Source organism: Scyliorhinus torazame, chromosome 5 (genome assembly GCF_047496885.1).
Source record: "Scyliorhinus torazame isolate Kashiwa2021f chromosome 5, sScyTor2.1, whole genome shotgun sequence".
Classification (NCBI taxonomy): domain Eukaryota; kingdom Metazoa; phylum Chordata; class Chondrichthyes; order Carcharhiniformes; family Scyliorhinidae; genus Scyliorhinus; species Scyliorhinus torazame.
The window spans coordinates 117799108-118053646 of NC_092711.1; the positions used below are offsets into that span (position 1 = coordinate 117799108).

At 47.5% G+C, this 254539-nt stretch overlaps 7 protein-coding genes, 3 long non-coding RNA genes, 2 other non-coding genes and 1 pseudogene across 27 annotated transcripts; 8 read left to right on the forward strand and 5 right to left on the reverse strand.

The window, feature by feature from the left end:
* Positions 1–2019: 2019 nt before the first annotated feature.
* Positions 2020–218212, reverse strand: LOC140421682 (leucine-rich repeat and immunoglobulin-like domain-containing nogo receptor-interacting protein 1). Of its 6 annotated transcripts, XM_072506481.1 has the most exons (7): positions 217966–218212; positions 217367–217424; positions 186611–186794; positions 184653–184873; positions 175109–181923; positions 172217–172451; positions 166408–168791 (listed from the first exon to the last, which is right to left on the reverse strand). In XM_072506481.1, exons 4-5 carry the CDS (start codon positions 184664–184666, stop codon positions 179988–179990), a joined length of 1950 nt encoding a protein of 649 aa, XP_072362582.1. In that variant the 5' UTR covers positions 184667–184873; positions 186611–186794; positions 217367–217424; positions 217966–218212; the 3' UTR covers positions 166408–168791; positions 172217–172451; positions 175109–179987. The 6 variants fall into 6 exon arrangements, 1 of the variants encoding a protein (XP_072362582.1); XR_011946994.1 differs by lacking the exons at positions 166408–168791; positions 172217–172451; positions 175109–181923; positions 184653–184873; positions 186611–186794 and adding an exon at positions 2020–5531; XR_011946995.1 differs by lacking the exons at positions 166408–168791; positions 172217–172451; positions 175109–181923; ... (2 more) ...; positions 217367–217424; positions 217966–218212 and adding exons at positions 2020–5531; positions 13159–13249.
* LOC140421716 (uncharacterized) lies at positions 24591–54458 on the reverse strand. The gene is made up of 4 exons (XM_072506578.1): positions 54085–54458; positions 52858–53739; positions 34574–35665; positions 24591–25222 (listed from the first exon to the last, which is right to left on the reverse strand). Exons 2-4 carry the CDS (start codon positions 53610–53612, stop codon positions 25120–25122), a joined length of 1950 nt encoding a protein of 649 aa, XP_072362679.1. The 5' UTR covers positions 53613–53739; positions 54085–54458; the 3' UTR covers positions 24591–25119.
* On the reverse strand, positions 56336–60259 carry LOC140421683 (syncytin-2-like). Its single transcript, XM_072506483.1, has 2 exons — positions 59980–60259; positions 56336–58508 (listed from the first exon to the last, which is right to left on the reverse strand). Exon 2 carries the CDS (start codon positions 58295–58297, stop codon positions 56741–56743), a length of 1557 nt encoding a protein of 518 aa, XP_072362584.1. The 5' UTR covers positions 58298–58508; positions 59980–60259; the 3' UTR covers positions 56336–56740.
* Positions 60276–92986, forward strand: LOC140421732 (uncharacterized). Its single transcript, XR_011947047.1, has 2 exons — positions 60276–60463; positions 90083–92986. It is a non-coding gene; the product is annotated as an uncharacterized lncRNA (long non-coding RNA).
* trnak-cuu (transfer RNA lysine (anticodon CUU)) lies at positions 81635–81707 on the forward strand. Its single transcript has one exon. It is a non-coding gene; the product is annotated as a tRNA-Lys (tRNA).
* Positions 95881–107643, reverse strand: LOC140421709 (uncharacterized). 6 transcript variants are annotated; one of them, XM_072506559.1, is made up of 4 exons: positions 103808–103884; positions 103098–103300; positions 101984–102154; positions 95881–100703 (listed from the first exon to the last, which is right to left on the reverse strand). In XM_072506559.1, exon 4 carries the CDS (start codon positions 100219–100221, stop codon positions 99295–99297), a length of 927 nt encoding a protein of 308 aa, XP_072362660.1. In that variant the 5' UTR covers positions 100222–100703; positions 101984–102154; positions 103098–103300; positions 103808–103884; the 3' UTR covers positions 95881–99294. The 6 variants fall into 6 exon arrangements, with proteins under 6 accessions (XP_072362660.1, XP_072362659.1, XP_072362661.1 ...); XM_072506558.1 differs by lacking the exon at positions 103098–103300 and having other exon boundaries at positions 103808–103916; XM_072506560.1 differs by lacking the exon at positions 103098–103300 and having other exon boundaries at positions 101984–102150; positions 103808–103878.
* On the forward strand, positions 103652–112172 carry LOC140421721 (uncharacterized). Its single transcript, XR_011947036.1, has 2 exons — positions 103652–103729; positions 105045–112172. It is a non-coding gene; the product is annotated as an uncharacterized lncRNA (long non-coding RNA).
* On the forward strand, positions 123479–134281 carry LOC140421684 (uncharacterized). The gene is made up of 2 exons (XM_072506484.1): positions 123479–123793; positions 132659–134281. Exon 2 carries the CDS (start codon positions 132775–132777, stop codon positions 134146–134148), a length of 1374 nt encoding a protein of 457 aa, XP_072362585.1. The 5' UTR covers positions 123479–123793; positions 132659–132774; the 3' UTR covers positions 134149–134281.
* Positions 155406–158651, forward strand: LOC140421700 (uncharacterized). Of its 2 annotated transcripts, none has more exons than XM_072506531.1 (2): positions 155406–155458; positions 157272–158651. In XM_072506531.1, exon 2 carries the CDS (start codon positions 157469–157471, stop codon positions 158492–158494), a length of 1026 nt encoding a protein of 341 aa, XP_072362632.1. In that variant the 5' UTR covers positions 155406–155458; positions 157272–157468; the 3' UTR covers positions 158495–158651. The 2 variants fall into 2 exon arrangements, with proteins under 2 accessions (XP_072362632.1, XP_072362630.1); XM_072506529.1 differs by having other exon boundaries at positions 155426–155840.
* LOC140421693 (uncharacterized) lies at positions 162838–202836 on the forward strand. 4 transcript variants are annotated; one of them, XM_072506506.1, is made up of 2 exons: positions 162838–162922; positions 201411–202836. In XM_072506506.1, the coding sequence occupies exon 2, from the start codon at positions 201526–201528 to the stop codon at positions 202699–202701; it is 1176 nt and encodes a 391-aa protein (XP_072362607.1). In that variant the 5' UTR covers positions 162838–162922; positions 201411–201525; the 3' UTR covers positions 202702–202836. The 4 variants fall into 4 exon arrangements, with proteins under 4 accessions (XP_072362607.1, XP_072362606.1, XP_072362608.1 ...); XM_072506505.1 differs by lacking the exon at positions 162838–162922 and adding an exon at positions 162933–163216; XM_072506507.1 differs by lacking the exon at positions 162838–162922 and adding an exon at positions 186967–187089.
* Positions 218213–218440: 228 nt separating the features above from the next.
* LOC140419586 (uncharacterized) lies at positions 218441–224495 on the forward strand. Of its 2 annotated transcripts, none has more exons than XR_011945882.1 (2): positions 218441–218466; positions 218772–224495. It is a non-coding gene; the product is annotated as an uncharacterized lncRNA (long non-coding RNA). The 2 variants fall into 2 exon arrangements; XR_011945881.1 differs by lacking the exon at positions 218441–218466 and adding an exon at positions 218477–218602.
* A 7303-nt stretch (positions 224496–231798) lies between these two features.
* LOC140417889 (uncharacterized) lies at positions 231799–243359 on the reverse strand (annotated as a pseudogene).
* trnav-cac (transfer RNA valine (anticodon CAC)) lies at positions 239962–240034 on the forward strand. Its single transcript has one exon. It is a non-coding gene; the product is annotated as a tRNA-Val (tRNA).
* Positions 243360–254539: the final 11180 nt, after the last annotated feature.

Here is a 254539-nt window from a genome sequence, read left to right on the forward strand (position 1 = left end):
CTCGGCCCACCTCCTGTGCACCGCCTCGTGCGCCTCCATTTTTACCGCCAGGCCCAGGATCTCGTCCTCGTTGGTATTCACTTATCATTCACCTCACGAAGCTCTACCGCCTGGGTCTTCTGGGTCTCCCTCAGCCCCTCGATCGCCAACAGCATTGGCGCCAGCACCTCCTTTTTCAACTCCTCCACACATCGCTTGAGGAACTCCTGCTGGTCTGGCCCCCACGCTGCTCGCTCTCCACCCTCCGCCATCTTGCTTTTTTCCCCTCGTTTTGGTCTCTGCTCCAGGGCCTCTTTTCTCGTCGTTCCACCACTGTTCTCTGCCATATATTGTAAGGGGGGACCTTACTGCACCTTCCCACATGGGATTGATTTTAAAAAAAGCTCCGTTAGGGCTCTTCTGGAGAGCCCGAAAGTCCGTTGTCGCGGGAGCTGCCGAAACGTGCGGCTTAGCTCCGCATCGCCGCAACCAGAAGTCCACAATGGTATTACAAAGTCTACTTTACTTACTTAGCAACGCGGGACCCAGGATCGAAGCTACTAAGTAGTAAGTAGATCAAATCTTCTATGAAGATATGGGTTATACCAGGGGATAAATTGAAACACTAGTTTGACCCGAATAACACCCACCTAAGTCTGCATAGGAGTCGGAGTGAGAATCCCTGTTCACCATTTAGAATGCCTTATTGACCCTTTTAGGTCCAGGGGGAATTCTAATAGTGGTGAGTTTTTTTACTTCATAACCCAGAACTCAAGTTCTGCAATCTCTCGCCATTTAAATAATATTGTTTTATTTCATACTTCCTGACAAAGCAGACAATTCACATTTTCCCAAGTTATGCTCCATCTGTCAGGTTTTTTGCCCACTCACTTAACCTATTTGTATCCTTTGCAGAGTCCTTAATTCCACTTCACAAATTACTGTCCGACCTATCTTTGAGTCATCAGAAAATTTAGCCGCCAGACATTCAATTCCATCATCCAACACATTCATATAGATTGTAAATGGTTCCGAGCACTGATCCTGGTGACATTCCACTTGTCACATCTTACCCACCCAGAAATGACCCATTTATACCTACTGGCTGCTTCCTGTTCGCTAACCAATTCTCTATCCATGCTGATATGTTAATCCCACACCATGAGTTCATATTTTGTGTATTAACCTTTGATGTGGCATCTTGGGAAATCCCTTCTGGAAATCCAGATAAAGCACATCTACAGGTACCCCTTTATTGACATCCCGTGTTACTTCCTCAAGCATCTTGATAAATTAGTCAATCACGATTGATTCCCTGAACCCCATTTTCAAACACTGTATCAAAAGAAAAATCAAATCTCCTCTACCCCTCTGGCTCCATTGCCAATTACCTTAGAGGGACTCACTTTCTGTTAAAGAGCCTGTCAACCTCTCCCACCCACTTTCCTTAAAGTGAACATATTTAATCAGGAAAAGTCCAACAAATTCAAATATTTTCCTGTTAAAAGTTTATTGACGAAACAGGACATGGTTAAAAAAAAACTAACAGAAAATTACTTGAGAATCAAAGACAACCAGAGTAACAGGATGTTCACAATGTTCTGGGTCCCAAATGATTTCCCTTCGGCTCCTCTGTACCCTGTTGCCATGACCCCCCCCCCCCCCCCCGCTTTGGCCACAGGGGCACTGAACCCTGGAGGTCACATCATCATCAGCCCTGTCACCCCCCCCCCCCCCCCCCCCCCCCCGAAACCTGATTAGTTGGATGTCCAATTCCCACTCAGTCCTCCAGCACCTTCCTGTCTCTATTAGCGATGCCCATGGCAGTTCCCCAACTGGGGTGCAGGCCCCGTTATTCTCAGCTAAATTCAGCCCTCAGCTCCATCACCTGGCTGTCAGTGATGAGCAATAGAGACAGAAAGGTGCCCGAGGCTCAAATAGGAAGACAAAACTTGTGGATTAGGATCTCCATAAAGGTCAGCAACTTCTTATAAAAAGTCAAATTCCCAGTCAACAAATTAAAGGATCACACGACGAGACTTCAAGTTTTATGACTTTTAATACAACAAACAAACTAGAAGCTACTTTAACTCGGAAATCTACACATTAAACTATAAAACAGAACTTTGCCCTTTTGCACAATCTAAAATCACACTCCACGATTATAGTTACTCTGTCCTGGAAGTCAAAACTTAATTGTCTCAGAACCTGTCCAAAATGATGATTCATTCCCGAGGATTTACTTCCGTTCTTCGACCAAGACACCGAGGAAAAAAAGGGAGAATAGAATAGAATGTGAACTGGCAAAATACATAAAAATAGACCTGTTAAATCTTCGGTAACTACGTAAAAAGGAAACTTTTGGCTCAGACAAATGTTTGTCCATTACAGATAGAGTCAGGAGAATTTAGAATGAGGAATAGAGATCTCTACAGCCACCTCGTTCAACACTCTGGGATGTAGATCATCAGCTTTTGGGGATTTATTCACTTTCAATCCCATTAATTTCTTCAGTGCTACTTTTTCACCAATACTAATCTCTGCCAATCCCTTGGTTCTCTGGTGTTTTGGGGACAATTTCTGTATCTTCCTCTGTGAAGACAGACACACATTGTTTAGTTTCTCTGCCATTTCCTCATTCCCCATTCTAAACTCTCCTGTCTCTGCCTGGAATGGACCCACATTGGTTGTTGCTAATCTTTTCCTTTTCACATTCCTGTAAAAGCTTTTCCAATCGGTTTTTATGTTTCTCCCCAGTTTGCTCTCATCAGTTTCTTGGTTCTCCTTTGCTGAATTCCAATCGATCTAATGGAATCTTTTAACTTTTCTTGTTAGCTGAGGTTGCATCACTTTTCCTGTTGGATTTTTGTTCCTTAAAAGGAATCTATATTTGTTGTATATATGCAAAATAAAAGTCACAAAAATCCCAGAGGACCATAGGCTGCTCCCCTTTGACAGAGAGAGAGCTGACTGGTGGTGATTTAACCCGAGGGTCAGCACACCTCAGGCGAGGGGCCTGGTTGAGAAGGCGGGGCCTTCATGAATAAACTCAGCCAGTATGGGAGTTGAATCCTCACTGTTGGCCTTGCTCTGCATCACAAACCAGTCATCCTGCCAACTGAGCTAAACGAACCTCTGATAAATATGTAATAATTCCTTAAACATGAGGTATTCCCTGTACCAATCAGTTTCCCAGTCCACCTCAGACAACTTGCCCCTCACACCGTGATACTTTCCTTGTGAGGGACATCCAGATAACTTAAAAGGAACCATGTAACCACCAGGGCCCATCTCCATGGCAACGTGGCATGCTTTGGGGGGTTTGAAACAGAAATGGAAACTAAATATCTTCAAACCTCCAGACATCCTTTCACTATATGATCCTTTGTGCAATTTGAAGCCAGGTATTAGCAACAAGGCTCAAAGATCAACAGCCCATTGCAGGCAAAGTGGTGAGACCGGCCAGTCCAGCAGAAAGAAACCCTCTGTAGAGATCTACTATGCAGATTTAGTGAGGAGCTTGCAACACTAAAACTCAGTAGAAATTTGAGTTAAAACCTCTCGGATGCAAACAAGAATCTTTTGCCTCTATTTGATGACAATTAGGAGTCACTTAAATCTTATTCTCTGATAAGTTTGGCTAGCAAAAGGACTTATAAAGAGAAGCAACTTGGACAGAATTTAACTTTCAAAATAATACAGAAATGGTTTCTTGCTTACGGCAAACCAGTTTGCATTTACTTCAAGAGTTAGAGTGGAAAGGTGAAAGTATGAAAAATAGAGACAACGAATAGTTTAGATCAAAGCATTGATGATTCATGAATAAAGATGGCCGCACGGACCATCACGGTTATAGGAAATCATATCAGTCTTTAGCCATCTATCTACACCTCTATGTCGTTCTAATTGGTTTGCATTAAAATCAAATGTATTTGATTTGACGGTTAGCTGTCAATCCTCAATGTGCAACATTCATTCTAAATGTTTCATGTCTGAATATTTGTGTATGTTATGGAATGCGATTCTGTGGTTATTATCAAGTCCAGTTCAAACTGGACTTCTGCTGACTTCGTTATTATCCACATTGCGGACAATAGCGTCTTAATGTTGCTATGGTGCCTGCCCTGTCCATGGAGTGATAACTGGTACAGCTTGTGTTTTAATGCCACACTGTCTTGAACATGTATTTGTTTGAACAATGGCTTTCTCCTCTCAGCTCAGTAAAAGTGCTGTTTTAATCGACAATGAAATTATGCATAAGTCAGGCTGTTTTGTGTCTCTGTTGAAGCTAGTTGAAGCTGTGTGTTTTGAGATGACCTGAGATTATGAGTGCTGAAATCCTTAATTTAAAATGGGTATTAAAACTGGGGCTTAATATTTATACTAAATAGCCTTCTTTTACCTATCAGGTATGTTAGAAAATAGTTGGTTTCTATCACCCTCCGACCACCCCCACTGACCACCTGTCAGAATGAACAAAATGCAGTCCTGGATGTAGAGCAGAAACAATAACAGCCGAATCTAACCTCTGGAATCGATTGTGAAATTGTTGGTGTCACTGCAGGTGTGATTAAACATGCAATTACATCTCACATTGAGAGGTGGACGGCCTCTCCCCAGTGTGAACTCGCTGGTGTTTCTGCATGGTGGATAAATGTGCAAATCCTTTCCCACACTGAGAGCAGTTGAATGGCCTCTCACCAGTGTGAACTCGCTGGTGTGTCCGCAGGGTGGATAACTGAGTAAATCCTTTCCCACACTGAGAGCAGGTGAATGGCCTCTCCCCAGTGTGAACTCTCTGGTGTGTCTCCAGGGTGGATAACTGAGTAAATCCTTTCCCACACTGAGAGCAGGTGAATGGCCTCTCCCCAGTGTGAACTCGCTGGTGCTTCTGCAGGGTGGATAAATGTGCAAATCCTTTCCCACACTGAGAGCAGGTGGACGGTCTCTCCCCAGTGTGAACTCGCTGGTGTGTCCGCAAGTGAGATAACTGAGTAAATCCCTTCCCACACTTTGAACAAGTGAACGGCCTCTCCCCAGTGTGATTGCGTCGATGAACCTCCAGCTCAGATGGGAATCTGTATCCCTTCCCACAGTCCCCACATTTCCAGGTTTCTCCATGTTTTGGGTCTCCTCACGTCTCTCCAGGCTGACCAATCAGTGGAAGCCTCGTCCACAACACAGGTACGGTTCCTCCCCGCTCTGAATATTGTGATGTTTTTCAGGCTGTGTAACTGGTTAAAGCTCTTTCCACAATCAGTTCACTGGAACACTCTCACTCGGGTGTGTGTTGTGTGGGTCTCGGTGCTTTTCCAGTCACACTGATGTTTCCACAGTCAGTTCACTGGAACACTCTCACTCGGGTGTGTGTTGTGTGGGTCTCGGTGCTTTTCCAGTCACACTGATGGTTGAAATATTTAGCTGACAGTTCAGGGAAACATTTTTCCTAGATTCAAAGGCCGATGATATCCAGGTTCCAAGGAAGGGAGTAACTGTCAGATCGAGACGTGACATTTGAGATTTCTGTCTGTAATTCCTCCTCGTCTAATATCCTGTAAAAACAATTTACAAAATTCATCACTGTCAGTACAGGATTGAAACGCATAACAGACAATTCTAGTTTCCATGTCACATTTTTTCCTCTCTCTTATTCCCCGAAAGCTGTAAATCTCCATCCCACACACTCCCTCTATTCTCACTCTGCTGTATTTCATATTGACCCTCCCTATTCTCCTGAAGGTGTTGATTCAGGCTGATTGACAAATCCAAGCTCACAGCTTCCTGTCCAGGAGATCACAACAGTTATGAGCTGCAGTTGGCCATTCGGCCCATCGAACCTGAACCATTCAATGGGATCATTGGCCGATCTACCTCAGCACCGTTTTCCGACACTATCCCCCATATCCTTCGACGTCTACAATATCCAGAAACCTATCAATCTGTGTCTTGAAAATACTTGGATGACTGAAGCTCCAGAATCCTTGGGGGTAGAGAATTCCAAATCTTCACCACATCGTCGAGTAAAGGGGCTGGTTTAGCACACTGGGCTAAATCACTGGCTTTTAAAGCAGACCAAGGCAGGCCAGCAGCACGGTTTGATTCCCGTGCCAGCCTCCCCGAACAGGCGCCGGAATGTGGCGACTAGGGGCTTTTCACAGTAACGTCATTGAAGCCTACTCGTGACAATAAGCGATTTTCATTTTCATTTTTCATCTCAGCTTTCTGTCCATTTACCTGCCAGTTCCCGATAACGCTCGACATCCTCATCAATCAGAAATCTGTCTGGGGGTGGGGAGGTGTCAGGCATGCGATACAGGTGCGGGAGTAGCTGCTTTTCCGCAGGTTCTGGTGCCACTAAATTATAATCTGTCGCTTATCCTGATTGACCGGCACCCATCTGCCTAATCCTTGAATTCATTATTTGTTATCGTGTCCCTGGAAGACTTCAGGGTTCGGATTGGTAGGATTGTGCTGGAAAAAGTGAAGAAATCATTAATAAAACAGCGCAGGTGGATTCAGCGGGAATGGAGCTGCCTTTTCAACATGGCGGCCTGACCCTCAGGAGGTCTCTCGACCCCGCGCTCTCCGGGGCTCTGGGAGGCGGCGAAAATTATAACTGTCGACATTATCCGTGTTACTGACCAGGGGCGGAGTGTGCTGACTCAATATCTGTGAGCTCATGAGGACCACCTGCAAAACGCCATGGAGAGGTTCGATGATCCGGAGGAGAGAATCCTGAACATTCAGCAAGATGCCTCCTTGACGGAGGCAAGAATTCAATCCTTTGAAAACCAGCCGAGTGGCTGGCGGAGGTCCTGGAGGACCGAGGGTCGGAGAAAGAACATCTGAGTCGTCGGCCTGTCAGATGGTCATCATAGAATTTAGAGTGCGGAAGGAGGCCAATCGGCCCATCGAGTCTGCGCCTTAGAAACAACACCCCAGTCAGGCCCATACCTCCCCCCCCCCCCCCCCCCCCCCCCCCATCCCCGTAACCCAGTAACCCCACCTAACCTTTTATTTGGACACTGAGGGCAATTTATCGTGGCCAATCCACCTAACCTGCACATCTTTGGACTGCGGGAGGAAACCGGAGCATTCGGAGGAAACCCACACTGACACGGGGAGAATGTGCAGACTCCGCATAGACAGTGATCCAAGCTGAGAATCGAACCTGGGACCCTGGAGCTGTGAAGCAACAGTGCTAACCACTGTGCTACCGTGCTGCCCATAAATGATGTTTTTTTCTGTCCATTTAGTGTGGAGGGTAAGGCTCCCGTTAGGTTCTTCGAGGACCGACTGCCACGTTTTCTCAAGCTGGATGTGAAGCCTGGGCGTTTCAAATTAGAAAGGGAGCATCGGTCTTTGAGGCCGAGGGATAGTTTTCATCCCAGGCCTGTAATCATTCACTTCCACAACTTGAGAGAATGTCCTGGAGAGGGAACGGCGAGGTGGCACCTGGCCCCAGGAAGGAGTGAGGATTTACTTCTTCCAGGACTTTTCGGCAGCAACACAAACGAAGCGTCGAGGCTTCGATGAAGTTCAAAGATAGCTCAAGCCTGTGGGGAGTGAATTCCGTCAGGCTTTATCCTGCAACCCGAAAAATGGGATCCAACAACTCCGTCAAGTCGTTCAATAATCCAACTATTGCCTTGACCTTCATTAAATCCATGAAGAGCCAGGATCTGGAGGGATGGTTTGCAGCTCGGACTAACTCAGGTTCTAATCCGGACTCTTTCCCCATCATGGTGTTGTCTGAATTTCAGAATCACAGAAATACACATAGGGACAGGAGTAGGCCATTCAGCCCCTCGAGTCTGTCCTGCCATTTAGTGAGATCATGGCTGGTCTGTGACCTAACTCCATATCCCTGAATATCTTTGCTTAACAAAACTCTACCTCAGATTTAAACTTAACAACTGATCCAGCTTCACCTGCTGTTTGTGGGAGAGAGTTCCAAACCTCTCCCACCCTGTGTGTGAAGAAGTTCTTCCCAACATCTCTCCTGAACGGTCGAGCCCTGATTTTTAGACAATGATCCTAGTTTTAGAATCTCCAACCAATGTAAATAGTTTATCTTCATCGCCCCTGTCTTTCCCTGTTAATATCTTAAATACTTCAATCAGATCACACCTTAATCTTCTAAATTCTAGCAAAAACAGGCCTAATTTGTGTAATCTCTCCTCAAAATTTAACCCCTGCATTCCATGTGTCTTGGCATATCATCTTAGTAAACCTGTGTTGCACTCTCTCCAAGGCCAAAATATCCTTCCTAAGGTGTGGTGCCCAAGTGGGGTCTTGTATAGCTGCAGCAGGACCTCTGTGTCTTTGTATTCCAATCCTCCAGATGGGCGGCATGGTTGAACAGTGGTTAGCACTGCTGCCTCACAACTCCAGGGTCCCAGGTTCAATTCCGGCCTCGGGTGACTCTCTTGTGTCTTTCTCCCCGTGTCTGCATGGGTTTCCTCCGGGTGCTCCGGTTTCCTCCCACTGTCCAAAGATGGGCAGGTTAGCTGGATTGGCCATGCTAAATTACCCTAGTATCCAAAAGGTTAGGTGGGGATAGGATGGAGGTGTGGGCTTAGACAGGGTGCTCTTTCCAAGGGCCGGTGCAGACTCGATGGTCCGAATGGCCTCCTTAGAACATAGAACAATACAGCGCAGTACAGGCCCTTCGGCCCACGATGTTGCACCGAACTTCTGCTCTGTATATTCTCTGATTCTATGTAAATGCCAGCATTCCATTCGCCTTTTTGATTATTTTCTGCACTTGTTCCTGGCAGTTTAGGGATCTATGCACCTGAACCCTCCAGACTCTTTGCCATCCACTGTACTTAACCTATTTCCATTCAGAAAGTCCTCTGTTCTATTCTTTTTTGGTTCAAAACAGATAACCTCACACTCGATTACATGGAATTCCATTTGCCACAAGTTTGCCCATTCACCGAGTCTGTCAATATCTCCTTGCAATTTGATGCCATCATCTAGGCTGTCCATGCCATCTAACTTTGTATCATCAGCAACAGTGAAGAGGCCCTTCCGCCCATTGAGTCTGCACCGACACTCGCAAAACACCTGACCGACCTGATTCCATTTGCCAGCACTTGGCCCATAGCCTTGAATGTTATGACCTGCCAAGTGTTAACCCAGGTACTTTATAACCCACCTCTACCACCCTCCCAGGCAGTGCGTTCCAAATGTCACCATCCTCTGGGTAAAAAGGTTTTTCCTCAAGACCCTTTAAACCACCTGCCCCTCACCATGAGCTTGCATCCCCTCGTGACACCTTCAACTGAGGGGAACAGCTGCTCCCTATCCATCCTGTCCAAGCTCCTAATAATCTTGTACACCCCAATAATCTTGTACACCTCAATCAGCCCCCCCCCCCCCTCCCCTCCCCCAGTCTTCTCGGCTCCAATGGAAAAAACCCAAGCCTATAGGATAACTCAGAAAATTGAAAAGAAAATACAGGATAATCCAGGAAACTACAAGCTGATGAACTTTACATCAGTGGTAGGGAAATTATTGGAGAGGATTCTTCAAGACAGGATTTGCGCCCATTTCAAAGCAAGTGGACGTATTAGCGAGAGGCAGCATGGTTTGTGAAGGGGAGGTCGTGTCTCACGAACTTGATCGGGTTTTTCGAGGAAGTGACAGAGATGATTGATGAAGGTAGTAAGCCCCTTGGCAGTACAGAAGGTGAAGTCACACAGGATTTGAGAAGAGCTGATAAGATAGGTATAGCATTGGCTCGGTCATAGAAGACAGAGGGTAGCAGCAGAAGGGGGCTTTTCTGAATGGATGGCTATGACTAGTGGTGTTCAGTAGGGATCAGTGCTGGGACCTGTGCTTTTTGTAGTATATATAAATGATTTGGAGGAAAACGTAATTGGTTTGATTAGTAAGTTTGCAGATGACACAAAGTTGGTGGAATTGCGGATAGCAATGTGGACTGTCAGAGGATTCTGAAGGATATAGATCAGTTGGAGACTTGGGCAGAGAGATGGCAGATGGAGCCAAATGTAAGGTAATGCATTTTGGAAGATCTAATACAGGGGGGAAATATACACTAAATGGCAGAACCCTTAAGAGTATTGACAGGCAGAGGGATCTAGGTGTACAGGTCCACAGGTCACTGAAAGTGGCATCGCAGGTGGAGAAGGTAGTCAAGAAGACATACGGCATGCTTGCCTTCATTGGCCGGGGAATTGAGTTTCAAAATTGACTAGTCATGTTGCAGATTTATAGAACTTTTATTAGGCCACACTTGGAATATAGTGTTCAATTATGGTCGCCACACAACCAGAAAGATGTGGAGGCTTTGGAGAGGATACAGAAAAGATTTACCAGGATGTTGCCTGGTATGGAGCGCATTAGCTACAAGGATAGGTCGGAGAAACTTGGTTTGTTCTTACTGGAATGACGGAGATTGAGGCGCGACCTGAAAGAAGTCTACAAAATTATGAGGAGCATGGACAGAGAAGGTAGCCAGAAACATTTTTCCAGGGTGGAAGAGTCAATTCCTGGGAGACACAGGTTTAAGGTGTGAGGGGCAAAGTTCAGAGGAGATGCATGAGGGAAGTTGTTTTTACACAGAGGGTAGTGGATGCCTGGAACTCACTTGCCAGAGGTGCTGGTGGAAGCAGGTACGATAGTGACATTTAAGGGACGTCTTGACAAATACATGAATAGGTTAGGAATAGAGGGATATGGACCCCGGAAGAGTAGAAGGTTTTAGGTTAGATGGGCAGCATGGTCGGTGCATCCTTGGGAAGGCCGAATAGCCTGTTCCTGTGCTGAACGTTTCTGTGCTCTTTGTTTGTTCTATCCAACCTCTCTTCATAACTTAAATGTTCCATCCCATGCAACCTCCTCTGCACTGTCTCCAATCACATCCTTCCTATAACGTGGTGAGCAGAAATGCTCACAGTAATGTCCCATATGCCTTTTTCACCACCCTATTAACCTGCCCTTCCACGTTCAGAGATCTCTGGACAAACACGCCAAGGTCCCTTTGGTGCTCAGAACTTCCCAGTGTCACACTGTTTATTGAATACTTCCTGGTCACATTACCCCTTCCAAAGTGTGTCACCTCACTGTTTAGGTTTCAAATAGGGGCAGCACGGTAGCATAGTGGTTAGCACAATTGCTTCACAGTGCGAGAGTCTCAGGTTCGATTCCCAGCTTGGGTCACTGTCTGTGCGGAGTCTGCACGTTCTCCCAGTGTGTGCGTGGGTTTCCTTCGGGTGTTCCGGTTTTCTCCCACAATCCAAAGATGTGCAGGTTAGGTGGATAGGCCATGCTAAATTGCCCTCAGTGTCCAAAATTGCCCTTAGTGTTGGGTGGGGTTACTGGGTTATGGGGATAGGGTAGAGATGTGGGCCTGGGTAGGGTGCTCTTTCCAAGAGCCGGTGCAGACCTGATGGGCCGAATGGCCTCCTTCTGTACTCCTTCTAAATCCATTTTGCCACTTTTCTGCCCATTTGACCATCCCGTCTCTATCTTCCTGTTACCCAAGACACTCAACCTCACTGTTAACCACCCGGCCAATCTTTGAGTCATTCGCAAGTCCCCCATGTGGGATCTTGTCAACTGCTTTATTGAAATCCATGTAAACTACATCAACTGCACTGCCCGACACACCTGGTCACATGCTCAAAAAATTCAATCAAATATGTTAGGCATGGCCTCCCTCCGACAGTGTCATGCTGACTATTCCTGATCAAACCTCTCCAAGTGGAGATAAGAGTGCATCAGAATTTTCTCCAACAGCTTCCCTGCCACTGACATGAGACTCACTAGTCTGCAGTTCCCTGGCTTATCTCTACAACCTTTCTTTTTTTTTTAAATTAAGACTACCCAATTATTATTTTTTTCCAATTAAGGGGCAATTTAGCATGGCCAACCCACCTAACCTGCACATCTTTGGGTTGTGGGGGTGAAACCCACACAGACATGGGGCGAATGTGCAAACTCTGCACAGACAGTGACCCAGAGCCGGGATTCGAACCTGGGTCTTCAGCGCCACAGTCCCAGTGCTATTGACTGCACCACATTACACTCTTTCTTAAACAATAGGACCACATTAGTTGTTCTCAAGTCCCCTGGCAACATCCCCGTGGCCAGAGAGGGATTAAAACTTTGGGTCAGAGCCCCAGCAATCTCCTCCCTCGCCTCCCACAGCATCCTGGGACACAATTCATCCAGAGCTAGTAATCTAATAATCTTATGGGCAGCACAGTAGCATTGTGGATAGCACAATTGCTTCACAGCTCCAGGGTCCCAGGTTCGATTCCGGCTTGGGTCACTGTCTGTGCGGAGTTTGCACATCCTCCTCGTGTGTGCGTGGGTTTCCTCCGGGTTCCTCCCACAGTGCAGGTTAGGTGGATTGGCCATGATAAATTGCCCTTAGTGTCCAAAATTACCCTTAGTGTTGGGTGGGGTTACTGGGTTATGGGGATAGGGTGGACATGTTGACCTTGGGTAGGGTGCTCTTTCCCAGAGCCAGTGCAGATTTGATGGGCCGAATGGCCTCCTTCTGCACTGTAAATTCTATGATAATCTATGATTCCGAGCTTGGATCACTGTCTGTGTAGAGTCTGCACGCTCTCCGCGTGTCTGTGTGGGTTTCCTCTGGGTGCTTCCTCCCACAAGTCCCGAAAGATGTGCTTGTTAGGTGAATTGGACATTCTGAATTCTCCCTCTGTGTACTCGAACAGGCGCCGCAGTCTGTCGACAAGTCGATTTTTATAGTAACTTCACTGCAGCGTTTATGTAAGCCTACTTATGACACTAATAAGACAGATTATTATAATGTAAGCCTACTTATGACAATAATAAAGATTATTATGAATGGGCCGAAGGGCCCCTTTCCGTGCTGTAAAACTCTATGTCTCTGAAGATAGAGGTGGTAGAGGGAGGGAGGGAATGAATTTATAGAGAAACTGCCAAAGCCCCAATATTCACCAGCTCCAAGGACACACCTTAGCTCCCTTTCCAATCTGAAAGCAGCCTGAGCTGGATTTACATTCCCCTTAATTGATCATTGCTGGGTGATAATCCTGTACTTCCTCACCTCACACCACTGTGACAGCACCTTCACTACACAGACTGCAGCAACTGACCAAACATCACCTTCCCAGTTATTCCTGAAGGCACCGCCTTCCCAACCTGGCCCCTTACCTGAGGTGTGGTGATCCTCAGGTCACTTCACCGCCTGTCAGCTCTCTCCCGGGACCAGGCCCTGGTTCACAGCCGCCATCTTGGGGAAACAGAGCGCATGCGCTAGCGTCTTGGTGATGCTACAGCTAGTGGGCGGGGCCTGAAAGTTTCTGTTCCCAGCGGGGTCCTAGTGCCCGGTAGACGTACCGTTCCAACAGGTTTTTAAAACGTTTCATCCACGCCCAGTTGAAGCTGATGTTTGTGGCCTGGAGGTGTCTGTGGGTCACGTTTACATTCAGTGTGAGAGGCTGCAGCCTCTATATAGCTACCTGAAGGGGGTTGATTATAATTCGTGGTCCTTTCCACTCCATGATCAGGATGTTTGTGATATTTTCTTACCCTCAGCGTGATATTTCTTTCTTTAAAATACATTTCAGCAGCAGGCTGACTGGTGATTTTTAACGGATAGAAGGTTATTTATTATCACACTATTTCCCTGGATGTTTGAACATCTCAGTCTCTCGTCTCTTTCACATTCACTGACACATAACAGAAATTAGGTACAGATCAAGTTGAAGCTGTAATGATGAAAATGGAATGTAGACTACAATCTTTATATTGCTGCAGGTCTGTTGTCTTCTTGTTGAGCTGGTCCTTTGGTTGGAGTGAAGGGTTTTTAGAAACATAATTCTCATGAGTCTCTGAAGCTTCTTGTAGTTGGTTCTCAGGTGGACTTGGAAGCTGGAAGAAGTACATTACTGTGGCTGCACTGAGAGACATTCAGCTCTGCTGGTTCAGCAGGTTCCTGGTGCTTCAGATGCTTCTCACACACACATTTGCTTTGTTCAGAGTTTATTATACTGCATCCCTGACAATTAACTGCAGGGTTAAAACTCTAAGACCCAGAACACCCCGATAGAATAGCAGTTTACGATGCTCACTCATGCTTATCTCTGTCCCAATTCGAGCTCATTCTCCAGTGTTCAAGGGTTTTCCTCTGGGTGCTCCAGTTTCCTCCCACATATCCCGAAACGTGCTATTAGGTAATATGGACATTCTGAATTCTCCCTCTGTGTACCCAAACAGGCACCAGAATGTGGCAACTAGGGGCTTTTCACAGTAACTGGCACTGTTTTAATAAATAAAAAAACATTTTATTCTTTTTTACATTTTCTCCCAAACTTACACCCACCAACAATAAACAATAATCAGTAACAAATATGTCAATCCCTATATCAATAACAACAATCCCATCCTCCCACCAAACCCCAAACCACCAAAGCCCGCATGTTCACACAAACAAATGACAAAAAGGAATTAGGGATCACCCATTGTCGCCATTATCCCACACAGCCCCCCTCCCCCCAATCCTCCCACCCACCCCAACTACTGTTCAATGTTATCCAGTTCTTGAAAGTGCATAATGAATAATGCCCATGAATTGTAGAACCCCTCCATCCTTCCTCTCAGTTCAAACTTAACCTTCTCAAGAGTCAAGAATTCCAACAGATCCCCCCACCACGCCAGGGCACAGGGTGGAGAGGTTGCTCTCCAACCCATCAGGATCCATCTTCGGGCGATCAGCGGGGCGAAGGCTACGATATCTGCCTCCGCACCCGTTTCCAACCATGGCCGGTCCGACACCCCAAATATGGCCCCCCGGAGACTCGGGTCCAGTTTCACGTGCACCACTTTAGAAATTATCCCAAAAACCTCCTTCCAGTAATCCTCCAGCTTTGGACAGGACCAAAACATATGAACATGATTAGCGCCCCCCCCCCCCCCCCCCCCCAACCCAACGTTCACACACATCTTCTACTCCTTCAAAGAATCGGCTCATCCTCACCCTCGTGAGGTGTGCTCTGTATATCACCTTCAGCTATATCAGTCCCAACCTCGCGCACGAGATGGAGGCATTCACTCTCCGGGGCACCTCACACCAGAACCCCTCCTCCATATCGTCTCTGTAGCACCGTCAATATGACACGAGGCAGGTTGAGGTAATGTCAATTGAAGGCTTTATTAAGCAGAACTTTATCCCCAGCAGCGTGGTTACAGAATGGAACTGCTGAGGGAAATGGAGGGAAAAGCTGGGTTCTTATACCGGCATTTCTGGGTGGAGTCCAGTAGGTGGCAGATCCAATCAGGACCTGGCATCCCTCTACCAATAGCCTGTCGACACGTGGTGTACCGTATTACCCCTAATACATAACACCGTAGTCTCCCAACTCTTCCTCCCACTTTGCTTTGATCCTTTCCAGTGGTGTCAAAGTGCAGAAGGTTGCACTTTCATTCCCAATAACTCTAAAGAAGTTAAAGATTTGGCATTACATATCCAAAAAGAAATCAAAAAACTTGATCCACCCCAATTTATCTCTCTCTGGGATAAAATTTGTGGGTGGCTTGGACACACTGGAATGTCCACAATAAGAATAATCCTATTCTCCTGTGGAGCTGTATTCATCATTTACATAACATACCAATGTGCTAAGTGCATTAAAAAAAACTATTCGCTAAACGCAGGGGACCAACTATTAGAATGATTCAAACTAACCCAACAGTACCCCCAATCGATGAATTTGAGCTGAAATACCATTATTGAAATGTTACTGATCAATCAACTGTTTGACTATTATTAACATATTGTATAATTTATTAATACTGAATCAGTAGTATCAAATTTGATTAATTTATTAATTATAATAATTATTTTGAAATGCCTGGTTGTTGGGCCCCGGGGGTTGGCAGGGTTGTATGCTATATTGGGAACTTGCCGGACGGGGAACTGGCACCGTGGCTGATAATCGTCTGGGTAATCAGGGAAATCCACCTCCAGTGCCCCCTCTTTTCCCGGGACTAACTCTTGATTCATCTGTGGGAATTAATTAGCACGGATTTTAGAACGAGTGCGAGTCGCCGGACCTCCTTGCGACGGCGCAGGTGGTGGTAGGGGTGTTGGGAGCGGTGGATAAAGGGCTTGAATGTAAGGTGGAGGCGGTCATAGTGGCGGTGTAACGGTCAGTCGTCCCCTATATTGCCAATTTTCAGGGTCATCCTCATCGTCTCCCTCGGTCAAGGCAAGGCCGGCCATTTGACCGTACGGTCCTGATTTAGAAATTGGGGGTTTTACAGACTTAGGTCTTTTTCTCTGGTGGGCACATTCCTTTCTCAAAACGTCCGCAGTCTTAACAATTCCCCCTTCTGTTAATTCAATACCCAATTTTAAAGCGTTAGCCTGCCAACTAGCCAATAAAGATGTATTTTTAAATTTCTGGCAGTACTCCCGCCATAACTCAATCATTTTCTTTGCCGTGGAGCTACGGTTATGTTGCCAAATAATCTGCTGTGCCTCCATAACCGTAGGCAAACCTTTTGATCCTTCCAGGGGCCATTTCCCCTTTCCCAAAATCTTATGCAATTCCCCCGACAACTGCCGCAGCTGCTTAGAATGTTCCGGATACTGTTCGCAAAGAGTCTGAAGCGCACATCCACTATCAGAGGTGCTATCCAGAGTATTACCCATTGTCTCCTATCCTCGGATGATCCTTGTGGTTACCTACTTAATTTTGATAGTGATCCTAAATCGCTTATTCAATCAAGAATTTAAACGGGGTTATCCTGCCCCGTTACCCAATCAGGAGGCTTAGGCAATTGATCGAAAGTAGCTTTTAGAAGGTCAAAGTCTGGAAATGAAACATGAAAAGAGAGAGAGAGCTAATCTTCAGCTAAACTCAAACTCAAAGTCAAAAACACTATATCACTACAAAAACAGACTGACTAAACAGACTGACAGACTCAGAGAATCAAAGTCAGAACAAGACAGACAGACTAACAGACAATTAAGGACAAGACGTGAGGGGGAGGGGGAGATGTGAGGGGGAGGGGGAGACGTGAGGGGGAGGGGGAGAAAAAAAAAGGAAAGAAAAAAAGGGGGGAGAAAAAAAAGACAATTAAGGACAGACAATTAAGGACAGACCAAACAGACAAACAGACTCAGAGAATTAAAGACAGAACTAACAGACTTAAGAAATTGTTTGAGTGTTCCGACAGGGCACGCAACGGTGAAACCCTGTTTATTGTGGAGTTTAAGGCGTCATCCGCACCTGATGGGAAGTACTATAATTTGGACGGAGTTATCCGTTCTCCGCTGTAGCCAATAGTCAACCCGGAGTGTCGAACAAGTCAAGACACTGTTTGAGACAATCACTTGTTTTAAGGGCAACCTTTTATCGTGAAGGTATCAAGCAACCAGAAGGATCATCATTCCCGACGTATCTCTTTTGGGCCGAGGGTCTCCTACCCTCGCGCACGGGTTTCCAACCCCAGAATTCGAAGAGGACTCTAACCTCTTGCGGGACTCCAACCCAGGGATTCGAAGAGGACTCTAACCTCTTATGGGACTCCTACCCAGGGATTCGAAGAGGCCTCTAACCTCTTACGGGACTCCAACCCAGGGATTCGAAGAGGACTCTAACCTCTTACGGGACTCCAACCTTTCCCGGGCCTCTAATCCGGACTGTAACGGGTTTGCCGGACTGACCTGATCTTGTAAGAGTCTCTCCAGAAACAGACGTTAGGACCAGATCGTGCTCGGTACAGCGGAGGTAAAACCAAAGTGGTAACAAGGGTACTCACATTTGGGGGCCCGATCACTACTTCGCCTCCGGACACGATCAGTCAGTTACACTGTCTGCTCCTGGCAAGGCTCCGTGAGAACCATCCTCTGCTACCAAATGTGAATTTTCGTTTCCCTTCAGTCCAGATGAAATGATCAATCGAACAACAAGTTACTTCAGCAAACGTACGTTTATTCACGGCTGGGACTTCACCACTGTATTTCAAAGAGTGTCTACAGTAGCAAGTCAAAATTAATACAGCAGACAGTTATTTATATATAATTAAATGACAATGTTTCCTTCCTAAGGACAGCCCCCTGAGAGGAGGCCACAGAATGCTGTAATTCTCAGGCCTCCTCGAAGGGGGCTGTCCTTAGGAAGGAAACATGGTCATTTAATTATATATAAATAACTGTCTGCTGTATTAATTTTGGCTTGCGACTGTAGACACTCTTTGAAATACAGTGGTGAAGTCCCGGCCGTGAATAAACGTACATTTGTTGAAGTAACTTGGTGTTCGATTGATCATTTCATTCCCCATCAAGCTCTATTCTAGCTTCAGACTAAAAACTCTGTTTGACATTCTATAGCTGGAGCCATATTCTCACCGTCTCCTCTTCCAAAATAGCTCCGCAAACCGCCGACACTACCCCCTTCTCCAGTCCCCCTGTCGTCAGCACCTCCTCCAGCAATGTGGAGGCCGGCTCCACCGGGAAACTCTAGCTCCTTTCTGGCAAACTCTCGAACCTGCATGTATCTAAACATTTCCCATACTTCGCTTCCAGCTCCTTCAATCCTGCAAACCGACCCCGAAGAAACAAATCTTTTAGTGTCTTAATCCCCTTCTCCTCCCATTTCCGAAAATTTCCATCCCACTTCCCTGGCTCAAATCTCAGGTTCCCCTGAATCTGCATCTCCCTTGACCCTGCCCCTAACCCGAAGTGTTGGCGAAACTGCCTCCAAATTCCCAATGAAGCTATTATTACCGGACTCCCTGAGTATTTCCCCAGGGCCATCGGGAGCGGCGCTGTTGCTATTGCTTTCAATCCCGTCCCCCTGCACAAATTCTCTCCATTCTGACCCACTGGGAATCAACCCCTCTGACCCAGCTCCGCACCATCTCCACATTCGCTGCCCAGTATTAGTCCATCAGGTTTGGAAGACCCAAACCCACTGCTTGCCTTCCCCTCTGTAGCAGCACCGTTCTCACTGTGGACACCTTCCCTCCACATATGAACGGAGTAATCCTTCCCTCAATCTCTCTGAAAAAAGCCTTTGGTAGGAAAATCGGCAGGCATTGGAAAATAAACAGAAATCGCGGCATCAAGTTCATTTTAACCGCCTGTACCCGACCCGCCAGTGACAGAGGGAGACCATCCCACCTTGCCAGATCAGCTCTCCCCACCAAACTAGAAATGTTGTACCTGCGGAAGCCCCCCCCCCCCCCCCCACTCCCGGGCAACCTGCACCCCCAGGTTTCAAAAGTGAGTCCCTGCTCTATGGAATGGCAGCCCCTCCACCCCTGCCCCCACCCCCGGCCGAGACACCACAAAATACTCACTCTTGTCTAGATTTAGTTTGTACCCCGAGAAAGACCCAAACACCCGAAGCAGCTCCACTATTCTCCCTATCGACACACTGCAGAGACCTCCCCCTTATCATTTGTTTCCAGGTAGTTCTGGATGGACTTGTTAACCCACCCACAGATCGCTTCGTCCGCTAGCAGCCCCACATCCAGTCTCCACAGCGGGCGTTGCCCTCTCTCCACACTAACCCGTAGATCCACCCAGTACGGGGCATGATCCGACACTGCAATTGCCGAATACTCAATATCCTTCGGTATTAGCGCCCTGCTCAGAACAAAAAAGTCGATTCGAGAGTATACCTTGTGGCCATGTGAAAAAAAGGAAAACTCCTTCGTCCTCGGCCGTCCAAACCTCCATGGGTCTACTCCCCCCATTTGTTCCATAAAACCCTTCAATTCCTTTGCCGCAGCCGGCCTCCTCCCTGTCCTGGATTTTGACCGGTCCAATTCCGGATCAATGACTGATCCCATGATCAGGTTATGTGACTCTAAATCTGGGATCTTACCTAACACCCGCCTCATAAATTCCACGTTGTCCCATTCGGAGCATATATGTTCACAAGTACCACTCGCACCCCCTCCAGCTTCCCACTCACCATTATGTACCTACCCCCCTTGTCTGACACGATTCTTCCTGCCTTGAATGCCACTCGTTTGCTGATCAAGATCGCTACCCCCCTGGTCTTTGAGTCCAGTCCTCAGAGGAACACTTGGCTAACCCACCCCTTCCTCAATCTCGTCTGGTCTGTAACTTTAAGTGTGTTCCTTGTAGCATTGCCACGTCCGCCTTCAGTTCCCTCAAATGCGCAAACACGCGAGCCCTCTTGACCGGCCCATTCAGTCCTCTCACGTTCCATGTGATCAGCCTGGACGGGGGACTTCCAACCTCCTTCCCCCCCCCCTCCAGCATCCCCCCCCCCTCCCCCCGCACACCCCCTAGCCATCACCCTTTTTAGGCTAGCCTCGAGCTCGCGCCCTCTACTTCCTCAAGTTCAAGTCCCCACTCGGGCTGTCGCGTTCCCGACCTCCCATTTATCCCCTAGTAACAGTTCCTCCCCGTTAGTAAAGCACCTCCCCTCTAGCAACAACACTAGAAACCCAATGCTCCAAGTCAAGCTCCTGCTTAACACCTGCTCACCCCCCACTGCACTTCTAAGAGTCAGCTGACCCATGCTGACTCGATAGCTCCTGCCCCTGGCACCAAGCAATCGGTCTCCCTATTGTACTCTCCTCTCTCTCTCTCCTCCCCTCACATGAATAAACATTTTAAAAGCATCACATCCCCCAGTAAACAAACAACAGAAAAAACAGTGAAGAAACGGTCACTGTAGAAAAATTGTCACCCAAAAAGCAGAACTAAATTCAAAGCCCATCCCCCCTCTAACAAGGTCCCGACAAGACAGATAACCTTTAACCATCCACACAGCCCATTATTTCACATAGAGATACTTAAATTTATACAATCCAGCACCACAAATCGCTGCCACAGTTCTTCTCCAAGGCTTAAGTGTCTTTTAATTCGCCTCCAGCTTAATTTCTTTCATAAAGGTTCATATTTCGTCTGGCGTTTCAAAGTAGAAGTCCCGTTCCTTATGTGTGACCCACAGACTGGCAGGGTACAGCATCCCTAACTTCACCCCCTTCTTAAAGAGGGTCGTTTTTGCCCGATTGAACTCAGCTCGCCTCTTGGCCAAATCCGCTCCCAGGTTCTGATAGATGCGCAACTCACAGTTCTCCCACTTGCTGCTCCGTTCTTTCTTGGCCCATCGCAAAACGTGTTCCTTCTCCATGAAACGGTGAAAACGTACCACCATGGCCCTCAGCGGCTCGTTCGCTCTGGGCTTCCTCGCGAGGGCTCTGTGCGCTCTGTCCTATTCCAGGGGCCGAGGGAACGACCCAGCCCCCATCAACTTCTCCAACATGTCCGTCACATAGGCCCTCACATCTGATCCCTCACTGCCTTCAGTAAGGCCAACAATTCTGAGATTGAGCCTCCTGGACCTATTCTCCAGGTCCTCCAGCTTCTCCTGCATTCTTTTCTGGCAGTCGTTCATCATCCCCACCTTGCTTTCCAGCACGGTTATACACGCCTCGTGCTTGGACAACTTGTGTTCCACCTCCTGGATCGCTCTCCCGTGGGTTTCCTGATTCTGAACCACTTGATCAATCGAAGCCTTAATCGGGTTCAGCGTGTCCTTCTTCAGCTTGGCGAAGCAATCCTCGAAAAACTTCACCAGCTGCTCCGTCGATCACTGTGCCGTCTCCCCGCGGCCCTTGCTCTCCGCCATGCTGTCCCGTGTCACCAGCTCTTCTTGCGTCTCCCTTATAGGACTTTGTCGTCTCACGCGGCCACTTCTGGTCAATTCTCCATACACCGGAGGAGGATTTCTCCTTACTGTCTCACTCTTCACTGATTCATCTCATAAAATCAAAAGAAAAACAGGGGGAAAAGGTCCAAAAGTCCGTTACAGGCGGGAGCTATCAAATGTGCGACCTCCTCCTCCATGGCTGCCACTGGAAGTGTAATGCATTTGTTTGGCAGGTACTAAATTTGTTTGTTGCTTCGTCAGCAGCTTGTCTGATATCTGTCTCTAGTGATGTTTTTTCAGTCTCAATACTGGGTAAGAACTCGTGTTGATCGAAGCAGTTCGCCTCTGCACTTTTAAGGGTCAGCTGGTGTCAGCGGCAGGTCGCCCCCTGTAACTCTAACCTTATCCGGCTTGGTTATTTGCTAAAAAGGTTTTAACATCAAAAATGTGAAAATTATGGTATAAACATTCCACCTTGTGTGTTTCTTTATCTGGAAAGCAGTTGTTTCATTTTTAACTGGCGACAACAAGGTTTCATGCCTAACATTTATCCCCCAATTTAAACTAAGATCCTGTTAACTGTTCAGTAAAATAATGCACTTCTAAGGAAGTGTGAAATACTGTTCCCTTTTATATAACTTAAGAATTTAAATTGATCAAATGGCTTTTTAACTTGAAAAACAGGATGAGTTGTCCCTAGGTGTGTTCTTTAATGCCTGTGAAGCTATCTGTATTTCAAACAAGCTGCTGCTATTATCCCTTTGTGGGACTTATCCCTTACTTTTTAAAATCTCAAGTTTTTCTAGACTTCCATGGTTCAAATGACACAGTTTCCCATTTTAATTTACAGGGTACTTTTTAAAGGATGTGCCACAACCCGCCTCTCCCACCCTCCCAGGCAGTGCATTCCAGACCGTCACCACCCTCTGGGCAAAAAAGCTTTTCCTCAAATCCACCCTAAACCTCCTGCCCCTCGCCTTGAACTTGTGACCTCTCGTAACTGACCCTTCAACTGAGGGGAACAGCTATTCCCTATCCACTCTGTCCATGCCCCTCATAATCTTGTGCACTTGATCAAGTTGCCTCTCAATCGTCTCTGCTCCAGTGAAAACGACCCAAGCCTATCCAACCTCTCTTCCTAACTTAAATGTTCCATCGCAGGCAACATCCTGGTGAATCACCTCTGCACCTCCAGTGCAATCACATTCTTCCTATAATGTGGCGACCAGAATTGCTCACAGTACTCCAGCTGTGGCCTCACCAAAGTTCTATACAACTCCAACATGACCTCTCTGCTTTTGTAATCTACGCCTCGACTGATAAAAGCAAGTGTCCCATATGCCATTATCACCAACCTGTTAACCTGCCCTTCGGCCTTCAGTGATCTCTAAAGAAACACGTCAAAGTCTCTTTGTTTCTCGGAACTTCCCAGTGTCAGGCCATTCACGGAATACTTCCTTGTCATATTACTCCTTCCAATGTGTATTCCACACTTTACCAGGTTAAATTCCATCTGCCAATTTTTACCATCCCATCTATATCTTCCTATAACCCAACACACTCAACCTCACTGTTAACCACCCGGCTAATCTTTGTGTCATCCAAACGTACTGATCCTAAACCCCCCACCACATAGTCACCTACGTCATTTATATCCATGACAAACCCATCACAGATTCCTGTGGTGCGCCACTGGACACCGGCCTCCAGTCACCAGGAAACCGTGTACAAGGAAGGCCCAAAATGTCCTGGGTGGATAATATCAGAATGTGGACTGACCTCTCGATGGGACAGGCAGTGAGAGTAGTGGAGAAATCAGTGGAGAAAGATTGATCAGATTGCCAACACTCGGAATGAGGATGTAAGACAAGACGCCTCTAGTGGTTGGAAAAACAACATTTACTATCCAGGTTAAAATTAATTTACTACTTCTGCTTTTTCAGATCGTTTTAGTGGAAACGTGCACTCCCAGGCTGAAAGAACATCAGCTACTGGAAGCAAAGTTGTAAGACCGGCCAGTCCAGCAGAAATAGACCCTTGTCCACTTCACCAACTGTCAGAGTGAACCTAGTTCAGTCCTGGATGTGATTGATGTGATGGGCGGCACGGCAGCACAGTGGTTAGCACGTTGCTTCACAGCGCCAGGGACCCGGATTCGATTACCAGCTTGGGTCACTGTCTGGAGAGTTTCCACGTTCTCCCCGTGTCTACGTGGGTTTCTTCCGGTTTCCTCCCACAAGTCCCGAAAGACATGCTTGTTAGGTGAATTGGACATCCTGAATTCTTCCTGTGTGTACCCAAACAGGTGCCGGGGTGTGGCGACTAGGGGCTTTTCACAGTAATTTCATTGAAGTGTGAACGTAAGCCTACTTGTGACACTAGTAAAGATTATTATTAACAACAGCAAAAGAAGCAGAATCCAGCACCTGTGATCACTTGTGAACTCGCTGGTGTCTCAGCAGGTGGGAGGAATCAATGAATCCCCTCTCACACTCGGAGCAGCTGAACGGCTTCTGCCCAGAGTGAACTCGCTGGTGCTTCAGAGAATTCGAAGATTGAGTGAATCTCTTCTCACACATGGAGCAGGCGAACGGCCTCTCCCCAGTGTGAACTCTCTGGTGTGCCAGCAGGTGGGATGAATCACGGAATCGCTTCCCACACTCCGAGCAGGTGAAAGGCTTCAGTCCAGAGTGAACTCGCTGGTGTTTCTGCAGATTCGAAGACTGAGTGAATCTCTTCCCACACACACAGCAGCTGAACGGTCTCTCTCCGCTGTGAATCTGCCGGTGTGTGAGCAGGACAGAGAAATCACTGAATCCCTTCTCACATTCTGAGCAGATGAACGGTTTCTCCCCAGTGTGAACTCGCCGGTGTGTCAGCAAGGTGGAGGAATCTTTAAATCCCTTCCCACAGTCACAGCAAATGAATGGTCTCTCCCCAGTGTGAACTCGCTGGTGTCTCAGCAGAGTGGATGAATTAGTGAATCCCTTCCCACATTGAGAACAGATGAACAGCCTCTCTCTGCTGGTGCGTCAGCAGGGTGGCTGACTGAGCAAATCCATTCCCACACTTGGAGCAGATGAACGGCCTCTCTCCTGTGTGACTGTTTCGATGTGTTTCCAGCTCAGACAGGGTTCTGAATCTCTTCCCACAGTGCCCACATTTCCACGGTTTCTCCATGGTGCCGGTGTCCTTGTGTCTCTCCAGGTTGGACAATCAGTTGAAGCCTCGTCCACACACAGAGCACGTGTACGGTTTCTCCCCTTTGTGAATGGTGTTATATTTTTCAGCCTGTGTAACTGGTTAAAGCTCTTTCCACAGTCAGTTCACTGGAACACTCTCACTCGGGTGTGTGTTGTGTGGGTCTCGGTGTTTTTCCACTCGCACTGATGTTTCCACAGTCAGTTCACTGGAACACTCTCACACGGGTGTGTGTTGTGTGGGTCTCGGTGCTTTTCCAGTCACACTGATGTTAAAATGGCCGATGGTTCTCACTTCCAAATGAATCGAGTGTCAGATCTTGCTGTGACGTTTGTTCCGATATTTCTGGCTCCAAATCATCCCCTTCTAATATTCTGTAAAAGGAGTTTACAAATGACATCACTGTAAATACAGAAACAGTGTTCAGGTAGGTGGTTTGAAGTGTGTCTACTTCAATGCCAGGAGTATATGAAATAAGGTAGGGGAACTGGCAGCATGGGTTGGTACCTGGGACTTCGATGTTGTGGCCATTTCGGAGACATGGATAGAGCAGGGATAGGAATAGTTGTTGCAGGTTCCGGGGTTTAGGTGCTTTAGTAAGCTCAGAGAAGGAGGCAAAAGAGGGGGAGGTGTGGCGTGCTAGTCAAAAACAGTATTACGGTGGCGGAGAGGATGCTAGATGGGGACTCTTCTTCCGAGGTAGTATGGGCTGCGGCTAGAAACAGGAAAGGAGAGGTCACCCTGTAGGGAGTTTTCTATAGGCCTCCAAATAGTTCTCGGGATGTAGAGGAAAGGATGGCGAAGATGATCCTGGATAAGAGCGAAAGTAACGGTAGTTATTATGGGAGACTTTGACTTTCCAAATATTGACTGGAAAATATATAGTTCGAGTACATTAGATGGGTCGTTTTTTGTACAATGTGTGCAGGAGGGTTTCCTGACACAATACGTTGACAGGCCAACAAGAGGAGAGGCCACATTGGATTTGGTTTTGGGTAATGAACCAGGCCAGGTGTTAGATTTGGAGGTAGGTGAGCACTTTGGGGACAGTGACCACAATTCGGTGACGTTTACGTTAGTGATGGAAAGGGATAAGTATACCCCGCAGGGCAAGAGTTATAGCTGGGGGAAGCGGAATTATGATGCCATTAGACATGACTTGGGGGGGGGAATAGGTTGGAGAAGTAGGCTGCAACTGTTGGGCACACTGGATATGTGGAGCTGGTTTAAGGAACAGCTACTGCGTGTTCTTGATAAGTACGTACCAGTCAGGCAGGGAGGAAGGCGTCGACCGAGGGAACCGTGGTTTACCAAAGAAGTGGAATCTCTTGTTAAGAGGAAGAAGGAGGCCTATGTGAAGATGAGGAGTGAAGTTTCAGTTGGGGCGCTTGATAGTTACAAGGTAGCGAGGAAGGATCGAAAGAGAGAGCTAAGACGAGCAAGGAGGGGACATGAGAAGTATTTGGCAGGTAGGATCAAGGAAAACCCAAAAGCTTTCTATAGGTATGTCAGGAATAAAAGAATGACTAGGGTAAGAGTAGGGCCAGTCAAGGACAGGGATGGGAAGTTGTGTGTGGAGTCTGAAAAGATAGGTGAGATACTAAACGAATATTTTTCGTCAGTATTCACTCAGGAAAAAGATAATGTTGTGGAGGAGAATGCTGAGACCCAGGCTATTAGAATAGATGGCATTGAGGTACGTAGGGAAGAGGTGTTGGCAATTCTGGGCAGGCTGAAGATATATAAGTCCCCGGGGCCTGATGGGATTTATCCTAGGATTCTCTGGGAAGCCAGGGAAGAGATTGCTGGGCCTTTGGCTTTGATTTTTATGTCATCATTGGCTACAGGAATAGTGCCAGAGGACTGGAGGATAGCAAATGTGGTCCCTTTGTTCAAGAAGCGGAGTAGAGACAACCCCGGCAACTATAGACCGGTGAGCCTCACGTCTGTAGTGGGTAAAGTCTTGGAGGGGATTGTAAGTGACAAGATTTATAATCATCTAGATAGGAATATGATTAGGGATAGTCAGCATGGCTTTGTGAAGGGTAGGTCATGCCTCACAAACCTTATCGAGTTCTTTGAGAAGGTGACTGAACAGGTAGACGAGGGTAGAGCAGTTGATGTGGTGTATATGAATTTCAGCAAAGCGTTTGATAAGGTTCCCCACGGTAGGCTATTGCAGAAAATACGGAGGCTGGGGATTGAGGGTGATTTAGAGATGTGGATCAGAAATTGGATAGCTGAAAGAAGACAGAGGGTGGTGGTTGATGGGAAATGTTCAGAATGGAGTTCAGTTACAAGTGGCGTACCACAAGGATCTGTTCTGGGGCCGTTGCTGTTTGTCATTTTTATCAATGACCTAGAGGAGGGCGCAGAAGGGTGGATGAGTAAATTTGCAGACGACACTAAAGTTGGTGGTGTTGTCGACAGTGCGGAAGGATGTAGCAGGTTACAGAGGGACATAGATAAGCTGCAGAGCTGGGCTGAGAGGTGGCAAATGGAGTTTAATGTAGAGAAGTGTGAGGTGATTCACTTTGGAAGGAATAACAGGAATGCGGAATATTTGGCTAATGGTGAAGTTCTTGGACGTGTGAATGAGCAGAGGGATCTAGGTGTCCATGTACATAGATCCCTGAAAGTTGCCACCCAGGTTGATAGGGTTGTGAAGAAGGCCTATGGAGTGTTGGCCTTTATTGGTAGAGGGATTGAGTTCCGGAGTCATGAGGTCATGTTGCAGCTGTACAAAACTCTAGTACGGCCGCATTTGGAGTATTGTGTACAGTTCTGGTCACCGCATTATAGGAAGGACGTGGAAGCTTTAGAGCGGGTGCAGAGGAGATTTACCAGGATGTTGCCTGGTATGGAGGGAAAATCGTATGAGGAAAGGCTGATGGACTTGAGGTTGTTTTCGTTAGATAGAAGAAGGTTAAGAGGAGACTTAATAGAGGCATACAAAATGATCAGGGGGTTAGATAGGGTGGACAGTGAGAGCCTTCTCCCGCGGATGGAAATGGCTAGCATGAGGGGACATAGCCTTAAACTGAGGGGTAATAGATATAGGACAGAGGTCAGAGGTAGGTTCTTTACGCAAAGAGTGGTGAGGCCGTGGAATGCCCTACCTGCAACAGTAGTGAACTCGCCAACATTGAGGGCATTTAAAAGTTTATTGGATAAACATATGGATGATAATGGCATAGTGTAGGTTAGATGGCTTTTGTTTTTTGACTTCCCATGTCGGTGCAACATTGTGGGCCGAAGGGCCTGTACTGCGCTGTATCGTTCTATGTTCTAAATTCAGAACAGACAATTCTAGGTTTACTGGAACATTCTTTATCTCTCATTCCCCAAAAGCTCTGTCTCCCACACTCTCTCTCCATTCTCACTTATCTATACCTCCCAATTCTCCTCAATGTGCTAATTCATGTTGATCAATACACATCGCTTCCTGACCTCGACACAGAGACCATAACACAGAAAATAGGAGCAGCCCATTCGGCCCATCAAGCCTGCTCTTCCATTCAATAAGGTCATGGTTCATCTGATTGTTCCGTTAACTCCACTATCCTGCGTGTCACCCATAATCCTCAACTCCCTTTCCGATCAAAACTCTTAACTGAGCCTTGAATATATTTTGTGATGCAGACTCCACTGCTCTCTGGGGAAGAGAATTGCAAAGACTAACCACCCTCTGAGGGAAGACATTTCTCATCATCAATGGGGGACCATTTAATCTGACAATCTGCCCACTCCCTCTTGAATCCCCCATGAGGGGAAACATCCTCTCTTCATCTGTCAATACCTCCGAATCTTATATTTTTAATAAGATCACCTCTCATTCTTCTAAACTCCAATGAATACAGGCCCAGCCATCCCTCTAACAGAACACCTTCATCACAGGAATCAGCCCGGTGACCCAGTATAATGTGAGGTGTGAACTTCTCCACTGAGACAATAGGAATAGAAAAGCAGCTTATTATTTAAATTGAGAGAGATTGCAGCAATGTGAGGTACAGAAAGATCTGGGTATCCTGACACAAGAATCACAAAGTTACTTTGCAGATATAGGAAGTGATCAGGAAGGCAAATTGAATGTTTTTGTTGATTGCAATGTGGCGGCACAGTGGCTAGCACTGCTCCCTCATAGCGCCAGGAACCCGATTCGATTCCAGCCTGGGGTGACTGTCTGTGTGGAGTTTGCACTTTCTCACTGTGTCTGCACTTTCTCACTGTGTCTGCATGGGTTTCCTCCAGGTGCTCGGGTTTTAATAATAAATTTTATAATAATAATGATCTTTATTAGTGTCACATGTAGGCTTATATTAACGCTGCAATGAAGTTACTGTGAAAAGCCCCTAGTCGCCACACTCCAGCACCTGTTCGGGTCACGGAGGGAGAATTCAGAGTGTCCAATTCACAGAAAAAGCACGTCTTTCGGGACTTGTGGGAGGAAACCAGAGCACCCGGAGCAAACCCACACCGACACGGGAAGAACGTGCAGACTCTCCACAGACAGTGACCCAAACCGGGAATCGAACACGGGTCCCTGGTGCTGTGAAGCAACAGTGCTAACCACTGTGTCACCGTGTCGCGCCACAGGTTTCCTCCCACAGTCCAAAGATGTGCAGGTTAGGTGGATTGGCCAAGCTAAATTGGCCGATAGCAGTTTAGGGGGAGGGGGCAGTGGGCATAGGTATGCTGCTGTTTCAGAGGATCGGTGCAGACTCGATGGGCCGAATGGCCTCCTTCTCCACTGCAGATATTCTATGACTTTGAAGGGAATTTAAAATTGGGCTGCTTCTTGCAACTGCTGATGAAACCAGATCTACTGTAATGTATATAGATTTGGCCTCCAGATTGAAGAAAAGATAGAAATGCATTAGAAAAGTGGGACAGGCTGGGCCTGAAGCCACCAGAGTTTGAAGTTCGAGAGGTGAACTGACAAAACATATCAGGTCCTGAGAGGACTTGACAGGGTGGATGTTGAAGGATGTTTCCCCTGAGGCAGTGACCAGAACTAAAGGACATGGTTTAAAAATAAGGGGCCTCCCATTTGGAATGAAGATGAGGAGAATGTTTTTGTCTCAGAAGGTCGTGGATTTCTGGAACTCTCTTCCCAGAAACAGTGATATTGAATATATTTAAGGCAGAGTCGGATAGATTCTTGATGAGCAAGGGGGTGAAATGTTATTGGGGTAGGTGGGAATGTGGTGTTGTGGTCATAATCCGATCAGCCATGGTCTTACTGAATGGTGCAGCAAGCTCGAGGGGCCGAATGGCGGATTCCTTTTCCCTGAACAAGCCCAACCCGCTCCCTCACCAAAATGGCCGCCCAAACTGCCCCGCCCCCTGAACAGGCCCCGCCTTCCTTTTCCAGGATGGCGGCGTCTGGTTGCCTGGGTAACCAGGGCCTGTCACCGGGGAGGAAGCACCGCCTCCCTGGCTCCCACTCGCAAGATGGCGGCCAGTGAGCCCGCTCCCCCCAGGCCTGTCACTGCGGGCGGCCAGGCGGGGTAAACACGGGGCCAGCGGCCTCTTCTTCGAGGCCTCAGCCCTGCTCCTAAGCGGTGGTTTCCATTCCTACCTCGTGCCCACAATCTCCTCCCACTTCCTGAACCGTCCAATCCTCTTCACTCTCACTATGACTGACACTGAGCATGCTCAGAGCACACCCACACTGCACCTGCGCACTGGCCTCCTACACTCATTGATATGGGACTTTCCGCGGCGCGGGAAGTCTGAACATAGAACAGAGTGCAGAAGGAGGCAATTCCGCCCATCCAGTTTGCACCGATCCACTTAAGCCCTCACTTCCACCCTACCTTGTGCTAAATTGCCCTTAGTGACCAGAAAAGGTTAGGTGGAATTACTGGGTTACGGGGATATGGAGGAGGTGTGGGCTTAAGTGGTTATATGATTCTATGTGAAGACAATATTTCCACTTGGGTAAAAATCAAAAATTAGGGCCATATATAAAATTAGCAAGTAATAAATCCAAGAGGGAAAGAAGGAAAAATGTCTTTACTCAAGAGCGCTGTTAGAATGTGCAATTCAATACCACAGGAAATGGTTTAGATGAAATAATTTAAATGTTTTCAAAAGGAAATTAGATGATTACATGAGAGATAAGAGAATAGAAAGGCAGGCTGATGGACTTGAAAGAATTTCAAGAACTATAAACACCAGTCCAGATTAGTGAAACCAAATGGTCCATTTCGCGACTCAATATTCTGTTTAGCTCAGTTCGCTGGATAGCTGGTTCATGATGCAGAGCAAGGCCAACAGCACAGTTCAATTCCTGTACTGGCTGAGGTTATTCATGAAGGCCTGCTCAACCTCCTGGAAAACATGGTTGTTCGGTGAATTGGACATTCTGAATTCTCCCTCTGTGTACCCAAACAGGCGCCAGACGTGGCGACTCGGGGATTTTCACAGTAACCTCATTACAGTGTTAATGTAAGCCTACTTGTGACAATAATAAAGATTATTATTACCTTGCTCTTTGCCTGAGGTGTGGTGATCCTCAGGTTAAATCTTCACCAGTCAGCTCTCCCCTCAAAGGGGAGCCATGATGTGGAGATGCTGGCGTTGGACTGGGGTGAGCTGAGTAAGAAGTCTGACAACACCAGGTTAAAGGCCAACAGGTTTGTTTCGAAGCACTAGCTTTCAGAGCAGTGCTCCTTCCGAAAGCTGGTGATCCGAAACAAACCTGTTGGACTTTAACCTGGTGTTGTAAGACTTCTTACTGAGCTCAAAGGGGAGAGCAGCCCATGGTCATGTGGGGCAATGACAATTTTCCTTTTTACTTAATTCAATGCAATCTCCTCCCAGCTCCCGATCAGCATGTTCCACATCCACTACTTGTACTGAACATGCTCAAGAGTACAACCTGGTGCCAAGGAATCACACTGGGCTCCTGTGGTCATTGATGGGGCACATTCTGTCCACGTGGAAAATTATGGATTGTAACATTGTCATTGAAAACTTGATTAGTGAACAGGAATTTTGTCAACACACTGAGATTGGATTGAATGTTTCTGTGATCTAATCCTAATCTCAGGATACTAGTATGCAGGTACCACAGGTAATCAGGAAGGCAAATGGACTACATATAGCTAAAGGTTTAGAGTATAAAAGTAGGAAGTGTTGCTGCAACTCTAGAAGGCATTGGTGAGACCACACTTGGGGTACTGTGTGCAGTTTTGGTCCCCTTATCTGAGGAGGAATGTAGTTGCATTAGAGGAAATTCAGAGGAGGTTCACTAGATTCCTGAGATGAGGAGTTTGTCTTATGAACAGAGATTGAGCAGTTTAGGCCTATACTCTGTCCAGTTTAGAAGAATGAGAGGAGATCTAATTGAGATATATAAGATGATAAAAGATATCGACAAAGTAGACTCTTGTGGGGCAATCTAGAACTAGAGGTCATAGTTTGAGGGTAAGGGGTAGCAGATTAAAAACAGAGATGAGGAGATATTATTTCTCTCAAAGGGCCGTGAATCTGTGGAATTCACTACCCAGGAGAGCAGTGGATCCGGGACTTTGAGTAAATTTAAAGAGGAGATGGACAGATTTTTTAAATTTGTAATGGGTCGAAGGGTGTGGAGAATGGGCAGGAGAGTGGAGTTGAGTCCGAGAGGAGATCAGCCATGATCATATTGAATGGCGTAGTCGGCTCGAGGGGCTGAATTGCCTACTCCTGCTCTTAGTTCTTATGTGGTGATGCAAGATGGATTAATTCTGTGTTCTGTACAGGATGTTGCCTAGTATTAGCTGTGAGGAGAGATTTAATAAACTGGGATTGTTCTCCTTCGAGAGACGGAGGCTGAGGGGCGACCTGATAGAAGTTTATAAAATTATTAGGAGTATAGATAGGTTGAACAGTTGGAGGCTTTTTCCCAGGGTGGAAATGACAATTACAAGGGGGCACAAGTTCAAGGTGAGGGGGGAAAGGTTCAGTGGAGATGTGTGGGGTAAGTCATTTTAAACAGAGGGTGGTGGTTGTCATAATATACACCAGTATATCAAGGTGCAGACACACACTGATGGACACACAGTGGGACCAATCAGCACACACAACACTGCAGTCAATCACCAGTGAGAGCACACGCACTATAAAGACAGGGGGCATCAGAGTTCCCGCTCATTCGAGTAGCAGCTAGCTAGGAGGACAGAGCTCACAGCCTGCAACACAGACATTCACCATGTGCTGAGTGCATCGACTGGTTAGGACAAGGCAAAGGTCTTTAGTTAAAGCTAGTATCGTATTAACCCACAATCTGAGTATGTTTAAACAGTTAATGATTCAATAAAATAGTGTTGCACTATTTCAAGTGTCGGTGACCTGTATGTGATCCAGAACACCCAACACATCAGTGGTGGCCTGGAATGCTCTGCCAAGTGAGGTGGTTGAGGCAGATACGTTAGCGACCTTTCAGACTTATCTGGATAGGTACATGAACAGACGGGATACAGAAGGATACAGGCGGTTGGTCTAGATAGGACACGTGATTGTCGCAGGATTGGAGGGCCGAAGGGCCTGTTCCTGTGCTGTATTGTTCTTTGTAACAAAACTATTGTATTAAATAAAAGCAAAATACTGCGGATGCTGGAAATCAGAAATAAAAACAGAAAATGCTGGAGAGAGAAAAGATTGACGTTTCAAGTCTGTATGGACCTGGTAAGGATGACAGACTTAGAATCATAGAATCCCTACAGTGCAGGAAGCTATTCAGCTCATCGAGTCTGCAAGGACCCTCTGAAAGAGCAAACTACTGAGGTCCACTCACCCACCCTATCCCCGCAACTCCACGTGCCGATCGTGGCCAATCCACCTAACCAGCACATGGTTTGATTGTTGGAGGGAACCAGTGCACCAGGAGGAAACCCACGCAGACAAGAGGAGAACGTGCAAACTACGCACAGACATTTATCCAAGACCGGAATTGAACCAGGTCCTGGCACTATGAGGCAGCAGTGCTAACCACTGTGCCACCGTGCACCTCCCTCAAAGTCATCAGTGAACCAAAGACCCAAGTTATGGGCTGTTATTGAGATTAGGGAGGGGGATCAGAGTGCAGGTGTAAAGATTATGGGTGGAGATTTGGAGAATGTGAGTAGCTTCAAGTATCTGGAGTCAGTGATGGCAGAAGATGGAAGTTTGGAAATGAAGAATCAGATGAGTTCTGGTTGGAAGAAGTGCGATGGAATGTTATGTGATAGAAAATGATAATTGAAACTGAAAAGGGAGAATCAAAAAGACAACTGTGAGACTGGCCTTGTTATATAGTGCAGGAACTTGGACAATATCAACAAGAGAGGAACAACAACTGGATAAGAATGAGATTCAGATGCTGAGATGGATGTGTAACTGGACAAGAAAGCACAAGGTCAGGAACCAGTAAATCGGCCGGGGGGGGGTGTAGATTGTGGAAACATTGAAGACTGTAGCCGAGAAGGGATTGAAATGGTCTGGATATCTACTGTGGAGAGAGAGGGAGGAAATGTTGTGAGGCAAATGATGGACATGGGGCTGTCAGGAGGAAAAAGAGAAATGTCGAAGATCAGATGGAAAGATACGGTGTACTCAGACAGAAATACAGGGTGATTAGGAGAGGAATGTGTGACTGACATGAGGGGTGAAGAGAGGAAGAAGAACAAAAACAGATCCCAGTGAATATGGTTCAGTCCTGGATCTGGTGAACAGCAAAATCAAATCACGGTAGTTACTTGTGAACCCGCTGGTGTCTCAGCAGATTGGATAACTCAATGAATCCTTTCCCACAGTCAGAGCAGATGAATGGCCTCTCTCCAGTGTGAATCCGCTGGTGCCTCAGCAGGTTGGCTGACTGAGTGAATCCCTTCCCACACTCAGGGCAGGTGAACGGCCTCTCTCCAGTGTGCAAGCGCTTGTGTTTTAGAAGGGTGGATAAATCAGTGAATCCCTTCCCACACACGGAGCAGGTGAACGGTCTCTCTCCAGTGTGAACTCGTTGATGTACAGTCAGGTTTGTTGTTCGTCTGAACCCAGTCCCGCATTGAGAGCACCTGAACGGTCTCTCATCAGTGTGAACACGTTGATGGGAGATCAATTGTCCAGAACTTTTATAGCACTTCCTGCAGTCTGCGCATTTAAAAGGGCTCTCGTCAGTGTGCACTCGCTGGTGTATTCGCAAGTCGGATGATCGAATGAATCCCTTCCCACACTCTGAACAGGTGAAAGGTCTCTCCCCAGTGTGAGTGAGTCTGTGTAAATGCAGGCTGCCGGACTGAGTGAATCCCTTCCCGCACTCGGAGCAGGTGAACGGTCTCTCTCCACTGTGAACCTGCCGGTGAGCCAAGAGGTTGGATAATTGAATGAATCCCTTCCCACACTCTGAACAGGTGAATGGTCTCTCTCCAGTGTGAACCCGCCAGTGTGTCAGCAAGTGGGATGACCGAGAGAATCCCTTCCCACATTCAGAGCAGATGAATGGCTTTTCCCCAGTGTGAACTCGCTGGTGTGTCAGCAGGTGGGATGACTGAGTGAATCCCTTCCCACACTCGGAGCAGGCGAACAACCTCTCCCCAGTGTGAACTCGCCGATGATTCAGCAAGGTGGCTGACCGAGTGAATCCCTTCCCACACTCCGAGCAGGTGAACGGTCTTTCCCCTGTGTGAACCCGCTGGTGATTCTGTAGCGCGGATGAATGAGTGAATCCTTTCCCACAGTCCCCACATTTCCACAACTTCTCCCTGTTGTGACTGCGTTTGTGTCTTGAGAGGCTTGATGACTGGTTGAAGCCTCGCCCACACACAGAACACGTGTACGGTTTCTCTTCACTGTGAACGGTGCTTTTTTCTTCCATGTTTAAAATCTGATCATATTCAGGTTATGATAAAATAGGCGACTTCGTCTGATCCTGATGTGATGTTTGGTTTCCGTTTTCTGACTGCAAACTCTCCCCTTGTAACAGCCTGTGAAATTGATTTAAAACATAAAAAAGGGAGTGAGCGAGAACCCACAAAAACACAAAGGCATATTGTGAAATTGAGCTGAATGAATCTGGTCATTTGTGGGGCCGGCACTGGGAAAAGGTGACCATGAAAACTGCTGGACTGTCATAAAACCCAACTGGTTCAGTAATGTCCTTCAGAGAAGGGAACCTGCCACCCGGTCAGGGACTGTACGAGAGTTTGGACACTAGGGGTGAAGAGAGATAGAGAGTGACATATAGATAGAGATTCATACATGAAGATACACATAATAGAGAGTGATCCTGATACCAATTCCACTCTCTAAACCACGGACTCCATCCCTCTCTCCAGTAACTATCTGAAGCTGAACCAACTTCACAACATGGTTGCCACCTTTGAGCCCAAACTGAGCTTCCGACCATGTATCTCTGGGCGTGACCATCCCGCTCTCTGAAATCTCCTCCAGTCACACAACTCTGCGAGAAATCTGTGCTCATCTCATTGCAGCACCATGAGCGTTCCACATTTCAATCACACTAGCACTGCTGGCTGTTGTTTCAGTTCCCTCGGCCTCAGGAATTTCCTCCTTAAATCTCTCCATTTCGTAACCTCATTGAAAATCATGAAAATCTTCTTTGACCAAGCTTTCGGTTACCTGCTCTAATATCCCGTCATGTGGCTCAGTGTCAAATGATGCTTTCTGCCATTTCTGTGAAATGTCTTTGAAAATGTTAAACGTATATAAATACAAATCATTGACACTGAATTGGGCATTTTTGGCATTGCTGCATCATGGCTGGGTGTAAATCCTGTAACTCCTTATCTAACAACATTGTTCGAGTCCTTTCACAACACGGACTGCAGTGGTTGAAGAAAGCAAAACCTCATTGAATTTTGGCGGGAGCGGTGCGCAGGGGCCTTCTGGGAGGTGAGTAGTTACTTTAAAAACCCTTACCTTTGCAGGAGCTGCCCTTTGAATTTCGGTGGGAGCGGTGCGCAGGGGCCTTCTGGGAAGTGAGTAGTTACTTTAAAAACCCTTACCTTTGCAGGAGCAGCCCTTTGGATTTCGGCGGCAGCGGTGCGCAGGGGCCTTCTGGGAGGTGAGTAGTTACTTTAAAAACCCTTACCTTTGCAGGAGCAGCCCTTTGAATTTCGGCGGGAGCGGTTTGCAGGGGCCTTCTGGGAGGTGAGTAGTTACTTTAAAAACCCTTACCTTTACAGGAGCAGCCCTTTGAATTTCGGCGGGAGCGGTGCGCAGGGGCCTTCTGGGAGGTGAGTAGTTACTTTAAAAACCCTTACCTTTGCAGGAGCAGCTCTTTGAATTTCGGCGGGAGCGGTGCGCAGGGGCCTTCTGGGAGGTGAGTAGTTACTTTAAAAACCCTTACCTTTGCAGGAGCAGCCCTTTGAATTTCGGCGGCAGCGGTGCGCAGGGGCCTTCTGGGAGGTGAGTAGTTACTTTAAAAACCCTTACCTTTGCAGGAGCAACCCTTTGAATTTCGGCGGGAGCGGTGCGCAGGGGCCTTCTTGGAGGTGAGTAGTTACTTTAAAAACCCTTACCTGGTCCCGTGTCTGTTCTTCTTCTCTGTTTTATTTTTTTTATATCATGCGGAAACCGGAAGTTCGACTCGCGGACTTCTGGGAAGGCCCCCCCCCCCCCCCAACCAATAAATTCTGGTGGAGAGGAAACCCGAGACACTACACGTGTAGTGTCTCCCACCCGCCCTCCTCCTCTAACCTAATAATAAAACCCATTGGTGTGAGGTAAGTACCATATTTTATTATTAACACTAAGAAGGTAAGTAAGTGATTTTTACTCATTTTTACTTTTATACCTTTTTCAATTGTGTGTGTCGGGGGGAAACTGAAGTGACATCACAGAAAAGCTGTGGCCTGAGTGGCTGGTTGGGATTCTACACTAAATTAAAAAAAATTGAGCATTGGTAACTAATTAAACATAATTACTTAATTATAATTTAGAGGGATATCTAAGCCAGAGATCGGAGAGTACTATATTTAGCTTTCGCATTTCTAGTAGAAATCTAGTGCTAGGAAACAGATAGTTAATAGTAACTTTGAAATTTAAAAAAAAATATTTAAAATTTTTTTTTTTAATTTTAATTAATTGACGCAATGTCAGTTAGAGGGGTGCTGTGCTCTGACTGTGAGATGTGGCAGGTCCGGGAAGCTTCCAGCGTCCCGGATGGCTTCATCTGCAGAAAGTGCACCCAACTGCAGCTCCTCACAGACCGCATGGTTCGGTTGGAGCAGCAATTGGATGCACTTAGGAGCATGCAGGTGGCGGAAAGCGTCATAGATCGCAGTTATGTAAATGTGGTCACACCCAAGGTGCAGGCAGAGAAATGGGTGACCACCAGAAAGGTCAGGCAGTCAGTGCAGGAATCCCCTGTGGTTGTCCCCCTCTCGAACAGATATACCCCTTTGGATACTGTTGGGGGGATAGCCTATCAGGGGAAAACAGCAGCAGCCAGAGCAGTGGCACCACGGCTGGCTCTGATGTTCAGAAGGGAGGGTCAAAGCGCAGAAGAGTAATAGTAATAGGGGACTCTATAGTCAGGGGCACAGATAGGCGCTTCTGTGGACGTGAAAGAGACTCCAGGATGGTATGTTGCCTCCCTGGTGCCAGGGTCCAGGATGTCTCCGAACGGGTAGAGGGCATCCTGAAGGGGGAGGGCAAACAGGCAGAGGTCGTTGTACATATTGGTACTAACGACATAGGCAGGAAGGGGCATGAGGTCCTGCAGCAGGAGTTCAGGGAGCTAGGCAGAAAGTTAAAAGACAGGGCCTCGAGGGTTGTAATCTCGGGATTACTCCCTGTGCCACGTGCCAGCGAGGCTAGAAATAGGAAGACAGAGCAGCTAAACACGTGGCTAAACAGCTGGTGCAGGAGGGAGGGTTTCCATTATCTGGACCACTGGGAGCTCTTCCGGGGCAGGTGTGACCTGTATAAGAAGGACGGGTTGCATCTAAACCGGAGAGGCATAAATATCCTGGCCGCGAGGTTTGCTAGTGTCACACGGGAGGGTTTAAACTAGTATGGCAGGGGGGTGGGCACGGGAGCAATAGGTCAGAAGGTGAGAGCATTGAGGGAGAACTAGGGAATAGGGACAGTGTGGCTCTGAGACAGAGCAGACAGGGAGAAGTTGCTGAACACAGCGGGTCTGGTGGCCTGAAGTGCATATGTTTTAATGCAAGAAGTATTACGGGTAAGGCAGATGAACTTAGAGCTTGGATTAGTACTTGGAACTATGATGTTGTTGCCATTACAGAGACCTGGTTGAGGGAAGGGCAGGATTGGCAGCTAAACGTTCCAGGATTTAGATGTTTCAGGCAGGATAGAGGGGGATGTAAAAGGGGAGGCGGAGTTGCGCTACTTGTTCGGGAGAATATCACAGCTGTACTGCGAGAGGACACCTCAGAGGGCAGTGAGGCTATATGGTTAGAGATCAGGAATAAGAAGGGTGCAGTCACAATGTTGGGGGTATACTACAGGCCTCCCAACAGCCAGCGGGAGATAGAGGAGCAGATAGGTAGACAGATTTTGGAAAAGAGTAAAAACAACAGGGTTGTGGTGATGGGAGACTTCAACTTCCCCAATATTGACTGGGACTCACTTAGTGCCAGGGGCTTAGACGGGGCGGAGTTTGTAAGGAGCATCCAGGAGAACTTCTTAAAACAATATGTAGACAGTCCAACTAGGGAAGGGGCGGTACTGGACCTGGTATTGGGGAATGAGCCCGGCCAGGTGGTAGATGTTTCAGTAGGGGAGCATTTCGGTAACAGTGACCACAATTCAGTAAGTTTTAAAGTACTGGTGGACAAGGATAAGAGTGGTCCTAGGATGAATGTGCTAAATTGGGGGAAGGCTAATTATAACAATATTAGGCGGGAACTGAAGAACATAGATTGGGGGCGGATGTTTGAGGGCAAATCAACATCTGACATGTGGGAGGCTTTCAAGTGGCAGTTGAAAGGAATACAGGACCGGCATGTTCCTGTGAGGAAGAAGGATAAATACGGCAATTTTCGGGAACCTTGGATGACGAGTGATATTGTAGGCCTCGTCAAAAAGAAAAAGGAGGCATTTGTCAGGGCTAAAAGGCTGGGAACAGACGAAGCCTGCATGGAATATAAGGAAAGTAGGAAGGAACTTAAGCAAGGAGTCAGGAGGGCTAGAAGGGGTCACGAAACGTCATTGGCAAATAGGGTTAAGGAAAATCCCAAGGTTTTTTACATGTACATAAAAAGCAAGAGGGTAGCCAGGGAAAGGGTTGGCCCACTGAAGGATAGGCAAGGGAATCTATGTGTGGAGCCAGAGGAAATGGGCGAGGTACTAAATGAATACTTTGCAGCAGTATTCACCAAAGAGAAGGAATTGGTAGATGTTGAGTCTGGAGAAGGGGGTGTAGATAGCCTGGGTCACATTGTGATCCAAAAAGACGAGGTGCTGGGTGTCTTAAAAAATATTAAGGTAGATAAGTCCCCAGGGCCTGATGGGATCTACCCCAGAATACTGAAGGAGGCTGGAGAGGAAATTGCTGAGGCCTTGACAGAAATCTTTGGATCCTCGCTGTTTTCAGGGGATGTCCCGGAGGACTGGAGAATAGCCAATGTTGTTCCTCTGTTTATGAAGGGTAGCAAGGATAATCCCGGGAACTACAGGCCGGTGAGCCTTACTTCAGTGGTAGGGAAATTACTGGAGAGAATTCTTCGAGACAGGATCTACTCCCATTCTGAAGCAAATGGACGTATTAGTGAGAGGCAGCACGGTTTTGTGAAGGGGAGGTCGTGTCTCACTAACTTGATAGAGTTTTCGAGGAGGTCACTAAGATGATTGATGCAGGTAGGGCAGTGGATGTTGTCTATATGGACTTCAGTAAGGCCTTTGACAAGGTCCCTCATGGTAGACTAGTACAAAAGGTGAAGTCACACGGGTTCAGGGGTGAGCTGGCAAGGTGGATACAGAACTGGCTAGGCCATAGAAGGCAGGGAGTAGCAATGGAAGGATGCTTTTCTCATTGGAGGGCTGTGACCAGTGGTGTTCCGCAGGGATCAGTGCTGGGACCTTTGCTCTTTGTAGTATATATAAATGATTTGGAGGAAAATGTAACTGGTCTGATTAGTAAGTTTGCAGACGACACAAAGGTTGGTGGAATTGCGGATAGCGATGAGGACTGTCGGAGGATACAGCAGGATTTAGATTGTTTGGAGACTTGGGCAGAGAGATGGCAGATGGAGTTTAATCCGGACAAATGTGAGGTAATGCATTTTGGAAGGTCTAATGCAGGTAGGGAATATACAGTGAATGGTAGAACCCTCAAGAGTATTGAAAGTCAAAGAGATCTAGGAGTACAGGTCCACAGGTCATTGAAAGGGGCAACACAGGTGGAGAAGGTAGTCAAGAAGGCATACGGAATGCTTGCCTTCATTGGTCGGGGCATTGAGTATAAGAATTGGCAAGTCATGTTGCAGCTGTATAGAACCTTAGTTAGGCCACACTTGGAGTATAGTGTTCAATTCTGGTCGCCACACGACCAGAAGGATGTGGAGGCTTTAGAGAGGGTGCAGAAGAGATTTACCAGAATGTTGCCTGGTATGGAGGGCATTAGCTATGAGGAGCGGTTGAATAAACTTGGTTTGTTCTCACTGGAACGAAGGAGGTTGAGGGGAGACCTGATAGAGGTATACAAAATTATGAGGGGCATAGACAGAGTGGATATTCAGAGGCTTTTCCCCAGGGTAGAGGGGTCAATTACTAGGGGGCATAGGTTTAAGGTAAGAGGGGAAAGGTTCAGAGTAGATGTACGAGGCAAGTTTTTTACGCAGAGGGTAGTGGGTGCCTGGAACTCGCTACCGGAGGAGGTGGTGGAAGCAGGGACGATAGTGACATTTTAGGGGCATCTTGACAAATACATGAATAGGATGGGAATAGAAGGATACGGACCCAGGAAGTGTAGAAGATTGTAGTTTAGTCGGGCAGCATGGTCGGCATGGGCTTGGAGGGCCGAAGGGCCTGTTCCTGTGCTGTACATTTCTTTGTTCTTTGTTCATCTTCTCCACAGATAACTGGGGATTGGCCTAAATGTCAGTTTAGCAACCCAATCTCCCTTGGAACCTACCTCCCTTGACAATTTCAAATCTGAAATCGTTGCTCCAAACTGGGGTATTAAGTCCTCAGGGTTAAACCCAGAAGCTTCTCCTCCATCTCCACTCCAGCCAAACTGAAACAGCAAAACAAAGGGAATTGGACAATACCCTGGAAAGAAAACACGCTGCAGGGATATGAAGAAAGAGCAGGGGAGTGGGAGGGGCTGATTAGTTCTTGCAAAGAGCATGGGCATGATGGGCTGAATGGCCTTCACCTGTACCGTAATAATTCAATGACTCTGTGGGAAAAGGAGCTCTGCTGGAGGCCAGAGACCAACATTAACAAGCAATATCGACCCACACTGCAGTAAAATACCAAACATGGTTAAAGCAAACCCACTGTTAGAGACAGAAGAAGTTAAACAATGGCAGACTGGTGTTCAGGGAGGGAAGATGTGAAACATCAGCGGGCGAACATGGATTCAGATCCACAATTAAGGAGCCAAACCTTCCGTAGAGCCCTGGAACCAGAGCACAGACAACTAAGCACAACACTGAAAACTCTAAATTATAAATAATAATATAATAATTTAATATAATAATCGCTTATTGTCACAAGTAGGCTTCAATGAAGTTACTGTGAAAAGCCCCTAGTCGCCACATTCCGGCGCCTGTTCGGGGAGGCTGGTACGGGAATTGAACCCGCGCTGCTGGCATTGTTCTGCATTGTAAGCCAGCTATTTCGCCCACTGTGCTAAACTAGATGAATGCGCAATAATACTCACCTCTGGAACAATTCACTGTTTTCAAATTTAAAACCTCCTGCTGGAGCCTGCAGCTGGAAAGATATCAGAAGCACTGGAATCAGAGAAAATCGCAGTCTTCAAAGCTCCTAACTGTAAAAACAGATTACAAGATTCATGTGTCATTTGTGGTTAGAAATTAAGAGATAAACATTTTTTCTTGACTTCAAATTGTGTGTAAATCCTCACCTTCTAACTCCCTGCAAAATAATTTCCCAAAATACATCAGTCAATCCAGTATATAAATTCATAACATTCCCTTCTCCTGTTCCTGGCATTGGATTATGTAAAATGCGACCTGCTTAGGAAGCAGGTCGGGCAAGATTTGAATCCTCGCATGAAGGGATTTGTTTTAGAATAATAAATCTTTATTGTCACAAGTAGGCTTACATTAACAGTGCAATGAAGCCCCCAGTCAAAGAACAAAGAAAAGTACAGCACAGGAACAGGCCCTTCGGCCCTTCAAGCCTGTGCCGACAATGCTGCCCGTCTCAACTAAAATCTTGTACACTTCCGGGGTCCATATTCCTCTATTCCCATCATATTCATGTATTTGTCAAGATGCCCCTTAAACGCCACTATTGTCCCAGCTTCCACCACCTCCTCCGGCAGCCAGTTCTAGGCACCAACTACCCTCTGTGTAAAAAAAATTACCTCGTACCTCTCCTCTAAACCTTGCCCCTCGCACCTTAAACCTATGCCCTCTAGTAATTAACCCCTCTACCCTGGGGAAAAAGTCTCTGACTATCCACTCTGTCTGTGCCCCACATAATTTTGTAGACCTCAATCAGATCGCCACACTCCGGTGCCTGTTTGGGGACACGGAGGGAGAATTCAGAATGTCCGATTCACCTAACAAGCAGGTCTTTCAGGACTTGTGGGAGGAAACTGAAGCACCCGGAGGAAACCCACACAGACACGGTGAGAACGTGCAGACTCCACACAGACTTTGACCCAAGCCGGGAATCGAACCTGGGACCCTGGCGCTGTGAAGCCACAGTGATAACCATTGTGCTACCATGCTGCCTACAGTGAGGAAAAGTTTGGCAGGTTACACAAATACTCATTGCCATTTAGATAAATGAGACGTTATCTTACTGAAGTATATATAAGATTCTGAGGGAGGTTGACAGGGTAAGTCCTGAAAGGATGTTTCCTCTCGATAGGGAATCTAGAACTGCAGGTACAGTTTAGACATCAAAGTCTAAGATAGAGATGAGGAGAAATTGCTTCTTTCAGAGGACCAGTAGCCGGTGGTATTCTCTCCCCCAGTGAGCAGAGTATATTCAATGTTGTGTCATACACCATTTACCCACAAGGGAGTCAAGGGTTAGGAAGGATGGGTGCCAGGGGAAAATGGAGCTAAGACAATGATCTGGTGAACCATGAGTTTACTGAATGGCAGAGCAGCCTTGATTATCCGAATGGCCTCTTTCTGCTCCTAATTCTTACGTTCTAATTCTTGTTATTCGGATTGCCACACACACGCCTTCCAGAACCTCCCTCCTCTAAAGATGGCGCCCTTTAACCTGTACCTTTCCCAAATGAGACAAACATTTTCTCTCCTGGTAACTGGAACCCTGAAGCTCTGCCAGTCCAAAGATGTGCAGTTTAAGTGGATTGGCCACGCTAAATGTCCCCTTAGCGTCCAAATGATTAAGTGGGGTTATGGGTATAGGGTGGGGGCGTGGGCAAGTTGTTCTTTCCACGGGTGGGTGCAGACTCGATGGGCCGAATGGCTCCTTCTGCATTGTCGGGATTCTGATTCCATTGTTAGCAAGATGGCCGCGCATGCGCTCTGCTCCCCGCTAAACCAAGATGGCGGCCCCGGAACTGGGCCTGATCCCGGATAAAAGCCCCACAGATGCAAGCGCGCGACCTGCAGAATCTTATTCCGGCCCTGGGACCTGCACCCGGTATTTATGAAACCTCCGCTCCCTCCCCAGCCCCGCAGCCCGGCTCCATTCCTCCCTCTGCCCCACCTACTCACACAGTCAAAATAAACCCTCCCGCATTCGCACGGCTCGCAGAAAAGTGACGCTGCGCATGTCCCAAGTACAGCAATGCGCCTGCGCACTGGCTCCTGTTGAGTGACTGGGGCACATTCAGAGCCGCGAGGAATGTTGGGTAATAGCCGCACCATTGATAGCTCAAACATTTAATACAAATAACTTTGTTACCAATTGAAAGAAATTAATTTAAAAATCTCACAAATTGTGAATTGGTGATCTGCTATGTTCCATATGGTGTTAAGTTTCCCTTTAGTGTCGAAAAGGTTACGTGGTATTACGGGGATAGGATGGAGGTGTGAGCTTTAGTCGGGTGATCTTTCCAGCGGCCGGTGCAGACTCCCTAGTGATGAATGGTCTCCATCTGAACTGTAAATTCTACGATTTAAATTGTATGATTTCTGAAAGTTCTCCTCTGGGTCCAAGCAGAGGTTTTAAGACTTCTTTGCGTTTCCCTCTCTCTCTCCTCCACTGATGGTGCTGACTCTGGCTGGGTTCAATCGCAGTCATTGATTCCTCTCTCTATGACACTGAATATTCATTGTGTTGTGGAATGATACAGTACAGATGGAAACTATTTGGCCGATCATGTCTGTTCTCAATCTTTGAAAGGTCATCAGAACAGGAGTAGGCCATTCAGCCCCTCAAGCCTGTCCCACCATTTAATGAGATTGTGGTTGATCTGTGGCCTAATTCTATATGTCTTTTGTCCATACCCCTGAATACCTTTGCTTAACAAAAATCCATCTATCTCAGATTTAAAATTAACAACTGTTCTGGCTTCAACTGCTGTTTGTGGGAGAGAGTTCCACACAGACAGTGACCCAAGCCCGGGAAATGAACCGGGGACCCTGGAGCTGTGAAGCAACAGTACTACCCACTGTGCTACCATGAACCTTTCAGTGAAGAGATGTTTGCAAACACCGCTCCTGAACTGTCTAGCCCGAATTTCTAGACTATGCCCCCTAGTTTACGAATTGCCGAGCAGTAAAGTTAGTTTATTTTTATCTACTGTCTTTCCATGTTAATATCTTAAATACTTTGCATCAGTATTCACCAAAGAGAAGGAATTGGTGGATGTTGAGTCTGGAGAAGGGTGTGTAGATAGCCTGGGTCACATTGAGATCCAAAAAGACGAGGTGTTGGGCGTCTTGAAAAATATTAAGGCAGATAAGTCCCCAGGGCCTGATGGGATCTACCCCAGAACTTTGAAGGAGGCTGGAGAGGAAATTGCTGAGGCCTTGACAAAAATCTTTGGATCATCACTGTCTTCAGGTGATGATCCGGAGGACTGGAGAATAGCCAATGTTGTTCCTCTGTTTAAGAAGGGTAGCAAGGATAATCCAGGGAACTACAGGCCGTGAGCCTTACGTCAGTGGTAGGGAAATTACCGGAGAGAATTCGTCGTGACAGGATCTACTCCCATTTGGAAGCAAATGGACGTATTAGTGAGAGGCAGCATGGTTTTGTGAAGGGGAAGTCGTGTCTCACTAACGTGATAGAGTTTTTTGAAGAGGTCACAAAGATGATTGATGCAGGTAGGGTAGTGGATGTTGTCTATATGGACTTCAGTAAGGCCTTTGACAAGGTCCCTCATGATAGACTGGTAGTAAAGGTGAAGTCACACGGGACCAGGGGTGAGCTGGCAAGGTGGATACAGAACTGGCTAGGCCATAGAAGGCAGAGAGTAACAATGGAAGGGTGCTTTTCTAATTGAAGGGCTGTGACTAGTGGTGTTCTTCAGGGATCAGTGCTGGGACCTTTGCTGTTCGTGGTATATATAAATGATTTGGAGGAAAATGTAACTGGTCTGATTAGTAAGTTTGCAGACGACACAAAGGTTGGTGGAATTGCCGATAGCGATGAGGACTGTCAGAGAATACAGCAGGATTTAGATTGTTTGGAGACTTGGGCGGAGACATGGTAGATGGAGTTTAATCCAGACAAATGTGAGGTAATGCAATTGGAAAGTCTAATGAAGGTAAGGAATATACAGTGAATGGTAGAACCCTGAAGAGTATTGAAAGTCAGAGAGATATAGGTGTACAGGTCCACAGGTCACTGAAAGGGGCAACACAGGAGGAGAAGGTAGTCAAGAAGGCATACGGCATGCTTGCCTTCATTGGCTGGGGCATTGAGTATAAAAGTTGGCAAATCATGTTGCAGCTGTATAGAACCTTAGTTAGGCCACACTTGGAGCATAATGTTCAATTCTGGTTGCCGCACTACCAGAAGGATGTGGAGGCTTTAAGTGGGTGCAGAAGAGATTTACCAGGATGTTGCCTGGTATGGAGGGCATCGGCTATGAGGAGCGGTTGAATAAACTCGGTTTGTTCTTACTGGAACGATGGAGGTTGAGGGGCGACCTGATAGAGGTCTACAAAATTATGAGGGGCATAGACAGAGTGGATAGTCAGAGGTTTTTCCCCAGAGTAGAGGGGTCAATTACTAGGGGGCAGAGGTTTAAAGTGCAAGGGGCAAGGTTTAGAGGAGAGGTACGAGGCAAATTCTTTGCACAGAGGGTAGGGGGTGCCTGGAACTCGCTGCCGGAGGAGGTGGTGGAAGCAGGGATGACAGTAACATTCAAGGGGCATTTTGACAAATACATGAATAGGATGGGAATAGAGGGATATGGATCCAGGAAGTGTAGAAGATTTTAGCTTAGCCAGGCATCATAGTCGGCATGGGCTTGGAGGGCCGAAGGGCCTGTTCCTGTGCTGTACTTTTCTTTGTTCTTTAATACTTCGATTAGATCACCCCTTAACTTTCTCAATTCATGAAAAATATGCCTAATTTGTGTAATATCTCCTGTAGCTTAAACCCTGTAGTCCAGGTATCATTATTGTAAACCTATGTTGCACTACCTTCAACGCTAATATATCCTTCCTAAGGTGTGGTGCCCAAAAATGCTCACAGTATTCCAAGTGGGGTCTAAACAGGGTTTTGTATAGTTGCATCATAAGTTCAGTGTCTTTGTACTCCAATCCTCTCGATATAAAGGCTGGCATTCCATTAGCCTTTTTGATCATTTTCTACACTTGTTCCTGGCATTTTAAGGATCTGTGCTCCTTAACCCCAAGTCGATTTGAATATCCGCTGTATGTAACCTCTTTCCATTTAGAAAGTACTCTGCTCTATCCTTTTTTCGTCCAAAATGGATAACCTGAAACTTGTTTACAATAAATTCAATCTGCCACACTTTTGTACATTCACCAAGTCTGTCAATATCTTCTTGCAATTTTATGCATTCATCTGGACTGTCTACAATGTCACCTAACTTTGTATCATCAGCAAATTTGGATATATGTCTTTCTATGCCATCATTGAAGTCATTAATGAATAGTGTGAATAATTGTGGCCCCAACACAGATCCCTGTGGTACACCACTAGTCACATCCTACCAATTAGAATACTTACCAATGATCCCCATTCTCATTTGCCTGCCAGTCAAACAATTTCCTAACCATGTCAATAATTTGCCCTCAACCTCATGGGCTTCCACTTTAGTTGACTAGTCCCTTATCTGAGACTTTGTCAAATGTGTTCTGGAAGTTCATATAACTAACACCTATAGACATCCTACTGTCCAATACCTTTGTCACACCTTCAAACAATTCAATAAGATTTTTCAAAATTAATTTACGGGATGTGGCTGTCGCTGGTTAGGCCAGCATTTATTGCCCATCCCTCATTGCCTTTCAGAAGGTGGTGGTTAGCTGCCTTCTTGAGCTGCTGCAGTACCTGAGGTGTAGGTACACCCACAGTGCTGTTAGAGAGGAGTTCCAGGATTTCAGCCCAGCGACTGTGAAGGAACGGCTTTATATTTCCATGTCGGGGTGGCAAGTGACTTGGAGGGGAACCTCCAGGTGGTGGGATTCCCAGGTATCTGCTGCTCTTGTCCTTCTGGATGGTAGTGGTTGTGGGTTTTTAAGGATCTGTGCTCCTTAACCCCAAGTCGATTTGAATATCCACTGTATGTAACCTCTTTCCATTTAGAAAGTACTCTGCTCTATCCTTTTTTCGTCCAAAATGGATAACCTGAAACTTGTTTACAATAAATTCAATCTGCCACACTTTTGTACATTCACCAAGTCTGTCAATATCTTCTTGCAATTTTATGCATTCATCTGGACTGTATGTATGTATGGAAGGTGTTGCGGAAGGAACCTTGGCAAGTTATTGCAGTGCATCTTGTAGATGGTACACACAGCTGCCACTGTTCATCGGCGGTGGAGGGATTGAATGCTGGTGGAAGGGGAAGCAATCAAGTGGGTTATTTTGTCCTGGATGCTGTTGAGGTTTTTTAGTGTTGTTGGAGCTTCACTCATCCAGGCAAGTGGAGAATATTTCATTGCACTCCTGACTTGTGCCTTGTAGATGGTGGGCAGGCTTTGAGGGGTGGGGGGGGGGGGGGGGGGTGGCAGGAGGTGAGTTACTTCGTAGGATTCCTAGACTTTGACCTGCTCTGGTAGCCACAGTATTAATATGGCTAGTCCAGTTCAGTTTTTGATCAATAGTAACCCCCATGTTGTTGATTTTGATGGTAATGCCATTGAATATCAAGGGGTGTTGGATAGATCCTCTCTTGTAGGAGATGGTCATTGCCTGGCACTTGTGTGATGTGAATGTCACTTGCCACTTGTCAGCCCAAGCCTCGATATTGCCCAGGTCTTGCTGCATGTGAACATGGACTGCTTCATTATCTGAGAAATCACAAATGGTGCTGAACATTGTGCAGTCATCTGCGGGCATCCCACATCTGACCTAATGATGGAAGGGAGGTAATTGATGAAGCAGCTGAAGATGGTTGTGCCGGGGACACCACCCTGAGGAACTCCTGTAGTGAAGCCCTCAAGCAGAGATGATTGACCTCCAACCACCATAACCATCTTGCGTTGTACCGGGTATGACTCCAACCAGCGGCGAGTATTCCCCCGATTTCAATTCATTCCAGTTCTGCTCAGGCTCCTTGCTGTCAAGGGCAGTCACTCTCACTTCATCTCTGGCATTCAGCTCTTCTGTCGTGTTTGACTCAAGGCTGTAATGAGGTCAGGAGCCTACTTTTCTTGATGGAACCCAAACTGAGTGTTTGTGTGCAGGCATGACTTTCCCTTCATGAATCCATGCTGGCTCTCGCTGATTGACCAAAGTTTTTCGAGCTGTTCAGCTACCCATTCCTGACTATAGACTCCAGCAATTTCCCTACCAGATGCTCGGCTAACCCGTCTGTAATTCCCTGGTTTCCCCTTCACCCTTCTTAAAAGTGGAGTGACATGTGCAATTTTCCAATCCAGAGGGACTATTCGTGAATCGAGGGAACACTGGAAGATTATAGTTCGGGCATCTTCAATGTGTTCCTCTACCTCCTTTAACACCCTCGGATGGAACCCGTCAGGTCCTGGGGATTTGTCACTCTTTCGTGCCATTAATTGCCTAGTTACCGATGCTATACTTATGTTGATGATGTCCCTGCCCTCTAGCGACTAGTCATTTTTATGGGACTTCTGGAAAAGTATCCTCCTTTTCAACTGTAAACACAGACAAACTAATTGTTCAACATGTCTGCCATTTCCCCATTATCACTGACAATATCTCCATTTTTAGCTTTTAGTGGGACATTACTCCTGTCCACCCGCTTTTCCTTCATATAACTATAAAAACTTTTATTTTTGATTTTGATGTGCCTTACAAGTTCCCTTTCATAATCCCATTTAGCTCATAGCCGCTGATTTGTGACCCTTTGCTGGTCATTGTATCTCTGCCATTTGTCCGGATCTATGCATGTTTTGCATTTTTGTAAGCGCTCACTTTTAGTTTTTTGTTGTCTCAAACTTCTTCAGTTGTCCATGGCTGTTTTTTTGTGTGAAATGGAGCCTTTTCCTCTGAGGGGTATACACTTGCTCTGTATCTCATTCAATGTTTCTTTAAATTTCTCCACAGATCTTCAGTTGTTTGACCCGTTAACAGATGTTCCCAGTTTACCGTGGACGATCTCTGTCTCATTCCATTAAAATCAGCCGTACCCAAGTCTAAAATTCTAGTATCTGAATCGTGTTTTTCACTTTGAAACCCGACATTGTATTCAGTCATGTTGTGATCACTCTTTGATAATTGTTGCTGCACAGTTAATCTACTAATTAAATTTGAGTCATGACTCAGAACTAAATCTAATATTGCCTGTCTCCTTGTTATATCTGGAACATATTGCTGCAGGAAACTATCCCAGACATATTCCAGAGATTTACTACCTTCCTGACAGCTCCTTGTCTGCCTCTCCCAATCTATGTGTAAGTTAAAATCCCCCATTAATATTATTCTGCCTTTGTTACACACATGCCTAATTTCTGCATTTATACAATCTAACACCTCAGAACTGGCACCAGGGTGTCGATGCATAACACCCATTACAGATTTAGATCTTTTTCTGTTCCTCAGTTCCACCGATATGCTCTCCCCTGGATTCTTTCCCTCCATTTATCCTCCCTCACCATAGAGGTGACAATCAGTAAGGCTACTCCACCCTCTTGGCCAACTTTCCTGTCCCTCCTGTAAACTTTATAACCAGGTATATTTAGTTCCCAGTCCCGACCATCCTGCAGCCATGTCTCTGTAATAGCTACTGCATCATAATCTTTAATTTAAATTTGCACTTGCAGCTTATCATAGAATTTACAGTGCAGAAGGAGGCCATTCAGCCCATCGAGTCTGCACCTTCTCTTTGAAAGAGCAGCCTACCCAAGACCACACCTCCACCCTATCCCCATAACCCAGTAACCCCACCCAACACTAAGAGCAATTTTAGACATTAAGGGCAATTTAGCATGGCCAATCCACCTAACCTGCACATCTTTGGATTCATCTAATTTATTCCTTGCACTCTGTGCATTAGTTTGTAGAACTATTACTTGGGCTATACCCTCAACCTGCCCCTCAGCACTGATGCTTTACTCACTTGTTTATTATTTTCCTCTTTTGGTTTAACCAGTATACTCACCATAGTTATTTTTTTAAAATTTAGAGTACACAATTATTTTTCCAATTAAGGGGCAATTTAGCATGGCCAATTCACGTACCCTGCACACCTTTTTGGATTGTGGGAGAGACTCACGCAGATACAGGGAGAATGTGCAAACTCCACATGGACAGTGACCCGCAGCCGGGATCAAACCCGGGTCCCCGGTGCCATAAGGCAGCAATACTAACCACTGCGCCACCGTGCCGCCCTTATACTTCTTGTCATTTTGCCATTGGCTGCAGTTCCTGAACTTAGGTTGCAGACTATTTCTTTACTCTCTATCCTGCTACTTGTTTTTGGAACTGTATTGACTTCCTGCTCCCCAGAGTCTACCAAATAAGTTCAGGCCAGACTGGAGGGTCGTGGTGTTGTGATCTCACTTAAAGAGTGTGTATCAGTCGCAGCATCTGGGTTACAATGAACATTCATCTTCTGAAAGCCCTTGTGTGGCCAGTGACAGTGAAAGCTGCACCATCAAGAAGAGCGACGAGGCTCCAATAAAAGTGTTTGAAATGAAAGGACTCAAACGGATATTTTGTGTGTCCCGGACGGCAAAGTGGACGAATGAGTGGGTGATGGAGAAAGCTGGTGTTCAGAGGAACCTGTTTGAGGCAGTGATATCGAGGAAGCTCACGGATTTTGGAAATGTGTTGTGAATAGGGAGTGTTTGGAAAAAGAGGTAGTGCCAGGCAAAACACCTGGGAACCATGTACAAGGAAGGTCCAAGATGACCTGGGTGGATAGTATCAGAATGTGGACTGGCCTCTCGATGGGACAGGCAGTGAGAGCAGTGGAGAAATCAGTGGAGAAAGATTTTCGAGAGAGTGGCCAATCTGCGGAACGAGGATGGATGAAAGACAAGACAAGACACCTGTGGTGGTTGGAAAAAGACTATTTACTAAACCGGATAACATTAATGTACTACATCTGCCTTTCCAGATCATTGCAGTGGAAATGTGCTCTTACTCAAAGAGTATCAGTCCACTGGAGTGACAATTGGAAGACCGACCAGTCCAGAGGGATACCCTCCGACCTCCCACTTCACCCACTGTCAGAATTAACGTGGTTCAGTCCTGGATGTGATTAACAGCAGCAAAATCAGCAGAATCCAACCCCTCTAATTACTTGTGAACTCGCTGGTGTCTCTGCAGATGGGATGCATTTCTGAATCCTATCCCACACACGGGGCAGATAAATGGCTTCTCGTCAGTGTGAACTCGCTGGTGTGTCAGCAAGTTGGATGAATTGGTAAATCCCTTTCCACACACGGAGCAGCTGAATGGTCTTTCCCCAGTGTGAACTCGCTGGTGTGTCAGCAGGTTGGATAAAATAGTAAATCCCTTCCCACAGACAGAGCAGGTGAATGGTCTCTCCCCAGTGTGAATTCTCTGGTGTATCAGCAGGTTGGACGAATTAGTGAATCCCTTCCCACACAGTAAGCAGGTGAATGGTCTCACCCCAGTGTGAACTTGCTGATGTGCCATCAGGCAGGATGAATCTCTGAATCCTTTCCCACATTCGGAGCAGGTGGATGGTCTCTCCCCAGTGTGACCTCGCTGGTGTCTCAGCTGGTTGGATGAATTAGTAAATCCCTTCCCACACACTGAGCAGGTAAATGGCTTCTCCCCAGTGTGGACTCGCTGATGTGTTAGCAGGCTGGATGAATCTCTGAATCCTTTGCCACACATGGAGCAGGTGAATGGACTCTCTCCAGAGTGAACTCGATGATGTCTCAACAAGTCAGAGGAATTAGTAAATCCGTTCCCACACTGAGAGCAGGTGAACGGTCTCTCCCCGGTGTGAGTACGTCGATGAGTTTCCAGCTCAGATGGGAAAGTGAATCCCTTCCCACAATCTCCACATTTCCATGGTTTCCTCATGGTGCTGGTGTCTGTGTCTCGGTGCTTTTCTAGTCACACTGATGGTAAAATGGCTTAGTGACTCTGTCAGATCTTGATGTGAAGTTTGGTTTGAGATTTCTTACTGAAAATCCTCTGCTTTAATATTCTATTAAAGGAGATAAGAAATGTCATCGAGTCAATACAGCTCACAAATTCAGAACAGACATTTCTAGTTGCTGTGAAACATGCTTTTCTATCTCATTCCCCAAAAGCTGTAACGTTCCACCCCCTGCTCTGAATATATTTAATGATGCAGCCTCCACTGTTGTCTGGGGAAGAGAATTGCAAAGACTAACCACCCTAAGAGGGAAGACATTTCTCCTCATTCACCTTAGGAAGCTAGCCATTCGAAAGAAACCTATTGAATTTTAACCCGGTGTTGTAAAACATCTTACTCTGCCCACCCCAGTCCAACTCCACATCATGGAAAGAGGGCGCCCGTAAATCGCACCTTTCAATTACTCAAACATTTTCTCTCCTGGTCACCGGGACCCTGAAGCCTCGTCCAATCGGCTGCACCGCAAAAATTGCCGCGCATGCGCTCCGCTCCCCGTTGAGCGGAGATGGCGGCGCTGGAACTGGGCCTTTTCCCGGATAGAAGCTCCGCAGCTGCAAACTCGGGACATGCAGGATCTGATTCCGGCCGTGGGGCCTATGCCGGGTGTTTATGAAGCCTCCGTTCCCTCTCTCCTCCGACCCACAGCTCCAGTACTCACTCCGCCCCACCGACTCTAACCCACCACAAAAGCCCTCCCGCGCTGGTAGGGCTCCGAAGAAAGTGATAATGCGCATGCTCCAGATACAGTCCCGACTGCACATGCACCGGAGACACCACTGCGCCTGCTCACTGGCCTCCTGTGGAGTGAACAGGGCACATTCACAACCGCAGGGAATGGTGGGTAATAGTCCTACCATTCAAATCACAAACACTCAACAAAATAACTTTGTTACGATTTGAGGTTAATTAATTAAAAATCTCAAATTGTGAATTGATGATCTGCTATGTTCCATTTCTCAGTGTTCTCTTGTGTGACCACGCTGAGGCGTTCAAGCTTCTATGCGGTTTCCTCTCTTACCTCCTCTCGTGGTACTTACTCTGGCTGGGTTCAATCGCGCCGTCACTGGTCCCTCTCTCTTTCTCGCTCTATTCCTGATACTGAATATTCAGTGTTTCACAGAATGATACTGCACAAATGGAAGTCGTTTGGCCCATTATACCTGTACTGGCTCTTTGGAAGATCTCTCCATTGAATCCCACAGCCCTGCTGGCAGAGTCAGAACAATGTACATTGATTTTTACATAGAATTTACAGTGCAGAAGGAGGCCATTCGGCCCATCAAGTCTGCACCGGCTCTTGGAAAGAACACCCTACCCAAGGTCCACACCTCCACCCTATCCCCATGACCCAGTAACCCCACCCAACACTAAGGGCAATTTTGGATACTAAGGACAATTTAACATGGCCAATCCACCTAACTTGCACATCTTTGGGCTGTGGGAGGAAACCGGAGCACCAGGAGGAAACCCACGCACATACGGGGAGGATGTGCAGACTCTGCACAGACAGTGACCCAAGCCGGAATCGAACCTGGGACCCTGGAGCTGTGAAGCAATTGTGCTATCCACAATACTACCGTGCTGCCCATCTGTATATCTGCTGTTGTAATTCGGGATCTTAAAAGAAAAGGTTTTCCAATTGGATAGTTCATAGTCACATTCACCCCTGTGGAAAAAAATGATTTGCCCATTTGTTTTTTAGAATACCCAATTCATTTTTTCAATTAACGGACAATTTAGCGTGGCCAATCAACCTACCCTGCACATCTTTAGGTTGTGGGGGCGAAACCCATGCAAATACGGGGAGAATGTGCAAACTCCACACGGCCAGTGACCCAGAGCCAGGATCGAACCTGGGACCTTGGTGCCATGAGGCAGCAGTGCTAACCACTGCACCGCCGTGCTGTCCATTTGTCCATTTATTAAGCAGATGTTAAGTGCCCACTGGTTAGTTTGTACATAGAGTACCTGATAGCATGTAATTGAATAATTCTACAGACCCCACAAACCACAGTGATATTGTTAAGAAAGCGAAAATCCCCGGCGTGATAGAGTAGGTGAATTATGGGGTTAAAAAATAAAGCCATGGATATCCTGCAACTTCACAATTATTATTTGGCTGGGTTGTTGCCGTATGAAAGAGCCCCACCACTAGACCTGTTAAAGCCACATTACTGTTGGAATACACTGGGGTTTGTGAATGGGTCTGAGTTTTATGAACAATATCCGGATCAGTCTGGTGCTGTGCAATTGATTTACAATGACAGCTGTATTATCCTTATCAAATACCCATCACAACATTTAGCCTATAAATCTAAGGACATCATCATTATTATTGCCCTTGAAACTGTTGACAGAATCAACCACAATTCTGAAAGCTCCATTAGTTGTAACATTCTCATTGAAAACATACTTATCTAGCAAAAAACACGTAGCTTCTCCACAGTAGAAAGGAAACCACTCACCCACCAATCCAAACTCTGAATGATTTTGGATGTTGCTGGTAATTGTCCAGAACAAATTGCTTTTTGTCAGGTGAAGGTACATCAGCAGCAGGAGTTGTGAAGAGGGTGACGGTCATAACCAGGCAGACTTGAGAATTCGCTATTGTCACTCCAGATGAAATGATCAATCGAACACCAAGTCACTTCAACGTATACTTTATTTCACGGCCGGGGCCAGGATGCTATATCAGTAACAGCTACAGCACTCAGTCAGTCTTCAAACATTATACAGCAGGTTATATACAGCATCAGGGACAGCCCCTTTGGTTCCCAAAATTGGGAGGCCTCACTTGTGACATTCTGTTGCTCTCAGCTAAGTTATAATTATCTTTAGATGAGGAACCCATTCTCAACTGCATCCTGTTATTGCAAACTCTCTAGTGCAAAAACAGAAGTGATTCCCCTCGAAAGTCACGTACACAGTTACAAAGCTTTGACACTCCAGTTTACACAAAGCTCTATTTGACATTCCATTTCCCATAAAGCTCTATTCCTCTTGAGCCAAACTCTCATTCCCCCCTTTTATCATTTCATGATAACTTCTTCTAATCCATAGCCACTTGTCTCATTCTCTCCCATTCTATCTGCACTTCTATCATTTTCCTACGTATCTCTGCACCTTCTTTCACATCCATGAGCTCTTCAAGGCTCACTTCATGTTGCTGTACTAACTGTTGGGAAATTACTGCTGCACCGACACTTTTACACAAGCATTTCATTAGGAAGCTAAGCATGATTATTCCAAGTATTACAACTACCAGGATTATTAATCCATGCACTAGGTAAGACCCCCATGATCCGTCAAACAACCAATCTAACCACCCATCTCTTGATGTTTCATGCAGTTTCTTAACCTCTGTGCGGATATGATCCACGAGGTGGGTGATGTTCTCCGAACGATCGGGGATGTAGTTGCAACATTCCGAACCGATCACGGCACATGTCCCACCTTTGTTTGCAAAGAGGTAATCGAGGACGATTCGGTTTTGTAGGGCTACGGTTCTTATTGCCACCATTTCATTGTTTATCTCAGTCAATGCTTCAGTGGTGTCGTTTGCGACCTCTTCCAGGATTTTTGCTACCTTTCTTATTTCCTTTAATGCAAGAGCTACCCCGATAGGGGGAAGCAGGATCCCAAAGTATCGCTGCGTTTCAGTTATTGCTCTCTTTTCTCGCTTCATCATTTGGTAATGGTCGCCTAAATTGGCGAGGTGGTGTATAAAGGGGACTACATACCCCAGATAACAGGATCCCGTCCAATTCTCTGGCAGCCAGGGATATGCCTTGTGGCCACAAATAAAGTACGTCCCATTGTATGAAGTGAGTTTGTCCACGTCAAACCCTTCAGCCATCAGGGAGTACTTGAAGGTACCTGTCCCGTTAGCGTATGGGACGTCCAGTGTACACCCATAAAACTGAGGAGACGTATTTACGGGATAGACCTTGGATATGTTGGCCACTACAAATTTGTGCTTGCATCGACTAGCACCTTTGAATATCCCTTTAACCACATTCCTTACTAAACATATTATTCCCAGTGGTCTTCCCGTGTTAGTGGTATTAGTGAGGGTAAGAAACGGAGGCTGGTGGGATTGGTCATAACTTGGTTGGTACCACATCTCAAAGGTGTTCACTGGATAGCCCCCCTCTTTCCAAGGTCTTGGGGATATGGGGAGAAACGATAAACTGGAAGCTGCCCCACCCTCTGGGTTTCTTACCAGAGATGCAATTCTTATAGTCCTCGGGCATTGACGAGTACCATTCTGGTAAATATGCCATTCTACTGTTTCTGACAGGTTCAGAGGAACAGGTCTGAGGGGGATCTCTCCCTTAGCATGGGTCGGGATATGTGTACATACCCAGCAACCAGAAACATTCATATCCTTTGCGTACACATATGACATATACAAATAAGTGTTCACATGCAATTCCCGTTTAGCCCAGGATGGTTGCTTCTGAAAGTCACATTGTAACGGCATTGTTCTGTTTTTGTGCCTGCATTCATAATCCATTTGTAGGCATGTTGGTCGCAGGATAGGCGATGCCGGTGTGTCGTATCCAAGGGCCGGTTTTGACCCTGGCGCAGGAACTGAGCCGAACATCGATCAACGGGCATCATGGTCCATGATCTCCTTTGCGCGCCCCGACTGGCACAATGCAGGGTGTCCCCTTGGCAAAGATGGTGAGGGCTCCTCCGCTGGGGCTCACAGACCTTTCGTCTAGTTTCCCCTTCCAGGATTATGAGGCCAACCAAGGTCAGAGCGGCGAGAACGATATTCATGACTGTAGTTCAACTTTATCGTTCCCCTAGAACTTAAGACAAAGAGTTATAATTCCTACGATATTTTTACACTCTTACAATGATGAATGTGAATCCAAGCATTCCGGCCTTCCACTTTCACAGCCGTGGGGGTGGTCAGGAGAACCTGAAACGGTCCCTCCCATCGTGGCTCCAGCCCTTTCCGAACCCAGTTCCGGATCATAATGTACTCGCCGCGGTTAATAGTGACAGTACTGGACAAGGGGGGTACATCCCCACTGGGCCGCTCGGACCCGCGAGTGGACACCTTTTAAAACCTTTGTCAGAGCTCTAACGTAATTGGCTATTTCCGTGGTCATGTGGTGAAAGTTGACATCTTTTGGCTTGTCTTGATCCCAGGAAGTGTGAAAAGGCCTTCCGTACAATATCTCAGCAGGGCTTAATCGAGTTTTTCCTGCTGGTGTAGCGCGAATTTGAAAAAGGGCAATGGGCAATAGCTTGAGCCAGGTAGTGCCTGTCTCAGCCTGTAATTTGGCTAGTTTGGTTTTCAATGTCTGGTTGTCACGCTCCACCATTCCTGCTGCTTGTGGCCTATATGCACAGTGCAACTGTTGTTTTATGCCCAGCTGAGCACAAAATTCTTTGTTAATCTGTCCCACAAAATGGGGGCCATTGTCTGAACTTAGCCGATACGGATCCCAAACCTGGGAACAATTTCCCACATCAAGACCTTCACCACCGTGGCGGCTTTGCTGTCCACGGTGGGGTAGGCTTCTATCCATTTACTAAATACATCAACGATAACTAACACATGCTTATAACATTGACATCTTTCCAACTCAATGTAGTCCATCTGGAGGGTCTCAAAGGGACCTTCTGGTAACGGGGTTCTTCCCATTTCACAGGGTATTGCTTTTCCAGGGTTATACTGCTGGCATACCAGGCAACGGCTGCTAATATTTTGCGCTATATCTTGCAGTCTCGGATGCCACCATGTTTTGAGCAGCACGTCACCTGTTGCACGTGCACCACAATGAGTTGCAAAGTGAACACACTCGGCGATCCAGGCTGCTAATATGTCGGGCATACAAGTTTGCCCTGCTGGGGTGACCCACAATTTGTTTACAGGATCATAACAACATCCTAATTCTTCCCACAATCGTTTTACACAGCCAGGAGCGTCCTCCTGTAATTGAATGACGTCAGTGATGGTCGGCATTGGCTTTTCAGAGGGAGACTGACTTTTCAACGTTTTTAGTCTGACTCATCATTTTGGGCACCACCACGTCTTTTAGTCGAGAGGCCTCTTTGGCTTGGTGGTCCGCCTGCCGGTTGCCCACGTCCACCAAAGTTTTACCAGTTGTGTGGGCTGCGCATTTTATCACTGCTATTTGTTTAGGGAGCATTAAGGCCTGTGACAATTGGGTGACTAACTGCTTATGAGATATCTGAGTGCCCGCGGAGGTAAGGAATCCCCTGTTCTTCCATAATTGTCCAAAATCGTGCGTAACTCCAAAGGCATACCTGGAGTCTGTGTAAATATTTATGGTTTTTTCTTCCCCAATACACATGCTCGAATAAGTGCAAAGAGGTCAGCCTGCTGAGCAGAAAAGGGCGTTTCAAATGCTGCTGCTTCGAGAGTTTCTCCCTGTTAACTATTGCGTAACTGGACAGCCTATCCCCCCTTTCACCGACGGATGCACTTCCATCGGTGAATAAGGTCATGTCCGCCTCGGGGATAGGAGCGTCGGTGAGATCATCACGTACGGACGCGTCCTCACGCAAGAGTGTGAGGCAGTCATGAGTCGGGTGGGGACTGTCAAGGGGCGGATCAGAAAGAAATCTGGCCGGGTTAATAGTTGTGCAGTGACGGAACTGGAGTTTCGGGTTATTGAGAAGATAAATTTCATATTTATTCTGCCGGGCCATGGTTAAATGCTGAGTTTGGAGCTGGCCGAGCAGGGCCATGACAGAGTGGGAGCTACAGATCACGATGTCCTGCTGCAGGGTAAGGTTGGCCGCTGATTGGAGACTGTTATAAATAGAGGCCAGAATTTGAGTACAAGCGGGGTACCCGAGTGCCACCCGGTCAAGTTTAGACGAATAATAGGCAACAGGGCGATGGCGGTCCCCGTGTTTCTGGGTAAGGACAGCGGTTGCACAGCCGGATAAAACAGGACAATAAAGCTGAAAGGGCCTGTCGTACAGGGGGCGGCCCGGTGCTGGTGCCCGCATTAAGGCGTCTTTAAGCCGCCCAAAGGCTCCCCGAGCCTCCGGGCTGAACTGAAAGATTCCTGGATTATTGGTGAAAGGGGTAGTAAGCGAGTGTCGAGGGCGATGTTAGGGATCCACTGTCGACAATAATTTACCATGCTGAGCCATCGTCGGACGTCCTTGGCCGTGGAGGGGTCTGGAAAGTGGCGGATGGGGTGCACACGGCTGGGCGATAAGGCTCGCGCATCGGCAGACAAAAGGATGCCTAAGAACTTGACCGTGGGCTGGGCAACTAATTCTTTGGCGGGAGAGACCACATATCCTAGGGTCGAGATAATTCAGCAACTGGGCTGTATCCTCTTTGCAACTTCTTTCCGATGGGCTCGCCACTAGTAGATCATCGACATATTGTACCAGCGTTGAGCCGCCTTTCAACTCCAATGGCTGGAGCTGCTGCTGGAGGCAACGGGAAAAGAGAGTGGGCGAGTGTATAAAGCCCTGTGGTAGCCGGGTCCAAGTAAACTGCTGATTTTGATATGTAAAAGCAAAAAGATATTGGCTTGCAGGGTGCAAGGGGAGCGCAAAGAAGGCGTGTTGGAGGTCTACCAGGGAAAAGGTAGTAGCGTCGGCCGGGACTTGGGCTAAAATATGTGCAGGGTTCGGGACCAACGCATGGAGGGGTTGTACAATGGCATTGATGGACCGGAGGTCCTGAACAAGGCCGTACTGGCCAGGTTTGCCTGGTTTAGGGACCGCTAAGATCGGGGTATTGCAAGGTGAATGACAGGGGACTAAGATGTGCTGCTGAATCAGGTTCTGAATTAGCGCTTCAAGGGAGGGTAGGGCCTATGGTTTGAGGGGATACTGACGGATGGAGGGCAACTTAACATCAGGTCGTAGCATGACCCGTATAGGCTCAATATCGACAGACCCAACCTGGTATTGATCCTCGGCCCATATTCGCGAGTTTATAGTGTCGAGTGGTCGGGAATGGTGATGGCGGAGTGTCGAGCTCATTTTGCGAATGTCTGTGTAAAACTGGAGCTGGAGCCACCCCGGTATGACCTGCACACCGGTAGTCTCTGGGTCAGCAGACTCAAGAGCTAAACGGACCATCGGTCCTAAGTCCTTTGCATGATATGGGAAATTAACCCTTTGTGTCACGTGCGGGGCAATGTAACCGGCTTGTTGCCAAACGTGTTCTGGTATTTCAGCTGCTTCTGCCTCGCCCTCTGACCCTGTGACAAAGGCCTTTAATCGTATTTCAAAGGTCGCACCTTCAAGTGGCTCGTAGAAGTCTTCCAGCCATCTATCATGCCCTGTCCGATCGTACGCCAGAGTGACATGCATGAGTCGCTCTTCGTCTAGGTGCAGTGCCCACCACTGGGGACTCGACGCAGTGTAGCATTGATGTTGGGTCGTGGGTGGGCGGACAATTATACCATCATCACCACATTCAATTTGTAGTCCAAATGTGCAAAGGAGGTCTCGCGCCATCAGGTTACATTCTAGTCCGGTAGTAACTACAAACTGATGTTGTACTTCTTCTCCTTTGAGGACGACTGACACGGGCTGCGAGATTGGGTACTGGCACACCTGGCCCTGGAATCCCGACAGTCTCTGGGTTTTCTCGGAAAGTGGAAGCTGGAGAGAAGATTGAACCGAGGACATTGTTGCCCCGGTGTCTACCAAAAAGGGGTGCATCTGTCCGTAAACCGTGAGGGAGAGTAGGGGCTCCTTCTCGGAAGCTGGTTCGCGGCAGACCAGTATTCGGGGTCAGTACAGGAAGGGGTTATTTTGTGTAAAGTTGGTCCTCCCTCGGCCTCTTCCCCTTTGTCTTCCTCTATATCCCCCCTTTGGGTTCTGATAGCAGTCACGAGCCCAATGCCCCTGACGGCCAGAGCTGTAACAAGCGGTATTTGCGGGGGCGGGTGCCGCCTGTCCGGGAGGGAAATTTGGCGAGTAAGGCATTGGTGCCGAATATGGTTGTGGCGGTGGGTAGTGCTGGGGCTGTTGTCTGTACGGGGAGGAGGGAGTTCCATAAGGAGGGGGCAGTGGTCCTCCTTGTTATGGTCTGTTGCTGGCCGCCCAGGGTGGAGGTACATAAAACTGAGACTCCATGGCGTACACAACGGGGTCTGAGGGTGGGGTTGGAGTCTTTTGGGCGTATTCAGTCTTCACTTTAACTGACGGCTTGGATTGGTCACAGGCAGACCCGTTGTGCCAATAGTATTTTACTGCGCGGGCCATTTGGCTCGGGGTATTATCGGACCAGTCCATATTGTTGGTTTTGACTGCGTCTGAAACTTGTGGGCAGGCAACTTAGTAACATAGCACAGTATTGGGGAGAGTTACCTCCTGCCTGGTAGTTGCCGTCCCCTCCTTGGTTTTTATAGACTTCTTCAAAGCGCTCCAGGAACGCTTCAGCTCCCTCATTTATCCGTGGCCTTGTGTCCATTACTTTAGAAATGTCTATTAGCTTCTGTAAGGTGGTAGACAGAGCATTGTAGATAGCGGTTTGCTGGTCACCATCTTGGGCACGCACAGCCTGTAAGGCATCTCTAGTGGGTGGCGCGGCTCCTGTCTGCTGTCCCAGATGGTTGAGAAAGCGAGTACGCTCGTCTGGGCGCAGAACCTGGCGTACCAGGGCCCATAGATCCCTGGTCTCGGCGCTATAAACTTGCACAGTAGTTCGGAGGAAATCGACAAAGGCTGCCGGAGACTGTTTGCGGTCGGGAACCCGAGTAAGGATTGCCATTATCTCATGAGGCTTCCAAGGCTGATATATACCAATCTGTGCCGGAATATTCAAGGGGGGGGGGGGGGTTCGCGGGATTAGAGGCAGGGTTTGGCACTTGCCGAACAGGGTATTGGGCTGGTGGGTAATCGTCATCATAATCGGGGAAATCAACCGCCGGCGCCCCTTCATTCCACGGGTCTTTGGTTTGGGGGAATTGAGCTCTAGTATGGGATCTTGTACGAGTGGCTGGTCCTCTTTGATCGACAGGGGGAGGCGGTGGTGGAAAAGGCGCATCGGGTAGGATGGGAATAGGCACCGTTGGCGGGGGTGGTACTGGTGCTGCGGGAACTGGTGCCGAGATCGGCATTGTTCCGGGGGCCACGGGCGGGGACTGTGGAACGGGGACCGGTATTACGGCAACAGGAACAATCGGGACAGGAACCGGTCCCATTGCCACAGGGGCATAGTAAGGTTGAGGCGGGGGTGCAGTCGGCTGCCTCCTTCCCACTGGCCAATTTTCTAAATCGCTCTCGTCGTCTCCCTCGGTTAAGGCAAGGCCGGCCATTTGTCCGCAGGGACTGGGTTGTGGTGGTTTAGACCTAGGAGATCGGGCCCGTTTCTTGTGGGCGCACTCCTTCTTTAAGACAGTACGAAGTCTTACAACACCAGGTTAAAGTCCAACAGGTTTGTTTCGATGTCACTAGCTTTCGGAGCGCTGCTCCTTCCTCAGGTGAATGAAGAGGTCTGTTCCAGAAACACATAGAGACAAATTCAAAGATGCCAAACAATGCTAGGAATGCGACCATTAGCAGGTGATTAAATCTTTACAGATCCAGAGATGGGGTAACCCCAGGTTAAAGAGGTGTGAATTGTATCAAGCCAGGACAGTTGGTAGGATTTCGCAGGCCAGATGGTGGGGGATGAATGTAATGCAACATGAATCCCAGGTCCCGGTTGAGGCCGCACTCACGTGTGTGGAACTTGGCTATAAGTTTCTGCTCGGCGATTCTGCGTTGTCGCAGATCCTGAAGGCCGCCTTGGAGAATGCTTACCTGGAGATCAGAGGTTGAATGCCCTTGACTGCTGAAGTGTCCCCCGACTGGAAGGGAACATTCCTGCCTGGTGATTGTTGCGCGATGTCCGTTCATTCATTGTCGCAGCGTCTGCATGGTCTCGCCAATGTACCACGCTTCGGGACACCCTTTCCTGCAGCGTATGAGGTAGACAACGTTGGCCTAGTCGCACGAGTATGTACCGTGTACCTGGTGGGTGGTGTTCTCTCGTGTAATAGTGGTATCCAAGTCGATGATCTGGCACGTCTTGCAGAGATTGCCATGGCAGGGTTGTGTGGTGTCGTGGTCACTGTTCTGAAGACTGGGTAGTTTGCTGCAAACAATGTTTCGTTTGAGGTTGCGCAGTTGTTTGAAGGCAAGTAGTGGGGGTGTGGGAATGACCTTGGCAAGATGTTCATCGTCATCAATGACGTGTTGAAGGCTGTGAAGAAGATGACGTAGTTTCTCCGCTCCGGGGAAGTACTGGACGACGAAGGGTATTCTGTCGGTTGTGTCCCATGTTTGTCTTCTGAGAAGGTCAGTCCAGTTTTTCGTTGTGGCGCGTTGGAACTGTCGATCGATGAGTCGAGTGCCATATCCCGTTCGTACGAGGGCGTCTTTCAACGTCTGTAGATGTCTGTTATGCTCCTCCTCGTCTGAGCAGATCCTGTGTATACGGAGCGCTTGTCCATAGGGGATGGCTTCTTTAATGTGTTTAGGGTGGAAGCTGGAGAAGTGGAGCATCATGACGTTATCCGTGGGTTTGCGGTAAAGCGAAGTGCTGAGGTGACCGTCCTTGATGGAGACGAGTGTGTCCAAGAATGCAACTGATTTTGGAGAGTAGTCCATGGTGAGTCTGATGGTTGGATGGAACTTATTGATGTCATTGTGTAGTCGTTTCCGTGATTCTTCGCCGTGGGTCCAAAGGAAAAAAATGTCATCGATGTATCTGTGTGTAACGTCGGTTGAAGGTCCTGTGCGGTGAGTAGGTCCTGTTCAAACTTGTGCATGAAGATGTTGGCGTATTGGGGTGCAAATTTGGTCCCCATGGCTGTTCCGTGCGTCTGAATGAAGAACTTGTTGTTGAAGGTGAAGACGTTGTGATCCAGAATGAAGCGGATGAGTTGCAGAATTGCGTCTGGAGATTGGCAGCTGTCGGTGTTGAGTACTGAGGCTGTTGCAGCAATGCCGTCATCATGGGGGATGCTGGTGTAGAGTGCCGAGACATCCATTGTGACGAGGAATGTTCCTGGTTCAACTGGTCCATGGGTGCTGAGTTTCTGTAGGAAGTCCGTCGTGTCGCGACAGAAGCTGGGTGTACCTTGTACGATGGGTTTCAAGATGCCCTCGATGTAGCCAGAGAGGTTCTCACACAGGGTCCCATTGCCTGAAACGATAGGGCGGCCTGGTGTGTTGGCCTTATGTATTTTCGGGAGGCAGTAGAGATCTCCAATGCGGGGAGTACGTGGGATGAGAGCACGTAGGGTGCTCTGAAGATCTGGATCCAAGGTCTTGATCAGTCTGTTAAGTTGGCGGATGTGTTCCTTGGTCAGATCTGCGGGTGACTGTCTGTCGTGTTCTTGGTTGTTCAGTTGTCGGTATACTTCTTTGCAGTAGTCCGTTCTGTTCAGTACGACAGTGGCCCCCCCTTTTTTCTGCTGGTTTGATGACGATGCTGTGGTTGGTCTTGAGAGCGCGGATGGCATTGCGTTGTGCTTGGGTGACGTTCGGGGTTGTCTTGTGAATGCGACTGATGAATCTGGCATTGACGCAACTCCTGACGGCTTGAGCATACATGTCGAGTCTCAGGCCAGTTTCTGGAACAGACCTCTTCATTCACCTGAGGAAGGAGCAGCGCTCCGAAAGCTAGTGACATCGAAACAAACCTGTTGGACTTTAACCTGGTGTTGTAAGACTTCGTACTGTGCTCACCCCAGTCCAACGCCGGCATCTCCACATCATGGCTTCTTTAAGACCTCAGCGGTCTTAACAATCCCGTCAACTCTATTCCCAATTTTAGAGCATTCGCTTGCCAGCAGACGCGTCTTTTAATTTTTGGCAGTACTCTCGCCATAGGACAATCATTTTTTTTGCCGTAGAACTACGGTTATGCTGCCAAATAAGATGTTGTGCCTCGAGAACAGTGGGCAAATCCTTTGGTCCTCCTAGGGGCCATTGTCCTTTTCCTAAGATCTTATGTAATTCTCCGGAGAGCTGTCGTAATTGTTTGGAATGTTCCGGATACTGCTCGCAAAGAACCTGAAATGCGCTTCCACTATCAGAGGTACTATCCAGAGTATTACCCATCGTCTCCTATCCTCGGATGATCCTTGTGGTTACCAACTTAATTTTGATAGTGATCCTACATCGCTTATTCAATCAAGAATTTAAACGGGGTTATCCTGCCCCGTTACCCAATCAGGAGGCTTAGTCAAATTGTTCTAGTGTTCCGACCGGACACGCAATGGTCAAACCCTGTTTATTGTGGAGTTTAAGGCATCATCCGCATCTGGTGAGAAGTACTATAATTTGGACGGAGTTCTCCGTTCTCAAGACACGGGTTGACAATCACTTGTTTTAATGCCAACCTTTTATCGCGAAGGTATCAAGCAACCAGAAGGATCATCATTCCCGACGTATCTCTTTTGGGCCGAGGGTCTCCTACCCTCGCACACGGGTTTCCAACCCCAGAATTCGAAGAGGACTCTAACCTCTTACGGGACTACAACCCAGGGATTCGAAGAGGACTCTAACCTCTTATGGGACTCCTACCCAGGGATTCGAAGAGGCCTCTAACCTCTTACGGGACTCCAACCCAGGGATTCGAAGAGGACTCTAACCTCTTATGGGACTCCTACCCAGGGATTCGAAGAGGCCTCTAACCTCTTACGGGACTCCAACCCTTCCTGTAACAGGTTCGCCGGACTGACCTGGATCTCGTAAGAGTCTCTTCAGAAACAGACAGCAGGACCTGGTTGCACTTGGTACAGCGGAGGGGGAAACCAAAGTGGTAACAAGGGTACTCACATTTGGGGGCCCAATCCCTCCTCGGCGTCCGGGCACGATCAGTCAGTTACGCCGTCTGTCTCCGGCGAGGCTCCTTGAGATCCCACCGCTGCCATCAAATGAGAGTTCGCTATTGTCAGTCCGGATGAAATGATCAATCGAACACCAAGTCACTTCAACGTATACTTTATTTCACGGCCGGGGCCAAGATGCTATATCAGTAACAGCTACAGCACTCAGTCAGTCTTCAAACATTATACAGCAGGTTATATACAGCATCAGGGACAGCCCCTTTGGTTCCCAAAATTGGGAGGCCTCACTTGTGACATTCTGTTGCTCTCAGCTAAGTTATAATTATCTTTAGAATGAGGAACCCATTCCCAACTGCATCCTGTTATTGCAAACTCTCTAGTGCAAAAGCAGACGCGATTCATCTCGAAAGTCATGTACACAGTTACAAAGCTTTGACACTCCAGTTTACACAAAGCTCTTATTTGACATTCCATTTCCCATCAAGCTCTATTCCTCTTGAGCCAAACTCTCAGCTGGTTTGCGTGATGGACAGGGCTACATTCACAACCTTTTGTAGTTTCCTGCAGTCTTGGGCAGAGCAGGCTCCAGACCAAGCTGCGATACAACCAGAAAGAATGCTTTCTATGGTGCATCTGTAGAAGTTGGTGAGGGTTGTAGCCGACATACCAAATTTCCTCAGTCTTCTGAGAAAGTAGAGTCGATGGTGGGCTTTCTTAACTATAGAGTCGGCATGGGGGGGGGACCAAGACAGGCTGTTGGTGATCTGTACACCTAAAAACTTGAAGCTCTCGACCCTTTCTACTTCGTTCCTGAATATTAGTGGTTGCCTGTCACCCGCCACACTATTTAATGTAGTTTCCCAGTGCACCTGAGACAACTTGCCCCTCAGACCCTGATAGTTTTCTTCTGGAGAAGCACCAAGATAAATTAAACAAAGGAACCATCTAACCACCACAGCCCATCTTCATGGCAATGTGGCATGATTTTGGGGTTGCCAAACAAAAATGTTAATGAAACATCTTCTAACCTCCAAACACCCTTTCACTATTTGATCCATGTGAAACCAAATATTTGCAAGAAGGCTCAGAGAGAATCAGACCATTGGAGACGAAGCCATGAGACCGGCCAGTCCAGCAGAAAGAAACTCTCTGACCATCCCGATTGACCAACAGAATGAACAAAATGCAGTCCTGGATGTAATTGAGAACAGAAACAATAACAGCAGAATCCACTCCCTGCAATCTGTTGTGAACTTGTTGGTGCCTCAGGAAGTGCGATGAATTACAAAATTCCTTCGCACATTGAGAGCAGGTGAACGGCCTCTCCCCAGTATGAACTCCCTGGTGTGACTGCAGACGGCATAACCGAGTGAATCACGCAAATAGAGGTAAACATCTTTGAGTTATGTGGGTGACACCCTCGCAGACACTTGGAGAACAGGGGCGACATTCTCTGACCCCCCGCCGGGTCGGAGAATCGCCGGGGGCTGGCGTGAATCCCGCCCCCGCCGGTTGCCGAAGTCTCCGGCACTGGAGATTCGGCGGGGGCGGGTATCGCGCCGCGCCGGTTGGCGGGCCCCCCCGCTTGATTCTCCGGCCTGGATGGGCCGAAGTCCTGCTGCTAAAATGCCTGTCCCGCCGGCGTAGATTAAACCACCTACCTTACCGGCGGGACAAGGCGGCGCGGGCGGTCTCTGGGGTCCTGGGGGTGGGGCGCGGGGCGATCTGGCCCCGGGGGGTGCCCCCACGGTGGCCTGGCCCGCAATCGGGGCCCACCGATCCGTGGGCGGGCCTGTGCCGTGGGGGCACTCTTTCTCTTCCGCCTCCGCCACAGTCTCCACCATGGCGGAGGCGGAAGAGAATCCCTCCACTGCGCATGCGCGGGAATGCCGTCAGCGGCCGCTGACGCTCCTGCACATGCGCCGCCCGGAGATGTCATTTCCGCGCCAGCTGGCGGGGTACCAAAGGCCTTTTCTGCCAGCTGGCGGGGCGGAAATTTGTCCGGCGCCGACCTAGCCGCTCAATGTTGGGGCTCGGCCCCCAAAGATGCGGAGCATTCCGCACCTTTGGGGCGGCGCGATGCCCGTCTGATTTGCGCCGTTTTGGGCGCCAGTCGGCGGACATCGCACTGTTTCCGGAGAGTTTCGCCCCTGGTCTCCACATGGACAGTGACCTGGGGCCAGGATTGAACACTGGTCCTCAGCTCTGTGAGACCACAGTGCGAACCACTGCATTACCTAACAGTTTAGATGAGGGAACAAAATGCAATATCTCCAAATTTGCAGATGACACAAGTTGCTTGGGAGGGTGAGCTGTGAGCAGGTTGCAGAGATCCTTCAGTGTGATTTGGGCAAGTTGACTGAGTGGGCAAACGAATGGCAGATACAGTATAATTTGGAGAAATGCAAGGTTATCCAGTTTGGTAGCAAAACAAGAAGGCAGACTATTATCTGAATTGTCATAAATTAGGAGAGGGAAATGTGCAACAAGACCTGGGTATCCTTGTACACCAGTCGCTGAAGGTAAGTATGCAGCGACAGCCAGCAGTAAAGAAGGCAAATGGTATGTTTGCCTTCATTGTGAGCAGATTCGAGTACAGGAGCAGGAATATCTTGCTGTCATTATACAGGGCCTTGGCGAGGCCATACCTGGAATATTGTGTGCAGTTTTGGTCTCCTTATCTGTAGGAGGATGTTCTTGCTCTAGAGGGAGCTCAGCGAAGGTTTACCAGACTGATTCCTGGGATGGTGGGACTGACGTATGAGAGATTGAATCAGTTAGGATTGTATTCGCTGGGGTTCAGAAGAATGGGGGATCTCTTAGAAACCTATAATATTCTAACAGGACTTGACCGGGTAGATGCAGGAAAGATTTTCCCAATGGTGGGAGTGTACAGAACCAGAGGTCGCAGTCTCAGGATACGGGGAGACCATTTAGGACAGAGATGAGGAGTAATTTCTTCAACAGAGAGGGGTGAGCCTGTGGGATTTGTTACCAGAGGAAATAGTTGAGGCCAATACATTGTATGTTGTCAGGAAACAGTTAGATATAACACTTAGGGCGAAGGGAATCAAAGTATATGAAGGGGAAATCGGGATTAAGCTATTGAGTTGGATGATAAGCCATGATCATAATGAATGGCAGAGCAGGCGCGAAGGGCCAAATGGTCTCTTCCTGCTCCTATTTTCTATGTTTCTATGTAATCCCTTCTCACACTAAGAGCAGGTGAATGCTCCCCAGTGTGAACTCGCTGGTGTGTCTGCAGGATAAGCTGGCACCCCTGATGGTGCAGATGTTCGAGGAGGAGATAGGGAAGGGGGTGTTACCACAAACTTTGGGGCAGGCATCGGTGTCTCTGTTGCTTAAAAAAGATAAGGATCCGACGGAGTGTGGGTTGTTTCGGCCCATATCACTTTTAAACGTGAATGCAAAGGTATTAGCGAAGGTACTGGCAGGTAGGCAGGAGGAGTGCCCCCTGAAGGTGATAGGTGAAGATCAGACTGGGTTTGTGTGAGGGAGGCAGCTCTTTTCGAACGTTAGGAGGCTATTGAACGTGGTTATGGCACCGGCGGACGGGAAGGAAACCGGTGGCTGTGGAACTGGACGCCGAGAAAGCATTTGACCAAGTAGAATGGGGACACTTGATAGCAGTTCTGGAGCGGTTTGGGATTGGTCCACGATTTGTGGACTGGGTAAAGCTACTGTATAAGGAGCCGGGGCCAGTGTCCGCACAAAAAACATCAGCTCGAGAGACTTTTCTCTCCACCGTGGGACTAGGCAGGGATGTCCTATGTTCCCCCTGCTGTTTGCACTCGCGATTGAGCCTTTGGCCATCGCATTAAGAGGTTTGGGAGTATGGAAAGGGATAGTGCGGGGGGGGGGGGGGGGGGGGTGAATAGCGCATTCCAGGGATCATTCTTGTAAACCTCCTCTGAACCTTTTCCAAGGCCAACACATCCTTCTTAGATACGGGGCCCTAAACTGCTCTCAATACTCCAAATGGGGTCTGATCAGAGCCTTATATAGCCTCAGAAGCCTGATCTTGTATTCTAGCCCACTCGACCTGAATACATTGCATTTGCCTTCCTAACTGCCGACTGAACCTGCACATTAACCTTTTAAAAAAAAAAAAAAAAAAAAAAATTTAGAGTACCCAATTCATTTTTTCCAATTAAGGGACAGTTTAGCGTGGCCAATCCACCTAGCCTGCACATTTTTGGGTTGTGGGGGCGAAACCCACGCAAACATGGGGAGAATGTGCAAACTCCACACGCACAGTGACCCAGAGCCGGGATCGAACCTGGGACCTCGACGCCGTGAGGCTGCAGTGCATCTGCACATTAACCTGAAGAGAATCTTGAACAAGGACTCCCAAGTCCCTTTGTGCTTGTGATTTCCTCAGCATTTCCCCATTTAGAAAATAGTCTATGTCTCCATTTCTCCTTCCAAAGTGCATAACCTCACACCTTTCCACATTGTATTCCATCTGCCACTTCTTTGCCCACTCTCCTAGCCTTGCTCAGCATTGTTTCTTTTTCTAATCACTTTAAATTAATGCCCTCTGTTTATAATCTTGCCCTAAATATGACTTGCTAGATCAAATGTCTATTGCAGATCCTTAGTTGTAATGTGGTCAAGTGCCTTTCCATTTGAGAACTGTTCAATAAAGTTATTAGAATTATTTGTAGCTAGGGCAGCACGTGGAGCAGTGGTTAGCACTGGGACTACAGCGCTGAGGACCCAGGTTTGAATCCCAGCCCTGGGTCACTGTCCGCGTGGAGTTTGCACATTCTCTATGTGTCTGCATGGGTTTCACCCCCACAACCCAAAGATGTGCAGGTTAGGTGGATTGGCCAGGCTAAATTGCCCCTTAATTGGAAAAAAAAATAATAATAATTGGGTATTCTAAAATGTTTTCTTTTTTCTTTTTAAAAGGGCAATTTGTAGTTCCCCACCAATCAGTTTTTTCCATTATCCTGAAGTGACCTTATTTTTAACGGGAGTTAACTGAAGTGTGTTCCTAACCCCTCATTATCTAAATTTCCATTCACCACTTTTCTGTCCACCTGACCCAGTCCACGGCTTTCTCCCTCATTGTCTGAAACACATCAGCAACTTTTGTATAATCCTGGTGCATACATTTAAGTCTAAATCATTGATATATACCGGAAAACTGTGGAGCCCCACTGGAAACAGACGTCCAGGCATCATTCAGTCCTAGATGTGACTAACAGCAGCAACAACAGCTGAATCCAAACCCTGCTGTTGCCTGTGAACTTGCTGATGTCTGTGCAGGTTGTTTGACTGAGTAAATCTCCTCCCACACACGGAGCTGTTAAACAGCCTCTCCCCAGTACCACTGCCACATGTGGGCCACATGGTAGCACAGTGGTTAGTACTGTTGCTTCAAACCTCCAGAGTCTCAGAATTCCCGGCTTGGCTCACTGTCTGTGCGGAGTTTGCATGTTCTCCCCATGTCCTCGTGGGTTTGCTCCGGGTGCTCCAGTTGCCTCCCACAAGTCCAAAAATGTGTAGATTAGGTGGATCGGCCATGCTAAATTGCCCTTCGTGTCCAAAAAGGTGAGGTGGGGTTATGGGTTAGGTTGGAGGTATGGGCTGAAGTACAAAGAACAAAGAAATGTACAGCACAGGAACAGGCCCTTCGGCCCTCCAAGCCCGTGCCGACCATACTGCCCGACTAAACTACAATCTTCTACACTTCCTGGGTCCATATCCCTCTATTCCCATCCTATTCATGTATTTGTCAAGATGCCCTTAAATGTCACTATCGTCCCTGCTTCCACCACCTCCTCCGGTAGCGAGTTCCAGGCACCCACTACCCTCTGCGTAAAAAACTTGCCTCGTACATCTATTCTAAACCTTGCCCCTCTCACCTTAAACCTATGCCCCCTAGTAATTGACCCCTCTACCCTGGGGAAAAGCCTCTGACTATCCACTCTGTCTATGCCCCTCATAATTTTGTAGACCTCTATCAGGTCTCCCCTCAACCTCCTTCGTTCCAGTGAGAACAAACCGAGTTTATTCAACCGCTCCTCATAGCTAATGCCCTCCATACCAGGCAACATTCTGGTAAATCTCTTCTGCACCCTCTCTAAAGCCTCCACATCCTTCTGGTAGTGTGGCGACCAGAATTGAACACTATACTCCAAATGTGGCCGAACTAAGGTTCTATACAGCTGCAACATGACTTGCCAATTCTTCTACTCAATGCCCCGGCCAATGAAGGCAAGCATGCCTTATGCCTTCTTGACTACCTTCTCCACCTGTGTTGCCCCTTTCAATTACCTGTGGACCTGTACTCCTAGATCTCTTTGACTTTCAATACTCTTGAGGGTTCTACCATTCACTGTATATTCCCTACCTGCATTAGACCTTCCAAAATGCATTACCTCACATTTGTCCGGATTAAACTCCATCTGCCATCTCTCCGCCCAAGTCTCCAAACAATCTAAATCCTGCTGTATCCTCAGACAGTCCTCATCGCTATCCGCAATTCCACCAACCTTTGCGTCGTCTGCAAACTTACTAATCAGACCAGTTACATTTTCCTCCAAATCATTTATATATACTACAAAGAGCAAAGGTCCCAGCACTGATCTCTGTAGAACACCACTGGTCACAGCCCTCCAATTAGAAAAGCATCCTTCCATTGCTCCTCTCTGCCTTCTATGACCTAGCCAGTTCTGTATCCACCTTGCCAGCTCACCCCTGATCCCGTGTGACTTCACCTTTTGTACTAGTCTACCATGAGGGACCTTGTCAAAGGCCTTACTGAAGTCCATATAGACAACATCCACTGCCCTACCTGCATCAATCATCTTAGTGACCTCCTCGAAAAACTCTATCAAGTTAGTGAGAAACGACCTCCCCTTCACAAAACCATGCTGCCTCTCACTAATACGTCCATTTGCTTCCAAATGGGAGTAGATCCTGTCTCGAAGAATTCTCTCCAGTAATTGCTCTTTGCAAGGGCCAGTGCACTCGATGGGCCGAATGCCCTCCTTCTGCACTGTAAATTCTATGATTCTGTTTCCGTGTGAACTCGCTGGTGTTCCCGCAGATTCGGTTTACTTTTAAATCTCTTTTCAGTCAGAACATTTAAAAGTTTTCTGATCAATGAGAACAAGTTGGTTTTAAGTCAGGTGGGATGACTCAGTAAATTTCTTGTCACACACGGGGCAAGAGTATGGTTTCTGCCCAGTGTGAACTTGCTGGTGTTGCAAAAGCTGGGATGAACATGTGAATCCCTTCCCACACACGGAGCAGGTGAATGACCTCTCCCCAGTGTGAGTGCGTTGGTGTCTCAGTAAATTCATTTTACTTTTAAAGTTCTTCTCACAGTCAGCACATTTAAACGGTCTCTGGTCAGAGTGAACCTGATGGTGAGCCTGGAGGTTTGACGAAGCATTAAATCTCTTCCCACATTCCATACAGGTGAATGGCCTCTCCCCAGTGTGAGTGCGTTGATGTAACAGTAAATAATTTCTGCTTTTAAAGCTCTTCTCACAGTCAGCACATTTAAACGGTCTCTGATCAGTATGAACAAGTTGGTGTGTCAGGAGGTTTGATGACCGAGTGAATCCCTTCCCACACACGGAGCAGGTAAATGGCCTCTCGCCAGTGTGAATACGTTGATGAATTTCCAATTCAGACGGGGAATTGAATCCCATCCCACATTCCCCACATTTCCACGGTTTCTCCATGGTTATTGACAGGTTATCAGGAGCAGGTGGGATGCAGATTTGACGTCACTGTCAGATCAGCCGTGATGTTATTAAATGGTGGAACAGGCTCACGGGGCTGAATGTCCTATTGCTGCTTATTGATTCCTTCGGTGCGAATGTCCTTATGTCTCTCCAACTTGGATCATCAGTTGAAGCCTGAGTACGGTGTCTCCCTGATGTAAATGCTGCAATTTCATTTCACGCTGTGTGATTGGTTAAAGCTCAGTTCCAGCTACCTGTGGAAAATTACTTAGATGTTTGTGTCTCGGTGCTTTTCCAATGACAGTGATTATTGAATTTTTTTCCGAAAGACAAAACAGACAAACATTTCTCCTTCCACGTTGAAAGGCCGGTCCTGATGAATCAAGTGACTCTGTCAGATCTCGACATGACGTTTGCATCTGCAAATATTCTGTAAAAGGAGATTACATTGAAATACTGTGAATATATAAGACACAAACAGGCCATTCTGTCACAGGTTCTGCTGCAATCAATACTCGGCACACATCTCCGACTGTCCCACCTATCAAATCTCAGCCTTTCAGCCGATTTTCAATTCCATTTTCTCTCATGTGCTTGTCCCGTTTCCTTTTGAAAACATGAAATGAAATGAAATGAAAATCGCTTATTGTCACAAGTAGGCTTCAAATGAAGTTACTGTGAAAAGCCCCTAATCGCCACATTGCGGCGCCTGTTCGGGGAGGCTGTTATGGGAATCAAACCGTGCTGCTGGCCTGCCTTGGTCTGCTTTCAAAGCCAGCAATTTAGCGCTGTGTTAAACAGCCCCTATCTCAGCACTTTCCTCAGCTAATTTCCATGGTAATGAGTTGCACATTCTGAACATGTGATAAATAATTTTGTCCGTATTGTCCCCTTGGATTTATTCGTAACTATCTTGTATTTATGACTTGTTTACTGATGGTCACTCTCTCACATCGCCCCTCTCCAAACTGATAATTTAAAAGATTTATAGCAGATCACTGCTTAGTTTGTTGTTGTCGATAGAAAAAAGGCCCCACTCAAATTAATCTTTCCTGAGAGCTGTAATATCTCATGTTACAAAAGTCATCATTGTCAATGCAGGATAGAAATCGCAAAGAGACTAACCGTTCTGTTGGGTTCAGTTTGTTCTGTGCAAATTCTACAATTCTAACCCCCTGTAAAAGGAGTTTACAAAAGCCATCATTGTCAGTCCAGGATAGAAATTCTGAACAGACAATTCTAGTTTCTCTGGAACATTTTCCCTCTCTTGTTCCCCCAAAGCTGTAAATCCCTGTCCCGCACACTCTCCCTCCTCCCTGGGCTGAAATCCAAACCCATCTGCACCATTTCTTTCCTCCACTCCCAGTTTTCTCCCTCCCTCTCCTCTGCCTGGGTTCAGTTCTCCAGCTCCTGTCTGCAGACTGACAATAAAATCAATGGGTCTTATTGGGGGTTTGGGGCCTCCAGCGGGTGTTTGTGAATCCTCCCCGCCCACCTGCCAGGGTTTCCTTCCTTGCCAGAGATCAGAGTCCTCATTGATTTGAGTGCAAAGTGTAAGCTCTTATTTATTATCCCCCCTCCCCCATCCTCTGATGTGAACCATCCTCCAGTGTCTGAAGCAGGATGGTGCCTGTTAACCTGGGCCTGTTCCCGGGAGGGAGAAGCCCCGCAGCTGCAAACCAGGGAGCTGACAATGATTGTGAAGGGTTTGCTCCAGCTCACAATACCCGGGGACTGACTGACAGCAGGTTCGGACCAATAGGAAGAGGGGATGGGCTTGGATGACCAAACAAGAGCGGCTGATCCTCCAGCCAATCAGAGTGAATGGGAGGCGGTGCAAAGCCGGGGCTCTCGTTCCCTCCGCATGCGCCCGGCCCCACACTTCGTCCACTCGGGCCTGTCTCAGGGAAAAACCCGAGCAGCTTTCGCCGGTTCAACTGCTGTATCCTAGCTTCGTATTCGGGGCTTCGGGCTACACGGAGTGTTTATGAAGCCGACTGATCCATCCACCGGCTCCATCCCTCCCTCATGCCTCACCCGACCAAATTTGACCGGCTGAGGATTTCCACCCTACCGGCTGAATCCTGAGTTGTCATCGATACTGCGCAATCTGAAACATCACACCATTCAGAGCGGGGAGAGACCCTACTCATGCTTCTGTGGAGACAAGGGCACCACGATATCACAGTGGGTAGCATTGTCGATTCACAGCTCCAGGGACCTGGGTTCGATTCCCGGCTGGGTCACTGTCTGTGCCGAGTCTGCACGTTCTCCCTGTGTCTGCGTGGGTTCCATCCAGGTGTTCCTGTTTCTTCCCACAAGTCCCCAAAAACGTGCTCGTTTGGTGATTTGGACATTCTGAATTCTCCCTCTGAGTACCCAAACAGGCGCCGGAGTGAGGCGACTAAGGGATTTTCTCAGTAACCATTGCAGTGTTAATGTAAGCCTATCTGTGACACTAATAAAGTTTATTATTTATTATTCAACTTATCGTCAAACGTGGAGAGGGACAAGGACACCAGCAGCATGTTGCAACCGTGGAAATAGGAGCTGGTTTAGCACAGGACTAAATCACTGGCTTTTAAAGCAGACCATGGCAGGCCAGCAGCACGGGTTCAATTCCCGTACCAGCCTCCCCGAACAGGCGCTGGAATGTGGCGACTAGGACCTTTTCACAGAAACTTCATTTGAAGCCTACTTGTGACAATAAGCGATTTTCATTTCATTTTTCATGTGGGGACAGTGGGAAAGGATTCATGTCCCCATGTGAGCTGGGGACTCATCACCGCAGTCACACCAGCGACCGACCATTCACCTGTTCTAAGTGTGGGAAGGGATTCACTCAGTTATCCGAGTGAAGATTTACCAGGATGAGGGAGCCGAGCTGGTGCGGAAGCGAGCGGCCTTTAATAAGGTTCCGGCTGCTCGGTGTAAGAAAGGAGTTTGATTCAGGGTGGTATACCCGGCAAAGCTGCGGGTAACAAATGAGTCCAAAGAATTCCATTTCACGACACTGGAGGAGGCGAATGCCTTGATTATAAAGCATTTACTGGGTCCAGTTATCTGTATTGGACAAGATCTACGTTCTCTGTGGGGTGGGATGGGTGTTGTGATATCCTGTATATAATTTTGGACATTTTCTGATAGAATCTGTTTTTCTATGTGGAAATGAAGAGAGATTTTCTTTACAAAGCACAACATAGATCTATGGGGAGGGGTTGGGGGGTGGGGGGGGGAGAGACGGCCCCCGTTGGAAATTGAGTCTAGTCAGGGACTGCATTCTGAAGTATGTTTTATTCTCGAAGTGGGCAATATTGTTGTTTTTATTTTCTTGGTTTTAGATTTGTGTGTCTAGGTGGGGTGTTGGCGAAAAATGGGGGGGGTGGGGGGGGGGTCAGTTTGCTGATTATGACTACAAAACAGTTTTTGTTATACTCTGAAGATGTGTGTGTGGCGGTCATCTTGGGTGGACCCCTGGCCTGTACTTTTTGAAGATTTTCTGGATAGTCCCACGCAGTGGAAATGTCTGATTCCGTGATGGGGGCTGGTGCAGAGACCCTTGATTCAGCTGGTCACCTGGAACGCAAGGGGATTGAGTGGACCAGTGAAGGTCAAGGGTTTTCGCTCACCTAAAGAATCGAAATGCTGGTGTGGTGTTCTTACAGGAGACTCACTTGCGGGTTAGAGATCAGACCAGACTGCGGAGGGGTGAGCCAAGTGTTTCACTCGGGCTTTGACGAAGGGCTCGAGCTGCTTCAATTCTAATCAATAAAGATTCCTCTTTCGGTCACAATGGGATCATTGCGGACACTAATGAGAGTTACATGGTGGTCAGTGGGTCATTGGGTGCTAGTGAATGGCTAAGCCCCAAACTGGGCCGATCTGGCATTTGTAAAAAAAATGGTTGGGATCCATCCCAGACCTGGATACACGTCAATCAATGCTTGGCGGTGACTTCACTTGTGTACTGGAACTGGAAATGGACTGGTCCAAGCCCATTCAACCGCTATAAATATACAATAACGGAGTGGAATCTGGACGGACCATCTGGCATGACCCAGGCACCGGAAACGATAACAGCAAACCCGGAAAAAAGATAAATCAATTTGTTCCCATCAGTAGATTGTAAAAGAATTATGGGACACAGATTTAAGATTGTGAGCAAGATCTACAGGGAGGATATGAGGAAGAAATTTTACAGAGTGAGTGGTAATGATATGGAATTCAATGCTTACACACAAAGGTCGATGATCTCCAGGTCCTGATAACACGAATGGTGCTGTCAGAATTTGATGTGAGGATTGGTTGTGAATTTCCTGTCTGCGAAACCCTAGCTAAGTCCCTGTGAAAGAAGATTACAAAGGCATCACTGTCAGTCCAGAAATAAAATTCGGGAAAGATAAATATTTCTCCCGGTTTGTATTTGCTGAGTGTAAATCCTCCCCTACTAATCCCCTGTAAAAGGAGTTTCCAAATTTAATCACTATCAGTCCAGGATAGAAATGCACAACATTCTCTCCTCCTGCTCCCTGGTCCAGGACGATCGCTCATGCCCCCCCGCCCCCTCTCCGCTGCACACTGTCCCTCTTGTCATCAGCAGTCCCCTGATTTGAGGGTGATGTTGACTCAGGGTTGTGAGTTTCTACCCTGGGTCTTCATGTGACTGAACAGAGCCGCAGAGCTTTCGACACATGGGGCAGGATGTCCAATGAGACATTGAAATCCCGAGAACAGGATTGGCTTCCTTTTATTTCCATCTCTGTCACCGCTTTGCATCATCAATAAGACATTGGGACTCAAAGACTAATCCAGTTTGATGGACAAGTTGCCTCCATTCTGAACAATGAGGAACAAGCTCCTCCCACTCACTGAAACATCGCCCCCTACAAAGACACAAAAGCGCATGTGCCCTGATGCTCATCCAATAAAGATGGCGGTCATTAACCCGAGCCGAACATGAGGAGCCACAGCTCCGCTCGGTACAAACTGGGTCCCGGAAATTCTTTTCCTTTTTAAAAAAAAAAAACTTTTTATTGGCATTTCTCATATTTATAAACAATCGTGAACTCTCTTCCGAAGTTTGCGGCTTACAACAGCTTTACACGACGTTTCAGCCCACCCCCACGATCTCTCGCTCCCTCCATATTGTTAATCGCCTCGCACCGATTTCAGATCTGAAGACACAGCCCTTCTGCAACGCCATTGCCCACACTGCGCATGCTTCAATCACATTGAGACCCACCCCTCATTCACTCCGATTGGTTGGAGGACTAGCCTCTCTCAGTCGGAACTTCCAATCCTGCCCCTTCACCTCCTATTGGTCCAGAGCTGCCGTCAATCACCCGGGCATTGTGACGGTTACAGATGGTGAGAGCGGCCACAGGCTCAGACTGTGCGCTGATTGTCCAATAATAACAGTGAGAGTCTCAGTGGGACAATCAGACAATAACAGTGGAGATGGGGCCCAGAGGATAAACAGCAAAGGATTCACTCACTTTGAGAGTAACAAACACAGTGTCTGTTCCAATAATAGGTCAGGCTGCAGTGTGTGAGTGAACACATCATTGGGTCCAATGTAGAATCATAGAATCTCCTCAGTGCAGAAGGAGGCCATTCGGCCCATCGAGTCCGTAGCAACCCTCTGAAAGAGCACCCTACCTTGGCGAATTCCCCACCCTATCCCCGTAACACCTCCCAGGGACAATTTAGCACAGCCAATCCACCTCATCTGCACATTCTTGGACTGTGGGAGGAAACCAGAGCACCCGGAAAAGAAGTCCACGCAGACGCAGGAAAACTCCACAGAGACAGTGACCCAAGGTTGGAATTAATCATAGAATCTACAGTGCAGAAGGAGACCATTCGGCCCATCGAGTCTGCACCTGTGTTACCTGATCTAGCCAACTCACTGAAATGTTGTTAATTCTGAATTGCCCAGCAAGCCACTCAGTTTAAGGGCAATTAGGAATGGGCAACCCAGCTGGTTTGCCCGTGACACTCACATCCCATAAAGAATAGAGAAAATCAAAGGGCTGTTTCCAGTGCTGGTTTCCAAGGAATCAGTACTGGGCCCTTCATTCCTGGTTTACATCATTGATTTAAATGTAGGAACATGAGGAAGAAGTTTACCCGTGACACAAAAATTATTAAACACTAGTGATAGTGAGGAAGAAAGCTGGAGGGATTACAAGGCAAAGGATTACATGATAAATGGCGCGACAGGACTAGTTAGGCCAGAGCTAGATTCCTGTGCACAGGAAGATTGCACCAGAGAGAGCACAGAGGAGATTTAAGAACATTGACCAGAAATTGAAAATGTTTGCTCAGAGGAAAGTTTGGATAAACTGGGGCTGTTTTCTTTGGAACAGAAAAGACTGAGGGGAGACCAAAATGAAATTGTGAAAAGCAGCCTGGCTAGCTCAGTCGGCAGAGCATGGGAGTCTTAATCCCAGGGCCGTGGATTCAAGACCCACGTTGGGCGCTTCAGCTTCTTTAATCTGAGAACATTGAGCTGAACTGTTTTATGGGTGGCACGGTACCACAGTGGTTAGCACTGTTGCTTCACAGCTCCAGGGTCCCGGGGTTCGATTCCCACTTGGGACACTGTCTGCGCAGAGTCTACAGGTTCTCCCAGTGTCTGTATGGGTTTCCTCCCACAAGTCCCAAAAGACATGCTTGTTAGGTGAATTGGACATTCTGAATTCTCCCCCTGTGCACCTGAATAGGTGCCAAAGTGTGGTTACGGGGATTTTCACAGTAACTTCATTGCAGTGTTAATGTAAGCCTACTTGTGACAATAGTAAAGATTATTCTAAATGTATAAAATTCTGGAGTTTCATGGTGGCACAGTGGCTGTGTGCCTGCGTACTGGGGACCTGGGTTCGATCCTGGCCCTGGGTCACAGTCTGTAAGGAGTTTGCACATTCTCCCGTTTTCTGTGGGGGTTTCCCCCACAGCCCAAATATGTGCAGGTTAGGTGACTTGGCAAAATTAAATTGCCCCTTAATTGGAAAAAAATATAAATTTATATATTTTTTTAATTTTGAGGGATCTAAATAGATTGGATGGGAAGGTCCTATTCCCTTTGATTGATGGATACATATAAAAGGGGGCAGAGATTTAGAGAAGGACTAGGAGGTTGAGAGGGTGGTGAGGATCTGTGACATGCTGCCTGAAATGATGGCAGAAACCATCAAAACATTTAAAAGTATTCAGATAGACATTTGAATTGATGTAACTTAAGAAGCTACAGACCACAATCTGGAAATTGAGTTTAGGCTGAATACCTACTTTGTAGCCACGATGAGCTGAATGAAATGCACCAGGAACAACAAACTTAACAAAATCCCGGATAGTAACTCTCACTACGAACAAGGTCAGCAGTTTGCCCCAGTTTACCTGCCAAGTATGCTGATGCGGTAATTTTAAAATGTACCTGCGTACATAAGAGTACAACAGCAAATTATTTAACTTCCCCAATGTGATTGGTGTAATTTAATCCGGAATTGTCATTTAAATTTGCCCAGTCACTCTGATATCTGAAATCTTTGCCTTCAGACAAACCATTTTACCTCCCAATGATATTCAGGTCCAGATGATTCGAGTTACTCAGTCAGAGGATGATGTGATGTTTGGTTTGAGGTTCCCGTTAGTAAATCCTCTTCTTTCTAAAGGAGTTTCCAAAGGAATTTCACTTAGTCCAGGAGAGAAATTCACAAGATTCTCTCTTCCGGCTTCCGGGTCAACGACGGCCGCGCATGCGCTCTGCTGCACCTGAGAAAGATGGCGGCCGCGCAGGCGTTTTGCTGCATATCGCCCCCTAAACAGATGACAACCATTAACAGGGGCCGATCAGAGAGAAAATCACCGATGCGGCCGCCCCATTCAGTACAAACACCGAACTATATCAAAAGTGCCGGAACCAATTTATCACCCTCTGGAACGTAATGAAATAATGGCGGATAAGACTACCCGGAATGCCCGGCGCGGATGAAAACGCCCTATCTCCATCACAGGAGCCATAACGCGCAGGCGTCAGAATGTCCCGCCCCCTGTCTGTGCGGAGCATGCGCGGTGCTGCTCCTGGCTGAGCGCAGCCGCAGTGAGTGAGTGCGGCTCCCAGATGCTGAATGAGAGCCGCCGCGAGTGGGGACAATGGTGAGAACCCAAACCCCCGAATAAGACCCATTGATTTTATTGTCAGTCTGCAGACAGGAGCTGGAGAACTGAACCCAGGCAGAGGAGAGGGAGGGAGAAAACTGGCAGTGGAGGAATAAGATGGTGAGAAGGGTTTGGATTGCAGCCCAGGGAGGAGGGAGAGTGTGTGGGACGGGGATTGACAGCTTTGGGGGAACAAGAGAGGGAAAAATGTTCCAGAGAAACGAGAATTCGCTGTTCAAAATTTCTACCCTGGACTGACAGTGATGACTTTTGTAAACTCCTTTTACAGGATATTGGAAGTGGAGGATTGGCCGACAGAAAATTCAAACCAAACATCACATCGAAATCTGACAGTCACTCAATTCATTAAGAGCTCAATATCTTCAGTCTTTGAATTTGGAAGAAGTGTTTGTTCTGTTTCAGCAGTGTGACTGCAAAAGCACCAAGACCCACCCCCAATGAGAGTGTCATAGTCAATATTTTCCCGCTTCTGTGGTAGAAAAATTCAACACACTCGTTAAGACAGAATAACAAGCTTTATTTTCGAAAACAACTGCATGCAGTACTGGCTGAAACTTGAAGTCAGAGGGCAGTCAACAAAACTGCTCAGTCTGTCACAAGTTCCGCGCTTTCGCAGAGAATTAAGTCAATATTTATACATTATCTTTATCAAGATTATGTGACAACAGTATGGTCCGGAGTTTGATCAGAAATACAAACGGAAGCAAAGACCGGACCATAGAACATAGAACAATACAGCGCAATACAGGCCCTTCGGCCCACGATGTTGCACCGAAACAAAAGCCATCTAACCTACACTATGCCATTATCATCCATATGTTTATCCAATAAACTTTTAAATGCCCTCAATGTTGGCGAGTTCACTACTGTAGCAGGTAGGGCATTCCACGGCCTCACTACTCTTGACCATGTGTCCATGTTTGGTCATATCACTCATACCATTATTTAGTCCTCGGAGGGAACATTGAAAGGTCAGAATAGACTTGTTTCTTCCTGAACTTATCTTTGTTTTAAATTCCTACGGCCCTGGGTTATGACGAGTTAGTTTTATCAGGTGTTGCTGAGGTCCGGTGTTTTGGAATGGCTCGACCTTCGCTGATCTTTTCAGACTTCAAATTATTAAGAGTTGGCCTACGGCCATACAGCTCTGAAAATAGTTAGGGCAGCATTCTTTACCTGGGCCTGCGGAGCTGGAATGAGTAGTTTCAGTCTTTCTTGTATAGTATCAAACCTTTTGACCAGTCTTCCCATTGACCAGTTTTCCCATCATGCCATTACTTAATTCGTACCATATCAGAAGAGTTTTCCAGTCCACTGACTGTGGAGAGAGTTTTAACCAGTTACACAGCCTCAAAAAAAGTATCACATCATTCACTGCAGGGAGAAATTAAACGCTTGTTTGTGTGAGAACAAAGCTTCAACCGGGAGAGACATAAAGACCCCTCACCATGGAGAAACTGTGGAAATGTGCGGACTGTAGGAAGGGATTCAGTTACCCATCACAACTGGAGGTTCATCGTCGCAGTCACACTGGGGAGAGGCCGTTCACCTGCTCCATTTGTGGGAACGGAATCACCCATTCACACAATCTTCTGACACACCAGCGAGTTCACACTGAGGAGAGGCCATTCACCTGCCCTGTTTGTGGGAAGGGATTCACTCGGTCATCCCACATTGTGACTTATCAGCTTGTTCACACTGATAAAAGACCATTTACATGTCCTGACTATGAGAAGAGTTTTAAATGTAAAAAGGATCTGCTGACACATCAACGTATTCACACTGGGGAGAGACCATTCTCCTGCTCCCTGTGTGGGAAAGGATTCATTCAGTCTTCCCACCTGCAGACACATCAACTTTTGTTCATTCTGATAACAAATCTTTTACCGGTCCTGCCTGAGAAGAGCTTTAAAAACAAAAAGGATTTACTAACACACCAAGGTGCTCACACTGAGGAGAGGCCATTCACCTGCTCTGTGTGTGGGAAAGGATTCATTAATTCATCCAACCTTCTGATACACTGGCAACTTCATACAGGGGATAGACCGTTCACCTGTTCTGACTGTGGGAAGGGATTCACACATTCATCCAACCTTCTGACACATCAGCAGGTTCACAGTGAGGAGAGGCTGTTCACTTGCTCAGTGTGTGGGAAGGGTTTTTACTCGTTCATCCAACCTATTGAATCACCAGCGAGTTCACACTTGAGAGAGGCCGTTCACCTGCTCTGTGTGTGGGAAGGGATTCAGTCAGTCATCCAACCTGCTGACACACCATCGCATTCACAGTGGGGAGAGGCCGTTCACCTGTAATGTCTGTGGAAAGGGATTTACTCAGTCATCCTACTTGCTAACACACCAGCGAGTTCACAAGCAACCACAAGGTTTAGATTATACCCTTATTGATGGTGTTAATCATGTCCAGGACTGAATAATGTTCACTCTGACAGTCTTAATCAGTTGACGTTTAATATTCTGAATAAATGTGAAATAAATAAGCTTGGTTTGAAACGTTGCAGGTTTTTGTCTTTTTCACCTGTGTTTAATATCACCTGTCTGGAGCTCAGAAAGGACAATCTGGGGGAGGATCATACGGCAGGAACAGAATTTCAGCCTGGACACAGTCCTTCAGGGTCACACTGAGAGGGACAAACAACACTTTGGTCTTTCTCAGCTCTCTTCACTGACAGCAAAGTCCCGGTGTGGGTTAATCCTGAGGTGTGAGAGAAATGTGTCCCAGCTCTTCTCTTCCATGGTTCAGAGCTCCTCGACACCGAACAGAAGCTCCTTTACAACTGTGTTTAGGGTCAGGAAGAACAATGGTGAATGTTGGAAACGTGCTGTCAAATCAGAGATTGGAGTAAAACTGTGATGTTCCTGATGGAATGTAAAGCAGCTGGTTTAAGTTTCCAGACTGAAAATGTGGTTATGTGACAGTCACAATGAATTAATTGAATAGAAACCTACTTAAAATAGATTGTTGAAGTCTGCATTAAAATAACAGCTGGAGGAGCTCACAGGACCCTGGTAACTGCCGGGACAATTAGACAACAGTTTGATTCCCAGATAAAGAAGGATTGCTGAGCTAAAGAATTCCACAGATTCTCTAGCCTCTGAGAGAAGAAATGTCTCCTCATCTCTGTTCTAAATTTGAGACCCCTTACTCTGAGATTATGCCCTCTGGTCCTAGACTCTCCCACTAGAGGAAACAAGATGATTTTTCAGGCTGTGTAACTGGTTAAAGCTCTTTCCACAGTCAGTTCACTGGAACACACTCACTCAGGTGTGTGTCTCGGGCTTTTCCAGTCACACTGATGTTTGAAATCCCTTCCCACAGTCAGAACAGACAAGCACATTGACAGTTTGTGATATTTAGACCCTAGTAAATTGAGTGACTATCAGATCTTGATGTTATATTTGGTTTGAGTTGCCCAGCTTCCAATCCTCCCGTTCTAATGCCTGAAAAATAAGTTTACAAAAATGATCACTGTAAGAATAGGATAGAAATTCAAAACAGATCATTCTAGTTTCTATCGAACCTTCTTTCCGCTCCTGCTGGTCCAGTCAAACTAAAAGACCAAAATCAGCTAGACGTCCCAACAAAAGTGTCGGGAATCTTCCTAGCTGAACCATAATATTGTTCCCAGTATTTCTGAAACACTCTGTACGCTGAGGTATCCACTGGTTGTGGAAGGTGTCAAGCATTCCGGTGGATACCACATGCTCCCTCTGCAGGGCCACTGGGAATAGACAAGACCACGGAATAGAAGTCGGCAGCCAGAGTAACCACCCACCCACCCATTAACACTGCCAGTTACTGTGAAAACCCCTAGTCGCCACTTTCTGGCGCCTGTTTGGGTACACAGAGGGAGAATTCAGAATATCCAATTCACCTAACCGCACGTTTTTCAGGACTTGTGGGAGGAAACCGGAGCACCCGGAGGAAAACCCACGGGGAGAACGTGCAAACTACACACAGACAGTGACCCAATCTGGGAATTGAACCTGGGACCCGGAGCTGTGAAGCAACAGTGCTACACTGTGTTGCCGTGCCGACCATCCCACCCAGCTACAATGCACTGTTTTAACCAGACCCAAGAGTAGATTCAAGATGTCACGTTCAGCACAAGGATACTAGATATTATAGACTGTCAGATCCACAAACTCTGTCAAGGTGGCTGCAACTTAACAGGTTATTATGGACATTAAACTGTGGGCAATATTCAATTCTGCGACAAATATTTAGTTAAACACTGTCCTGAATGAGGAAACTTTGTAGCCACCTGTGAAGTTTAAATGTCTTGTTGTGTCAGGATCAACCAGCATTTGAGGAATATGAAATCTCTGGACTGTTGGTCTCCAATTGCCGTATTGAACACAGGAGAATGAGCTCGAATTGGAACAGAGATAAGCGTGAGTTAGCATCGTAAACTGCTATTGTATCAGGGTGTTCTGGGTCTGAGTTTTAACTCTGCAGTTAATTGTCAGAGATGCAGTATAATAAATCCTGAACAAAGCAAATGTGTGTGAGAGAAGCATCTGAAGCACCAGGAACCAGCTGAAATAGCAGAGCTGAATGTCTCCCAGTGAAGCCACAGTACTGAACTTATTCCAGCTTCCACGTCCAACTGAAGTGAAAATTGCTTATTGTCACAAGTAGGCTTCAAATGAAGTTACTGTGAAGTTACCTAGATCGCCACATTCCGGCGCCTGTTTGGGGAGGCTGGTACGGGAATTGAACCATGCTGCTAGCCTGCCTTGGTCTGCTTTCAAAGCCAGTGATTTAGCCCTGTGCTAAACAGCCCCTGTTTAACCAACCCCCTGGCTATTCATCTACAAGAAACTTCAGACTCATGAGAATTATTTGTTTCTAAAAACGCTTCACTCCAACTAAAGGATCAGCTCAACAAGTAGACAACAGGCCTGCAGCAATATAAAGATTGCAGTCTACATTCCATTTTCATCATTACAGCTTCAACTTGATCGGTAACTAATTTCTGTGTGTGTGTGTCAGTGAGTGTGAAAGAGAAGGGAGACTGAGATGTTCAAACATCCAGGGAAATAGTGTGATAATAAATAACTTTTCCTTTAAAAATCACCAGTAAGCCTGCTGCTGAAATGTATTTTGAATGAAGAAAGATCACCCAGAGGGTAAGAAAATATCACACAAACGTCCTGATAATGGAGTGGAAAGGACCACGAATTGTAATCAAATGCTGTATAACCCCTTCAGGTAGCTATATAGAGGCTGCAGCCTCTCACACTGAATGTCTACATGCTCCACGGGACCCCCAGACCACAAACATCAGCTTCAGCCCAGGCATGGGTGAAACATTTTAAAAACCTGTGGCCTGCATTTGTTTTAACCGTCACTAGGACCCGGCTGGGATCAGAAACCTTCAGGCCCCGCCCATTAGCTGTTGCGTCACCAAGACGCCAGCGCATGCGCTCTGTTTCCCCAAGATGGCTGCTGTGAAACAGGGCCTGGTCCCGGGAGAGAGCTGACCGGCGGTGATGTGACCTGAGGATCACCACACCTCAGGCAAGGGGCCAGGTTGGGAAGGCGGTGCCTTCAGGAATAACTGGGAAGGTGATGTTTGGTCAGTTGCTGCAGTCTGTGTAGTGAAGGTGCTGTCACAGTGGTGTGAGGTGAGGAAGTACAGGATTATCACCCAGCAATGATCAATTAAGGGGAATGTAAATCCAGCTCAGGCTGCTTTCAGATTGGAAAGGGAGCTAAGGTGTGTCCTTAGCGCTGGTGAATATTGGGGCTTTGGCACTTTCTCTGTAAAGTCATTCCCTCCCTCCCTCTCCCACCTCTATCTTTAGAGACATAGAGTTTTTCATCACGGAAAGAGGCCTTCTCGGCCCATTCATAATTTTGGACAATAATAATTCTTTATTATTGTCCACAAGTAGGCTTACATTATCATAATCTTTATTATTAGTGTCACAAGTAGGCTTACATTAACATTGCAATGAAGTTACTGTGAAAATCCCCCAGTCACCTGTGTTTGGGTACACAGAGGAAGAATTCAGAATGTTCAATTCACCTAACAAGCTCATCTTTCTGGACTTGTGGGAGGAAACCGGAGCACCTGGAGGAAACCCACGCAGACACTGGGAGAACGTGCAGACTCCGAAGCCGGGTATCAAACCCAGGTCCCTGATGCTGTGACGCGACAGTGCTAACCACTATGCTACCATGCCACCCATAAAATTATCAGATTACTAGGTCTGAATGAATTGTGTCCCAGGATGATGTGGGAGGCGAGGGAGAGATTGCAGGGGCTCTGACCCAAAGTTCTAACCACAAATTGGGTCTGTTTTTGCTGGAATTTAGAAGGTTAAGGTGTGATCTGATTGCAGTATTTAAGATATTAACAGGGAAAGACAAGGTAGATAAAGATAAACTGCAGCCGATATTTGTTGTGATCTCCTGGACAGGAAGCTGTGAGCTTGGATCTGTCAATCAGCCTGAATCAGCACCTTCAGGAGAATAGGGAGGGTGAATATTAGATACAGCAGAGTGAGAATGGAGGGAGATTGTGTGGGATGGAGATTTACAGCTTTCAGGGAATAAGAGAGGAAAAAATGTGACATAGAAACTAGAATTGTCTGTTCTGAGTTTCTATCCTGTACTGACAGTGATGACTTTTGTAAATTGTTTTTACAGGATATTAGACGAGGAGGAATTACAGACAGAAATCTCAAACGTTACGTCTCGATCTGACAGTCACTCGATTCCCTGGAACCTGAATATCATCGGTCTTTGAATCTACAAGGGGAAATGTTTGCCCGAACTCTCAACTAAAGATTTCAAACATCAGTGTGACTGAAAAAGCACCGAGACCCACACAACACACATCCGAGTGAGAGAGTTCCAGTGAACTGACTGTGGAAAGAACTTTAACCAGACACACAGCCTGAAAAAACACCATACCATTCACAGTGTGTAAAGACCGTACCGGTGTTGTGTGTGTAGACGAGGCTTCAACTGATCATCCGGCCCAGAGAGACACGAGGAGACCCAAAACATGGAGAAACCATGGAAATGTGGGGACTGTGGGAAGGGATTCCAAGCCCCATCTCAGCTGGAGATTCATCGACGCAGTCACACTGGGGAGAGGCCGTTCACCTGCTCTCGCTGTATGAAGGGATTCACTCAGTTATCCAGCCTGCAGACACACCAGCGAGTTCACACTGGAGAAAGGCCGTTCACCTGCTCTCAGTGTGCGAAGGGATTCAGTGATTCATCCGCACTGTGGAAGCATCAGCGAGTTCACACTGGGGAGAGGGCGTTCACCTGCTCCCAGTGTGGGAAGGGATTCACTCAGTTATCCAACCTGCAGACACACCAGCGGGTTCACACTGGGGAGAGACCATTCACCTGCTCTCAGTGTGGGAAGGGATTCAGTAATTTGTTCACCCTGCGGACACACGAGCGAATTCACACTGGGGAGAGGCCGTTCACCTGCTCTCAGTGTGGGAAAGGATTCACTCACATTTCCCACCTGCGGAGCCACCAGCGGGTTCACACTGGGGAGAGGCCATTCACCTGCTCTCAGTGTGGGAAAGGATTTACTCAATTATCCACCCTGCAGACACACCAGCGAGTTCACTCTGGGGAGAGGCCGTTCACCTGCGCTCAGTGTGGGAAGGGATTCACTCAGTTATCTCACCTGCAGACACACCAGCGAGTTCACACCGGGGAGAGGCCATTCACCTGCTCTCAGTGTGGGAAAGGATTTACTCAGTTATCCACCCTGCGGAGACACCAGCGAGTTCACACTGGGGGGAGGCCGTCCACCTCTCAATGTGAGACGGGATTGCATGTTTCACCACACCTGCTGTGACACCAACAATTTCACAATCGATTACAGGGGTTGGATTCTGCTGTTATTGTTTCTGATCTCCACCCAGGACTGCATTTTGGTCATTCTGACAGGTGGTCAGTGGGGATGGTTGGAGGGTTCCATTCTGCTGTGCTGGCCGGTCTCACTACTTTGGCTCCAGCGGGCTGATGCTCTTTGAGCCTTGTTGCTAATACCTGGCTTCAAATTGCACAAGGATCACAGAGCGAAAGGGTGTTTGGAAGTTGAAGATATTTAGTTTCCATTTCTGTTTGGGAACCCCCCCCCCCCCCCCCCCCCAAAGCCATGTTGCCATGGAGATGGGCCCTGGTGGTTACATGGGTCTTCTGTTTAATTTATTTGGGTGTCCCTCACGGAAGAAAACTATCAGGGTGTGAGCGGCAAGTTGTCTGAGGTGGACTGGGAAACTGATTGGTACAGGGAATACCTAATATTTAAGGAGTTATTACATATTTGTCAGGGGGTCGGTTAGCTCAGTTGGCTGGACGACTGTTTGTGATGCAGAGCAAGGCCAACAGTGAGGATTCAACTCCCGTACAGGCTGAGTTTATTCATGAAGGCCCCGCCTTCTCAACCAGGCCCTTCACCTGAGGTGTGCTGACCTTCGGGTTAAATCACCCCCAGTCAGCTCTCTCTCTGTCAAAGGTGAGAGCAGCCTACGGTCCTCTGGTATTTTTGCAACTTTTATTTCACATATATACAACAAATATCGATTCCTTTAAGGAACAAAAATCCAACAGGAAAGGTGATGCAACCTCAGCTAACAAGAAAAGCTAAATATTCCATGAGATCCATTAGAATTCAGCAAAGGAGGACCAAGAAACTGATGGGAGCAAACTGGCGAGAAACATAAGAAACGACTGGAAAAGCTTCTACAGGAATGTGAAAAGGAAAAGATTAGCAAAGACCAATGTGGGTCCAGTCCAGACAGAGACAGGAGAATTTATAATGGGGAGTCAGGAAATGGCAGAGAAACTGAACAATGTGTGTCTGTCTTCACAGGAAGATACAGAAATTGTCCCCAAAACACCAGAGAACCAAGGGACTGACAAGGATTAGTATTGGTGGAAAAAGTAGCATTGGGGAAGTTAATGGGGCTGAAAGTGAATAAATCCCCAAAAGCTGATGATCTACATCCCAGAGTGTTGAACAAGGTGGCTGTAGAGATCTCTATTCCTCATTCTAAACTCTCCTGTGAACTCGCCAACATTGAGGGCATTTAAAAGTTTATTGGATAAACATATGGATGATAATGGCATAGTGTAGGTTAGATGGCTTTTGTTTCGGTGCAACATCGTGGGCCGAAGGGCCTGTACTGCGCTGTATTGTTCTATGTCTATGACTCTATCTGGAACAGACAAACCTTTGTCTGAGCCAAACGTTTCCTTTTTACGTAGCCACAGAAGCTTTAACAGTCCATTTTTATGTATTTTGCTAGTTCACATTTGTTTCTCAGTGTCTTGGTCGAAGAACTGAAGTAAATCCTCGGGAATGAATCATCACTTTGGACAGGTTCTGAGACAATTCAGTTTTGACTTCCAGGACAGAGTAACTATAATCGTGGAGTGTGATTTTAGGTTGTGTAAAAGGGCACAGTTCTAGTTTATAGTTTAATGTGTAGGTTTCCGAATTAAAGTCACTTCTAGTTTGTTTTTTTGTTGTATTAAAAGTCATTAAACTTGAAGTCCCGTCGTGTGATCCTTTAATTTGTTGACTGGGAATTTGATTTTTTTTATAAGAAGTTGCTGACCTTTACAGAGATCCTAATCCACAAGTTTTGATTTCCTATTTGAGCCTCGGGCACCTTTCTGTCTCTATTGCTCGTGTCAATGACAGCCAGGTGATGGAGCTGAGGGCTGAATTTAGCTGAGAATAATGGGGCCTGTGCCCCAGTTGGGGAACTGCCATGGGCATCGCTAATAGAGACAGGAAGGTGCTGGAGGACTGACTGGGAACTGCACCTCCAACCAATCAGGATTCAGGGGTGAGGGTGACCAGGGCTGATGATGATGTGACCTCCAGGGTTCAGTGCCCCTGTGTCCAAAGCGGGGGGGTCACGGGAACAGGGTACCGAGGAGCCGAAGGGAAACCATTTGGGACCAGAACATTGTGAACATCCTGTTACTCTGGTTGTCTTTGATCCTCAAGTAATTTTCTGGGGTTTTTTAGCCATGTTTCTGTTTCATCAATAAACTTTTAACAGGAAAATATTTGAATTTGTTGGACTTTTCCTGATTAAATTTATTCACTTTCGGGAAAGTGGGTCAGAGGGGTTGACAAGCTCTTTAACAGAAAGTGATCCCTCTAAGGTAATTGGCAAAGGGGGCAGAGGAGATTTGATTTTTCTTTTGACAGTGTTTGAAAATGGGTTCAGGGAATCAATCGTGACTGACTAATTTATCAAGGTTCTCTGAGGAAGTAACAAGGGATGTCAATAAAGGGGAACCTGTAGATGTACTTTATCTAGATTTCCAGAAGGTATTTCCCAAGGTGCCACATCAAAGGTTATTGCACAAAATAAGAGCTCGTGGTTTGGGGACAACATATCAGCATGGATAGAGGATTGGTTAGCTAACAGGAAGCAGCCAGTCGGTATAAATGGGTCATTTCTGGGTGGGTAAGATGTGACAAGTGGAATGTCACCAGGATCAGTGCTGGGCCCGCAACCATTTACAATCTATGAATGTGATGGATGACGGGATTGAATGTATGGCGGCTACATTTGCTGGTGGCTCAAGGACAGGCAGGAAAGTAATTTGTGAAGTGGATACAAGGACTCTGCAAAGGACTCGGGCAGCACGGTAGCATTGTGGATAGCACAATTGCTTCACAGCTCTAGGGTCCCAGGTTCGGTTCCCAGCTTGGGTCACTGTCTGCGGAATCTGCACATTCTTCCCGTGTGTGTGTGTGGGTTTCCTCCGGGTGCTCCAGTTTCCTCCCACAGTCCAAAGATGTGCAGGTTAGGTGGATTGACCATGCTAAATTGCCCCTCGTGTCAAAAATTGCCCTTAGTGTTGGGTGGGGTTACTGGGTTATGGGGATAGGGTGGAGGTGTGGACCTTGGGTAGGGTGCTCTTTCCAAGAGCAGACTCGATGGGCTGAATGGCCTCCTTTTGCACTGTAAATTCTATGTAACAAAGGACTGCAAACAGGTTAAGTGAGTGGGCAAAACCTTGACAGATGGAGCAAACTTGGGAAAATGTAAATTGTCCACTTTGTCAGGAAGTATTAAATAAAACAATATTATTTAAATGGAGAGAGATTGCAGAACTCTGAGGAATAGCAGGATCTGGTGCCCTGGAATTGCAAGTTAGTCTGCAGGTACAGCAAGTTATCAGGAAGATCAATGGAATATTATTGTTTATTGCAAAGGTACTGGAATATAAAAGTCGGGATGTTTTGCTGCAGTGTTCCAGGGCCTTAGTGAGACCATGGGTGGTATTCTCTGATCCTGAGGCTATGTGCTGACACCGTCGTAAACACCGTCGCGTTTCACAATGGCGTCAACAGGAGCAGTGATACCGAGCCCCTCAGGCCAGCACAGCACTGGAGCGACCCACGCCACTCCAGCTGCCAATGCCGGCGTCAAATGGTAGCCGCGGGTCTGCGCGCATGGGCAGTGCAACTGGCGCGAATGCGTCCATGCGCAGTGCGACCAGCACGAATGCGCACATTCACACTGCTTCCTTCTCCGCATCGGCCCTGACGCAATATGGCATAGGGCTACAGGGGCTGGCATGGAGCAAAAGAGGCCCCCAGCCCAAGAGGCCGGCTCGCCGATCGGTAGGCCCCAGAGGAGGCCCTCCCCCGGTTGGAATCCCCTTTCCCCCACACCAGGCCCCCCCCGGATGGATGCACACTGAGGTCCCGCTGGATAAGACCACACATGTTGCCGGTGGGAAATGCAGGAGGCGCCGGGTAGAGCGGCCCACGACTGGCGCCGCGCTGCCGCCGATTCTCCGTTCTTTGGAGAATCAGCAGACCGGCGACGCGCGATTTGCGCCCGGCCCGACAATTCTCCAGCCCGGCATGGGCTGAGAGAATCCCCCCACCGAGTTTGGGTCTTCAGAAATGAGATATGTGCATTAGAAGCAATAGAGAGAAGGTTGACTCCACAGAATCCTGGAATGAGAGGGTTATTCTCTGAGGGAAGGTTGGACCTGTATCCATTGCAGTTTAGAAGAATGAAAGATTATGTTATTTAAACATACGAGACCCTGAGTGAAATTTACAGAGAGAATGCTGAGAGGATGTTTCCCCTTGTGGCAGAGACAAGGGGACACTGTTTACAAATAAGGGGTCTCCCATTTAAGATGATGATAATTTTGCCCCCTGATGACTGTGGGTCTGTTCCCCAGAGGGTGGTGGAGGCAGAGTCACTGAATCTGCTTCAAGGCTGAATTTGTTTGATTCTTGATTGACAAGGGAGTGAAAGGATGGAGAAAGAAAGTGGAGTTGAGACCATAATCCGATTAAGCCTGATTTCATTGAATGGTGGAGCAGGCTCGAGGGGCCGAATGGCCGACTCCTGCTCCTAATTTGTATTGACCTTCAACACCCCCACTTACCCAAACTCTGAAATGATTCACAGTGATAAACCTTGGCAGTGGTTAGATTTTATTCAGTATAAATAAGAGCTGACACAGTCTAATGTCTGAGCAGTAGTATCAAAGTGCAGCAGCAGCATTACCATTGCATTCTGGGTAGAAGCACCATCTCCATTGATTGTTTTAAAGTCAGTTTCTCTCTGGAGTGTGTGTCACTGCCTTGATGCTGTCACAATGTTGTCTCAATCCCTTGGACAGATTCACCATTTCAGCTGCCGCGAAATGAAATGAATTAAATTCATTTCACCATGAATTTACACTTGCTGTTTTTCACAAGTAAATCACATCTGCACACTTACACCGCTATCCCAAAATCATGTCACACATTCTTAACTCTCAGATGTGCTGATGTAAAGACCAAAGTGAGTCTGTCTTTCTTATCTCCCCCTGTTACGGTGCTGATGTTTTATGTAGCGCCTGGATTTCTTTATAACAAAGTTCATGGACAAGGATGTAAACATTTCCAAGAGAAAGTGATCAACTCATTCATCCCATCTACACATTCCAGACTTTCACTGGAATTTAGGTGGATACCAGATTGAAATATTCCATTCAGACACACCCAAGGGAAAGTGTTCCAATTCATTTATTGTCCAGGACAATATATTCACAATATTTTTAAAACAGAAATTGAATGTTCCTATGTGATTTCAGACATTAACATATTCTGTTTGTTCTTTATGGTCGATGTCAGGCTGGGGATGTTCACATTGGAACAAAGGAGGTTGAGGGGAGAGTTGACAGAGGTGGACAAGATTATGACAGGTTTAGATAAGGTGGATGAAGAAAAGCTGTTCCCATAGGGGCTGTTTAGCACAGGGCTAAATTGCTGGCTTTGAAAGCAGACCAAGGCAGGCCAGCAGGACGGTTCGATTTCTATAACAGCCTCCCTGAACAGGCACCGGAATGTGGCGACTAGGGGCTTTTCACAGTAACTTCATTTGAAGCCTACTTGTGACAATAAGCGATTTTCATTTCATTTCATTCGCTTAAGGGACAAAGACGAGGGGGACACAGATTTCAGGTTTTGGGTAAAAGATGCAGAGGGAATGTGAGGGCGAATATTTTGATGCAGTGAATGGTAATGACCTGGAACTGCCTGTGAGGAGGGTGGACATGAAGACAATAGAAGATTTCAAATGGAAACCAAATGGGCATCTGGGGATCTAAACTTGCAGGGCTACAGGGATAGATAGAACTGACTAGTTTGCTCCAGGGAGCCAACAGGGAATCAATAGGCTGAATGGCCTCCTCTGATCTCACGACTGATCTCAAAATAACAATTGCAGCTGCTCCAGTCTCCCCAGCTCACTGAAGTCCCTCATCCTTGCTCCCATTCTCGTAAATCTCCTCTGCACCCTCTCCGAGAACTTCATTTCTTTCCTAAATGTGGGGCCCATATATACGGTTCCATTCCAGAGGGATCGAATTGAGAAGCGGGGAGTTATATTCAACTTGTTTAGATCCAGGGCTAGACAACACTGGGAACACTATTGTCAATATTGATGATCTCCATTTAGGAAAAGGAAATAAAGGCTCTGGAAAAGGAGCAACAAAGAATATACCAGACAGAGCATTTTAATCCTCAGGAAAGACTGGGACTGCTTTTCTCTAGAAAGGAGAAGACTGAAGGGTGACTTGATGTAACAAGATTGTGCAGGGGCTCAACAATCCAATCAAAATTTCAGTAGAAACCTCTTTCCCCAGTGAATGGTGATAATGTGGAGCTCACCACCACAGCGCGTGGTTAAGGTGAACAGCATTAATACATTGAGGGGGAAGCTGGATACATACATGAGGGAGAAAGGACTAAAAGGAGATGCTGATGGGGAGATGAAGAGGGGTGGGTGGAGGCTCATGTGGAGCATAAATACTGACACAGACTAATTGAGCCAACTGGCTGCAGACTCTATGGAACAGAGACAAATGTATTTATTTTAGAACTACCTGTACTGGTGGGAAACATCTTTATTCCTCCCACTGTGAAGGCCAACATACCGTTCTATTGACATAGAAAATAGAAGCAGCAGGAGGCCCTACACAATTGCAGTAAAACAGGCCCTTTGAGCCTGCTCCACCATTCATTCTGATCATGGCTGATCATCAGGTTCAATACCCTGATCCCACTTTCCCCCTATATGCCTTGATCCACTTAGCCCCAAGAGCTATATCGAGTTCCTTCTTGAAATTACACAACGTTTTGGCCTCAACAACTTTTGTGACAGCGAATTCCAGATTCACAACTCTCTGGGTGAACAAATCTTTCCTCGCCTCAGTCCGAAAACGTTTACCCCTTATCCTCAAACTATGACCCCTAGGTCTGGACTCCACCACCATCGGGACCATTCTTTCTGAATCTACCCTGTCTAATCATTTTAGAATTTTGTAAGTTTCGATGAGATCCCCTCTCACTCTTCTAAACCCCAATAAATATAATCCTAACCGACTTAGTCTCTCCTCATATGAGTCCCACCATCCCAGGAATCAGCCTGGTGAAACTTCACTGCACTCCCTCCAAAGCAAGAACATGCTTCCTCAGATAAGGATACCAAAACTGAACAAAATACTCCAGGTGTGGCCTCACCAATGCCCTATAAAACTGCAGTAAAACACCTCTATTCCTCCCGTTATGAAGGCCAACATACCATTTGCCTTCTTTCCTGCCTGCTGTACCGGTGTGCTTACTTTCAGCGACTGATGCACGAGGACACCAAGGGTTCGCTGAGGATCCACCTCTCACAAATTACACCCATTCAAATAATAATCTGCCTTCCTATTTTTGCTACTGAAGCGTCCATCCACATTATACTGCATCTGCCATGAATGCATCACACACTCAGCTTGTCAAAATCCTGCTGAAGCATCTCTGCATGCTCCTCACAGCTCACCCTCAGAAGCCATTTGGCCCATCAATTCTGCACCGACCCTCTGAAAGAGCACTCCACCCGAATCGACTCACCTACCCTATCCCAATAACCAAACCTACACATCTTTAGACACAAATGGGCAATCTAGCATGGCCAATCACCCAACCTGCACATCCTTGGACACTTGAGGCAATTTAGCATGGTTGGTGGACCTCAAAAGAGTGGCCAATCCACCTAACCTGCACACGTGGACTATGGGAAGGAACTGGATCACTGGGAGAAAACCCATAAAGTGCAAACTCCACTCAGGCAATCTCCCAAGGCCAGAATTGAACCCTACACGGGATGAAATAAGTGTCCTTCACCAGCTTTTGTGGCTATTTCAGTGGGAATGTGCTCTTAAGACTCAACATCAGCCCACTGGAATCAAAGTCGGGAGACCAACCAGCAGAAAGAAACCCTCCCGCTTCACCAACTGTGAGAATGTCAGTCCTGGATGTGATTAACAGCAGCAATAACAGCAGAATCCAACCCCTGTAATCACATGTGAACTCGCTGATGTGTCTGCAGGTTGGCTGACTGTGTGAATCCCTTCCCACAAACAGAACAGGTGAATGGCCTCTCCCCGGTGTGAACTCTCTGATGTGTCAGCAGGCTAGATGACTGAGTGAATCCCTTCCCACACTGAGAGCAGAGGAATGGCCTCTCCCCAGTGTGAACTCGCTGGTGTTTCAACAGGGTGGATGAATCTCTGAATCCATTTCCACATGCAGGGCAGGTGAATGGTCTCTCCCCAGTGTGAATTCGCTGGTGAGAGAGGAGGGTGGAGGACTGAGTGAATCCCTTCCCACATTCGGAGCAAGTGAACGGCCTCTCCCCATTGTGAACTCGCTGGTGCATCAGCAGCTTGGACAACTGAATGAATCCCTTCCCACATTCTGAGCAGGTGAACGGCCTCTCTCCAGTGTGAACCGGCTGGTGTGTCAGTAAGTGGGTTAACTGAGTGAATCCCTTCCCACACTGAGAGCAGGTGAATGGCCTCTCCCCCGTGTGAACCCGTTGGTGTTTCTGTAGATTGGATGAATTAGTAAATCCTTTGTCACACTGGGAGCAGGTGAATGGCTTCTCCCCGCTGTGAACTCTCTGGTGTGTCTGCAAATGGGATAACAGAGTGAACGCCTTCCCACATTCAGAGCAGGTGAACGGCCTCTCACCAGTGTGAACTCGCTGGTGTGACTGCAGGTTGGATGATCGACTGAATCTCTTCCCACAATCACAGCAGGTGTATGGCCTCACCCCGGTGTGAACTCGCTGGTGCATCAGCAGGTTGGATGAATCACTGAACCCCTTCCCACAGTCAGAGCAGGTGAACGGCCTCTCTCCAGTGTGACTGCGCCTATGTATTTCCACCTCAGACGGAGCTTTGAATCCCTTCCCACAGTCCCCACATTTCCACGGTTTCTCCATAGTGCTGGTCAACTTGTACCTCTCCAGGTTCGATGATCAGTTGAAGCCTCGTCCACACACAGAACACGGGTGGAGTCTCTCCCCGCTGTGAATGGTGTGATGTTTTGTGCGGATGTGTAACTGGTGAAAGATCTTTCCACAGTCAGGCACACTCTCTCTCAGGTGTGTGCTGTGTGTATCTCATTGCTTTTCCAGCCACACTGATCCTTCCACAGTCAGTTCACTAGAACACTCTCACTCGGGTGTGTGTTGTGTGGGTCTCGGTGCTTTTCCAGTCACACTGATGTTTCCACAGTCAGTTCACTGGAACACTCTCACAGTCGCACTGATGTTTGAAACATTTAGCAGCTGACAGTTTGGATGAATATTTCTCCTTCTAGACTCAAAGGCTGATGTTATTCAGGTTCCAGGGAATCGAGTGACTGTCAGATCGAGACGTGACGTTTGAGACTTCTGTTTGTAATTCTTCCTCATCTAATATCCTGTAAAAACAATTTAGAAAATTCATCGCTGTCAGTACAGGGTAGAAACTCAGAACAGATAATTCTAGTTCCTATGGAACATTCTTTCCTCTCTTATTCCCCGAATGCTGCAAATCTCCATCCCACACATGCTCCCTCCATTCTTACTCTGCTGGATCCCGGTGGTGTGCCACTCGACACTGACTTCCAGTCACTAAAGCAGCCATCTGTCATCACCCTCTGGCTGCGACAGCTAAGTCAATTTTGAATCCACCTTATCATGTTACCTCTATCCCATGAGCTTTTGCCTTCTTTATAAAGTCTCTTGTTTGGGATCTTGTCAAAGGCTTTGCTGAAATCCAGCAAACTGCATCAACACAGCCGGTCACATAAAAAATCAATTCAAAATTTGTTAGGCATAACTTCTCTCTGACAATGCCACGCTGACTATTCCTGATCAAATCTTGCCCTCCAAGTGAAGATAATTCCTTCTGAATTTTCTCCAATATTTTCCCTACCACTGACGTAAGACTAACTGGTCTGTAGTTCCCTGGCTTATCTCGACAACCTTTCTTAAATAGCTTTTCTCCAGTCCTCTGGCCCCTCTCCTTGGCCAGAGAGGAATTAAAAATTTGGTTCAGAACTCCTGCAATCTCCTCCCTCATCTCTCACAGCATCCTGGGACACAGTTCATCCAGACTTGGAGATTCGTCCACTTTTAAGCCTGCCAACACTATGTCATTCCCCACGTCAATTTGCTCAGGAACCTCAGTCTCGCTGTCCGAGTTCCATATCTGCCTCCTCATTCTCTTGGGTGAAGACAGATGTGAAGTACTTGTTCAACACCCAACCAATGTCCTCTGGCTCCACCCGCAGATTGCCCCTTTGTCCCTAATGGGAACACTATTCTTGATCTAATGAAAGATCATGCTGACCTGAAACATTAACTCTGTTTCTCTCCACAGACGCTGCCCGATATGCTGAAGATTTCCAGCATTTTTTAAAATTTAAATGATAGCAGTCCAGGTGGTGTCTCACCAGGATTTTATATATCTCAGTGCTTCTCCAGTCACACAGATACTGGAAATCTTTACCGACAAACAGAATAGACCAGAAGAAATAGGGACAGGAGTTAGCCATTCAGCCTTTGAGCTGCTCCACAATTTAATGAGATCAGAGCTTTTCTCACACTCACTAAGTCCACTTTCCTACCTTCTCTCTGTTTCCCTTAATTCCCCAACCGATTAAAAACATCTCAATCTCAGCCTTGCAACTGATCAAGGACTCGGCCTCCACGTTACCTGGGGTAAATAATTCCAAGATTCAGTAGTTTGAGAGAATTCTTTCCTCATTTGGCAGTCCCTCATCTTTCCTTGAAGAAGGTGATCAAGACTGTACAGTGTTCTAAACGTGGCCTCACTGGCAGCTTGTGCAGTTGCAGCAACACCACTTTGCTATTAGACTCCATCTTCCTTGAAATAAACATAATAATAATAATCTTTATTAGTGGGACAAGTAGACTTAACACTTCATTGAAGTTACAGTGAAAATCCCCTAGTTGCCACACTCCGGCACCTGTTTGGTTACACTGAGGGAGAATTCAGAATGTTCAATTCACCTAACAAGCACGTCTTTCGGAGCTTGTGGGAGGAAAACCGGAGCACCCGAAGGAAACCCACGCAGACACGGGGAGAACGTGCAGACTCCGCACAGTGACCCAAGCTGGGAATCGAACCCAGGTCCCTGGCGCCGTGAAACAACAGTGCTAACCATTGTGTTACTGTGCCACCTGATAACTCGGGTGGGAGGGGGCTTTGTTTATTCTGCCCTCTTTCCCAAGGCAGTAGGAGGTGTCGAAAGAGTCAGTGGATGGAAGAGGGTTGGGAAGTGGGTGAGAAGAATGGATGGGAGGACACCAAGATCCCGCTGTACAAAAGCATTTTGAAGTTTCTCTTCATTTAGATAATATGTTGCCTTTTTATTCAAATTTGGCCCACTCACCCAACCTATGCATATCCATTAGTTTATTTCATATTTCCTCCTGCAACTTGTTTTCCCACCCATTTCAGTGTCATCTACAAATTTGGATACTGTCTATTCTATCTGTCCCATAATCATTAATATAGGTTGTAAATAACTGGGGCCTGAGAACCAAACCCACCACTGGTTACAGCTTGCCGACCAGAAAAAGACAGATTAATCCTCACTCTACTGTTGGTTGGTTAGCCAATCCTCTATCCAAGCGATATCATTATTGGTTAAAGCGCCTGACTAGTAAACAGGAAATCCTGGGTTTGAAATCCAGTGGTGCCTATTCTTTATTTTAAGGACGGCACAGTAGCACAGTGGTTAGCATTGACCCGGGTTTGATTCCCGGCTTGGCTCACTGTCTGTGCGGAGGCCGTACGTTCTCACCTTGTCTGCGTGGGTTTCCTCCGGCTGCTCCGATTTCCTCCGGCTGCTCCGGTTTCCTCTCACAAATCCTAAAAGACGTGCTGTGAGGTTATTTGGACAATCTGAATTCTCTCTCTGTGTACCCGAACAGGCGCCGGAATGTGGTGACTAGGGGATTTTCACAGTAACTTGATTGCAGTGTTCATGTCAGCCCACTTATGACACTAAAAAAGATTATATATTACATTACCTGTCAACCCCCTTGTTTATAACCTTTTGTGTGGCACCTTATCAAATGTATTCTGGAAGTCCAAATACATCTACATTACCCCCAATATCCATTTGGCTTGTTACATCTTCGAAGAACTTCAACAAATGATTCAAACACGATTTACCCTTCGCAAAACCAGGCTGACTCTGATGGACCCCTCACCTGATACCTCACAATGCCCGGGGAATGATTGACGGCATGTCCGGACCAATGGAAGCAGAGGGGCGGGACCGCAGGCCCGAACTGGAGCAGCTGGTCCTCAAACCAATCACAGTGAATGGGGGGGCGGGACTTGGCTGAGTGAAGCATGCGCAGTTTGATTAATGGCGACGTGAAGAAGGTTCTTTCTCCGATTCACAATCCGTAAAGGTGGAAATGGCAGGTCAGTGGGATCAGCCCGGTCGTTAGGCACACTTCGTAAACATATTATAAAAACAGGAAACCCGGAAAAATAACCTACCAATACCAGGTGACCTGAGCGGAGGCTGCAGCTTTCTCACAGATAGAACGAAGCGGCCGCCATCTTTGTTCCGCACTGGCAGCAATGCGCATGCGCACGCTTTTTAATTGCGCCCAACATATCTTTATTGGAGCAGAGCGCAGGCTCAGTCGCCATCATTGTTGGGGGCAACATTTTAAAAAATGGTTCTTCATGTCAGAATGTCATCAAACTGTTTCACTCTGAGTTACAAATTGTTATTTATGGGGAAGAACAATGATACGTATCCAGAGCTGTGACAATAATTCGTATTTATATTGTGCCTTGAACAGAATAAAATATTAAGACTTTTCAGAGAAACATTACAAAATAGGTGATCTTGAAGATGATGTGGATATGTGTTTGGGAGCTCATCTGGGGTGCAATATTTCACCATTGTTGTGAACAGTTTGCTTCAGCCTCAGACATTTGGCAGGGACAGACAGGGATGGAGTTTGTCGAGGGGACGGAAGAGAATGGGTTTAAACTTCTCAATATTTAAATGGAGGAAATTTCTGCTCCTCCAGTACTGGATGTCAGACAAGTTCAGACATGTCTTGGAAGGGAACTTGCAGGTCATGATGTTCACACACATCTGCTGTCCTGGTCCATCCAGGTGGCGGAGGTTCAGGGTTTAGGAGATTCTGTCAAATTGTGATTCTGTTGTAAGTAGAGAAAATACCTCTTCATTGCCCCTGTCACTCCCACTCCCTTCTCTCTCTCTCTTTCCCTCATCATTTCTGTCTCTGCACCACGACTCACTCTTTTTCTCTCCCTCTCTGTCTTTCTTGTCACATGTATTCCCTAGCACAGAGGATTGTGGATACTCCATCACTGAATATATTTAAGGTTAAGATGGTGAGATTTTTGGTCTCTCAGGAAGTCAAGGAGATAGGGAGCTGGCGGGAAAGGGGAATGGAAGACCAAGATCAGCCACAATCGTGTTCAATGGCAGAGCAGGTTCAACAGGCCGAATGGTCTACTTCTACTCCTATTTCTTGTGTTCTTGCAAAGGTGGGTGAAGGTCATGTGGCAGGTTGCCTTTCCTGAAGGACAATAGTGAGCCAGTTCGGTTTTTATGACAATCCAACAAGTTTTCATGGTCACTTTTTCCCAGTGCCGGCCCCACAAATGACCAGATTCATTGAGGTCAATTTTACAATCTGCCTTTGTGTTTTTGTGGGTTCGCTCTCACTCCCTTTTTTTTGTTTTAAATCAGTTTGACAGAGTGTCACAAGGGGAAGATTTGCAGTCAGGAAACTCAAACCAAGCATTGCATCAGGATCTGAGGATCGCCCAATTTGTTGCAACCTGAACATCGGTGAATTTTGAACATGGAAGGCAAAAGCACGGTTCTCAGTGAGGAGAAACCATGGGAATGTGAGGAGGGATTCAGATCCACATCTCAACTGGAAATTTATCATCCCAGACACTCTGGGGAGAGGCCATTCACTTGCTTCGATTGTGCAAAGAGATTCTCTCGATCATCCAGCCTGCTGCAACACCAGCGGGTTCACACCGGGGTGAAACCATTCAACTGCTCCCTCTGTGGGATGGGATTTGCTCAGTCGTCCAACCTACTGAGACACCAGTTAGTTCACACTGGGAAGAGACCATTCATTCGCTGAGAGTGTGGAAAGGGATTCACTTGGTCATCTGACTTGATGCCGCACCAGCGAGTTCACACGGACAAGAGACCATTTAAATGTCCAGACTGTGGGAAGTGCACTAAATGTTCCCGGGACCTGATACTCCATCAACGAGCTCACACCAATGAGCGACCGTTTAGGTGCACTCACTGTGGGACTGGGTTCAAGCAGTCATCTCAACTCCGTGAACACCAACACACTCACACTGGGAAGAGGCCTTTCACCTGCTCCCTGTGTGGCAGTGGGTTCAGTAGGTCATCAAACCTGCGGACACACCAGCGCAGTCACACTGGGGAGAGACCTTTCACTTGCTCGGAGTGTGGGAAGGGATTCACTCAGTTATCCACTCTGCTGAATCATCAGAGTGTTCACAATGACAAGAGACCATTTAAATGCCCAGACTGCAGGAAGTGCTGCAAAAGTTCCTGGGAACTGCTCCACCATAAACGTATTCACATTGATGAGAAACCTTTTAAATGCCCAGACTGTGAGAAGTGCTTTAAAAGTTCCGGGGAACTGATGCGTCATCAGCGTATTCAGACTGATGAGAAACCGTTCAGGTGCTCTTACTGCGGAACTGGGTTCAAGACATCATCTGTCCTCACTGTACACCAGCGAACTCACACTGGGGAGAGACCGTTCACCTGCTCCCAGTGTGGGAAGACATTCACTCAGTCATCCAGCCTGCTGGCACATCAGCGAGTTCACACTAGGGAGAGGCCGTACACCTGCCCCAAGTGTGGGAAGAGATTCACACAGTCATCCAACCTGATGAGACACCAGCGAATTCACAAGTAATTACAGTGAGTGGACATTCTGATCAGCTGCTCCCCTCCCTTCCACTAGCTCCACCGGGCCAAACTGTCTCTAAAAATCCCCCTTGTCTGAGTGTGAACTCGGAACTATCTCCGGTTGCTCTCCGATCTCCTGTCATGTCCTGTTCAATCTCATCTTGATTACAAGACCTGCCTTCTGCTCCCTTGACCCAATTCTCACTAAACCGCTGACCATCCAACTTCCCCACATTAATTGATATCGTTAACAGTTCTCTCTCTCTTCTGGCTTTGGCCCTCTCACTTTTAAATACACTATCTTCACCTTTCCTGAGAAAACAACCTTTGACCCCAACTTCCTGCAAAGTACCACCCCATCTCCACACTCCCTTTCCTCACCAACATGGTGTCCCCCAAGGATCTATCCTTGGCCCCTCCTATTTCCCATCGACATGATGGCACTAGAATCCATAGAATCCCTAAAGTGCAGAAGGAGGCCATTCGGTCGCTCAGGATTGCACTATATGCCTGAAAAAGTGCGCTAGCTAGGCCCATAACCTCACCCTATCCCCATAACACCACCTAACCTGTACATCTTTGGAATGTGGCAGCACCCACAGGAAACCCACACAGATTTGGGGAGAACGCACAAACTCCATACTGACAATCATCCAAGGCCAGATTCAAACCCGGTCCCGGTTTCTTCGGGTGCTAAAGTTTCCTCCCATAAGTCCAGAAAGACGTGCTTGTTAGGTGAATTGGATGGGAATAGAGGGATATAGACCCAGGAAGTGTAGAAGATTTTAGTTTAGACAGGTAGCATGGTCGGCACGGGCTTGGAGGGCCGAAGGGCCTGTTCCTGTGCTGTACTGTTCTTTGTTCTATTCTGAATTCTCCCTCTGTGACCCGAACAGGTGCCGGAATGTGGCGACGAGGGGCTTTTCATAGTAACTTCATTGCAGTTTTAATATACGCCTACTTGTGACAGTAAAGATTATTTTTTTAAAAATTAAAATTAAATTAAATTTTCCTACTGGAGCTGATGAATGGTGGCCATAGTTCCCACAATCCCCCGCGGCCCAGAGACCGCTCGATGCAACTGGCTCATTGCGCAGGCGCTGCGCGCGCATGCTCCAGGCCCAGCCAGCCGCGGGGCATTCTGGATGGCTCCTCTGTTCCGAGTCGGAGAGGACCGGGAAGTGGTGGTGTAGATGGGCTGCAGTAAACTGGTCAGGATATGGAATCCAGGGGGAGTGATGGAGCCAGCTCTGGACGGGGAGAGTTTCTCAACCCCTCAGTGAACGCCGCAAACCCTAAATAAGACGCTGCCGGAGCGAGTTTGTTGGTCCGGTTCCTGACCCTGGGATCAGGGCCAGGTGAACAGCCGCCATGATGGTTCAAAGAAAGGAAGAGCGCATGCGATGGCGTCTGGGTAACGTAAGAGAGAATGGGCAGAACTTTCAGGGTCTCTTTTCCAACTGGGTCCTAGTGCCCGGAAAGACAACACCTCAGAATAGTTTAAAGTTGTTAATTGGAACTGCCTCACAGCGACTGAGACCCGGATTCGAATCCAAACTTGGGTGGCTGTCGTTGTGAAGTTTGCACATTCTCCCCGTGTCTGCCTGGGTTTCTTCCGGTGCTCTGCTGTCCTCCCACAACCCAAAGATCTGCAGGTTAGGTGGGGTTATGGGGATAGGGTAGGGGAGTGGGCTTAGGCAGGATGTTCTTTGAGAAGATCATCTTTGCTGCACAGAGGGGTCTGGGCTAGTCGGAGCGGCTGGTCTGCTCCTGATCTGTTTAAAACACCAATTTGTAGATCCCTATGGGGGGAGAATGTAGGGCTTCTTCTGGCTGCTCGCCTCTCTTCCGTGGTCCTGTCCATGTTCAGGTGGCCCTGGAACGGAAACATGAGGTGTCCTCCAGTACACTTGACACCTTCCACAACTGTTGGTACCTCAGGGTGCAGAGTGCTTCTGAGACACTGAAAACAACATTCTGGTTTAGTTAAAAAGTTTTCCTTGTTTTTGTTGTGATTTTGCCTTCTTTTACTTTGATTGGGCAACATATTTGGGGAATAAGAGAGAGAAGAATATTCCATAGAAATTCCATAGTCAACTCCTTTTACAGGGGATTGGAAGGAGAGGATTTCACACATTCACGATGAGTTGAACATCACCAGCCTTTGATGTAGGAAAGGATCTGAAACATCAGTGTGACTGGAAAAGCACCGAGACCCACACAACACGCACCCGAGTGAGAGAGTTCCAGTGAACTGACTGTGGAAAAGGCTTCAACTATTACACAACCTGAAAAAAAATCATATCATTCACAGCGGGGAGACACTGTACAATTATTCTTTGTGTCAACGAGGCTTTAACTGATTATCCAATCCAGTGACGCCATGGTGAAACCGTGGAAATGTGGGGACTGTGGGAAGGGTTTCAGCTCCCCATCTGCACTAGAAACTCATAAACGCAGTCACACTAGAGAGAGGTTGTTCACTTGCTCCACCTGTGGAAAAGAATTCACTCAGTCATCCAGCCTAATGACACACCAGCGAGTTCACACTGGAGAGAAACCCTACAATTGCTCTCAGTGTGGGAAGAGCTTCTGGTGTTCATCCCACCTCACTGAACATCTACGGGTTCACACTGGAGAGAGACCATTCCACTGCTCTGAGTGCGGGCAGAGATTCACTTGTTCTTCCCACCTCATTCTACACAAGCGTGTTCACACTGGTGAGAGGCCGTACGCCTGCTCTGTGTGTGGGAAGGGATTTATTAGATCATCACATCTTCTTAGACACCAGCGTGTTCACACTGAAGAGAAGGTATTCACCTGCACGGAGTGTGAGAAGAGTTTCACTAATTTACCTAATTTTCTGAATCACCAGCGAATTCACAATGAAGAGAAACCCTTTACCTGTGCTGAGTGTGGGAAGGGATTCGCTGCAAAATCGCAGTTTAGGACATATACACTTGTTCACACTGATGAGAGACCATTTCATTGTTCTGACTGTGAGAAGAGCTTTAAAAGCAGAAGGGAGTTGATGAACCACCAGCGAATCCATTCGGGGGAGAAGCCGTTCACCTGCCCCGTGTGCGATAGAGGATTCACTCAGCCATCCGCTCGTCTGAGTCACCAGAGAGTTCACATGTGATTACAGGGATTGGATTCCTCCACTCAGGAATGAACCATGTTCATTCTGACAGTACAGATTTATTTCCCTTGATGTTAAACTCCAGCCCAGTTAATGGGATTAACAGAATGGACATGAATTGCATTAAACACAGTGTTGGAGTCCTTAATTTCTGTAAGATAAGAGGAGACTGATTGATGTCCTGTTACCGACTGTTCCATTGTTGGGTCTTTTCTCCTTTGTTAATGGAACACTTGGATTTATATAGCGCCTCTCACAACTTCAGGATGTCCCAAAGTGCTTTCCAGACAATGAGGTTCTTTTGAAGTGTAGTCACTGTTGTAATGTAGGAAATGCAGCAGCCAGATTGTGTACAACAGGCTCCTACAAACACAAATACGATGCTGGAAATACTCAGCAGGTCAGGCAGCATCTGTGAAGCAAGAAAGTGAGTTCAAAACAGAACTATGATTATGACCAGATTATCTGTTCAGTGCTCATCACCGAGGGCTTTATATTGAGCAGTTCACCCGAGAGAACTTCCTTCGAAATATCACCAAGGGAACTTTTACGTCTAGCTGCAAGAACAGATGGGGTTATAGTGGAAGGTTTTCTCAGAAAGACAGTGCTGTATTCCCTCAGTACAGCATCGGAATACCAGCCGGATTTTATGGTCAGGTTTCTGGAGCTGAAGTTGAACCCACATCATCCTGACTCAGATGGGAACGTAACCACTGAACAATAACACCTCATCGTTAACTCGAGATTATTTCCGCTCTCTCATCCTTGGTTGCTCTCCTGAACACATTAATCCATTGGGCTGTCAGACAAATCCAAGTGGATTCAACAGGTTTCCAGGGTTCGTGCTGATGCTACAGCAAGAGATCGAGAAGGCTTTTATTTCAAGAACTGACATCAAGTATCACAACATGGTGACAATTTGAACTCAAGGCTTTGCCTTTCAAAGACTTTGGCCTTAACCATTCAGGCCATTTGTTACTTTCTGAGAGAAAGAGCTTGAGATGGAACTTGCCTCCAAACCAATTGCCAAGACTCCTGATTCTGATGTAAAAATACCATTTAAAACCAGCAAGTCGGCATAATTGTTGCCAAAATTGCTAAAGTAAAATTATAGCTTTTCTATTTCAAACTTCGAAAGGGAGATTTACCTGAAGCTGAGCGGGATTATTAAATATTCAGAACAAACCCTGATGACAAACAGTCTGGGTGGTTCCCGGGAATCGGAAAATAAAGTTTCCTATAGGGAAATAAATTGAAGATTAAGAAAACCCGCCAGCCCCACAATACCGCAAATTAAATTTGAATTCATTTTGAAAATAAAAAACATCTAAACTGTTGATACCTGGAATCAAATTACAATGTCTGATTCCTGTTTTAAAGGTAGTAGGAATACTGGACAGTAACATTTCTCTAAGCCTCATGAATGAGATATCTAATGGGATGTGTAAAATTATATAAGAGCAAGTGATTGAGCAGAGGAATAAAGTTAAGGAAAAATAACCCCACTAAATGGGAATTGGAATACCTCACTGTGGGTGTAGTTCAGTGGAAAATATCAATGTGGTACTGATGTATATTTTAATAAAAGGAAAGTGTAGATGAGACTAATAAATTGATGGCTCTCTTGGAGATGTTTGTATCGTTGTGGATGAACTTTCAAAGAGAATTGCATTTGATAAAATGGCCAATGCCAAAGACATTGAAGCATTCAGGGGGAGATGAGCAAAAATATTTACAGACACATATAAGTGGGACTAGGCAGTAAATGATTCATTTTCAGGTGAGCTACATTTTATATTTACTGAAGTAAGCTAATAAGATCAAGGAAGCCATTTTGAAACTAACATTTAAATGAAAAGGGCATTTTGTATTCAGCAATTGATCTATTGTATTAATCAATGATGTGTATTAATTATTCACTAGTCAGAAACAAATTATTAATTAAGTAGTGTGCCTCAGTTGATTTTAATTGACGATTTAATAATCTGTTAGTGGTTGTGTGAAAAGACTTGGTTGTACCTAAAACTGTGTAAGCCTGTTTTAAATTCTATATTACAGCTTCTGTGAGAAGGAATGTATGATCTGATATGATGGTTAGCAACAAGTCTTCATACACTTGGTAACCTTATTTGTAACTGGAAAGTCACACAATGATGGGAGGGATACATTAAACATTCCCATTGTATCCCGATCTGCGACATTTACCAAAATGGTTGAAACCCAATCAAACCGATTCAGGTATGAAATTGACCAACCATTGAGTTCTAATCAGTTTATTCAAACTGAGGGAGGATCTACTTAGGTACTTAAAACCCGAGGAGAAGGTCTGTTGCCAGCCAAGTACTGGAATCCCCAAAACAAGGTTCCCATCAGAATTGTTGTCAAAGAAGGGGTACCAGAGGGATTATGTTTTTACAGCCTGATCAACCAAGAGAAATGGTAAAAGTCTGTTTTGTGTCAATAAGTTTCCCCTTTTCCTTCTGTATCGATCAGTTTACCCTTTTCCTTCTGTATCGATCAGTTTACCCTTTTCCTTCTGTATCGATCAGTTTACCCTTTTCCTTCTGTATCGATCAGTTTACCCTTTTCCTTCTGTATCGATCAGTTTACCCTTTTCCTTCTGTATCGATCAGTTTACCCTTTTCCTTCTGTATCGCTATGTATCTTTTTAAAAATACATTAGTTTCAATTTACCATCTGAACTTCCTGATTTCCTAACGTTAAGTCTTGTTCAAACTAAAACAATTGAGTGAACGATTTACAAACACTGGTGGATTGGTTGATTGCAATTAGACTTAAACAATTCTATGTTTTAATATGAGATCACCTGAAAGTCTCTGAATTGTCTGCATTGGATGGAACCCTTGTAGCCTCATGTGAGGATATCGGTGTGAGTGTGCAGCTGTGATTTGTCAAATGTAAAATAACTTATTCAGAAATGCTTTGTGTAATTCACTGAAGAATGAATCCCAGACGTGCTCAAACTGTGTCCTAGGCCAAACTAGTTTCAGCTGATGCCTCATCAATGACCGGAGTCCCATGATAAGGTCAAAAGGCGGGATGCTCGCTGATGACTGCACAATGTTCACCATTTGCGACTCCTCAGTTACTGAAGCGTCCATGGCCAAATGCAGCGAGATAATGTCTAGGTTTATACAGACAAGTGGTAAGTTGCATTTGTGCCACACAAGTGCCAGACTATGACCACCTCCAACAAGAGAGGATCTAACTATTGCCCCTTGACATTAAATAGCATTACCATCATTGAATCCCTCGCTGTCAACATCCTAGGGTTACCATTGACCAGAAACCAAACTGGACTAGCCATAAATATTGTGGCTGCAAGAGCAGATCAAAGGCTAGGATCCTACGGCGAGTAACTCACTTCCTGACTCCCTAAAGCCTGTGCACCATCTACAAGACACAAATCAGGAATATAATGGAATACTCCCCACTTGTCTGGATGGGTGCAGAACCAACAACACTCAAGACAAGGACAAAGTAACCCACTTGATTGGCATCCTATCCACAAACATTCACTCCCTTCACCACTTATGAAAAATGGCAGCTGTGTGTACCATCTACAAGATGCACTGCAGTAACTCACCAAGGCTCCTTAGGCAGCAACTTCCAAACTCAGCATCTCTACCATCTAGAAGCAGAATGGCAGCAGGTACCTGGGAACCACCATCTGGAAGTACCCCTCCAAATCACTAACCATTCCTATTTGGAAATATATATATTTAAAAATATATATTACTGGCAACATCGAGGGCCAGGGCCTGTACTGCGCTGTAATGTTCCATGTTCTATGTCACTGGGTCAAAATCCTTGAACTCCCTCCATAACCGCACAGTGGGTGTACCCACACCTAAGGGACTGCAGCAGATGAAGACGGCAGCTCACCACCACCTTCTCAAGGTCTTCTAGAGATGAGCAATAAATGGTGGCCGAGCCAATGACACCCACATTCCGTAAAAAAAATTTAAACTGTGACCGTAAAAGGAGAAAACATTTTTAAATCATCAAGGCATTGACTCATACTCCAATCAGGACAGAATGGAAAACACTGGTTATGGTCAACAGGAGTAAAATTAAAGGAAAAGGGAATTGAGTTTGGACAATTGGAGGCTTGGAAGAAATAATACTGAATTAGAACGATCCACAGGATGGATACAGGCGAAGGGAGAGCTGGAGAATCTTCAAATCCAAGCGCGATCTGTCACTTTAATGATTTGTACATAGTCTTATTTGCTGGTAAATTAAAGTTGCCAGAGCCCCAGATGACCAGAGGCTGCTTTCCTCTTTGAGGGGGAGAGCTGACTGGTGGTGATTTAACCTGAGGATCACCACACCTCAGGCGAGGAGTAAGATTGAGAAGGCGGGGCCTTCATGAATAACCTCAGCTGGTTCAGGAATTGAACCTGCGCTGTTGACTTTATTCTGCATCACAAACCAGCTGTCTAGCCAACTGATCTCAACCAGCCCCCAGTTATATCCTAGTATTTTAGAATTAGCAGCTCTGCTAAGGATAAGGAATATCATTGAGTGACATGTGGCGTGCTTATTCAAGTAAATATAATTAGCTAATTTTACCAGTCTCAGTGTGTCTTCTCAGGTATGTAATCAAGAAATCAGGAAAACAAGCTCATATCTTATAAAAAGCTGGATTGGCCAAAATTAATTGTGAGAACTGAGAGGGAGGAACTGAGGGAGATCAATATTAGTAGAGAAATGGTGTTGGGGAAATTGAGGGATTGAAGGCATAAATCCCCAGGGCCTGATATTCTGCATCCCAAAGTACTTAAACGAGTGGCTCTAGAAATAGTGGATGCATTGGTGGTCATCTTCCAGGATTCTATAGACTCTGGAACAGTTCCTGCAGATTGGAGGGTGGATTATGTAATTCCACTATTTAAAAAAGGGAGGTAGAGAGGAAACAGGGAATTATAGACCAATAAGCCTGATGCAGGAAGTGGGGAAATGTCTTGAATCCATTATCAAGGTTTTGTAGCTGAGCTCTTGGGAAAAAAGTGGCAGGATCGGACAGAGTCCGAGGGCAGCACGGTAGCATTGTGGTTAGCACAATTGCTTCACAGCTCCAGGGTACCAGGTTCGATTCTCGGCTTGGGTCACTGTGCGGAGTCTGCACGTTCTCCCCGTGTGTGCGTGGGTTTCCTCCGGGTGCTCCGGTTTCCTCCCACAGTCCAAAGATGTGCAGGTTAGGTGGATTGGCCATGATAAATTGCCCATAGTGTCCAAAATTGCCCTTAGTGTTGGGTGGGGTTACTGGGTGATGGGGATAGGGTGGAGATGTGGGCTTGGGTATGGTGCTCTTTCCAAGAGCCGGTTCAGACTCGATGGGCCGAATCGCCTCCTTCTGGACTGTAAATTCTATGAGTCAGCATGGATTTATGAAGGGAAAATTTAATTTTGAGGATGTAACTAGTAGAATTGATTTTTTTTTTAAATTTAGAGTACCCCATTCAATTTAGTGTGGCCAATCCACCTACCCTGTACATCTTTAGGTTGTGGGGGAGAAACCCATGCAAACACGGGGAGAATGGGCAAACTCTCCACGGACAGTGACCCAGAGCTGGGATCGAACCTGGGACCTCGGCGCCGTGAGACAGCAGTGCTAACCACTGATACATTTACATTGTATCCAACCTTGTGCAAAACCTATCATGGGAGCGTTTGATGGGCCAATGTAGAGGACCACTCCTCCACCCTCTCCCCGTAACCCCACCTAACCATTGGACATTCGGGGGAAATCTTTTAGAATGGGCAATCCACCTAACCTGTGCAACTTTGGACTGTGGGAGGAAACCGGAGCACCCGGAAGGGTGTCTAGAAGACACAGCTACGGGAAGAAATTGCAAACTCTACACAGTCACCCAAGGCTGGAATCGAATCCCCTCCCTCTGATCTCCAGTCAGCCTCTGTTCGAATGAAAAGAGCCCCTGTTTCTCTAATCTCTCCTGCTAACTAAAGCCTCTCTTCCCTGGGATCATCTCAGTGAATCTCTTCTACACCCTCTCCATGGCCTTGACATCCTTCCTGGTGTAAGATCCCCAAAACCTGAAATTATATTCTAACTGCAGCCTAACCAATGATTTGTACAGATTTACATGACCTCTGTCCTTTTGTACTCCACACCCAGAATTATAAAACCTTGGATCCCATGTGTTTTTTAAACACTTTATCAACTTGTCCGCCCACATTTAAACATTTGTGTATCTGAACTCCTTTTAGGGTTTGGGAGATATTAACATGGCTGAAATACATTGACATCCAATGTCTGATATAATGTGTGTTATGGGAGAGAGAAGTTTAGTCTCAGTTAGAAACTCAAGCAGGTGCTTCACTGCAGACAGGTCACCTTGGAAACGCTGATAAGACATTCCTTCACTGCAGACAGGTCACCGTGGAAACGCTGATAAGACATTCCATTCCACAGAATCGACTCATTGGAAACTCTAATCGGATTGGGGAGAGGACAGAGTTTGTCTGTTATTAACCTCAACATAAACTTAAACCAGAGTGAATAATGGAACAGATTAAATTCTAATGTGTGATGTTTGTAGCTACAGTAATGGAATTATCAGAAATAACAGAATTAATAGGTAGGGTAGTTTAGGGAAAATGAGGAAATTACTGAAGAAACATAACTGCTGGGAACCAGGAATGTGTCCTTGTAAATCAGATTAGAGAAATTCCTGCTGTCTTTTCCTCACTTGCTGCATGAACTGTGTTCTGGACTGGCCACCAAACCTCAGGAAAGATACATTGCACTTGGTAACTGTCCAGTACACATTGACCATGATGAAGTGAGGCTGGTGAACTGAGTGAGTCCCTTCCCATACACGGAGAACATTAACGGTCACTCCTCAGTGTGAACAGGTCGATGAATCTCCAGGTCTGATTAAATCTGTTCCACAGTCCTCAGATTTCCAAGGTTTCTTCCAGCGTGACTACATATCGTTGGAAAGGTCAGACCATCGGCTAAAACGTCATCCACATTCCGAGCACAGGAACTGTTTCTCCCACATTGAACAGGGTCTTTGAACAAAGAACAATACAGCACAGGAACAGGCCCTTCGGCCCTCCAAGCCTGTACCGGTCATAATACCAACCTTTTCCAAACCCTCAGTACATCCTTGTGCCGTATCCCTCTATACCCATCCTATCCATGTCTTTGTCAAGATGCCTTTTGAACACCGTTAATGTATCTGCTTCCACAACCTCCCCTGGCAATGCGTTCCAGGCACTCACCACCCTCTGCGTAAAAAAACCTGCTCGCACATCTCCTCTAAACTTTGCACCACGGATCTTAAACCTATGTCCCCTGGTGACTGACCCCTCCACACGAGGAAAGAGTGCCTGCCCATCTACTCTATCTATGCCCCTCATAATCTTGTCGACCTCTATCAGGTTAACCCTCAACCTCTGTCTTTCCAATGAAAACAATCCGAGTCTATTCAGCCTCTCCACATCGCTAACACCCTCCAGACTCGGCAACATCCTGGTAAACCTCCTCTGCACCCTCTCCAAAGCCTCCACATCCTTCTGGAACTGTGGCGACCAGAATTGTGGACAATATTCCAAGTGTGGCCTTAACAAGGTTTTATACAACGGTAGCACGACTTGCCAGTTTTTATACTTGATGCCCCGTCCAATGAAGGCAAGCATTCCATATGTTTTCTTGAGTACCTTGTGCATTTGTGCTGCCAACTTCAAAGGTCTGTGCACATGCACACACAGATCTCTCTGGCTTTCTATATTCCTAGGAGTTTTGCCATTTACGGTATATTTCCCCTCATAATATAACAATATTCTCCAGTAATGCTACTCCCCCACCCCTTTTACATCCCTCTCTATCACTCCTGAAGCATCTATATCCTCCAACGTTCAGCTTCCAATACTGCTCTTCCTTTAAACATGTTTCTATGATAGCCACAACATCGTAATTCCAAGTGCTAATAAGTGCTCTAAGTTCATCTACCTCCACACTATACTTCTGGCATTGAAACAAATACACTTCAAACCACTATGTTTGAGCAGACAGGGTGATGTTGTTCTCTTATTTTTGTTCTCCAATTCCCCTTCAATTATCACACCTTCTACGCTAGCGCTCTGGTTCCCATCCCCCTGCCGTACTAGTTTAAATCCTTCTGAGTGACTCTAGCAAACCTCCCAGCCAGGATATTGGTGTCCCTCCAGTTTAGATGCAATACATCCTTCCTGTACAGATCACACCTGCCTTGGAAAAGATCCCAGTGGCTGTTCACCCTCCCCCTTCAGGATGTCCTGTGTTCATTCAGAGACATCCTGGACCCTGGCAGCAGGGAGGCAACATGCCATCCTGGAGTCTCTTTCCCGTCCACATAAGCACCTATCTGTGCCCCTTCCTGTAGAGTCCCCTATAACTATTGTTCTCCCGCACTTTGCCCTCCCCTGCTGAGCAACAGAGCCAGTTGTGGTGCCACTGTTCAGGCTGCTGTTGTTGTTTTCCCCACTGGACTATTCCCCCCCCCCCCCCCCCAACAGTATCCAAAACGGTATACCTGTTAAAGAGGGGGACAGCCATAGGGGATTCCTGCACTGCCTGCCTTCCCTTTCTAGCGGTCACTCACCTGTCTGATCCAGTGAACAGACCGTGCAAATAACTTTAACCAGTTACACAGCCTGAAATAAACATCACACCATTCACAGCAGGGAGACACCGTGCACGTGTCCTGTGTGGACGAGGCTTCAACTGATCATCCAACCTGGAGAGACACAAGGACACCGGCATCATGGAGAAAATGTGGAAATGAGGACTGTGGTAAACGGTTCAAATGTTCAGCTCAGCTGGAAAATCATCGACGCAGTCACAATGGGGAGAAGCCAATCATCTGTTCTGTGAGTGGGAAGGGATTCAGAAGGTCAGCCAGCCTCATGTCACACCAGCAAATTCACACTGAGGAGAGGCCATTCAGCTGCACTCACTGTGAAAAAGAGGTTCAGGCGGTTATCTAACTTCAATGTATACCAACATGTTCATACTGGGGAAAGACTGTTCACTTGCTCCGTGGGTGGGAAGAGATTCATTCATTCATCCAGCCTTCTGATACACAAGCAAATACACACCAAGGAGAATCCACTTACTTGTACTCAGTGTAGGAAGAATTTCAGGCAGTCATCCACTCTCATTGCACACCAACATATTCACACTGGGGAAACTTCATCTGCTCTGTATGTGGGAAGAGATACTCAAGGCAGCAGCCTGCTGTTTGTTACACACACGTACACACACAGGGGAGAAGCCATTCATCTGCTCTGTGTGTGGAAAAGGATTCACTCAGTCATTTAACCTCTTGACACATGAACAGCTACATGAGTGACTGAAAAGACTGGATTTTGCTGTTATTGCTGCTGTCAATCACATACAAGATTGATAGTCTTACAATATTTGGTTTATTTCTGCTGATGTCAACAACCCCTATAACTGGCTGCAGTTTAATATTCTGGATTTGTCACTGAACTTGGGGCTGCAGGGACTCTTTTTAAAATCATCTTTCCTCTTTATTCAATGTCTCTCTCAGGAACACACTTGCTATAGTGTTATGAACTTTTACTTTAATCCTAAATAGTTTTTGGTTTCTGAAACATTCCACTTGATCTCTCAATTGGAAAATGCTGATTAACCCTTGCTGACAATTCTTTCTGACTTACATTCTTCACTGTGACACCACCATTATGAAATTAAATTATCAATATGAAATAAAACCATAAAATATTTCACAGGTTCATCAATAGAAACTTAATCAATCAACATTATTATTGATGAAGTTTGGAAGTTGCTGAGTTGAATCATTTCTGACACAGCAGCAGCAACATTTGGTAAAGGTGGAACCCACAACAAAGACGGTTTTGAGACCCACTCAGCAGAGATGACATCTGTCATTGAAGCAAAAGGCAAAGCCGACCCGATGCCCAACATAAACCCAAGAGCTAGAACGGTGCATCACTTGGGACTTGAACATTGTCAAGACCATTGCGTAAAAGGTGGAGTTGCTGTGCAAATAAACACTGGAGCAGCCTCTGTCAAGAAATCTGAAACCAAAGATAGTTTCATATTTCTTTCGGTTTCAGATTCCAGCATCAGCAGTAATTTGCTTTTATCAAGGAATCCGAAATGCCTTTGATTATGGATTATTAAAAATTTTTTTTTAGAGTACCCAAGTCATTTTATCCAATTAAGGGGCAATTTAGCACAGCCAATCCACCTACCCTGCACGTTTTTGGGTTGTGGGAGCGAAACCCACGCAAACACGGGGAGAACGTGCACACTCCACAGATTGACCCGGAGCCAGGATCGAACCAGGGACCGGCGCCGTGAGGCAGCAGTGCAAACCACTGCGCCACCGTGCTGCCCTGATTATGGATTAGGGTGAAGTTCTCAGCAACAGATGTAAACATGTCCCCCTGGGTTGAACACGACTGTGAGCTGTACCCCTGGTGAGATGGACACCTCCCGGTCTCTTTGACTCTCCTGCAGCTTCCTGTCATGGTTGAGTTGGACAAGCAATCCTCATCACATGAACTGGAAAAGGCCATTGATTGTTGAGAAAGCAGAAAGGCACCCAGCAAGGATGGCATTCCAACTGAACTGTTCAAATACAAAGTCTCATCGACTGTCACACCTTCATGGCCTGCTCCTCCTCTGTTGTTGGCTGTTCCTCATTTCGAGGATGACATCTACTCAGAGTCATGTGTTTTCTCTTGTGGTCTTTTTGCGATGGGAGAAGGTGTTTCTCGACCTGCAGATCTTTGGCAGAGATCCCTCTCTGCTACTCTCTGCCTCTTCATTGAGGCGTCGGAATTCAAAAGTAATAATAATAATCTTTATTATTGTCACACGTAGGCTTGCATTATCAGTGTAATGAAGTTACTGTGAAAATCCCCCAGTCGCCACACTCTGGAGCCTGTTTGGGTGACTAATTCACCTAACAAGCACGTCTTTCGGGGAGAATATGCAGACTCCGCACAGACAGTGACCCAAGTGGGAATCGAACATGGGACCCTGGGACTCTGAAGCAATGGTGCTAACCACTGTGCTACCATGCTGCCCTAATGATGCAGTTTGGTGGGCATGTTGTCACGATAGTGACTGATTGGCAGGTATTAGACAGGAGCTGAGGAGAATAAAGTGGGAACAATTGTTCGTGGGGAAATGCACAACAGTAATGTGGTGGTTATTTAAGGAGCACTTGCTGCGAGTGCTGGATAGTTTTGTCCCACTGAGACAAGGAAGGAATGGTAAGCTGAATGAATCTTGGATGACAAGAGAAATGGAGCTGCTAGTCAAGAGGAAGACGAAGCTTACGCAAGGTTGAGGAAGCAAGGATCTTGCACGGCTCTAGAGGGTTACAAGGTAGCCAGGAAGCAACTCATAAATGGACTGAGGAGAGCTAGAAGGGGGCATGAAAAAGCCGTGGCGGGAAGGATTCGGGAAAACCCCAAGGCGTTCTACACTTGTGTGAGAAATAAGAGGATGATCAGAGTGAGAAGAGGGCCGATCAGGGATAGTGGAGGGAACTTGTGCCTAGAGTCTGAGGAGATGTGGGAGGCCCCAAATGAATATTTTGCTTCAGTATTCACGAGAGAGCGGGACCTTGTTGCTCATGAGAGCAGTGTGAACTAGGTTAATAGACTCAAACAGGTTGACATTAAGAAGGAGGGTGTGCTGGAAATTTTGAAAAGCATCAAGATAGATAAGTCCCCTGTGCCTGACGGGATTTACCCAAGGTTACTACGGGAAGCGAGGGAGGAGATTGCTGCACTGTTGGCGATGATCTTTGCGTCCTCGCTCTACACTGGAGGGAGGGAGGCAAATGTTGTTCCCCTGTTCAAGAAAGGGAATAAGGAAATCCCTGGGAATTACAGAGCCATCAGTCTTACGTCTGTGGTGAGCAAAGTACTGCAACGGATTCTGAGAGGTAGGATTTATGATTACTTAGAAAACCATAGTTTGATGAACCATAGGCAGGTCATGCCTCACAAGCCTCATTGAATTATTTGAGGATGTGACGAGACACATTGATGAAGGTCGGGCAGTGGATATGGTGTATATGGATTTCAGTGAGACATTTGCTAAGTTTCCCCATGGTAGGCTCATTCAGAAAGGTAGGGGGCATGGGATACAGGGAAATTTGGCTGTCTGGATACAGAATTCGCTGGCCAATAGAAGACAGTGGGTAGTAGTGGATGGAAAGTATTCCACCTGGTGGTCGGTGACCAGTGTCCTGCAGGGATCTGTTCTTGGACCTCTGCTCTTTGTAGTTTTTAAAAATGACTTGGATGAGGAAGTGGAAGGGTGGATTAGTACGTTTGCCGATGACACAAAGATTGGGGGAGTTGTAGGTAGTGTTGAGGGCTGATGCAGGTTACAACAGGACATTGACAGAATGCAGAGCGGGCTGTGAAGTGGCAGATGGAGTTCAACCTAGATAAATGTGAAGTGATTCATTTTGGAAGGTCGAATTTGAATGCTGAATACAGGATTAAAAGGCAGGATTCTTGGAAGTGTGGAAGAACAGAGAGATCTTGGGGTCCGCATACAGAGATCCCTCAAAGTTGCCACCCAGGTTGATAGGATTGTTAAGAAGGCGTATGGTGTGTTAGCTTTCATTAACAGGGGGGTTGAGTTTAAGAGCCGCGAGGTTTTGCTGCAGCTTGATAAAACCATACTTAGACCACTCTTGGAATATTGTGTCCAGTTCTGGTCGCCTCATTATAGGAAGGATGTAGATGCTTTGGAGAGGGTACAGAGGAGATTTACCAAGATGCTGCCTGGACTGGAGGGCATGTCTTATGAAGAAAGGTTGAGTGAGCGAGGGCTTTTCTCACTGGAGCGAAGGAGGAAGAGAGGTGACTTGATAGAGGTGTACAAGGTAATGGGAAGCACGGATAGAGTGGAGAACCAGAGACTTTTCCCCAGGGCGGAAATGGCTGTCACAAGGGGACATAATTTTAAGATGATTGGAGGAAGGTATAGGGGAGATGTCAGAGGTAGGTTCTTTACACCGAAAGTGGTGGGTGCGTGGAATGCACTGCCAGCAGAGGGCGTGGAGTCAGAAACATTAGGAAGTTTTGGCATATGGACAGCAGTAAATTGAAAGGGTGTAGGTTAGGTTGATCTGAGATTAGGATAAATGGTCGGCACAACATCATGGGCCGAAGGGCCTGAACTGTGCTGTACTGTTCTATGTTCTAAACTCTTCCCAGTCATTACGGTCAATGCGTATTACATAAGTGGGGAGTGAACAGGAGTGGAGTAAATTCAGAGACAGGCAAGGAAGCACCCACATATTAGCCTTGACCAGAACACCAGCGTTTTCAGCATTGTTTCTCCAGAGTTATTAAAGCTCTCGAAGGAAGGAAGCACAGGTTCAGGTGCTGGTGGAGATCCTGTTGCATCCTCAGTCACCAAGAGTAATTATATATAAAATCGAGGTCTTGAAATATGTGAAGGTATGATTGATAAGTTTGCAGATGGAAAATTGTTGGTGTGGTAACTAGCGAGGAGAAAAGCCTTAAATTACAGCATGATACAGATGGGCTGGTTATATGGGCAGAACAGTGGCAAATGGAATTTAACCAGGAAAAGTGGCAGCTCTTGTACAGGGTCAGTATAGACATGGTGTGCCAAGTGACATCTGTGCTGGATCATTCTAGAAAACACTGAACATTCAGTACCACGAGCAAGAGGGAAGAAGATAGAGGAATTACTGATTCTGGGATTGAATCCAGCAAGAGTTTGCATCTTTTGGGGAGGAGAGAGGAAGGACCCATTGGGGGAAAAAAACCTTAAGTTCTGCATTGTTCCACAGGAGAGCAGCATTTAATCATCTTGAGAAATGGAAAATAGATGACCTATTGACAATAATTTGTTTGATTATTTTTATCAGTTGGTAACGAAGTTATTTTGTATTTACTGCTTGTGGTGTCAATGGTGCGGCTATTACCCAACATTCACTGCGCCTGTGAATGTGCCCTGTACACTCCACAGGAGCCCAGTGCGCAGACGCATTGCTCGGTGTATCGAGCATGCGCAGTGTCACTTTGCTCGGAGGTCTGGGCGTGTTGGAGCGGCTGTTTCCAGCAGTGGGGCTGAGGGAGGAATGGAGCCGGGAGTCGGGCAAAGAAAACTTAACTATATTACACTGGAGAAAGAAGGTTGGAAAGATCTCAATAAAAATACAATTCAAATAATTTATTTTCTTTTACCCCAGCAATATCCTGACAGAAACAACGGCCGTAATTCTCCGTTCACATCGCTCCCGTGAATGGAGTTCTGGATGAGTGCCAAATTCTCCGCTCTTCATAAATTCTGACATTGGTAAGAGGCGTTTAACAATATGGAGGGAGCGCGAGATCTCGGGGGTGGGCGGAAACGTTGTGAAAAGCTGCTGCAATCCTCGGAAAAGAGTTTCCGGGACCCAGTTTGTACCGAGCGGAACTGCAGCTCCTCATGTTCGGCTCGGATTAATGGCCGCCATCTTTGTTGGATGTGCATCAGGGCGCATGCGCGTCTGTCGTTTTTGTCGGGGCGATGATTCAATGAGTGGGAGGAGCTTGTTCCCCATTGTTCAGAATGGAGACAACTTGTCCATCAAACTGCATTAGTCTTTGAGTCCCAATGTCTTATTGATGGTACGAAGTCTTACAACACCAGGTTAAAGTCCAACAGGTTTGTTTCGATGTCACTAGCTTTCGGAGCGCTGCTCCTTCCTCAGGTGAATGAAGAGGTCTGTTCCAGAAACACATATATAGACAGATTCAAAGATGCCAAACAATGCTTGGAATGCGACCATTAGCAGGTGATTAAATCTTTACAGATCCAGATATTGATGATGCAAAGCGGTGGCAGAGATGGTATTTCACTGTCTTATTAGACATCCTGTCCCATGTGTCCAAAGCTCTGCGGCTCTGTTCAGCCACATGAAGACCCAGGGTAGAAATTCACAACCCTGAGTAGATGTCACCCTCAAATCAGGGGACTGCTGATGATAAGAGGGCCAGTGTGCAGCAGGGGGCATGAGGGGTCATCCTGGACCAGGAAGCAGGAGGGGAGAATGTTGTGGATTTCTATCCTGGACTGATAGTGATTAATTTTGGAAACTTCTTTCCCAGGGAATTAGTCAGGGAGGATTTACACAACGCAAACTCAAACCAGGAGAAATATTTATCTTTCCTGAATTTCATTTCTGGACTGACAGTGATGCCTTTGTAAACTTCTTTCACAGGGGCTGAGAAAGGGATTCGCAGACAGGAAACTCACAACCAATCCTCACATCAAATTCTGTCAGCACCATTCGGTGCTGCAATCCTCGGAAAAGAGTTTCCGGGACCCCATTTGTACCGAGCGGAGCTGCAGCTCCTCATGTTCTGCTCGGGATAACGGCCGCCATCTTTATTGGATGTGCATCAGGGCGCATGCGCGTTTGTCATCTTTGTCGGGCGATGTTTCAATGAGTGGGACGATCTGGATCTGGAGATTATCGACCTTTGTGTGGAAGGATGGTGTTCCAGATCATTATCACTCACTACCTCCTATCTCCCCTGTAGATCTTATTCACAATCTTAAATCTGTGTCCTGCAATCCTTTTACAATCTACTGATGGGAATAGTTTTTTTAAATCTTTTGCTGGGTTTGCCGTTGTCATTTCTGGTGCCTGGGTCGATGCCGGGTGGTCCGTCTGGTTTCATTCCTTTTTCATGTTTTTGTTGTGGTTGAATCAGCTTGGACCAGTCCATTTAGGATCCAGAACACAATTGAAGTCTCCTCCAAGAATCAATTGATCTGTATCCAGGTCTGGGATGGATTACAACAATCTTTTTACAAATGTTTCTATGAGATCCCCTCATTTAAAAAAAAAAGATAGAGAAGCAGAATTAGGCCATTCAGCCCATTGAGTTTTCGAGTTTGCTCTGCCATTTGATCCTGGCTGATATGTTTCTCATCCCCATTCATCTTGTATTGTAGCTCTCTTGAAATGAATGCGAACATTGCATTTGCCTTTCTAACTGCCGACTTTCCTTTATTTGTTCTTGGGATGTGGGTGTCGCCGGCTGAGCCGGCATTTGCTGCCCATCCCTAATTGCCCTTGAACTGAGTGGCTTGCTCGGCCATTTCAGAGGGAGCAGTTTGGGAGGATGTGAGGCTGAAGTGATTAAATGACAAGGGGGATAATGGTGCAAGACAAAACTGGGTGACAATGAGATAAGTAAATAAACTAATAGGACAAGAGAAGAAATAAAAGACAGGTCCAGGTGAGGTATAAATGGCAACAGCAGAACCGTTACCAGCAACAACTGTCTAAAAATATCGGAGTGATGATTATAATCTGAAATTACTGAAATGAATGTGTCTGGAAGGTCATAAATTGCCGAACTAAATTGTACCCGAACAGGAGCCGGAGTATGGAGACTAGGGAATTTTCACAGTAACTTCATTGCAGTGTTAATGTAAGCCTACTTGTGACACTAATAAGGATTATTATTATCTGGAGCAATCCAGTCAGAGTCATTCTCCTGCTCTGTCTCTGTGTCCGCACAGCTTTATTTCTCTCAGGTTTCTATCCAATTTTTAAAAACATCATTTATTGTGTCTATTTCCAAACTCCATCAGAGGCAGCAAGTTTCAGCATTGACACTGGCTGGGTAAAAATATTCTTCCTCATACCTCCTGGACCATTTACATGCATAGATATGGAGCAACGTAGAAAATAGGAGCAGGAGGAGACCATTTGGCCCTTCGAGCCTGCTCCACCATTCATCTCCACCATTCATCATGATCAGAGCTGATTCGGCTCAATAGCCTAATCCCGCTTTCACCCATATCCTTTGATCCCCTTCACCCTAAGTGCTGTATCGAACTGCTTCTTGAAAACATTCCTAGGCTCACCACTCTGTGGGTGAAGAAATTTCTCCTCATCTCTGTCCTAAATGGTCTACCCCGTATCCTCAGACTGTGACCCCTATTTCTGGACACACCCACTATCAGGAACATCCGTCCTGAATCTACTCTGTCTCGCCCTGTTTTTTTTTTTAAACATAAATTTAGAGTGCCCAATTCTTTTTTTGCAATTCAGGGGCAATTTTAACGTGGCCAATCTACCTACCCTGCACATCTTTGGGTTGTGGGGGTGAGACCCACACAAACACAGAGAGAATATGCAAACTCCACACACACAGTGACCCGGGGCCGGAATCGAACTCGGGTCCTTGGCGACATGAGGCAGCAGTGCTAACCACTGCGCCACCCACTGTTTCTAGGTTTCTATGAGATCCGCCCTCATTCTTTTGAACTTGGGGCAGCACGGTCGCACTGTGGCTTCACAGCGCCAGGGTCCCAGGTTCGATTCCCCGCTGTCTGTGCGGAGTCTGCACATTTTCACCGTGTCTGCGTGGGTTTCCTCCCGAGTGCTCCGGTTTCCTCCCACAGTCCAAAGACGCGCAGGTTAGGTGGATTGGCCATGCTAAATTGCCCTTAGTAACCAAAAAGGTTGGGAGAGGTTATTGGGTTACGGGGATGAGGGGGAAGTGAGGGCTTAAGTGGGTCGCTGCAGACTCGATGGGCCAAATGGCCTCCTTCTGCACTGTATGTTCTATGTTCCAGCGAATACTGGAATACATTACACAGCCTGAGTGAGAGAGATACAGACTGAGTGAGAATTTGGTAATTTGGTGCAGTGAGGTAATTCGGTGAAGAGTGGGAGAAGGTGCTTTTTCCCTACTGTTTTGTTCTCTCTCTTTCTTCGGGCCTAATTTCGGGAGCCGTTCGGAGGAGGAGGAGCAGTCTCTGTGAGTATAAAAACCTAACTGAAACTTCCTGTTTTCCAGTTTTTTCCCCAAAAGTGACGTCAGAGGGAATCTGTGATCTGAGTGGTTGATAGCAAATCTGCCCCAAATTTAAAAAAAAAACACAGCTAAACTCATAAACTTAAATTAAACTAATTAATTAATTAGTGATGGCTGGTCAGGTGATGTGCTTGACCTGCTTGATGTGGGAGCTGGCAGATCCCATTGCGAGCTGCAGCGACCACATCTGCAGTAAGTGTTGACTGCTCGAAGAGCTCCGGCTCAGAGTTGATGAGCTGGAGTCTGAGCTTCAAACACTGAGGCACATCCGGGAGGGGGAGACTTACCTGGACACTGTGTTTCAGGAGGCAGTCACACCTGTCAGAGTAAGTAGTTGAAATCCTGCCAGTGGCCAGGGACAGCAGGGTGTGACTGCAAGTCAGGCAGGTAAAGGGAACCAGCAGTCAGGAACTCAGGAGCCTCAGCCCTTGACTCTGTCCAACAGGTATGAGGCACTTGCTCCCTTTGTGGATGGCGAACAGGGCTGCAGGAAGGATGAGTCAGCTGACCAAGGCACCATGGTTCAGCAGGCCATTCAAGGGGAGGGAGTAAATAGGCAAGTTGTAGTTGTAGGGGATTCTATTATCAGGGGGATAGATAGTATCCTTTGTGAGCCGGATAAAGAGTCCCGCATGGTATGTTGCCTGCCCGGTGCTAGGGTGCGGGACCGGCTTGAAAGGATACTGGAGAGGGAGGGGGAGGATCCAGTTGTTGTGGTCCATGTCGGTACCAACAACATAGGCAAGTCTAGGAAAGAGGGCCTGTTTAGAGATTATAAAGAGCTAGGATTCAAATTAAAAAACAGGTCCTCAATGGTCAGAATCTCCGGATTACTGCCCGAGCCACGTGCAAATTGGCATAGGGAGGCAAGAATAAGGGAAGTTAACACGTGGCTGAAAGAGTGGTGTGGGAAAGAGGGGTTCCTTTTCATGGGACACTGGCATCAGTTTTGGGACAGGGGGGACCTATACCGTTGGGATGGTCTCCACCTGAACCGAGCTGTGACCAGTGTTCTGGCGAAAAGAATAAATAGGGTGGTCAATAGGACTTTAAACTAAAGATTGGAGGGGAAGGGAAAGTCAGGGAACCAAGAGGTGAAGTAATCAGTGGGAAGCGTAGCTGCTTAGGAATACAAAAAAGCACGAAAAGACAAAACTCAGGAGAGGTTACGATAGTCCCCATCCCACAAAATATGACACAGTGTATGGAAAGGCTCAGTAAACCAAGGTCCACCACACTAAGAAAACAAAAAGGGACGGTCAATAGAGAATTAAAGGTGCTATATTTAAATGCGCGCAGTGTACGGAACAAGGTAGATGAGCTTGTGGCCCAGATTGTGACTGGCAGGTATGATGTGGTAGGCATCACAGAGACGTGGTTGCAGGGGGTTCAGGATTGGCATTTAAACATCCAGGGATTCACAACCTATCGAAAAGACAGGGAGGTGGGCAGAGGGGGCGGGGTTGCCTTGTTAATTAGGAATGAAATTAAATCAATAGCACTAAATGACATAGGGTCAGATGATGTGGAGTCTGTGTGGGTAGAGTTGAGGAACCACAAAGGCAAAAAAACCATAATGGGAGTTATGTACAGGCCTCCTAACAGTGGTCAGGACCAGGGGCACAAAATGCACCACAAAATAGAAAGTGCATGTCAGAAAGGCAAGGTCACAGTGATCATGGGGGACTTCAATATGCAGGTGGACTGGGTAAATAATGCTGCCAGTGGACCCAAGGAAAGGGAATTCATTGAATGTTTACAGGAGGGCTTTTTGGAACAGCTTGTGATGGAGCCCACGAGGGAACAGGCCATTCTGGACTTAGTGTTATGTAATGAGCCACACTTGATTAAAGATCTTAAAGTAAGGGAGCACTTAGGAGGCAGTGATCATAATGTGGTAGAATTCAATCTCCAATTTGAAAGAAAGAAGGTAGAATCAGATTTAAAGGTGTTCCAGTTAAATAAAGGTAACTACAGGGGCATGAGGGAGGAACTGACGAAAATCGACTTGGAGCAGAGCCTAGTGGGAAAGACAGTAGAACAGCAATGGCAGGAGTTTCTGGGAGTAATTGAGGACACATGCAGAGGTTCATCCCAAAGAAAAGAAAGGTTAACAGAGGGGTGATTAGGCAGCCATGGCTGACAAAGGAAGTTAGGGAATGCATCAAAGCAAAAGAGAAAGCCTATAATGTGGCAAAGAGTAGTGGGAAGTCAAGATTGGGAAGGCTACAAAAACAAACAGAGGATAACAAAGAGAGAAATAAGGAAAGAGAGGATCAAATATGAAGGTAGGCTAGCCAGTAACATTAGGAATGATAGTAAAGGTTTCTTTAAATACATTAAAAACAAACGGGAGGCAAAAGTTGACATTGGGCCGCTCCAAAATGACGCTGGTAATTTTGTGATGGGAGACAAGGAAATAGCTGAGGAACTAAATAAGTACTTTGCATCAGTCTTCACAGTAGAAGACATGAGTAATATCCCACCAATTCCGGAGAGTCAGGGGGCAGAGTTGAATATGGTAGCCATCACAAAGGAGAAAGTGCTAGAGAAACTAAGAAGTCTAAAAATTGATAAATCTCCGGGCCCAGATGGACTACATCCTAGAGTTCTAAAGGAGATAGCTGAAGAAATAGTGGAGGCGTTAGTTATGATCTTTCAAAAGTCACTGGAGTCCGGGAAAGTCCCAGAGGATTGGAAAATCGCTGTTGTAACCCCCCTGTTCAAGAAGGGAACAAGGAAAAAGATGGGAAATTATAGGCCAATTAGCCTAACCTCGGTTGTTGGCAAGATTCTAGAATCCATTGTTAAGGATGAGATTTCTAAATTCTTGCAAGTGCAGGGTCAGATTAGGACAAGTCAGCATGGATTTAGTAAGGGGAGGTCGTGCCTGACAAACCTGTTAGAGTCCTTTGAAGAGATAACAAATAGGTTAGACCAAGGAGAGCCAATGGATGTTATCTATCTTGACTTCCAAAAGGCCTTTGATAAGGTGCCTCACGGGAGACTGCTGAGTAAAATAAGGGCCCATGGTATTCGAGGCAAGGTACTAACATGGATTGACGATTGGCTGTCAGGCAGAAGGCAGAGAGTTGGGATAAAAGGTTCTTTTTCGGAATGGCAACCGGTGACGAGTGGTGTCCCGCAGGGTTCAGTGTTGGGGCCACAGCTGTTCTCTTTATATATTAACGATCTAGATGACGGGACTGGGGGCATTCTGGCTAAGTTTGCCGATGATACAAAGATAGGTGGAGGGGCAGGTAGTATGGAGGAGGTGGGGAGGCTGCAGAAAGATTTAGACAGTTTAGGACAGTGGTCCAAGAAATGGCTGATGAAATTCAACCTGGGCAAGTGCGAGGTCTTGCACTTTGGAAAAAAAGAATAGAGGCATGGACTATTTTCTAAACGGTGACAAAATTCATAATGCTGAAGTGCAAAGGGACTTGGGAGTCCTAGTCCAGGATTCTCTAAAGGTAAACTTGCAGGTTGAGTCCGTAATTAAGAAAGCAAATGCAATGTTGTCTTTCATCTCAAGAGGCTTGGAATATAAAAGCAGGGATGTACTTCTGAAGCTTTATAAAGCATTAGTTAGGCCCCATTTAGAATACTGTGAGCAATTTTGGGCCCCACACCTCAGGAAGGACATACTGGCACTGGAGCGGGTCCAGCGGAGATTCACACGGATGATCCCAGGAATGGTAGGCCTAACATACAATGAACGTCTGAGGATCCTGGGATTATATTCATTGGAGTTTAGGAGGTTGAGGGGAGATCTAACAGAAACTTACAAGATAATGAATGGCTTAGATGGGGTGGATGTAGGGAAGTTGTTTCCATTAGCAGGGGAGACTAGGACCCGGGGGCACAGCCTTAGAATAAAAGGGAGTCACTTGAGAACAGAGATGAGGAGAAATTTCTTCAGCCAGAGAGTGGTGGGTCTGTGGATTTCATTGCCACAGAGGGCAGTGGAGGCCGGGACGTTGAGTGTCTTTAAGACAGAAGTTGATAAATTCTTGATTTCTCGAGAAATTAAGGGCTATGGAGAGAGAGCGGGTAAATGGAGTTGAAATCAGCCATGATTGAATGGCGGAGTGGACTCGATGGGCCGAATGGCCTTACTTCCGCTCCTATGTCTTATGGAATACAATCCTAACCGATTCAACCTAACCTGCATATCTTTGAACTGTGGGAGGAAACTGGAGCACCCCGAGGAAACCCACACAGACACGGGGAGAAAGTGCAAACTCCACACAGTCAGGGTGGGAATTGAACTCTGGTCCCTGGTGCTGTGAGGCAGCAGTGCTAACTACTATGCCACCCCCTGTCTTGCAACCCTCAAGAAAAAAACAAATCCTTATCCCCATCTGAAATCGGTGACCCCTCACTTTGCAAGTGACCCCCTTGTTCCAGATTCTCCCACAAGAGGAAACATCCTCTCCACACCCACCCTGTCAAGACCCCTCAGCATCTTATATCGTTCAATCCAGGTTTTACCCAAAACTTTAAATCTGTGTCCCGACTGCTTGTACGATCAGTGAATGGAAACAAAGTTTCTTTGTCCACCTGATCGAAACTTGGCATAATCTTGTGTCCCTGAATCAAATCTCCCCTCAACCTCCTTTGCTGGAACCATTCTGGTAAATCTCCTCTGCACCTTCTCCAAGAACCTTCACATCCTTCCTGAAGAGTGGTGACCAGAGCTTTATAAAGATTCATAGAATAGAATTAGAACCATAGAATTCCTACAGTGCAGAAGGAGGCCATTCGGCCCATCAAGTCTGCACTGATTCTCTGAAAGTGCACCCTGCCAGGCCCACACCCCTACCCTGTCCCTGTAGCCCCACTGAACCTGCACATCCCTGGACACTAAGGGGCAATATATCAAGGCCAATCCACCCAACTTTCCCTTCTTTGGACTGTTGGAGAAAACCTGAGCACCGGGTGGAAACCCACGCAGACACGGGGAGAAAGTGCAAACTCCACACACAGTCACCAAGGCCGGAATTGAACCCGGGTCCCTGGCACTGTGAGGCAGCAGTGCTAATCACTGTGCCACCAGAAGCATAGTTTTGGTATCAATATTTCTGCTTATGAAGCTCAAGATTGAATTTTTTTGCCAACTATTCCCTTAACATGTCTTGTAGATATACAAAATCCCTCTTCACCTCTTTCTCCTCCCAAAGAGGCCAGTTGGGTTTTTATGACAATCCAGCAGTTTTCATGGTCACTTTTTCCCAGTGCCGGCCCCACAAATCACCAGATTCATTCACCTCAATTTCACAACCTGACTGTGTGTTTTTGTGGGTTCTCTCTCACTCCCTATTTTCTGTTTTTAAATCAGTTTCACAGGGTGTTCGAAGTGGAGGATTCTAAGTCCGAAAAATCAAACCAAGCATCACATCGGGATCTGACATAGTCCTCAATTTATCAGATCCTGAATATCAGTGGATTTTGAACATGGAAGGAAAAAGCATCGTTCAGAGTGGGGAGAAACCGTACATGATTTGTGTGTGTGGACGAGGATTCAGTCAGTCATCAGGCCTCACAAGCCACAAATGCAGTCGCACTGAGGAGAAACCGTGGAAATGTGGAGACTGTGGGAAAGGATTCACTTCTCCATCCCAGCTGGAAACTCATCAACGCAGCCACACTGGGGAGAGACCATTCACCTGCACCACATGTGGGAAGGGATTCACTCGGTCATCCGGCCTGCAGGCACACCAGCAAGTTCACACTGACGAGAGACTGTTCAGGTGCTCTTACTGCGGGACTGGGTTCAGAAACTCATCCCACCTCACTGCACATCACCGAATTCACACTGGGGAGAAGCCATTTGTCTGTGCCAAGTGTGGCAAGGTATTCACTCAGTCATTCAACCTGCAGAAGCACCAGCGAATTCACTGTGGGGAGAGGCCATTTGCCTGCGCCAAGTGTGGGAAGGTATTCACTCAGTTATCTTCTCTGCAGAAGCACCAGCGAATTCACACCGGGGAGAGACCATTCACCTGCTCAGAGTGTGGGAAAGGATTCACTCAGTCATCCCTCCTGCTGAGACACCAGCTAGTTCACACTGATGAGAGACCTTTCCAATGTCCAGACTGCGGGAAGTGCTTTAAAAGTTCTTGGGATCTGATGAGCCATCAACGTGTTCACACTGACGAGAAACCGTTCAGGTGCTCTCACTGCGGGACTGGGTTCAGACGATCATCTCAGCTCACTTTACATCAGCGAATTCACACTGGGGAGAGACTATTCACCTGCGCCAAGTGTGGGAAGGGATTCACTCAGTCATCTACTCTGTCCACACACCAGCTAATTCACACTGGGGAGAGACCATTCACCTGCTCCGAGTGTGGGAAGGGATTCACTCAGTCATCCCACCTGCGGATTCACCAGCGATTTCACACTGGGGAGAGACCGTTCCAATGTGCAGACTGCGGGAAGTGCTATAAAAGTTCTTGGGATCTGAAGTGCCATCAACGTGTTCACACCAACGAGAGACCGTTCAGGTGCTCTCAGTGTGGGACTGGGTTCAGACGATCATCACACCTCACTGCACATCAGCGAATTCACACTGGGGAGAGGCCATTTGCCTGCTCCAAGTGTGGGAAGGGATTCACAAACTCATCCACTCTGCAAAAGCACCAGCGAGTTCACACTGGAGAGAGACCGTTCATCTGCGCCAATTGTGGGAAGGGATTCACTCGATTATTCAACTTGCAGACACACCAGCGAATTCACACTGGGGAGAGACCATTCACCTGCTCTGAGTGTGGGAAGGAATTCACTCAGTTATCCAACCTGCAGCAGCACCAGCGATGCCACAAATAACCACAGTGATTGGATTTTGCTGTTCCTCACATTCAGGTTTCATTTGGGTCTCTTTCTGCTGATAACAAACTCCAGCCCATTTACAAGGGCTAATATTCTGGCTAAAAGTCAAATAAATTAGATTTGTGTTAAATACGCAGAGTGCTGAAAATTTTTAATATCTGACGCAAGTTAGTTCCTTTTGAAGTACTCTCGCTCTCCTGTCTCGTCCATCCTCACCTCCAACAAGAAGTGTGAGGAGCTTGTGGAGTTTCTTTGTGACTGAGATTGAGTAAATCCGATCAGCTGCCTTTGCTGCTTCCCTCCCTTCCACGAGCCCACCGGACCAAACTGTCTCTAAATGTCATCCTTTCCCATGCACTGAGCCCACATCTTTATCTTGTTTCTCTCCCATCTCCTCTCATGCCCTCTCAGAGTTCATCTTGTCCATGTGACCCAGCTCCTGCTCCATCGACCATCAGCCAACTACCCTGTGTCCCTGGATATTGTCAACATTTCTCTCTCTTCAGGTACTGTCCCTCTGTCCTTCAAATCTGCCATCATCACCCCCTCAATAAAACAAACCCTTGACCTTGCCATCCTTACAAATTACTGCCCCATCTTCAACCTCCCTCCCCTCTCCAAACTCTTTAAACATGTTGTCACCTCCCAAATCCTTGCCCATTTTTCCTAGAACTCCCATGTTTGAATCCTTCAATCAGGTCTCTGCCCTGTCACAGTGAAATACAAGAGACAAACAGAATCTCACCCAGAGAGGAAGACAGACAATCCGGGAGCTTGGATGCAAGGGTGGCACAGTGGGTAGCACTGTTGATTCACAGCACCAGGAACCCGGTTTCGATTCCCGGCTTGGTCACTGTCTGTGCGGAGTCTGCACGTTCTCCCCGTGTCTGCGTGGGTATCCTCCGGGTGCTCCGCTTTCCTCCCACACTCCAAAGATGTGCAGGTTAGGTGGATTGACTATTCTAAATTGCCCTTTGTGTCCAAAAGGTTAGATGGGGTTACTGGGTTATGGGGATAGGGTGGAGGTGTCGGCTTAAGTAGGATGCTCTTTCCAAGGGCTGGCACAGACTCAATGGGCCGAATGGCCTCCTGCACTGTAAATTCCCTGATTCTATGAGGTGAGATTGTGCTTTCTGAGCTCCAGCCAGGTGATGTTAAACACTCAGGCAGGAAAGACAAAAATCTACAACGTGTTTAAAACAGCTGATTTATTTAATCAATATCGAGAATGTTAAACTCCAGTCCCTTCGAGGCTATTATCATCAGAAACAAACTCCAACTATCAGAGTAAAAACCTCAAAAGTTCTGGTACAGATAGAGGCCATTTTGCCCATCGTGTGAGTGCTGGCTGAAGTGGAGCTTTCAGCTTAACCCCATTTTGCAGATCTCAGTCGATTGCCCTGTATGTCCCAGTCCTTCAATTGGATATCCAAGACATTTATTTTAAGAGATCAGGATTTCTGCTTCTAGGACCCTATCAGACAGTGAGTTTGAGACTCACACCACTGAAATGATGACCTCCCAGAAGCCATAGCTTTGCCAAAAGAAGTATCCATTCTAAAGTGTAAGGTCCGTATTCAAGACAACACTACAGAAGCACAAGGAAACGCCCTTGAAGACCGAGTAGCAAAGGAAGCTGCCTCCCAGTGGGATTCTTCAGCAGAACCAAGACACATCTACAAATTGGGAGTGACCAATTTATTACAAGATCTACATGAAATGCAACATGACTCTACACAAGAAGATAAATGGTCATGGTTAGACTCAGGTATCCAGTTGTATGATGATGATAGATGGAGACAAGTTCAGACTGATAAACAGTTGCACCACAGGCACTGATGCCATTTCTGGCCCAACAGATCCATTCATGGGGACGTTTAGCCCCAGGACAGATGGTGGCTTGATTCCAGAAAAGTTGGTGTGGCAAAGGATTCAAAAAACATGCACAATTGGTATCAAACCACTGTGTAACATGTCAAAAGAACAACTTTGGACCTATAACATCAATGCCTCAGCTAAAAGCTCCTGCCCCTGCAGGACCATTCCAGAAAGTACAGGTCAATTACATCGCCCTTCCTACATGTCAAAGATACACTGACATCCTTGTAATAGTGGATAAGTTCTCTAGATGGGTAAAGGCTGCTCCAGCCAGGAGGGCTACAGCCACCCATACATCCAAAGTCCTATGCAAAGGCTATATTCCCAGATGGGGAGTACCAGCTAGCATTGATTCAGACAATGGAACCCACTTTACAGGTGCTGTTTGCCAGGTGGTGTGCAGGTTACTGAACATCGATTGGAATCTACACTGCCCTTATCATCCAGAAACATCAGGACAAGTGGAACGCATGAACCGGACTTTAAAAGAACGATTGTCCAAATACAACCAAGAAGGCAGGAATTGGATTCAAGCCTTGCCACTAGGTTTGTGCAGTATCAGAGCAACCCCAAACAGAACCACAGGCCTAAGCCCTTTTGAGGTCATCACTGGCAGACTCATGTCCCTGCCAGGAACTATTGACTTAAGAAGGGCAGACTGTCATCTGATGAGTGATGTTTTACTTAGTTATTGTCAAAAGTTAACAAATGCTGTCAGGTGTTGGCGGCGTGGGGCGTTCCTCCTGAGGGGGGGGCCACTACTCGGTGCCCGGCGAATCCGTTTACGTAAAAAAAGATTCAGTGCGAACCTTTAGGAGCCAAGTGGGAAGGCCCCTACCAGATATTACTCACATCCCAGTCAGCCGTGAAACTCCAAGGAAAGAAATCATGCATTCACGCGTCACATGTGAAGCACGCGTACCAAAATCAGAATCTGTAAAAATGTTTGCCATAATATTGATTTTCAGTTACGTGCTTGGCCCAGCAGGCCTTGCCCAGGAGTTCAATGTTAACACTTTCCTTTACATGTCCCATACCTATGCCAGAGACTTTAACGTCTCTAAATGCTGGGTGTGTTCTTCTATCCCAACCAATTCCCAAGTCGGTATCCCACGACAACCTGTTCCTTTTACTTTATCCCAAATGGCAGAATGGTACATTTTCCAAAATCCCGACTGTACCCTCCCCCAATGTGGAGACACCAGAACCAAAGAAATGATAAACGATGAAGTGAAGAGATGGCGATCTGCAGGCCGCCCATTAAACACTTTCAAGGGATGGTTTCAACATGTCTGTGATCGGAAACAGAAACCAGCCCAAGTAACCTTCCCAACTGGTCATAACCACACTGGGACCATATGGTTAATCGGCTATAATCATAGAGCATGGAATGCGGGATACAGTAAATGTGAATATTATTTGGATGCGAGTGCCAGAACACCGTGCACTCATGACACAAGAAAGGTAGTGGTCTCTGGACATGAAGGGAATCCCATCGACTTTAAAGGGCTACCTAATCACACCGATGGGACAAATTGTACAGAACGTTAGTCCCCACAAGTGGTTGCCCAATATTCTACCTATAATGGCACCTATTACATCTGCCGTAATACTGCATAACCTTGGCTCCCAATGAGCTGGAGAGGAGCGTGCTATTCAGGATTCATTGTCCCCTTCATCCGCCATTCCTTTCCCTTTCCCTAGCCGATGCTATAAACGCAGACTCAAAACATGGACCTCTCATCCCACAGTTTGAGAAATATCAACCTACCACTATCATCACGAGGTCTAAACGCAAGATCATAGGAGCTGAGAAATTCTTTTCTGCTCTCATCCCTGCCTATGGCGTCATCGTATTGACCAGAGAATACATTAAATTGGCCGTAGACTGAGAGAAAATAGCCAATGACACTGCCCGAGCCCGAAGTAACATTTCAGCTGAGATGCTAGCCATTCAAACTGTGGCTTTACAGAATCTGATGGCACTTAACTATTTGCTCGCCGAAAATGGTGGAACCTGTGCCCTGATTGGTGCAGAGTGTTGCACCTACATCCCAGTAATTCAGAAGAAATCAAAAGCTTGTCAGCACATATGCAAGAAGAAGTTGGGAAACGTTACCAACCCTCTGACACCCCTCTTTGGGGATGGCTCTCTGGGTGGGTGGGTGACACAGGAATTTCCATCATTCAGGGACTTCTCTTATTTTTCATATTTGTGCTTGTCATTTATGTAGTGATCTTGTCGATCAGATGCATTGGCCAATGTATGGCTACCCATAATGCCCCAATAATCAAAGTGGTTCATAGTGGTCCAACTGCACTACCAGCCCATGACATTGAACAAGGCTCCTACTATTGAACTTTTATTACTGCATTATTACCCAAATATTACTGCATTCATATAATCAATTTCCATTATTACTGAATCGTTATTGTACTGTATAATTATATTTTTGAATAAAATGCTTCCAGAATGCTTGTATCGCTTGCAAAGCTTTGTCCGCTCCAGTGTTGAAGGCTGTTCACAAACAAGTGAACGATTACAGACAATGTGAATGAGTTACTCCCTGCGCTTACTTCTATCTTGTCACATTTCTTCCTTAATTTCTATTCATTATTTTGATTCATCTTATTAATCTTTAGAAGAATCAAAAGGGAGGACTGATAGAAATTGGCTTTTCTAGTTAGCTATAGATGCTAAAGGTAAACGGGTTAAATGAGAACACATTAAGCATAATTTGAGTGCAACAAAGCTGAAAACCCATTATGGATTAATCCAGAACATCCACTTTAGTTTTCTTTCATTCAACCTAGATTTTAACATTTGCAAATTGTTGAGCCAAACAAGGTCAGTGACGCCAACTAGCTAAAAGACCCCTTTGTATGCTGCTGCTTTTCCAGCACAGGCAGTCCCGTTTCCATGGTAATAGACAGTCAAAGGTTATAATGCCCTGAAGGTTGTGTTTTTTCAATAAATGTTGAGATGCAGGTGTCGATAATTTGGAAAATTGGCAAGCGATGGAATGGGAAAATTACATAAACATATTCAAATATCTATATCTCTTAAATTGATGGACAGCCACTTTGTCTGAATTGAGAAAATTCTAAATAGTTAAAGCCAATCAGCAGTAAAAAGAAGGCCAGACTTTGAGATAACAATTCTCTTAAGAATCACTTACCGGAATGGAAAAGTGCTTCTGTTGCTCTGTTCTGTTTCTCTTCTTGCTCACTCCATCTATATTTCTGAAACCTTTGCTGCTCGCTTTGCTAATCGCAATTACCCAGTTATTTTATCTGGTGTATTATGATATGAATGAAAACTCAACTTCTGTATTCGCGAAAGACAATTAATCTGACTAGCTTGCTGCAGGGCTAGTTCTTTCTAAATTTTGTAATAAAAAGAAGTTTCCCAATGGCACAGCTGACAAATAAATTTCAACTGGACTTTGCCAAAAAGCACAGACTTGACCTCTGTTATTTGGAAACTGAGAAGGGAAAACGAATTTCCAAGGTTCAGAATAGACACAGAGATCCATTACCCCCCTTCCACCCGCAATCCTCTGCAAATTACTTTAAATCTAAACCCCTTGGTTATTGATCTATTCATGAAATAGATCCTTATCCATTCTATCTAGGCCCCTCAGAATGTTAAACACCTCAGTTAATCTCTCCCCAGCATTCTCTGTTCCACAGAAAACCACCTCAGCCTCTCCAATCTTCCCTCATCGTTAAAATTCTCCATTTGTGTCAACATCCTCGTCAATCTGCATTCTCGCTGTATGAATACATCCTTCCTGTAATGTGGTGACCAGAACTGTACTCAGTAATGCAGCTGTGGTTTAACTAGTGTTTTGGACAGTTCCAGTATAACCTCCCTGATCTTATAATAAAAACAGGAAATGCTGGAAATACTCAGCAGCTTTGGCAGCATCTGTGGAGAGAGCGGTTTCAGGTCTTTCCTCCAATAGAAATTGCTGGGAATATTCCCTGCTCCAGTACTCTGTGTCCCTGTGAATAACAAAGTATCCTCTCTGCCTCTACAATCACCATGTCTACCTCTCCTGTCACCTTCAGGGATCTGTGGACATGCATTCTAACGCCCCTCTGTCCCCCTACACATCATACCATTCATAGTCTTTCCCTTTGCCATGTTTGTCCTCCCCAAATGTATTTATTACCCCGCGCTTCTCTGGATTGACCTCGGTTTGCTACTTTTCTGGCCCGCTGATCAGTCTATTTGATGTCTTCCTGCAGCCATTGCAGCATTGGTTCAAACATGGACAACAGCACTGAATGCCTGAGGTGAGATTGACTGTCCTTGACATCAAGGCAGCACTTGACCGAGTATAGCATCAAGGAGCCCTAGCTAATCTGGAGTCAATGGGAATCAGGGTGAAAACTCTCCGCTGGTTGGAGTCGTACCTGGCACAAAGGAAGATGGTTGTGGTGGTTGGAGGCCAACCATTTCAGCTCCAGGACATCACTGCAGGAGTTCGTCAGGGCAGTGTCCTCGGCCCAACCATCCTCAGCTGCTTCATCAATGAGCTGCCTTCATCATAAGGTCAGAAGTGGGGATGTTTGTGGATGACTGCACAATGTTCAGCACCATTTGCGACTCCTTAGATAATGAAGCAGCTCTTTGTCCAAATGCAGCAAGACCTGGACAATATCCAGGCTTGGACTGATAAGTGGCAAGTTACATTCATGCCACACAAGTGTCAGGCAATGATCATCTCCTACAAGAGAGGATCTAACCATCGCCCCTTGACATTCAATGACATTACCATCGCTGAATCCCTTACAATCAACATCCACTGGTCAAAATCTGAACTGGACGTGCCACAGTAATACTCTGGCTGCCAGGGCAGGTCAAAGATGAGGAATCCTACGAAGGGTAACTCATCTCCTGACCCCCCCCCCCCCCCCCCCCAACCTGTCCACCATCTGCAATGCACGAGTCAGGAGTGTAATGGAATATTCTCCACTTGCCTGGATGAGTGCAGCTCCAACAACACTCAAGAAGCTCAACAGCATCCAGGACAAAGCCCGCTTGATTGCTCCCCCTTCCACAAACATTCAAACCATCCATCACCGACGAACAGTGGCAGCCGTGTGTACCATCTACAAGATGCACTGCAGTAACTCACCAATGTTCTTTAGTCAGCACCTTCCAAACCCATGACCATCTAGATGGCCACGAGCAGCAGATCATGGGAACCCCATCACCTGGAGGCTCCCCTCCAAGTCACTCACCATCCTGACTGGCAAATATGTCATTGTTTCTTCCTGTCGCTGGGAGAACATCCTGGAACTCACTCCCTAACAGCACAGTGGGTGGACTGAATGACTGCAGCGGTTCAAGAAGAAAACTCCCCACCACGTTCTGAAGGGCATCGAGGGATGGGCAATAAATGCTGGCCTAACCAGTGAAGCCCACATTCCATAAATGAATAATAAAAGTCTGCAGCTTTCTTTCTCACTGTCAAAAAGAGGACCGTAAATGACTTAATGCTGTCCCCATGTTAAACTCAAGAAGCATGGAATCATGACCTGAGAAATCTAGAATCGCACTGGAAATACTCCACCAATCACAAACATACCCCTCGACCACTGCCCTTTGCTTCCTGTTGCTCCAGTTGATGTCACTTCCTGCACTTGTGATTGTTCTGGACATGAGAAGTATCCTGGTTTTCCCACGTGGAGCAGGACTGGAATCCCTGGCCAGGTCTTTAGTTATTTGATTAGTTGACTTAAGCAAAATAAATTTAAGATTAAAATAAATAAAGATTCATCAGCTTCTCACCAATCAGTTTCTTCCATTGAGCTGAAGTCACCTTTTACCGAGAATTAACTGAAATGTTTTTGATAATTGTTTTATTTAAATAAATTTAAAATACCCAATTCTTTTTTTTCCAATTAAAGGACAATTTAGCATGCCCAATTCACCTACCCTGCACATCTTTAGGTTGTGGGGGTAAGACACACGCAGACACAGGGAGAATGTGCAAACTCCACATGGACAGCGATCCGGGGCCGAAACCAGGTCCTCAGCGCCGTCAGGCAGCAGTGCTAACCAGGATGCCATTGCACCATCCGTTTTTGTTAATTGTTAATATCTAAACCTCTCAAATGATTAATTGACTGAGAAATTCAGACATCTTTACTCTTACAATGTCAACTTCATCTTTATCCCCTGGATTTGATGAATGGACCACGATTCTATGAATGATGATCAGATTGATTTCAGTTTTGTGATGACTAATGAATTGTCTCACTTTACAATTGATGAATCCAGTGACCAGGATGTGCTCTCCACAGGACTGGGATGCCCTGTCATTGCCTTTATTTATTTCATTATTAACTGACTGAAGCAACAATAAGCTGGAGGTTAAAATAAATAAAGATTCATCAGCCACTCACCAATCAGCTCGTTCCATTTGCCTGATGTCACGTTATTTTTCTCAGGAATTAACTGAAATGATTTTCTTCATTTTTGTTATATAAACAGTTTAGATTTTAACTTCCTGAAGAATTCTGATTTTTTCACTGTTACAATCGCTTGTCATTCAGCTTCAACTTTATCCCCAAGATTTGATCAACAGAACACTGACTGCAATTATATAAATGATCAAATTGACTTCAGGTTTATACTAATTAATGAATCATGACTTATAGTTCATTAATACAGTGACCAGAACGCTTCTTGCATCATCTCCTTGCTCTTATATTCCAGGCCTCATCCAAGAAAGGATTCTTGGCTGCCTGATCGATCTCTCCAGCTACCTGTGGATAGGGACTCCAATGCCTCTCTGTTGCTCTACGTTCTCAGTATCATTCTATTTATAGTTCATTTCCTTGTCTTGTTTTCACTCTGAAATTCATTATCTCTCACTGTTTGTAGCACAGTGGTTAACATTGTTCACAGCGTCAGGGTCCTAGGTTTGATTCCCAGCTTCGGTCACTGGTCTGTGCGGAGTCTGCACATTCTCTCCATGCCTGCCTGGGTTTCCTCCGTGTGCTACGGTTTCCTCCCACAATTCCTGAAAGACATGCTTTTTAGGTGAATTGGACATGCTGAACTCTCCATCTGTGTACCTGAACAGGCGCCGGAATGTGGCGACTAGGGGGTTTTCACAGTCACTTCATTGCAGTGTTAATGTATGCCTACTTATGACAATAATAAAGATTATTATTAAATTGAATTCCGGGTTGGCAGGGTGGTGCAGTGGTTAGCACTGCTGTCTCATGGCGCTGAGGTCCCAGGTTTGATGCTAGCCCTGGGTCACTGTCCATGTGGAGTTTGCACGTTCTCCCCATGTCTGCGTGGGTCTCACCCCAAGTTAAAAGATGTGCAGGGTAGGTGGATTGGCCACTCTAAATTGCCGCTTAATTGGAAAAAAATTGAATGCTCTAAAAAAAAAAATTTAACGATTGAATTCCATTTGTAATGGTTCTGCCCATGTGACCAGTCCATTGATATCTTCCTGCTGTCCACGGCTTTCTCCCTAAATGTCAACCATACATACAATTGTTGTACCAGAAAACTGTGAAGCCCCACTGGAAACAGGCATCCAGACATCATTCAATCCTGGATGTGATTCACAGCAGGAATAACAGCAGAATCCATCCCTGCTGTCGCCTGTGAACTTGCTGGTGTCGCAGCAGGTTGTTTGACTGAGCGAATCCCCTCCCACACACACAGCAGGTGTACGGCCTCTCCCCACTGTGAACTCGCTGGTGCTTCAGCAGATTCCATTTACTTTTAAATCCCTTCTCGCAATCAGAGCATTTGAAAGGTCTCTGATCAATATGATAAGTTGGTGTGTAGTCAGGTGGGATGACTGAGTGAATTTCTTGTCACACACGGGGCAAGTGTACGGTCTCTGTCCAGTGTGAACTCGCTGGAGTACCAGAAGGTCGGATGAATCAATGAATTGCTGCCTACACACACGGCAGGAGAACAGTCTCTCCCCAGTGTGAACTTGGTGTCTCAGAAGGTGGGCTAATCGGGTGAATCCCTTCCCACAATCGGAACAGGGGAATGGCCTCCCTCCGGTGTGAATGCGTTGGTGTTTCAGAAGATCCCTTATACTTTTAAATGTTTTCACACATTCAGAACAATTAAAAGGTCTCTGATCAGTGTGAACAAATTGGTGTGTCTGGAGGTTCGATCCACAAGTGAATCTCTTCCCACACACGGAGCAGGTGAACGGCCTCTCCTCAGTGTGAGTGCGTTGATGTATCAATAAATAATTTTTACTTTTAAAGCTCTTCTCAAACTCAGAACAATTAAAAGATCTCTGATCAGTGTGAACACGTTGGTGTGTCCGGAGGCTCGATGACTGAGTGAATCCTTTCCCACACACGGAGCAGGTAAATGGCCTCTCCCCAGTGTGAGTGCGTTGATGTAACAGTAAATTATTTCTGCTTTCAAAGTTCTTTTCACAGTCAGCACATTTAAATGGTCTCTGGTCAGAGTGGACCTGGTGGTGAGTTCGGAGTTTTGATAAAGTATTAAATCCCTTTCCACATTCCAGACAGGTGAAAGGCCTCTCACCACTGTAAACATGCTGGTGTATGATGAGGTATGATGACCGAGTGAATCCCTTCCCACATGTAGAGCAGGTGAATGGCCTTTCCCCAGTGTGACTACGTCGATGAGTTTCCAATTCAGACGGGTAATTGAATCCCATCCCACAGTCCCCACATTTCCACGGTTTCTCCATGGGTATCGACAGGTTTATCAGATGTAGGTAAGATGCAGATTTGAGGTCACTATCAGATCAGCCGTGATGTTATTAAATGGTGGAACAGGCTCACGGGGCTGAATGTCCAATTGCTGCTTCATGATTCCTATTGTGCGAATGTCCTTTTGTCTCTTCAGCTTGGATTCAGTTTGTTGTGGGCAAATTCTCCACTTCTAACCCCTAGTAAAAGGAGTTTACAAAAGTCATCAATGTCAGTCCAGGATAGAAATTCTCAAAGAGACAATGCTAGTTTCTCTGGAACATTTTTTCCTCTCCTGTTCCCCCAAAGCTGTCAATCCCCGTTCCACACACTCTCCCTCCCTCCTTCCTGGGCTGAAATCCAAACCCATCTCCCCATCTGCACCATTTCTTTCCTCCACTCCCAGTTTTCTCCCTCCCTCTCCTCTGCCTGGGTTCAGTTCTCCAGCTCCTGTCTGCAGACTGACAATAAAATCAATGGGTCTTATTGGGGGTTTGGGGTCTCCAGCGGGTGTTTGTGAATCCTCCCCACCCACCTGCCAGGGTTTCCTTCCTTGCCAGAGATCAGAGTCCTCATTGATTTGAGTAAAAAGTGTAAGCTCTCATTTCTTGTCCCCCTCCCCCATCCTCTGATGTGAACCATCCTCCAGTGTCTGAAGCAGGATAGTGCCCGTTAACCTGGGCCTGTTCCCGGGAGGGAGGGAGAAGCTCCGCAGCTGCAAACCAGGGAGCTGACAATAATTGTGAAGGGTTTGCTCCAGCTCACAATGCCTGGGGACTGATTGACAGCGGGTTCGGAGCTACAGGAAGAGGGGGCGTAGCTGGAGGACCAAACTAGAGCAGGTGGTCCTCCAACCAATCAGAGTGAATGGGAGGCGGGGGAGAGCCTCATACGGCGCTTAATCTGGGCCTTTCTGGGATAAAAGCCCGAGCAACTTTCGCCGGAGCAACTTTTGCCGTCAAATGTCATCCCTCCCTCCCGACTTACCCGGTGGTATCTGACCGGTTGAGAATTTCCAAACAATCGCCTGAACCGACTCTTATTAAAAAAAATATGTTTTTATTAAGAATTTTTCAACAATATTTTCCACCTTACAAACAAACCCCCCCGTAACAAAGAAAAGAAAGAGAACTCGCGTGGCAAGACATGAACATGGCAAGTCAATAAGATACAGAATTTTGTACATTGGATTCATCCCGTACATGTCAATTTCTGGATCATTCATGTGTTTTCTTGCTCAAATGCCCCCCAAAGAAACCCCCCTTTCCCCCCTCCCTCCCCTCCCCCACCCCACGAACGATTACCCCCCCTCCCCCCCCGGGTTGCTGCTGCTGCTGTCCGACCTTCATTAAACGCTCCGCGAGATGGTCTAGGAACGGTTGCCACCGCCTGTAGAACCCCTGCGCAGACCCTCTCAAGGCAAACTTTATCCTCTCCAACTTGATAAACCCAGCCATATCATTTATCCAGGCCTCCACGCTGGGGGGCTTCGCCTCCTTCCACATTAGCAAGATCCTTCGCCGGTCTACTAGGGACGCAAAGGCCAGAATGCCGGCCTCTTTCGCCTCCTGCACTCCCGGTTCGTCCACTACTCCAAATAGTGCTAGCCCCCAGCTTGGCTTGACCCGGACTTTCACCACCTTAGATACTGTTCCCGCAAATCCCCTCCAGAACCACTCCAGTGCCGGGCATGACCAAGACATATGGACATGGTTCGCCGGACTTCCTGAGCACCTCCCACATCTGTCCGCTACCCCAAAGAACCTACTCAGCCTCGCCCCCGTCATATGCGCTCGATGAACCACCTTAAAATGTATCAGGCTAAGCCTGGCACACGAGGAAGAGGAATTAACCATACTTAGGGCATCAGCCCATAGCCCCTCCTCAATCTCCTCCCCCAACTCCTCCTCCCATTTACCCTTCAGCTCCTCTACCAAAGCCTCCTCCTCTTTCATCTCCTCGTATATCGCCGACACCTTGACCTCTCCAACCCATACGCCCGATATCACCCTATCTTGAACCCCCTGTGCCAGGAGTAGCGGAAATTCCCTCACCTGCCGCCTCACAAACGCCCTCACCTGCATGTACCTGAAAGCATTTCCCGAGGGTAGCCCAAACATCTCCTCCAGCGCCCCTAAGCTCGCAAACGTCCCGTCAATGAACAGGTCCCCCAAACTTCTGATCGGAGTTACTCTCAATACTCCGCATCCTCCAGCTCACCATGCCCCGGGGAGTGATTGACAGCATCTCCAGACCAATAGGAAGAGGGGGTGGGACTGGAGGACCGAGCTGATCCTGCAACCAACCATTGGCTGAAACTCTGCATCATTTTGAAAACTGATTTGTCTCAAACTCCAGGAGAAAACTGGACCTTTCTGTTTGTGGCTTTAAACAGATGAGAGGAAATGAAGGGATCTGGAAAGTGTCATGATATCCATATTAACATATCATGTTGCAATCACACACACACACTGATGGACAGGTCGACGGACCAATCAACACACATGCAACATCACAGCCAATCACCAGTGAGAGCACACGCACTATAAAACAGGGAACACCACAGTTCCCGCTCATTCCACCAGGAGATAGCTCAGAGCTCACAGCGTGACACTCAGACATACACCATGTGCTGAGTGCCTCTCTAAGATAGTGCTAGGGCTGGGTCCACAGGTTAACTGGTGAAGTATGAACCACAGCCAGAAGTTAACAGTTGTTATTACTGAATAATAAAACAGAGTTGTACAATCTACAACTGTGTTGGTTCGTTTGTACATCGGAACACCCAACACGACATGATACCAGGCTTGGAAACTCGCCAGCAACTGTGAAACCTACCTGCACATCTTCAGAGATCTGCCATCCTGCGCCATAGACACCATCAGCCCGCCGCAGCCGCTCCAAATCGCTGGAAATCTCGGTGTCAACTGGAAGCTGTTTAAACAGCGCTTCCAGCTCTTACTATTAGTCACAGACAGGAAGAAGGCCTCGGACACCAGGAAGATCGCCCCCCCTCCTCTCCACGGCAGGGCAACACGCCATCCACATCTACAACTCCCTGGCATTCGCGGAAGGCGAGGACAAGACGAAGTACAAGACAGTCCTTCTAAAATATGAGCAACACTTCAGCGTTGAAGTGAATGAGAGCTTCGAGAGGTACCTCTTCCAGCAGCGCCTGCAGGGTAAGGATGAGCCTTTTCAATCCTTTTTGACACACCTCCGTATCCTCGCGCAGTCCTGCGGCTATGAGGCCACCTCCGATTCCATGATTCGGGACCAGATAGTTTTTGGAGTCACCTTGGACACCCTACGACAGCAGCTTCTCAAAATAAAGAGCATCACCCTAGCCACCGCCATCGGAACCTGCATCCTCCACGAAAACGCGACCAGCCGCTACTCCCAATTCCAGGCGGCCAAATCGGCACGGCAGGGGTCCTACGAGGCCGAGCGGGTCTAGTCGATCGAGTACCACCCGGCCCGCGGCCCGGATGAGGGTGGCCGTTTTGCACGCTTTCTGAGGCTTGTACGCGCCAAAAGAGGGGACGTCGGCGCAGAAGGACATGATGCGCAGGTGCGCTCTATGCAGGACCGAACTGCGCATACGCGGTGGCGCAACGAACGCCATGATGTCACGATGTGCGGCAACTGTGGATCCGCACACAAAGCGGCAATGTCCAGCCAAAACCCGACAATGCCTCCGCTGTGGCAAGATGGGCCACTACGCTGCCTGCTGTCGAGCAGCTGAACCTGCCAATGCTCCGCAATTCCACCAGCCTCACAGGAACGTGTGGGCCATTCAGCCTCCATACACCGAGTCATACCCTGACGACGTACAGACTGGTGATACCGACGACCAGGAAGCCTTCCGCGTTGCGGTAATAGACAGAAATCAGATGTCCCCAAGTAGGACCCACCAGCCGATGCCAGTGCACAGCGTTAATCCGGGCGATGAATGGTGTGCCACCCTAACGGTCAACCGATCACCAATCACATTCCGTTTAGACACTGGTGCCTCCGCCAATCTCTGTGCATGGTCAGCCTTCTACACCTTGAAGGTCAAACCACCGATTCGGCCATCCCGCTGCCAGTTGGTCGATTACAACGGTAATGTTATCACGGCCATGGAGTCTTGCCAGCTCGAGGTTGCACACAATTCATACACAGCCACACTGTCTTTTGAGATAGTTGGATCCTCGAAGGACTCTCTGCTAGGCGCACAGGCGTGCAAGATCCTCCACCTCGTTCAGTGGGTACACACTCTGTCTCCAGAAAGCACGTCCGATTTCCCGGATGCAGACTTTAGGGCACAGCTCCACTCACTCCTCGCCCACAACCAGCAGGTTTTCGAGGGCATGGGCACGCTGCCCTACACTTACAGAATACGGCTCAAACCGGATGCCACCCCAGTCATTCACGCACCTCGTAGAGTCCCAGCACCACTCAAGGACCGCCTCAAGCAGCAGCTGCAGGATCTGCAGGGCCAAGGAGTGCTTTCCCGGGTCACGGAGCCTACGCCATGGGTCAGCTCCATGGTGTTCGTAAAAAAGCCCTCTGGCGAGCTCTGGATCTGCATCGACCCGAACGACCTGAACAATAACATCATGAGGGAACACTACCCCATACCCAAACGGGAAGAAATCACGAGCGAAATGGCCCGGGCTAAACTTTTTACCAAGCTTGATGCCTCAAAGGGCTTTTGGCAGATTCAGCTGGATCAGTCCAGCAGGAAGCTGTGTACTTTCAACACTCCCTTTGGCAGATACTGCTACAATAGGATGCCGTTTGGCATCACCTCGGCATCCGAAGTGTTTCATCGAATCATGGAACAGATGATGGAGGGCATCGAAGGCGTGCGCTTCTATGTTGACAACGTCATCATCTGGTCCACCACACCATGGGAGCACATCAGTCGTCTCCAGCGCGTCTTTGCTCGGATACGAGAACACGGCCTGCGCCTCAACCGAGCCAAGTGTTCTTTTGGCCAAACTGAGCTAAAGTTTCTGGGGGACCACATATCCCGGTCAGGGGTGTGTCCGGATGCAGACAAAGTGACAGCTATTGCAGCCATGCCGCAGCCGGCAGACAAGGAGGCAGTGCTACGCTTTCTCGGGATGGTCAACTTCCTGGGGAAGTTTATTCCCAACCTTGCCTCCCACACAACGGCTCTTCGCCACCTAGTGAAGAAGACTACGGAGTTCCAATGGCTTCCCGCACACCAGAAGGAATGGGAGGAGCTCAAGATCAAGCTCCCCACCGCCCCGGTATTGGCGTTCTTCGACACTACACGAGATACAAAGATCTCGACTGATACCAGCCAGTCCGGCATTGGGGCGGTACTCCTGCAACGGGACAACACTGCAGCATGGGCCCCGGTCGCCCATGCCTCGCAGGCCATGACCCCCACAGAACAGCGCTATGCGCAGATTGAGAAGGAGTGCTTGGGTTTGTTAACCAGCATAGATAAATTCCACGACTATGTGTATGGTCTTCCTCAGTTCACTGTGGAGACCGACCATTGCCCCCTAGTCGGCATCATACAAAAGGACCTCAATGAGATGACCCCTCGTCTCCGACGCATTCTGCTCAAGCTCCAGAGGTACGACTTCCAACTGGTCTACACCCCGGGAAAGGACCTCATCATCGCGGATGCCCTGTCCAGAGCAGTGAGCACACCGCCCGAATCGGGGGGTTTGTCTGTCAGGTCGAAGCACATGTAGCCTTCACATCGGCCAATCTGCCAGCTACTGATGCAAGTCTGGCCCACATTCGCCGTGAGACTGCGGCTCACCCCCTTCTACAACATGTGATGCGCCACATGACGGAAGGGTGGCTCAAGGGGCAGTGCCCACAATTCTACAATGTCCGGGATGACTTGGCCGTCATTGATGGTGTCCTCCTAAAGTTGGACCGGATTATGATCCCACACAGCATGCACAGGCTTGTCCTCGAACAATTGCACGAAGGTCATCTCGGAGTTGAAAAGTGCAGGCGGAGGGTCCGAGAAGCTGTGTACTGGCCGGGCATCAACAACGACATCGCCAACATGGTGCTCAACTGCCCCACCTGCCAAAGGTTTCAGCCGGCGCAACCCCCTGAGACGCTTCAGCCCTATAAGTTGGTAACGTCCCCCTGGGCAAAGGTGGGTGTGGACCTTTTCCATGCACTCGGCAGGGACTACGTCATCATAATTGACTATTTTTCCAATTATCCGGAGGTCATACGCCTGTACGACTTGACATCATCAGCTGTAATCAGAGCATGTAAAGAAACCTTCGCTCGCCATGGCATTCCGCTTACCGTCATGTCGGACAATGGGCCCTGTTTTGCGAGCCAAGAATGGTCTTCTTTTGCCGCTTCATATGGCTTCACACACGTGACAGCCAGCCCTCTGCATCCCCAGTCAAATGGCAAGACGGAAAAGTGCATCCATATCGTGAAGCGGCTCCTCTGCAAGGCTGCTGATGCCGGATCTGACTTCTGTTTAGCCCTGCTGGCCTATCGCTTGGCCCCACTGTCCACAGGCCTCTCACCAGCCCAGCTGTTGATGGGTCGTGCCCTCAGGACCACTGTGCCGTCCATTCATGTTCCTAAACCCGACCATGCTCCAGTACTGCAAATGATGCGACAGCGGCATGCTCAGCAGAAGGTGGCACATGACACTCGGGCAACTGATCTTCCTGCCCTGGCGCCTGGAGACAACATCCGCATACACCTACCAGAGGGTGGCTGGTCGGCAACTGCCGAGGTTCTCCGCCTCGTTCCTGGTTCGCATGCCTGATGGCTCCATTCGCCGGTGTAATCGGCGGGCCCTTCGGCTGCTTCCACGCTCGCTACGTGATCATGCACCGGTGCCACGCCCTCCTGTTGTCCCTGATGTCGACTTCGTGGAGCTTGCTGCCACTCTGCCTATTCCTCTATCGCCCATGGCCAGGCCCATTACTCAGCCGGTGGATCCTGACCCACCCTTGAGGCGGTCAACCCGAATTCGTCACCCACCTACTAGGCTGGACTTATGAGCCTGTTTGCACATTGGACTCACTGAATTGTTGTGCAACAATGTTAACATGTTTCACTTTTTGTCGTTCCAGGAGTTCTCTTTCGAGATTTGATGATTGCACTTGTTTTGTTTGTGGTACAACCTTGTTGCTATGTTGCACCTGACACCTTCCTATGTATATTGTTCAGCCTCATGTACATGTTGTAAATATTGCACACACATACACAGCCGCACTCAGTACACACCAATATTTATTACCATGTAGGCACATATTCTTGTGAAAAGGGAGGATGTCATGATATCCATATTAACATATCATGGTACAATCACACACACACACTGATGGACAGGTCGATGGACCAATCAACACACACGCAACATCACAGCCAATCACCAGTGAGAGCACACACACTATAAAACAGGGAACACCACAGTTCCCGCTCATTCCACCAGGAGATAGCTCAGAGCACAGAGCGTGACACTCAGACATACACCATGTGCTGAGTGCCTCTCTAAGATAGTGCTAGGGCTGGGTCCACAGGTTAACTGGTGAAGTACGAACCACAGCCAGAAGTTAACAGTTGTTATTATACAGAATAATAAAACAAGAGTTGTACCATCTACAACCATGTTGGTTTGTTTGTGTATCGGAACACCCAACATGACAGAAAGCAGCAGATTCTTCATGTTGTTCCAGGAAAATGGGGCCTGTGGAATGACAGGTTTTACACAGCACACGGTCAACCTGTGGTTTCACGCTGGGTAAAGAATCTGCAAACAAGGCAAGGGAATAAATCATCAATGGTAGGACCCTAGGAAGTACAGAGGATCAGAGGGGCCTTGGTGTGCATGTCCATTGGTGGACATGTAGATAGGGTGGTTAAAAATATAATATGGAATACTTGATATAAATACTTGAATAAAAAATGATACAATACTTGAACAAAAGAGGCCTGGCCAAATCCCATTCACCACCACCCTACTCCGCCTGGCTGAACTTGTTCTATCGCTCAACAACTTCTCCTTTAATTCTTCTCACTTTCTCCAAATCAAAGGTAGCAATGGGTACCCGCATGGGTCTGAGCTATGCTTGCCTTTTTATGGGGAACATTCCTTGTTCCATGCCTACCTGGGTCCCCTCCCACAACCCCTTTACCGGTACATCGATGACTATTTTGGTGCTGCTTCATGCTCTCGTCCGGAACTGAAAAAATTCATCAACTTCGCTTCCAGTTTCCACCCCTTCATCACTTTCAACTGGTCCATCTCAGACTCCTCCCCTCCCTTCCCTTCGTTGACCTTGCTGGCACCATTTCCAGCAATAGACTATCTGCTAATATCTATTACAATCCCACTGACTCCCACAGCTATCTTCGCACCCTACACCCTGTATGGACTCCCTCCCTTTCTCGCAGATCCTCCGCCTCCGTCGCATTTGTTCCAATGATGCCACTTACCAAAGTGATGCTTCAAATGTGTTCCTTCTTCCTCAACCATCATTTATCACCTCCAGCTGTTGACAGGGCCATCAACAATGTGCGGTCCATCTCCCACACCACTACCCTCGCCCCGTCCGCTCCCTCCAAGAACATGGATAGAATCACCCTCATTCTCACATTTCACCCCACCAGCCTCCGTATGCAAAGCATAATCCTCTGCCATTTTCAGCGTGATGTCACCACCAAACACATCTTCCTTCCACTCCCTCTGTCAGCATTCCACAAACACCATTCCCTACGAGATAATCTAGTCCACTCTTCCACCATGCCCAACACCTCTCCCATCATCCATGGAACCTACCATGCAATTGCGGAAGGTGCAACACCTATCCTTTTACCTCTTCCATGCTTAACATCCCAGGCCCAAAACATTCATTCCAGGTTAAAGCAGCGTTTCACATGCACCTCTTTCAATTTGGTCTATTGCATTCACTGCTCCCAATGTGGTCTCTGTATTGGAGAAACCAAACGTAGACCTTCGGTCTCTGCGCATTCAGGACCCTGACCTTTCCGTTGATTGCCATTTTAACACAAGACCATGTTACCATGCCCACATGTCTGTCCTTGGCCTGCTGCAATGTTCCAGTGAAGCTCAACGCAAACTGGAGGAACAGCATCTCATCTTGCGGTTCGACACGCTACAGCCTTCCGGTCTCAACATTGAATTCAACAACTTCAGATGATTAGTTCTAGCCCACCTCGACCCCTTTGTTTTCATTCAATTTAATTTTAACTGTCTTTTACCTTTTATTTCTTTGTCTGTCTTTATGTATATTTTCCCCCCACTCTTTCCCCCTATCTGATCCCCCCTTTCCCACTGTTACCAGACTCCTAAACGACCCTCTTATGGACTGACCTCAGTAACACTACACCCCTGTATGCTTCACCCGATGCCGGTGCTTATGTAGTTACATTATGTACCTTGTGTTGCCCTATTATGTATTTTCTTTTATTTCCTTTTCTTTGCGTGTACTTTATCATAGAATTTATCATAGAATTTACAGTGCAGAAGGAGGCCATTCGGCCCATCAGGTCTGCACCGGCTCTTGGAAAGAGCATCCTACCCAAGGTCCACACCTCTACCCTATCCCCACAACACAGTAACCCCACCCAACACTAAGGGCAATTTTGGACACTAAGGCAATTTATCATGGCCAATCCACCTAACCTGCACATCTTTGGACTTTGGGAGGAAACCGGAGCACCCGGAGGAAACCCACGCACACACGGGGAGGATGTGCAGACTCCGCACAGACAGTGATCCAAGCCAGAATGGAACCTGGGACCCTGGAGCTGTGAAGCAATTGTGCTAGCCACAATGCTACCGTGCTGCTTAATGATCTGTTGAGCTCTCGCAGAAAAATACTTTTCACTGCACCTCAGTACACGTGACAATAAACAAATCCAATCCAATCCTTCCCCCCTTCATCTCATTTTACCTCTGTCCCAGTCATGTCTCCCCTTCCCTCAACATCTACATCTGTCACAGCTTACTCTCTGATTTTAGTTTCTCTGCTATTTGCCCTTTTATTCTCTCTGGGGACTGCCATTATCATAGAATTTGCAGTGCAGAAGAAGGCTATTTGACACATTGAGTCTGCACCAGCCCTTGGAAAGAGCACCCTAATTAACCCATGCCTCCAACCTATCCCCATAACCCGAGGAACCTTTTGGACACTAAGGGGCAATTTAGCATAACCAATCCACCGAACCTGCACATTTTAGCACTCTTTTCCCTTGGTTTCTGTGGTTTTGACTCATCTTTCATTCCCTCACCCTATAGTATAAATATGTCCCACTTTTACGGCTTTTATCTTTGACAAAGCGGCATCTGGGCCCTTTTTTTCTCCTTACATATGCTGCCAGACCTGCTGAGATTTTCCAACATTTTCTCTAGTTTCAGATTCCAGCATCGGCAGCAGTTTGCTTTTGTTTAGAGCAGCCATTTAAATCACTTTGGAAAATAGAACATAACACACCCATTTACACGAATTTGTCTTTTATTTCAACGAGGCAACAAAATATATCTTCGTCTACCTATTCGGAGTTTCAGTAATGCTGTTATTACCCAACATACCCAGCGTTTGTGAATCTGCCCTGATCACTCCCCAGGAGCCCAGTACGCCGGCGCAATGCTGTATATAGAGCATGCGCAGTGTCACTTTGCTCCGAGGCCTGCGAGTGCTGGAGAGTTTTTTTTCGGCAGGTGAGGGTCGCTGGGAGGAATGGAGTGGGGAGTCGGGATGGGGAGGGAGCGGAGGCTTCATAAACACCTGGTGCAGACTGCAAGCCCCGCCAGGAGCCTGGAGGTCCCGTGCTTTCGGTTCCAGGGCCTTTTCCTGGGAACAGGCCCCAGTTAACGGCCGCCATCTTGTTTCGGCGGGCAGCGAAGCGCATGCGCGGATTCGGCCAGACGAGTGGGCGGGCTCTCAGTGACCCGGATGGTGACAACAATCCAAACAAAACAGCTGGAGGACATTCCGCTGAGCTGACTGGGTGGCCTTTCGGTCAGATGGTTCAAATTAGAGCAAAATACTGCGGATGCTGGAAATCGGAAGTAAAGACATAAAATGTGGACAAATGTTCAGGTCTGTCAGCTTCTGTGGAGAGAAACAGTTAATGTTTGGAATTTAAATTATCACAGCCGCAGGGAATGAGCATGTGGAGGGGAGGTTGGGGAAAGTAGATTGTGAGTGAGCAGGGGTAGTTGGAGTGAGTGAGGAAGGAGGTCTGAAGACAGGAACCTGTGAGTGACATGGGGAGGGGGGGGTTGAGAGAAAGGCTTCTTACTGAGTTGGGGGAGGAAGTTTGATGAGAGTGACCTGAGTGGGCAATGGTAGTTAGGATTAGGGGAACAGGCTTCTGTCTGTCAAGGGAGGGGATATTGACAGAGTTTTTGTGTTTATATGTTGGGGACCAGCATGGAGTGTCTGGGAACAACCTAAGATCCAAGGGAGCTCTGTACACACTGTTGGTTGGTAGAACAGGCAGAGTGTAAGTCAAATATTTTATATTTGGAATGTTATAATGGCATTTTTGGTTTTGGACAACTGTTGGGCCCCCTCCACCAAGTAAATGGTGTGCAAATGATACCCCTGATAAAGCCACATGTCTCCAGTTTCCACAATCTTCACTCTCAACAGGTTTCACCCTTTCCTCCATCAATTGTTTTGTCATCAACATCTCCCACCATACCCCCCCCCCCCCCCCCTCCCAAGATGTCCCCTTTTCTCCAGTGGATTTGGTCACTCCTGGTGTTGGGTGAACCGGTATTAGTGTGAATCTGCACACAAGCAGCAGATTTTGACATGACCTTGTGTGAAGTTGAATCTGAGGCTGGCAAGGGGATCATTTGAGTCGTTAAGGATTGAGGTGACAAAGGAATGAATGAATTTCAGTAGCAGATGAGATGAGGCAGCAGCAAATCTGGACAAAGTTACTGAGGTGGAAATAGACAGTCTTAGTGATGTGTCGTCGAAAAAACAGTTTGGGATGAAATTTGACAACCAGATTATGAACAGATTGGTTCAGCCTCAAAGAGTTGCAATAGAGATAGTAGCTAGGGAGTGGGATATGTAACAGAAACTGAAGATGATTGCTTTCCTCGTCCTGATATTTAAATGGAGGACATTTCTGCTTATCCAGTACTGAGTCGGACAATTCGGGACATTTTCTGACTTGGAGGGACACTTGGAGATGATAGTGGAGGTTAATGGTTTTGGATGTTACATGAGAGCTCTGGTCGAGTTTTAGATAAAATCCTCTCCTTCAAGCCTTCCCACTCCCACCTCCCTCTTCCTCTCTCCCCCAGACCAGGAGGTGTAGGCCCAGATCAGGTGGCAGTTTCCCTTCCCAGAAGTACATTGGTGAACCAGTTGTTTTTTATGACAATCCAGAAGTTTTCATGGTCACATTTCCTAGTGCCGGTCCCACAAATGACCAGATTCATCCAACTCCATTTCACAAGCTGCCTTTCTGTTTATCACTCTCTTTTTCTCCTCTTTGAATTCATTTTTCAGGATATTGGAAGGGGTGATTTGTAAATATCACATCAGGATGTAACAGTCACTCGACTCATCAGAGCCAGAACATTATCAGCTTTTGAACATGGAATCAAAAAAAAAACGCTCACAATGGGGAGAAAGTGTTTCCGTGTTCTGTGTGTGGACGAAGCTTCAGCCAATCATCAAACTTGTCAAAACACAAGTGTTGTCCCATGGGGGAGAAACCGTGGAAATGTGGAGACTGTGGGAAGGGATTCAATTACCCGTCTGAGCTGCATATTCATCAGCGCAGTCACACCGGGGAGAGACCATTCACCTGTTCTGTGTGTGAGAAAGGATTCACTAAATCATCTGACCTTCTGAGACACCAGCGAGTTCACACTGGGGAAAGACCGTTCATCTGCTCTGTGTGTCGGAAAGGCTTCACAGCTTCGTACCACCTCCTGAAACACCATTGTATCCACAGTGAGGAGAGAAATGGGGAGAACATGTTTCCGTGTTCTGTGTGTGGACGATGCTTCAGCCGAAAATCAAACCTGTCAAAACACAAGTGCTGTCCCAACGGGGAGAAACTGTGGAAATGTGGAGACTGTGGGAAGGGATTCAATTACCCATCTGAGCTGCATATTCATCAGCGCAGTCACACCGGGGAGAGACCATTCACCTGTTCTGTGTGTGGGCAAGGATTCACTAAATCATCCGACCTTCTGAGACACCAGCGAGTTCACACCGGGGAGAGACCATTCACCTGCTCTGTGTGTCGGAAAAGCTTCACAACCTCATACGGCCTCCTGTCACACCATCGTATCCACAGTGAGGAGAGACCTTTTCAATGTTCTTACTGTGAGAAAAACTATAAAAGGAAAAGAGATCTGTTGAGCCATAAACTCACTCACACCGGGGAGAAGCCGTTCACCTGCTCCATTTGTGGGAAAGGATTTGCCCGTTCATTCGATCTGCTGACACACCAACTTGTTCATACTGATCAGAGGCCGTTTAAATATCCTGACTGTGAGAAGAGCTTTAAAAGCCGGAAGGATCTGCTGACACATAAACACACTCAAACCAGGGAGAGACCTTTCATCTGTTCTTTCTGTGGGAAAGGTTTCTCTTGGAAGTCCAACCTACTTAAGCACCAGCGGAGTCACACTGGGGAGAGGCCGTTCATCTGCTCAGTGTGTGGAAAGGGATTCATTCAATCATCCCACATGGTGAGACATCAGCAAATTCACAAGTGACTGCAGGGATTGGATTTGGATTCTGTTAATCACATCTGGACTGAACCATCTTCACTCTGACAGCTGAAGTTTGTTGCTGCTGATATTAATAAGCCTGAAAGCTGGGGTGTGCATTGATGTTCTGTATAAATATTGATTAAATCAGCTTTGATTCAGACACTTGTGTTTTGAATATTTGGTTTCCTCAATGATAAGAGGAGACTGATTGATGTCCTGTTACTGACTGGGACATTATTATCATCTTTTCTTGCTCTGAATTATTTCTGCTCTCTGGTTCACCTTCTCCCAGATTAAACGCTGAGCTTTCACCAATCCTATCAATCTGTTGCAGACGTTGAGCGGTTGGTGAGTTTCACCTGATGTTGGTGTCACTTGCCTTTCGGAGGATTTGCCAGTTTTCTGAAATTCCAGTGTGGTTCTGTGTTGATGTAATGATCGGAGTTTCAGTTCCAATGCTGATGATGGAGGGCCTGTGCTGACAAAACCACAGCATTGTTACAGTTCAGGAGGAGGCCATTCGGTCCATCGAGTCTGCACTGCTCACTGAAAGAACATCCTACCTAATCCCAGTCCCCTGCCTTATCCCTGTAACCTTGCCATTCTTTCTTTTCAGATAACAATCCAATTCCTGTTGAAATACCTTGAAAGGAGCTGCCTCCATCACCCTCTTAAGATGTTCGTTCCAGACTCCAACCACCCTCTGGGTGAAAACATTTTTCCTCGCATCACTTCTGTTCCTTTTGCTAATTATTTTGAATCTGTGCTCTCCAGTTCTTGATGTACTCCAGAAGGGAAATAGATTTTCATTATTTACCCTGTCCACACCCCTCAGGATCATGATTCCCTCTACAAGTCTCCAATCAGCCTTCTTTTCTACATGGAAAACAGACCCAACCTCTCCTCATAGCTCCAGTTATTTATCCCTGGAATCATTCTTGGGAATCTTCTCTGAACTCTGTACTCCAATGCCTTCATATCCTTCCTCAAGTTTAAAAAAAAAATCTCATGGGATGTGGTGTTGCTGGCTGGGCATTTACTGCCCATCAGTAATTGCCCTTGAACTGAGTGCTTTGCTCAGCCATTTCAGAGGGCATTTTCAGAGTCAACCACTTTGCTGTGGGTCTGGTGTCATATGTGGGCCACACCAGGTAAAGGCAGGAGATTTCCTTCCCTAAAGGACATGAGGGAACCAGATGGGTTTTTATGACTATCAACAGTAGTTTCATGGTCATCATTAGACTTTTAAATCCAGATTTTTCAAAACTGAATTCACATTCAGTGGGGCAGCACGGTAGCATTGTGGATAGCACAATTGCTTCACAGCTCCAGGGTCCCAGGTTCGATTCCAGCTTGGGTCACTGTCTATCTGGAATTTGCCCATCCTCCCTGTGTGTGCGTGGGTTTCCTCCGGGTGCTCCGGTTTCCTCCCACAGTCCAAAGAGGTGCAGGATAGGTGGATTGGCCATGATAAATTGCCCTTACGGTCCAAAATTTTCCTTAGTGTTGGGTGGGGTTACTGGGTTATGGGGATAGGGTGGAGGTGTTGACCTTGGGTAGGGTGCACTTTCCAAGAGCTGGTGCAGACTCGATGGGCTGAATGGCCTCCTTCTGCACTGTAAATTCTATGATACATTCCACCATTCCAAATACTAACTAAGAAGTTAATTTCTGAACTAAAGAATTGTGAGTTCTTCAAAGATGTAACAAGCAAAGTGGATAATGGGGATCCTGTAGATGTAGTGTATCTGGACTTCCGGAAGGCGTTTGATAAGTTGCTGCAAAGAAGGTTAATTGACAAGGTGAGATCACATGGGATTAGGGTAATTTATTAGCTTGGATAGAAGACTGGCTGAAGGACAGGCGACAGAGAGTCAGGATAAATAGTTCTTATTCTGGATGGCAAGATGTAACTAGTGGGCTGCCACAGGGTTCGTTCCTTGGGCCACAGTTATTTACAATCTATATTAACGACTTGGATACAGGGATAGAAGGTTCAAAAGACAAATTCTCAGATTACACAAATATAGGTGGGACAGTAAACTGCAATGAGAAAATAAGAACCTTACAAATGAATATCGATAGGTTAGGAGAGTGGGCCAAAATGTGGCAGATGGAGTTTAACTTGGATAAGTGTTAGGTCATGCATTTTGGTCCAAAAAAAATGGAAAGGTGGCTCATTATCTAAATGGGGAGAGACTTTGGGGTGCTCGTATGCAGAGGGATCTGGGTGTCTTTGTGCATGAGTCACAGAAAATGAGCATCCAGGTGCCGCAGATAATAAGGAAAGCAAATGGAATGTTAGCAAAAGGAATTGAGTAAGGAAGTGTTGTTGCAACTATACAAGGCATTGGTAAGATCGCACCTGGAGTATTGTGCACAGTTTTGTCCCCTTAACAGCCCCTTTGTTCCCGTAACAGCCTCCCTGAACAGGAGCCGGAATGTGGCGACTAGGGGCTTTTCACAGTAACTTCATTTGAAGCCTACTTGTGACAATAAGCGATTTTCATTTCATTATTTGCGAAAGATGTAGTGGCATTGGAGGCAGTTCAGAGGAGATTCCAGAGATGAGGGGTTTGTCGTATGAGGAGAGATTGAACAGTATAGGCCTATATTCTCTGGAGTTTAGAAGAATGAGGGGAGATCTAATTGAGGTCAAGAAGATGGTAAAAGGTATGGATAATGGGTGGCAAGGCAGCACAGTGGTTAGCACTGTTGCTTCGCAGTGCCAGGGTTCCAGGTTTGATTCCTGGTTTGGGTCACTGTCAGTGCGGAGTCTGCACGTTCTCCCGGTGTCTGCGAGGGTTTCCTCCCACAAGTCCCAAAAGCTGTGCTTATTCGGTGAATTGGACATTCTGAATTCTCCCTCTGTATTCCCAAACAGGTGCTGGAATGTGGCGACTAGGGAATTTCCACAGTAACGTCATTGCAGTGTTAATGTAAGCCTACTTGTGACAATAATAAAAATTATGAAATATACATGGAGCTGATGCTTCCTCTTGTGGGGGATTTCAACCGAGAGGTCAGGATCTTAGAATAAGAAGTAGCAAGTTAAAAACAGCTTTGAAGAGAAACTACTTCTCCCAAAGGATTGTGAATCTGTGGAATTCACTACCCCAGAGTGTGGTGGATGTAGTGACAGTGAGTAAATTCACGGAGGAGTTGGACAGATTTTTAATTCGTGATGGGTTGAAAGTTTATGGAGAATGGGCAGGACAGTGGAGTTGAGGCCAGGATGGAATCACCCATGATCACATTAACGATGTTTAGGCGTGGGAGGCTACATTTCCTACTCCTGATCCTAGGTCATGTGTTCTAGGGAGGAGATGCTCTGGCTGATTTTGCAATCCCGCTCTTGGTCTTTAGCATTGTAGGTAGCAGATGAGGAACATATCAGCTATGATAGAATGGTGGAGCAGATTCGATGGGCCAAATGGCCTAATTCTGCTCCGTATCTTTGAGCTTTTTACTGCAGTAAAACATCTTACAACACCAGGTTAAAGTCCAACAGGTTTGTTTCAAATCACTAGCTTTCAGAGCACTGCTCTTTCCTCCTTTAACCTGGTTTTGTAAGACTTCTTACTGTGCTCACCCCAGTCCAATGCCGGCATCTCCATGTCCGAACTTATGACTGTACGCAGAATACTTTTCACTGTACTTCAGTACATGTGACAATAAAACAAATACAATACAAACAAGTCTTGTTTACCCATCCCCTGTGCTCACTTTCCTTTTAAGAAGTACCAAAAGTTGAAATTTCCCATTCTTCGTTTCCTATAGTTGTGATCATCCTGATCTGTAATCTCCTCACACACCCCTTCAAGATCTCTGCACTAATTTAATTCTGGCCACTACAGCTTTCCTGATTTATTCGCTCCACCATTACTGGCCTTTTATCATTTGACTGGGCCACAAGCTCTGGAATTTCCTCCTTAAAACTCTCCGACTCTCTCACTCACTTTCCTCCATTAAGATTCTCCCAATATCTCATGTTGCTCAGTGTCAATTGTTATTTTATAACGTTTCTCTGAGATGTGTTAAAATGCTTGATTTTGTCAAGGCACAATAAATACAAATTATTGTCACTGCCCTGGACATGTATCATTGTTCTGCCTCATAAATAAGAATTTGTAACTCAGAGTGAAACAGTGTGTCATGGTGAAACATTTCAAAAATATTGCCCTCAACAATGATGGCGACTGAGCATGCGCTCCGCTGCTGCCCCCAATAAAGATGGTGGGTGCGCGTGCGGTTCGCTACTCCTGCCCTAATACAGATGGGGGATGCGCGCGCGTATTGCTGCCCGTGCCCCAAGAACGTTGACGAATGCGCATGCGCAACCCCACGAGTACGCGAGAGAGGTGGCCGCCATTTAGTCTCGTCTGTGAGAAAGCTGCAGGCCCCGCTCACTCTCCCCCCCCCCCGATACCGGTAGGTTATTTTTCAGGGTTTTCGGTTTATATAACATGTTTAAGAAGTGTGTCCAACGACGCGCCTAATTGAGCTCTCCCTCGGTCCGGCCATTCCCACCTTTACGGATTATGGATCCGAGAAAGAACGCCGCCATTAATCGCACTGCGCATGCTTCATTTGGCCAAGTCCCGCCTCCTCATTCACTCCGATTGGCTGGAGGACCGACCGGCCTTTCGAATCCACCCCCTTCATCCTATTGGTCAGGAGCTGTCGTCAATCATTGTCCTGGCATTGTGAGGTATCAAGTGAGAGGTCAGTGTCGGGAGGCGGGGTTCACAAATCCTCAGTGCGGCCCGAGAGCCGAATGTGAAACAATGAATGAAAATCGCTTATTGTCACAAGTAGGCTTCAAATGAAGTTACTATGAAAAGCCCCTAGTCGCCACATTCCAGTACCTGTCCGGGGAGGCTGGTACGGGAATTGAACCGTGCTGCTGGCCTGCCTTGGTCTGCTTTCAAAGCCAGCGATTTAGCCCAGTGTGCTAAACCAGCCCCTATGGACATTCTCCACTCTCACTATCCGCCGCTTCCGGCTCCTCTCCGCAAACAACCTCATAGAGATCAGGGGGGGAGACACTGACCCAGTGACAATGTCACTGCATTAGTGGAAAAGTCTTATATAACCCCTCCTGTTCAAAAAGTAGGAAACTAGTTAGTTGATGCCTGTTGTTGGGAGACTGTTGGAATCCATTATTGAGGAAGTAGTAATTGGACTTTTGGAAAGCCAAACCGCAATCCATCAGAGTCGGTGTGGTTTTGTGAAGGGTACATCGTGTTTGACTCACTTGTTGGAGTTCTTGGAAGATGTAACAAGCCAGGCGGAGAATGGGGGTACTGTAGATGTGTTTGGACTTCCAGAATACATTTGATAAGATGGAATTTAACATGCATAAGTGTGAGGTTATCAATTTTGGCCAGAGGAATAAAAAGGCAATTTATTATCTAAATGGAGAGAAACTTTAGAGGACATTGGTTGGGTGTTGAATAAATATTTCACATCTGTCTCCAGCCAAGAGAATGAGGAGGTAGACATGGAACTCAGGGAGAGAGACTGAGAGGTTCTTGAGCGAATTGACAGAGGGAGTGACAAGGCATTGGAAGTGTTGGCAGGCTTAAAAGTGGACAAATCTCCAGGTCTGGATGAATTGTGTCCCAGGATGCTGTGGGAGGTGAGATTGCAGGGGCCCTGACCCAAATTTTTAATTGCTCTTTGGCGACAAGGTAGGTGCTAGAGGACTGCAGATCAGCTAATATGATCCCACTATTTAAGAAAGGTTGTAGAGATAAGCCAGGGAACTAAGTACCAGTGAGTCTCGCATCCTGAAAATTCAGAAGGATTTCTTGGAGAGGCAAGGTTTGATCAGGAATAGTCAGCATGGCTTTGTCAGCGGGAGGTCATGCCTGACAAATTTTGATTGATTGATTGGCACCAGGTATGTCCATGGTGGTAGTGATGTAGTTTACATAGATTTCAGCGGACTTCCGGTTGCAGCGATGCACTGCTAATCCGCACGTTTCGGCAGCTCCCGTTCTAACGGACCTTTGGGCTCTTTTTGGGAGCCCCAACGGAAATTTTTTCAGACCAAACCCAGTGTGGGGTGACGAAGGAAGGTGTCCCCCCGGGTGTGTATGGTAAGGACCAGTGGCAGTGGCCAGATTGCGAAGGATCCTCTGGAGCAGCAGCAGAGAAGAGTAGGAAGAAGCAAGATGGCGGCGGATGGAGCCCAGACAACATGGGGCCCGGACCAGCGGGAATTCCTCTGACGGTGTGTGGAGGAACTAAAGAAGGAGGTGCGGGCACTGATGTTATTGGCAATCGATGGGCTAAAAGAAACACAAAAGGCCCAGGCGATAGAGCTCCGTGGGGTGAAGGCAAAGGCAGCCGAAAACGAGGATGAGATACAGGGCCTTGTGGTAAAAATGGAGACGCATGAGGCGCTACATAAGAGGTGTATCGAAAGGCTCAAAGTCCTAGAGAACAGCTCGAGGAGGAAGAACCTCCGGATTCTAGGTCTCCCCGAAGGAATGGAGGGAGCTGACGTTGGGGCTGATGTGAGCACGATGCTCCATACGCTAATGGAAGCTGAGGCCCCCTCGGGCCCCCTGGAGGTGGAAGGGGCTCACCGGGTCCTTGTGAGAAGACCAAAGGCTGGAGAACTACCAAGGGCGATAGTGGTGAGATTTCACCGCTTCACGGACAGAGAGGCTGTCTTGAGCTGGGCCAAGAAGGTACGGAGTAGCAGGTGGGAGAATGCGGTGATACGAGTGTATCAGGACTGGAGCGCGGAGGTGGCGAGAAGGAGGGCGAGCTTTAATCGGGCCAAGGCGGTGCTTCAGAGGAAGAAAATAAAATTTGGGATGCTGCAGCCGGCGCGATTGTGGGTCACGCACCAGGGCAAGCACTACTACTTTGAAACGTCGGATGAGGCATGGACCTTCATCCAAAAAGAGAAACTGGACTAGAACTGAGGGACTGGGGTTGGGGGGGAGACAACGAGGTTGATGTACAGAAGTGTAAATTGGGGAATGGGAGGTTTATAGTATCGAGACAATAGGCGGGCAATTTTTCTCCTCTTGATGGGGGGACACTGAGGAATGTGGGCGCTGGTGGAAAAGGGGACTGAGAGGGGGAATGGGGGCACTGCGCCATGGGGGGGGGGGCGATCCAGGAAAGCGCGGGGTTTTTCCCACGCTATGGAGACGATGACGGGAAGATAGGCGCAGGAAGGAAGAGAGTTCCACGCACGGGGGTCAAGGAGAGAACGGGGGAAGCCGGGGTCAGTTAGAGTTGGCTGACTTTCGGAAGCATCATGGGGGGAGTAACCATGCTAGATGGGGATCTAGCGGGGGGGGGGGGGATCAACTGGGTTGCTGCTGCTGAGAGCGAGGGGGAGCTGGCAAGAGAAGAGGTGGTCGGGACGGGAAGGCGCCGCCTGGGGGACGGGTGGGTGCGCGGGACCCGGACAGGGGGCTGGCCTAGAACTGGGGATGGCTAGTCGGCGGGGGTGGGGGGGGGGGGGGGGGCGCGGGTGGCCCCCCAATCCGGCTGATCATGTGGAATGTGAGAGGCCTAAATGGGCCGATTAAGAGGGCCCGAGTGTTCGCGCACTTAAAAAGACTGAAGGCAGATGTGGTCATGCTTCAGGAGACGCATCTGAAGGTGGCGGATCAAGTTAGGTTAAGGAAATGATGGGTGGGACAGGTGTTCCACTCCGGGTTGGACGCAAAAAATAGGGGGGTGGCGATATTGGTGGGGAAACGGGTGTCGTTTGTGGCGAGGAATATCGTGGTGGATAACGGGGGTAGATACGTGATGGTGAGTGATAGATTGCAGGGAAAGGAGGTCGTGCTGGTAAATGTATATGTCCCGAACTGGGATTGTTGATTCCCAAATTTCTTTCTCCGTCAGTCTGGCCTCAATAAAAGTCGAGATGGATTCGCACGTAAAAAGAAGTTATTTTATTCAGCTTGCAAGCTTGATTCATTTCACAGAATCATAAGAGACATCCAGTCTCCTACATCCCAGAAAGCGAATGAACAAAGAGACAAAGGGATCTCTGCAAATCAATTCAAATGGTATCAAGTTTCACATACTCGACGCCCATAGGTCAGCCTATATCCCTCCTGACCTGTTTGATCTATTCTGATTGGCTCACTTCCAATCCCTTTCTCTGGCCCCCATCAATGCAGCATCACTCTCATAGACACACCTCTTCCTGCTTTCCCCATGCGGTCTCAAATCCCTTTGTCTCTATCTGCCAGAATCAAAGTGGCTTATTTCTACATTACATTAACTAATATCTCTAAAGTAACTATTTTATATCACATTCGTCATTCCCTCCTTTTATCATTCCATGATAACCGGACTATCCAATCCATAGCTACGGTTCCCCATCTAAAAAGATCCGTCGCTGCATTTCCAATTCCTGTCTGAGCCCCCCTTCCTCTGCCTCACCCTCATGGATTTTAACAGTTAAGTTTTTAGGGGCGTTGATCTGATCCAGTGCACCCCGCATTCTACCCATCACACATTTAAGGATGGCCAGGCCCACAAAGATGCAGCCGATAGCTACCACTAGATACATGGCCATATTTATCAACCAGTCCTTCCATCCTCCAAATCCCCAGTTACCCCAAGAGCCAGGATCCTGCATCCCGTCCAAGTGATCCCGTATGCGATCCATAAATTTAGTGATGTTAGCGGTCAAGTCCTGAACTCCCATGATACACTTGCCCTGTACTATGGCACATACCCCACCCTCACGGGCCAGAAGATAGTCAAGAGCATACCGGTTCTGCATTGCAAACAACCGTAGCTGAGACAACTCCTTAGTTATTGCCCCGAGGGCTCCCAAGGTTTCATTTCCCAAGATGGTAAGGCCGCAAATAAAATAATTCTGATCACTGACAGCCAAGGAACCCCCCACACCTCCCAGTGTCAATACGCTCAGAATGCCCCACCCGGCTGAGTGGCCCCGGTTGGGTGCAAGAACCTGAGGTTTTTTCCAGTTCTCGCAAAATTCAGCAGAGACTGCCCGGCGTGCGCACTGATTATGCAGGTTCCACGCCGAAGGGCAGGGGACTGTGGTAGGGACTAGAGTCCCTATAGCAATTCGGCGGGGAAATGGGGGTGACAAAACGTTGGTCGCTGTACCATTAAATAAAAAGTAGTACCCTTGTTCCGTGTGCAGGCTAGCATCACAATCAGCATATCGGTTGCGTAAGGACCTCCCAGTAGCCCAGTTTATCCAACTTTGAAATGCCCATTCGGGCCGCCCAGCAATGCAGAAAGCCCTAGTCCCAACAGTGATATGAGAGACATTCGCCCAGCCACAGAGGAGCTGGAGGCCGGCGTTCAATGGAACGCAAGTGGTGTTGTAACAAACGCATTGGCCAGACGCCTGGGGGATATGGCACCTGTCCGTACAGGTGGGAAATAGACATGTTATATTTGTGTCCACCTCTACCAGCAAACAGCCATATCCTTCACTGCTGAAGCAATTCTCGTACGACCGGGAATCCCTATTGGGAGTGAAGTGGCTAGGTATGTACGCCCTCCACCGTCGCAGCCTATCGTACTGTGAATGGGAATTATCCCGAGGAAGGGGAAGGCAAATAGCCGGTGGTGCTGAATCCGGATCGTAAGGAAGAGTGACCTGATCGGGCAGTGGTTCGGAATGCTGACAATGAACCACCGTTTGGGGAGTGCCCCAAAGCGGTGAAACAGAAAATAACCTAGACACCGCTGCGGGGTTTGGGTAGCAGACAACCCGTCCCTGGCCATACAGACGGTGGTAAATCTGGTAGAAGAGATTCATACTACCCGGGTTTTCCTCAGTTTGGCCTTTAATTAACTTAAGTGTATCTCCCAGTAACCTACGTTCTAGCTGTACTTCCCTTCTCATACGCCCCGTCCTCTCTCTAGTCCCTTTCTCTTACTCATAGCCTCTTCCTACACTCTTCTGACAGCCTGATTTTACCTTTATTGTACCACTCTTAACACATCCAAAATCAAATTTACATGTATTCCAAAAACAAGGCAATGTCCATATAATGTTCCCTTCCCATCGCCGGGACCGGTGCAACTGCTTCATGACTCCTGCATTCTCCTTAACTTTGATGACCTTCCATGAGTCGACACCATGTCCTCGTATATGGGGGCAGCGAAGAACATCACCTTTGCATAGGTGATGTATCCTTGTAGATTGGTTGGGGCTACACAGATACATAATATTCCCCTTTTCCATGTCCATCGCCAATAACACGCCAAGCAAAGTGAGGCCAAATATCAGACAGATGATGCGTAGCCACTCCATCATGCTCCACACCTGTAAAATAGCACCGGAGAAGGGAGGCAGGTTAGTATCCGACCTTTTACAGTAGTGGAGATGGACTCAATTTACAGTGATGTAGGTGGACCCAAGCACTTCGCCCCTCCACTTTAACTGCTGTGGGGGTGGTAAGGAGAACTTGGAAGGGCCCGTCCCATCGCGGCTCCGACCCCTTCCTAGTCCAATTTTTGACCATGACATAACTACCGGGCTGGACTGAAAGTGAGCTAGGTACTGGGGGCAATGGCTGGTGAGCCGCGCGGACCTGGCCATGGAGTTCCTTGAGCACTTGCGTAAGGGCTAGAACATAGGTGGTCATTTCTTCAGTCATCTGATGAAACTGAACCCGTCTGGGAACCTGCAGGCTCCAAGGAGTTCTAAGAGGCCTGCCATAAAGAATCTCGGCGGGAGAGAGCCGGGCCGGTCCCGCAGGTGTAACCCGCAGCTGGAAGAGGGCAACGGGGAGCAACTTAAGCCATGTCAGTCCCGTGTCTGCTCTTAATTTAGCCAATTTAGTTTTGAGCGTCTGATTGTGTCTCTCAACCAACCCGGCCGCCTGCGGTCTGTAAGCACAGTGTAACTGCTGGCGTATGCCCAACTGGGAGCAAAACTCCTTGTTAATTTGTCCAATAAAATGAGGCCCATTATCAGAACTTAACTGAGCTGGTATACCGTACCGGGGAATGATTTCCCTCATCAAGACTTTAACCACAGTAGCAGCTTTATTATCGGATACGCCTCGACCCATCTGCTGAACACATCCACAATGACCAAAATATATTTGTAACATTGACACCTTTCCAACTCAATGTAATCCATTTAGAGCGTCTCAAAGGGACCACTGGGCAACGGGGTTTGCCCCTTCCCACAAGGGATACCTTTTCCGGTGTTATATTGCTGACAAATCAAACACCGATTACTGATACTTTGGGCCAACCCCTGCATTTTAGGGTGCCACCAAGTGTCCAGCAACAAATCACTAGTCCCTCGAGCCCCACAATGAGTTGCAAAGTGTACACATTCAATGACCCATAAAGCCAGCACATCAGACATACAAGTCTGATGTGCAGGCATGGTCCATAAAGAGGAAACAGAATCATATGTACAACCTAACCGTTTCCACATTTGTTTATCACTCTCAGGAGCGTCCTCCTGTAACCTTATGACATCTTGGATGGTTGGCATTGACTTGTCAGAAGCAGACATATTTATAGTAGATCGTTTAGTCTGACTTAACATCTTAGGCACCATCACTTGCTGAATTTGCGCGGCTGTTCGCGCTGCACGATCTGCTCGTTCATTACCAACGTCAACTGGGGTTGTACCATTCGCGTGGGCAGCGCATTTAATAACGGAAATCTGCGCTGGCATAAGGAGGGCCTGCAGTAGGTCATTAACTAAACCCCGGTTGGATATTTCTGTGCCTGCCGAGGTAAGGAATCCCCTATTCTTCCAGAGTTGTCCGAAGTCATGAACTACCCCGAAAGCATATCGGGAGTCAGTGTAGATATTTACCCGGCGATCTCCCCCAAGTATACATGCACGGGTGAGGGCAAAAAGTTTGGCTTGTTGTGCTGAGTAAGGGGTCTGGAAAGCTGCCGCTTCTAAAATCAGACCATCCTGATCTATGATTGCATAACCGGACAGTCTCCGGCCAGTGGGGCTTACTAATGCACTGCCATCAACATACATAATCATGTCAGGTTGTTCTAACGGAATATCACTCAGATCGTCCCTTATTGTTGTAGTTTCCTGAATCAAGGCTAAACAGTCGTGACCAGGCGCGTCCTCATGGACAGGGGGACCGCTAAGAAAACAGGCTGGATTGATAGTGGTACAGTATTTAAATGTCAGACGTGGATTGTTCAAAAGGTATATCTCATACCTATTCTGACGAGCTGCGGTAAGATGCTGAGTCTGCAGTTGCCCCAATAGTGCGATTACCGAGTGGGAGCTATACACCGTAATATCCTGTTGGAGAGTGATGTTGGCAGCAGCCTGCAATCTATTGTATATCGCTGCCAAGATCTGGGTGCAAACAAGGTGGCCCAACGCCACTGGGTCGAGTTTGGAAGAGTAATATGCTACGGGCCGGTGCTTGTCCCCATGTTGCTGGGTGAGTACCGCTGTTGAACATCCTTCCAGAACAGTACAGTATATCTAGAATGGTCGTTCGTATAGGGGCCTACCGAGGGCCGGTGCTTGTAGCAAGGCCTGCTTCAGGCAACGGAAGGCCTCGAGTGCCTCGGTGGTGAGAATAAAGTTTCCCTCTTTACTCGTGTAAGGCGTCAGCAGCTTTGTATAGACAGCGATGTTTGGTATCCACTGCCGACAATAATTCACCATACCCAGCCAATGACGAACCTCCTTGGCTATTGTAGGGGCGGGGAATTGGCATATTGGTTCAGTCCTACTGGGTTCGAGACTTCTTTCTGTGGTTGTAAGTAAAACTCCTAAGAACTTAACTTTTCTCTGAGCCACCAAGACCTTTGCTTGTGAAACAACATAACCCAACGAGGATAGGTGGTTCAATAATTGGATCACATCATCCCTATTACTGGGCTCATCAGGACTTGCCACCAATATGTCATCTACATTCTGCACCAGAGTGGAACCATGCTCCAATGTCAAGGCCTGGAGTTGGGTCTGCAGACATCTGGAGAAGAGTGTAGGTGAATTGACGAACCCCTGTGGCAGTCGGGTCCAGGTATACTGCTGTCCATTGTAAGTGAAGGCAAACAAATATTGACTTTCAGTCGCAAGTGGGAGGGCAAAGAAGGCGTGCTGAAGGTCAATTACGGCGAAGACCCGGGCTTGAGCTGGAATTTGAGCCAGTATGTGTGCAGGGTTAGGGACGAGAGCGTGTAACGGCTGTGCGATGGCATTAATTGAACGTAAATCCTGTACTAATCGATACTGGTCTGGTTTGGCTGGTTTAGGCACAGCAAGTATTGGGGTGTTACATTCTGATTGGCAAGGGACCAAAATACCCTGTTTCAACAGTTCTTGAATTAATTTATCTATTGATGGAGCAGCTTGAGATTTCAGGGGGTATTGCCGAATGGAAGGTAGCTTTACATGATCCTTAATCATTACCTTGATAGGTGTAACATTTGTCTTTCCCACTTGTGATGGGTATTCCGCCCAGACCTGTGGATTGACATATTCCAACACATCATTTCCCCTGTGATGCTGCAGTCGAGTGTTAATCGTTTCAGGGACCTCAAAATATTTTATGGTAGTGCCGTCCGGCATGACTTGAAGTGCGTAGTCTGTTGGATCTGAATGATCCACTGCCCTCCTGACCATTCGCCCCATATCCCTGGCATGGTACTGGTCATGGACCTGACGTGTAATATGAGGGCTTACCGAAGCTGACTGTGGCCATAAATGTGGTGATATTGTAACAAAATCGGCTGTACCTTCTTTTCCCGTGACTGTGGCTGTAACCTTGACTGGCCATTCGGTCTCAAGTAATGGCCGGTATTTGTCCTCCAACTCCCTGTTTCGTCCAGTTCTGTCATAGGCCAGGGTAACGTGATGCAGTGACTGTTCAACGTCTAACGTCCACCACTGGGGGGTGATAGAAATATAGCACTGTTGTCTCATCCTCCATGATGTAACCGTTACTCCCTCATCTCCGCATTCTAGCTGTAGCTGGAAGATACACAGTAAATCTCGGGCCAACAAGTTACAGTCCAATCCAGTAGTCACTACAACCTGATGCTCTGCAGACTTATTCTCGTAAGTGACTGTCACAGGTTCAGAAATAGGATACTCACACACCTGTCCTTGGAACCCTGACAATTGCTGCGTGTGGTCGGATATTGGTAATTTAAGTGTTGATTGCACAGAAGATATAGCTGCACCTGTGTCGATTACAAATGAGTGATGTTGATCTCCTATCTGCAGAGAGATAATAGGTTCCCTGTCCGATTGGAGAGTTCTTATGGCTAAATTAGCTAGTCAATCCTGTGTTGGGAAAGGGTTTTCCTGGGAGAAGTCAGTGTATCTCATCTGTCCTCCCCTTGGTGGGTACCCTATCCTTTGGGTCGGATAATCTTCTACTGCCTGTCTTTTAAAGGGGCATTCCTGTTGCCAGTGATCTACACAGCCGCAATTAAAACATGCATTGCTCCCTCTATTTCTGCCCCGTCCTCTTCTTCCAGTAGACCAATGGCCCCTCAGAGGGGGCTGCGGTTGTAGAGCTGTTGATTCGTTCGGTGGGCCATAAAAATGGGGTGAGGGTCCCTTTGGGTGGGTTTGGTATCCTCCTCTTCGCTGATCCACCCACCCAAAGTCACTATATTGGGGCTCCTGCTGGTAAACTACCATTTCTGCCGCTTGTTGGGGTCGCAGATCATCCTTTTTCATTACATACTCAGTCTTAACCTTTGTAACTGAGCCTCCTTCTTGGCCTACACCCTCCTTCCAGTAAAATCTGACTGCCCTTGCCATCTGGGAAGGGTCGTTCTCTGTCCAATTCATGTTATTACATTTCACAGCAGTAACCACAGAAGGTGGTAGGCAATGCATTAACATAGCACAGTATTGAGGGGAATTCTGACCATTTTGATACAGCAAATCGCCTGACTGCCCCCGGTAGATTTCATTAAAACGCTCCAGAAATTCCTCTAGCTCTTCAGTCTTCTTAGGTTTTAGGTCTAAGATAACAGAAAGATTTATGGGCCTTTGAAATGTGCTATTCAACGCATTCAAGATCTGTGTCCTTCTATCGTCGTCTAACGCATAGGCCTGCTGGAGTGCGGCATGACTAGCATAATTCAGGTGGTTAAAATAATTGCGGTACTCTGCTGGGGTTAAAATCTGCTGGACTAGGGCCCAGAGGTCCCTTGAATCAGCTTGATAAATTGAGATGGTAGTTCTCAAGGAATCCACGAAGGCAGCAGGAGATTTTTTTCTATCTGGGATTGTAGCCATAATAGCCATCATCTCACTGGGTGTCCATGGGAAGTAAACGTCTATCGTGGGGTTCGCTCCCGCAGTCACTGGGTCGGGGTTTCGCATCTTCCTAATCGGTAACTGTCTCCGAATGTCACCAGGGGGCACTCTAGCTATTTCCCCTGGTTGTTCCAAGACTTCAACGTCTCTCCCTGTCACTAGGGGGAGTTCTTTCTCTTCAAACGAAGTTGTTTCAGCTTCCTTTGTTCCCAAATCTTGTGATTTCTCCTTAGTTTGGGGAGACTTAGGTGATATGCTTAATTGTTTCTGGTGAGCATCAAGCCCCTCTCTCGCTGTCTGAGATCTTGTCCGAGAGCTAACTGGGCTTGTGGGACAGAGTTCCTTTTGCTCTTCCGGTTGTGAAGTTGGTAAATCAGGACCCACACTATCACCCAAAAGGGCTTGAGTTTCTGGCATATTTGAAATCTGGGGAGCAATGGCTGGGTATATATTATTGTACTCTGGTGGTTCTGGAATGAGCGCAGACCATACTATGGGTGCAGACGGAACTTTTACTGACTTTTCCAAATTATTGAATTTTTCTTCTTCTGTCAATTCAAGGCCAGCCATTGAACTACGTAGCTCGTCTCTTGTGTGACCCGGGTCCTTCCTGTCTCTATTTGCTCTTTTTTTAAATGCAGATTCCTTTTTCAAGATCTGTAATGTTTTAAGGTTACCCTGCTCACTAATTGGAATCCCCATTTTAAGGGCATTATCCTGCCAGCTGGACAACGTAATCTTATCTTTTTCCTCTTGACAATATTGCCTCCATAATCCAATTAATTCTTTAGCTTTCATACCTTGATTTTTTCTCCAAATTTGTCCCTGGATTTTCTTAACCATTTCTAGGTCTTTGGTTCCCCCTAGTGGCCATTCATCTCCCATTTTAGTTCTTAACTGTGCTGACAATTTTCTAAAATCCTTCGCTTTGTCCGGATACTTATCACATAATATTTGCAGTGGCATGTCTGGATCATTTGTGCTATCCAAGGAATTTCCCATAATCTCAACTAGTCCTCGGAACTGCGTTTTTTCGCCACTACAGTCCAAAGAGAAAATTTTAGCTTAATCAACTATATTTTTAACACACACACATACAGAGGTGAACCATTTTCAATTTCAAATGTTACACCGACCTCTCATGACGTAACCCAACCGAATTAACTCACAAATAAAGTTGAACCATTTATATTTTAAATGTCACATCAACAATACAGCCTACCCCAGCCGAATTAACTCACAAATGAAGTTGAACCATTTATATGTTAAATGTCACATCAACAATACAGCCTACCCCAGCCGAATTAACTCTATGAAATCCCATCAATTAAAATGCTAATCCCCAGACTGACCTGTGATTTCGTCGAGGCGGTCTTTCTGTGCCAACCGCGAGTGACCAGACTAATCAGACGATAAGAAGAGGGGAACAATCAATGCGCGGTCGTTTTCCAGTTCTACATTGAGGGCCCTTTGTTCCCCATCCTCCTGTTCATAATCAGTCTAATTCTGATTTCGCAGTTGGATCAGGATCGTCCTGAGAAATCCCGGGTTTTCGGCACCAAATGTTGATTCCCAAATTTCTTTCTCCGTCAGTCTGGCCTCAATAAAAGTCGAGATGGATTTGCACGTAAAAAGAAGTTATTTTATTCAGCTTGCAAGCTTGATTCATTTCACAGAAACATAAGAGACATCCAGTCACCTACATCCAAGAAAGCGAATGAACAAAGAGACAAAGGGATCTCTGCAAATCAATTCAAATGGTATCAAGTTTCACATACTCGACGCCCATAGGTCAGCCTATATCCCTCCTGACCTGTTTGATCTATTCTGATTGGCTCACTTCCAATCCCTTTCTCTGGCCCCTATCAATGCAGCATCACTCTCGTAGACACACCTCTTCCTGCTTTCCCCATGCGGTCTCAAATCCCTTTGTCTCTATCTGCCAGAATCAAAGTGGCTTATTTCTACATTACATTAACTAATATCTCTAAAGTAACTATTTTATATCACATTCGTCAGGATGACGTGGGATTTATGAAGCGGATGCTGGGACGTATCCCGGACCTGGAGGTGGGAAGCCTGGTAATGGGGGGGGGGGGATTTCAATACTGTGCTGGAATCAGGGCTAGACCGGTCTAGATCCAGGACCGGAAGAAGGCCGTCAGTGGCCAAGGTGCTTAGGGGGTTCATGGAGCAAATGGGGGGAGTGGATCCGTGGAGATTTGCTAGGCCGCTGGCCAAAGAGTTCTCCATTTTCTCCCATGTCCACAAGGTATACTCCCGAATAGATTTCTTTGTTTTGAGCAGGGCACTGACCTCGAAGGTGGCAGGAACGGAGTACTCGGCCATAGCCGTATCAGACCATGCCCCGCACTGGGTGGAGCTGGAATTAGGGGAGGAGAGGGAGCAGTGCCCACTCTGGCGACTGGATGTGGGATTATTGGCGGATGAGGCGGTCTGTGGAAGGGTGCGGGGATGTATTGAGAGGGACCTGGATGCCAATGATGATGGTGAGATCCAGGTGGGGGTAGTATGGGAAGCGCTGAAAGCGGTGGTTAGGGGAGAGTTGATCTCCATTAGGGCTTACAAGGAGAAACAAGAGGGCAAAGAAAGGGAGAGATTAGTGGGGGAGATTTTGAGGGTTGATAAAAGATATGCGGAGGCCCCGGACGAAGGACTATATAGAGAGAGGCGAAGACTTCAGACGGAGTTTGAACTGCTAACCACAGGAAAGGCAGAGGCACAGTGGAGGAAGGCACAGGGGATGAGATACGAGTATGGGGAAAAGGCGAGCCGGCTGCTGGCCCACCAACTTCGCAAGAGGATAGCGGCGAGGGAAATTGGGGGAGTTAGGGATGAAACGGGAACTACGGAGCGGAGAGCAGGGAAGGTAAATGAGGGGTTTAGGATCTTTTATGAGAGGCTATATAGGTCCCAACCCCCGGAGGGAAAAGAGGGAATGCAACAGTTTCTGGACCAACTAAGGTTCCTGAGGGTGGAGGAGCAGGAGGTGGCAGGTCTGGGGGTGCCAATTGAGGTGGATGAGGTGACTAAAGGGCTGGGGAACATGCAGGCAGGGAAGGCCCCGGGACCAGACGGGTTCCCGGTGGAATTTTACAGGAAATATGCGGACTTGGTGGCCCCGCTGCTGGTGAGAACCTTTAACGAGGCCAGAGAAGGGGGGACTCTACCCCCGACAATGTCGGAGGTGACAATATCACTAATCCTGAAGCGGGATAAAGATCCGCTGCAATGCGGGTCATCTAGGCCTATCTCACTCCTGAATGTAGACGCCAAGCTGCTGGCAAAAGTGCTGGCGACGAGGATCGAGGATTGTGTCCCGGGGGTGGTGCATGAAGTCCAGACAGGGTTTGTAAAGGGGAGACAACTGAATGTCAACGTGCGACGGCTGTTGGGGGTGATAATGATGCCCCCAGCGGAGGGGGAGGCAGAGATAGTGGCAGCGATGGATGCAGAGAAGGCATTCGATAGGGTAGAGTGCGAGTATCTATGTGAGGTGTTGAGGAGGTTTGGGTTCGGAGAGGGGTTTGTCAGTTGGGGCAGACTCCTATATGGGGCCCCAGTGGCAAGTGTAGTCACAAACCGGCAAAGATCGGAGTATTTTCGGTTCCATAGGGGAACAAGGCAGGGGTGCCCCCTGTCCCCATTACTGTTCGCGTTGGAATTTGAACCACTGGCCATAGCGTTGAGAGACTCTAAGAAATGGAGGGGGGTGGTTAGAGGGGGAGAGGAACATCAAGTGTCACTCTACGCAGATGACCCACTGCGATATGTGGCGGATCCTGTAGAGGGGATGACAGAGGTTATGCAGATATTGAGGGAGTTTGGAGATTTTTCGGGATAGAGGCTAAATATGGGGAAGAGTGAGCTTTTCGTAATACACCCTGGGGACCAGGGAAGAGGAATAGACGCCTGCCGTTAAGGAGAGTGGAAAGGAGCTTTGGATATTTGGGGATTCAGGTAGCTAGGAGCTGGGGAACTCTACACAAACTCAATCTGACGCGGCTGGTGGAGCAGATGGAGGAGATCTTCAAGAGGTGGGATATGCTGCCGCTCTCACTGGCGGGCAGAGTGCAGGCGGTAAATATGATGGTTCTCCCAAGGTTTCTTTTTGTGTTTCAATGTCTCCCCATTCTGTTCACGAAGGCCTTTTTCAAGAAAATAGACAGGAGCGTTATGAGTTTTGTGTGAGCAGGGAAGACCCCGAGGGTAAGGAGGGGGTTTCTGCAGCGTAGCAGGGACAGAGGGGGACTGGCGTTGCCGAACCTGGATGACTACTATTGGGCCGCTAATGTGGCGATGGTTTGTAAGTGGATGAGGGAGGGAGAGGGGGCGGCATGGAAGAGGCTGCAGATGGCGTCCTGTAAGAGAATGAGCCTAAAGGCGCTGGTGACGGCGCCGCTGCCGCTTTCCCCGAAAAGGTATACCACAAACCCAGTGGTGGTGGCAACCTTAAGGATCTGGGGGAAATGGAGGCGACACAGGGGGGTGACGGGAGCCTCGGTATGGTCCCCGATCAGGAACAACCATAGGTTTGTCCCAGGAAGGATGGAGGGAGGGTTCCAGAGCTGGCATCGGGCAGGAATTAGGAGATTGAGAGATTTGTTTATTGACGGGACGTTCGCGAGCCTGGGAGCGCTGGAGGAAAAGTATGAGCTGCCCCCGGGGAATATCTTTAGATACATGCAAGTGAGGGCGTTTACGAGGCAACAGGTGAGGGAATTTCCGCTGCTCCCGACACAGGGGATCCAGGATAGAGGGATTTCCGGGGTATGGGTCGGGGAGGGCAAAGTGTCCGAAATATATCAGGAGATGAGAGACGAGGGGGAGGCGTTGGTAGAGGAGCTGAAGGGAAAATGGGAAGAAGAGCTGGGGGAGGAGATTGAGGAGGGTCTGTGGGCTGATGACCTAAGGAAGGTAAATTCCTCGTCCTCGTGTGCCAGGCTTAGCCTGATGCAATTTAAGGTTCTACACAGAGCACATATGATGGGAGCAAGACTGAGCAGGTTCTTCGGAGTGGAGGACAGGTGTGGGAGGTGCTTGGGAAGCCCGGCGAACCACACACACATGTTCTGGTCGTGTCCGGCACTGGATGAGTACTGGAGGGGAGTGGCAAAGGTGATCTCAAAGGTGGTGAAGGTCCGGGTCAAGCCAGGCTGGGGGTTAGCTATATTTGGGGTAGCGGAAGAGCCGAGAGTGCAGGAGGCGAAAGAGGCCGATATTCTGGCCTTTGCGTCCCTGATAGCCCGGCGAAGGATCTTACTCATGTGGAAGGAAGCAAAACCCCCCGGCGTGGAGGCCTGGATAAACGATATGGCAGGGTTCATAAAACTAGAACGAATGAGATTTGAGCTGAGAGGATCGGCTCAGGGGTTCTCCAGGCGGTGGCAACCGTTCCTTGACTATCTTGCGGAACGTTAAGGGAAAATAGATAGTCAGCAGCAGCCCCCGGGGGAGGGGGGGAGCACTATTTTTTGTTACTTTGTTAGTTCACTATTTTAAATAATGTTATTTATCAGTTATTGTGCTATTTTTATGTTGATTTGTAAAGTGGAAAAATTCTGTTTGAAAACTTTAATTAAATATATATATATTTAAAAATACATAGATTTCAGCAAAGCCTTTGAAAAGATCCCACGTGGGAGACTTTATAAAGAAGACAAATACACATGTGATACAGAGTAACATGATAAGGTGGATTCAAAATTGGCTTGGCTGTAGGAGACAGAGCAAGATGACAGATGGCTGCTTTAGTGTCTGGAAGCCAGTGTCCAGTGGCGTACCACAGGGATCTGCGCTGGGTCCCCTGTTGTTTGTCATTTATATAAACGCCATAGATGACTATGTGTGGGGTAGAATCATTACCTTTGTGGATGTCACACAGCTTGGCCTGATGGTTAACAGTGAGGTTGAGTGTCTTTGGTTACAGGAAGATATAGACAGGATGGTCAAATGGGCAGATGGAATTTAACCCTGAAAAATGTGAGGTGACACACTTTGGAAGGCGTAATTTGACAACGAAGCATTCAATGAACGGCATGAAACTGGGGCGTCTGAGGAACAAAGGGACCGTGGTGTGTTTGTTCTGATATTTCAGAAGGTGGAAGGACAGGTTAATAGGATGGTGAAAAAGGCATATGGGACACTTGTCCTTTAGCAATTGCGGCATAGATGGGGTCGCAGTGACGTCTCGGACAGTGACGTCGGCCCTCAGACCACCTTCATGTTGAATTTGGCGTCATCCCCGTCGCCACCTCTGCCGCCCCCGCCCGCGTGCGGCACAAAGTCAACATGGATGTTGTTGTGTTTGATGGGCCCGCTGGCCCGGCTCCAGATGAAGAGTAAAGTGAAGCAGAGCGACACCACGGTGAAGAAGGAGGCGAAGCCCATGGTGGTGGCCACCAGCAGCGTGTGGGTGTCGAAGGGATATCCGGGCCGTAGGCCGGCCTTGGCCCGGGTGTCGGAGCGCCCAGCCAGTCCCAGCTCCTGTAGCGAGAGCGGCCGCACCTGTAGCGAGGCCGAGGCCGTGTCGTTGCCGCCGGCGTTGCGGGCCACACAGCGATAGGTGCCGGAGTCCATGCGGCGGACCGAGGTGATCTGCAGGCTGCCGTCCGGCAGGAGGCGGCTGCGGCCCACAGCGGGGCCGGAGAGGAGCGGGGGCGCGGGGGGCAGGCTGGGGTCCGGACGTCCAGGGAGGAGGCCGCGGTCCTCGGGGTTCAGGCCCAGATTTTCAGATACTAGGCCCAGGCCCCCGGGGAGGCTCATCCCCGCCTCGGGGTGGCCCAGCCGCTGGCGTCGTGGGTTGAGCCACAGGATGAGGGGCGGCGGCTGGCCGTCGGCCGAGCAGCGGAGGGTGACTGTCTGGCCCTCTCGGGCCTGCAGCCGCTGCGGCCTCTTGTCGCGGATGCGGGGCCGGCGGCAGCTGAAGGTGCTGGCAGGGAAGGAGCCGGCGGCCTCGGGCAGGCGGCGGCCGCGGAGGGGCGGCGGGGAGGCACAGGTGGGCGGCTGGGGGCCCAGGAAGCGGAGGCGGTGGCGCCGGCGGACGATCCAGAGCAGGCGGCAGTCGCAGGCCAGCGGGTTGAGGCCGAGGCCCAGGCTCTGGAGGGAGGCCAGCGAGCGGAAGGCAGCAGCCGGCAAGCTGGCCAACTGATTGGCCGTGACGTCCAGCAGCCGGAAGTAGACGAGGCCGCGGAAGGCGGCGTCATGGATGATGCGCAGACGGCCGCCCACCAATCGCAGCTCCTCCAGGCGGGTTACGTGCTGCAGCAGCGCTCCGCGGATGGCACTGATGGGATTATAGGAGAGGTTGAGGAAGCGCAGGTAGGCCTGAGTCCTCAGGCTGGCATAGGGGACAGTGCTGAGGTTACAGCGGGTGATTGAGAGCCAAACCAAATTGAGGCCCTGGAGGCAATCGGGGCCTAGTTGGGCCAGTGAGGCCCAGGAGTCGATTTCCAGCAGGCGGAGGCGGGAGAGGTCCTGGAAGGGGCGGCCGGGCAGGGCGGCGGCCTTGGGGAAGGCCAGCAGGCGGAGGGCGGTCAGGTTGAGGAGGGGGGAGAGGGCAGCACCGGGTGGCCAGGTCAGCGCGGCACCACGGACGGTGAGTTGGTTGAGGCCGCTGAGGCCGGCCCAGGCTCGCGGGCCGGCCCAGGCCAGCTCGGGGGAGCCCAGGCTGAGGGTGCGCAGGGCGGCCAAGCCGCGGAAGGTGTGGTCGCCGAGCAGCAGCAGCGGGTTGCCAGCCAGCTCCAGGCTGCGCAGGGCGGCCAGGCCGCGGAGGGTTCCGGGCTGCAGGTAGCGCAGGAGGTTGTGGCCGAGGCCCAGGCGCTGCAGCCGCTCCAGGCCGCCCAGGGCGCCGGCCTCCAGCTCCCGCAGCCGGTTGTGGCCCAATTCCAGCTCCTCCAGCCGGCGGCTCAGGCCCCGTCCCGGGCCCCAGTCCAGCCGCTCCAGCCGGTTGTCACTTAGGTCCAGCGCCCGCGTGCCAGCCGGGATCCCCCGCGGCAGCGACTCCAGCCCCCGGGACGAGCAGCTCACTGTCCGGTTGGGGCTCCAGCAGAGGCAGTCTGAGGGGCAGCCGAGCCCCGTACCCAGGAGGAGGAGCAGGGGGAGGAGAGGAGGCCTCACTGCCAGCAACAACGTCCTGCCCCACGGCCTGTAAAGCAAACAAAACAGGGGGTCAGTGAGGGGAGCTGGACCCCCCCCAGACACCCACCCACACAGGACACCTCCCCCAGACACACACCCCACACAGGACATTGCCCCCAGACACACCCACACACAGGACACCTCCCCCACACACAGGACATTGCCCCAAGACACACACCCACAAACACAAGACACCTCCCCAGACACCTCCTCCCCCAGACACACACCCACGCACAGGACATCTCCCCCACACACAGGACACCTCCCCCAGACACAAACCCCACACAGGACATTGCCCCCAGACACACACCCACACACAGGACACCTCCCCAGACACACACCCCACACAGGACACGTCCCCCACACACAGGACACCTCCCCTAGACACACACCCACACACAGGACACCTCCCCCACACACAGGACACCTCTCCCACACACAGGACACCTCCCCCACACACAGGACACCTCCCCAGACACACACCCCACACAGGACACGTCCCCCACACACACCCACAAACACAAGACACCTCCCCAGACACACACCCACACACAGGACACCTCCCCCACACACAGGACACCTCCCCCAGACACAAACCCCACACAGGACATTGCCCCCAGACACACACCCACACACAGGACACCTCCCCCACACACAGGACACCTCCCCAGACACACACCCCACACAGGACACGTCCCCCACACACAGGACACCTCCCCTAGACACACACCCACACACAGGACACCTCCCCACACACAGGACACCTCTTCCACACACAGGACACCTCCCCCACACACAGGACACCTCCCCAGACACACACCCCACACAGGCCATTGCCCCCAGACACACACCCACACACAGGACACCTCCCCGAGACACCCACCCACACACTGGACACCTCCCCCACACACAGGACACCTCCCCAGACACGCATCCACACACAGGACACCTCTCCCACACACAGGACACCTCCCCAGACACACACCCACACACAGGACACCTCTCCCACACACAGGACACCTCCCCAGACACGCACCCACACACAAGACCCCCCCTTCCCCACGCACACAGGATACCTCCCCCCAGACACACGCCCACAGGACATCTCTTTCCCCCCCCTCCCTGCCTCCACACACAGGACCCCCCCACACCCAGATACAGGATGCCCCACCTCCCCCAGACACACGCCTGCGGACACAGGAACAACTTTCCCAAACGCTCACAGGAGCCCTCTCACACACAGGATCCCCGGTGTCCCGAACACCACCAACACCTCTCCTTTGGACCACTTATTCTACAGTCTCTTCATCCCAGGTTCTCTTCCCCTCCCCCACCACCTCCTCTCCAAAGACGTGCAGGTGGATGGGAGTGGGCCTAGATTCGGGTTCTCTTTCACAGGGTCGGTGCAGAACCAATAGGCTGAATGGCCTCTCTCTGCACTGTAGGGATTCTGCGGTTCAACTCTTTTCCCCCAGACCCCATCATGCTGGGGGGGCGGGGGGATCTCAGTAACCTCCCCTCGTAGAAGGATGGGTGAGTAAATTTGCAGATGACACTAAAGTCGGTGGAGTTGTGGACAGTGCGGAAGGATGTTACAAGTTACAGAGGGACATAGATAAGCTGCAGCGCTGGGCTGAGAGGTGGCAAATAGAGTTTAATGCAGAAAAGTGTGAGGTGATTCATTTTGGAAGGAATAACAGGAAGACAGGAGTACTGGGCTAATGGTAAGATTCTTGGCAGTGTGGATGAGCAGAGAGATCTCGGTGTCCATGTACATAGATCCCTGAAAGTTGCCACCCAGGTTGAGAGGGTTGTTAAGAAGGCGTACGGTGTGTTAGCTTTTATTGGTTGAGGGATTGAGTTTCGGAGCCATGAGGTCATGTTGCAGCTGTACAACACTCTGGTGCGGCCGCATTTGGAGTATTGCGTGCAATTTTGGTCGCCGCATTCTAGGAAGGATGTGGAAGCATTGGAAAGGGTGCAGAGGAGATTTAACAGAATGTTGCCTGGTATGGAGGGAAGATCTTATGAGGAAAGGCTGAGGGATTTGAGGCTGTTTTCGTTAGAGAGAAGAAGGTTAAGAGGTGACTTAATTGAGGCATACAAGATGATCTGAGGATTGGATAGCGTGGACAGTGAGAGGCTTTTTCCTCGGATGGTGATGTCTAGCACGAGGGGACATAGCTTTAAATTGAAGGGAGATAGATATAAGACAGATGTCAGAGGTAGGTTCTTTACTCAGAGAGTAGTAAGGGCATGGAATGCCCTGCCTGTAACAGTAGTGGATTCGCCAACATTAAGGGCATTCAAATGGTCATTGGATAGACATATGGACGATAAGGGAATAGTGTAGATGGGCTTTAGAGTGGTTTCACAGGTCGGCGCAACATCGAGGGCCGAAGGGCCTGTACTGCGCTGTAATGTTCTATGTTCCCCGAGGCCTCTAGGACCCCCCTCCTCTGGAATGGACCCCTCCGGAATCTGCCACCCCCTCCCCCCGCAGCCGCCCCCATGACACAGCCTTGTCCACCTTCCCTCTCAGATCCTCTCCACTACCCTCCACACCCCCCCCCCCCCCCCCCCCCCCCCCCCACCACATCATCATCCCCTCTTGTTGCTTCACCTCGCTCCCACGAACGCCTTTGTGTCCTTCCCAAATTTCTATGCAAGGTCGGGCTTTGGGGTACAGAGAGTGATGGGAGGGGTTGAATATATTTGACTGAAAATCGTGATTACCTCATTAGCTTCATATTTATGGCGAAGAGCTTGAGGGTCTTCTTCGGTCCTGTTTCTGCTGACAGTCCGGGAGCAGCTTTCGCTATACAAGGAGCTACTGTCGGTTGTCAGCTTGTTTTAATGCTGCTGGGATCTGGTTACAGGTTACACACCAGCTGTAGCCTGTGGCTCAGGTTCCGGACGAGGGGCTCGATCGGGTTTCAACATAAACATTGTTCCTCCTGAATATTTAAACATTTGACATGGATAACACAGGTGCAGAAAGAGAAAACACCGGTTCAAAGTGTGAAAAGCTGGAGTGTGACCAACATTGATCTACACAGAGCAACGTGCTAGACAGGGAGTAAAGCTCCATCCTTCTACACTGTCCCCATCAAACACTCCCAGGACAGGTACAGCACGGGGTTAGATACAGAGTAAAGCTCCCTCGACACTGTCTCCATCAAACACTCCCAGGACAGGTACAACACGGGGTTAGATACAGAGTAAACCTCCCTCTACACTCTCCCCATCAAACACTCCCAGGACAGGTACAGCACGGGGTTAGATACAGAGTAAAGCTCCCTCTAAACTGTCCCCATCAAACACTCCCAGTACAGGTACAGCACAGGGTTAGATACAGAGTAAAGCTCCCTCTGCACTGTCCCCATCAAACTCTCCCAGGACAGGTACAGCACGGGGTTAGATACAGAGTAAAGCACCCTCTACACTGTCCCCAACAAACACTCCCAGGACAGGGACATAGGAAAGGAGCAGGCCATTCAGCCCATTGAGCATGCTCTTCTCTACAATATCATGGCTGATCAGCCACTTCCATGGAAAAATAATTCCAAGTGAAAGTGGTTCTCTGAAAAATAACTCTGTTCACTGGTTAATGATTTGCCGCACACAGAGCCACTGGTTAATGATTTTCCGCACACACAGCCACTGGTTAATGATTTGTCACACACAGAGCCACTGGTTATTGATTTGCCGCACACAGAGCCACTGGTTAATGATTTGCCGCACACACAGCCACTGGTTAATGATTTCCCACACACACAGCCACTGGTTAATGATTTGCCGCACACAGAGCCACTGGTTAATGATTTGCCGCACACAGAGCCACTGGTTAATGATTTGCCGCACACAGAGCCACTGGTTAATGATTTGCTGCACACAGAGCCACTGGTTAATGATTTGCCGCACACAGAGCCACTGGTTAATGATTTGCCGCACACAGAGCCACTGGTTATTGATTTGCCGCACACAGAGCCACTGGTTAATGATTTGCCGCACACACAGCCACTAGTTAATGATTTCCCACACACAGAGCCACTGGTTAATGATTTGCCGCACACACAGCCACTGGTTAATGATTTCCCACACACACAGCCACTGGTTAATGATTTGCCGCACACAGAGCCACTGGTTAATGATTTGCCGCACACAGAGCCACTGGTTAATGATTTGCCGCACACAGAGCCACTGGTTAATGATTTGCTGCACACAGAGCCACTGGTTAATGATTTGCCGCACACAGAGCCACTGGTTAATGATTTGCCGCACACACAGCCACTGGTTAATGATTTGCCGCACACACAGCCACTGGTTAATGATTTGCCGCACACAGAGCCACTGGTTAATGATTTGCCGCATACACAGCCACTGGTTAATGATTTGCCGCACACAGAGCCACTGGTTAATGATTTCCCACACACAGAGCCACTGGTTAATGATTTGCCGCACACACAGCCACTGGTTAATGATTTGCCGCACACACAGCCACTGGTTAATGATTTGCCGCACACAGAGCCACTGGTTAATGATTTGCCGCACACACAGCCACTGGTTAATGATTTGCCGCACACACAGCCACTGGTTAATGATTTGCCGCACACAGAGCCACTGGTTAATGATTTCCCACTCCGATCTCCGGCTGAGGTTGGCGTTATTGAGTGGAGACGAGCTTAATATACCTCCCCACGGGCCGATTTGAAAGGCAGGCCGGCTTTGGGGGCTTCCTTGATGTGTGGTTTGCGGCGAGGTCCCCATCGGTTCTGTTCCCCGAGGGAAAGGCAGATGGCTGGTCCCAAGGGTGCTCCTTTCCCGGGGACACGGTTCAGATTCACTCCCTTACTCTCTGGCGGGCGCCTTAGTTTCCTGTGGAATATATGAAGAACATCTAAAGCTCATCATTTAAGTATTTCACTGAGGACCAGAACTATGTAAGGAATGACTATGCCTGTATTATTGCAGAGCTGTTAAGAAAGTCAGTAAAAGACAATCTGTTGCTGGGAGTTTGATTCTCTGGTGTCTGAAACCACAAGATTCAATGTTTAGAGGCAACAAGATGAACAAGGAAACACATCAAGGCCCAAAACTCCAGCTGGATATTCACAGGAGAAAGTCTGTTATCAAACACCTCGAATGGACAGAACAGAGAAAGATCCCAACTGTAAGAAACTCTCGAATCATTTGTAAATATCTTTCAAATGCTGACAGGTTGCAGCTGTCAGTTTCCATCACATTGAAGGTTAGAGAATGGGTATTCGAGAACTAAAAAACATGAGTTAGATCACAGCTAGAGCACTGAGCACAGTTCTGGTCACCACATTCCAGTACAATCACATTCTTCCTGGAGAGAGTACGGAAGAGGTTTTTCTGGATGTTTCCAGGATTAGGGAATTTTAACAAGAGGAACGATTGGATCGATTGTTTTCTGTGGAACAGAGGAGGCTGAGTGGACATTTAATTGAGGTGTGCAACATTGAGGGTCCCAGATATAGTGGATCAGATGGCAGAAGGACCTATTTCATGAACAAACAGATCAGTAACCTGGGGCCAGAGATTTAAGTATCTGTTGGAAGGATTAGAGGGGAATTGAAGATTTTCTTCACCCGTGGTGGTGGGGATCTGGAACTCTGTCTGAAAGGGAGGTAGAGACAGAAACCCTCATCGTATGTGGAGTTTGTGTGATCTGCAGGCTACAGACCAAGAGGTGGAAAGTGGGATTAGACTGGACAAGGAATTTTCAGCCAACACAGACACAATGGGCTGAATGGCCTCTGTGCTGTAAATGTCTAGGATTCTGTGATGACAAGTGATCCTCCAGTTTTTAATCCAAGACAGACCTCAGCGCAGTCAGTTCCGCCAAATGTTGATGTGATGGATCAAGAGGTGTCAGGTGCCAGGAGCAGTGATTCAAATGAAAATATCAGTAAATCCTGATATAGTTTATCTGTATGTGGTTCCATTTTAATAACTTCTCCTGAATGTGACCCTCACCCAGGTTTCATAGGTTATCATAGAATTTACAGTGCAGAAGGAGGCCATTCGGTCCATCGAGCCCACACCTCCACCCTGTCCCTATAACCCAGTAACCCCACCCAACACTAAGGGCAATTTTGGACACGAAGGGCAATTTAGCATGGCCAGTCCACCAGACCTGCCCATCTTTGGACTGTGGGAGGAAACCGGAGCACCCGGAGAAAACCCACGCACACACGGGGAGAACGTGCAGACTCCGCACAGACAGTGACCCAAGCCGGGAATCGAACATGGGACCCTTGAGCTGTGAAGCAATTGTGCTAACCACTATGCTACCGTGCTGCCCCCAATAAGAAACAACATCAAAGGGCTCATCCGGGATTTGAACCCGGGACCTCTCACATTTTCATAGAGCACAGCCATTGAAGCGAGAATCTTACCCCTGGACCAACGAGCCAGTTTTGATTTGATTTATTTATAATAATAATCATCTGTCACAAGTAGGCTTACATTAACACAGCAATGAAGTTACTGTGAAAGCCCCTAGTCGCCACATCCCGGCGCCTGTTCGGGAGAATTCAATGTCCAGGGTCAGGGTCCCAGGTTTAATTCCTGGCTTGGGTCACTGTCTGTTGGAGGCTACACGTTCTCCCCGTGTCTGCGTTGGTTTCCTCCCACAAGTCCCGAAAGACGTGCTGTTAGGTAATTTGGACATTCTGAATTATCGCTCTGTGTACCCGAACAGGCGCCGGAATGTGGCAACTGGGAGCTTTTCATAGTAACTTCATTGCAGTGTTAATGTAAGCTTACTTGTGACAATAAAGATTATTGTTATTATTAAGACGTGACCTTGTTTTTCAGAAGCCATTTGAGAATCTCTAATGGCTCCTTCTCCACCCCAGTGATCAGAAACTGAATCTGTTAGGATCCTCAAGCATCTTCCCTGTGATTGTGGGGCCTGTCGTTCCCTGTCTCTGATTTGGAATGTGGGAACTCCGTGAGTTACCTTCCAATCTCAGGAAGCAATCCTTGACTCTTGATCTGTTGATGATGCAGCAAAGACCCAGGCTCCTGTCCCATTTCTTCACACATCCTGGTGTTGATGCTTCAGAAAATCTCTTTGCTTCAAAATATCCTGCATGTTTAGAACATGGACTGAATAACCGACTCCTATTCCTCTTTCTGATGCCTTGATTCAATCTGAGCCGACAAATCAAAATTGCAGAAAACCAAATTATTGATGAATATTCTGTTGACAAATGGAGTCTCAGAACCAACGAATTCCTTCAGTGCAGAAGGAGGCCAATCGACCAATCAAATTGTTGCCTTTTCTTCTTTTACTCTGTCCTTTCTGTGGCTCAGTTCCAATGATGGCAATCAGTGAGTTTGCCCTTCTTTCTATGTTATCTATATTCTAATGCTTCGCGTCGCCAGGAATCAAATGATACCACCACAAGGTTCAACCGGCTATCGACCAAAGAGCCAAACACCAGTTAGTTAGTTCAAGGTCAAGGCTATTTTATTTACACACAATTAGTCATGCAACATAGTTAACTACACCTATCGACTATGACAACCTGTACTTAACTTCGGACACCCGGTTTAGGTCAGAGAAACAGTAGCCACTGGTCGATTCTGGATCTATCGAGTCCGAAGGAGTAACTGCTGCTCAGCGGGACTCATCCGTCTGGTAGCGAGCGTTAAACTTGGACTTGCTTCTGGTGTTGTTGCAATTGGAGATGGCCGGACCGGGGTACCAGGTCCAAGAGAGGACGAACATGTGGCGAACTCTTCTTATTCTTGGGGGGGGTTTCGTGCTCTTTTGGGCGGTCCTTCAGTTTGGACCCTACTAATTGGGTGATCCCTGATCACTCTGTTCGATTCCTAACCAAGAAGGTGAATAACCTGTAACTCCAGCATTGTGGCAGCACCTTCACCACACAGACTGCAGCGGGTCAAGAAGGTCAAACATCATCTTCTCCACAGGTAACTGGGGATGGGGAATATTTGCTGCTGGTCTTGTTGGTGAAAGGACAGGGGAGTGGGAGGAGCTGATTTGCTCTGGCAAAGAGAGCCAGCACAAACAGGACGGGCTGAATGGCCTCAATCTGCATTGTAACCATTCAATGATTCACTGATAAAGAAGCGACGCTGGAGACCAGGGAACAACCTCTGGAACCAATGACCAACCTGATACAAAGCTGCTCTTCATTGATCTGAGAGCTGCGGCCCTGGTCGGTGTAAACGGGGGGAGGGGGGATCCGCTCAGTTTATTCCCAGGGTTTCCGGAGCCTCTCCGTCCACCCATCGGATCCTCCGCCCCACCATCCCCCCCTTTACCCATTGTGGACCAGTCTGCCCATCACCCGCACTGCGCATGCTTCACTCACAGTCCAGCCCCGCCCCTCACTCACTACCATCGGTTGGAGGACCAGCTGCTCCCGTCCGGTCCGCCAGGCCAACCCTCACAATTCCTATTGGTCCGGTACCACCGCCAATCACTCCCTGGGCATTGTCACCGTTCGGGCTGTGCCCGGCGCATCCGCAGTTCAGGTTGTCGCTGACGATGCGAGGAGCGGGAAAGAAACAATCAAGCAACTTTCAGGATTGTAGCCGGGAGCAATAGAAGCTGCGGAGTGAGCCGGGAGGCTTCATAAATACCCCGTGGAGGCTTCAACTCCCGAGGAAAATGTTAACGGTCCCGTCTTAAACAGCACCGAACAGAGTGAGAGCTGAGCGGTGACAGGCCCTGGTTACCGGCCGCCATCTTTACAGAGGACAAGGTGCCTGGACCAGATGGCAACTCTCCCGGATTGACTGACTGGAGTCGCCAGGATTTTTTTTTATTTTTTTTATAAATATTTTATTGAAAATTTTTGGTCAACCAACACAGTACATTGTGCATCCTTTACACAATATTATAACAACACAAATAACAATGACCTATTTTATATAAACAAAAAATGAATAAATATTAAATAACAAAAATGAAAACTAGCCCTAATTGGCAACTGCCTTGTCACAAGTTACACACACCCCCCCCCCCCACCCCCCCCCCCCCGATCCTAGGCTGCTGCTGCTGCCTTCTTTTTCCCATTCCATCTATCTATCCGCGAGGTATTCGACGAACGGTTGCCACCGCCTGGTGAACCCTTGAGCCGACCCCCTTAGGACGAACTTAATCCGCTCTAGCTTTATAAACCCCGCCATGTCATTTATCCAGGTCTCCACCCCCGGGGGCTTGGCTTCTTTCCACATTAGCAATATCCTGCGCCAGGCTACTAGGGACGCAAAGGCCAAAACATCGGCCTCTCTCGCCTCCTGCACTCCCGGCTCTTGTGCAACCCCAAATATAGCCAACCCCCAGCTTGGTTCGACCCGGACCCCCACTACTTTTGAAAGCACCTTTGTCACCCCCATCCAAAACCCCCGTAGTGCCGGGCATGACCAAAACATATGGGTGTGATTCGCTGGGCTTCTCGAGCACCTCGCACACCTATCCTTCACCCCAAAAAATTTACTGAGCCGTGCTCCAGTCATATGCGCCCTGTGTAATACCTTAAACTGAATCAGGCTTAGCCTGGCACACGAGGACGACGAGTTTACCCTACTTAGGGCATCTGCCCACAGCCCCTCCTCGATCTCCTCCCCCAGCTCTTCTTCCCATTTCCCTTTTAGTTCATCTACCATAGTCTCCCCTTCGTCCCTCATTTCCCTATATATATCTGACACCTTACCATCCCCCACCCATGTCTTTGAGATCACTCTGTCCTGCACCTCTTGTGTCGGGAGCTGCGGAAATTCCCTCACCTGTTGCCTCGCAAAAGCCCTCAGTTGCATATACCTGAATGCATTCCCTTGGGGCAACCCATATTTCTCGGTCAGCGCTCCCAGACTCGCGAACTTCCCATCCACAAATAGATCTTTCAGTTGCGTTATTCCTGCTCTTTGCCACATTCCATATCCCCCATCCATTCCCCCCGGGGCAAACCTATGGTTGTTTCTTATCGGGGACCCCCCCAAGGCTCCAGTCTTTCCCCTATGCCGTCTCCACTGTCCCCAAATCTTCAGTGTAGCCACCACCACCGGGCTTGTGGTGTAGTTCCTCGGTGAGAACGGCAATGGGGCTGTCACCATAGCCTGTAGGCTAGTCCCCCTACAAGACGCCCTCTCTAATCTCTTCCACGCCGCTCCCTCCTCCTCTCCCATCCACTTACTCACCATTGAAATATTAGCGGCCCAGTAATACTCACTTAGGCTCGGTAGTGCCAGCCCCCCCCTATCCCTGCTACGCTGTAAGAATCCCTTCCTCACTCTCGGGGTCTTCCCGGCCCAGACAAACCCCATGATGCTCTTTTCAATCCTTTTAAAAAAAGCCTTCGTGATCACCACCGGGAGGCACTGAAACACAAAGAGGAATCTCGGGAGGACCACCATCTTAACCGCCTGCACCCTCCCTGCCATTGACAGGGATACCATATCCCATCTCTTGAAATCTTCCTCCATCTGTTCCACCAACCGCGTTAAATTTAACCTGTGCAATGTGCCCCAATTCTTAGCTATCTGGATCCCCAGGTAACGAAAGTCCCTTGTTACCTTCCTCAACGGTAGGTCCTCTATTTCTCTACTCTGCTCCCCTGGATGCACCACAAACAACTCACTTTTCCCCATGTTCAATTTATACCCTGAAAAATCCCCAAACTCCCCAAGTATCCGCATTATTTCTGGCATCCCCTCCTCCGGATCCGCCACGTATAGTAGCAAATCGTCCGCATACAAAGATACCCGGTGTTCTTCTCCTCCCCTAAGTACTCCCCTCCACTTCTTGGAACCTCTCAACGCTATCGCCAGGGGCTCAATCGCCAGTGCAAACAATAATGGGGACAGAGGGCATCCCTGCCTTGTCCCTCTATGGAGCCGAAAATATGCAGATCCCCGTCCATTCGTGACCACGCTCGCCACTGGGGCCCTATACAACAGCTGCACCCATCTAACATACCCCTCTCCGAAACCAAATCTCCTCAACACCTCCCACAAATAATCCCATTCCACTCTATCAAATGCTTTCTCGGCATCCATCGCCACTACTATCTCCGTTTCTCCCTCTGGTGGGGCCATCATCATTACCCCTAACAACCTCCGTATATTCGTGTTCAGCTGTCTCCCCTTCACAAACCCAGTTTGGTCCTCGTGGACCACCCCTGGGACACATTCCTCTATTCTCATTGCCATTATCTTGTCCTTCTTTAAGAGAAGCGATATCGTTGCTTCAGACATAGTCGGGGGCAGTTGTCCCCTTCCCTTTGCCTCATTAAAGGTCCTCGTCAGTACCGGGGCGAGCAAGTCCAAATATTTTCTATAGAATTCGACTGGGAATCCATCCGGTCCCGGGGCCTTTCCCGTCTGCATGCTCCTAATTCCTTTCACCACTTCTTCTACCTCGATCTGTGCTCCCAGTCCCACCCTTTCCTGCTCTTCCACCTTGGGAAATTCCAGCCGATCCAAGAAGCCCATCATTCTCTCCCTCCCCTCCGGGGGTTGAGCTTCATATAATTTTTTATAAAATGTCTTGAACACTCCATTCACTCTCTCCGCTCCCCGCTCCATCTCTCCTTCCTCATCCCTCACTCCCCCTATTTCCCTCGCTGCTCCCCTTTTCCTCAATTGGTGTGCCAGCAACCTGCTCGCCTTCTCCCCATATTCGTACTGTACAGGATTTTATTTTAATCATTTGTGGGAGTCACTGGCTGGGCCAACATTTATTGCCCATCCCTAATTTCCCTCAAACCGAGTGGCTTGCTCAGCCATCTCATAGAACATTACAGCGCAATACAGGCCCTTTGGCCCTCGATGTTGCGCCGACTTGTGAAACCACTCTAAAGCCCATCTACACTATTCCCTTATTGTCCATATGTCTATCCAATGATCATTTGAATGTTCTTAGTGTTGGCGAGTCCACTACTGTAGCAGGCAGGGCATTTCACGCCCTTACTACTCTCTGAGTAAAGAACCTACCTCTGACATCTGTCTTATATCTATCTCCCCTCAATTTAAAGGTATGCCCCCTCGTGCTAGACATCACCATCTGAGGAAAAAGGCTCTCACTGTCCACCCTATCCAATCCTCTGATCATCTTGTATGCCTCAATTAATTCACCTCTCAACCTTCTCTCTAACGAAAACAGCCATAAGTCCCTCAGCCTTTCCTCATAAGATCTTCCCTCCATACCGGGCAACATTCTGGTAAATCTCCTCTGCACCCTTTCCAATGCTTCCACATCCTTCCTATAATGCGGCGACCAGAATTGCACGCAATACTCCAAATGCGGCCGCACCAGAGTGTTGTATCGCTGCAACATGACCTCATGGCTCCTAAACTCAATCCCTCTACCAATAAAAGCGAACACACCGTACGCCTTCTTAACAACCCTCTCAACCTGGGTGGCAACTTTCAGGGATCTATGTACATGGACACCGAGATCTCTCTGCTCATCCACACTGCCAAGAATCTTACCATTAGCCAAGTACTCAGTCTTCCTGTTATTCCTTCCAAAATGTATCACCTCACACTTTTCTGCATTAAACTGCATTTGCCATCTCTCAGTCCAGCGCTGCAGCTTATCTATGTCCCTCTGTAACTTGTAACATCCTTCCGCACTGTCCACAACTCCACCGACTTTAGTGTCATCTGCAAATTTACTCACCCATCCTTCTACGCCCTCCTCCAGGTCATTTATAAAAATGACAAACAGCAGTGGCCCCAAAACAGATCCTTGTTGTACACCACTAGTAACTGGACTCCAGTCTGAACATTTCCCATCAACCACCACCCTTTGTCTTCTTCCAGCTAGCCAATTTCTGATCCAAACTGGCAAATTACCCTGAATCCCATGCCTCCGTATTTTCTGCAGTAGCCTACCATGGGGAACCTTATCAAACGCTTTACTGAAATCGATATGCACCGCATCAACAGCTTTACCCTCATCCACCTGTTTGGTCACCTTCTCAAAGAACTCTACAAGGTGTGTGAGGCACGACCTACCCTTCACAAAACCGTGTTGACTATCTCTAATCAAATTATTCCTTTCCAGATGATTATACATCCTATCTCTTAGAAACCTTTCCAAGATTTTTCCCACAACAGAAGTAAGGCTCACTGGTCTCTTGTTACCGGGGTTATCTCTACTCCCCTTCTTGAACAAGGGGACAACATTTGCTATCCTCCAGTCTTCTGGCACTATTCCTGCAGACAAAGATGACTTAAAGATCAAGGCCAAAGGCTCAGCAATCTCCTCCCTAGCTTCCCAGAGAATTCTAGGATAAATCCCATCCGGCCCAGGTGACTTATCTATTTTCACACTTTTTCCAGAATTGCTAACACCTCCTCCTTATGAACCTCAAGCCCTTCTAGTCTCGTAGCCTGAATCTCAGTATTCTCCTCGACAACATTGTCTTTTTCCTGTGTGAATACTGACGAAAAATATTCATTTAGCACCTCTCCTATCTCCTCGGACTCCAAGCACAATTTCCCACGACTGTCCTTGACTGGCCCTACACTTACCCTAGTCATTCTTTTATTCCTGACATATCTATAGAAAGCTTTAGGGTTATCCTTGATCCTACCTTCCAAAGACTTCTCATGTCCCCTCCTGGCTCTTCTTAGCTCTCTCTTCAGGTCCTTCCTAGCTAACTTGTAACTCTCGAGCGCCTTAACTGAACCTTCATGTCTCATCTTTACATAAGTCTCCTTCTTCCTCTTGACAAGTGTTTCGACTGCTTTAGTAAACCACGGTTCTCTCACTCGACCACTTCCTCCCTGACTGGTACATACTTATCAAGGACACGCAGTAGCTGTTCCTTCAACAAGCTCCACATTTCCATTGTGCCCATCCCCTGCAGTTTTTCTCTCCATCCGATGTATCCTAAGTCCTGCGTCATCGCATCATAATTGCCTTTCCCCAGATATAACTCTTGCCCTGCGGTATATACCTATCCCTTTCCATCACTAAAGTAAACGTAATCGAATTATGCTCACCTACCTTCAAATCTAACACCTGTCCTGGTTCATTACCCAGTACCAAATCCAATATGGCCTCGCCTCTCGTTGGCCTATCTACATACTGTATCAGGAAACCCTCCTGCACACATTGGACAAAAGCGGACCCATCTAATTTACTCGAACTATAGCGTTTCCAGTCAATATTTGGAAAGTTAAAGTCCCCCATAACAACTACACTGTTGCTTTCGCTCCTATCCAGAATCATCTTTGCAATCCTCTCCTCTACATCTCTGGAACTTTTCGGAGGCCTATAGAAAACCCCTAACAGGGTGACCTCTCCTTTCCGGTTTCTAACCTCAGCCCATACTACCTCAGTGGACGAGTCCTCATCAAATGTCCTTTCTGCCACCGTAATATTGTCCTTGACTAACAATGCCACCCCTCCCCCTCTTTTACCACCTTCCCTGAGCTTACTGAAATATCTAAATCCCGGCACCTGCAACAACCATTCCTGTCCCTGCTCTATCCATGTCTCCGAAATGGCCACAACATCGAAGTCCCAGGTACCAACCCATGCTGCAAGTTCACCCACCTTATTCCGGATGCTCCTGGCATTGAAGAAGACACACTTTAAACCACCTTCCTGCTTGCCGGTACACTCGTGCAACTTTGAAACCCTACTCATGACCTCACTACTCTCAACCTCCTGTATACTGGAGCTACAATTCAGGTTCCCAAGCCCCTGCTGAACTAGTTTAAACCCTCCCGAAGAGCATTAGCAAATTTCCCCCCCAGAATATTGGTACCCCTCTGGTCCAGGTGCAGACAATCGCGTTTGTAGAGGTCCCACCGACCCCAGAATGAGCCCCAATTATCCAGAAATCTGAAACCCTCCCTCCTGCACCATCCCTGTAGCCACGTGTTCAACTCCTCTCTCCCTATTCCTCGTCTCGCTATCACGTGGCACGGGTACCAACCCAGAGATAATAACTCTGTTTGTCCTAGATCTAAGTTTCCACCCTAGCTCCCTGAATTCCTGCCTTACATCCCCATCCCTTTTCCTACCTATGTTGTTGGTACCTATGTGGACCACGACTTGGGGCTGCTCCCCCTCCCACTTAAGGATCCCGAAAACACGATCCGAGACATCACGTACCCTGGCACCTGGGAGGCAACACACCAACCGTGAGTCTCTCTCGTTCCCACAGAATCTCCTATCTATCCCCCTAACTATGGAGTCTCCAATGACTAATGCTGTACAGCTCTCCCCCTTCCCTTCTGAGCAACAGGGACAGACTCTGTGCCAGAGACCTGTACCCATGGCTTAACTGTGGTAAGCCCCCCCCCCCCCCAACAGTATCCAAAGCGGTATACTTGTTACTAAGGGGAACGGGCAACAGGGGATCCCTGTACTGACTGCTTCCTCCCAGCCCCTCTCACCGTCACCCATCTATCTTTATTCTTCGGAGTAACTACATCCCTGAAGCTTCTATCTATGACCAACTCTGCCTCCCGAATGATCCGAAGTTCATCCAACTCCAGCTCCAGTTCCCTAACGTGGTTTCTGAGGAGCTGGAGATGGGTGCATTTCCCACAGATGAAATCAGCAGGGACACTGACGGCGTCCCTCACCTCAAACATTCTGCAGGAGGAACATTGCACGACCTTCCCTGTCATCCCTCTAGATAAAAAAAAAGGAAAGAAAGAGCTTACCTGTTATTCACTCCCCTTCTCAGCAAGCAGTCACTCAGCAACCTCTGCGCCCCGCACGATAACACATGAGGGAAAATAAATAAAAACTACTTACCAGTCACCAGCCAATTCCTTACCTGCAGGCTGTGACATCACGGTTCAACTTTCCACTTCTACCTGCACTCGAGCCTTCCTCTTGATCCTTACAGCGGTTGGTTTTTATGGTTAGAGGAGGGGGTAGGGAGGGAAACACTGAAGAAATGTTTCAGGTTTAAGTGTCACTTGACAAGAGCTCCTCCACAAACCACCTCAAAGTTAGGGTGAGCACACAGACGTATGCAAATTTCCCCTGCATCCGTCAATCAGCAGCTCCGCTGTACTGCCCTCTGCTGGATGCTTGTCTTCACTTGAACAGCTTGGGTCTCTTGTTCAGGTACGCCTCCAAGTTAGGGTGAGCACACGGACGTATGCAAATTTCCCCTGCAACGGCCAATCAGCAGCTCCGCTCTACTGCCCTCTGCTGGATGCTTGTCTTCACTTGAACAGCTAGGGTCTCTTGTTCAGGTACGCCTCCAAGTTAGGGTGAGCACACGGACGTATGCAAATTTCCCCTGCAACGGCCAATCAACAGCTCCGCTCTACTGCCCTCAGCTGGATGCCCGTCTTCACTTGAACAGCTAGGGTCTCTTGTTCAGGTACGCCTCCAAGTTAGGGTGAGCACATGGATGTATGCAAATTTCCCCTGCAACGGCCAATCAGCAGCTCCGCTCTACTGCCCTCTGCTGGATGCTTGTCTTCACTTGAACAGCTAGGGTCTCTTGTTCAGGTACGCCTCCAGGTTAGGGCGAGGGTGAGCACACGGACATATGCAAATTCCCCCTGCAACGGCCAATCAGCAGCTCCGCTCTACTGCCCTCTGCTGGATGCTTCTCTTCACTTGAACAGCTAGGGTCTCTTGCTCAGGTACGCCTCCAAGTTAGGGTGAGCAGATGGACGTATGCAAATTTCCCCAGCAACGGCCAAACAGCAGCTCCGCTCTACTGCCCTCTGCTGGATGCTTGTCTTCACTGGAACAGCTCGGGTCTCTTGTTCAGGTATGCCTCCAAGTTAGGGTGAGCACACGGACGTATGCAAATTCCCCCTGCAACGGCCAATCAGCAGCTCCGCTCTACTGCCCTCTGCTGGATGCTTGTCTTCACTTGAACAGTTAGGGTCTCTTGTTCATGTACGCCTCCAAGTTAGGGTGAGCACACGGACGTATGCAAATTTCCCCAGCAACGGCCAATCAGCAGGTCCGCTCTACTACCCTCTGCTGGATCCTACTGCCCTCTGCTGGATCTCGGAGGGCATTTAAAGAATCAACCACATTGCTGTGGTTTGGAATCGTGTCGGCCAGACCAGGTAAGGATGGCAGATTTTCTTTTCTGTTCATTCACGGGACGTGGGTGTCGCTGGCTGGGCCAGCATTCACTGCCCATCACTAACTGCCCTTGAACTGAGTGCATCGCAGAGAGCATTTTAAGAGTCAGCCAGCTGACTGTGGATCTGGAGTCACATGTAGGCCAGACAGAGATTTCCTTCACTGAAGGACATGAGTGAACCAACAATCGACAATGGTTTCATGGTCATCAGTAAACTTTCAATCAATTCAAATGTTACCGTCTGTCTTGGTGAGCCTGCTCCTTACACACAAACTGGGAGTCGGCCCCTCGAGCCTGCACCTTACACACAAACTAGGAGTCGGCCCCTCGAGCCTGCACCTTACACACAAACTGGGAGCCGGCCCCTCGAGCCTGCACCTTACACACAAACTGGGAGTCGGCCCCTCGAGCCTGCTCCTTACACACAAACTGGGAGTCGTCCCCTCAGGTCTGCTCCAGTATTCAATAAGTTTGCGGCTGATCTAATTTTAAAAAAAGAATTTGGAGTACCTAATTCTTTTATTTTCCAATATTGTTCCCTTAAATTTAGAGTACCCAATTCTTTTCTTCTTCCCAATTAAAAGGCAATTTATTGTGGCTAATTTACCTACCCGGCACATCTTTGGGTTGTGAGGGTGAGACCCACGCAGACATGGGGAGAATGTGCAAACTCTACCTGGACAGTGACTCGGGGCTGTGATCGGACCTATGAGGCAGCAGTGCTAACCACTGCGCCACCGTGCTGCCCCATCGGCTGATCTAATTTTAACCTCAATTCCACATTCTGGCCAACACCGATAACCTTTCACCTCCTTGCTTATCAAGAATCTATCCAGCTCTGCCTTAAAAATATCCAAGAACACTGCTTCCACTGCCTTTTAAAGATGTGTTCCAAAGTCATGGAATCTGTACAGTGCAGATTGACCCCATTCAGCCCATCGAGTCCACATCGACCCTCCGAAAGAGCTCCCCACCCCACCCTCATAATCCCACCCAACTTGCACATTGTTGGAGACTCAGGGTCATTTAAGCATGGCCAATCCAGCGAACCTGCAGACCTTTGATCTGTGGGAGGAAATCGGATCACCCGGAGGAAACCCACACAGATACAGGGAGAACGTGTAAACTCCACACAGTCACCCAGGGTCGGAATTGAACCCAGGACCAAAAGAGAAAATGCAGGAAAATCTCAGCAGGTCTGGCAGCATCAGTGGGGAGAGAAAGGAGCTCACATTTCGATTCCAGATGACTCTTTGTCAAAGCTAAAAGACAGAGAAAGTGGGAGATATTTATACTGTAGGTGAGGGAATGAAAGATGAGTCATAGACTGGGTCCCTGGTGCTGTGAGGCAACAATGCTGACCACTGTGCCACACCCTGTCCTACAACCCTCAAGAGAAAAAATATCCTTATCCCCATCTGAAATGGGTGGCCCTTTATTTTGCAACAGTAACCCCCCCTGTTCTAGATTCTCCCACAAGAGGAAACATTCTCACCACATCCACCCTGTCAAGACCCCTCAGCATCTTATATAGTTCAATCCAGGTTTTACCCAAAACTTTACATCTGTGTCCCGACTGCTTGTACGATCAGTGAATAGAAACAGTTTCTTTGCCCACCCGATGGAAGTCTGGCCTAAGCTTTTGTCCCTGAATCAAGTCTCCCTCAACCTCCTTTGCTGGAACCATTCTGGTAAATCCCCTCTGCACCTTCTCCAAGAATTTTCACATTCTTCCTGAAGAGTGGTGACCAGAGCTTTATAAAGATTCAGAGAATAGAATTAGAACCATAGAATTCCCACAGAGCAGGAGGCCATTCGGCCCATCAAGTCTGCATCGATTCTCTGAAAGGGCACCCTGCCTAGGCCCACACCCCTACCCTGTCCTTGTAACCCTATAGCCCCACCGAACCTGCACATTCCTGGACACTAAGGGGAAATTTATCAAGGCCAATCCACCTAACTTGCCCTTCTTCAGACTGTGGGAGGAAACCTGAGCACCGGGTGGAAACCCATGCAGACACTGGGAGAACGTGCAAGCTCCACACACACACAGTTGCCAAGGCCGCAATTGAACCCGGGTCCCTGGCACTGTGAGGCAGCAGTGCTAATCACTGTGTCACCGGAAGCCTGGCTTCCCTGTTTCGGAATCAATATTACTGTTTATGAAGCTCAAGATCGTATTTGCTTTGCCATCTATTCTCTTTAATATGTCTTATAGATATACAAAATCCCTCTTCACCTCTTTCTCTCTCCTCCCAAAGGGGCCAGTTGGGTGTTTATGGTCACTTTTGTTCCCAGTGCCGGCCCCACAAATGGCCAGATTCATTCAGCTCAATTTCACAACCTGCCTTTGTGTTTTTGTGGGTTCTTTCTCACTCTATTTTCTGTTTTGAATCAGTTTCACCGGGTGTTCGAAGGAAAGGCTTCAAGGTCCGGAAACACAAACCAAGCATCACATCAGGATCTGACAGAGCCTCAATTTATCATATCCTGAATATCAGCGGATTTTGAACATGGAAGGAAAAAGCATCGTTCACAGTGGGGAGAAACCGGACACGTCATCAGGCCTCACAAGCCACAAATGCAGTCACACGGAGAAGAAACCGTGGAAATGTGCGGACTGTGGGAAAGGATTCACTGTCCCATCCAAGCTGGAAATTCATCGACGCAGTCACACTGGGGAGAGACCATTCACCTGCTCCAAGTGTGGGAAGAGATTCACTCAGTCATCCGGCCTGTTCACACACCAGCAAATACACACTGGGCAGAGACTATTCACCTGCTCCATGTGTGGGAAGGCATTCAGTGATACATCCAACCTGCTGAGACACCAGCGAGTTCACACTGGGGAGAGGCCGTTCACGTGCTCCAAGTGTGGGAAGGGATTCACTCAGTTGTCCACTCTGTCCGGACACCAGCAAGTTCACACTGGGGAGAGACCATTCACCTGCTCCAAGTGTGGGAAGTCTTTCACTCGGTCATTCCACTTGCTGAAACACGAGCGAGTTCACACTGGGGAGAGACCATTCACCTGCTCCAAGTGTGGGAAGTCTTTCACTCGGTCATCCCACTTGCTGAAACACGAGCGAGTTCACACTGGGGAGAGACCGTTCACCTGCTCCAAGTGTGGGATGGGATTCACTCGGCCATCCCACTTGCTGAAACACGAGCGAGTTCACACTGGGGAGAGGCCGTTCACCTGTTCAGAGTGTGGGAAGGGATTCACTCAGTCATCCAACCTGCAGAATCACCAGCGAATTCACACTGGGGAGAGGCCATTTGCCTGCGCTCAGTGTGGGAAGAGATTCACTCGATCAGATGACCTGCAGAGCCACCAGCGAGTTCACACTGGGGAGAGACCATTCACCTGCTCCAAGTGTGGGAAGGGATTCACTCGGTCATCCCACCTGCTGATTCACCAGCGAATTCACACTGGGGAGAGGCCATTCACCTGCTCACAGTGTGGGAAAGGATTCATTCAGTTGTCCACTATGTCCGGACACCAGCAAGTTCACACTGGGGAGAGACCATTCACCTGCTCCAAGTGTGGGAAGGGATTCACTCGGTCATCCCACTTGCTGAGACACGAGCGAGTTCACACTGGGGAGAAGCCATTCGCCTGCTCAGAGTGTGGGAAGGGATTCACTCAGTCATCCAACCTGCAGCAGCATCAACGAGGCCACAAGTAACCACAGTGAATGGATTTTGTTGTTAATTCCACATTCAGGACTGAACTATGTTCATTTCTGCTGATAACAAACTCCAGCCCATTTACAGGGGCTAATATTCTAGCTAAAAGTCAAATAAATTAGATTGGTGTTAAATACGCAGTGTGTCGAAACTTTCCAATATCTCTGACACAAGTTAGTTCCTTTTGAAGTACTCTCGCTCTCCCCTGTCTCTTCCATCCTCAGCTCCAACAAGAAGTGTGAGGCGCTTGTGGAGCTTCTTTGTGACTGAGATTGAGTAAATCAGATCAGCTGCCTCTGCTGCTGAGACTTTGGCTGATGATCGATAAATGAGAGTTTGGCTCAAGATGGATTGGAACTTTATGGGAAAAACAAAATGTTAGGTAAAGCTTTGTGTGAAGAAATGTCAAGACAGGCTTCTGGTAGCAAAAATGTATCACTTGTTTTTGAACCAGACAAACTGCAATAACGGCCTTGGGAATGGGTGCACTAGGCTTAAAGATAATTATAATTGAGGGGGCTGAATTATAATTGAGCTGAGAGCACAGATAGGAATGCGAGGGAGCTGCCCTCAGAAATGAACCAAAAATGTATAAATCCTGCTGTTAGATGTATTGACTTTGGCTTGCTATTGTGACTCTCAAGAGACACAGTGGTTTTAGCCCCGGCCGAGAAATAAACATGTTAAAGTTACGAGGTGTTCGACTGATCATTTCATCCGGACTGGCTGCAAAAGAATCCTCATTTGGTGTCAGAAGTGGGATTTCACAGGCGCCTTCCTGGAACCTGACGGCGTAACAGACTGATCGCATTCGGACGCTGAGGAGGGACTTGCGCACCAAACGTGAGTACCCTTGTTACCACTTTGGTTTCCCCCTCTGCTGTCCCGAGTGTGGCCACGCCCTGCTGTTCGGTTTCGGTGAAGACTCTGACGAAATCAAAGCAGTCCGGCGAACCCGTTACGAAGAAGGGTTGGTGTTATCAAGTTCCCTGGAAAGGTTGGACCTTCCTAAAGTACCGGGTTGGAGTCCCTAGAAGGTTGGACCTTCTTAAAGGTACCGGGTTGGCGTCCCAGGAAGGTTGGACCTTCTTACGGTCGGGGTCCCGGGAAGATCGGACCTTCCTAAAGTACAGGGTTGGAAACCCTGGGAGGTTAGAGTCGTCCCCAAACAGTCCAGGGTTTGGAGTCCCTGGGAGGTTAAAGTCCTCCCTAGAATCCCGGGTTTGAGTCCCTGGGAGGTGAGAGTCCTCCCTAAAGTACCAGGGTTGGAATCCCTAGAGGGTTAGACCTTCTTAAACCGGGTTGGTGCGATAGGTTCCCTAGAAGGTTGGACCTTCTTAAAGTACTGGGTTTGAGGCCCTGGAGGATTGGATCTCCTAAAGTCCCTTAAGTACCAGGTTGGAGTCCCTGGGAGGTTAAAATCCTTCCTAAAGAACCGGGTTGGAAACCTTGGGGGGGTTAGAGTCCTTCCCCTAAATAGTCCGAGTTGGAGTACCAGGGCTCCTTAAATCTCTGGGTAGGTAAATGAGTGATGATGATCCTTAGGGTTGCCTAATACCTTCACGATAAAAGGTGATTTTCGATAAATAAGTATATCAACCGGTGTCTAGACTTGTTCGACACTTCGGGTTGATCAGATTGAATATTACGGAGAACGGATAACTCTGTCCAAATTATATAATTAAGGGTGCGGATAACACCTAAAGGAAACATAATAAACAGGGCTTGACCGTTGCGTGCCCTGTCGGAACATTCAAACAATTTCTTAAATCTGTTCTGTCTTTAATTCTCTGAGTCTGTCTGTCTGTTAGTTCTGTCTTTGATTCCCTGTCAGTCTGTTTAAATCAGTCTTCTCTTTCTCTCTCTTTTCATGTTTCATTTCCAGACTTTGACCTTCTAAAAGTCACTTTCGAACTGTTTGATTGGGCAATGGGGCAGGATAACCCCGTTTAAATTCTTGATTGAATAGGCGATTTAGGATCGCTACCAAAATTAAATAGGAAACCACAAGGATCATCCGAGGATAGGAGACAATGGGTAATACTTTAGATAGCACAGCTGACAGTGGAAGCGCTTCAAACTCTTTGTGAACAGTATCCGGAACATTCTCAGCAGCTGCGGCAGTTATCGGGAGAATTGCATAAAAATTTGGGAAAGGGGAAATGGCCCCTGGGAGGATCAAAAGATTTGCCTACGGTTATAGAGGCACAGCAGATTATTTGGCCACATAACCGTAGCTCCACAGCTAAGAAATTGATTGAGTTATGGCGGGAGTACTGCCAAAAAATTAATTAAAAGATGCATCTTTATTGGCTAATTGGCAGGCTAACGCTTTAAAATTGGGTATTGAATTAACAAAAGGGGGAATTGTTAAGACTGCGGGGGGGGGGGGGGGTTTGAAAAAGGAATATGCCCACCATAGAAAAAGACCTAAAGTCTGTAAAACCCCCATTTCTAAATCAGGACCGTACGGTCAAATGGCCGGCCTTGCCTTGACCGAGGGAGACGATGAGGATGACCCTGAAAATTGCCACTATAGGGGACGACCGGCCGTTACACCGCCACTACGACCGCCTCCACCTTACATTCCCAGGGTCCTGATTGTAGTTTAAACTGTTCTAAAACAAATGATGTTTCAGACAAAAAAAACTCTTTATTCCTCTGGTGTGACCATGTTAGAAATTACATTAAAGATGTGTACATTCAAGCCCTTTATCCACCGCTCCCCCGCCACTATCACCACCTCCACCGTCGCAAGGAGGTCCGGCGACTTGCACTCGTTCTAAAACCCATGCTAATCAATTCCCACAGATGAATCAAGAGTTAGTCCTGGAAAAAGAGGGGGCACTAGAGGTGGATTTCCTTGATTACCCAGACGATTATCAGCCGCAGTGTCAGTTTCCCGTCCGGCAAGTTCCCAATATAGCATACAACCCTGCCAACCCCCGGGGCCCAACAACCAGGCATTTCAAAATAATTATTATAATTAATAAATTAATCACATTTGATACTACTGATTCAGTATTAATAAATTATACAATATAAAACAGTCAAACAGTTGATTGATCAGTAACATTTCAATAATAGTATTTCAGCTCAAATTCATCAATTGGGGGTACAGTTGGAAGATAAGTTGGGGTGGATCAAGTTTTTGATTTCTTTTTGGATATGTAATGCCAAATCTTTAACTTCTTTAGAGTTATTGGGAATGAAAGTACAACATTCTGCACTTTGACATCTTCTGGATTATACACAAAAGCTTGTTAAAAGGGTTAATTTTCTTGCAGACAAAAAGAGGCGTATAGCTTGGAATGATGCCATTCGCATCTCCAAACTCCAAAAAATAAAAAATAAATATTTGTCGCTCAAATGGACTGGGAGTAAAAGTTGGATTGCTGCCAAATTCCCGTTATCAGGTGTCCTTGAACGATCTGTTCCTTTTAATCTGAGTTGTTTTGGTTTTTGTAAAACCAGCTTCCGTTGTTTGAAGTTTTAATTTCCAGGCTAATTCTAAACATTTATTTTAAAATATCAAACACAATAACTTATTAAACATATAGGTTTTCTGTAGATGAATTTGTCGATTCTATTAAAGAAGGCACTACTAGCAAGAGATGTTAGTTTCTTAAAATTAATAAAGCAATATTCAGAATAATGACAGTTCTCTTAAGTTGACAGTTCTTGACTATCCCTGTAGAATTCACTAGAGGCACTTATACAGAATCTTATTCGGCAACAAGCTGACTCACCAACACCAAATGCTGATCTGAACCTATTCACCGATGGTAGTTCATCCATCGGTGAAAGGGGGGATAGATTATCAGGGTATGCAATTGTTAACCAACAAGGAGAAATGCTTGAAGCAGCAGCATTCGAAATTCCCTTTTCCGCCCAACAGGCTGAACTTTTCGCACTTATTCGAGCTTGTGTATTAGGGAAAGATAAAATTGTAAATATCTACACTGATTCCCGATATGCCTTTGGGGTCACACACGATTTTGGCCAATTATGGAAAAACAGGGGATTTCTGACGTCAGCAGGTACTCAGATATCTCATAAACAATTAGTTACACAATTATTACAAGCTCTAATGCTTCCAAAACAGATTGCGGTTATAAAATGTGCAGCACATACAAATGGAAAAACTTTAGTGGATGTGGGCAATAGGCAGGCGGACCATCAGGCCAAAGAGGCTTCTCGCTTAAAAGACATGGTGGTCCCCAAAATGATGAGCCAGACTAAAAACCTAGATAGTAAGTCTCCCTCTGAAAAGCCAATGCCGACCATCACTGACGTCATTTAATTACAGGAGGACGCTCCTGGCTGTGTAAAAAGACTGTGAAGAATTGGGATGTTGTTATGATTCTGCAAACAAATTGTGGGTCACCCCGGCAGGGCAGACTTGTATGCCCGATGCATTGGCAGCCTGGGTTACCGAATGTGTTCACTTTGCAACTCATTGTGGTGCGCGAGCTACGGGTGATGTATTGCTTAAAACATGGTGGCATCCACGACTGCAGGATATAGCACAAAACATTAGCAGTCGTTGCCTAGTATGTCAGCAGTATAATCCTGGTAAAGCAATACCCTGTGAAAGGGTACCGGAAGGTCCCTTTGAGACACTCCAGATGGATTACATTGAGTTGGAAAGATGCCAATGTTATAAACATGTATTAGATATTGTTGCTGTATTTAGCAAATGGATAGAAGCTTACCCCACTGTAGATAACAAAGCTTCCACGGTAGTAAAAGTTTTGATGCGAGAAATTGTTCCTAGATTTGGGATTCCATATCGATTAAGCTCTGATAATGGACCTCATTTTGTGGGACAGATTAACGAAGAATTCTGTGCTCAGCTGGGCATAAAACAACAGTTGCACTGTGCATATAGGCCACAAGCAGCAGGAATGGTGGAGCGCGCCAACCATACATTGAAAACCAAACTAGCCAAATTACAGGCTGAGACAGGCGCTACCTGGCTCAAACTATTACCCATTGCCCTTTTTCAAATTCGTGCTACACCCGCAGGAAAAACCCGATTAAGCCCTGCCGAGATATTGTACAGAAGGCCTTTTCACACTCCATGGGATCAGGACAAACCAAAAGATGTCAACTTTCACCACATGACCACGGAAATGGCCAATTACATTATAGCTCTAACAAAGATTTTGAAAGGCCTCCACTCGCGGGTCCGAGCAGCCCGTGGGGAGATAACCCCCTTATCCAGTACTGTCACCATTAACCCAGGCGAGTATGTTATGATCCGGAACTGGGTTTGGAAAGGATTAGAACCCCGATGGGAAGGACCACACCAGGTCCTACTCACTACTCCCACTGCTGTAAAAGTAAAAGGCAGAAATGCCTGGATCCACATCCACCATTGTAAGGTTGTGAAAATGCAATAGAGAATAACCCTCTGTTCCGAGCCCTAGGTAATAACTTCAGCATCATTCACGGGATGAAGGACAGCCTTATTATCGTAACCCTGCTGGGACTTTTGGAAACTGGAGGAGAGGCCAAGCGAAGAACCTGTGGCCCCAAGGGAAGACGGACTCATCACCTGTCGAGGAGACACCTTACAGTGTACCAGTCAAGGCCCAGGAGAAGGACCTTGGAACGCGACCCCTGCGGACGGATGTTCGGCCTACGTACAACGATGCAATCGGACCATACTCATCAGTGGAGTGACTAAGGGCAACCTACCCTGTCATCAGGTCAACTGTAAATGGGACTATAGATGCAGAAACAAAAACAAAAAACTGTACCCTTGGGATGCGTTGACCAAGGGAGGGCAAGGCTGCGGGAAAAAAGGGAATTACAGGTAAACACGTATCTGTATATGTCATATGTGTACGCAAAGGATATGAATGTTTCTGGTTGCTGGGTATGTACACATATCCCGACCCATGCTGAGGGAGGGTTCCCCCTCAGACCTGTTCCCCTTAACCTGTCAGAAACTGTAGAATGGTATATTTACCAGGATGGTACTCGTCAATCCCCCAGGACTATAAGAATTGCATCTCTGGTAAGACACCCAGACGGCGGGGCAGCTTCAAGTTTATCGTTTCTCCCCATATCCCCAAGACCTTGGAAAGAGGGGGGCTATCCAATTAACACCTTTGAGATGTGGTACCAACCAGGTTATAACAAATCCCACCAGCCTCCGTTTCTTACCCTCATTAATACCACCAACATGGGAAGACCACTGGAAATAATATGTTTGGTAAGGAATGTGGTTAAAGGGATATTTGTAGGTGCTAGTCAATGCGAGCAGATTTGTGGTGGCCAACATATCCGAGGTCTATCCCGTATATATGTCTCCTCAGTTTTATGGGTGTACACTGGACGTCCCATACGAAAATGGCACAGGTACCTTCAAGTACTCCCTGATGGCCCAAGGATTTGATGTGGACAAACTCACTTCATGCAATGGGACGTATTTTATTTGTGGCCACAAGGCATATCCCTGGCTGCCAGAGAATTGGACGGGATCCTGTTATCTGGGGTACGTAGTCCCCTTTATACACCATCTCACCAATTTAGGCGACCATTACCAAATGATGAAGCGACAAAAGAGAGCAATAACCGAAACGCAACGATACTTTGGGATCCTGCTTCCCCCTATCGGGGTAGCTCTTGCAATAAAGGAAATAAGGAAGATAGCAAAAATCCTGCAAGAGGTAGCAAACTACACCACTGAAGCATTGACTGAGATAAATAATGAAATGGTGGCAATAAGAACCGTAGCCCTACAAAACCGAATGGCCCTCGATTACCTCCTTGCAAACAAAGGTGGGACTTGTGCCGTGATCGGTTCGGAATGTTGCACCTATATCCCCGATAGTTCGGAGAACATCACCCACCTCGTGGATCATATCCGCACAGAGGTTAAGAAACTGCATGAAATATCAAGAGATGGGTGGTTAGATTGGTTGTTTGCCGGATCATGGGGGTCTTACCTAGTGCATGGATTGATAATCCTGGTAGTTGTAATACTTGTAATAATGATGCTTAGCTTCCTGATGAAATGCTTGTGTAAAAGTGTCAGTGCAGCAGTAATTTCCCAACAGTTAATGCAGCAACATGAAGTGCGCCTTGAAGAGTTAATGGATGTGAAAGAAAGTGCAGAGGAACATAAGAAAATGATAGAAGTACAGATAGAATGGGAGAGACTGAGACGATTGGCTATGGATTAGAAGTTATCATGAAATGATAAAAGGGGGGGAATGAGAATATGGTTCAAGCTATAGAATGACGTAGTCTGGCGCTAGAATCAAACTTTACGGGAAAAACAAAATGTTAGGTAAAGCTTTGTGTGAAGGAATGCCAAGACAGGCTGAGGTCACTTGTTTTTGTACCAGACAAATTGCAGTAACGGCCTTGAGAATGGTTGCGCTAGGCTGGAAGATAATAATAATTATTTTTTAAAAAAATAATTTTTATTAAAGGTTTTCATAAAATATCAATAACAAAATGAGAAAGAGAAAAGAACCCAACAGGGTTAAGTACAAAACACAATCTATTGGAAGATAATTATAATTAAACTAAAAGCACAGATGAAAGGCAAGGGGGGCTGCCTTCAGCAAGATGGAATGCGAGGGAGCTGCCCTCAGAGATGAACCAAAAACGTATAAGAACTGCTGTTCGATGTATTGACTTTGGCTTGCTATTGTAACTCTCAAGAGATACAGTGGTCTTAGCCCCGGCCGAGAAATAAAACATATGTTAAAGTAACGAGGTGTTCGACTGATCATTTCATCCGGACTGGCTACAAAAGAATCCTCACGGGCGGCATGGTGACACAGCGGTTAGCACTTTTCCTCAGGTCGCCGAGGACCCGGGTTCGATCCCGGTCTCGGGTCACTGTCCATGTGGAGTTTGCACATTCTCTGCGTGGGTCTCACCTCCACAACCCAAAGATGTGCAGGGTAGGTGGATTGGCCACGCAAAATTGCCCATTAATTGGGAAAAATTTGGGCACTTTAAATTTAAAGTAGCACAGTGGTTAGCACTGTTGATTCACAGCGCCAGGGGCCCGGGTTCGATTCCCGGCTTGGGACACTGTGTGGAGTCTGCACGTTCTCCCCGTGTCTGTGTGGGTTTCCTCTGGGTGCTCCGGTTTCCTGAAAGACATGCTGTTAGGCGAATTGGACATTCTGAATTCTCCCTCAGTGCACCCAAACAGACGCTGGGGTGTACCCATAAGACATAGGAGCAGAATTAGGCCACTCGGCCCATCAAATCTGCTCCGCCATTCAATCATGGCTGATATTTTTCTCATCCCCATTCTCCTGCCTTTTTCCCATAACCCCTGATCCCCTTATTAATCAAGAACCTATCTATCTCGGTCTTAAAAACTCAGTTAATTGGCCTCCACAGCCTTCTGCGGCAAAGAGTTTCACAGATTCACCACCCTCTGGTTCAGGAAATTCCTCCTCACCTCTGTTTTAAAGGATTGTCCCTTTAGTCTGTGATTGTGTCCTCTGCTTCTAGTTTTTCCGACAAGTGGAAACATCCTCTACACATCCACTCTATCCAGGCCTTGCAGTATCCTAGAAGTTTCAAGAAGATCCCCTCTCATCCTTCTAAACTCCAACGAGTACAGACACAGAGTCCTCAACCGTTCCTCATATGACAAGCTCTTAATTCCAGAGATTATTCTTGTGAACCTCCTCTGGACCCTTTCCAAGGACAGCAGTCCTTAGATACGGGGCCCAAAACTGCTCACAATACTCCAAATGGGGTCTGACCAGAGCCATATACAGCCTCAGAAGTACATCCCTGGTCTTGTATTCTAGCCCTCTCGACATGAATGCTAACATTGCATTTGCCTTCCTAACTGCCGACTGAACCTGCACGTTAACCTTAAGAGAATGGTGGATAAGGACTCCCAAGTCCCCTTGTGCTTCTAATTTTCTAAGCATTTCCCCATTTAGAAAATAGTCTATGCCTCCATTCCTCCTTCCAAAGTGCATAACCTCACACTTTTCCACATTGTATTCCATCTAATGGAACATTTAACTTTTCTTGTTCGCCACGGTTGTATCACTTTTCCTTTTGGAATTTTGTTCCTTAATAGAACCTATATTTGTTGTATAAATGTGAAATAAAAGTCACAAAATACCCAGAGGATTACAAACTGCTTTCCCCTTTGAGAGAGAAAGCAAGAGAGAGAGAGAGCGAGCTGACTGGTGGTGATTTAATCTGAGGGTCACCACACCTCAGGTGAGGGGTAATGTTGATAAGGCCGGGCCTTCATGGCTAACCTCAACCGGTGTGGGAGTCGAACCGTGCTGTTAGCCTCGCTCTGTGTCACGAACCAGCCGTCCAGCCAACTGAGCTAACCGATGCCCTGGTAAACATGTAATAATTCCTAAAATATTAGCTGTTCCCTGTCTCCCACCAGTTTCCCAGTCCACCTCAGACAACTTGCCCCTCAAACCCAGATCGTAAGAAACTTCAGAGAATCGTGAACACAGCCCAGTCCATCACACAGACCTGCCTCCCATCCACTGACTCCGTCTACACCTCCCTCTGCCTTGGGAAAGGGGGCAGCATAATCAAAGACCCCTCCCATCCGGTTTACTCACTCGTCCAACTTCTCCCATCAGAGAAAAGTCTGAGAACACGCACTAACAGGTTCAACAACAGTTTCTTCCCCGCTGTTACCAGACTCCTGAATGATCTTCTTATGGACTGAACTGATCTCTTCACACATCTTCTCTACTGAGTAGTAATGCACTCTGTATGCTCACCCCTTGCCTGTGCATTTATGTAGGTCCTGTGGGTTTATTTCATGTATGGAACGATCTTTATGGACTGTCCGCAGAACAATACTTTTCACTGTACCTCGGCACATAGAATTATAGAATTTACAGTGCAGAAGGAGGCTATTCGGCCCATCGAGTCTGCACCGGCTCTTGGAAAGAGCACCCTACCCAAGGTCAACACCTCCACCCTATCCCCATAACCCAGTAACCTGCACATCTTTGGATTGTGGGAGGAAACCGGAGCACCCGGAGGAAACCCACGCACACACGGGGAGGATGTGCAGACTCCGCACAGACAGTGACCCAAGCCGGAATCGAACCTGGGACCCTGGAGCTGTGAAGCAATTGTGCTATCCACAAGGCTACCGTGCTGCCCCAGAAAATGTCTCGATTGTCTCGGGAACGTATTGGTTCCCTGCTGTGTGAGCTCAGCTTCTCAAAGGAACCCCAATGTGAATGAATCCCGCCGAATGCGCCTCAAAGAAATGAAGAAAACATATCGCTTGACCAACAGAAAACCTTATCAAAGGGCTCGTCCGGGATTTGAACCCGGGACCTCCCGCAAGTTTCGAAACGGAGACACCCAAAGCGAGAATCATACTCCTAGACCAACGAGCCCCGGGACACGTGACAATAAACAAAACCAATCAATCAATAATCTCTCACCGTAACCTAACCCCCGTAGTCCAGGTATCGTGGCGTATCGTTTTAGTAAAGTATATTGCACTCCCTCCAAGGCCACAATATCCTCCCGAAGGTGTGGTGCCCAGAATGGCTCACAGTTCTCCAAGTGGGGTCTTACCAGGGTTTTGTATAACTGCAGCATAACCTCTGTGACTTCATACTCCAATCCTCTGGATATAAATGCTAGCATTCCTTTTTGAAGATTTCTGCACTTGTTCGGGGCATTTTAAGGATCTGTGCACCTTCGCCATCCACTGTACTTAACCTCTTTCCATTTAGAAAGTCCTCTGTTCTTTTTTTTTTGGGTTCAAAACGGATAACCTCACACTTGATTACATTGAATTCCATCTGTCACAAATTTGCCCATTCACCTAGTCTGTCAATATCTCCTTATAATTTTATGCCATCGTCTGGACTGTCTACAATGCCCCCTAACATTGTATCAACAGCAACAGTGAAGAGGCCTTTCGCCCATCAAGTCTGCATGAGTCAGATTACAAGAGGGAGATAGAGAACCTCGTGGAGTGGTGCAGCGACAACTATCTATCCCTCAAATCCAGCAAAACTAAAGAGCAGGTCATTGACTTTAGGAAGCAAAGAACTGTACACACCCCTGTCAGCATCAACTGGGCCAAGGTGGAGATGGTTAGCAGTTTCAAATTCCTAGGGGTACACATCTCCAAAAATCTTTCCTGGTCCACCCACGTCGACGCTGCCACCAAGAAAGCACAACAGCGCCTATATTTCCTCAGGAAACTAAGGAAATTCGGCATGTCCACATTAACTCATATCAACTTTTACAGATCCTATCATCACAGTTTGGTATGGCAACTTTTCAGCCCAAGACCGTAAGAAACTTCAGAGAGTCGTGAACACAGCCCAGTCCATCACACAAACCTGCCTCCCATCCATTGACTCCATCTACACCTCCCGCTGCCTGGGGAAAATGGGCAGCATAATCAAAGACCCCTGCCACCCGGCTTACTCACTCTTCCAACTTCTTCCATCGGGCAGGAGATACAAAAGTCTGAGAACACGCATGAACAGACTCAAAAACAGCTTCTTCTCCGCTGTTACCAGACTCCTAAATGACCCTCTTATGGACTGACCTGATTAACACTACACCCTGTATGCTTCACCCGATGCCGGTGTTTACGTAGTTACATTGTGTACCTTGTGTTGCCCTATTATGTATTTTCTTTTATTTCCTTTTCTTTTCATGTATTTAATGATCTGTTGAGCTGCTCGCAGAAAAATACTTTTCACTGTACCTCGGTACAATAAACAAAATCCAAATCCAATCCAACACTGAGACACGAAAAACACCTGACCTACCTACCTAACCCTATTTGCCAGCAGTTGATCCATAGCCTTGAATGTTATGACGTGCCAGTCTTCATCCAGGTACTTTTTAAAGGATGTGAGGCAACCCGCCTCTACCACCCTCCCAGGCAGTGCATTCCAGATTGTCACCACCCTCTGGGTGAAAAGGTTTTTCCTCAAACCCCCGCCCCTCACCATGAACTTGTGTCCCCTTGTGACTGACCCTTCAACTGAGGGGAACAGCTGCTCCCTACCCACCCTGTCCATGGCCCTCATAATCTTGTACACCTTGATCAGCAATCACATCCTTCCTGTAATGTGGCGACCAGAACTGCACACAGTACTCCAGCTAATAATAATAATGATAATCTATATTAGTGTCACAAGTAGGCTTACAGTAACACTGCAATGAAGTTTCTGTGAAAATCTCCTCGTCGCCACAGTCCAGCGCCTGTTCGGGGACACAGAGGGAGAATTCAGAATGTCCAATTCACCTAACAAGTCGTTCTCCATTTAGAAAATAGTCTGCCTCGATTCTTCCTTCCAAAGTGCATAACCTCACACTTTTCCATATTCTATAACATCTGTCACTTCTTTGCTCACTCTCCTAACCTGTCCAAGTCCTTCTGCAGCCTCTCCGCTTCCTCAACACTACCTGTCCCTCTACACATCTTTCTAGCATCTGCAAGCTTAGCAACAGTGCCCTCTGTACCTTCTTCCAGATCGTTAATGTATTGAATAGTTGTGGTCCAGCACTGACCCCTGTGGAACACCAATATTCACCAGGCTGCCATCCTGAAATAGACCCCTTTATCCCCACTCTCCGCCTGTCAACTAATTCTCTTAACCATTCAAGTACCTTGCCCCTAACACCATGGGCTCTTATCTTAATTTTGCAGCCTGTTGTATGGCACCTTGTCAAACGCCTTCTGGAAACCCAAACGGATCATATCCACTGGCTCTCCATTGTCTAACTTCCTTTTTACCTCCTCAAAGAATTCTAACAGATTTGTCAGGCATGACCTCCCCTTGATGAAGCCATGCTGACTCCGTCCTATTTTACCATGCACTTCCAAGAACTCCGGAATATCATCCTCAACAATGGACTCTAAATCTTATCAACAATCAAAGTCAGACTAACCAGCCAAAAATGTCTCATCTGCTACCTCTTGCCTTTCTTAAACTGGGGTGTGACATTCGTCACTTCCCTGTACCCCGGGAGTCTCTTGACTCCAGTGATCCCTGAAGGATCACCACCAATGGCCCCACAACCTCCGCAGTTATGTCCTTCGGAATCCTGGGGTGTAGTCCACCCGGACTGGGTGTTTTATCCACCTTCAGACCTTTCAGCTTCCCCAGCACTTTCTCCTTAGTGATGGCCACTACACTCACCTCTGCCCCCGACTTTCTTTCCTCCACTCCCAGTTTTCTCATTTCCTCTCCTCTGTTGGACCGCCCTCCTTGCCCCTGGATTTGGAGCATCTTGTGAAGGCACTGCTGCAAGTACTGCTCCAGTGCTTTTGAGGTGCCTGCTCTAGGTTTTCTAAGTTTCTGAAGCCTTTAGAGGGTAGAAAGAATGAGGGATAGCCAAGAGCTCATGGAAAAAAATGGCATGCATGGTTTCACCAGTGCTGCCAATACAACTGATGACCTAAGCAGTCAATGGCCCACCCCACTGAGAGTAAAATGTGGAGGGGAACTCATCAAGGACAGAGAGTCAGTCAGTGCTCACTGAAGGGAACATTCTGAAGAACCCCTCGACCGAGACTCTGTCTTTGGCTTTAACGTCCTCAAATCCATTCCACAGTATCCTGTCCGGCTCAGTCCCCGTGGTACCCCGATCTGGAGCGGAGTGAAAAAACCATTCAACAGCTGAAAAACAACACGGCCTCTGGAGCAGAATGAATCGCTGCTGAAATTCTGAAGCATGGCGGGGTTACACTCCTGGCATAGCTACACAATCTCATATTCCTCACCTGGGAAGATGAATGCATGCCGGGGGATCTCAAAGACACTGTGACTATATTCAAGAAGAGAGACAAGTCTGATTATGGTAACTGCACAGGCGACTCCCTGATGTCTGCCACAGAGAAGATCACTACCAGGATCCTCCTCAATGATCCCCTCTTCGTGGCCAAAGAGCTCCTTCCAGAGTCACAGTTTGGTTTTCTCCCTTCATGAGGCACCAAAGACATGATCTACACTACTTGACAAACCCAAGGAAAATACAAGGAACAGCACCAATCACAGTTCTTGGTGTTTTCTGACCTCACAAAAATGCTTTGCACCGTCAAAGTGATGTTTTATTCAGTATGTTCTTCAAATTTGACTGTCCTCAGAAATTGGCCACCATCCTCCGCCTGCACAATGATGACACACAATCCATGATCCTCATCAATGGAAACACCCCAGACACTATTTCAGTGAAGACTGGGATCAGATAAGGCTGTGTCACTGCACCAACCCTCTTCCCCGTCACGGTAGCACAATTGTTAGCACTGCTGCTTCACAGCACCAGGGACCTGGGTTTGATTCCCACTTGGGTCACTGTGCGAAGTCTGCACGTTTTCCCCGTGTCTGCGTGGGTCTCCCACAAGTCCCGAAAGACGTGAGGTGAACTGGACATTCTAAATTTTCCCTCAATTTACCCGAACAGGCGCCAGAGTGTTTCATAAGGGGATTTTCACAGTAACTTCATTGCAGTGTTCATATAAGCCTACTTGTGACAATAAGAAAGACTGTTATTATTATGTTGCATAAACTCCAACCTTGTTATAAGAAATTAAATTCGGAATAAAAATCAAGTCAAATCAGTTTGTGTTAATCATAGTTAATCACTGCAGTGTTAATGTAAGCCTACTTGTGACACAAATAAAGATTATCTCACCTCCAGCAAATTACCCACGGGTGTGGAGATAATCGACAGGACAGGAAACCGACGCCACCTTCAAAACAAAACCAGAATCAGTTCAACCTCAGACATGAAGCTCCAGTTTGCAGATGCCTGATCTGTTTTTCAATCCATCCATCTCCCTTGATTCTATAACCATTAATACTCTTGTCTCACAAACTTCAATCAATCTCAGTTTTTATAGTTTCTGTTGACAGAATCTGAACAGAATTCCAGATTTCACTATATTTTGTGAAGTGATTTCTGACATTGCTCCTGAACAGCCCAGTCTCAGTTAAACCAATAAATATCACTGATTTGGACATTTAAATGGTGACAATTGTTTTACTCTTAACTGGTTATGTAAAAGAATTTCAAAAACATAATAATAATTTGAGTAAAACACTGCGGAAGCTGGAAATGTGAAGTGAAAACAGAAAGTTGTGGAAATCCTCAGCAGGTTTGGCAGCTTCTGTGAAGAGAGAGAAAGAGAGTTAACATTTCCAATGCAATCTGATTCTTCTTCAGAACTGAGTGTTTGCAGCATTGTGATTTCATTTGGCAAACATACTGAATGTGAACTTTGTGGTTCTTACAGATATTTGGCTGTAAATCTGATTTCAGACCTTCCTCTGAACACTTTCCAACCTCAGCTCCAGCTCATTGTCCTTCACTAAAGACCCGGATAGAAAATCCCGCCATAAGATGGCGGCGGCCGCCGGGTGACTCGAGTGTTGTCACCAGAGCGGAAACCCGCCCACAACTTCTTCCCGTACTAAGATGGCCGCCCAAGCGCTCCGCTCCAGAACAAAAGACCCGACTTCCATTCCCAAGAAGGTGGTTGTCGCTGGTTGCCCCGGGCCTGTCACAGGGGAAGAAGCCCCGCCCACTCACTCTTCCCATACTAAGATGGCCGCCCCAGCGCTCCACTCCGAGAAGAAAAGACCCGACGTCCTTTCCCAAGATGGCGGCTGGTTGCAGGGTCAATCCAGACCCGGATTACCTTCTTCCTATTGGTCGTGACCTGCCGTCAATCACTCCCCAGCCATTGTGAGCTGGAGCATGCGCAGTGTGAATATGAAGCTGGACTCAGGCGGGTGAGTCGAGGCCCCAAACCCCCAATAAGACCCATTGGTTTTATTGTCAGTCTGCAGACAGGAGCTGGAGAACTGAACCCAGGCAGAGGAGAGGGAGCGAGAAAACTGGGAGTGGAGGAAATAAATGGTGCAGATGGTGGAATGGGTTTGGATTTCAGCCCAGGGAGGAGGGAGAGTGTGTGGGACGGGGATTTACAGCTTTGGGGGAACAAGAGAGGGAAAAATGTTCCAGAGAAACTAGAATTGTCTGTTCAGAATTTCTATCCTGGACTGACAGTGATGACTTTTGTAAACTCCTTTTACAGGGGATTACAAGCGGAGGATTGGCCGACAGAAAACTCAACCAAACATCAAGATCTGACAGTCACTCAATTCTTTAGAACCTGAATATCCCAGCCTTTGAATGTGGAAGGTGTAATGTTTGTCTGTTCAGTTTGTGGGAAAAGATTTCAAATATCAGTGTGACTGAAAAAGCACCGAGACGCACACAGACAGTGAGTGTTCCAGTGAACTGATGTGGGAATAGCTTTAACCAATTACATAGGCAGAAAAACCATCACATCATTCACAGTGGGGAGAAACATACACGTGTTGTGTGTCTGGATGAGAGTTCAACTTGTCATTCAACCTGGAGAGACACAAGGACACCGGCACCATGGAGAAACCGTGGAAATGTGGGGACTGTTGGAAGGGATTCAGTTACCCTTCTGAACTGGAAATGCATCGACGCAGTCACACTGGGGAGAGGCCATTCACCTGCTCCACCTGTGGGAAGGGATTCACTCAGTCATCCAGCCTGCTGACACACCAGTATGTTCACACTGATCAGACACCTTTCAAATGTTGTGACTGTGAGAAGAAATTTAAACGCAAAAAGTATCTGTTGAGACACCAACACATTCACAGTGAGGAGAAGCCATTCACCTGCTCCTTGTGTGGAAAGGGATTCACTGCTACATCTAACCTGCAGAAACACCAGTGAGTTCACACTGATAAAAGACCTTTTAAATGTCCAGACTGTGAGAAGTGCTTTAAAACTTCCGGGGAAGTGACCTGTCATCAACGTGTTCACACTGACGAGAGACCATTCAGATGCTCTCACTGTGGGACTGGCTTCAGGCGATCATCTGAACTTACTGTACATCAGAGAATTCACACTGGGGAGAGACCGTTTACCTGCTCTGTGTGTGGGAAGGGATTCCTTCAGTCTTATCACCTACTGAAACACCAACAAATTCACTCTGATATAAAACCTTTTAAATGTTTCGACTATGAGCAGAGCTTTCGAAGCAGCAATGGTCTAGTGATGCACCAGCGAATTCACACTGGGGAGAGACCGTTCACCTGCTTTGTGTGTGGGAAGGAATTCACTCAGTCATACAACCTGCTGAAACACCAACAAATTCACTCTGATATAAAACCTTTTACATGTTTTGCATGTGAGCAGAGCTTTAGAAGCAGCAATGAGCTGACGATTCACCAGCGAGTTCACCCTGGAGAGAAATCGTTCACCTGCCCCAAGCGCGGGAATGGATTCACTGACTTGTAACTTATGCTGAAACACCAGCGACTTCATGAGTCTCTCCAGGGATTGGATTCGGCTGTTTCCACTGCTGTCAATCAGATCCAGGACTGAATTTCAAATTCCTAGGGGTGCACATCTCCAAAAATCTGTCCTGGTCCACCCACGTCGACGCTACCACCAAGAAAGCACAACAGCGCCTATACTTCCTCAGGAAACTAAGGAAATTCGGCATGTCCACATTGACTCTTACCAACCTTTACAGATGCACCATAGAAAGCATCCTATCGGGCTGCATCACAGCCTGGTATGGCAACTGCTTGGCCCAGGACCGCAAGAAACTTCAGAGAGGCGTGAACACAGCCCAGTCCATCACACAAACCTGCCTCCCATCCATTGACTCCATCTACACCTCCCGCTGCCTGGGGAAAGCGGGCAGTATAATCAAAGATCCCTCCCACCCGGCTCACTCGCTCTTCCAACTTCTTCCATCGGGCAGGAGATACAGAAGTCTGAGAACACGCACGAACAGACTCAAAAACAGCTTCTTCCCCACTGTCACCAGACTCCTAAATGACCCTCTTATGGACTGATTTCATTAACACTACACCCTGTATGCTTTATCCGATGCCAGTTACATATACAGTTACATATACAACATATACAGTTACATTGTATATGTTGTGTTGCCCTATTATGTATTTTCTTTTATTCCCTTTTCTTCTCATGTACTTAATGATCTGTTGAGCTGCTCGCAGAAAAATACTTTTCACTGTACCTCGGTACACGTGACAATAAACAAATCCAATCCAATCCAATGTGTGGGTTAACCCTGAGGTGTGTAAGAAACATGCCCCAGTCACTCTCTTCCATGGTTCAGAGCTCCGAGATACAGACAGAAGGCTTCTTTACAACTGTGTTTAGAGTCAACAAGATTAATTCCCGTACCAGCCACCCTGAAGAGGCACCAGAATGTGGCAACTAGGGGCTTTTCACAGTAACTTCATTGAAGCCTACTTGTGACAATAAGTGATTTTAATTTCATTTCATGATGAATGCTGAAAACTGAAAGATTTTAGTCCAGGAGTCAAGAGTTTACCCAAAAAGGGGATCCAAGTGATTGGTGATTTTAAAGCAATTTGTGAATAAGCGACAGTGTAGATTTGGTCCACCAGCTAAATCGGCAGATAATACATGTGACCCACAACATGTGAGAATGGTCTACTGGTCCCGGATCAGGGAGATGCTGATCTCCGGGGTTGGAGGTGACGTTCTCCTCGGAATGGTTTACTGATCCCGGATCAGACACTTGGACAGATGGAGCTGATCTCCGGGGCTGGAGGTGACGTTCTCCTCGGAATGGTTTACTGATCCCGGATCAGACGCTCGGACAGATGGAGCTGATCTCCGGGGCTGGAGGTGACAGTCTCCTCGGAATGGTTTACTGATCCCGGATCAGACACTCGGACAGATGGAGCTGATCTCCAGGCAGAGGTGACAGTCTCCTCGGAATGGTTTACTGATCCCGGATCAGACACTGGGACAGATGGAGCTGATCTCCGGGGCTGGAGTCTCTTGTGTTCTCCTTCCTCTGGATCCAGTCAGAGTGTTTGGTGTTAGTCTGAATCCAGCACCGATCACTTTGACAATCTTTCCTGTCCAAAGTGATTTTCCTGTCGAACCGTTTTAACCTTTACTCAGACAGTTGGTTTATATTTGGGTCGTCAGATCCAACCTTCTCCAGTTTAGAAATCTGGTTTCAGGGTTTGTGACAGAGAGAACAGGCCTGTGCTGTGTGTGTCACCCAGCAAGCTGCTGTGGAAGCTTTGTTACTGAGAGCCAGAGAGAGCTCATTCTATTCACATGCAATTAATTTCTGACATTTAAGAACATTATTAGATGGTGATTTGTTTTACAAAATGTGCTGTCCAATGAGAGATGATGCAAAGCTGTGACTTGTTCCTGACTGAATGTGAGAATCTTCGGTCTGAAGTTTCCGAGTGTTGTTGCGACATTCCTGAGTTTTCCAATGTGAGGCAGTGACAACAACAACTGGCATTTACCCATCAACAGGTTAAAATGTCGGAGACCCTTCACAGAGGGACAGAAGCTGGGTGGAAAAGGTAAGCAGACAGGTTTAGTGAGGGGTTTCCAGCCCTCAGGACCTCGGTAGGTGAAGGTGCCTCTGCCAATGGTGGAGTGAAGCAAGTCAAGGAGCTGAAGGGGGTGAGGATTTTTTTGTGATTGTTTTATGGGATGTGGACATCACTGGAAAGGCCGGGTTTAGTTACCCATCCCTAATTGCCCTTCAACTGAGTGGCCAACTCAGCACTAGAGTTAACCACATTGCTGTGGGTCTGGAGTCACATGTAGGCCAGACCAGGTAAGGATGGCAGATTACCCTCCTTAAAGGGCATTAGTGAACCAGATGGGTTTTCCCAACAATCGATGATAGTTGTCACGGCCGCTGAGACTAACTTTAGAATTCCAGGTTTATTCATTGGATTTGGGATTTGAATCCGTGTCTCCAGAGCATTAGCCTGGGCCTCTGGATCACTAATCCAGTGACATTACCACGATGCCACCATCTCTCCCAATTGGAGGAGTGAGGGAGCTTGGAGAGTTGTAGGGCTGGAGGAGGTTCCAGAGACTGTCTGCCATGGAGAGAGTGGCTGCCTCCATGGAGCTTCAAGCACGGCTCTGAAATGGGTCGGTGTAGGTCATGACCACGGCCATGCAGGAGATGTCTGCTGCCTTGAACAGGATGACAGATACTGTCAACACGTCATTGATCTCCAGCAAAGGGCTCCCACCTTAGACCCATTGTCCCCAAACCCACAGGCAGTATCCAACACGCCGCCCCGTCTCCAGCTGAATCTGCCCGGCACAGGTACAGATGGGTCAGTCTGTCCCAGGACCCTCCGGATCTCTGAAAGGGTGGAGACCCTCCAATGATGTGCAGGTCAGGTGGATTGGCCATTCTAAATTGCCCTTAGTGTCCAAAAAGGTTAGGTTGGGTTATGGGGATAAAGGGGAGAGGATGGAGTTGTGGGGCTTGAGTAGGGTGCTGTTTCCAAGGGCCGGTGCAGACTCGATGGGCTGAATGACCTCCTTCTGCACTGTAAATTCTATGATTCTGTGACAAGCCTCTGGGCAGTGAGAGCAGGGATGTGAGCAGCCTGTCTCTACCTCTGCTGAAACCACACAGGGCTGCACGGTAGCATAGTGGTTAGCACAATTGCTTCACAGCTCGTGGCTCCCAGGTTCGAACCCCGGCTTGGATCACTGTACGGAGTCTGCACGTTCTCCCCGTGTCAGCGTGGGTTTTCGCCTGGTGCTCCGGTTTCCTCCCACAGTCCAAAGATGTGTAGGTTAGGTGGATTGGCCATGCTAAATTGCCCTTAATGTCTACCATTGCCCTTAGTGTTGGGTGGGGTTACTGGGTAATGGGGATAGGGTGGAGGTGTGGACCTTGGGTAGGGTGCTCTTTCCAAGAGCCGGTGCAGACTCGATGGGCCAAATGGCCTCCTTCTGCACTGTAAATTCTATGATCCACCAAATAGAAGCAACAGGAAGGGTCTGGGCTCCAAATTGTAATTCACCAAGTGTCTGAAATGGGGATTTGACAAGATATGAAGTTTCTTTATTTAATAATGTTGCACAAACTGTATTGACTGGAACCACTTCCAGCTCTTGTCCGTTCTTACATCCCGGGGCCAGCTCAGCCTTTCACTGACTCCATGCTGAATGTGAATGCAGGCTGGGGGCCATTGGCTGGCTGTGCAAGGGAGGATGAGTGGGTGAAGGAATGTTCAGTGAACAGGGAGGGGGAGGGGAGTTGGTGCTGCTGGTGGGAAGTGTTCATTCTGAAGGAGTCCCCCCCTTAAACAGAGACCATTCATTCTCACTTTGAATGGGTCTTTCCCCATGGGTCTTTCCCCATTCTTGTTCAGTTTTTCAATATTTATATATTTAAATCTCGATTGAAACATATTCTTGTTGTGACGCTGAGATCCAGAGGATTTTAAATCTGTTAAAGTCAATCCCCATCGAGTGCACAGGACTCAAATGGTCCGAACTTTTTATGTTACAGATAAACCAAGATCTTACAAGATGTTTATCGGGGAATTGTTTTTCTCTGAGACCAGGGATGGTCAAACTCTGTCCCAAAGTTCAGATATGGGCCTTGAGCCTGGGCTATGGGGCCCACGTACATGGAGCATTATTCCTGGATGTCCTTTATCCCTGACTTTAATCACATTCCAATTGGGGGCCGTGCCGTCAGCTGGCTGTACTCTAACTCTGGAATTTCATCCCTAAATCTCTCTACTTTTCCACTTCATTTTCCACCTTTAAAACTCTCCTTATAACAAAACTCTCTGACCAAGACTTTGGTCATCTGACCCAATGTGTCCTCATATTCCTGTGAAACTGCTTGGCACATTTAATAATGTTTAAATTCGTGATGTAAATATAAGGTGTCATCGTTCAGTCAGACCTAACCTGATCACTGGGTGAGTGAGTTATTTATTAGAATGCGTGTGAAGGAGTGCGATTGAGCCATAGCCTGAGTCACCAGTTTAAGGACAGGAGGAGAGAGAATCTGGAGAGGGGAGAAGAATCAGGAGGAGACTGGAGACTGAATCTGGAACAATGAGCAGAGAGGGAGAGGAGTGTGTGGGACTGAGATTCATAGATTTGGGAGAATGCACCATAGAAACTGGAATGGTCTGTTCTGAATTTCTATCCTGCATTTCCACTGAAAACCTCTAAACTCCTTTTACTGGGAGTTAGAGGGAGAGGATTTGCAGATAGAAAATTCAAAGTCACAATCCTGACGAGATCTTTCAGAATGACTTATTCCATGTATCTGATTATGAAAGGAGAATGATTGATCTCTCTGTGAGGAAAGTTTTAAACAATAATTTTGACTGAGAAAGCCTGAGACACACAGACACAAGGGCCAGCAGTGCATCTCGGATTCAAACATGAGGTGTGCAAACGGGTCTGGTTTCGTGTCAGACGTTACCAGGGAGAGGAATGGAGCTGGTAGCTCGGGGATGAAAACAATGACTTTGGTTTTCCCAATATTTAATTGGAGGAAATGTCTGCACATCCACCACTGGATATCAGACAAACAGGCTGAGAATTTAACAAAGGTGGAGAGAGGTGGTGGTGAGGTGGAGCTGGGAGCTGTCAGTGTAACTGTGACAACTGACACTGTGTCCAGATGGTGTTATTGTGGGAACATGTGGACGAGAAAGAAGAGGAGACAAGTCTGGATCCTTTGGGAACACCAGAGGTAACTGTGCGAGTGGGAAGGGAAGACATTGCAAGTGATTCTCTGACTCTGATGGAGAAGAATGGAACCAGGAGAGAGCAGCCCCACCCAGCTGGGTGACAGTGGAGAGGTGACGGAGCAGAATGGTGTGGTCGACCTTGTCAAAGGCTGCAGACAGGCTGAGGACAGAGGGGAGAGTTTATCTTTGTCACAGTCACAGAGGATGTAATTTGTGACTTTGATAAGAGTTGATTCAGCACGGTGACAGAGCAGAAACCTGATTGGAGGGATTCAAACATGTCGTTCTGGGAAAAATGAACAGGGATTTGGGAGAGGTCAGGGGTGCTGGCGATGGGGCTGTAATTTGTAAGGATGGTGGAGTCAAGGGTTTGCTTTTTGACAAGGGTAGAATGACAGCAGAAGGGGAGGGACAGTACCTGATAGAGGAAAGATTCAACAAAGTCAGTGAACATGGGGAAGTTGGGTGATCAGTTTTGTGGGAATATGGTCGGTGGAGCAGGAGCTGGGTCTCATGGACAAGATGAGCTCTGAGAGGGCATGAGGAAAGATGGTAGAGAAACTAGAGAAAGATGTGGGTTCAGGGCTCGGGAAAGGATGACATTTAGAGACAGTTTGGTCCGGTGGGCTTGTGGAAGGGAGGGAAGCAGCAGAGGCAGCTGATCGTATTTACTCAATCTCAGTCACAAAGAAACTCCACAAGCTCCTCACACTTCTTGTTGGAGGTGAGGATGGAAGAGACAGGGGAGAGCGAGAGTACTTCAAAAGGAGCGAACTTGTGTCCGAGATATTAAAAAGTTTCAACACGACTTCCGGGTGCGGCGATGACCAGCTAAGTCGCACGTTTCGGCAGCTCCCTGTGAAACGGACTTTTGGGCTCTTTATAGGAGCCCCAACGGCAATTTTGACGGCTAAAAACACTGTGCGGTAAACCAGAAGGGAATCCCCCCTGGATACGGATGGAAAAAGGAGGAGAGAGTGGCCAGATTGCAGTGGATCCTTTAGAACAGCGGCAAGGAAGGCAAGCAAAAACCAAGATGGCGTCGGAAGGTGGCAGTTTAACATGGGGCCCTGAACAACAAGAGTTCTTGAAATGCTGTGTGGAAGAGATCAAAAAGGAAATGAAGAAAGAGCTGTTGGCCCCGATACTACAGGCGATCGAAGGGCTAAAGGAGGAACAAAAGACCCAGGAGCGGGAGCTTCGGGTCGTGAAGGCAAAGGCAGCCGAGAATGAGGACGATATACAGGGCCTGGTGGTGAAGACCGAGACGCAGGAGGCACATCAGAAACGATGTGTGGAAAGGTTGGAGGCACTGGAAAACAACGCAAGGAGGAACAACCTGAGGATTCTTGGTCTTCCTGAAGGTGTGGAGGGAGCGGACGTCGGGGCATATGTGAGCACGATGCTGCACTCGTTAATGGGAGCGGAGGCCCCGGCGGGTCCGTTGGAGGTGGAGGAAGCATACCGAGTGATGGCGCGAGGACCGAGAGCAGGAGAAATTCCCAGAGCCATAGTGGTGAGATTCCTCCGTTTTAAGGATAGAGAAATGGTCCTTAGATGGGCGAAGAAAACTCGGAGCAGTAAATGGGAGAACGCGGTGATCCGCGTTTATCAAGACTGGAGTGCGGAGGTGGCGAGAAGGAGGGCGAGCTTTAATCGGGCCAAGGCGGTGCTTCATAAAAAGAAGATAAAATTTGGAATGCTGCAACCGGCAAGACTGTGGGTCACATATCGAGGGAGGCACCACTACTTTGAGACGGCGGATGAAGCGTGGACTTTTATTGTGGAAGAAAAACTGGAATGAGCGGGTTATTAAAAAGAACGTTCGAACAAAGTGGTGGGGCGAATGTGGGGGGCAAAGAGGGGTTTATGTACTAATCCTGCGATGTGGTAACTTTTCTCTCTCCCACAGGTGGTGATGGGGGGAGGTGGAGGAGATGGGGCGTTGCCAATTGGGGGCGGGGCCAAGGGAGAAGCGCGGGCTTGGTTCCCGCGCTATGATAATCATGGCGGGAATAGAGAAGCAGGAAGGAGGGGGCGTCGCACGGTGCGAGCCGAGGTCACGGGGGGAAGCCGAGGTCAGCCAGAGTTTGCTGACTTCTGGGAGCAACATGGGGGGAGTAATTACGCTAGCGGGGGATCTAGCGGGGGGGGGTGGGAGGGGGGAATTACTGGGTTGCTGCTGCTGGGGAGAGGGGGGAGCTGGTATGGGAGAGGATGGGCGGGGGGGCACCGCCTGGGGGAGATACAGCTGCGTGGGAACCGGGTGAGGAGCTGGAAAAAGGTGATGGCTAATCGACAAGGGGGGGGGTAGGCAGCCCCCCAACTCGGCTGATCACGTGGAACATGAGAGGGCTGAACGGGCCGATAAAGAGGGCACGGGTACTCGCACACCTTAAGAAACTTAAGGCAGATGTGGTTATGTTACAGGAAACGCACCTGAAACTGATAGACCAGGTTAGGCTACGCAAAGGATGGGTGGGGCAGGTGTTCCATTCGGGGCTAGATGCGAAAAACAGGGGGGTGGCTATATTAGTGGGGAAGCGGGTAATGTTCGAGGCAAAGACTATAGTGGCGGATAACGGGGGCAGATACGTGATGGTGAGTGGCAAACTACAGGGGGAGACGGTGGTTTTGGTAAACGTATATGCCCCGAACTGGGATGATGCCAATTTTATGAGGCGGATGCGAGGACGCATTCCGGACCTAGAGATGGGAAAGCTGATAATGGGGGGAGATTTTAATACGGTGTTGGAACCAGGGCTGGATAGGTCGAAGTCCAGGACTGGAAGGAGGCCGGCTGCAGCCAAGGTACTTAAAGATTTTATGGAGCAGATGGGAGGTGTAGACCCGTGGAGATTTAGCAGACCTAGGAGTAAGGAGTTCACGTTTTTCTCCTATGTCCATGAAGTCTACTCGCGAATAGACTTTTTTGTGCTGGGTAGGGCATTGATCCCGAAGGTGAGGGGAACGGAGTATACGGCTATAGCCATTTCGGATCACGCTCCACACTGGGTGGACTTGGAGATAGGGGAGGAAACAGGAGGGCGCCCACCCTGGAGAATGGACATGGGACTAATGGCAGATGAGGGGGTGTGTCTAAGGGTGAGGGGGTGCATTGAAAAGTACTTGGAACTCAATGATAATGGGGAGGTCCAGGTGGGAGTGGTCTGGGAGGCGTTGAAGGCGGTGGTTAGAGGGGAGCTGATATCAATAAGGGCACATAAAGGGAAGCAGGAGAGTAAGGAACGGGAGCGGTTGCTGCAAGAACTTTTGAGGGTGGACAGACAATATGCGGAAGCACCGGAGGAGGGACTGTACAGGGAAAGGCAAAGGCTACATGTAGAATTTGACTTGCTGACTACAGGCACTGCAGAGGCACAATGGAGGAAGGCACAGGGTGTACAGTACGAATATGGGGAGAAGGCGAGCAGGTTGCTGGCACACCAATTGAGGAAAAGGGGAGCAGCGAGGGAAATAGGGGGAGTGAGGGATGAGGAAGGAGAGATGGAGCAGGGAGCGGAGAGAGTGAATGGAGTGTTCAAGACATTTTATAAAAAATTATATGAAGCTCAACCCCCGGATGGGAGGGAGAGAATGATGGGCTTCTTGGATCGGCTGGAATTTCCCAAGGTGGAAGAGCAGGAAAGGGTGGGACTGGGAGCACAGATCGAGGTAGAAGAAGCGGTGAAAGGAATTAGGAGCATGCAGGCGGGAAAGGCCCCGGGACCGGATGGATTCCCAGTCGAATTCTATAGAAAATATGTGGACTTGCTCGCCCCGGTACTGACGAGGACCTTTAATGAGGCAAAGGAAAGGGGACAACTGCCCCCGACTATGTCTGAAGCAACGATATCGCTTCTCTTAAAGAAGGAAAAGGACCCGCTACAATGCGGGTCCTATAGACCTATTTCCCTCCTAAATGTAGATGCCAAGGTCCTGGCCAAGGTAATGGCAATGAGAATAGAGGAATGTGTCCCGGGGGTGGTCCACGAGGACCAAACTGGGTTTGTGAAGGGGAGACAGCTGAACACGAATATACGGAGGTTGTTAGGGGTAATGATGATGGCCCCACCAGAGGGAGAAACGGAGATAGTAGTGGCGATGGATGCCGAGAAAGCATTTGATAGAGTGGAGTGGGATTATTTGTGGGAGGTGTTGAGGAGATTTGGTTTTGGAGAGGGGTATGTTAGATGGGTGCAGCTGTTGTATAGGGCCCCAGTGGCGAGCGTGGTCACGAATGGACGGGGATCTGCATATTTTCAGCTCCATAGAGGGACAAGGCAGGGATGCCCTCTGTCCCCATTATTGTTTGCACTGGCGATTGAGCCCCTGGCGATAGCGTTGAGGGGTTCCAAGAAGTGGAGGGGAGTACTTAGGGGAGGAGAAGAGCACCGGGTATCTTTGTATGCGGACGATTTGCTACTATACGTGGCGGACCCGGCGGAGGGGATGCCAGAAATAATGCGGATACTTGGGGAGTTTGGGGATTTTTCAGGGTATAAATTGAACATGGGGAAAAGTGAGTTGTTTGTGGTGCATCCAGGGGAGCAGAGTAGAGAAATAGAGGACCTACCGTTGAGGAAGGTAACAAGGGACTTTCGTTACCTGGGGATCCAGATAGCTAAGAATTGGGGCACATTGCATAGGTTAAATTTAACACGGTTGGTGGAACAGATGGAGGAGGATTTCAAGAGATGGGATATGGTATCCCTGTCAATGGCAGGGAGGGTGCAGGCGGTTAAGATGGTGGTCCTCCCGAGATTCCTCTTTGTGTTTCAGTGCCTCCCGGTGGTGATCACGAAGGCTTTTTTAAAAAGGATTGAAAAGAGCATCATGGGTTTTGTGTGGGCCGGGAAGACCCCGAGAGTGAGGAAGGGATTCTTACAGCGTAGCAGGGATAGGGGGGGCTGGCACTACCGAGCCTAAGTGAGTATTATTGGGCCACTAATATTTCAATGGTGAGTAAGTGGATGGGAGAGGAGGAGGGAGCGGCGTGTAAGAGATTAGAGAGGGCGTCCTGTAGGGGGACTAGCCTACAGGCTATGGTGACAGCCCCATTGCCGTTCTCACCGAGGAACTACACCACAAGCCCGGTGGTGGTGGCTACACTGAAGATTTGGGGACAGTGGAGACGGCATAGGGGAAAGACTGGAGCCTTGGGGGGGGTCCCCGATAAGAAACAACCATAGGTTTGCCCCGGGGGGAATGGATGGGGGTATGGAATGTGGCAAAGAGCAGGAATAACGCAACTGAAAGATCTGTTTGTGGATGGGAAGTTTGCGAGTCTGGGAGCGCTGACCGAGAAATATGGGTTGCCCCAAGGGAATGCATTCAGGTATATGCAACTGAGGGCTTTTGCGAGGCAACAGGTGAGGGAATTCCCGCAGCTCCCGACACAAGAGGTGCAGGACAGAGTGATCTCAAAGACATGGGTGGGGGATGGTAAGGTGTCAGATATATATAGGGAAATGAGGGACGAAGGGAAACTATGGTAGATGAACTAAAAGGGAAATGGGAAGAAGAGCTGGGGGAGGAGATCGAGGAGGGGCTGTGGGCAGATGCCCTAAGCAGGGTAAACTCGTCGTCCTCGTGTGCCAGGCTAAGCCTGATTCAGTTTAAGGTATTACACAGGGCGCATATGACTGGAGCACGGCTCAGTAAATTTTTTGGGGTGGAGGATAGGTGTGCGAGGTGCTCGAGAAGCCCAGCGAATCATACCCATATGTTTTGGTCATGCCCGGCACTACAGGGGTTTTGGATGGGGGTGACAAAGGTGCTTTCAAAAGTAGTAGGAGTCCGGGTCGAACCAAGCTGGGGGTTGGCTATATTTGGGGTTGCACAAGAGCTGGGAGTGCAGGAGGCGAGAGAGGCCGATGTTTTGGCCTTTGCGTCCCTAGTAGCCCGGCGCAGGATATTGTTAATGTGGAAAGAAGCCAAGCCCCCGGGGGTGGAGACCTGGATAAATGACATGGCGGGGTTTATAAAGCTAGAGCGGATTAAGTTCGTCCTAAGGGGGTCGGCTCAAGGGTTCACCAGGCGGTGGCAACCGTTCGTCGAATACCTCGCAGAAAGATAGACGGAATGGGAAAAAGAAGGCAGCAGCAGCAGCCCAGGATCGGGGGGGGGGGGGGGGGGGGTCGGGGGGTCGGGGGGCGGGGAGGGGGGGCGGGGAGGAGGAACCAGAAGGACTCTCAGGGTTGTTAATTCATACTGTATAGTATGTATAGGTCGTTGCTACAGATAATTATATATTGGACTGTTAAATTATATTTTTGGAGAGTGTTACTTGTGACAAGGCAGTTGCCAATTAGGGCTAGTTTTCATTTTTGTTATTTATTATTTATTCATTTTTTGTTTATAAAATAGGTCATTGTTATTTGTGTTGTTATAATATTGTGTAAAGGATGCACAATGTACTGTGTTGGTTGACCAAAAATTTTCAATAAAATATTTAATAAAAAAATTTAAAAAAAGTTTCAACACACTGCGTATTTTTCACAAATCTGATTTATTTGACTTTTAGCCTGAATACGAGTCCCTGTAAGTGGCTGCAGTTTATTTCCATCAGCAGAACCAGACCCCAATGAACACAGTTCAGTCCTGGGTGTGATTAACGGAAAATTCCAATCACGAGTTATTTATGAACTCGCTGGTGTCTCAGCAGGCTGGATGAGGTTGTGAAACTGTTGCCACACTGGGAGCAGGTGAACGGCCTCTCCCCAGTGTAAAGTCGCTGGTGTGTCCGCAGGTTGAATGACTGAGTGAATCCCTTCCCACACTAGGAGCAGGTGAAAGGCTTCTCCCCAGTGTGAATTCGCTGGTGTGTCAACAGCTGTGACAACTGAGTGAATCCCTTCCCACACTCGGAGCAGGTGAAGGGTTTCTCCCCAGTGTGAATTCTCTTGTGCGTCAGTAGGTCAGATGACTGATTGAATCCCCTTCCACACTTGGAGCAGCTAAACGGCCTCTCCCCGCTGTGAATCCTCTGGTGTACAGTGAGTTGGGACGGTCGCCTGAACCCAGTCCCGCAGTGAGAGCACCTGAACGGTCTCTCGTCAGTGTGAACACGTTGATGCAGCATCAGTTCCTGGGAACTTTTATAGCATTTCCCACAGTCTGAGCATTGAAATGGTCTGTCCTCAGTGTGAACTCGCTGGTGTCTCAGCAGGTTGGCCGAAATAGTAAAACTTCCCACACTTGGAGCAGGAGAATGGTTTCTCTCCAGTGTGACTGCATCGATGTGGTTCCAGCTCTGATGGGGAAATGAATCCCCTCCCACAGTCCCCACATTTCCACGGTTTCTCTTCAGAGTGACTCCGCTTGTGTCTCAACAGGCCTGATGTTTGGCTGAAGCCTCGTCCACACACACAGAACACGTGTACAGTTTCTCCCCACTGTGAATGGTGCTATTTCCTTCCATGTTCAAAGTATGATGATATTCACGTTCCGGTAAATGGAGCAACTGGTGCTGATCCTGATGTGATGAAGTTTCCCGACTGCAAATCCTCCTCTTCCAATGACCTGTGAACCGGATTTAAAATGGAAAATAGGGAGTGAGACAGAACTCACAAAAACACAAAGGCAGGTTGTGAAATTGAGCTGAATGAATCGGGTCATTTGTGGGGCCGGCACCAGGAAAATGTGACCATGAAAACTGCTGGATTGTTGTGAATACACAACTGGTTCATTAATGTCCTTCAGGGAAGGGAACCTGCCAATTGGTCTGAATCTACACCAGACTCTGACACTCTGCGAGAAGGAGAGAGAAAGGGAGTAGTAGAGGCTGAATGATTGAAACAAGTATTTAATATATCTTCAACATGAGCAGAACTTTGACAATTCCAATTAATATCCTGAAAACTTTGATCAATTCCTTTTTAATCTTCTAAATTCCAAGGATTACATCCCTCATAATCAGGTGGCAAAGGGGTTAGGGAGGGGAAAGATATAATTAATGGCAGAGTGCTAAAGATTGTGCAGGGACACAGGGGACTGGGGTTTCTAAGTGCTTTTATCTCTGAAGTGACAGGATATATTCAGAGAGTAGTTAGCAAAGCAGTTCTGTGGAAAGATCATTTAGATCCGAAAATTAACTCTGATTCTCTCTCCTCCACATTACTGGAGGAAGTGCTGACGAAGGGGGGACTGGAGAAGGGGGTAGTGTCAGTGGTCTACGGAGCTCTTTTGGAAGAGGAGAAGGCACCACTGGAAGGGATCAAAGGAAAGTGAGAGGAAGAGTTGGGAGAGGTTATGGAGGAGGGGTTCTGGTGTGAGGTGCTCCGGAGAGTGAATACCCCCACCTTGTGCGCGATGTTGGAGCTGATACGGCTGAAATGAAAATGAAAAATGAAATGAAATCGCTTATTGTCACAAGTATGCTTCAAATGAACATTCATTATGCACTTCCAAGAACTGGATAACATTGAACATTAGTTGGGGGGGGGTGGGAAGGCTGGGGGGGGGGGGGGTGTTAATGGGGGATTCCTGATTCCTTTTTGTCAGTTGTTTATGTGAACATGTGGGCGAATGTTTTGGGTTTGGTGGGAGGATGGGATTGTTGTTATTGATATGGGGATTGACATATTTGTTACTGATTATTGTTTATTGTTGATGGGTGTAAATTTGGGAGAAAATGCGAAAAAGGAGAATAAAGAAATATGTTAAAAAACTCTGATTCTCTCCTCACAGATGCTGCCAGATCTGCTGAGTTTATCCAGAATTTTTTGTTTTATCTCAGATTTCAAGAATCCGCAGTATTTTGCTTTTATTAAATTAACTCTTGAGCTGATTAATGGTGTTAATGAGCACAAAATAGAAGTTTTACTGCTTTATAAAGCTCTGATAAGGCCACAATTTGAGTATTGCGTCCATTTTTGGTCACCACTCTTCAGGAAGAATGTGAAGGTCCTTGAGAAGGTGCAGAAGAGATTTTACAGAATGGTTCTGGCAGAGGGGGTTGAGGCGATTTAATTCAGATGTAGAAGATTCTGATGGGTTTAGGTAAAATAGACAAAGAAAATCTGTTCCCATTCACTGGTTGCACAAGAACTCGGGGACATATTCAGGTTTTGTAAAAGATATGGGAGATGTGAAGGGGACCGATTTTGCAGTCAATGGTAATGACCCTAAAGTTGCGGCTGAGGGGAGGGCAGAAATGGACACGATGAATATTTTCAAAAGGCAATTGGATAAATATTTAATGGCAATAGACCTGCGAGGATCGAGGGATGGAACAGGGGAATGGGACTGACTGGACTGCTCTTGCGAACTAGCATAGACTCACTGGGCCGAATAGCCTCCGCTGTGCCACAATGACTATGACTACTTTCTGTAATCTCATCGTATAATTTAACTTTGGGATTCAGCAGCGGCACAGTGGTTAGCACTGCTGCCTCACAGCGTCAGGGACCCGGGTTCAATTCCAGCTTTTGTTGGAGTTTGTACATTCTCCCCTTGTCTGCATGGTGCTCCGGTTTCCTCACCGTCCAAAGATGTGCAGGCTAGTGGATTGGCTATGCTAAATTGCCTCAATGTCCAAGGATGTGCAGTTCAAGTTCTGGGTTATGTGTATAGGGTGGGGTGGATGGAGGAAGCATAAATGGGTAGTGTGCGCATTTTGAAGGGTTGGTGCTGGATGCCCCCACCCGCCTCTGCACTGTAGGGATTCTATGATCCTATGATCACTCAAGGGAATCTGTGCTCTGCACTCCCTCTGAGGCCATTCTATTCTCCCAAGGTTTGTTGCCCAGAGTTGAGTTTTCAAGGTGTGGTCGAACCAGGGTTTCTGAATCTCGGGGTTTTTCCAGTCAAACTGGGACATGAAATCTTCCCTCACAGACAGAACAGACAAACATTTTACCTTGCACACTCAGATGCTGCTGATATTCAGGTTCTGATGTATCGCTGACTCTGTCAGATCACAATGTGATGCTTGGTTTGAGTTTCCCATCGATCAATGCTGCACTTTTAACTTCCTGAAAAATAATTTTACAAAGACCTTCAACTGTTAGTCTAAGATATAAATTGAGGAGACATAAAAATTGTCTTGGTTTGAGTTTGCTATGCGTAAATCCTCCCCTTCTAACCCCCTGTAAAAGGAGTTTCCAGAAGCCATGACTGTCAGTCACAACATCCTCTCCTCCTGCTGACAGGACAGGGACCACTGCGCATGCGCCCTGCTGCAATATGGCTGCCGTTATTCTGGGCTTGTGATGCAGAACAGCCCAACAACGTCCTTTGCAAACACAGGATCAGGAGCTTCTTATTCGGGGTTTGAGGCATTCATGCTGTGTTTATGAAGCCCCCTTCCCAGCCACTCCGCTGTCTCGTTCCCCCACACCTCGCGGCCCCGTGACTCAATTCACCCGATCATTGTTCCCCTCGTCGCCCAAAGCCAGGCACGTACCTCACTGCGCATGCCCCAGTCAGAGACCGCACTGCGCATGCTCTAGTCAGAGATCGCACTGCGCATGCCCCAGTCAGAGACCGCACTGCGCATGCTCTATTCAGAGACCGCACTGCGCATTCTCCACTTACAGCTTAGTTGTGCGCCTGCGCAAGAAACTCCTGCGGGCTGAATAGGACACTGTTCTCCGACTGGAAGGGAACATTCCTGCCTGGTGATTGTTGCGCGATGTCCATTCATTCGTTGTCGCAGCGTCTGCATGGTCTCGACAATGTACCACGCTTCGGGACATCCTTTCCTGCAGCGTATGAGGTAGACAACATTGGCCGAGTCGCACGAGTACGTCCCTTCCAGTCGGAGAACACTTCAGCAGTCAAGGGCATTCAGCCTCTGATCTCCGGGTAAGCGTTCTCCAAGGCGGCCTTCAGGACGCGCGACAACGCAGAATCGCCGTGCAGAAACTTATAGCCAAGTTCCGCACACATGAGTGCGGCCTCAAGCGGGACCTGGGATTCATGTCGCATTACATTCATCCCCCACCATCTGGCCTGCGAAATCCTACCAACTGTCCTGTCTTGGTACAATTCACACCTCTTTAACCTGGGGTTACCCCATCTCTGGATCTGTAAAGATTTAATCACCTGCTAATGCTCGCATTCCAAGCATTGTTTGGCATCTTTGAATTTGTCTATATATGTGTTTCTGGAACAGACCTCTTCATTCACCTGAGGAAGGAGCAGCGCTCCGAAAGCTAGTGACATCGAAACAAACCTGTTGGACTTTAACCTGGTGTTGTAAGACTTCATACTGTGCTCACCCCAGTCCAACGCCGGCATCTCCACATCAGGACTTTAACCTGGTGTTGTAAGACTTCGTACTGTGCTCACCCCAGTCCAACGCCGGCATCTCCACATCATGAATAGGACACAGTCTTCCACGCGGAGAATGCTGGGTCTTTATCCAACCATTAAAACGCAATATTGATCAATCGAATTTGTTGCTTTGTGATCCGATTTCGATTGGAGCCAAATGCCAAGATGTCACATTATTAAATTAATTGATACAGCAACCAAAGTGCATATGAAGTATCTGAATGATACTAAATGGGCGGCACGGTGACATAGTGGCTAGCACTGCTGCTTCACAGCGCCAGAGACCCGGGTTCAATTCCGGCCTCGGATAACTGTGGGAAGGTTGCAGTTTCTCCCTGTGTCTGTGGATTTCCTCCGGGTGCTCCGGTTTCCTCCCACAGTCCAAAGATGTGCAGGTTAGGTGGATTGGCCATGAAAAATTGGTGTCCAAAAGATTAGGTGGGTCACCGGGATAGGGTGAAGGCGTGGGATTAACTGGGGTGCTCTTTCCAAGGGCTGGTGCAGGCTCGAATAGCCTCCTGCTGCACTGTAGGTTCTATGATTCTTCCTCCAGTGTTACTGAGCTGTTATGTCAGCAAATAGGATGGCTGAGTGAATTCATTTCCACATTCGCTTGGAGGCACATTCACCTTGGACCCAAGATGGCGCTCTGCGGAGCGTGGTGACTCTCTGTTAGCTCTACCAAATAGATCCACTTTTTACATCTTTTATAATCGTACTAATCTTTTAAAACTAATTCAACACTAACATTATCACTAACCTTTACTTCTGTATGCTTCACCCGATGCTGGTGTCTATGTATTTACATTGTGGACCTTGTGTTGCCGTTTTATGGATTTTCTTTTTATTTCATTTTCTTTTATGTACTCAATGATCTGTTTCAGCTGCTCATAGAAAAATACTTTTCACTGTACCTCAGTACACGTGACAATAAACAAATCCAAATCCAAAGAATTTTGTGGTGGGATTTTACACCTGAGATTGAAGCTCAGTCAGTGACTTTAAACCCTTCTACTTAGCACTGTCAGTTAAAGAAAAGCAAAAAAAAACTACAGATGATGGGAATCTGAATTAACAACAAAAATAATAATCTAATAATAATCTTTATTAGTGTCACAAGTAGGCTTACATTAACACTGCAATGAAGTTACTGTGAAAATCCCCTCGTCGCCACACTACGGTGCCTGTTTGGATACACTGGGGGAGAATTTAGAATGTCCAATTCACCTAACAAGCACATCTCTCAGGACTTGTGGGAGGAAACCGGAGCACTCGGAGGACACCCATGCAGACACGGGGAGAACGTGCAGACTCCGCACAGACAGTGACCTAAGCCAGAATTGAAATACTCAGCAGATCTGTAGTGTCTGTGGAGAGGGAGACATGGTTTACATTTCATGTCCAAGATCTTTCATCAGAACTACACTGCATCAGCACAGATCTGAAAGATCGACAGTTTCTCAAGCCCCAGATGTTGCCAGATATGCTGGGTATTTCCAGTATTTTCTATTTTAATGGCTAGTTAAAAAGAATTGCTCATTAGATGTATCACTAAGTTATATTTATTTTCATCCAGTGGCAGTGGGCTAAACAGCTGGCTTGTAATGCAGAACAAAGCCAGCAGCGTGGGTTCAATTCCCGTACCGGCCTCCCCGAACAGGCGCCGGAATGTGGTGACTAGGGGTTTTTCACAGTAACTTAATTGAAGCCTACTTGTGACAATAAGTGATTTTCATTTGTCACAAGTGACAACATCTTCCAATTGTCTACCCTGTAAAACACTTCTATACGTTTATGTTCCTCAATCATTCATTTTTCCAAAGGAAACGTCCCTAGCCTGCTCAATCTATCATGATGGGTAAAACCTGTCAGTATAGAATTGCTCCAATAAAACTCCGCATTTTGACAAAGTTCACATATTAGCGGTTCGTTCAGTTCACAACAGAATTTAATGGGTTGACAGATGCAGGTTTAATCACCGTCTGAAACATGCACATAAAGACAGACACAAGCGATTCTGTGATTGAATTGGAGTAAATGGCAGAGATTTTAATAGAATCACATTTTTAAAAATCTGTCTTCATGATAGCGAAATAGGAAAAGCCACTCGGGGAGATGAGAAAAACGAGGCTCAGTACAGATCCTGTGGCGCCCCTCTTTCTTCAACACGAACGGGATGAAGGCGCCAGAATGTCTCACACACAGAACAAAAAGGAATCAAATATAATGAAAATATCATTCTCAAATCTCTACCTGTAAAACTATCCCATTTAATTTCAATGCTGACTGTGCTCAATCTCACATGAGCACAATGGGGTTTGTATTTCCCAGTGACTCGAAATATTTTCTTTGTCAGTCATGTTTGCAAATCAATGTTGTATATTTCAGAGTCTCACTTTCAAATGAGGACAAAAGTGTCAGATAAGATTAAGTTTTGAGTAACGGAACAGATGCTGAGTAAATTGATTGACATTTTTAGAAGCAACATGAGAATGATGTTATTTCTGAATGAGCAGAAATCATTCCACCCTGAGAATGAATCTCCATTTGAAAATTCATTTGAAACCAAATAAAGTGGACTACTTAAGCAAAGTGATCTCAACAGGGCTTTGTGAAGTTCTAAAAACCATTCCCTCTCTAATAGATAGACTGTGTGAACAGGCTGTAGATCAAATATCATTAAATTCTGTATATCAACTCAGAAATAATGAAGAGAAGCTTGATCAGGAAAAAACACCTTCATAAATTCGGTATGAAATCAATTGCATGATTACATGTTGTTTATATCGTAAACTACATAATTTCCATGTTCACATCTCCTGGTCCAGTGAAACTTGTACAAAGTCTTACAACACCAGGTTAAAGTCTAACAGGTTTGTTTCGATGTCACTAGCTTTCAGAGTGCTGCTCCTTCCTCAGGTGAATCTCCTGAGGAAGGAGCAGCGCTCTGAAAGCTAGTGACATCGAAACAAACCTATTGGACTTGAACCTGGTGTTGTAAGACTTCGTACTGTGCTCACCCCAGTCCAACGCCGGCATCTCCACATCAGTGAAACTTGATCATTAAGTCAAACTGGGCATGGATTCGACAGAAATTCCTTTTTCAAAAGCGAATTGGACGATCAGCTGAAATGGAGAAAACTCAAGGCCATTGAAACAGAGAAAAACATTGAGATTAATCAAAAGATTGTTCATTTGAAAAGCTGATCGAGGTGATCGAAGTGCCACTTATTGCGTTTTGCCATTTTATGGTTACATTGATTTATTAGTCTCTCTGCAGCATTCCTAATAAGAACAGCCGAATTCTAAAAAACAATGGCTCCAAAGTGTAACTGAGTGACAGAACAGTGTCAGCTTTCTACACAGGCCCATTGGAGCGAATATCAGCCAGCTGTTTCTGTAGTGTAGTGGTTATCACGTTCACCTCACATGCGAAAGGTCCCTGGTTCGAAACTGGGCAGAAACATTCCTCATTTGGCGATGAGTTGTATTCTTGCTGTTTTCATAGATTATCATAGAATTTACAGTGCAGAAGAAGGCCATTCAGCCCATCGAGTCTGCACCGACTCTTGGAAAGAGCACCCTACCCAAGGTCAACACCTCCACCCTATCCCTATAACCCCACCCAACACTAAGGGCAATTTTGGACACAAAGGGCAATTTATCACGGCCAATCCACCTAACCTGCACATCTTTGGACTGTGGGAGGAAACCGGAGCACCCGGAGGAAACCCACGCAGACACGGGGAGAACGTGCAGACTCTGCACAGACAGTGACCCAAGCCGGGAATCGAACCTGGGACCCTGGAGCTGTGAAGCAATTGTGCTACCGTGCTGCCCTTTTTTGTTTTCTGTTTACTCATTAAGCGAATCCGTTACCTTACACCCGTTTCAAATGATATCCTGCAAAATCCACCATTATGGGGACTGGGAGGAATCGGTCAGCGAGTTCACACGTGTTAAGTGTGAATGGTTTTCTAATGTGCTGCGACATTTTCTGATTCTAATAATAATCTTAAATCAATTTATCTGCCGCTTGTCTGAGTTTACAGCCGAATTGGACTCCCTCAAAAGAAGGTTCTTCAGTGCAACAAGAATGCAGGTTTCCTGTTCTCGGTCAGAGGGTCAAACTCGGTGCCTGTTTCTGTGGTGTAGTGGTTATCATGTTTACTTTACACTCAAAAAATCCTGGATTGGAAACCGCGTAAAAACATTGTCGAGGCCCATTAGTTTAAGTGTTTGGGAAAAGTTGCATAATTGACATTTCCATTGTTACTCATCCTGAATAACCCTTGAACTGAGTAAATCTGCCGCGTGGAACCCCGGTCCCCAGAGCTTCAGCCTGATTCTCTGCATTGCCAGTTTAGTGCCAATAACACAACTCAACACCAACCAGTCCCCCAGTGAATCCGCAATAACACAACTCAACACCAACCACTCCCCCAGTGAATCCGCTATCGAATATTACCTGAATATAATATCTTACAAAGCAAATGTCATTTGCTCTCATATATGCCGGAAAATGCATTCAGGAGAAGCAGAAGTGCTGAAAATTGCCGGCACACTGAGCAGTGACATAGATGCTCCTATTTTGACTCGGCACTAATATTAACAGCTCCCCGTGTCTGCATGGGTCTCACCCCCACAACCCAAAGATGTGCAGGTTAGGTGATTGGCCACGCTAAATTGCCCCTTAATTGGAAAAAAAACAATTGGGCACTCTAAATTTATTTTAAAAATGAATACCCTGGAATTTGTAAAAAAAAAGCCACTGGAAGTAAATGTAAACGATCAACTGAATTGGGTTAAAGTTGTTGAAAATGTAGTTTTCATGGACTGTCATGGAATGCCGAAAAGTTAACCACGAACCAGCCAGGAGTCGAATCTGGAATCTCGTGATTCGTAGTCAGGCGCGTTATCCATTGCGCCACTGACCCACAGGGGAATGACATCGTTACATCTGGTCCAATCGGTCACACAGACTGTTTATCCCAAAGCGTTCTCTCGGGATCCCCCCCCCACCCCCCCCCCCACCCACCCCCCCCACACCACCCCCACCACCCACCCCCCCACCCCCCCAACCACCCCCCCACCCCCCCACCCACCCCCCCACCCCTCCCCCCACCCCCCCCCACCCCCCCACCCCCCCCCACCCACCCACCCCACCCCTTCCCACCCCACACCCTCCCCCCACACCCCCCCCTCCCCCACCACCCCCCACCCCACACCCTCCCCCCACACCCCACCCCCCCTCCCCCACCACTCCCCACCCCACCCCCCCCCCCCCCAGCCCCCCCCTCATAAGACCTATCCTGCATCCTGGTAAATCTCTTTTGCACCCTTTCCAATGCTTCCACATCCTTCCTATAGTGAGGTGACCAGAACTGCACACAATACTCCAAATGTGGTCTTACCAGGGTCATGTATAGTTGCAGCATAACCCCGCGGCTCTTAAACTCACGCCGCCTGTTAATAAATGCGAACACACTATAGGCCTTCTTCACGGCTCTATCCACTTGAGTGGCAATCTTCAGAGATCTGTGGACATGAACCCCAAGATCTCTCTGTTTCTCCACATTACTCAGAACCCTGCCGGTGAGCCTGTAATTCGCACACATCTTTTGTTTCTTTATTTCTTCCATTTGCTCTGACAGAGAGCTGGCACAGACACCGCGGCCCGAATGGCCTAATTCTGTGGTGTATTTATTCTCTGATTCGATGCTAACCTCACTCTGTGGCCAGGGAACCCTAGGCCTTTTCTCAGTTAATCTCCTGACTCGCCCCCTATCAGAGCCCTTTCCTGTTGTTCTGTTTGCTCCCTCCGGGATTTCACTTGCTTCTAATTTTCTACATTTCTAACCTGTCCCGGTTTCAATGGAAGGTCATGGAGGTGAAAGATGAATTTTGTTTCCCTGTCCACAAATGCTGCCTGACTTCCCGAGTTTACCCAGCATTTTCCGCAGATATCTGATTGGCTGTGGATGGCAATGAAAGTATATTTTGGTTCAATCAGCTCATTCTTACCAGCTCGTTGGTCTCGGGGTAAGATTCTCGCTTCGGGGGTTGTGCTGCACAAAAATGTGAGAGGTCCCGGGTTCAAATAGTGGATGAGCCCTTTGATATTATTTTCTGATGGTCAAGCAACACGTTTTGTTCATTACTTTGCGGTGCAGACGGCGGGATTCATTCACATTGGGTTTGCTTTGAGAAGCTGAGCTCACACTGCAGGGAACCAATACGTTCCCGAGAAAATCGATACATTTTCGAAAAGCTTGACTATGTGAGTGGACATTCACTTATCTTCATTCACTAATCCAGGTGACTCCATGATGGTGGATTCAGGCAGCCGTCTGTCTGTTTCATTTGATTCATTCGGAAATGTGAACCTCGCTGGCTGCTCCAGCATTTATTGCCCAGGACTATTCGCTATTGAGAAGGTGGTGGTGAGCTGCTTCCTGAACCGCTGCAGTCCATTGGTGTATGTACACCCACAGTGCTGTTAGGGAGGGAGTTCCAGGATTCTGTCCCAGTGACAGTGAAGGAACAGCCGATATATTTCCCAGTCAGGATGGGGAGTGGCTGGGAAGGGAACTTTCAGGGTGTCGGGGTCTTGGGTTTGAAAGGCGCCGTCTAAGATGTCTTTAGTGAGTTCCTGCACCCACCCAGGCAAGTGGAGAGTATCCCATCACACTCCTGACTTGTGCCTTGTAGATGGTGGACAGGTTATGTGGAGTTAGGAGGTGAGTTACTCGCTGCAGGATTCTCAGCCTCTGACCTGCATTTGTCGCCATTGAACGAACTGTTAATATTTGTGCCGAGTCAAAATAGGAGCATCTATGTCCCTGCTCAGTGTGCCGGGAATTTTCAGCACTTCTGCTTCTCCTGAATGCATTTTTAGGTACATGTCAGAGCGAATAACACATGCTTGTAAGATATTACATTCACGTAATATTGGACAGTGGATTCACTGGGGGAGTGGCTGGTGGTTGAATAGTGTAATTGTCTCCAGACCAGTGAAGCAGAGAACCAGGCTGGAGCTCTGGGGACCGGGGGTCCACGCGGCAGATTAACTCAGCATCAATTCAAGGGCAATTCGGGATGAGTGTAAATGAATAATGAAAATGTCAATCATGTAACTTTTCCACACACGGAAATGAATGGGTTTTGACAATGTTTCTGTGCGGGTTTAAACCGAGGACCTTTAAGCAAACCTGATAATCACTACACTACAGAAACAGGGAACAGCGCTCAGCGCACTGACCGAGAATAGTAAACTGTGCGTCCTTATTGCACTGAAGAACCTTCTATTGTCAGAGTACTATTCGACTGAAAACTTAGGCAAGTGGCGGAGAAATCGATCCGACATTAGAATCATAAAATGTCAGCACATTAGAAAACCATTCAGAGTTAACACGTGTGAACTCTCTGACTGCGATTCCTGCCAGTCTCCATCAGAGTATTTTGCAGGGTATCAGTTGGAACTTTGCGGGTGTAAGATAATGCAATCGCTTAACTATTGAACAACAAATAGCAAGGATATAACTCATCTGCAAATTTAGATGAGTAACGTCAATAATGTTTCGAATAAGGGACATTTGGTGTGTGAGGGGAACGTGATAACCAGTACACTGAAAAACAGCTGACTGACAATGAGCCCATTGGACTGGTGTTTGGAAAATGTGTTGTCTTGTCTGTAAACGTGATAATACTCTAACAAAAATATAGACATTGAAAAGAGCAAACCGATTAGTCTCAATGTCCTTCTCTCTTTCCGTGATCTTGAGGATTCTCTATTCCAATTATTCTTCCAATTGGCTTTTGAAAAAGGAGTTTCTGCAGAATCCTTGCTCAGTTTGATTTAATGACAACGTTCCCCTGGTCCAATGACCAGAAGATTTGGACACGAAGATGATAAAGATTACGATATAAACATTACGGAATCATGCAATTGGTTTCATATGAAATTTACAAAAGTGTATTTTTCTGCTGAAGCATCTCATTATTATTTCTAAGTTGATAACAGAATCTAATTACATTTGATCTACATCCTGTTTACAGAGTCTGTCTATTAGAGAGGGAAAGGATTTGTGAAGCTGATGTCATGTGAGTGTGCCTTTAAGAATTGGATGCTGAAGAAATGTACCTTTAACAGATTAAGCTGATCATATTACTGAAGTGATGTCACAGGGGGGGCGGGGAGATGAGCTCACTTCTGCTTTTGGTTTCAGTTTGAGAAAGCAGTTTGGGTGTGTCTGTGTGTTTCCAGAGAGCTGCAGGAAGAAAAGCAAGGTGCTGGAGCTGAAGTCAACCAAGCTGATATATCTCTGCCATCCAACAGAAACTATATATATTCTGTGACCTGGTTTGTTACTGTTTTGAAGGTTTGAAGCCTTTTGGATGTTTGAAGGAACATTTTGAAGGATTATTTAGTGTTGTATTATTTTCGGGGTTATCTTTGAAGTAAGGGGTGTTAAGGGATCCAATGTTTATTTAAAAGGTTACGTTGGACTTCCGGGTGCGGCGATGACCAGCTAAGTCGCACGTTTCGGCAGCTCCCGGTGGAACGGACTTTTGGGCTCTTGATAGGAGCCCCAACGGCAATTTTAACGGCTAAAAACACTGTGCGGTAAACCAGAAGGGAATTCCCCCTGGACACGGATGGAAAAAGGAGAGGAAAGTGGCCGGATTGCAGCGGATCCTTTGGAACAGCGGCAAGGAAGGCAAGCAAAAACCAAGATGGCGTCGGAAGGTGGCAGTTTCACATGGGGCCCTGAACAACAAGAGTTCTTGAAATGCTGCGTGGAAGAGATAAAAAAGGAAATGAAGAAAGAGCTGTTGGCCCCGATACTACAGGCGATCGAAGGGCTAAAGGAGGAACAAAAGACCCAGGAGCGGGAGCTTCGGGTCGTGAAGGCGAAGGCAGCCGAGAATGAGGACGATATACAGGGCCTGGTGGTGAAGACGGAGATACAGGAGGCACATCAGAAACGATGTGTGGAGAGGTTGGAGGCACTGGAAAACAACGCAAGGAGGAACAACCTGAGGATTCTTGGTCTTCCTGAAGGTGTGGAGGGTGCGGACGTCGGGGCATATGTGAGCACGATGCTGCACTCGTTAATGGGAGTGGAGGCCCCGGCGGGTCCGTTGGAGGTGGAGGGAGCATACCGAGTTATGGCGCGAGGACCGAGAGCAGGAGAAACTCCCAGAGCCATAGTGGTGAGATTCCTCCGTTTTAAGGATAGAGAAATGGTCCTTAGATGGGCGAAGAAAACTCGGAGCAGTAAATGGGAGAACGCGGTGATTCGCGTTTATCAAGACTGGAGTGCGGAGGTGGCGAGAAGGAGGGCGAGCTTTAATCGGGCCAAGGCGGTGCTTCATAAAAAGAAGATAAAATTTGGAATGCTACAACCGGCAAGACTGTGGGTCACATATCAAGGGAGGCACCACTACTTTGAGACGGCGGATGAAGCGTGGACTTTTATTGTAGAAGAAAAACTGGAATGAGTGGATTATTAAAAAGATCGTTTGGACAAAGTGGTGGGGCGAATGTGGGGGGCGAAGAGGGGTTTTATGTTCTAATCCTGCGGTGTGGTAACTTTTCTCTCTCCCACAGGTGGTGATGGGGGGAGGTGGGGAGGGAGAGGAGATGGGGCGTTGGCCATGGGAGGCGGGGCCGAGGGAGAGGCGCGGGCTTGGTTCCCGCGCTATGATAATTATGGTGGGAATAGAGAAGCAGGAAGGAGGGGGCGTCGCACGGTGCGAGCCGAGGTCACGGGGGGAAGCCGAGGTCAGCCAGAGTTTGCTGACTTCTGGGAGCAACATGGGGGGAGTAATTACGCTAGCGGGGGGTCTAGCGGGGGGGGTGGGAGGGGGGAATTACTGGGTTGCTGCTGCTGGGGAAAGGGGGGAGCGGGTACGGGAGGGGATGGGCAGGGGGGCACCGCCTGGGGGAGATACAGCTGCGTGGGAACTGGGTGAGAAGCTGGAAAAAGATGATGGCTAATCGGCAAGGGGGGGGGGGGTGGGAAGCCCCCCAACTCGGCTGATCACGTGGAACGTGAGAGGGCTGAACGGGCCGATAAAGAGGGCACGGGTACTCGCACACCTTAAGAAACTTAAAGCAGATGTGGTTATGTTACAGGAAACGCACCTGAAACTGATAGACCAGGTTAGGCTGCGCAAAGGATGGGTGGGGCAGGTGTTCCATTCGGGGCTAGATGCGAAAAACAGGGGGGTGGCTATATTAGTGGGGAAGCGGGTAATGTTCGAGGCAAAGACTATAGTGGCGGATAACGGGGGCAGATACGTGATGGTGAGTGGCAAACTACAGGGAGAGACGGTGGTTTTGGTAAACGTGTATGCCCCGAACTGGGATGATGCCAATTTTATGAGGCGGATGCTAGGACGCATTCCGGACCTAGAGACGGGAAAGCTGATAATGGGGGGAGACTTTAACACGGTGTTGGAACCAGGGCTGGATAGGTCGAAGTCCAGGACTGGAAGGAGGCCGGCAGCAGCCAAGGTGCTTAAAGATTTTATGGAGCAGATGGGAGGTGTGGACCCGTGGAGATTCAGTAGACCTAGGAGTAAGGAGTTCTCGTTTTTCTCCTATGTCCATAAAGTCTACTCGCGCATAGACTTTTTTGTGCTGGGTAGGGCATTGATCCCGAAGGTGAGGGGAACGGAGTATACGGCTATAGCCATTTCGGATCACGCCCCACACTGGGTGGACTTGGAGATAGGGGAGGAAACAGGAGGGCGCCCACCCTGGAGAATGGACATGGGACTAATGGCGGATGAGGGGGTGTGTCTAAGGGTGAGGGGATGTATTGAAAAGTACTTGGAACTCAATGACAATGGGGAGGTCCAGGTGGGAGTGGTCTGGGAGGCGTTGAAGGCGGTGGTTAGGGGGGAGCTGATATCAATAAGGGCACATAAAGGGAAGCAGGAGAGTAAGGAACGGGAGCGGTTGCTGCAAGAACTTTTGAGGGTGGACAGACAATATGCGGAAGCACCGGAGGAGGGATTGTACAGGGAACAGCAAAGGCTGCATGTGGAATTTGACTTGCTGACTACAGGCACTGCAGAGGCACAATGGAGGAAGGCACAGGGTGTACAGTATGAATATGGGGAGAAGGCGAGCAGGTTGCTGGCACACCAATTGAGGAAAAGGGGAGCAGCAAGGGAAATAGGGGGAGTGAGGGACGAGGAAGGAGAGATGGAGCGGGGAGCGGAGAGAGTGAATGAAGTGTTCAAGACATTTTATAAAAAATTATATGAAGCTCAACCCCCGGATGGGAGGGAGAGAATGATGGACTTTTTGGATCGGCTGGAAATTCCCAAGGTGAAAGAGCAGGAAAGGGTGGGACTGGGAGCACAGATCGAGGTAGAAGAAGTGGTGAAAGGAATTAGGAGCATGCAGACGGGAAAGGCCCCGGGACCGGACGGATTCCCAGTCGAGTTCTATAGAAAATATTTGGACTTGCTCGCCCCGGTACTGACGAGGACCTTTAATGAGGCAAAGGAAAGGGGACAACTGCCCCCGACTATGTCTGAAGCAACGATATCGCTTCTCTTAAAGAAGGAAAAGGACCCGCTACAATGCGGGTCCTACAGACCAATTTCCCTCCTAAATGTGGATGCCAAGGTCCTGGCCAAGGTAATGGCAATGAGAATAGAGGAATGTGTCATGGGGGTGGTTCACGAGGACCAAACTGGGTTTGTGAAGGGGAGACAGCTGAACACGAATATACGGAGGCTGTTAGGGGTAATGATGATGGCCCCACCAGAGGGTGAAACAGAGATAGTAGTGGCGATGGATGCCGAGAAAGCATTTGATAGAGTGGAATGGGATTATTTGTGGGAGGTGTTGAGGAGATTTGGTTTTGGAGAGGGGTATGTTAGATGGGTGCAGCTATTGTATAGGGCCCCAGTCACGAATGGACGGGGATCGGCATATTTTCGGCTCCATAGAGGGACAAGGCAGGGATGCCCTCTGTCCCCATTATTGTTTGCACTGGCGATTGAGCCCCTGGCGATAGCGCTGAGGGGTTCCAAGAAGTGGAGGGGAGTACTTAGGGGAGGAGAAGAACACCGGGTATCTTTGTATGCGGACGATTTGCTACTATATGTGGCGGATCCGGCGGAGGGGATGCCAGAAATAATGCGGATACTTGGGGAGTTTGGGGATTTTTCAGGGTATAAATTGAACATGGGGAAAAGTGAGTTGTTTGTGGTGCATCCAGGGGAGCAGAGTAGAGAAATAGAGGACCTACCGTTGAGGAAGGTCACAAGAGACTTTCGTTACCTGGGGATCCAGATAGCTAAGAATTGGGGCACATTGCACAGGATAAATTTAACGCGGTTGGTGGAACAGATGGAGGAAGATTTCAAGAGATGGGATATGGTAGCCCTGTCAATGGCAGGGAGGGTGCAGGCGGTTAAGATGGTGGTCCTCCCGAGATTCCTCTTTGTGTTTCAGTGCCTCCCGGTGGTGATCACGAAGGCTTTTTTAAAAAGGATTGAAAAGAGCATCATGGGTTTTGTTTGGGCCGGGAAGACCCCGAGAGTGAGGAAGGGATTCTTACACCGTAGCAGGGATAGGGGGGGGCTGGCACTACCGAGCCTAAGTGAGTACTATTGGGCCGCTAATATTTCAATGGTGAGTAAGTGGATGGGAGAGGAGGAGGGAGCGGCGTGGAAGAGATTAGAGAGGGCGTCCTGTAGGGGGACTAGCCTGCAGGCTATGGTGACAGCCCCATTGCCGATCTCACCGAGGAACTACACCACAAGCCCGGTGGTGGTAGCTACACTGAAGATTTGGGGACAGTGGAGACGGCATAGGGGAAAGACTGGAGCCTTGGGGGGTGGTCCCCGATAAGAAACAACCATAGGTTTGCCCCGGGGGGAATGGATGGGGGATATGGAATGTGGCAAAGAGCAGGAATAACGCAACTGAAAGATCTGTTTGTGGATGGGAAGTTCGCGAGTCTGGGAGCGCTGACCGAGAAATATGGGTTGCCCCAAGGGAATGCATTCAGGTATATGCAACTGAGGGCTTTTGCGAGGCGACAGGTGAGGGAATTTCCGCAGCTCCCGACACAAGAGGTGCAGGACAGAGTGATCTCAAAGACATGGGTGGGGGATGGTAAGGTGTCAGATATATATAGGGAAATGAGGGACGAAGGGGAGACTATGGTAGATGAACTAAAAGGGAAATGGGAAGAAGAGCTGGGGGAGGAGATCGAGGAGGGGCTGTGGGCAGATGCCCTAAGTAGGGTAAACTCGTCGTCCTCGTGTGCCAGGCTAAGCCTGATTCAGTTTAAGGTATTACACAGGGCGCATATGACTGGAGCGCGGCTCAGTAAATTCTTTGGGGTGGAGGATAGGTGTGCGAGGTGCTCGAGAAGCCCAGCGAATCATACCCATATGTTTTGGTCATGCCCGGCACTACGGGGGTTTTGGATGGGGGTGACAAAGGTGCTTTCAAAAGTAGTGGGGGTCCGGGTCGAACCAAGCTGGGGGTTGGCTATATTTGGGGTTGCACAAGAGCCGGGAGTGCAGGAGGCGAGAGAGGCCGATGTTTTGGCCTTTGCGTCCCTAGTAGCCCGGCGCAGGATATTGCTAATGTGGAAAGAAGCCAAGCCCCCGGGGGTGGAGACCTGGATAAATGACATGGCGGGGTTTATAAAACTAGAGCGGATTAAGTTCGTCCTAAGGGGGTCGGCTCAAGGGTTCACCAGGCGGTGGCAACCGTTCGTCGAATACCTTGCGGAGAGATAGATGGAAGGGGGAAAAGAAGGCAGCAGCAGCGGCCCAGGATTTGGGGGGGGGGAGGGGTGGGGGGGGGTGGGCGGGGGGGGTGTAACTTGTGACAAGGCAGTTGCCAATTAGGGCTAGTTTTCATTTTTGTTATTTAATATTTATTCATTTTTTGTTTATATAAAATAGGTCATTGTTATTTGTGCTGCTTTAATATTGTGTAAAGGATGCACAATGTACTGTGTTGGTTGACCAAAAATTTTCAATAAAATATTTATTAAAAAAAATAATAAAAGGTTACGTTGAGTTCATGGAATAAACATTGTTTTGTGTTAAAAACCACGTGTCCATAATTGTTATATCACACCTGGGAAATAAGCTGGGTGTTTCAAAAGCAACAATCCATTAAAGGGGGAGGTTGGTTGAACTCCATGATACATTTTGGGGTTCTGAAAACACCTCGCCCATAACAATTGGGGGCTCGAGGGGGATAAAAGTCTATCTATTGGATTGGCTTTTGTGAACTTAAAGACAGTGAAGGATTGTTGCTTTTTCGGTGTGGTATTTTAGTTTAAGTGGGGAGAGTGTTGTGAACAATGGCTCTTTCGGAGGCTCAGAAGTTTTTGGGGGTGGACACGGTGACACGTGATACCTTACGGACAGAGACTGAAAACAGACTGTTAGGTTTGGCAAAAGCATTGCAGTTAACACTGCCTAGCAAAGTACGAAAAGCTGAGGTACTTAATGCGGTATCTGCGCATTTACATTTGCCTGTGATACATTCTGACTCATTAGATATGGCAAAGCTCCAGTTGCAGATTAAGCAATTTGAACATGAAAAAGAATTAAAGCAACTTGAACATGAAAAAGAATTAAAGCGGCTTGAATATGCAATGAAAGAAAAAGAAAGAGATAGAGACAGAGAGGAAAAAGAAAAGGAGAGAGAAGAAAGAAACAAAGAAAGAGATAGAGAGGAAAGAGAAAAAGAAAGTTTGAACTTCGGAAAATCTCTCTGAAACATGAAAATCAGGTTAAATTGGCAGACGCAAAGGGACACGTACAGTTGGAGGAGATGGATAAGGATAATGAGACAGAGCGTCATAGTCGAAGACGTGGTGGGGATCTATTTAAATATGCTCAAGCATTGCCAAGGTTTGACGAGAAGGAGGTAGAAGCCTTTTTCATTTCATTTGAGAAGGTAGCTAAACAAATGCAATGGCCACAGGACATGTGGGTATTAATGATTCAAACACAGCTGGGAGGTAGGGCTAGTGAAGTGTTTGCATCACTACCAGAGGAGGTATCTGGAACATATGAGGAGGTGAAGAAATCCATCTTAAGTGCATATGAGCAAGTGCCTGAAGCTTACAGACAAAGGTTTAGAAATTTAAGGAAAGAATTTGGTCAAACATACATGGAGTTTGAAAGGCTCAAACAGAGTAATTTTGAGAGGTGGATAAGGGCTTTGAAAATAGACCAAACGTATGACGCTCTCAGAGAAATTATACTTTTGGAGGAGTTTAAAAATCAATTCCTGATGTAGTGAGAACTCATGTGGAAGAACAGAGGGTTAAAACTGCGAGATTAGCAGCAGAAATGGCAGATGATTATGAATTAGTTCATAAATGGAGGCTTGGTTTCCGACATCAGTTTCAGCCGGCGAGGGATAGAAACTGGGGACATGAGAAATACTCAAGTGGTAAAGGTAAAGGTGATCTGATGGGAAACAATAAAGAGAGTGTACCTCAGATTAAAAAAGAAATCCAGGAGGGTGGAAAAGAAATGAAAAGTTTCAAATGTTTTCACTGTAATAAACTAGGCCATGTAAAATCACAGTGTTGATGGTTGAAGAAAAGCACTGGAAAGGCTGATGTGGTAAAACAGGATAAGACAGTGGGATTTGTTAGAGTGGTAAAGGAAAGCCCAAGGGAAGCGAATGAGGTGCAAACGATTGTCCAGCCTGTTCAGGAAGTAATTGTTAAGAAGGTGCCAGATGTCTTTAAATAATTTACTTGTATGGGTAAAGTTTACTCATGTGTATCATGAAAAGCAGGTAAAGAGGTCACAATTTTAAGAGATACAGGGGCTAGTCAATCTTCAATGGTAAGAGATGAGGAATGATGTAGTTTGGGAAGAATGTTGCCAGAAAAGGTGGTGATATGTGGAATTCAGGGTGAGAGGAGGAGTGTTCCATTATATAAGGCAAGGTTGGAAAGTCCAGTAAAGAGTGGTGAAGTGGTAGTAGGAGTAATAGATAAACTATCTTGTCCAGGAATACAATTTATCTTGGGTAATGATATAGCTGGATCGCAGGTGGGAGTGATGCCTACTGTGGTTGACAAGCCAGTGGAAAATCAGACAACTGAAGGGTTGAAGTCGAAAATCCAGGGATTTTTCCGGATTGTGTAGTAACAAGGTCGCAAAGTCACAGGTTAAGACAAGAGGAGAAATCAAAGAGTGAAGATGAAGTTCAAGTGCAATTATCAGAAACGATTTTTGATCAGATCGTTGAAAAAGAACAAGAACAGGTGGAGAATGAGGTGGATATTTTTAATTCAGGAAAATTGGCGGAGTTACAACAGAAAGATGTAGAAATAAAACGGATATATCAGAAAGCATATACGGAAGAGGAATCTGAGAGTATACCAGAGTGTTATTACCGTAAAAATGATGTCTTGATGAGAAAATGGAGACCTGTACATATGCAGGTGGATGAAAAGTGGGCAGAGGTTCATCAAGTAGTATTGCCGGTAGGGTACAGACAGGAGGTGTTACGAGTTGCACATGAGGTACCAGTGGGAGGTCATTTGGAATAAGGAAAACTCAAGCTAAAATCCAGAAACATTTTTATTGGCCTGGACTACATAAAGATGTAGTTAAATGTTGTCAATCATGTCATACATGTCAAGTGATAGGAAAACCTCAAGTAGTGATAAAACCAGCACTTTTAATACCCATTCCAGCATTTGAGAAACCTTTTACAAGGGTCCTAATCGATTGTGTAGGACGGCTTACTAAAACAAAAAGTGGGAATCAATATCTTTTGACTATAATGGTTGTGTCTACTAGGTTTCCAGAGGTCATTCCAGTACGGAATATTACAGCTAAAAGGATTGTGGAGGAGTTACTTAAATTCTTTACTAGATATGGACTACCCACAGAAATTCAATCGGATCAAGGATCGAATTTTACTTCAGAGTTATTCAAAGAAGTTATGGATAGCTTAGGAATAAAACAATTTAAATCAACTGCGTACCATCCAGAATCGCAGGGAGTGTTAGAAAGGTGGCATCAGACATTAAAGACAATGTTGAGGGCATATTGTCAAGATTATCCAGAGGATTGGGATAAAAGAATCCCATTCGTATTGTTTGCAATTAGTGATGCACCTAATGAGTCTACCAAATTTAGTCCTTTTGAACTAATTTTTGGTCATGAGGTAAGAAGACCACTTAAATTGATTGAGGAAAAATTGATGGGTGAGAAATCGGAAATTACACTATTGGATTAAGCTTCAAATTTTAGGGAACGATTAAATAGAGCAGGTGAATTGGCTAGAAAACATTTGAAAGTTGCACAAAATGTGATGAAACGGGTAGCGGACAAGAAATCCAAAGTTCGTAGTTTTGCCAGTGGGGATAAAGTTTTAGTGTTATTACCAGTGGTAGGTGAGCCTTTAAAAGCTAGGTTTTGTGGACCATATCAGATTGAAAGGAAATTAAGTGAGGTGAATTATGTGGTAAAAACACCAGAAAGAAGGAAGATTCACCGAGTGTGTCATATGAATATGCTTAAAAGGTACTTTGAAAGGGAAGGAATGAAAAAGGAGGTTTTAATGATTCTAACTCAAAGTGACGAACCAAATCCAGATGACTGTGAATTTGACATGCCTCAAATTAAATTGGAAAATGAGGATGTTCTTAAAAATTGGGATGAATTGTTAAGTTACCTTCCAGAGGAAAAACGAACTGATCTGAAAGAGTTATTGAAAGCACATGGGCAGGTTTGTAGAGATAAATTGGGAAGTACTGAAATGGCTATACATGATGTAGATGTGGGAAATGCTGTTCCTATCAAACAACATCCATATAGACTTAATCCTTTAAAATTGGCACAGGTTACCAGATCGTCGATGTATACTGCACAATTGGGTAATCCTGAAACGACTGTATTAGTCGTTTAAATGTTGCTGGTGCATTTTTCATGCCAA

Excerpts from the sequence above, each read along its gene's own strand:
- LOC140421693 (XM_072506506.1), top strand. The coding sequence starts at position 201,526 with ATGGAAGGAAAAAGCATCGTTCACAGTGGGGAGAAACCGGACACGTCA.
- LOC140421684 (XM_072506484.1), top strand. The coding sequence starts at position 132,775 with ATGGAAGGAAAAAGCATCGTTCAGAGTGGGGAGAAACCGTACATGATT.
- LOC140421709 (XM_072506563.1), bottom strand. The coding sequence starts at position 100,221 with ATGGAGAAACCGTGGAAATGTGGGGACTGTGGGAAGGGATTCAAAGCT.
- LOC140421700 (XM_072506531.1), top strand. The coding sequence starts at position 157,469 with ATGGGGGAGAAACCGTGGAAATGTGGAGACTGTGGGAAGGGATTCAAT.
- LOC140421683 (XM_072506483.1), bottom strand. The coding sequence starts at position 58,297 with ATGTTCGGCTCAGTTCCTGCGCCAGGGTCAAAACCGGCCCTTGGATAC.
- LOC140421716 (XM_072506578.1), bottom strand. The coding sequence starts at position 53,612 with ATGAGGAAACCATGGAAATGTGGAGATTGTGGGAAGGGATTCACTTTC. Across the intron at positions 35,666-52,857 it reads AGACACCAGCGAGTTCACAA|TGAAGAGAAACCGTACACGT; the intron begins GTAATTAGAGGG and ends CACCGTTCACAG. Across the intron at positions 25,223-34,573 it reads AGACACCAGCGGGTTCACAA|AATATTAGAAGGGGATGATT; the intron begins GTAACTACCGTG and ends CTCCTTTTACAG.